At 48.1% G+C, this 279095-nt stretch overlaps 8 protein-coding genes and 1 long non-coding RNA gene across 11 annotated transcripts in view; 3 read left to right on the plus strand and 6 right to left on the minus strand.

The window, feature by feature from the left end:
- Positions 1 to 12543, minus strand: part of EXTL3 (exostosin like glycosyltransferase 3) — a 112552-nt gene extending 100009 nt beyond the window's left edge. For all 3 annotated transcript variants that reach the window (XM_041480995.1, XM_041480993.1, XM_041480994.1), the window contains exon 1: positions 12314 to 12543. The gene's annotated coding sequence lies outside the window, so the exon portion shown is untranslated. The remainder of the gene's footprint in view (positions 1 to 12313) is intronic.
- A 32903-nt stretch (positions 12544 to 45446) lies between these two features.
- Positions 45447 to 88493, minus strand: FZD3 (frizzled class receptor 3). The gene is made up of 6 exons (XM_041480892.1): positions 88302 to 88493; positions 68058 to 68254; positions 65426 to 66443; positions 49046 to 49194; positions 47969 to 48202; positions 45447 to 45660 (listed from the first exon to the last, which is right to left on the minus strand). Exons 1-6 carry the CDS (start codon positions 88488 to 88490, stop codon positions 45447 to 45449), a joined length of 2001 nt encoding a protein of 666 aa, XP_041336826.1. The 5' UTR covers positions 88491 to 88493.
- A 4739-nt stretch (positions 88494 to 93232) lies between these two features.
- On the plus strand, positions 93233 to 127875 carry FBXO16 (F-box protein 16). The gene is made up of 8 exons (XM_041480852.1): positions 93233 to 93367; positions 103729 to 103764; positions 112685 to 112891; positions 113805 to 113969; positions 115890 to 116095; positions 121957 to 122062; positions 125511 to 125718; positions 127808 to 127875. Exons 1-8 carry the CDS (start codon positions 93233 to 93235, stop codon positions 127873 to 127875), a joined length of 1131 nt encoding a protein of 376 aa, XP_041336786.1.
- Positions 127876 to 129552: 1677 nt separating this feature from the next.
- ELP3 (elongator acetyltransferase complex subunit 3) lies at positions 129553 to 210292 on the plus strand. Its single transcript, XM_041480853.1, has 17 exons — positions 129553 to 129596; positions 132314 to 132471; positions 132945 to 133044; positions 136644 to 136782; positions 138102 to 138172; positions 139855 to 139918; positions 141021 to 141089; positions 141758 to 141912; positions 165405 to 165555; positions 165726 to 165907; positions 168872 to 168998; positions 184348 to 184541; positions 188356 to 188446; positions 190527 to 190592; positions 196056 to 196283; positions 197672 to 197753; positions 209826 to 210292. Exons 1-17 carry the CDS (start codon positions 129553 to 129555, stop codon positions 209900 to 209902), a joined length of 1998 nt encoding a protein of 665 aa, XP_041336787.1. The 3' UTR covers positions 209903 to 210292.
- A 3573-nt stretch (positions 210293 to 213865) lies between these two features.
- Positions 213866 to 220273, minus strand: LOC121360814 (serine/threonine-protein kinase PDIK1L-like). Its single transcript, XM_041480912.1, has 4 exons — positions 219412 to 220273; positions 218382 to 218598; positions 216716 to 216959; positions 213866 to 213927 (listed from the first exon to the last, which is right to left on the minus strand). The coding sequence occupies exons 1-3, from the start codon at positions 219952 to 219954 to the stop codon at positions 216724 to 216726; spliced, it is 996 nt and encodes a 331-aa protein (XP_041336846.1). The 5' UTR covers positions 219955 to 220273; the 3' UTR covers positions 213866 to 213927; positions 216716 to 216723.
- Positions 220274 to 232750: 12477 nt separating this feature from the next.
- PNOC (prepronociceptin) lies at positions 232751 to 243366 on the plus strand. Its single transcript, XM_041480854.1, has 3 exons — positions 232751 to 232873; positions 239445 to 239760; positions 243149 to 243366. Exons 1-3 carry the CDS (start codon positions 232751 to 232753, stop codon positions 243187 to 243189), a joined length of 480 nt encoding a protein of 159 aa, XP_041336788.1. The 3' UTR covers positions 243190 to 243366.
- Positions 243367 to 250843: 7477 nt separating this feature from the next.
- ZNF395 (zinc finger protein 395) lies at positions 250844 to 255713 on the minus strand. Its single transcript, XM_041480856.1, has 5 exons — positions 255709 to 255713; positions 254718 to 255159; positions 254501 to 254601; positions 252051 to 252272; positions 250844 to 251968 (listed from the first exon to the last, which is right to left on the minus strand). The coding sequence occupies exons 1-5, from the start codon at positions 255711 to 255713 to the stop codon at positions 251857 to 251859; spliced, it is 882 nt and encodes a 293-aa protein (XP_041336790.1). The 3' UTR covers positions 250844 to 251856.
- Positions 255714 to 257255: 1542 nt separating this feature from the next.
- LOC121360781 (basic proline-rich protein-like) lies at positions 257256 to 273315 on the minus strand. Its single transcript, XM_041480857.1, has 5 exons — positions 273229 to 273315; positions 269151 to 269288; positions 266805 to 267635; positions 263149 to 263330; positions 257256 to 257286 (listed from the first exon to the last, which is right to left on the minus strand). Exons 1-5 carry the CDS (start codon positions 273313 to 273315, stop codon positions 257256 to 257258), a joined length of 1269 nt encoding a protein of 422 aa, XP_041336791.1.
- A 662-nt stretch (positions 273316 to 273977) lies between these two features.
- On the minus strand, positions 273978 to 274688 carry LOC121360854. The gene is made up of 2 exons (XR_005956257.1): positions 274188 to 274688; positions 273978 to 274101 (listed from the first exon to the last, which is right to left on the minus strand). It is a non-coding gene; the product is annotated as an uncharacterized LOC121360854 (long non-coding RNA).
- Between the last annotated feature and the right edge of the window lie 4407 nt (positions 274689 to 279095).

The raw sequence follows: 279095 nt of genomic DNA on the forward strand, positions 1-279095 counted from the left end.
GGGGGGGTGGGGGGGGTTAGGGACAAAAAAACCAGTTTGCTGAGCTCAGCCCCCCAAAGCAAGCCTGCTTCCCGAGAAACAACCAGCATTCCCGGGAACGGCACCGCGGGAGTGAGAACATCTCAGCTTTCAGAGAGGCAGGGTTGCTAAGGCAAGCAAACAAAAGGCTCCTTGTCTGCAGCTCACAGCTCCTCAACACATCCCCACCACTGCTGGAGATGGGCTGGTGCAGCCCATCCAAGGAGCTCCAGCTAAATCCAGGCTCCATGGCCGAGCCGTGCCCCTCTGAGCAGCTCTTCAGAGGAGTTTTCCAGCATCTTCCCAGCTGTTCCACAGCTGGCAGGGAGCAGGGAAATTCTGAGGAAAAGGATTTATGTGAAAACAATGCCAAAGAGGAAGGAGTCAAACCAGCAAGCAGAGTGTGGGGAATAAAATCATAATAAACAGAACAGATCAAGCACAACTCCACCATAAACTGCAAGTGGCCCACTACTCTTAGTTTTCAACCATGGAAAAAATAAACCATCAGCTGCAGGAGAGCCCCTCAGCTTCCCACTCCTCACACAATTTTTGTGAGGTTCTGAAATCCAGCTGTTTGAAAGCAGCACATCCCAGCAGATCTCGATGCTGTGAGTCAGATGCTCTCACAGATGGGATCTCTCCCCAAGTGCTGTTTTTCCAGAGCAAAAGCTCCAGTGCAGCGTCAGCACAAGGAGCCCTCAGAGCTTTCAGCCAGCGCTGCTCAGAGGAAGAAAAACTGCTGAAGTCACCCCACGTGCCAGGCTGGGTAATGACATCCCCAAAAACAGGCTCACCCCAGACTGGGGCAGCTTTTAAAGCTCCAAGTTTGAAGATGGGCACTTTTTGCTTTTTGATAGAAAAAGCCAGAGAAGATGGAAGCAATTCCTTTAAGTGTCACTTCAATTTCTCGTGTCACATCTTCCCTGCTCCAGCAGCACAGGCAGACACTGCAAATCCTGGATGTCTCTAACCCTGTTGTGTGCCCTGGTTCATCCTGCTGCCAAAGTCCTGTGCTTACACCACGAGTCCTGAGAAATTGTGCCAAAACTGAGGATTAATGGAATAGGTCAGTGAAGAATTCCAATAAACAGAGAATCCCAGGAAGGAGGGGGGAGTGTTGATCCAAATCTCCCTCTTCCTCACCCAGCCAATGTCTGCTCCTGTCAGCAGACACCAAGCACTACACAGACCACAGCTGCCACCAGCAGAGAAAGCTGCCCATGTAATTTTATTTTTTTTTTTAATATGTGAAAACTAAGTGTTCCTTGTTTTGTACAAAACTGGCTGGGAGAGGAGAGTCCAAACACCAAGTAAACAGTCCACAGGCAGCCCAAACCAGCTGCAGAACAAGGAGTCTCCCACCCAGCAGTGGCCCAGGGACCTTGCAGGGAGTGAATCTTGCTTGGCCAAAGGAACGTGTCTGCAAAGAGAAAATAATAAATAACCCTGTGCTGCAGCTCATCAAAAGGATGGCTCAGGATTTTAATTCGGTCACAAAGTAAAAGTTAAAACCAGAAAGATTAATATCAAGGTTTATAGCAACAAAAGGTTTACAGCAACATTTTCTCTTGCCCCTGGACAAACTCTTTGGCTGCAGAAGCTGAAGGAAACCACACAGTGTGGACACTCAAATGTACCCTGCATTTGAAAGCAGAAAGAACAAAGCTCTGGTGAATGTGGGAAATTGGGAAGCCTGACAGATTTCACCCTGGTTTATCCCCTGGCAAATTAGCTACTGTTTAAACTTGGAGCTTGGGTATTACATCATCTGTTTGCAGGGGAGGTTTTTTTTCTTTTTTTTTTTTGTTTTTTTTTTTTTTTTTTTTTTTTAAAGCTAAACCATTATTGTACTCACAGCTTGAGGAACGTTGTTCATTCCAAACAAACTCGACTAAATGAAGGGGTGGATCAAGCTTTTTGCAGGAACCCTGCGAGCAGGGAAGCACACACCTAAACTGCTTTGCAAGTTCAAACAGTAAAAGATCTTATCTGGAATTCAGCAGGAAATATGGAGCCCCTCAGGTTTGTCTATTCAGATCCAAAAATCTACTTTTTCAAGTCAGGATGTGCAAAACCAGCCCGATGAGGAGGCTGAAATCACTCAGCTGCTGCTCACTCAGCTCCAGATCATTGTGGCTGGGTCCCATTTGATTCTCCCTGTCATTTCTGTCCCCTGTGGAAACAACTCCAGGTTTCAGTCCTTGGGGACACCACACTGCCTTGAGGGATCAGCCCGAGAGGAAGGGAAATCCAAACTGAGCTACTGGACATATTTCTGGCATCTGTTGTCTTGTTCCAGCCTGGACACTCATTTTGAGATTTAATTTTCCCTTGAGAGGTGCTGATCTCCATCAGTGCAATTTTCTCCAGAGCTGGCAGAAGCTGAATTTTGCAGCACCTGCTCCTTGGCACAGCTCTCAGAGAGTTTTCTTTGGTGTTTTTGGAGGACCAGGCTCTCAACAAGTGCAGCTCCAGCAAACACAAAGAGCAGTGGGCTCTCATGTGAAAACTTGAATGCTTAGAGATTTCACACAATGTGTTTTTCTGACCCTTTGCTCTCTGAGGGTTGTCAGATTTTAAAGTGGAAAAAAAGCCAGAATTTTTGAAAGGGAAAAAGGAAGAACCATTGGTCCCATCCATGAAAAGTGCAGGTTTCACATAGAGCTGGTGTGGAGGAAGGCCCTCTGATATTGGACATTTTCCTACAAATCAAAACCACAGTGGGCTCTGACCACAACCCAGTGGCATCGAGGAACCAGATTTCACAAGAGCTCTGCTAAAACTTTGTAAAAAAAAAAAAAAGTCTTTTTTTTCTTTCCCTAAACCTGGCAAGGTTCTATGATCTCATCACATTACAACCTCTAAAACTGAAAAAGACAAAAAAAGCAAGCACACAAAACCAAAGCAAACCCACAAATAAAACCCACAGACCTTTCATCATCACATCTCTAGACTTTCAAAAACAGAGAGAATTTTATCCTTCAATTAAGAAATAAATATTTATTTTGTAATAATAGCCAGGATAAGCAATTCTGACTTAAAAAAAATTCCAGGCAAACAACCACACCAAAAAGTTTCAAAAACTTCACCTATGGAAATCCTGTCAAACAGAGCTTAACCTTTAAAAAAGCAAAAAACAGTAATGCACACAGAAAAACAGGCTTTGCTGTCAGAATGTAATTAAAAAACCCAAAACAACTCAATTTTGCTCTATATCAAGATTGCCAGGAGCCGATCTGGGAGAAAGTCAAGCAAACAAATTTTCTCTCCGAGATTCCAAAAGGTCATTTCAAACAATTACTAAAACACAGTACTGCAAACAACATATGCCAATTCTTTTTGTTTTTCTTCAATTTACAAGATATCTTTACTGCTCCAGTTACTACCTGGAAAGAATAATAATGCCAGGGATTGTACAGCCGATTAAATAATTGCATGAATTACCAAGGAAGCATTAAAACTGCATTTCAATAAGAATTCAGAACTGTTTGTTTCTTCTTCCTCTGCTTTTGCATAACAGTTCCCAAAACAGGTCTCATCTGCAGCTCAGCTTGGGCCAGGATGAAGACATTCCTTCCCACTGGACAGGAAGTAAGGCAGATTATTAATTTCACTTCTCAAAACAGAAAAGCAGAATTCATAGCAAGGAGACATGAGAATAAAAAGTCAGGCAATAAAAAGAAGCCCCAAAGTCTGACAAATTTGTACCCAGTACACATTTTTCCAGTCGTCTCGCTACCAAGAACCTTCCAAACGTGGCATTTTCTTCTCTCAGTGCCACTCCAGCCCCATTGACAGGAACTGCCTGTGTCAGCACAAAGCTCTGCTGCACCCAGCAGCAACGAGGAGCTGAAAAATGAGCATCTGATTCTGGTGACCTTCATAGTCATATACAACAGCCAACTATTCTTGCCCATTCAGCGTGTTCATTAAATTCCCCTCCTTGGTCCTGAGCACACCCTGGGGCTGCAGGGAGGAGAAAAGGGTGCAGGAAAGATAAAGGGAGCATACCCTGGGGCTGCAGGGAGGAGAAAAGGGTGCTGGGGCAGCTCCCTGACACAGCACAGTGGCTGTGGCACTGTCCCACTGCCCATTTCTCACCTGCTCAAGCTCAGCTATTCCTATGACTGCCAAGGAAAGGGGCTGGAAAGGTGCTGGATGGAAAAGGACCTGGGGGAGGTGGCCCACAGGCAGGTGGCCATGAGCCCAGGTGTGCCCAGGCAGGCAAAGAGGCTGGTGGCATGTGTCTTGTCCCAGCTCTGGGGTGGCAGCAGGACCAGGGCAGTGCTGTCCCCTGTGCTGGCACTGCTGGGGCACCTCCAGTGCTGGGGACAGCTCTGGGACAAGAAGGACATTGTGGGGCTGCAGCGTGTCCAGGGAAGGGAATGGAGCTGGGGAAGGGGCTGGAGCACCAGGAGAGGCTGAGGGAGCTGGGAAAGGGGCTCAGCCTGGAGAAAAGGAGGCTCTGGAGGAAACTTTTCCCTCTCTGGAATTCCCTGATGGGACAGGACAGCCAGGTGGGATGAGGCTCTGCTCCCAGGAACAGGGACAGGATGAGAAGAATGGCCTCAAGCTGTGCCAGGGGAGGTTCAGGTTGGATAACAAGAGGAATTTCTTCACTTAAAGGGCTGTCCAGCCCTGGCACAGCTGCCCAGTGCAGGGGTGGAGGCGCCATCCTTGGAGGGATTTAAATGCCCCCGTGGATGTGACACTTGGGGACATGGATCAGTGGTGGCCTTGGCAGTGCTGGGGGATGGTTGGACTCCATGATCTCCAAGTGCTTTTCCAATCTAAACTATTCTCTGATCCCCCTTCAAGGACACTCCAGCATGAAACTAGCCCTTGCCTTGTGCTCCCTTACCACTAAGGGGATTCCCCATCTCCTACCAAAAATCCCTCAAGCAGTTTGCTGTTGGATTTTCAAACTGAATCACTTCACTGAGGCATCATCTGAAAGACAGGGACTGCAGAGATGAGAGAGGGAGAGGGACCAAGGCCACCCCTTCTAGCAGCAGGCTGTGAAATCAGTTCACCCATGTCACAAATCTCAAATTCGAAGGTCAGTGTCAACAAGTACCAGGCACTACTTCCCTGCCTCACAGACACTCTGCCACACACTCAGATACTATGGAAACGTTAACCTGTATATCCTGAGCAGGAGGAGGAGGTGACAGAAAAGCTTGGATATAGCCTCTTCTCTCCTCAAAAGACTCCACATAAACACACAAACAGCCTGAACAGGGAGATCTCTTGATGCACATATAACAGCTTTTGGTAAACAGGCTAAGAATAGGTACAGGGACAGCAAAGTGTCCAAGCGAGACTCCCCTGCACAGGAACACCGAGCTCACAAGAAGCATTCCCAACACTGCTCCTGCTTTAATCAGTTTTGAGGAGAGGAAATTCGCTTTGGTTCTTTTTATAACACTTGCTCCACTGCATTTGTCAAACAGCTGCCGCTTTCTGTCCCGGGGAGAGCTGCTGGGAGCCAGGGCTCGCGTGTCGGCGCACGCAGCAGAGATCAGAGATGCACATGGAAACAGGCGCCAGATCTGTCTGCAGATTCCAGGTCACTCCTTCCAAGGCAAAGGAATTATACAGAGACGCAAGTCAGAGCAAAGCTTGGGTCATGCTGGTATAAACTACCCATGAAGATGCTCCTGGCATTGCCATCTGAGCAATGTCACCTGAAACACAAGCTCAGTGAAACAGTCAGTGCACGCCAAAACATCTTCCCCAACATCTCGTTTGACCAGGGAGAAATAATTCTGTAGCTTGGCCTTTCTAATCAAAATCATCATTGTCCCAACAACGTAAAAGTCATTTCCAGAGAAAGAGCAGGTCTGATCCCTGAGGGATGAGGGAGATCAGCTTGTGTACAAAAACCTTGAGATAGCTGCCAGCTCCAGCTCAATCGTTACTCCTAACTAACTACACCCTTGAGACACTGGCAAAAGGCTTGCTGCTATTCATCATTGCCACAAAGTAAAAACAGAGTCAGAAGACCCCGGAGGCAAATGCAAGAAACCAACTGCAGGATTTCTCTGAATCTTTTTTTTATTACATCTTGATTTTTGTTAAAAATTCTCAGATTAATATCAACAATGACACTTTGAAGATGTTACTAATTTACAGCTTTGCCCGTGAAGAATGGCAGCCTCAAACCTGTTTTAAAGGTAAGGAGTGTCAGAAGTTTGTGGACTACAACAGAGCCCAGCAGCAAAAAAAACCAAAATGCTTCTAGGTTCATCAAATCTGACCTGCTCTGCTGGAAGGGAACCACGTCAGAATCAGCTCCACCTTCTGCTTTTAACAACCACCCCACAAGATCAGTACAAGGACAGCTCTCTCCTTTCTCCAGGTCCTTGTTTTTGTTTCGGGATGCACCGTTGAGAACTTTGCAAGGAAAGGCTTAACAGCTAATTGTCAGATGCCACAGTAATTAGTGGCACCTTTCCAAAGCATCCATCTCTGGCTGCTTTTCCAATAGCTGCCTCCTCCTCAATCCCCACATTAAAATGATGGTACACAAGGTAGGCGGCAGATTCATTTAGAAGCACCAAGGTCTTCCCAGGAGAGATGCCTAAGGAAAGAAATATCTTAGCTAAACAATGCACGGGGTTTTTTTTTTCCTTCCTATTTGCTATGGAAGTACTATCTTTATTAATTATCTGACAACTATGCTAACCTATTCCCTGACATGTATTATTAGATGTACAATGCATTTCTGGGAGTCAATGGGCTCCTGTATCACATGATCAGCAAATTACCTCTAAATGAGGAAGATAAGATCATACTGTCCTGACTTCTGCCCACCTGCTGGTCACACATCACAGCTTTGATGTCACTGCTGCACTTATATCAAATGTTTCCAACCTATTTTACTTGCAGACCCTCACAAGTTTCCCTGCAAACAGAAAGGCTCTGGTAGGGAATTTAGGACTGCTCTGCTTAGACTTTCCAGACCCCTTAGAAAGAAGCTCACAGCATTGCTCTATATATTTAGGCTCTGCTCTCAACTCCGAGGCTCCCCACTTGTTTGGCAGCTTCTTCTCATCACAAGCTCCAACGCTTCCACGCCAACCTTTTCCAGGCATCATCTGCGTGTCAGCAGCACTCCCCAGCATATCCTCCACTCCACACCAACACAATCCAGAACTTCACTTCCCACTAAGTGCCTACACAGAGCAGACCTGCAGCATAATGACTTCCTCGTGCCCATAATAGAAGCACTAAGAGACGTGCACGAATCCCAGCCCCAAGTGCTCCCGCGTTACGCACGATGCGGAGGCACCGGATCACGAGTGGGAAAGACAAAGAAGCCTTTCCCACGTTCAGTGACGTGCTCAATTCCATCAAACCCGGGCCCAGAAGGTGGGATGCACATGGGATGGAGAAAAGGAAAGCTCTTCACGTTGGAAATGGAGATGTGTTGATGGGACAGTGTAATAGAGGATGTTGGATGGTTTTAATTATATTGTTTTTATAAACAGAGAAGCCAATTTTCACATTAAATGTCCAAACTTGAATTCATCACTTCTTTGTCTGGATTTACCAAGTACCTAACCTGTCAAGAAGTGTTCCCTGAGGAAGGCAATGCATGGGCAGAGCAATGCACTTCCTGCTCTGTGGCACTGTGGCCTTTAAACAAATAGAACTCACTTCCAGATGAATCCATCCATGCCAAATATTCCGGCACAGATCTGAAATTACTTTTTTACACTGAACAAGAAAACAGCTCATCCAGAGACAGATGTTGGAACCCACACTTCAGGCAATGCTGGTACCAAAACACAGCAGGAAGGAAAACAAATCTCAGGCTACCTGCACTGTCACTATCCCTAAGATTAAAGTCAGATGGGAAGATACCTGGAAGTATTTTGAACCATAAAAGAAAGCATTTTATGAGACAAGACAGTTAAAAAACCAAGCAGCTGAGCCCTGTGCAAAGCAAGGGAATAAAAATGTTACTTTTACACTGGGAAATGTTCATAACATTTTCTATTAGAAGAAACTTGAAAGTGTTTCTTAGAATCCATGGGTTAATCCCATGTTCTGAAACCACGGGCAGGCAGGCATTTGCATTAGAAAAGTGGTACATTTTCTTAATGCACCAAAATTCACAGGGAAAGGGGAGGGCAGAGGATAGCAGAGAAAACACAAACCCTGACTCCGGGCAACAAGATTCCAGTCACTTAAGAAGCTGAGTGTAAGAGCAGAAATTCTGAGACTCGTTAAGAATATGTGCTTTAAAATAGTCCTTATGTCCATTAGTGGCTACAGATTAGCTGCTGGTTTGGAGGTTTAGGGTTCTGTCCCACCCCAAAAAAAAACCATACAGAATTGATTTGATTGATTTATAAGTCTCAATGTTCTGTATTTCACTCAATTTTACCCTTGAGGAACAGATCACTTTGTAGTGTTATTGGTTATGTCAACATAACCCTGAGAAACCATTATCCATTTACCACCAATTAGCAGGGACAGATCATCAAATCCCAGAATGGTTTGGGTTGGGAGGGACCTTAAAGCTCATCCCATTCCAATCCCCTGCCACGAGCAGGGACACTTTCCACCATCCCAGGTTGATCCAAGCCCTGTCCAACCTGTCCTTGCACACTTCCAAGGATCCAGGGGCAGCCACAGCTTCTCTGGGCAACCTGTGCCAGGGCCTCACCACCCTCCCAGCAAAGAATTCTTTCCTAAAATCTAACCTAAACCTGCCCTCTTTCATCCCAGATGGATTAGTCAGACCTCTAAACTGCTCTTGCCAGTAACAGGCACCAATTAACAAACAGCAATGACTTCACAGAAACGGGATTTCAATTTGCACTTCAAAACTGGCCCTGCAAGTGCTGTAATGACATCAATTTACCTGGTGGGCCAGGCTTCCTACGCCCAGGCAGCCCGGGGATCGATGAGCTGCAAGCCACGGAGCTGTACATGCTTCTGTCTTTATCCTTCCTAAACAAACCCCAAAACCTCAAACTGCCTTTGCACCTCTTCTCAGGCAGCATCCAGCACCACGATTTGCATGTGCCGAGCAGCTCAGCTGCAAGAGCCAAACTCAACCACCACAAGCCCCAGTGAACAGCACTTGTTCTCCAAGAAGAAAATTCTGCTTTTGACGATTGCAGCCCCACAACGGCAGCTCACACCCGTGCTAGCTTTAGCCCAGCAAGCACAGCCCGTGTGTCAGCACGGGCTGTAGGAGGCAACTGGAGGCCCCAGCTGCATCCCCCAAATCCCATGGGAATGCTTTCCCCACTGCCAAGCAACACAGCAGCAAGAGATACTTTTTGTCTTTTCAGTATAGAGTGGCTTATCTAAACAAGCCTACGAGTTGCAATTGTCTTTTTCACATGAAAACAAACAAAAAACCCCAATATTTTGCTTGTTGGGGTTTTTGTTCATTAGGAGTAACACCAAATATTCCACCCTGAGTTAAAATCCCAGAGTTAGGAGCTGCTTCAAAATGTTCACAGTCTGCTCCTTCTCAAAAATAAAGGTATTTAGCACAGATTGTAGGAATAAATCTCTGGTGATGAGACAGGAGCCAATGACCATGAGGTCCCTTCCAGTTCACTGTTCCTGTGGGGTCTCCAAAGCAGAAAAATTGTCTCTGGACCAGGAATCAATTCACAAAGGGCTGCCATGATCTTGGCATCAAACAGGTAACATCTGCGGTTAGCTGCAATTCCCAGCCTGGTGAAAACATTACTGTGGGCAGCAGGAGGAATGCCCTGGGAAAACAGGCAAGGCAACTGGGAGAGGCGATAGGAGTCAAAGAGCAAGGAGAAAAAATCAGGCAACAGAGCATGGAAGGGAAAAACAAAAACAAACAAAAAAAACCACACAAAATATACACAGACAGAAGGAGAGAGACACTAAAAATTTAAGCTGAAGGTGTCATGGCATTTCAAGAATTAATAGCCATGGGAAACAAGCTCAGGAAGGGCTCTGGTTCCCCATAAGCAAACAAAACTTGGGAATGCATCAACAACATCCAGCTCATCAGCTAAACAGTCCCAGAGATCCAAATATTCAAGAGAAGATGATGATGATGATGATGATGACTATCTTTCCCAGTCCATCTGAACAGCACACAAACAACCCTCCAAATCACTGAGACCCAGCCTAAGTGAAGGCAATTCAACAATCATGTTTTACTTTTTCCCAGCATTTGCTGCTTTTGCTCTGACCTGACAACTGCCAAAATCCATCCTCACGTGTAAACAAACAAGAGAGCTAACAGTCCCCACTTGAAAAATCAGAGAATTCCAGAAAACTGCTCTGGACTTCTCTTCTGCAACACAACATCAAGAAGTTCAAGAACTGTCTGTACCACAGCTGAGCTGCCGGAAAAAATTTGCTCAATGAAGGCAGGCAATTATCCTGGCTCCAGAATCCCTGAACACCGAGGTGAACCCATGCAAACTTCCATTTCTGGAAGGAGAAATGGAAAAGCAGAGGCATCCCAAAGGCCTCAGTGGGTACAGATAACACTGCATGATAACAACTGGGCTCTCAGATGATATGTGAAGTTAAGGGATTTGTCAGGGGGAGATGAATCTCTCTCCCCATCATCACATAATCAGACTGTGGTTCATTTTGGATGCTATTTCTGCATAGAAACGAGTTTAAGATTACTCAGTACTTGATAAAACCCGCCAACCCACGTTCCAAGATGTTACTATCTCGGATATCATAGGTTTCTCCATGAGAACAGAAATATCTAAGATAATCACCTGCATGTGACACTCCTCTCAGGAAACAAAGTTACTTAATCTTCTTCACACACATGTGAGGCTTGCAGCACAAGAAACCCAGGCTCTTTAAAAGTTATCACATCATGGTGTCAACGCACACGGTCCATCAGACTCACGCAAAAGCAACAAGAGGTCAGAAACTGGTCAGTGCTTGGATTTTAAGACACACACTCACAGCAACAGAACAGTTTATCTAAAGTGCTTCTCAGCATCTCTGTGAATCCTTAATACCACTTGAACCATTTCCAGCCCCTTCAGGCTCCAAATTGTTTGGGTTTGGACCAGCATAATGGGGCATTAGGCTGTCAGCATTAAGTTATTATCACCACACAGGTAAAATTTTTGGTAAAGACCCCAGTGTTTCTTGAGCAGGAAGGGACCTCACGTGGGGAAAACAGCTGGGAAAAAAAGAATACCACGGACCTCAACTTTAGTAAATAACTCACAGGAGCGCAATACCAGCCACACGAAGAAGCCCAGAGGGAGGGTAGACTTGTCCTTGCTATCCTCACCAGCTCACAAGGCAGAACCCCAGTGAGCACAACACAGGCACTGCCTCAGTGTGGGAGAAATGGGAGTGCACTGGCCAGGGTGGATGTCATGGTCCCTGAAAGGCTGGGGATCCACAGGAGGGACGAGAAGGTCTCTGGATCTTTGCTGGATGCAGGAGGGAGGACAGGCAGGAAGAGGCTGGAGCCTGTCAGCAGCACCTGGGCACCACCTGCCACCACAGCCCTCCCGCCATGAGGGTCCCCAGGCTTGTGGGGACCCCTCCACAGTGTCCCTCACTCTGTGAGACCCCCACAATGCCCCTCACGCTGTGAGGGACTCTCACAGCCCACCAGCCCTGAGGGGCTCTCGCAGCCTTGTGGGGGTCCCCCCTTGCAGTGTGACATCCCCGCAATGCTTCTCACGCTGTGAGGTGAGGGACTCTCCTCACAGCTCCACCAGCCCTGAAGGAACCCCCAGCCCTGACAGAGTTGCACCGTGCCCCCATCCCTGAGGGACCCCCCTCACAGACCGCCATCCCTGAGGGACCCCCCTCACAAAGCCCCATCCCTGAGGGACACCCCCTCACAAACCCCCATCCCTGAGGGACCCCCCTCACAGACCGCCATCCCTGAGGGACCCCCCTCACAGACCCGCCAGCTCTCAGGAACCTCTCCCCACCGTGCCCCCAGCCCTGAAGGATTCTCGCTCACAGCCCCCCCAGCCCTGAAGAGCTCACAGCTCTCTCCAGCCCTAAGGGACCCCTGCTCACGGCTCCCCCAGCTTTGAGGGACCCCCCGCTCAGAGCTCCCCCGGCTCTCAGGGACCCCGCGCTCCCCTCCAGCCCCTCAGGGACGCCCCAGCCGAGCCCCCCCCCACGCCGCCGCTCCAGGGGGCTTCCCCCGGACTGTACCATTCCCGCCTTACCCGGCCCACGGGCTGCCGCGGGGGGGTGAGGTCCGGGGGGGGTGTGTGTGTTACCGATCTCCCACCTTCCTCCCCCTCTCCCCGTGCGTGGTACGGTCCTCTCCTACCTCTCGGCGCCCTCACTTCGCCCTCCCGGCGGAGCCGCGAGTGGCTGGGGGGGGAGCCATAGCCGCTGCCTCGTCTTCCCGCTCCGTCCGCCCTCCCCTGCTCCCCCCCCACAGGCCGGACACAGTTGGTTTATTCCGAGAAGCCGGCCGGTCTTCTCCCCTTAAACCGCTGGGTCTCGCACGTCTTCGGCCATTTCCGACCGAACCGGCGGAAGTTGCCGAAGTGGCGGCGGAACTTAACGAAGAGAGGCGGCGATAGGCGAAGCGGGGGCGGAGATAGGCGAAGCGGGGGCGGAGATACCCGAAGGGTTGAGGGCGGGGAGCAGCGAGACTCTCGCCTCCGGAACCTGCCGGGAACAGCCGAAGCTTCCCCCAGCTCGGCTCTCGGCACTGCGCACGCGCGCCGCTCCCGGCAGTGTTTTCCCGCCTAAAAGGCAGGCGCGCGCCCCCCGTCCCTCACACCCTCCGCTCCCCTCATGGAGGAGCCGCCATGTTGGCTGTGTCCGATTTTGCCTCGAAGGGGCAGCCGCAGCCCGGCCCTGTGGGCAAGCAGCCCTGTGTGGCCCCCTAAAACCCTGTCAAGAGGATCCCGCTGGAGCTCAGACAGTCCATGCAGTGCTGTATGTCCCCCAAGAACCACATGAGGATGCCTCTATGGAGCCCCATCATGCCTCAGCCCTATAGTGATGTGGACGCAATGGTTGCCACTGGCCGGCTGAGAGACACCCAGATGCCTCCTGGTAAAAGGGGTTAGGAAAACAACTGTATTGTGGGAAACTGATCAGCGGATACTAAAATACCACTATGGTTTGGAGTTTGTTACAAAATAACATCCAGATCCACACTGGAGGGTTGGCGTGAACAGCATTGGTGGTTAAATGTTGTGAAGTCAGAGGAGCCATGTAGAAATAAGTGAGTACCAAACATAGCATGCAACAGATGGTAACTGAAGCAAAAGAGGGAGGGGGGGAAAGCAATGAAGAAATAGAGGGAGGGAAAGGCAAGTAACAGTGCCACCATCTTCTTGCAACCAAACCACGTCGCACGGGTCCAGTCCTCTGTTTATGCATTCTAATTTTATGTATTAGGAGCTCCATGAAAGGCATTTGTATCTATGGCAATCAAAACCCACACCAAAACACACAACATGATAACTTTGGGGGAATTAGAGAGTTTTTCACAGGAAGAAATGGGGGTTTATCTCCAGGAGTAAAGAGGGTGGTGTGTTTCTGGCCAAAAAGCTCCAGGAATTTCAGCTTTAATAAAACATGAGCACTTCAAAGCAGAAAAAAAACACTTTTCCATCATTCTGCACTTTTTAACAGTCATTTACACATGTGTAAAGAATGCAAGGAGAAACTAACTTTTATTCTGAGATGAAAAACCAGTGAGGGGTGAGGCGGGGGCACAGGTCTGCCCTTTGATAAACAATAAAAAAATCCAATCTCGCCGCAGGGAACGTGCTGTATGGAAGGGCAGGAATAGGTACTGCAGGTTCAAAGGCTCAAAGGAGAAACAATACTTTTTATATTTTATCAGGACAAAAATTTAAAAAAGACTATGACTGTGGCACACTATAAAGGCTAAATTAACATTCAAATCACTGAACACACCCACGTTGTCCTACCACACACATCTGTTCCCACTGTGCCACGGCTCGGGGTTTTGTATTCCACCCTGATCTACTTGGAGCTCTGCAGGAAGAAATAGGAGGACAATCATTCCCTTCAGGTCCTCACCGAGGAGGAAACACCAGTGGAGAATGTGCACTTCAGGGACAACTCTGGAGAACAATTCTTCTCCCAGCTCCCAAAAGAAAAGGAGCTGTCAGGATCAGTAGTTGGTCTGGCAAGTCTCCCTTTCAGGAAGCACTATCGAGGCTATTACAGTTTATACTGACAGAGACACCTTCAGATTTAATACCCTTCTCTCTGTGTTTCCCCTTCTTCCTCTTACAGGAATTGGTTTTAAAGAGGAGTTTTTAGCTTCCCTTCTACCAAGTGAAAAATCCACTTCTCCTCTGCCTTCTGCTTATCCCAAAAGAAAAACTACTGTATTCAAATACCCTAATTTCCCACCTTTTCTGCCATCTGGGCTTTTATTTCTCATATGGATGTAAAATTTCCACATCAGAAATGGATCCTAAAGGGCAGGGTCTATAATCTATGATGAAGAATTATTTAAACAAGAAAATAAGTTGCCAATAAAGTTGCTCGACACTTTCCTGGCAAGGAAAAGCCTTTCACTCCTATCAGCTTCCAAACCTGTTTTCCCAAAGGAACAGACTCAATTCACACTGCCAATCCTGTTAGAGACTTGGAAACTCCATGGTGACCTTGAGTTGAAGCTGACAGGGTAGAGGACTAAAAACACTAATCTTACTGTAGGGAAGCGTGCAAATGTAAAGCACGGCCACCTAAAAAGCAGCCACAGTTTAGATCTTGGCCTTCTGTTCAACCTTTAGGAAGAAATTCTTCCCTGTGAAGGCGGCGAGGTCCTGGAATAGAATTCCCAGAGAAGCTGTGACTGCCCCAACCCTCCAAGGCCAGGTTGGAGATGGGGCTTGGAGCAACCTGGGATGGTGGAAGCTGTCCTTGCCCATGGCACTGGAGGAGCTTTAAGGTCCCTTCCAACCCAAACCAGTGCGGGATTCTGCTGACAGAACGACTTCTTTAGACACCTCTGTATCATTTCAGGCTGGGAACCTCCCTTATATTTATTGCCTTTCAAGTTACTCTACACTTGGCAGCTGCAGCTGAATGCCATCACACCTTTGTGTCCTCTCCATGTAAGTGGTCCCCACTTCCCCTCTTTTCCTTACCCCCACCACATTCCCTCTTCCTCAGCCACTTCCTCCTAAGCATGGCTTGCATCCCGGTGTCTCCAATCTGCTCTAAATTACATTGAGTCATTGCAGGCAGGTATTAAGGAGTTTCAGAGCCAGCTAATGCACATTTCCATGGCACTCTTCCATGGCCTGAAATAAACCTCAGAAAAACATGGAACATGGCAGGGAGAACCCTGAGCTTCCATCTTTTCCCTGCTGCAATCCTTTTGCTACATCTTTTTTAATCTCTTTCTCCTCCTTTCCACAGCAGACGGTACCAAGGTCGGACCATCTGCGGATTTTACAAGTTCCATGGAATGTTTTCAGACCGCACTCTTAACCTCAGACACTCCTATCGGATTTCATAGGATTCAGCCACTTTTTAGCCCCAGGGTGCTGTAGGTGCTAAATAGATTATCTACATCTCTCAGCCACTATGGAACAACTACACAGCAAAGCTCAGTTTTTAATCCTGCTGAGACTCCGACTGCTTTTGGCCATCAGGTATCCCACAGCTTCACGAGAGGAAATGTTAATCTGGAATGCTGGCCAAACTCCAGTTTAGGTAATTATATTCTGACAATTTACATTTTCCCTGCAGTTTTTTAATGGATATGGATTTTTTTTTTTCTTCCCTTACTTTATGACAAAAAGCAGTGGCCTGGTCGTGCTCCTGCTGTTGGAGCAGCTGCCAGGCTTTGCAGCTTAAGTAGCTGCATTTCAGTGGTAGGTAAAGGCATCTTAGTACAGTTAAATAAAACCCTTTGAAGACCCCATGGGCACGAGGAGTATTGTGACAATGCACCCCACTGCTGGCCATAAAGCATGGCAAGGGCTGGAACATGAAATGAAACACCCAGGTGCAGTATCTCCTGGCAGGAGCAGGAAAGGAAAAGTCAGCACAGGAATGGACACACAGACCCTTCCCTCCCAAGTCCTAATTCTGCTTTGGACCCGGTGCAGCCCCAGCTGGGATCCAAAGAGCAAACACAATGAACTGTCAGCATCCTGCACAGAGGGACCAGCTCCTGACAGCAAAAGAAAATAAGCTTATAAAAGTAGTGGAAGCTTTTGGCAAGATCCTGGAGGACACTGCCTGGTGCTTAAATGGGATGAGGAAAAGAAATGCCTGTTCCCTTGTTAATGAGGCACAGTTACTGGTTTTATTTCACCTGGCTTTGTGAAAGAATCACTGGGCAAGAAATGGGGTAGAAGCTTTTGTTTGGGGTGGATTATGGATCACACTTTGAGTATGTAGAATTGTGCTACCACATGCTTGATTAAGGACAAACATTCTAGATAAATTAATTAAATGGCTGTATTATCACAGAATCATATAGTGGTATGGGTTGGAAGGGACCTTAAAAATCTTGTTCCAACCCCATTACCACAATGCCTTGTTTATAAAACCATTCATAACCACTCTGAGTTCTTTTCTTCACAAGAAGCTTTCTAAAAGGCTCTTTTTCTTATTTCAGCAACAATTCTTTAAGCTTTGAGAGATTAAGACAGTGGTGACAAATAAAACAAAATAAAATCCATGAGATTCTGGATGGATACAAACACGTGTAGCTTTCCCTCCTTCCCAGATCACTGTCAACTGAAGGCTGTTACCAGTACTAGGTGAGTATTTTTCACAAGTAGTTTGTTGATCAAAATATGCTTTTCCCCATGCCCAAAGTGATCAGAAATTAATTTCAGTGTGATGGGTCACTCCTGGCTTTGGGGGAGCTGGACGTGGTGGGAGAGGGTAAAGGTAGAGCAGGTTTCCCTCCCCTTGCTCTGTAACAGCTCACAGTAATTCTACACCAATCCAGCATCAAAAGAAATTATCTAAAACATATCTAAATAGAATTTATCTACAGAAATAATTTCTAAAATCCTATTAAGAAGCTTCCATATTGCAATACTCCTGGAAATTCCATGGACTTTTAAGAAAGATGGAATCCAAAGCAGGAAGCGGCAGCCCAGCCTGGTGACAGCCAAGCAAAACTCTGACTGGATCTTGGCAATGGCTGAGCAATGGCACAAAATACCAGCACTGCCTCTCTCCTCAAGGCTCCGTCCCCTTCCAAACCCTGCTGCACTGGGGAATCAGCTGCATTTCTGGAAAATTCCCTTGAATTCTTGGAGTATTACAGCTAACCATGCTTCCCCTTCATCTCAGCACAGATGCTTTGAAGTTTTCCAGAGATACCCAAGGAAGAAGACACATCCAAATACCTAGACTAGCCCCAAACTCCACCCTGGAACAGATGGTGGGGTTCTGAACACAGACACATCTGGTAACCACTGGTATGAAAAAGCTGGCAGGCATCAGCTTATTCTGCTCTACTAAATATTTCATCATTTGAACTATATTTAACCAGAAGTTAAAAAGAAACAATCGTTTTGCTTGTCTATAACATAATCCCCAAACACTACATATTGTAACTATGGCATAGCTCAGGCATTACACTCTTATCTACCAAGAGCACTTTTTTTTTTTTTTAATTAAGCACTCAACAGTGTCTAAACTTAAATTAAAAGTGACTGCAAACCAAGCAGTTGGGTAAAGTATAAAAGCATCGTTTTCAGTGTGTGCTTTGTTGCACCAGACTCGAGGCTGTGATGCTCCAGCACTTCAGCTCACCCTCGAGTCCACACAATTTGAGGGGCCTTGACAAGCTGCCAGATTGCTGAGAGTCCTTGAAACAACTGGGGGAGCACAGACTCTGCTCACACAGACCTGTGTATTTAAGCCAGCTGTTCCATTTCTCCCCGGGTCCAGCTTCCAAAATGTAAACCAGGGATAATTCTTCCTTGTCAGGAAAACAATCTGTTAGAAATTATCATCATCCTGTAGTAAAGGCAGCTGGGAAACATGTCTGCAGGTGGCTGGGGAAAACATCCACTCTCAAAGCCCCCAAAAAAGTTAGACCTTCAGCCTGCACACTACCCATGGTCACCCCAAATCCACTCCCAAAACTCCATTTAAATAATCTTTTGGGACATTGTTCCACAGTTCTTTCTGTGAGCTGAGTGAATCATCTGTGTTTGCTAAAAATCCAAAGCGATAGCAGGCATAAAACGATCGTTGTGGATTAGAGTCACTTTGGGAAAAGGCTGTAAAAGGCTGTCTGCTGGGATTGTGCTAGAGGTCCACTGGAGACCCCACCATTGGGTTTGGATGTGTGCAGAGAGCTTTTAAAAATGGCTAGAGAGAAAAAGAAATACTCCCAGGAACTGGTTGATAAGGGAGTCTTAAATTCCAGATATAGAAGGAAGAACAAATACCAACAGTGGGGCCCTGTAAGTCCGGGATGTAAGAGGCAATAGACCTCAGAACAAAACAGGCACTGAGCAAACGAGGTGATTCTGCGGGAGACTTTTGGCAAATAGTGAGGATGCTGTAATAAAAGCCACTTGTGATCACTCAATTCAAGCCTGTTTTCCACAAATTGACTCAGTTTAAGCAAAATAAAAGCAGGTCTGCAAGGTTTCCAGTTTCAAAAAGTTGAGGTAATTAAGCGAACTAGTTTGAGAGGCTGAATGGCTGAAAGGCTCCGATGAGAAGACCTTGAAACCAAAAAAGAAAAACCATCTGCCATTTACATCCTGAATAGAGAAAGTGAATAAGAAGCACACGTGGGAAGTGAGGAGAACACGCTGGAGATTGGAGATAGTCAGGGTCAAGCCCCCAGGCTGAACGGAGATGCTGCTGCTGAGTGAAGAGAGCATAGCAGTGAAGGGATGGTGAGCTCTGACATCCCACAGCCACGTCTGAAAGTGCATCTGAAGTTCTCCTATAACCACAGACATCCCAGATTTCCAGTGTCCCTCTGGAGTCACAGAGACCTCCAGGCACAATATCCCTAAGGACAGAGGACGGGGAAGACTCAACTCTCAATTGCAGACAACACTGGAGAACTGAGGCGGAATCAGAACATAAAAAGCGTGGAAATCCCGAGCACAAAGTGCCCATGAAATCTAAGTTACACCATGCTAAAATAGCCTGGCACCTGTCTTTGATAAAATAACCATGGCCTCCTGACAAAAAGGCACTTGGTCTTATTTATTGGGATTTTAGTAAAGCAACCAGAAATCTGGGGACTATTTGTAAATGGGGAAAACGGGGATCGATAACGAGAATGCCGGGATCGATAATGAACACTCGTGTGCCTTAAGTGCTGCAGGTTTTTTAAAAAGCACCCTACAATGATAAATAACAATAAATAATTGTCAACATTTTGAGCACAATCTATATCAAGGCCTAACTTTACTATACAAAAGGCTTTAAATTTTAAAAAATAGATTTCTAAGTAGCACAGGCCTGCCACCAAAGCCAACCGCTAAAATAAGGAAGCAGGTGGCAGCTGCTGCTTTTTCCCAGCTCAGAAGGTACTTCCTCCTTTCCACAGTTCACCCAATTCAGTTATTAGTGCATTTGAAATAGCAAAAACCACTGCAAACTGAATCAGAATGAAAAGATTTCTTAAAATGTAAACCTTCCATTTTTTTTTTTTCATACCTGCAGGATTCTTAAGTGTATTTGCAAAAGCGCAGGACCAGAAATCCAGAGTCTGAGCCCTTAATACTGAAGCCAATCACATTGCATAATCCCATTAATACATTTATCAGGCTCCATCTTCACAGCAATCAGGTTTTTAGCCATTTACACAATTCCCATTAGAAGGCTCTTCAAGCACCTCCCTTGGTTTGAAGCTATTCTGCTCTTTTCCAGCCTAAACTTTTTCAGAGCCTTTTGTTCTTGTGCCAGAATTGTCATTTAACTTAAAGAACTCTTCTCCCTCTGTGGTATTTACACCAGTGTATTTATAGAAAAGGAATCTAATTTTTCTCTGCCTTTTTTTTTGTCACCACCTCATCATCCAGGTTCCTTTAATCATTTTGGGAGCTGGATTCCCCGTTCTCCAGATCATTTCTAGCAGATGCCCTTCGCTGCACCTTTTCCAGCTGGAATCAATCTTTCTCCTATGGACAAGGAATGCAGAATGCATTTTAAGCCATGCCTCACTAAAACCTGTTGCAGTGGCATTCGCATTTCTTTGTCACCAGTGGGAATAATTCAGCTGACAAATGTGATCCCAGACGTATCTTTATCATCAGGACATCAGAATTATCCTATGGCTGATTATTACATCCCAATTCCCACACAGAACCCCCAGCTTTCTTTCAGAGTTTGCATTACAAGAACTCATATTTGCTTACAGACAAGTGGTCCCAAAGTCAGTCATTCTTCTCCTGGGATCTCCTGTTTTTCTTCTTTTGATGACACCTCCAAATTCCATTAATTTCTGCTCTATCATTAGTCAATACCTTGATTAACACCAGGCTTGAGACCAGTCTGTGAGGAACACTATTGCTAACTTGCCTGCCAATCCTTCTTCAACCATTCTGCCTTTTCTGCCTTTAATACAGGATTTATTGTTGCAAAACAGGAGGAAAATACTTCAATTCTGATTGATTTAAATTTTCTTGCTTTGCATTTTTTGGGTTTTTCGTTTTCTTTAATGAAAGGCTGATTTTTGCTTGTGGAGAACAACAAAGGCATATTTCTTCATAAATGAGGCCTTTGCCTGAACTGCAAGGCTGTCCTATTTTTACAGTTGGGCATCTGTAAAAATTAATAAATTATGCAAGTCAACACATTTTATGTTAAAAATGGTAAATGAAGTTTCTTAATGACTAGTCTTTTTCATTGTACTTTGGATTTATGTCACAAATTTAAAAAACAATGAAAAAGACATGTCGAACTTGTAGTTAAATAAAATTAAGCTAAATATGCTGAATACATAGTTTAAATTAAAACAAACTGGTTTATTGCACAAAGAAATTCTGCAACCTATAAATAGAACAAACTTCTACCTATTCAGCATGTCTTCAGGTTTCCAGAACTTGAAACAAAATTAATTTCTATTCTCATGCAAAGGAAGAGCTGATGCGCAAGTAAAATGAAAAGTGGCAAAAACCACTTGGCTAAACATTTTCTTTAACCTACCTGTCAAGGAGAGGACACTCACACAACCCAAACACAGCCACTGTCCTCCTCCCATCTCCTTTTTCCCTCCCCATAAATCCCTGCCTGCACTGGAACTGCAGAAAATCATGGGCTGACACCACCACGACACCAACCACAGACTGCAAGCTTTCCTGGTGCAAGTGCAGCCAAACAGAGCTCAGGGAGAGGGGCAGAGCGGAGAATAAACATGGGAATCACTCCTCCAGCTGCTGTGGGGAGGGTTTGACCCAGCTCTGCACATGCACTGCACAGATCAGGAGCTGTCTCAGCAAGCATTACCTCAGTGTCAGCCTTACAAAGTTTCTTCAGCTTCCTCATCAGAGAGGAAAGCAGAGAAAGTGATGACATTGTCCAAATCTTCATTCACCAGTCCTGAAGCACTCTGAGATCCTCCAACACGTGGCAATGCTTTTGTTTAATCAATACCACTATTGGCTCCCAAGAGTGCAAGAGCAAACAACCATTTGCCCTTCCAATTACAGCAAAAACCACTACGTATGTTGAGATTTAAACTCAATCAAATTTAAAGATGAAGAAAAATCCTCCCTTTCTCCCACTACCAGTGACAGAACAATGCTATGCATGCTATGCTCTGCCTTTTTTTTTTTTTTTGGTAATTAAAAATAGACTGAACTTTAGGAGTGTTATTGCACTTGAAGCAGTAGAATAAAGAGCATCATAAAAAGATGCCACTGGGATCGGTTGAAGCCAAGAAAATTGAAAACATTCCGAAGGAACGAAGCCAAAAACACAGAACCAGATTTAAACTTGGTGTGTGCTGTGGCAGGATGCCAGGGGAAGCAGAACCTGCTGGGGGAGTGTGGAGAGGGAAGGGCTGCTCCCTGCTGCAGCCCATGGATCAGGTGTGATGGGCCAGGTAATGGGGTGGCACAGCTGGCACAGCTGGGGGAGATCGGTGAAGTAATGCCACTGCAACCTGCTGGGCTGTGAAACATTCTCATCACATTAAGCCATGGCATTAATAAACATTGAGCTGTAATCCACCACTTGCAGTCTTCAAAGAGCTCTAAACCCAATGACTAATTCTCACAACCACCTCCTTAGGTGCAGGAACTGTTTATAAAAATGAGAACAAAGGCAAAACTGTGAAGTCATTGGCCACAGCTCCTAAAAAGCAATTTTTGAAACCAGAGGAGCACAAGGCTCCCAGTGACACAGCCCCCTCAGTAGGTGGAATTTGCCTCGGTGTTTCTTTGACAGCAGGACACATCTACAACCTAAAACACTTGTCCCCAAACCTGAAACTTCTCATATGAAGTTACTGCTGTAATGTGTGTGAGACTGATTTTGTATCTTCTCTGTGCAGGCAGGGAGCAGCAGAGGAAGTAAAATGGGTGAAGTGATGCTACAACGGAGATCAACAGGAGGTTCTGACCACTAAACTTGCATTTCAGCTGATATGGTTTAACCAAGGAAAAAAAGCACCTAGCTAAGCCTCCTCACTAAAAGGTTAGTAAATCACAGTTCTTAGATTCTCTTCTTCATCTGGTTTTCCTCCAGCAAGTAAAATTTCCTTAAAATTTACAAGAAGGCTTTGAAACAGATTCAGGTTTATGGCAAACTCTTGGAGAAAAGATGCACAGAGCATCTCTGTTACCAATGCTCAGCTCAGCGGAGATCTCCAGAGGAGGCCAGAACTAAAAAATATCTTAACAAAATGCCAGAAACAAGAATAAGTTACTAAAGGGAAAACAAACCCAACGCACTTGTGTTTCTAAGCACCTCAACAACGTTATCAATAAGCCCAGATGCAGCCTTTCCACAAAAGCTGCAGTGACAATCGATTCAAATGGATGGCACTTCTGTAATGCCCCTATTTGACTCTCTCGAGCTGAAGCAGATAAAAATTCAAAGATTTGACTTCCTTGGTATTTTTATGTTAATCTGCACAGCTTTAGGGAAATTGTTGCGACTCGACTCCAATTCACTCCGTGCAGTCAGAGCCATTCAAGTACCTACCAGCAATTTTCATACCCCTCAAAGTCTATCTCATAAACTGTCATCAACCCAATGCATTATCTTTCCTGAAAAAATCTGTCAGGAGCACCAGGCAGGCTCCCTCTCGGTTCAGATAAGCAGAGCAGACTGACTCAGGCTCTTTTTTTTTTTTTTTCCCTTTCATCCCGATTTGTATTGTCTCCTTTACAATTTATTTTCCTGTACAGCACAAGATCAGGCTATGTATATGTATAATGAGTGTGCAAGGGACAACGAGAGAAAGAAAGTGGTTTTAATCTCCACCTATCCCTTTAACAGTTCCTTTTGCTTCATCTTTTTGGAGATATTTTAGCATTAAATTCAATTGAATTCTCCCTTTCTCTTGCTTTTGTTGAAAGAAAACAACAGGACACGTGAGAAACCCAGGTAGGAGGAAATGCTTTCCTGATCTGGAGCACTTGGACTTGCTCAAACCTTTTGCTGTGTTTCTGCAGAAAGCAGACAAGCAGCTACACCTCATTCCGGGCTACTTTTGCCCAAACTGCCACTGCATTTAAACTGAAAACCGGTTTTATTGCAAATAGAGATGGGCATCCACGGGTCTGAGGTGTGCCACAGCAGTGAAGGGCCCCGCTCTGGCTCCCGTGGAGGGATCCTATGGAACAGCTGGAAGATCTCCCTCCCTCCCTCCTGGGGGACTGTCTGGTATCCACTCACGCAGCTGGAGCTCCACCCCACCCCGAGGCTCTGTGAGTACCCGGGCTATCCCTCCCGCCGGTTTTTCGTGAACTTACACAACCTCCATTACCCTTCAGCCCAGTGTCTCTTTGTCAGGCTTGCCTGAAACAGGCTGGCAGGTTCAGAAGTTGTTGGGGTAGCACAAACACAAGGGGTGATTTTGGGTGAGACTGGGGCTCATTTTGTAAGAAAACAACACAGATGTTGTTTTTTATGTCATGGATCTGAGCAGAGATCCCAAGCGGTGAAACAACCTAGAGATTTAGATGTAACCACGCAGAAAAATCAGTATTTGGATGAACCGGGGAACAGCCAAATATCTAAAATACCACACTGATAAAGAAACTCCCAGCCCAGCTTTTTGGCATCAGCCAGCAGCAGAATGACTGCCATGGTCCCAGGGCAGCTGAATGCCACCAGAACCCTCTCAGCAGTCAGAGATTGCACCACGCTTCCAAATGTTTCACCAACGAGCTTGGGGTTGCACCACAGACACAGGAAGATCAGAGCTGAGCTGGACCTAAAGGTCCATCCCTTTACTCCAGGCTGCACAAAGTTTCACTTCAGTCATTTTCTTCCATAAATCCACCCAAGATTCACCAGGGTTTCTTCAGATTGTGGCTGTCAGGCCCAGGTCAGTGACAACCCAGGTAGAGCAAAAGCTCTAACTCATCAATCCTTTTAATTCTTTAAGCCTCTCTGCACCACCATTGTGATTATGTTTTCCTTGTAACAAGGCCTTCAAGGCAACATGAAACACAAAAAAGCAAGGAGCAAAAATGTCCTCAGGTGGTCAAAGATTCATTACAACAGACAGAAACACTCCCTTTAACCTCTCTCCAGCCCCCACTTAATTGAGCAGCCTGATAAATTGATGAATTACAGTGAAATGATCTTGCTGTGATGCCTCTTGCTGATGAATGAAGAATATCCTGCCAGAGTCTCCTGGTTTCAGGTGATGGATTTGAGCCCAGGCTGCAACACAATTCCTTGTGACTGACAAGCTCAGCTATTTGCACTCTTAATCTTGATAATATTTGATTGAATAAATCCAAGGTCATCATTTCCCAGGTGGATAAATTACTCAAAATATCACCAACCCTCCAATTACTTCAAACTGCATTAACAAAAAAAGGTGAAGAATATTCACATAAGAGCTGCTGAGATTTCAGCCTCATGGCTGGGAAATATCTACAACCCAAAACAAAGCTTTGCTGGAGCATGAACGAGCAACTGTGGAGTTCCATTTGTCATCTCACGGCCCACAGCCCTTTTCCTGCAGCCCTCAAACCTCAGGGACTCAAACCCCTGGGGAGTAACATTGCTCATGTTCAGTCACAGCCCAGCAGATTCTTTCTTTTTTTGTGTGAAGTTTGATGGGAAGCAGCTTGGCTGAACTGGAGTGATTTCAAGACGTGGGAAGCTGGGAAAGGATAACTATTAATTGGCATAATTTTCTTTCAGCACATACAAACACTTTCTAATAGAGGGAAACATTAAAACTCCCATACTTGAGCTTTAGTGAACAGTTTGGGGATGCAACCTGATTTTCCCTTCCCATCTTCTTCAAGAGGCAAAAATGGGAGCAAAAACTTCTGCACCTTGGTTGCACAGAACTTTCACACAGATCTCTGCACAGCATCAGCTGGATCGAAAGATGGTGTGTCATTTGTGAAATATTCCAGTCCTTTATTGTGCAAGCTCCTAATTATTAATGTCTAGGCTCCGTATTTCTGCAGTGAGATTTATGATGTAGCTCAAGGTGGTGGATTTGAACTAATTTTCCCTCAAATCTACAGATGGGAAACCACAGAAGTGCTTTTTATCCCCTCAACTTCTGTAGTCTCTGGTGCAGAAAAACCCCAAAGAACAAACAAACCCCTCGAAAGAGGAATCTGAGGTGAAAATTATCCCTCTCTGCCTCCACCACTACCACAGTGGCATAAATGTCTTTTAAACAGCTCCACATGTCCCTTGAGGGCAATACAGACAGATTTCAGCAAAATCTCACTCTTGTGTCTGTTTTCAGGGGATATAAACTGCACTACTGCAGGCCTCCTTCCATCCCACTGAGGCTTTTCAGGTGCAGAATGAGGACTGCAGCAGCAACAGAACACAGCTGGTGCCCTGGGATCAGGAGAAAAGAGGCAACTGATGCAAAAGCCAGTGGCCACATGTAACCCTTGTGGAGGGAGCCAGAAGTTGTCCCCGTGGAACAATAGCAGGAAATGCTGTTACTGAGCTGGCCTGTCACAGAGCTGGGCATGGAAAAGTCCTGCAAGGGAGAAGCAGAGAACTTCTGGGCATAACGGGTTTCACTTCTTCATGTGATTCCCACAGCAAACTGAAGGGAAAAGACTTAAGCCTTGAAATTAAGATGGTTTTGGAGGTAAAAAGCATAGTTGGAGAGTCAAATGAAGTTAATCCATTTTTTCTCCAAGGATACCATACATTGGAAAAGCACATAGAGTGAGCAACCAGCACCTGGACTGGTGGCACACGCTGCTCTTACCGGTCTAACAGGGCTTAAAACAAACAGCTTCTGCTCCAGAAAATACTCACATTTATATATTCACATAAATATATATGTACATATAGACATGCTAGGCACATGCAATAATAAACCCACAACATCTTTTGGCTCCAGGATGTGGGATTAAAAAAAATAATAAAAAAAAAATTAAAATAGCAGTCTGCAGGTGCTGCAGCAGAAGTTGCCTTAGAATAAGCACTGCTGGTCCCAGTGAGTTATAGGTGCTGGCAAGAGGCAGGATAATGGGATTTCACCTTGTTTGGTTCCCTCTGAGGTAACTGCACTCTTATCAGGAGATGCAGGATATGAGGCTCTGACACTGCTCTGATTCATGCTCTGGAATCAAGCAGACATTTGATGGCATCTGCATTGCTGACTCAATTGCCTATCTTCAGTGCTGATCTTGTTGGTGCTGGGAAGAGGGGTTGGGAGGGAAAAGTGCTCCTGTAGCCTGCATGCCACGGCTTTGCTCTTTGCCTTAGGGCCTCACTGGTAAAAATAGGCAAAAAAAGAAAATAAATGTGTTCCTGCCTCCATCCCTCATCCACCAAGGCAAGGCTTTCAGCTGGTTTTCTCCATCCAAACTTGGCAAAGCAACTTCAAGGAAAAAAGGGAATTCCAACTGCTCTGTTTTCAGAATATACTTGAAATGAAAAGAAAGTAAACCTTGCCCCATCTTCTCCCTGCACTTTAGTCCCAGCCAGTCTTGGAAAAAGGTAGAAGACAAATATTTTTTTGTTGAGGCTCATTCTACCTCCAAGTAGTTGCTTCCAAAGTCTGGATTTATTTATTTTTTAAAGTTTCAGCTCTGGCACATCTAATTTTTTTCATTCTGGGGAATAAACAAGAAGAGCAGCAGCCCAGCAGGTGATGAAACAGATTCTTCTCCAACTCTACAAGTAGAAAGTTGAGACCAAGAAGGTGACAAGGAAGATAAATGAACACCTTAGAGGATGCTGATCACACATGGGAGTGGTGATTTCCAGCAACCTCTGCCTCATCTGGTGCTCTAGCAACCCTTGGCGAACATTCACAGACCCAGCACTGAACAATCCCAGAACAGGGATTGCTGCTCCTGGTCTCTTCTTGCCCTGCCTTCACCACCAGAGCTGTGATGGATGTGGTTCCTCAGCCTCTTCTTCTCACAGGCAGGGGCTCTGACACCTTCTGTGCTTAAACGTGAGTGATTTAGCAAGAAAGAAAATCTACAGATGCATTTTGTAGAATCATACAAACATGTGGTGGCTTGTGTTGGAAGGGAACTTAAAAGTTCATCTCATTCCAACCCCTGCCATGGACAGAGACACCTATCACTAGACCAGGTTGCTCCAAGCCCCTCCAACGTGGTCTTGTGTGGAGGTTCATCCTCATGGCATGACCCAGGATGGGCTATCCATGTTGGACAAGGATAACATGGGAGAGGACTCTCTATGCCTCATGTCCCTTTTGATATTTTACTCATCAAGGGTGCAAACAGGACCTCAGGGGGATCATGCTGAAGGTCCTCTGCTGTCCTGGTGGAGCCACTGGGCAAGAGCCAGAGCCTTCCCCTTGCAGCTCCTCCCAGCCTGGCTCACTGGAGCCCCCACTCTTGGCATACACACCATCCACACTGGCTCTGGAGACCTCTGGGATGATCCAGACATTCCCCACATGCTGCTGAGGCAGCCAAGACCAGGCCTATCTTAACTCCCACCCTCCCACGTGGCCTGTGGCAATGGCCCCACCAAATCCAAAACCTGAAAGAGCCAGAGGATTTACAGCAAACCAGAACAGGCCCGGGGCTGACAGCCTCGATGCCCAGCGCCAGGGCTAAGCCTCCTTTCCAGGGAAGTCGTGTCTCATCAAGCCTTGGCTGAGCACTGGCCCAGGCTGGGGCTTGCCCAGCTTCCCGGGGCAGCCTGGCTGGTGACTAATTACACATGACTAATAATCACCTCTTCCCTCCATCATGGCACTTCTGCTGGCACCCACTTATTTGGCACAAAGCTCCTTGGGTTCCCTTCCCTCCGCAACCCCACTGCTCCACAAAACGTGGTCAGAACTGGTCCAGAGTCACCAGGGATGGACAAGGAGCCTCTCATCAAACCTCCAGGTTTTTGGGAGCTGCCTCCAACTACAACCACCAGCAGCTGTGCCTGTCTCCAGGTGTGCCAAGCAGCCAACCTGTGCATTCCCATTTGGAGATCCACTGAATTTGCCCCATCCCACTTCATCTCTATTGTTTAATTAATCACAAACAGAAATTCAGGGGAGGGCAGCTGCTCTAGGACAGCACACAGCCATTAAATAAAATATAAACACCTCATCCATACTTAACATCAGGTTTGATCTACACTGTTTTCCTTTCCTTTTCAAGGTGATTTGCAACTTCTTGGGTTACATTTTGGAAAGGGGAGGGCCGACTTACTGCGTAATCTCATTTTTGATCTATTATTAAATCCCTGCTTTCCTTTTTCTTTGTTTTTTTTACCCTTTCTCTAGGAAGCCAGAAGCCCCAGCAGGAATTACAGCCAGAAAGGGAGGTGATCTGTGAAATGAAAGCTGCAAGAGAAAGAATTGCTTGGGCTTTTGTTTGAAATTGTCAGTTTTCTGATTTTTGGTTGGAAGAAATTTCAGACTGGCAAACCAAGGCCAGAGCCAGGACTCAGTGGAAGTCTGGGACAGGACCACAGCACATGAGGAGAGAGGCAACCAGGAACTTCAGATTTTTAACCATTTTGATACCATCTGAAGGTGGATCCGTTCCAAAGGCCATGCTGGAGATGCATCAGGGCTGATGAGTGATTTTCATCACCCTTTTTGCCTCATTCCAGCCCCTCTGCATCTCTGGCAGCAATTCCTCCTTCTGCCACATTTCAGAAATAAGGAGTTTCTCCTCCTTTGGCACCACGACACGCTCCCACCTCCCAGCCAGACGAGTCAAAAGCAAGCCTGGCTTTGCTGCCAGCTCCTGCTGAGAGCTGGATGCTCCCCTCACCACCCTGGCCACGTGGCTGGCCAGCAAATGGTCCCCTTGTGGAGCCACATGGTCAAACTGGGTCCCCCAGCTCCCCAGTGAAGCCTCTGCTCTGATATTTGGAGTGGACACAGGCTCGTACAGAGATCATCCACTGCCCCAGAGAAGGGCAGATGCTCTTTAACATTTCAAATGAATTAATTAGTTTAACAATTTCCTGTTAATTTCCTACCATAATCATTGTTTTGTTAACTAATAGGAACAAAGCTATCATTTAACCACTAGGAATGTGACTCAGTGACAGTCACAGCCACCAAAGCTATTTTTTTGGGAAAATAATAGTTTTTAAAGTGCCTTTGTTTTTAAAGAGTGGCCCACGCAAGCAGCTGAGGGTTTTGCAGGTGAATTGGGCAAGTTCAGACTCATCCTGAAGGAAAAAGCATCCCTGGGCCACATTCCATAGAAAACTCTGATTTTTCCAGAGGAATACAGGAAGGGCAGGGATGTGACACAGCCCAGAGAGCAGCTCCATCTCCTTCTGCAACTGCACATCCCAGTACCTCCTCCCTGGAAAATCCAGGGGATGGCTGGGGAAGAAACCCAAAAAATGGCACATCTGGAAAGAGCCATCCCTGGCTGGGAGTAGTCAGCAGATGTGAACATCCATCTGACAACCACCAGTGCCCACCACTCCTTGAGCATCTGAAGGGCCACCAGGACCTCTCCTGGTCCTGCAACAAGAACCACAAAACTTCTGCTTGACCATTTCCAGGCAGCTGCTTCCAGGACCCACCAGAGACCAACTATAGATACAATAAAAACAAATGCTGACATGGGACTAGAAACCCTTTCCTCATTCCCGAGGGAGACAGAGAAACAGAAGAAATGAAGGAAGCAGTTGTGAACCTTCAGCTCCAGCTCACCCAACAGTCACAAAATCCTTTTTGGGATCCCCAGTGACCAAATCACAGCTGCCACAAAAACTGACGTCGGTGATATAGGAGCAGATGTTCCCTCACCTTCATATTTTTGCTGGATATGACTGATTCAAGTTTCTGGGCACAAAACCAGTTGGAAAGAGCCTGTTCCCAGAGATGTATGTCTGCTAAAAACACCAGAGCTGGATGCTACTGTGACATGAGGGATGTATGTGCCACCTCCTTTCTCCACCTCCAGCCTGAATCCCATCCTGCCTTCTCTTAAACTCAGCAAAAAGGAGCCAAACCAAAGCAACTGTCTGCGTTTGGATTTATCTGCTACAAAATGTCAAACTCTTCAACAGGAATTGCAACATTTCCATCCTCCCCCCCTCCAAAGCAGGAAGACTGGTACACAGCAGCCAAAAATGTATCCGAAAAAAGAAAGCAGCCACAAATGGACTGAAGATGGATGTCCCTCTTGGGCAACAAAGGGTCCTGCAGGGGAAAAACCCACCTGAATTTCTCCACATTCCCTTGTGTCACCTCTGAATTTGCTTCCCATGCAACCATTTATATGAAAATGTGAGTGCACGTGTGTCACGCTGTGGAAATATTATGACTAATGGATGGAACCTGTGCAATGTGTCAAAATCTTCCCTCTCTTCCCATGTAACAGCATTTCACAGGCACTTGAGACATCAGCACCTACATTTAATCTGTTTTCTTGTGAGAGGATGGAATGCATGTAATGAATTACAGTGATTTTATGTCTCACCAGTAGATTCTGCGCTGGCATGGCAGCAGAGAAGCCACAGGTTCACCCAGGCAATTGCTATGGGATCAACAGGCTCACATCCCCCCTTACTTATTCTGGAAGAGCACATCAGGGCACAACACATCATTTGATTTTGATTTTTTAATTTATTTTTTTCCTCCTAATACCCCAGGATCAACAGGCTCACATCCCCCTTACTTATTTTGGAAGAGCACATCAGGGCACAACACATCATTTGATTTTGATTTTTTAATTTTTTTTTTTTTTCCTGCTAATACCCCGTTTTCCCCATCTCTGGTCTTTGATGGCACCAGGCTGCATCTCCTCCTCACTCCTGCACACACACAGTGCCCATCCTGCACTGCTGGGACTGCACATGCTCTTCCAGCACGGAGAAAGCTCTTGCCCAAGGTTTCTCTGGGACCATTTACAGTCTCATAACAATGATGTGTACCAGCATCTTCACCCCTGAAATCCCCTCAGCTCCTGCTGTGGACAGCCGCATTCCCAGGATCACTGGGACACAGCTGGGCTCCAGCGCCCGGACCTGGCCAGGTCTGCAGCAATGGGGAAGGGCAGACAAACACCTCAGCACCTTCTGCTTTTAGCAGGGATAAAATTACCCATTTTCCCTCCTTTGCAGCACCTTTCCCTCCCGAGCTGAGCAGCGCTGGCCGCGGAGCCGGCACATCCCCGGGCGGAGCAGAGCGCAGGGCTCCGGCTGACGCACAGCCCTGCCAGGTCAGCCATGCTCACACTTTCCACGTCTGCGGCATCTCAGCCTGGAGCACAAACCCTGCAAAGCCCCTTCCTGCAGCAACCCAGGCGAGAAACACACAGAGAAAAGCCCGAGGGAGGCAGAGGACAGAGCAGCCTCCGCGGGGAGCGAGGTTTGCACGAAGGAGCAGAAGTTTCTTTGCTCGGCCACTGAGGCACATTTGAAGGTGAAGGTTGGACGGGGCTGTGGGGAGCCCAGACTGCCCAGAGCAGAGCGGAACACAAAGAAACCCAGCCCCAGCATGATGAAATACAAGTTTATTTGCTTTAGCTCGGGTCCAACTTCCCTCGCTGGCTCAGGAAAATTTTCTTTAATGCTGTTCTGTCTGGGGGCTTTCGTACAAACCAGGTTTTTAACCAACTCAAAGCACAACTCCAGAGAGATGGCGAGTCCTGAGCACCCCGAGATCCGAGGAACCGGGACCAGAGCACCCTGACTTCTCCAAGTCCTTTTGCTCTGCCCCCCACTCTCTGTCTCTGGGTTCACATCCCAGACACGGAGTTAACGCGGCCGTAGCTGAACCATGAAGGTACCACGACACCGGCGCTGCCGAGATCCTCTTTAAGGGCAGCCAAAACCATTCCTCTGCTCCCGGGCATCGCTGGCCTCCTCTCTGACCATTCCCACCTCCCCTCCCTGCAGGGATTTCTCCTTGTTCCAAAGAAGCCCTTCCAAAGCCTCCAATTTTCCCCATGGCCCAAATTGCCAAACTCGAACGCAACTTTCACGGGGGGCAGAGCAGCCCCCGCCCGCTGTTTCATCGCAGCCGTCACATTAAACCTAATTTATGTTGCACCATCCCGGCGCAGCGGGAGAGGAGCCGCTGCCACCCCAGGGCCACCGGCACGAGTTTCCCACAACTTTGGGGACCTGGATAAAAGCCCACTCCCCCCTCCAAGAAGGCAGCTGCCGGCTCAGCCAGCGTTCATCCCACTGGAAAAAAACCCCAGTCCGCAAACACCCCCAGCCCCAGGGACACGCTCAGCCCCCGGGATGGACATCTCCATCCCGGGATAGGGAGGGGAAAGGAGGAGGAGGATGGGTCCCCTCCAAGAGGGACCATCCCGGGAGGGGCTGGTGCTGCTCCCCGGCTGAGTCCGGGGCGCCCCTCTTGTGGGGCGGGGAGTGATTATAAAGTAGAATAAAATAAAGAAATAAAATATTAAAATTAATAGGGGGAAAAAATTAAAAGCTAAACCAATAAACTAAAAATTAAAATTAAAAAAAAAAAACCCAAACAACAGCAAATAAATCCAATAAAATGACATACCATAAAATGAAATGCAATTAAATAATACCCTGCCGCCCGGAGCGTCCCGGGGAGCAGCGCTTACCTGGCGGAGGGGCCGCGCTGCCCCGCGGAGCTCCGCGCTGTCCCCGCGGCCGCAGCCCGGCGTGCGGAGCCCGCCGAGCCCCCGGCCCCACTCGCTGCATTCTGGGAAGCGGCGCCCAAAAATGGGGGCGCGGTGCCCTCTGGTGGCACCTCCCGCGTGTGGGGTCCCCTCGGGTGGGAAGGGGCGGGGGGGGGACCCGCAGGGTGATTTGGGGTTCTAATAGGATGTGTGGATAAATGTATATCGCTATATGGTTAGGTATGTGTACGTGGTGTTATATACTTTTTAAATTCATATATATATTCATATATATTCATATATGTATGTATATAATTTTATGGATAAGTGGTATGCATATATTTTATGTGTGTATGTATGTAGATATATATATACATTTTATATATATATATTTTTTTTTTTTTAATATATGTTTATGTATGTGTTAGAATCCCAGAATGCTTTGCTTTAGAAGGGACCTTAAACATCACATTATTCCACCCTCCTGCTATGGGCAGGGACACCTCCCACTGTCCCAGGTTGCTCCAAGCCCTGTCCAACCTGGCCTTGGACACTCCCAGGGATCCAGGGGCAGCCACAGCTTCTCTGGGAATTCTATTCCAGAGTCTCACAACCCTCATAGCCAACAATTCCCTGTGTGTATGTATGTATATATATATACATTTATATTTTTTTTAATATATATATGTTTATGTATGTGTAAAAACTTAGAATCCCAGAATGCTTTGCTTTAGAAGGGCCCTTAAACATCACATTATTCCGCCCTCCTGCTATGGGCAGGGACACCTCCCACTGTCCCAGGTTGCTCCAAGCCCTGTCCAGCCTGGCCTTGGACACTCCCAGGGATCCAGGGGCAGCCACAGCTTCTCTGGGAATTCTATTCCAGAGTCTCACAACCCTCATAGCCAACAATTCCCTCCCACTATCCCATCCATCCCTGCCCTCTGGCAGTGGGAAGCCATTCCCTGTGTCCTGTCCCTCCATCCCTTGTCCCCAGTCCCTCTCCAGCTCTCCTGGAGCCCCTTTAGATCCTGGAAGAGGCTCTAAGATCTCTCTAGAACATTCTCTTCTCAGGCAGAACCCAAAACACCTCTGGAAAATAAATGGGAAGCACTGGTTTGGAGAGGAAGGGACAGATGTTGGGGCACATCAGCTGTTGGGGTGAAACTCGTGGCTGGACATGCAAGGTTCAGAGCATTCCCCTTGTGAGGACTTGTTACACACAAACAGAGTGGTCTGTAGTTATAGAAATATATGGATTGATGGGCTGGAAATGTATGGATAAATGGACTGGAAATGTATGGATTGATGGGCTGGAAATGTATGGACTGATGGGCTGGAGGTACCCATGGGTGTTGCAGGAGGATGTGAGACCAGGGTGGGTTTGGGGACTCTGGGTCACAGCCCCACTCCTGACTCTTTCTGCCCTGCTTTTCCCCACAGGCATCTCCTCTCCTCTGTGCCCAGGCTGCCTGGAAAGGTAATTAATGCATGTCAGGTGGGTAATTAATTCATCTAGGGTGGATAATTAATGCAGCTTTGTCGCAGAATCACCTAAATATTAACGAGACTTTGTGGCTTGGCCTCCCTGGGTCAGCACTGCTCTGCTGAGCCCAGCACTGGGATCCTGCTTGGAGGCCAACCAATAACTCAGCAAAACCCTGAGGAAAAGTGATCCCAGTGGGATGATGATCCTACACCCAGCCACGGTGGGATCACCCCAAAAATGGGATTAAAGCCCAAATAACACTTTGAAAGTGAGACCTCACAAGCCTTGATCCACATTCCCAGTTTGCATCAAGATCCACTAATGTAATTCCTGGGATTATTTTCTGACAGGAGAAGCAACAAGACCTGATGGACAAGACCTGGAAAAGATCCACCTGTGACAAGAGGGGAATTGCTGAAGGACTCTGAGGACAACCAGACTCAGAGGCACAGCGATCAGGTGTGTGCACACCTGGAACTCGTCTCTCTCCTTTTTCATGGCAAGAGAAGCCTCCCAGGAAGGACTTGGCTTTCTGATGCCACCTTGTGTCTGCTGCAGATGTGAAGTGACATTTCACTCCCTGCCAGCAGGGTCCTTCTTTGAGTCCTTCTGACTCAAAAAGCTTCTTTTTCAACCCAATTTCCCATTCTGCAGCCTCTATTCCCATGATGTCTTTCTACAGGCTCCTGTTTCTTCCCAGGGGCAGGGATGTGACTCTGTCCCAATCAGTGTCCCTGTCCCAATCAAAATTTGGCCAAATTCTTGGGAGGGCTGCAAGTATTCCTCAAATCCCAGGAAATCCCGTGTTTCCCTGGTATGTTTGTCAAGTCTCATGTCCAGAGCAGCAATGACTGTTCTGAACACCTTAAATAAAGCAAAACATTGTGAATGTCCCCGGGGAGTGACCAAGCATGGGGATAGGGGCTCCTTTATGAGAAATTTTGCCTCTAACTGATTTTCCTGGCACCGTTTCCTCCAGCTCCAGGTGGCAGCTTGGGCACAGATAATCCAGTGGAGCACAGGGATGGAATTTGTGGAGATTACAAAGGCTGGAAACATTTCTATGGAACATCCAGGTCTGGTGAAATGGACAGGGAAGAGCAAAGCCAGCAAGGATCATTTCCTCTCCATCACCTGCAGCTCCTGGGGTACCTTTTGGGGGGCAAATTTAATCTTTTCCACTCGATTTTAATCAGCTCATCAGCAACAGGCACTGACAGCACGCCAGCTAAGAGGTTTATGTTTGTTATTCCCTAAAGATTAGCCTTTAGAATCCAAGAGAGGGAAGTGGCTGCATCTCCAGCTCACTGGAGATTCCCTGCAAAACTGTCTCCCCAAAATACCCTGCTGCTCCTCCATTATTTATTTGCATGACCCAGGGACCTTTCCTTTCCCATTTCCTTTCCTTTCCCATTTTCCTTTCCTTGTCCAACAAATCCCTCCTCCAGCCTGAGGATCCCATATGGACCCTATAGAATGGGGGGATGCCTTCCCAACAGTCTTGGTGGGGCCATATAGGGTGTGTGGATTTGTACTTGTGCCCTTAGGTGTGTGCACACTTAGGGAGGAACTGAAATAGCAAAACCTGACCCTAGAATTGTCCCAAAAGCTTCTTGTCCCCATTTGACACCTGACACAGTCTGGGGTATGGAGGGAGCTGGGATGTGATGGGGGATTGAAATCTGCTGTGCTGAGAAATCCTGGGCAGCTGAAACCAGGGACAGGGCTCTGCTCCCTCCTCCTGGGCTCTCATTTCACAGGAGCTGCACCTGGAGGCTCCTCAGGTCCCCGGGTGTCAGGTGACACTCACTGGGCTCTTTCTGATCTCTGCGGTGGTGGGGAGACACCCACCACCCATGCACAAAATAATTGCTTCTCCCCAGCCCTCCTAGATGCCACACACAACTAAATTATCGACTGTGACAACTGAATTATCCCAGATACCTACAGGGGGTTTCTCCCGGGTGCTGCTGGTCCCGGGGCTCAGAGAAAAGGACACGGGACTCCTCCTGCAGGGTCACTGATGGGACACGGTCGTGGCTGTCCCCACATCTCCCTCCAGGGCACGACATGGAGCAGAGGAGGGGACTCTGCGGCCCAGGCACTGCAGGGCACCAGAAAAGTTGGGAAAAGCATAAATAAGCACGAAACTCCCGTTTGCAGCTCCAGGAAGCGACAAGTTTGATATGATTTCTGCACATTCCGTGATTCTCCAGCTCTCACAGTGTCCCTACAAACCACATTTATAGGGACATTTCTGGCCTCTGCAGGATCCCAGCTGAGTTTGATGTGATTTCTGCACATTCCATGATTCTCCAGCTCTCACGGTGTCCCTACAAACCACATTTATAGGGACATTTCTGGCCTCTGCAGGATCCCATGGCTGTCCCCACATCTCCCTCCAGGGCACGACATGGAGCAGAGGAGGGGACTCTGCGGCCCAGGCACTGCAGGGCACCAGAAAAGTTGGGAAAAGCATAAATAAGCACGAAACTCCCGTTTGCAGCTCCAGGAAACGCCAAGTTTGATATGATTTCTGCACATTCCGTGATTCTCCAGCTCTCACAGTGTCCCTACAAACCACATTTATAGGGACATTTCTGGCCTCTGCAGGATCCCAGCTGAGTTTGATGTGATTTCTGCACATTCCATGATTCTCCAGCTCTCACGGTGTCCCTACAAACCACATTTATAGGGACATTTCTGGCCTCTGCAGGATCCCAGCTGCAGTGGGATCGAGTGACTCTCATGGGAATGCCACCCTTTTCCTGCCCTATCCATGGATGTATCCCCACCCCGGGGTGTTGGTCCCCAGTGCCACCACCGCCACCTTCCCGCCTGCCATCCCTCCGTGTCACTGGTGCCGCCGGTGTCACCGGGAGCCCGGGGCCCGCGCGGTGCACAGGGTGGCACTATTGCCTTAAAAATCCCCGCTGGCCTCTGGGGACGCCGCTTCTCTGGGCTGCTTCTCCGCAGCCGTCCTGGCCCCAAGGGGAGACCCCCCGTGGGCTCCCCAAACCCAGCGGCGGGGCCGGGCGGTGTCCCAGCCTCCTGCTCACACAGGCGGGGATGAGCCCGCACGTTTCCCTGGGGATTTTCCTCTTCCAGGGTAGCGCAGGGGTTTCTGCCCCGCGGTTTGGGTGGAAAAGCTGCGGCGGATCCTGCCAAACTGCCCCAAGGGCAGATGAGGGGCACTGCCGGCACTCAGGACCCTGCACTGGACCAACATCGTGGCTTCTCCCATAACATCTTCCCAAACCTTCCAGCTCGAACACTGCAGGATTCTGCGAGCATCCCAAGCACCAATTCCTCCCCACGAGCATCCCTCCATCCCTGCACAGCAGAACATCCTCCCGCACCCACCGCTGCTCTTTCAAAAGGATCCCAATTCCCACTGTCCCGGGATGGAGGAAAAGCATTTAAGGATGGCTCATCCTTGGGAAAAAGGGATGCAGGGGAAACAATTGTTATCCAACGAGCTCTGATTACAGTGGGAGCAGAAGAGGACAAGGGGCTCTCCTGATGCCAGGAGCTGCTTGAGCTCATTGGGCACATGAGCTCGTGGGACGGTGCAGCTTTTTCTGCTCCTGCATCGCCCCTGATCCGACTTCTCTGACTGATGCAAAGCCCCGGAGGGTCTGGGGCAGGAGCAGCGCTGGGAATTCCATTTACGACTGCTCGAGGCAGGAACAGAGATGTCCCTGTAACACCCCTGTCACCGCCGGGGCCGCAGGGCTCCTCCCTCCCGGGCTTCCAGCGAAAAACAAAAAAGTTTCATTCCTTCCAGTCACAGCTTTTCCAGCAGCAGCTGCTCCGCACGGGGATGAAAATCCCTCCCCAGCAGCTGGAGGGAGCAGTGCCCCGCGGACAGGTCGGGAGGGTCACCGGCAGTGAGTGACAGGGGTCAGGCTTTTTGGGGTGCCCGGGGGTGACCCGACACCTGTTAACGGCCGGCACCTCCTCATTGTGCCGCCGCTAATTTCTCACAGCTCCGGAGGCCGTCACTCCAATTAGCGCTCTGTTCCTTCTCCCCGCTCCCGCACTAACGAGCTCTGGCAGGATTCGGGAGTTTTGCTCGCAGTTAAAGGTTCCCAAAGACCGGGCTTAACCCTTCACCTGCCCAAGCAGCGCTGCTGCCGAGGTCGGATCACCCAGGGGAGTGCCAGGAGTTTCTGTGGAACGAGCAGGTTCTTCGGGATTGTTTGGGGAGAAACATTTCAAGTGGAGAAAAGGAGTTGAAAAGTAAAGATGGTTTCTAGTTTTTACAGAATCGTTTAGGTAGGAAGAGGTCTCAGAGGTCTTCTCTGAGATCATCGAGTCCAAGTTTTGACTGATCACCACCTTGCCCTGAGTGCCACCAGTGGGATGGGGATACCACCACCTCCCTGGGCAGCCCCTCCCAGTGTTTTCTGTGAGGAAATTCCTCCTGATGTCCAACCTGAATCTCCCCTGGCACAGCTTGAGGGCGTTTCCTCTCATCACTGGACTTCCAAACTCCTGGTTAGCCCCAGATTTTATTGCTCTTCCACGAGCCAGCACATCGATGGCTCTGCTCCCTGTGTGCCATTGTCCCCACGGGCACCTCATCCTCAGAGTCTGGGGACCACCACAAAAGCCCCAAATCCACCCTGCAAAGGAGAACTTGGGAGCTGGTTGCCTCCCAAAAATTAAAACTGAGAAACAAGGTTAACTTTTCCCTAACCCCCCTTTCTGCAGCCAAACAGATGTTCTGTGTCTTTTGGCAGGGACTGAGCCTTATCACATCAGATCAGAGGGCTTTGAAGGCATCGTGGGGGAATGTTGGGGCTCGTCCCTTCTGGCGGATTCCAGGTGGGATTTGGAGCTGGATTATGTTGCAATTCAGGGCCTTAAGGGATTTTTTCAGCACGTTCTCCCAAAGCAGGAACCCTCTGCACCACCACTGAACAGGAAGCAGAGGAGGATATGTCTGCACCTAACAGGAATATTAATACATTTATATTTAAAATATTGCATTACAGCAGCTTGGGAAGAGGCTGGCAACCATTAGGCACTGCAGATCCATCCTTCTTCAGCTTTCCCACCATTTCAGGTGTCAGGATAGCTCCAAGATGCCGAGCATCCATGCAGCACTCTCCTGGAAGACCCTGGAAATATTTTAAGCCAGCTCCTGGGATGCAGAGGCTCTGAAATGCTGCAGGGGGTGTGTGTGGAGGCAGTAAATGGGGCAGGAAGCAAAGGGGAAGGGGGCATCTCATAAAACCCAAACTCAAGGAGACGGGTGAGGAGAAAGCAGCTTTCCCTGCCTGGGGTGTCCCCATGGGATGAAGGGGGAGCAGGAGATGCAGTGGGGTAACAGCAGCAGGACGTGGGTGCAGGGGAGAGGTGGCACACAGGTGCAGGCACTGAAACTGGAGACTGAATATCAATCCAAGGTGTCTGGAGTGTTATCATGAAAACCAGTCAGACCAGTTGCCAAGGGCGTTGGATCCCAGCCGGTCACACTCCAGGGCTGGCGGTTTTATCTCTCTGGGCTGGAGATAACTCCTAAAAAAAAAGACTTTTAAAAAAAAAATCCTTCTATTTCCACCTATTTTGTTATCAATGATTTCTTGGAGTAGGTTCAGATTGGATATGAGGAAAAAATTCTTCCCTGTGAGGGTGGTGAGGCCCTGGCACAGGGTGCCCAGGGGAGCTGTGGCTGCCCCTGGATCCCTGGAAGTGCCCAAGGCTGGGCTGGACTGGGTTTGGAGCACCCTGGGACAGTGAAGGTGTCCCTCCCCATGGCAGGGGAACAGAATTACAAGATCAATTTAAGGTCCCTTCCCACCCAAACCGTTCCATGATTCGATGATTTTGTTGTCTTTAGGATTAGTGCATGGCCAGATGCTCTTCTTCCTTCAAACTGGAGAAGAAACCACAACAAGGGCACGAGCTGGCAGAGCCGAGAGACAAAGCTGGCCCCAAAACTGCAACGGGGTGTTAAAGTACATCAGGAATGTGATCGTGACTGAAACACCCCCGCCCCTAATCCCAGCCCGGGGGTCTGAACTGACCTCGGTCTCTGCCCCCACCACACCCCTCCTCCAGCTCCTCTTTTTCCATGCTGCCCCCGCCTCCCTCACCTGCAGCTCCTTCAACCACCTTGGGAGGGCCAGAGGAGCTCCAGGTGACTCCATGTCCTCCCGAACCTGCATTAACCCCTCTGGGACCCGGCAATGCAGCACGGAGGGGAGACGAACGCCGAGAGCTCCCGTTCCTCATCCCTGCTGGGTTTGGCTGCAGTGGGAATCCTGCTCGGCTGCAAGAGATCCCATCTTTGGCTGCTTGACTGCAGGGCTGGTCACTCACAACCCACCACAGTTTAAATTCAGGGCAGATGGAGCAGAGCAGCAGCTTCTAAAGTTTCATCCCTGAACTATTTCTCTAACGAGATCTAAAGCAGCAGCAGTAATTAGTGAGAGGAGTTATTTTATCACCAGCCATGCAAGACTCAGCATAAGGCTTCCAACCCAAACAACCACGTATCCACCCAAGTGCCAGACAGCTCCTTCAGATAAATCAGTCATCCTGTCCTCAGCTTGGATTTGGCAATAAAACCCCCCAAACATCCCTGGCATTGCTGCTCCCAAACCTGTTTGCTCCTCTCTGCCTGTGAAACGCTGGCGGTTGGAGCGGTCTGTTCTTGTGAAAGGGCGGAGCAACCCAGAGCCCGAAATCTGCCAGAGCTTTGTGTTTGCTGGAAGGGTGCCCGGCGTCCACGAGTGCAGATACTGCGGGGAGATTAAGTCTAGAAAGTCTTTCTTCAAATTCACAGAGCTGCTGGCCAGAGTAAAATCTGATATTTAATTCTTTAACCTTTATATCTCAACTGCTGCTGAACTGGGATTTTTTAAGGGGGGTAGGATTACACCCACAGGAGAAGAATTGAAAATCTGTTGCCAGAGTTTTTCCATCGTTTTATTAAAAACTTCCAAAGGTCTAAAATGAAAATGTACACCAACTACAAGGGAACCAGTTTGTACACTCACAGTTAAAGTGCTAAAAATTAAACGTTACAAAACCGACACTGGACTACTGTAAACAAGTCTACCAAGAGCCGAGTGCAAGTGGGGTCAGCCACGGGCAGGGACTGCCCCACACATTCCACACGTAGAGGTCTCCTGGGAGCTCCTTCCCCTCTCCTGAGGAGCTGGGCGTTGTCACAACACGGACAGGACAGCGGAGTGCCGAGGGAAGGGCTGCCGGAGGCGTTACATGCACCGAGTTCCCCATGCACGGAGCAAAAACCGGGAAAACGCCGCGCCTCGGGGGAAAAATCAATCCTGATCCCGTTAGGAAAGAAGCACAAGGGGATAGGGGTAAAGCTTCACATTCAACTGGACATTCTGCTGCTCCAGGAGGAGCTGGGGATGGCTCCTGTGCTCTGCTCCCTGCCCTGGTTTCACCACACGGACGGAGCTCCCTGCTGCTTTCCGGGATCCTCAGTGCCCTGGAGCTGGGCTGGAGAATGGCTCCCCTGGGAGGGTGGGCACTGCTCTAGGCTGGCCTGGCTCTCATCCTTGTGCCCTTCCTGAGGGATTTTCCCTTCTTGCTGGAATAACTCGGGAGCAGTGCTGGATTTGGCCGTGACAGGGTTTCAGCCCGAGCCTCCCAGTGCTACCCCGTGCTCACCAGACCCTCCTAGAGCTTAAAGCTTCCAGCACAAAATCTGGGTGTGAGCTGGAAGAAAAGGGAGAACACAAACACACCGACACCCAAACGTGGCTGTTTGCTGCTGCTGGGTTGTTTATGCTTTAAAAAAGAGCAGCAGCCTCTTCCATGCAACGGGACCGCAGCTCCAGTCTGAGATATTTCCCTGGAGCTGAAGGGGTTAAGAAAGAAGGAACACCACAAACTCGGGGGATCTGTTGTCAGTGCAGTTGGGTTGGTGAAGCAGGAGATCCCTGGGAACACTGGGAATGAGGAGCTGTGCTCTTTGCAGGAAGCTTTGACAGAGCAATTCCACGGAGCAGAATTTTGGGGTGCAGCCATCGCGTGCGTGGGAGGGACAGGGAGGAAGTTTGGGGTGAGCTGGAGAAGCCAGGCACTGTCCAGCTTCCCTGCCTGCTTCCTGGAGAGAGGATCCAGCTTTGGTGGCTGCTGGGGAGGGACAAAGCACTGCAGGGACATGCAGGGAGCCCAGAGCACCTGGGGACTGCAGGAACGCCCTCCTGGCCGGGGCTTTCAGCTCGGGGGGAATTTAAAGCTTGGCACCAATCCCACAGACCAGGCACCCGGGCTGGAGCTCTCACCAGGTAGCAAAGCACCCCAAAAACACTCCTGGTGCCCCTGCCTGGGATGCTGGTGGGGCCACATTCAAACTGGGGTGCACTTCAGAGCCCCTGGACACGGTGATTTGGGAGCTGCAGCCCTGTGAGCCCCAGATGGGGAGCTGCAGCAGAGCTGGCACATTCTTCCATGGGTGAGGGAGGAATTCCTCTCTTCCCAGGAGGAATGCTCTGCCAGGAGAGCCCAGCGTGCTGGCTCAGGTGTGGAAGGTAGAAGGGAGGGGGCAGGGAGGCAAAAATCCCAGTCAGAACTTCAGTTTGAGTTTAATCACCTCTCTGGGGTGACAGGTGCCTGTCCCTTTAGGATCAGCAAGGAACAACTTAGATATTCCCATCTGGAAGCAGTACTGGGACTGAGCCTCACAAATTAACAACATTTCCAGCAGGATCCTTCTCCAAGCTCCAACAGTGTTCCTGTCTCTAAACAAGTCAAAGCATTGCTACAATTTATTAAAAAAAAATACTGAAAATTGAGCCAAGAGGATCAACGTAAACCCTTGAGCTTATTTAGTTCAGTTCCAGTGTTTAGGAAAACTCAGCTTATCCAGATTTCTACCAGATCACCCCTTCGAGGCAGTGAGTCAGGAGGAGGAGTTGAATTTGAAAACAGCAAAGGTTCCACCCTTGGGGCTTCCAGGGAGTTGCAGATTCTCCAGTTTAAGTCACTCCAAAGGATTTTTCCACAGCTTTGGATGTGGACAGTTATCCCTGGGCCGGGGCTATCCTGAGCCAGGGCTATCCTGAGCCAGGGCTATCCCTGGGATGGCCCCAGGGCTGTTTGCTGAGCAAACAGGCAAAGCAGAGCCTGCTCTGCCCCGGGGCCCTGGGTGCAGCACCTCCCTCCCAAAGAGCTTTGTTATCCCACGCTGGGCTCCATTTGTCTTCTCCTCCTGACCCGGTGGAAGCAAGAGAAATAATCTGGGATAAATCTGGGAGACTCCCGGGGCAGCCTTTGATTCCACAGCACACAGGTTATGAGCTGCAATTAAAATGAGTTAATTGTGGAGCAGCTCCTGCCCCGGCCCTGCCCTCGAGGTTGGTGCACAAAGGCTTCTCAACATTCCAGCAGGTCAGGGAGGGAATTATGGAAGGACAAAGCAAAAATAAGGATTTGTTTCCCAGCAGTGATCTGCAGTGATTACTGAGGTAGGTTTGTACACCAGCAGTTTCCTGGTGCTGGATGAATCTCCACAGAAGATGCTCCAGAAGATTTCCAGCACCATCCTTGACTTCTGCCTCCAGTGTATCCCAAGGGATCCTTTCCACACACAAAAAAAATGCCCGAACTGAGAATTCCCTGCCATGAATCTGCAGAAGGGGATTAAAACAACCACGGCAGAGGCAGATCCCTAACCAAGATCCCTGAACTGGGGATCCTGTCTCCTCCTCAAGGAATGCCCATGGCTCCCAGCTGCCACATCCTCCTTTTCCCCCATCTGGGGGCAGCTCCTGCCTCAGTTTCCCCTCCCACCCATCTCTGAGTTCTTGCTCAGCACAGAGAATCCTCCCCAGACCAGCCCTGACATCGCAAGGAAGGTGGGGCAGCCTTGAATAAACTCCTCTGGTCCTGCTGGCCTCAGCCTCCCTCACCCAGCCGCCGGGGTTTGTAAACAGGCTCAGCTCTGGCTGTAAGAACGGGCTCTACATTCCTGCTTGGGGGACAAATTCAGCTTTCCTATGATAATCTTTTTTTTTTAAATAGATCAGGAACAGGCAATCTCAGCTTTTGTACATGACTCTAAAAAATAAATGGCTGAATATGATCTAGATAACTGCTTTTAAAACCCATCTCTTCCTACAGAAATTGTAAACGAGTAGAAAATTTAAATAGTCTTTTGTAAAAAAAGCAAGGACAATACAAGTTATAAAAAAATTGCTCTTCCCTGCCTTTCTCTTCCCCCCACCCTGTGGATGACTGAGCCTGGACAGCTCTGGGAAGAGCTGGTGATCCTCAGAGGAGCTTCCTTCTCCACAGCGCCCGTTCCTGTGGCGTTTCCAGTGTCCCCAAACGCTGCCAGCTGGCAGGGACGTCCCTCAGGCAGCGCTGGGCTTGTCCCCTGGAGGGAGGTGCACGGAGGGATTCCTTCAACCATCAAGAGTTCCCTCAAGTCTCATCAGAACAACTCCCAGCACGACCCCGACACCGAGATTTCGGGGCCGGCGCCTCCCGACACGCGGAGCCCACGGAAGGAGGGACGCAGGGAGGGAGAGAGAAGGAAGGGGGAGATTGTTTTCCACAGAGAATAAGAAATTCAGCAGTCGTGTTTGACGAGGAACAGTCATCAAATAAATAATTACCTACAGAGAGGTTCAGAGCACACAACCAGGCAAGTCCCACGGGGTCGGCTCGCACGCGGAGAAGCCGACGCCCCGATCCAGCACCTGCCGAGAGGCCGAGGATGACTCCGAGCGTGTCACCTCGCTGAGGAAGGCTCCGCCAGCCCTGCCAGCACCCCGAGCCCTGCGTGCCCCTCAGGCGCTGGTGCCATCCTCCTCGATGACGCGGTTCATGCTGGTGCCGTGCGTGATGTGTGTCATTGGGTTGCTGCTGAGGTCCCTGACGCTGCTGTGCCGTGACTGCTCGTTGAGCCGGTGGCAGCTGCTGTGCCTCGAGTGGTCGGTCAGTCGTGACATGCTGCCGTGAGGTAGTCGTTCCTCCACGCCCCTGTAGCTGCAGGGAGTGTACCTGATTTAGGGAAACACAGGGCCATGATCAGCGCTGGTGAAGGAAGGAAAGAGAGCTGCAGCGGGGAAAGGCGTTCCCTGCTGGGCTCGGGCTCCCACAGCCCCGGGCAAAGCCTTTCAGCTCCTGCACAATGGCTCTGCTCGGTGCTCACTCCAGAGCTGGCTGCCCGTGGTAATTAGGGGAGTGAAACGCTCGGTGATTAATTACCCTGGAAACCTGAGCTCCACCTCAACTCAGAACCTGTGCCCTTGTTTACTTCGGCAGGGCCAGGAGTATTGGCAGACACAAAATCCACTGACACACGGACAAAAGCAGCCAGGAGGGTGCTGAGCTGACTTCGGGGCAGCTCTGTTTGACCACACGCTGGAACACAGATCGCTCCCGTGCAGGAAAACCAGCGCTGCACACAGCCCTGCTGTGTAATTAATGCAACAAGAGCAGCACACACTCTGAAAATATCATGGCATGTTTTCTCTTTCCAGTCCAGACACTTAACAGGGAGAGGAGATGCACCAGAACATCCGATTTTGGCAGAATTATGGCCACATGTCTGGCTGGAAGGGGCCTGTCCAATCTTCTGCACAAGATTTGCCCAGAGAGGCTGTGGACTCCCCACATCTGGAATTGTCTGAGGACAGGCTGGACAGGGCTGGGAGCAACCTGGGACAGTGGAAGGTCCCAGGGAGATGGAATGAGATGATCTTTAAGCTCCCTTCCCACCCAAACCATCCAGAATGCCCCGAATTTTTGGAGCATGCCCTGTCCTGGATTGCAAGATAAGTGTCTATTCTATTTACCATCTGTTAGAGATGGGGCAATTATCTTCTGTTAATTGGGCAGTTTTTCTTTATCTCTTCCACAACCAATCCTCCCTCCAAGAGATCTCTTCTGTTGATGGGCCATTAATTATTAATTATTTTCTGTTAATGGGCCAACGAGTATCACTGCATGGCTGATAAAATTCCATCATCCCACTGGGAGATGCTCCACCCAGGGGGAGGAGCCAAGAATTACTGCCTGGATATAATCTGAGGTTTGGGAACACCACAGGCAACATTTTCCCACTGGATCCCCAGAGGAGCAGCCTTTTCCACGGCATTCCCAGAGGAGCAGCTTTCTTTTCCCACTGAATTCCCAGAGGAGCAGCCTTCTCCACTGGATTCCCAGAGGAAGACCAGGCCATTTTCACCACCACTGGACCTTCAGAGGGAAACTCCACCCTTCTAGAGGATCCCTGCTCCAACCTGTCACTGCAGGAGTGTCACCATGATACTTTAATGAAAAATCCTTTTGCTAGGATTTTTTCTCCTGAGAAGCCTCAGAGGAAAAGAAAACCAGTAACTCTCTGGTGGCTGTGGAATGTGGTCTGGAGATGTTTTACCAACAGGTTCATCTTGGATTGGTCCATGTGAGTTGTTTTTACTGGATGACCAGTCATGGTCCAAGCCGTGCCGGACTCTGCTCGGAGCTGCTCGGACACATCCCGGGAGGCCTCACCCAGCAGGTTCTGTCAGGTACAAAGATCACAAATGAAATAAAGGGATTTCTGTAGCCCATTCCTTCCCTCCCATCTGCTGGGCTGCTGCACAGCATCCAGCAGAGAAGCTTTCCCCTCAGTGAATCCAAGAATCCTCTGGCGTGACTGTGGTATTTTACAAAATTCCTTTGCTGGGATTTTCTCCCGAGGAGCTGAGAAGCCTCATTAAAGAAATGTAAACAATTAACTGTGTGCTGGCTGTGGAATGTGGTCTGGAGATGTTTTACCAAGAGGTGCATCTTGGATTGGTCCGTGTGAGTTGTTTTTACTGGATGCCCAGTCATGGTCCAAGCCGTGCCGGACTCTGAGCAGTCACAAGTTTTTATTATTCATTCCTTTCTAGTTTTCTGTCTGTATAATTTCTCTGTTTCTTTTAGTCTAGCATTTTAATACAATATCATAAAATAATAAATCAGCCTTCTGAAACATGGAGTCAGGATTCTCATCTCGTCCTGGGGACCCTCGAACACAAGGACACAGGAGGGCTGCAGCCACCATGGGATGGGACTGTGCCACCACCCTGACCCACAGGCTGTCAGCTCCTGCCTGACTCTGTCAGTGTTGTTTTGTATTTCTGCATTCTTTGGTTGTTGGGTTTTTTTTTAAATTTTCCTCCCTAATAAAGAACTGTTACTCCTACTCCCCTATCTTTACCCGAGAGCCCCTTAATTTCAAAATCCTAACAATTTCTAGGGAGGGGGTTTCCATTTTCCATTTCCCATCTCAGGGGGGGCTCCGACAGCCATCACCCCAACCCTCGCCGCGCCGTACCGTCCGTCCCGCGAGCGGTGCAGGCTGCCGTGGTAGCTGCTGACTTTGCTGTGCACGCTGCCGGCCTTGCTCCTCTGCTCGTCCATCACGGCCAGCTGCGTGGACGAGGCGTGCGTGGAGGTGCCCTGCGTGGAGGTGCCCCTGGATTTTCGGATGATGGGCGTGTTGGGGTCCCTCAGCAGCGACTGGGCGAAGTCCGGCTCCTGCAGCACTTGGCGGCTCTCGTTGACGACTCTGAGCGGGACAAGCCGGAGCAATTAGCGTTAATTAGTGCGGTGTGAAAGTGATCACAAAGCACAACAAGTAGCAGGGCTTGGCAAACAACAGCATCATTTCCATTACAATGTCCCTGTTTGCCTGATTTTGAAGCACCTCCCTGTGTGGTTATTTTAGCTCCCTGTCTGGTTGTTTTAGCGCCGTTGAATCCTTGAAGGATGGACCAAAATTCACAGAGGAGTCACCAAAAGCTTTCTGTCGTTGTGGATCTGTTTTAAAACATCCTGAAGGACAACATTTATTAGGAAAGCACCTACCCACGGCTACCACAAGATCACACAGATTGTCTCTAAATCAATGCCAACCTTAATCTTAATTAATGTCGACCTTACAGAAGCTCCAAGAAATTCTCCTTGTCACTTTATCAAGCTGCTCTTCAGCACCAATGAATAAGGAAGATTAAAAGCAGAGATAAATGCTTTCAACTGCAACCACGGTGAGAGGAACCTGCACTTCATTCCAATTTAAAGCTCTGATTCAGCTGGCTAGATGCACATTCATAAATAAAAAGTTTCCATTCCACCCCTCAGTAAGAGGCAGAATAGTTGAAGTGTTTATTTGGCACGTAATTCTTGTTAAAAACACCTTGAAGATGGACAAATGTAGATTTGATTCTGGGAATAAAGAATATTTAGGGAGAAATACGGAATTTTTTGAGCTGTTGCCTGTTTTGTCCTTCCTGACTCCGTTCTGGATAGTGACTTTTCCATCCATTCCTGCCTTTGCCTCCATGAAAACCCAACCCAAACTCTCTCCCAGGGCAGCAAGGGGAGGGTTTAGCTGTAAAATATCCGTGCTCACTCCTTTTTCCTGCGCCCGTGGAAGAAGCTGGCCCACTCAAAACAGGTCTTCTTGCTTCCAACCCAGAACACCGAGGGGATCCCAACCACCAAGGCCATCAGGTACTTCATGAGGAACAAAATCAGATCTGGACGGCTCATCTGCGTGACCTGGGGAGAGAAAAAGAGAGAGAAGGAAGGTTCCACCACCCATCCTGGCCCAGCACTGGTTATGAACACACGGAACTCATCCCTCCCTGCCCTGAGCCAAAGCAAACACGGGCAGGGTTCCTTTGTTCCCCGGCTCCACGGAGCACGACCAGAGCTCTGCACGGCCCTCGGACAAAAGGCTCAGCTGCTGTGAGGTCCTGGCCTTTATTTGTGTTTCTGCTCTTTTGTCCGTGCCCTGAATAATCCTGAAATATTTTCTAGTCTGCAAATCAGAAAGAGTCGTTCCTTTGATGGGATCAGCCTATGTAGGACCAGGTGCTGGGGCTGCTCTTGGGAAAAATGCCAGTGGAAGCTTCATGGATGGTCAGCACTGTCTTCCTCCCTCGGGAATTCAAGGCTCTGGCCAGCTACAAGTGCCTGGTTCTTATCAACCCAGCCAAACTTTCTCTCTTCAGGGAGATCAGTGAACCTGAAAACCCTCACAAGATCTGTTTTTCCATGTTTTCATACCCAAAGGGTTTGTTTGGAGAAGAAGACAAAGATTTTCCTTCCAGGAAGGTCCGTAGGGTATCGGCAGAACAAACAGCCAGGGGCTGTCTGGAATTGATAACCTGGCTCAAAACCTGAACCTTCAGGGAGAGAGAACTTCCAGAGCAGGCCTGGAAGAGGCCACAAGCTGTGGAGGGAAGGAACAAACTCGTGGTGGGGAGAAGTCCTCTGTGGGCATCTGTGTGGTGACTGGGAATTCCAACAATTCCAGCAACTGGGAGAACTGGGATAAAGGTGGGAGAGCTGGGGGTGTTCATCTGGAGAAGAGAAGGATCTAGGGAGAGCTCAGAGCCCCTTCCAGAGCCTCAAGGGGCTCCAGGAGAGCTGGAGAAGGACTGGGGACAAGGGATGGAGGGACAGGACACAGGGAATGGCTCCCACTGCCAGAGGGCAGGGATGGATGGGATTTGGGAAGGAATTCTTGGCTGGGATGGTGGGGAGAGGCTGAGCTGGAATTCCCAGGGATGCTGTGGCTGCCCCTGGATCCCTGGCAGTGTCCAAGGCCAGGCTGGACAGGGCTTGGAGCAGCCTGGGATGGTGGGAGGTGTCGGGGGTGGAACTGGATGAGTTTTGGTCCCTTCCCAAAGCATTCTGTGATTCCATGATCCCAAACACCCCCTGGCCACTGAATGATTCAGGTTTCCTGCTTTTTGCCACAGCTGAGGGAGATTTCCAAACCCCTTGAATTTTCCTACCACCTTGAGGATCTTTATTTCCTCAGAGACGAGGGCTGAGGACAACATGGAGGACAAACAGCAGAATTATCCTGATCTCAACAGGAACAAAATCTCAGGATAAGAAAGACCCACAGCTGGCTCAAGGACTGGCGTGGCAGGAAGGTTTAATTGTGGCTGTTTAATTGGGGGGAGATGCCCAGGAAATCTTTCCACTGCAGCAGTGGCTTTGGGACAGATGGTGACAATGCTGGAAAAACCACCACACCTGAGGAAGTGACTGAGCAGCCCAAGGAAACATCCCAGAAGCTGTTTGAGACAGCGACTGGTGAGGGCAAGGCTGGAATTCTCTGGGAATTCACAGGGAACAACCAGCTCCCCGTGCAGGAAGTTGCTGTGGCCTGGAGGGACTCAAAGGTGTGAGAAAAAGAATGGCTGAACACTGAAATGTGGGGAAAAAAAAAACCATTTTAAAGGGTTTTATCCAAGCAGTGGGAAAGAAATACTGCACCAGCCACGAGGGAATGGCATCCTTGGGAGAGCAGGATGGCTTCACACAGGAACTGACTGAGTGCCAGCAGTCTGTGGCAGTCAGAGCTGCCCTCTGATCCTACGTGGGAACACAGCTGCAGCCTCCCAGAACAACACCCAGAGCCAGTTTTTCCCCCAGACTGGAAATTCAAAGTCCAGTCGTGCCCTGTGTCAGGGGCGTTTGCCAGAAATCAGCTCCCACCCCGAGACGCTCCAGTTAATGCTGAGGGCATGGCAGAGCTTGCACTGCTTTAACCCAGCACATCCAGCTTTAATATTCTGGATTTTTGCACATTTTCAGTCCTGTCAGCACTGGGCATGGGAAACAGGAGTGCAGAAATGTCATAATTCCTGAGGAGTTTTCCATCCACCTCTGCCCCAGGAACACCAGGGATGCTGAAGGGTCCTGGGCACCACTGGAGCTCCTACAGCATTTCAGGAACAGCTCTGAGGTGGTTTTGTGGCCAAATTGTGAGATTCCACCCAGGAACCAACAATATTAACCATCACCCAATAAAAAACTACCCAGCTCTCAAAAATCCACTTTATTATTATTATTGCATCACGAGCTGGTTTGGCACTGAGTGGAATAAATGGGGAAATTCATCATTTCTTAATGAAGGTGACATTCATTCATTTTTATATTTAATTATTTATATTTACATTTAATGTCTGTCCACGGGGTGAAGTCTCCCCAAGCAAAACTTCCGGCCTGAAGGGAATTTAATTTTGAATTTTCCATCAAGGACAAACCACCAGTTCTGGTGCTAAAGCTCTCAGCTGCTCTCTGTATTAATTCCACCAAGATATTACAATAAATCACTCAACAGCAAAAACTCCTGGCTCAACGTGCTGGTGCTGAGTGCTACAGATAAATCCAAGCAGAAAAATTAAAATAAATACATTCAACAAATCTTTCAGGTGAAAGGAAGCACGTCCTGCTCTTTGGCAAAGCGAGGTATTAAACATCATTAGACACTTTTCTCCAAATTAAGCCTCAAAGCAGCCAATTCAGGGAGTAACACCCATTAAACTCACATTAATACTAAGTGACTGCACCTGTTTGAAACAGTATTAACCTGCAGACACGAGGTATTTATAATAATTAGCAACATTTATAATAATTAACACCGGAAAAATGAAACTTGAAATGACTCTTGCAGGTTTATTGGGCTAAAAACCAGGTGTTTGAGCCCAAAGGCACTGGGACAGAGACCAGTTTTAAAACCAGCAAAATTAGGCAAAAACTCACTCGTGTTCATCACCAAAACTTGGAGTTTTTTACTGCCCAGATATTTAGGAAGAGTGAAAACCACAGTTCACCTGGAATATTCAAACTCCACACGCCGCCTCAGCCAAAATGCAAAATATTTTCCACGAGCGCCTGTGATCATCATCTGCTCTGGGTTTTATGGAATTTATATCAAATTCTCCCTGACAGCAAATGTAACCTGGAACAGGCATTGGAAAAAGTGAAAATTGGACAGGATCCCAGGTTTCAGTTTATCCCCTGGGAGAGAGGAGGTGATGCAGGCAATAATCAATAACTGAGGCACTCTGGAGGTGGCTGAGTTGGTGGAACAAAGTCACCTGAGCCACTTTCCATCTGTGCTTTTGAAAATTCAGGTTATAAGGAAATATCTTTGGGTTTAAAAGTGCTTCTTTTGAGCACTGCCTGACTCTGTTTATAATTATACCTGAATAAATTTGGTTTATTATTCATTAAATATTGGTTTATTTAAGAAACCTCCCCAAAAGCTGAACTAGTGCAAGGAGGAAAAGGAATTGAAAGGAAGTTCAGGAGAATTTAAAACTTATTTTCACCTAAAGCTGTAGAAAAGGCTTCCAAAATGGAATAATAAAACTAAAATTATGAGTGTGGAATTTACATAAAAGTGTATAATACCACATGGTAGAAAACTTAAAGTTTTAAAATACAGTAATAGATCTAAAACAAGATAAAAGTTTTAAAACAAAAGCTTGTCCTTCTTTTTCCTAAGTTTAAATAATATTGTGCAATTAAATAAAAGTCTGCATTGTGAACCACAAGCAGTTATTAAATTAAAAATAATTTAAGTATCATTTCTTAATCAAGCAATTTATCCTTAAAAAAACCTTATAAAGAGAGAAATGCAACTCCATTTTTAATTTATTAAAATCTGTAAATTCACAGTTTGTGAGACTATAATATAAGTAAGAACCAATAAACATCTAAGTCCAGCTGAAACAATAACTGGGAACATCTTGTAAGGAATTTTTTTCTGTCATTTCTCGTTTCCCACTTGGCCAGACCCTTCCTGATGTCTCTGAAGCTCAATGTTCCCCCAAAAATCCTGTACCAAAGGCTTTCAAAATTCCCCCTTCACACTGGAAAGCTCAAATCCAGAGAGAGATCTCCTCTGGGCATTAAAAAATGGGATAATTTCGTATTTTTTTAGATAAAAACCTGTTTGTTCTGAACACCAGGAGCTGCTTTTCAGTGAGTGTCAGGGAGCGCAAGGCCCGGGGCCGTGTCCTTAGAGATCAGAACTTCTCCCAGAGGGAACAGAATTCCACTGCTGATTTTCTGTTTCCCTCCAGACCTGATCACATTCCCAGGGATGTAAAAGGGGTTTGGGCACTCCAGGAACACGAGAACTTGGAAATTTCATGGATTTTCAGAACGGTTTGGGTTGAAAAGGACCCGAAAGCTCATTCAGTTCCAACCCTGACATCTGCCACCATCCCAGGCTGCTCCAACCCAGCCTTGGACACTTCCAGGGACGGGGCAGCCACGAATTCTCTGGGAATCCCGTCCCAGGGAAGGATTTCCCTGCGGATCTGGGCTCTCAGAGCCATCCAGCTCTGAGGAAAACACACGAGGAGATGCAGGGTTTGGGCTGCGGGCCCCGCGCCGCGCTCGGAGCTGCTCGGACACATCCCGGGAGGCCTCACCCAGCAGGTTCTGTCAGGTACAAAGATCACAAATGAAATAAAGGGATTTCTGTAGCCCATTCCTTCCCTCCCATCTGCTGGGCTGCTGCACAGCATCCAGCAGAGAAGCTTTCCCCTCAGTGAATCCAAGAATCCTCTGGCGTGACTGTGGTATTTTACAAAATTCCTTTGCTGGGATTTTCTCCCGAGGAGCTGAGAAGCCTCATTAAAGAAATGTAAACAATTAACTGTGTGCTGGCTGTGGAATGTGGTCTGGAGATGTTTTACCAAGAGGTGCATCACGGATTGGTCCATGTGAGTTGTTTTTACTGGATGCCCAGTCATGGTCCCAGCTGTGTCGGACTCTGAGCAGTCACAAGTTTTTATTATTCATTCCTTTCTAGATTTCTGTATAATTTCTCTATTTCTTTTAGTATAGAATTTTAATATAATATCATAATGTAATAAATCAGCCTTGTAAGAATTTTGGCGTGCAGGTTCTCATCTCTCCCCTCTGGCTGGCAGGCGTCGCTTCCCTCACGGAACAGAGAGGAGGTTAAAAACATCAATTCCCACCTTCCTCCGGGGAAAAGCGAGGCTGCTCTGCGGGCACACTGCTCATTGAAATGCTTATCGAAATAATTCCTGAATATTTTCCCCTCCTGCCCCCGAAATGATCAATCACAGCTGCTTTTTTTCCTGGCAGGCACCGGCGGCCTCTTCCCGCTGCAAAGTGTGAAACCACAAATTAATGAGCACGGGGGGTGTGTGTGTGTGGGGGGAAAAACCCAAACACAGCACCTGTGCCCCTCCTCTGGGGCAGTAACACCAATTATTTGATATTTCCCTCAGGATAAAAAGCACTGAAATTCAAATTAACCCACGCTTTTGTTGGAAATGGGACGAGCCAGGGGAAAGACCAAAGGGAATCCAATGGAAAGGTTTCGATTTCAGAAGTGTTTCCATCACTGTCACTGCTCTGAGATCCAGGGTTACACTCACAATTTGTTTTCCAGTCAAATGTGGCAGCATTTGTCGCTGTAAAGTAAATTATTTTTATTAAAATCTTGCTTGTTTTGCTTTTATCGAGCCACGACATGGCTGCGAGGCTCGGGCAGGAACAGCTTCAAAGCTAACCCCATAAATAAATATTAAATATAAATACAGTATAAATTAAATAATAAAAATACGTAAGACACTGTAATAAAAGTTTATAAAATTACCATCTTCATGGGGAACAGTTATTCTGGGGCAAACTTATTCAGCCCAGAGTCACCTTACCACGCCCAACCCATCTAAAATCCTTTTTTTTTCCCAAAAATTTAGAATTTTAGCTTTGTAAGTGCCTAAAAAACACATCCCTGAGTCTTTGAACAATTATTTGGTGTCAGGGTTATTCCATCAACTGAGAACATTTTATATTGCACTGATATATATTCAAACAGAATCATAACAAGAGTTATTAATGACTTATTTCTACTTAAAACTCCTCTCAGTTCCCTCCGAAAAATTCCTTCAGTATTTCCATACATTAAAGTCATGTTGATAAACCTATAAAATAAAGCAAAATAAGACAATTCCCAAAATTTAAACACAAGGAGCAACACGAGCTGGCCAAAGCATTACCCTGATTTGGACACAGCTCATCAATTCTGATATTTCTTATCACTTTTGACATTTCTTATCAGTTTTGATACTTATCAGTTTTGTTTCCTGCTGGTGGAAATGAGAAACAAACCCAGGTTTTGCTCATTTTTGAGCATCACAGATACTCTAAACCAATTCAGATTATACACAGTGACTTCAATTAAAATGACAAAAATAAATAAACCACGAGTAAAAATCCGTTTCTGAATTCCAATCCCTTGAATTTATCAAAAGGAAAAGACAAATCTGGTTTTGGCTGATGGATTTCCCATCACAGGAACATTCAGTTTTAAGGATAAATAGCATGTATTATTATTAATATAATAAATAAATATTAATAGGTATGTTATTATTAATATAATAAATTAACCATTATCATATATTCACTCAGCTTTTTTAATCACAATTAAAGAATCAGTGGGAAAATAACCACAATTCCTTAATTCTTTCTTTAATAACCCCAATTCAAGGCTGCTCCTTAAATATATTTATTTTTCCAGGAGAAATTCCCTTTATCCATTGCTAGGAAACACTGCAATTCCGTGATCAATAATGTTATTAGGGAAAATAAACTTACAACTTTAATTTTTTTGTGAATAAAACCCAGCTCCTAATTCAGATTTGCTTGTGATTAATATGGAAAAATTTTAATTTGAATTTCTGGTTTTATCTCCACCTTTGTTTTGTTTGATTTTTTTTTTTTTTCCTCTTTAAGATGGAATAATTACATCCAACAAAAAGCAAACCCTCAGGGCAGATTTAAGCAAATCCATTACCTCTCCTGAGAGGAATTCTAAACAATAACTAATGGAGGAAGAGGAAGATGGAGGAAAATTCCGGATTTACAGAGATCCCTAAATTTATTTATTCCCTTTCTTGTGAATGGTGCTGAGAATTCCCTGACAAAGCCTCTTTTCTCCAGCCAGCCCCACAGATGGCAAAGCAGCTGAGTGAAAAACCACAGTGGCAAAACAGGAGTGGAGAAAATGGGGGGAAAATGAGAAAAAATGGGGGGAAAAAATGGAATTTTTGTCCACAAAAATGGAGAAATTCCATTGTGATTTCAGCAGCACTGCAAAGCCACGGGGTCTGAGTGTCAAGGATTAATTCTTGCCAGTTTTTCTTGGTGTTGCTTTTGTTTCAGAACAATTCTACCCCTGAGGAGTGGAGAAAATTGGGGGAAAAGGGGAAAAAATGGGGAAAAAATTCAATTTTTGACCACAAAAATGGAAAAATTCCATCCCAAGTCAAGCAGCTTTGCAAAGCCACTGGGTCTGTGTGTCAAGGATTAATTATTGTCAGCTTTTCTTGGTCTTTCTTTTGTTTCAGAACAATTCTACCCCTGAGGAGTGGAGAAAATTGGGGAAAAATGGAAAAAATGGGGCAAAAATGGAATTTTTGTCCACAAAAATGGAGAAATTCCATCGTGACTCGAGCAGCTTTGCAAAGCCACGGGGTCTGTGTGTCAAGGATTAATTTTTGCAGATTTTCTTGGTCTTTCTTTGTTTCAGCCCAATTTTACCCCTGAGGAATGAAGAAAATGGGGGGAGAAATGGAAAAAATGTGGAAAAAATGGAATTTTTGACCACAAAAATGGAGAAATTCCATCACAATTTGAGCAGCTTTGCAAAGCCATGGGGTCTGAGTGTCAAGGATTAATTCTTGCCAGTTTTTCTTGGTGTTGCTTTTGTTTCAGAACAATTCTACCCCTGAGGAGTGGAGAAATTGGGGGAAAAATGGAAAAAATGGGGAAAAAATGGAATTTTTGTCCACAAAAATGGAGAAATTCCATTGTGATTTCAGCAGCACTGCAAAACCACTGGGTCTGAGTGTCAAGGATTAATTCTTGCCAGTTTTTCTTGGTGTTGCTTTTGTTCCAGAACAATTCTACCCCTGAGGAGTGGAGAAAATTGGGGGAGAAATGGAAAAAATGGGGGGAAAAAATTCAATTTTTGTCCACAAAAATGGAGAAATTCCATCACAATCTGAGCAGCACTGCAAAGCCACAGGGTCTGAGTGTCAAGGATTAATTTTTGCAGATTTTCTTGGTGTTTCTTTGTTTCAGCCCAATTTTACCCCTGAGGAATGAAGAAAATGGGGGGAGAAATGGAAAAAATGTGGAAAAAATGGAATTTTTGACCACAAAAATGGAGAAATTCCATCACAATTTGAGCAGCTTTGCAAAGCCATGGGGTCTGAGTGTCAAGGATTAATTCTTGCCAGTTTTTCTTGGTGTTGCTTTTTTTTCAGAACAATTCTACCCCTGAGGAGTGGAGAAATTGGGGGGAAAATGGAAAAAATGGGGAAAAAATGGAATTTTTGTCCACAAAAATGGAAAAATTCCATCCCAAGTCAAGCAGCACTGCAAAGCCACTGGGTCTGTCTGTCAAGGATTAATTCCTGCAGCTTTTCTTGGTCTTTCTTTTGTTTCAGAACAATTTTACCCCTGAAGAATGGAGAAATTGGGGGGAGAAATGGAAAAAATGGGGGGAAAATGGAATTTTTGTGCACAAAAATGGAGAAATTCCAACCCAAGTCAAGCAGCTTTGCAAAGCCACGGGGTCTGAGTGTCAAGGATTAATTCTTGCAGCTTTTCTTGGTCTTTTTTTTGTTTCAGAACAATTTCACCCCTGAGGAATGAAGAAAATGGGGGGAAAATGGAAAAAATGGGGAAAAAATGGAATTTTTGTCCACAAAAATGGAAAAATTCCATCCCAAGTCAAGCAGCTTTGCAAAGCCACGGGTCTGAGTGTCAAGGATTAATTCCTGCAGCTTTTCTTGGTCTTTCTTTTGTTTCAGAACAATTTTACCCCTGAAGAATGGAGAAATTGAGGGGAAATGGAAAAATGGGGGAAAAATGGGGGAAAAAATGGAATTTTTGTCTATAAAAATGGAGAAATTCCACCCTGAAATTCCATTCCACTCCTCCCACTCCAGCCCTGCCACTGTCCCAGGGCAGGGATGCCTCAAAGGATCTTGAAAATGTCCAGTAAAATCAAAAATGAACCATTATCAGCTCCAAAAGTGCATTTGGGAAAATGGGAGATGAGGAAAGTGCTGAATTCTTGAGCTGAAATTACCAGTGACAGGGTTTTAATCCTATCAGGATTTTAATCCTAATATTAAAACCCATTGGGGTGCAATGTTGTCAGATAATGCGTTAAAATTTGTGTTAAAATTTCAATATTAATAAATTTTATTTTAATAAATAAACACCAGCCAGGGATGGGAGGGAGTGGGTGAAAAAAAAAAAATAATTCCCATTTAAATTTATCCCACAGCAAGGCCTCAACTTGGAATGAAACAGGGAAAAAAGGGGAAAAAAATGGGATTGTCTATTTTTATTGCAGATAAAAATGATATTTGCCATTACCTCATCTTACAGCTCAGAATAATTAAGTTCTCCAAAACACCAAGGCAGTTTTAATTTTTTTTTTTTTAAAGAGGAGATCAGAAGGAAAATAGAGAAGATTTAGAGATAAGCACAGGAAATGCTTCAAAGAACCGAGTGAAAATTACTTTTAAAAGAGTTTTTGCTCGTCATTCCTGCAGAAAAACTCCTCTGCATCAGCAGCAAAGTGAAAAAATCTCCCCAAGGGATTCCCAAATTCCAGGAATTTCCATCTCAGGTGCTCAGCAAAAACCCTCTTCCCTCATTTTCTTTCTGGAATGATTACAAAGATCCAAGCAAGGCTGGTCAGGATCTAGAAAGTGAATTTCAAAGAGTAATTTATTCTGATTTTTGAAGGGGACTGACTGCACTTTTCCTACCTCTTTTCCCCAAAATTTTGCAGCAAAAATCCCCAAATAAAAACACCCAGAAAGAGCCAATGTGAGCTCTTGAAAGAGATCAGGAATTGCTGGGAATTCCTGCTCAGTTCCTCTTCCCAAGGACTCCCGTGACAGCTGCAAATCCCTTTGAAATGGTTTATTTTCCTTTTTTTTTCTCTTTATTATCCAAATTCAAAGCCTTTCCCAGCAGCTCAGTGCTGAGTCTGGCCCTGAAGCATTTGTAGAAACTGTGGAGTCTGTTCAGGTTTGGATTTAAGATAAATTAATCCTAAAACTTTCTTTACTTCGCAAGAAATCAGATTTTTTCTTGACTTTTGAACTCCTGATAAATGCACATTACAAGCAGCTTTGGGGGCAGATTTCACTGAGTCTCTATTTCACTTTTTAGCCAAATTCATCCCACTTTTGAGACATTTTTCCACAGACTGGGCCAGGTCCCTGTGGCCCAATTTTGATTTTTTTTTTGGTAATTCCAAGAGGAATAAAACTCCATCGCTCTCCTCGGGAGGAATAAACCACAAGGATGTGGAACAGCAGATAAATCAACCTCAAAATTTTGTTGTTTTTTTTTTTTTTCCCTTTACTTCTGGGGTCAGATGGAAAGGAAATCTCAGGTTTTATGAACCTTTTCCTAAAATCCAACCTGAGCCATTCTGGGATTCTGCAGAGCCCAAAATTCCATCCCAGCGCACCAGCACTGGATCTGATTTCATTCCCACAGGATTTAAATTTAATTAATCCCACAGGGTTTCAATTTAAATCCCTCCAATTCCATCAACATCTGGGGAAAAAAATTACAAATTAGAGAGGAAAGAGAAACTCTGAGAGCTGAAAAAATTGGGGCAGGATTAACAACCCAAGCAAACACCAAGAACTGATCACAAAAGATGAAATTCAGTCCTGAGGCTCTGCCCTGTGAACCATGAGGTGATTTTGGATTCATTCCTTTTTGCTTAATTAATTTAAAAAAAAATTAATTTCTTCAGCTCCTTGTTTGAATATTCCTATGGTGGAAGTCGATTTTAAAGGCAATGTTTTTCCCCCTCCAGAAAAAAATAAAAATATCCCAACCTGGGTAAAAAGAGAGGTGGGTGGGTCAGGGCAGTTTCAGACCAGCTTGAGCAGAGATTTCCTTTCCTATTTTCCCCCAAATTTTGGAGCAGGACAGGTAATATTATAATATTATTATAATATATTATATAATATAATATTGGCTTTTTGCAAATATTAAAATGAATATTATATGTGTGATGTTGGAAAGTTATGCTGCATGAATCTCTTTTAAACAGCGTACTAAATATAGTTTTATATTATTATTTATAGCAGAATATTAAAATAGAAACTATGTGATGATGTAAGATACTTTTTGGAACTAACTCAAGGAATAGAAAAAATAATCAAGAAATTCTCCCATCAAGCAACAAACACCAAAATCCCAAGAGAAAAATTATGACCAAAATTAATTTACAAGATGGGGGGGGGAAGCTAAAATTAATCAGAAACCCCCTAGTTTGAAAAGAATATTTGAATTATGTACGAAATATATAAATATGCATTAGATTATTGCTTTTCAAGCAATCCTTTATTAGCAAGGTGTGCCTTTTAGTGGAGTGCCAGGCACCCTGTAATTCTTTGCTTTTTATTGTCTCTTGTTGTCTAATTTTTATTAATATTTTCACTACTGTGAAATTCCTACAATTTGAACAAAAGTGAAGAGCATTTTTCACAACGAGGCACCACAAACTCCTTCAGTGTCTGCCCAGGAGGAGAGGGAAAAGTGGGACAGGGATTCCCTGCCCTTGTGGCAAAGAAGTTTTTATTTCCCAAGGAAAGCAAGGGGTGCCTCCCAAATTTGCCAAAAAAACGAAAGAATCCAGACCCAGGTGAGGGCAGGAAAGGTCCAGGAACCCCAGAGGGTGATGCCCCACACAGAGGCAACCCTGTGGCTTTCTCCACATGGGAATATTTCTAATTTTGGGAATAATTCTGAGTTCAGGCAGCAAATAAACACAGTTTCTGGTTTTTATCTGACCAAGCTCTGCACTTGGGAATATTTCTAATTCTGGGAATAATTCTGAGTCCAGGCAGCCAAACAAACACAGTTTGTGTTTTTATCTGACCAAGCTCTCCATTTGGGAATATTTCTAATTCTGGGAATATTTCTGATTCCAGGCAGCCAAACAAACACAGTTTGTGTTTTTATCTGACCAAGCTCTCCATTTGGGAATATTTCTAATTCTGGGAATATTTCTGATTCCAGGCAGCCAAACAAACACAGTTTGTGTTTTTATCTGACCAAGCTCTCCATTTGGGAATATTTCTAATTCTGGGAATATTTCTGATTCCAGGCAGCCAAACAAACACAGTTTGTGTTTTTATCTGACCAAGCTCTCTGCTTGGGATTATTTCTCATTTTGGGAATATTTCTCATTTTGGGAATGTTCCCGATTCCAGGCAGCCAAACAAATCCAGTTTCTGGTTTTTATCTGACCAAACTCTCTATTTCTCATTTTGGGAATATTTCATATTTGGGGAATATTCCTGATTCCAGGCAGCCACACAATCCCAGTTTCTGGTTCTTATCTGACCAAACTCTCTCTATGGGAATATTTCTCATCTGGGGAATATTCCCGATTCCAGGCAGCCACACAATCCCAGTTTCTGGTTCTTATCTGACCAAACTCTCTCTATGGGAATATTTCTCATCTGGGGAATATTCCCGATTCCAGGCAGCCACACAATCCCAGTTTCTGGTTCTTATCTGACCAAACTCTCTCTATGGGAATATTTCTCATCTGGGGAATATTCCCGATTCCAGGCAGCCACACAATCCCAGTTTCTGGTTCTTATCTGACCAAACTCTCTGCTTGGGAATATTCCTAATTTTGAGAATATTTCATATTTGGGGAATATTTCTGATTTCAGGCAGCCAAATAAATACAGTTTCTGTACAGTTTTCTGTTTTCTGTTTTTTATCTGACCAAAGTCTCTGCTTGGGAATATTTCTAATTTGGGGAATATTTCTGATTCCAGGCAGCCAAATAAATACAGTTTCTGTTTTTCATCTGACCAAACTCTCTCTATGGGAATATTTCTCATTTTGGGATTATTTCAAATTTTGGGAATATTTCTCGTTTGGGGAATATTCCCGATTCCAGGCAGCCACAGAAACCCAGTTTCTGGTTTTTATCTGACCAAACTCTCTACTTGGGAATATTTGTAATTTTGGGAATATTTCTAATTTTGGGAATATTTCTCATCTGGGGAATATTCCCGATTCCAGGCAGCCACACAATCCCAGTTTCTGGTTTTCATCTGACCAAACTCTCTCTATGGGAATATTTCCCATTTTGGGAATATTTCTAATTTTGGGAATATTTCTCGTTTGGGGAATGTTCCCGATTCCAGGCAGCCACACAATCCCAGTTTCTGGTTTTCATCTGACCAAACTCTCTCTATGGGAATATTTCTAATTTTGGGAATATTTCTCGTTTGGGGAATGTTCCCGATTCCAGGCAGCCACACAATCCCAGTTTCTGGTTTTCATCTGGGCCCCAGCTGGTTCTGGAGCGGCCAGGCCAATCCCCAGGGCTGACCCCGCAGGAGCAGCTGCAGTTCCCACCCCCTCTCTGGGAATTTTCCAGAAGGAGTTCCTGTGCCATCATCTCCCATGGCACGGATGATGTCACGCCCCAGTGGATTTTTAACCTCGGATTTGCTGGTGTTGGGAAAAATCCCCAGACCACAAAACCTTTTTATCTGCTGTGGGATCAACTCCGCTCTCCATTTAGGGTGCTCTGCTCTCAGAAACATTAGAAATTAATTAAAGAACATTAAAGCTTCATAAATAGGTGTTCTTATTTCACCACTGAGGGATATTCCCCACAATTTCCCCCTGATTTAAGGATATTTTTCACTACCATGAGCTAAGGATAAAATCATTTTCCCCCCACCCCCAGCTTTGGGAATCTGGTTCAGTTATAAATCTGGATTGTTTCATATGGGAAGCATGCTTAGTTTGAGGGGAAAAAAATATAAATGGAGGGGTTAAAAGGAGAAAAAACAACCCCTCTAATGCTCCCTGGGGTCTGCAGGTCCTTCAACCCAATTTGATGTGAATGAAACCATTATTGTTCTTTTGACTCCCGCTGGGCCACTCCAGCAACGGCTTGCCAGGGATTTCAGGAGCTGTTTTCATTATCCCAGCCCTCAGTTTCAAGGTTTAAAAACAAAGTTTTTGCTCAAAATTTCGCCTCGTGATTTTATAGATGCTTAAATTTCAATTATTTCAATATTTAAATAAAGATTTCGATTGGCACACGGTGGGTGTTGGAAATTAATCAAGATAAAGCCACGTGGCTCCCTTCTTTTTTTTTTTTTTCTCTCTGTTTTTAAGCATCAGATTAAAACCTGCAGCAGTGAAGACTCAATCAAACCAATGGAACTGCACACACCCACTGCCACAGATTTCCTGCCATAAAAATGCTCCCACTTTGGATGGCAGGGAAGAATCCCACCCTAATAAAACCTAAGAAAGAGGAAAAAAAAAAAAAAAAACAACAAACCAGAAAGGGTTAAAAGGTAATAAAAGGATTATTATCAAGCCTAAGCCAAACCTTAAAGTGATATTTTATTGCATTAAAATGTGAGCTTTGATGATTCAGCTGGTGTTTTAACTGCTTCAGAGCCAAAATGTTAATTTTTAAATATCCCTCTGCACGCAGCTGTAAAATAGAGGTTTGCTGTAAAACCCTCTGGAAATAAAGTTCCCTTATAATTTGCAGAATTAAAAAAAATTAAAAAAATAATTTGCAGAATTATTAAGGAATGTCATTCCAAAACCAATCTGTCATTTTGGCCCAAAAGCAAGCAATTAATCCCTAAAATACTTTCTTTTCAACTGCATCTGAATGAACCAGTGGAGAGTTTGATCTCAGGGCTCTGAGAGGCTTCTGTTCCTGTGATAACTCAATTAAACCCAGCAGATAAATCTCAGTTTCTTGAAAAAAAAAACCCCAAAGCTGATGAGCTGCAAGCTCTGGTTTTCTTCAGAAGACACTTCAGGTCAGATTTTATACAGATGTTCCCGGCACAAAATGAGGAGAAAACCTCCAGGCCATCAAAGCCCCAAATCTGCTACAAATGAACAAGAATTACAAACAGCAGCCTGATCAGAACTCAGTTCAAACGCCAAAATTCCTCACCAGCAAAACTTCCAACAACCAAAAATAAACTCTTTACAACCAAAAATAACATCTTTACATCCTGTGTAGGTGCCACAGAGCCCACAAAATCCAGGAAAAATCACCAAGCAGCTGATGGGAACTTGTGATTTCCCAACAACACTCAGCCTAAGGAATTATTCCAATATCTGAATTAATCCAAAAATCCAACAACATTTTTTAATAGGAACGGCAGAGCTTTGAGTGAGGAACTCAACAAGGAACTCTCCCCTGCCACCTGGCTCAGCTTCCACAGCACCTGCAGGAATTTCTTCCCACTCTGAGGAAGTTTTCCCCCCCCAGCCACCCCATAAACCCTCTCTGGGACCCCCCCAGGCTGCTCAGCCCAAGCAGGCCAGGACCAAAGGGCGGCCACAGCCCCTCCTGCCTGGGGCTCCTCAAACCACCCCTGTACTCAATAATTCAGCATCTTCTGGTTTCATCACCCAAGGTCTGCTCCCTGCAGACCTTCAGCTGCTTCAGCAGGAGACTTTTGTGGCTGGGATGGGGCTCACAGGGCCCTTCCTGAGGCTCCAGGAGCCTGGAGGGGGAGGTTCCCAGAGGGAAGGGCTCCATCCCCAAGGACACACCACCTTTGTATGACCAGCACTTGTAGCTGTGACCAACACAACCCCAGCCAAAGGAGGGAAAACTCCACTCTCAACATCTCCTTTGAGTGCAAAGAGCTCCAAAAGGTCTCTGGAGTCAGCCCAGGGCTCGCATTCCAAGTGATTCCACTGCTCCAAATCCACCACCTTCATCCCTTCCAGAGGGCACAAAGAATCCCTTTTCCTCCCAAATAAATCCAAATTTTCTACATTCCCCAGACACATTTCAGGTCTCACAGCCAAAAAATGACGAGGGAAGGGAAGGGTGGGCGTTGAGCTGGGTGGTGTAGCTCACCTGGAAGGGACAGGGGATGTGGTACTCCCGGCAGCGCTCCTGGATCCACGTGGTCTCCCACACGCCCCGGTACGCCTGCTCGTAGAAGTAGCAGCCGATCACCACCAGCAGGGGCACGAGGTAGAGCACGCTGAAGACGCCGATGCGGATCATGAACTTCACCAGCTTGTCCTGGTTCTCCTTCTCCAGCGGGATCTCGATGCGCACGCGGTTGAGGGAGATGATTCCGGCCAGCAGCAGGGACACTCCCACCACCACGTAGAGGCATAGAGGCGCCAGCACAAAGTAGCGCAGCGCGTCCACGTCGTAGAGGCCGACGAAGCACACGCCGCTGATGTTGTCGCCCTCGATCTTGTTCATGGCCAGGAGGATGATGGTGAGGGTGCCCGGGATGCCCCAGGCGCTGGCGTGGAACAGCAGAGCCTTCTTCTCGATGGCCTCGCTGCCCCACTTGGGCACGGCGGCCAGGAACCAGGTGATGGTGAGGATGACCCACCAGACGCTGCCGGCCATGGTGAAGAAGTAGAGCACCATGAAGAGCATGGTGCAGGCTTTGTTGTGGGAGCCCTGGGTCACGGTGGACGCTTTGTACTGGGAGGGGCTGGAGGCGTTGCAGGCCACCCGGTCCTCCAGCAGGAAGCCGATGAAGAAGATGAGGGACACCATCATGTAGCAGACGGCGTAGAAGATGATGGGCCTCTCCGGGTAGCGGAAGCGCGTGACGTCGATGAGGAAGGTCAGGAAGGTGAACAGGGTGGCCGAGAGGCAGACGATGGAGATGACGCCGATGAAGTAGCGGGCGAAGGACAGCTCCTCCCGGCGGAAGTACATGTTGGGGCAAGGAGGGGAGCAGTCCCGGACCCTGAGGAAGGAGTAGCCCAGCTCCGGGTCGATTTTCAGCTCGCGGGGACACCAAAAGCCGTAATCCCTCTGGACGGCCATTGGGGCCTCCTCCGTGGGCTCGCCGGCCAAGTTGAGGTCAACCAGGCGAGGATAGGGCTCGTCGCAGTCTGGGAACCTAAAAAGAGGTGTTTACAAGGAATGTACTCACAATTTACAAGGACTGGGAAACTCATTTCACACAGAATTCACAGAATCACAAGTTGGAAGAGACCTTCAAGATCACTGAGTCCAACCCATGCCCTAACACCTCAACTAAAACATCAAGTGTCACATCCAGTCTTTGTTTAAACACACCTAGGGATGGTGACTCCACCACCTCCCTGGGCAGGCCATTCCAGAAATTTATCACTCTTTCAGTGAAAAACTTTTCCCTAATATCCAAGCTGTATTTCCCTTGGCACAGCTTGAGACTGTGTCCTCTGGATCTGTCAGTGCTGCCTGGAGAAAGAGACCAACCCCAGCTGGCTACAGCCACATTTCAGGGAGTTGTAGAGCGATGAGGGCACCCCTGAGTCTCCTTTTCTCCAGGCTGAGACCCCCAGCTCCCTCTGTGGTTCCTCACAGGGTTGTGTTCCCAGCTCCTCTCCAGCCTCGTTGCCTCCTCTGGACACACTCCAGGTTCTCAACATCATTCCCAAACTGAGGGGCCAGAGCTGGAGCGTGTGCCCTCACCAGTGCTGAGTACAGGGGAAGGATGATCTCCCTGCTCCTGCTGGCCACACCATTCCTGATACAAGAATCAGGATTTCTAGGTGTGACTTCAGGCCAACCAGACAATCCAAAAAATAGGGAATCCATCAAAATTCTGCACTATTTAGTCACAAACTCATCCCGCCGTGCAATGCTGAAACTATAAAATACATTTAAAAATAAAACAGGTGAGGAGCCCATTTGGGATTTAAGAATGAAAGTAAGGATGCAAAATCCATCCCAGGAAATCTGGGAATTCAAGCCTACGGCAGCAGGATTTTAAAAACATTTTAAAGCTTTTCCTAAGCAACTGCACTCGCTGCTGTCAGACAGGGCAGTGAGGTGGTGACACCAGAATTCCAACTAGCACTGCCACCAGTTTTAACAAATGGAATTATGATGAAGATATTTGTGTAGCTGACACCAGCATTAATAAATGGAATGATGATGGAGATATTTATGTAAATAAAGCTCTGACTGGAGGCCCAGGACTGCTGGAGTTTTGAAGGAGAGACTGGAGCAATCACAGTAACACATCCTCTGACTTATTTAACTAAAATAATTTTAATTGTTTTTCTCTCCAACCCATCTGGAAACTATTTCTTCCTGTTACTGCTCCTCAGTTTCATTAACTGTTGAAATCACAAAAACCAATAAAGCATGAAGATCCTGTTTTTAATTTCATGCATGTTCTGTCTCAAACAGCTTGGAACACCATTGGATCATTTTTCCATAAATTTATTTGTGCAATGTAAAGCTGAACGCAGCTGTTTGCAGCTCAGCAAGGGGTACATGCTCTGCAAACAGCTTTGAGATTTCCCCCTCATCAAACCCAGCCAATTTTCAGCTGATCTCATGGGCAGAAATAGGAACTCACTTCCCACCTCAGGAAATGCTGCTGGCAAATGGGAAGGAAAACACATCCGCGGGCGACGCAAAACGTTTACAACACCTGTTTTTTATGGGCCATAAAACATCCCGGATGGGAATAATTTTATCCTGACATTTAAAAAAAAAATTTAAAAAGGGTTTTTCTCACCTGGTGCACTCCATGTCCTCGGGCCAGGAGACCCCGAACATCTCCATGAGCTTGGAGCACTCGCTGTGGGCGCGCTGGCAGAGGCGGCGGCAGGGCAGCGTCACCCGCCCGTACTCCATGCACACCGGGGCGTACAGGGCGCACAGGAAGGGCCGGAAATCCCGGGAGCATTCCAGGTTCACCATGGGGTGGAAGGGCTGGCAAGAAAAATTTTTATAAAAAAGAGGAGAATTCAGTAGCTGCAGCAGCACTTTGGTGGAATATTTCGCTTTCGCGTCATCGCGACCGTAGCCGCGGCCTGCTGGCTGTTGGGAGAAATGATCATCAGGATGGAACTCGGGGGTTTTAGGAAGACAGGGGACAATGGAAATATTCCCAAGGGATATTTATGTCCTCCATCTGCATTAAAATCAGAGGGAATTAGATGGATAAATCCCCCGAGGGTGGATTTCAGTTCTCTCATGGAGGTGGATGTGTCTCTCATTCCCAGCCCGCACGTTATTGTCACCACATTTCTCTTCACAGACAAAAGCAAGGCACAACTTCCCAAGAAATTTCTGGGATTCACGTTCTCTGAACATCAGAGAAAGAAAAAACACTTCTTATCTCATTTACTGCTGCTGTGCTGTTCACAAGTGGAATGCATTGTGGAAGATTGTTCACCTGAAGGGAATTGATAATTGGATTCCGGTGTGTTTTTATTCACTGACCAGCTGAATCCAGGTGTGTGTGTTGGGACTGTCGCTGACAGTCAGGAGATGCTGTGCAGTGGAGTGCAGCTGAGTGCTTGGCAGATTCAGTTTAGATGTAATGTAATACAGTGTAATATAGCATAGAATAATATAGTGTAATAAAGTGATTAATTAGCCTTCTGATAAGATGGAGTCCTCCTCATCATTTCTCCTGGACATGAGGCAAAAATATCACTGATACATTATCCCACTTATTAAATATCAAATTCCCACAGAGCCACGGAGCTCCCAGGGCTGTAATCACAGTGAAGGCACAGCCAAGATGTCATTTCTTGCCTATGCATCAGAAAGCACCGTGAAATCAAAACCTGAAAAAATAAAAATATCGAAATAAATAACCGGTGTCTCGTGCTCCTGTGGTGCTTCATAACAGGTTTGGGTATCAATGAGAGCGACACTCCTTGGAAGCTCTGAGAGAAAATCTGTCAGAGTTAGGCAAACACAGCAGGTCTGGAGCATTCCTGAAGGATAAGGAAGGAAAAATAAAGAGGAGAGGGGCTTGTGTCTCAGAAGAAGCTGGTGCACGGTGACACTCCACGTCATTGTCCAGTGTGGGTTCATTCTGCTCTTGGGTTTTGTGGTTTGTCCTTAAAACCCTCCCAGAATTAATCAATGTTTTATTCCAAATCTCTGTGGCACCCACCACCATCCAAAACTTCACCATCCCTTTGGATATCAAAGTAAGGTCAATGATATTCCCATGAGAGTGGAATTAGAGAATACTGGAATACATTAGGACTTCCAATTCTGGAATAAAACAAACCCCAGACTGGAAAAACTTCTCCTGATTTCTATTTCAAATCACAGCTCAAAGGAAAAAAGTGGCTTCATCAACAGCTTTGTTCTACACAGATTTTTTTAGAAAAAGTCCATTATTTGGATAGCAGGGTTTTCTCCACAGCCCAGCAGGATTAAGGAGCAGGAATTGTAATCCTTGGAATTTGCAGCGTGATAGCTGAAGCACAAATGAACCTGCTGCATATAAATACATATAAATCCTAAATCTTGTTACGAGTGCAGCTGAAGAGGAGCTGCAGAAAGATTACATTCTCAAGCAGCAATTTCCTGAGAAGTGTTTTAAACCAATTCAGCATTTTCTTTTGCCAAACTATGGAGCAGAACTGATCTAACAGGAAAAAATAGGTCAATTTCTGGGAATTATAATTCTTACCACCTTTCTACTCTTCCAATCCTTCCCAGAAGCCTCCTTCCCTCTGCAAAAGTTTAATTTTGGGAATACAAGACACAACCATGCTATGGTATTAATGTGGGTTTTTTTAAACATCGTTATTATTTACCAAATTGATTAAATTCCCTTAATTTCTCAAACTGAAATTCAGGAATAACTTGCAGGAAGAGCAGGATGAGACTCCAGAGTTATCAACCAGGAAAAAGGCAGCAGCGTTGGTCAATTTCTGGGAATTATAAGGAAAAGTTTCACTTCTTACCACCTTTCTACTCTTCCAATCCTTCCCAGAAGCCTCCTTCCCTCTGCAAAAGTTTAATTTTGGGAATACAAGACACAACCATGCTATGGTATTAATGTGGGTTTTTTTAAACATCGTTATTATTTACCAAATTGATTAAATTCCCTTAATTTCTCAAACTGAAATTCAGGAATAACTTGCAGGAAGAGCAGGATGAGACTCCAGAGTTATCAACCAGGAAAAAGGCAGCAGCAGTTGGGAAATATTTACATTTACAGGCTCACGTTACTCAAGGAACTCCTTGTGTTTGGCTGGACATGCATTTCAGGTTTATTTGTATTTATATATTTATTTGTGATTATTTATTGTCTACAGCAGAGTCAAAGCCAATGTTTGACCACATGGATCTGAAAAATTGATCCAGGGAGTTAAAACACCTGCCTGGAAAAGCTGGAGGTAAAAGACTTTACTTGATGGAAAGGGAAAATAAAACAAGAACTCCACTTTGATTCTGGTAAGAGTTTAACTTCCCCTCTTTTCAAAAAGCCTTGAAAATGAGAAGGTTAAGTTACAACTTTATGAAAAAGAGTTCCTGTTTCCGTGCCTGTCCCAATCCCAAGGTTTTGCCTCCTGCCACTGCAAGTTTTCACAAATCTACTCCTAAATTTCAAGTTCTTCTGACGATTCCTCCCCTACTTTCCTCTGACACACCTCCCACTCAGAAAAGATGTTCCCAAAGTTCCTTTTTTCCTGCAATTTTGCCTTTGTTAAAAGATCTGTTTGGTTTTGGTGGAGCTGCAGAGGCTGAACCGTTCAGGAAGAGACCTCAAAGCACCTCAAGGTGTGCAAACACAGCTCCAGGTGAAGGGCCAGGACAGGAGGAAAGGGCCTCAAGCTGTGCCAGGGGAGCTTCAGGTTGGAATTCAGAGGGAATTTCCTGATGGAAAAGCTGTTAAACATCAGAAGGGGCTGCCCAGGGAGCTTTGGAGCCCCCATCCCTGGAGGTGTCCAAGGAACAACACTCACAGCTCTGGGCTGGTGACAAAGTGAGGATCCCTCCCAGGCTGGACTCAATGATCCCAAAAATCTTTTCCAGCCTAAAAGATCCTGGGATCGTGTGAACTTTAAAATAATGACGAGGCTGAGCTGGAGAACAGGAGAAAAATCCCTACAACAACTCCTGATAACACAGAAAAAGAGATTCACTCGCCCTGAGCCAGCATTTGTGCCTGTGGGCAGCTCCCTCTGCAAGCGCCCCAAAAATTATCCCCAAATTGTCTTCCCCCCTCGCAGCTCCTGAGATGAAAGGTCACCTCCACCTACTGATTATGTTGTTCCCTATTAAAAATCAACACGGGGAGATTAAAAGACTCTTTTCATGCTCTTGCCCAAGGAGGCAGTGCAAGTCATGACATCGAGCAGAACAAAAGGCTCTCTGTTAATGGGATGTGCTTCACAAAAACCCTGCCGAACAACTCCAGGAGGAAAAAGGAAGAGGGCGAGAGGAGGCCTGGCAGCCAAATTGATTTCAGTGATTCAGTCCTGGGAAATCCAAGAGAAGGAAGGGATAAATGCTTACTTAGGAAGAGATCAACTCTTCTTGTCCTTGGCTTTGCCACGTAGGTGTTGTGTGGAGGGACCTTAAAGATCCTCTCGTTCCAGCCCACGAAGTTTATCTTCCAAGGGATGAAAGCCAAAGGAGAGATGGAATGTGTAGATTTGCCCCCACTTTAAATAATTTTCTTAGCAATCCTCACTTCTGGTTACAAAGCAAGAGCAGCAACTCAAATTATAAGCACACCACGGAACAGAGTCACTGCGAGATAACAAACCAAATTATTTTATTTTACACAGACATTTGGCTGTTACTTGGGAAGTGGCTTTGCAGGATTTCAACCAAATTACTTGGGTGATCTTTCCCCATTCTGTTTATTTATACATTCTGTTCTTTGATCAGAGAACTAAACAGGAAACATCCTCATAAACTCAGAGAGGGAAGGAGGGAACTTTTCTCCCCTCAGGCTCCTGGGAAGAGAGTGATGCTATGACTCTCAATTGCTGTTGCAATTCCCGGGTGGAAGCAGCTGCCTCGGGGCACATCCCGCCTCGGAGCAGCCACATGAGCTGCTCTTTGTCCTCAATCTCCCGGCCTTTGATGGAGCTTGCTGTTCATTAGGGGAAAAAAAATCGGGAATTGTGTCTCAAAGGGCAAAACGCCTTCCAGGCTGCCTGCCCTGGAGAATGGGATCTGCTTTGGATTTAACTCTGCAGACAGCTCCTGCTTCCACTGAGCACCTTCAGCCTCCTGCTCTTAAAAGCACAATCGGTTTTCTTGAGACTCTAAAAATTTATTTTCCATGGCCCCAGACCTCTGTGAACCTCCCTGGATTCCCTGGATCCTGCAGGCTCCTGGTGCTCACACTCCACCTGGAAATGTTTGTTCCAGGTTCACACCTGAGCCGAAGAGCTGCTGGAATAAAAAAATAAAATCCAGCCTCAACCCAAACCCAGCTGCTGCTTCCTAAAGAAAATCAGGGAATGTTCACACAGGCACAGCAGAGCAAAGAGCAGGGATTTGGGGCATGAACTTGGCAGAAAATCAGGGCCATTTCTACTTTTTCCCACCCACTCTGGCTGGATCGTGCCACGAAATCAAAGGTGGCAGCGAGGGGCCACGAACACAGCCAGGTGTGCAGGAGTGAGTTTGTTTCTCCTGGAACAGACCCAATTCACCCAATTCCATGTGGCTCTGGCACTGCAGACCCTTTATTCTGTTTTCTGAAGGCAAAAGGTGACTTTGCCCAAGCCTGCTCCGAGTGCTCGGTGCCAAGACACGTTCAGTGAGAATTCCTGGCACGGAGCACAGCCCAGCTTACCTCACCACCTCCTTCCCTGGTGAGAAACTGAGGTGTACTTTTATTTTTGGAATTATTTCTGGTTTCTTGCAGTGCTACAAAGCCAAAAGGGGCACAGCTCTGGCTGCCTGTTGAGCTTTTCCCCTTCAGCATGGAATAAAGCTATTCCAAATTATCTGTATGAAGCCTTTCAATATCCCACATCTCATCATTTGATGGCAGCTGGAAAAATCCTGATGGCAATGAGGATTAGACTGACACTGCACTGCTTGAGGGGCTGGGAAGGGAAAAAATAATCACTTTTTTTAACCTTAGCACTAAAAATAAATGTCTGCATTTAAATAGTTACTTAAGAAACCCCAACAATAAAACAAAAGACAAGTAATTACTGTGGGTTTAAATAATATTTTTGCCATGCTATAGGTTGAACTAGGCACTCACCCTGTTATTTATTTTAAAATCCAAGGCCAATTATTTCACCTGCCTTGCTCTGAGAGGGCAGCAATCATAAAAAAAACATCCCAAGCTTTCTGTCTGCAGACAGACAGCCAAGGTTAATTTCTGCAGGAAAAAACCAGGAGGATAAAGATGGAAGCAGTTAAAAGACAGAGAATGACATTAATCTCTGCCTATAGGTCCAAACAGCAAAGCCATCTGCTCCTGTTCTTTAAAGATCTCTGCTGCATTTTAAATTCCAAAGTTCCTCTGGAAGACGGCGTCCATCTGTCAGTCTGCACTTCTCCTGGATGTGGGATTTGTGTTTTGGGAATGGGGGATGCAGATGGGTGCTCCTGGGAACCATTTCCATTTGCAGGGTTGGTGGCAGCTGAGAGGGTTTGGGCTTGCTCCTTCCTCTCCTCGTGCCTGCTGTGATGGGCTTGGGAGAATTCCAGAGGGATATTAGCAGGGAAAGAAACCCACAAATAAATCCACCACCCTCTGGACTGCATTTTAGATACTGTTAAATAAAGACACTTTGCCTGGGTGACGAAGAGACTCAGGGGCAGGAGCTGTAAATGTTGTTAAAATCCTGTTTTTCATAGAAATGACACATTCCCATCTCCTGCAAGGATGACATTCCCAGTGGGAGTGTGATCACAGCTTCCAGGCCTGCTGGGAAAAGCTCCAGGGCTGTTGTCACCGTGGGGAGGGGAAGGAGATCCACAGTAAGAAGTGGAGCAACAATCTTCTCCTTCTTCCTCTCATTCTCCTCCTTCTCTTCCTCCCTCTCCTTCCTTCTCCTTCTTCTTCTCCTTCCTCCTCCTCCCTCTCCTTCTCCCCCTCCTTCTCCTCTTCCTCCTCCTCCATCTCCTCTTCTTTCTCCCTCTCTCTGCCTCTCCTTCCTTCTCCTTCTCTCTTTCTCCCCCTCCTCCTCCCTCTCTTTCTCCTTCCCTTTCTTCTCCTTCTTCTCCCTCTCCCTCTCCTCCTCCTTCTCCCTCCTTCTCCTTCCTCCTTCTCCTTCTTCTCCCCCTTCTGCTTTTCCTCCTCCTCCATCTCCGCCTTCTCTTTCTCCCTCTCCTTCCTTCTCCTTCTCCCCTTCTCTTTCTCCCTCCTTCTCCCCCTCCTCCTCCATCTCCTCCTTCTCCTTCTCCTCCTCCCTCTCCTTCTCCTTCCCTTTCTTCTCCTTCTCCTCCTCTTTCTCTCTCTCCTTCCTCTTCCTCCTTCCTCTTCCTTTTCCTCCCTCTCCCTTTCCTTCTCCTCCTTCCTTCTCCTTCTTTTCCTTTTCTCTCTTTCCCTTTCTCTTTCTCCTCCTCCCCTTCCCTGATCCTCATGGCAGGGTCACACAATTCCCACCAGCCCCAGGGAGGTCTCCTTAGGAAATAACAGGAGAGAGGAGCCTGGCACCTCACTGCTCAAACATTTCTCTTGCTGAGCAGAGGAGGAGAAGAGTTTGGTGGGATTTGTTTGAGGATTTGACACTGACTAGATGGAATTCACAGCCAGATCAGTTATTTGGTGCTCAAAGAAAAAAAAAAAAAAAGATGATTTCTATAAATCACAAATGGGATGGAAAACACAGATAATACAGCCAAAATTTAAAGTCACCATTTGTATTTGCCTTCCCTTTTAATTTCTGCAGGTTTAAAAATCCAGGCTGGCAGCCACACAACACACAGCACCAAAACCCTGCAGAATACAACCAGACAAGCTGAATTTCCAAACGTGAGCAACACTGGACACTCCCACTGAAGAGAATTTCCTTTTTATTCTCCAAGGCTCGGTGACTTCTACTACTCCACGTGTGACTTGGCTGTGGTTTTCCACCCAGCTGATGCAGCAGGATGGCCAAGGGTGTTGAAGATCACCAGCCAATGCAGATTATTCCATCTCTGTTTTCCACCAGGGTGGAATGGCAGAAGTTTCCTCAATTCTGACATTCAAACCCAACTTCTTGTCAGACCAACCACGGGGACCTGCGGGGTTCTGAATGCCTTGAATGTCAACTTTGTTGTCATCAAACGGTCCCAAAGTGAGGGCAAACCCCAGATGTCACCTAAGACACTTTCACAAGGGGCAGAAGTTTATTTATCCTCTTCCTCTGCCACCCTGACTTGGGTTTGAGGTAAATTAAAGTGAATTTCAGAGCCTCAGCCCCACAGCACAGCAGGCAAACCCTTCTTGCCGTGGCAGAGAAGAGGCACGAGGCTGTCAGAGCAGAATTTTGGCAGCCAGGAGGGGGCAGGAGGCTGACAATCCATCCGGGCTGAAGAAATTTGGGAAGCTTTGCTTGCCACTCCCTTGGAATTCTGGAATAAATCCCCTGATGCCTGAGCTGGGAATGCTGAAGATTGTTATCCAAGAAGGAATCACCATCCTGTCTTCCCTGGCTACACTCAGGATCAGCAACTCCTTGGGAATTGGTTAAATGAGTGAATTTTGCTAAATTTTGCTCCTATGAAATCTCACCTAAATCCTTCAAGGAATGATCCTGCAATATCCACAATTTCTGCCCCACAGTTACTGCCCAAATTAAACCCCAAAAGTACTCAGGGGGTAAAATGATGCATCTCTATGGAAAAGTCCCCAAAAAAGGGTTTTTGGTGTTGGGAAGGAGCAGAGCCCAGCCCTGATCCACTCCAGCAATATCCATAAAAAACATGATGCAAACTGAAGTAAGAACATAATCTGTTGGATTAAAGTTATACAAATTATTCTGGATAATGAACAAAACGTGCCTGCAATGTGAACACTGATATTTTAACAGCTGTGCCTCAATCTAACACTGCAGACCATCTGTTAAATCCATATCCCAGCAAACCACACACACACGTTGGATGGGAGAGAAAATTTTCATCTTTGGGCCTCAAAATTAAGGATATTTCACAGAGAAATGATTCAAATGTATTGTTTAGAATAATTCTAATAAAGATATTATATTTTTTTCCCCTCATGTTGGTGTTCCAGGCAATCTGCACTGCCAGTCCAGGACACTGAGCTGTTTTTTTGGTGGAAGTAATTAAAAATAAAATCATTCAGGATGGTTTTCCTGGTGTGTTCTCCACAAACTCTGCAGCCCTGCTGTCCCCCTGAATGATGCTCCAGGCAAGCTGCACTGCCAGTCCAGGACACTGGGCTGTTTTTTAGTGGAAGTAATTAAAAATAAAATCATTCAGGATGGTTTTCCTGGTGTGTTCTCCACAAACTCTGCAGCCCTGCTGTCCCCCTGAATGATGGAATCACAGAATCATGGAATGGTTTGGGTGGGAAGAGACCTTAAAGCTCATCCAGGTCCAACCCTGACCCCTCCCACTACCCCCAGGTTACTCTGACCTGGCCTTGGACACTTCCAGGGACGGAGCAGCCACGAATTCTCTGGGAATTCCATCCCCACTCTCAGAGGAAGGAATTTCTTCCTCATTTCTCTGCATTTCCTGGAGTAGGATCCATCCAAATCAAGCTGCTCCGTCACTAAACCTCAGCTGGGCAGCACCTCCCATTTAATTCCACATTTACTCCACCACAGCTTCTCTTCTCCATCCTTCCCCAAGAACAGGGATTTCACAATTTTTAACTCCAGACTCTTTTGTTTGTGAAGATTCTCAGGGTCTGGAGATTATTTCAGCCAATTTCCAACAGCAGAAAAGTAAAGCTGCAGCGCTCAGCACCCTTCCCATGCATTAATTGGGAAGATGTGGCCAGATTATGACAAAATCCAGATTTTACTCAGGAAAACCTGGAAATTTACCTGGAAGTCTGGGTGGAAAACTAAGAGTGTTTCTCTCAGTGTCCCCTGGGGCTCCAGACAAAATCATCCTGTCCTGTGAGCAAGCCAGTAAAGCCACTTCAGGTGAGCTTTAGCTGAACCTCAGGAACAACTTTCCATATTTTGGTATCAGCCATGGAATTCTTCCAACATGCCACCTGCACAGCTGGACACAAACAACGAGGAAATGAGGTGGGTTTGGGGGAAAACCATTCTTTAGAAAGAGATCTTCCTTTTCTTTCATGATTATAATTCTGCAGCAAGCCTGCAGGCTCTGAACAAGCACTGGCTGAATTTATTGGGATATTTTTTAAATTTTTCAAAGAAATTGTCCATCCCAATATCAATTTATTTTACCCAATCAAGGAATTACAAACAGGCCTCTCTATTCATCAGACAACAATACAGAACAGAAAACTTAAAGACTGAGAATGCCTCAATTTACTCCAACGGATTAAACGAAAACTAATTTACGCTTCTAAATAGAGGAATTAAGATAATTAGTGGGCAACTTCAATTTTTACCCATTTTTCAACTACTATTTCTAGAAAACATGTGTGAACACAGCAGCTGTAAATTAAAATTTAAGATTCATCAGTCAACACTCTCCCTTCCATTCAGTGCCGAGTTAATGAGGTCACAGCTGAACGCTACAGGGGAGGACGGGGGCAAAGAATTAAAAATAATTGCAATTGTATCCCACTTTTCCACAGCTGTTATCCACCTCTGAATGACCAGTCCTGAAATCCTCACCAAAATCATCAAACTGAGGACAAACCCAAGCCCCTGACTTGATTTTTCAGTTAATAATTCACCAGATAAATATTTGACAGGAATTCCCACAGCGCCTTCACTTATTTGTTTCTGCGGCACCCTAAAAGGGTTTTTTAGTGCTCTCAAAATAGATTAATGAATGTTTTGCCCTCAAAAGTCCAGGATTTTCTCCCTGTTGAGGCTGGGAGTTTGTTCCCAGCTCTCTTCTGTACCACAGGCAGAGTTTTGGGGGGAAATCTCTGGAACACTCACAAGTAGGACGAGGCCAAACAATAATTAATAATAAGAGAGAGGGGACACGGGTGAGGGAAACAAGGGAAGACAAAAAGATGATGCAACTGCTCTGCAGAGGATAATTCCAAATTATTTCCCAGTTAAACAGAATAAAGAAAAGTAAATATCTGTGGATGAACCCCTGTGAAACCTTTCTGAAGAGTAAATGACCTAAAAATGTCAGGATGTGGATGGGATATCCTGCAGGTGAGTCTGGAAGGGGGAATCAGTGGGATCAGACTGCAAAAGTAGGAAAGGCTGCACTGAATTCCTTGAGATGGGAAAGGCGAGAGCAGTGTGTTTTCTCGCTGAATAACTGCAAAATCCCTTTGATGTGTCGATAAAAGCGTCCAAAAGGCCGGAAAACGCAGCAGAGGGAAGAGCAGGAGCGGGGCTGAAGGGCAGGAAGAGCTGAAGCAGCGGGATGGGGCGGCAGAGTGGGGAGGAGTGTCCGTGCATCCCTTAACGAGCTCAGCTCTTCCCTCTCTCCCTGCTCCCACCGCTTCCCAGCTCAGGGATGAGCACCGAGAGCCAGAGATCAAAAACTGCTCCTTTCATCCATCCCACGGCTCCTTCCTGATGGATCGGCTCCCTCGGCAGGACATGCCAAAGGCAAGGAGCCCTCCCCGTCCCGGCTGAGCCTCTCCCGAGTCCCCTCCGTGACCCTGGAACCTTCAAGGCAGCCACTGCCAAGTGGGAAGGGAGGCAAAGGCGAGGTTTTAAAAGGCTGGAAGTTTGTAATTCCCACACAAAAGCGGCCTGCCTCCCGTGGTGCCAGGGAAAAAAGAGGCCGGTGGATCTGGAGAATTGTCTTTTTTTTTTTTTTTTTGTGATGCCACTTAATGAAGGTTATTGCGAGGAACGATTTGCAAAGGAAGAGGAAAGAAAATGTCTTAGCCACGAGATTTGGAGGACGGATTCCCAAATAACTCCTTTTTCTTGGACGTGAGGTAAAGAAGAATTAGATAATCTGGCATTCAAAAAAACCTGAAAGCAAAGTGACTTCCCTGTCCTTTAATGCATTTATATCAAACCTTATAATTTAATGTATTTGCAAAACACTCAGATAAAATGTTGCCATCCCACGATATTTTTGTTTCCTTGCCGTTTTTTTTCTTCCCTCTATTATTGACAACAAGCAGCAAACCTGAAATCCAAGGTCAAACTTTATCACCTCATTATCCCCTGCAGTTACATCTCCGTGTTGCACCTGCACCGTGAGGGTTAAAAAGTGGAATAAAGGAGGGGAAAATGAATTTTCAGGAGCAAGGATTCAGCACTGGCTCTGCTGATTCTCAAGGACAGGCAATTCACCCACTCCCCCACAAAGACAGAATGCAGATAATTGACAATCTGATCGAGTTCCTTATGGAGTGGGAAATATGGAATACATGTGAGTTTTCAGCGAGAAATGTTAAAAACATGAGTGATGTTTTCGGAGCTGTGAGGGGGGAGAGGAAAACGAGTGGCTGACCAGAGCTGTCTCCCTGAATTCATAAATTTATAAAGAAAGATGTTTCTCCTCGCTCAGCGCCACGGACATGACAACTTTTGTCCTACAAATCAAGAAACAGGGAATATAAACAAGTTTACAAATTGAAAGCAACTTTCAGAAGATAAATTTCGGGGTTTCCACGCCGCACAAAGATGAACTACAAGGAGCCTTCCTCCCCTTGTTCAAATTCAAATTAAGCAGCCCTTTGTGCTCCTCTTTTCAAATTTCCTTCCCTGTTTCCATGGGAACCCCCCGGCTGACAAGCCTGGGATGGAGCAGGAGGCCAAGCTCAGCGAGGGGTGTGAAAAGGGGAGGGAGTCAAAGGGCAGAATTTGGCTCGGGAGGACCGAGATGCCAACCTTTGTCCCCCCACAAAGAGGGGGTAACCATAGGAACAACTCCGCGGGACACGGGAGGAGCCGGGGTTGGGGGGGGATCCCGGCCAAAATAAGATGCCAGGACTTTCTGAAGTCTTAAAAATAAACCAAAATGAAAGAAAACTTGAAGGGTTGAGCATCCAACTTCGTGCTGGTTCTGTGTCCAGTTAATTGCATCAAATTGAGTGATAGGAGATCACAGAGAAACTGGGGAGAAGCGATTCCCAAATCCGACAGGAGAATTTAATATTCTCCTGGGAAGATGCTGAATAATGCCCTGCTCTGAAGGGCTCTGGAGGTGTTTTGTCAGTCAGTCTAGGAGCGCTGCACCTCATCCATCTATCCCATAAAACCAGAAATAGCTGCTCCATAAAAATATAAATATGGCACCTTCTGATTATTGCGCCTCGTAAAAGAGACAGCGGGAGGACGAGCCCTATAAAACCACTAATGACACAGAGAGGAAAACTTGTAGTGTCTTCAGCACAGAAAGCAGGGCATGTAAAAGCAGCAGGTGGTTTACTGAAGATAAAAAAAAAAAAAAACAACCAAAACAAACCAAAGAAACAACAGCAAATTCTTCACGCTGTGCTCAGTTCATGTAACCGCCGGTGATTTGCGTGGATGTTCTTTTGAGTGTCAGTTTGGGAGAAAATCGATAAATTTGGGGAATATCACAAATCTATCCCTGAACTGAGCATGGTTCTGGTGCTCCCAGAGTAAGGAGGACATGGAATTGCTGGAGCAGCTCCTGAGGAGGTCACAGCAAGGGCTGGAATTCCCAGAGAAGCCGTGGGGATCCCTGGAAGTGTCCAAGGAAAGGTTGGAGCAACCTGGGATAGTGGAAGGTGTCCCAAATCCATAAAAACCATCTGAACTTCCCCTAAACTCACCAATGTCTCCCAAAACAAAGAAGGAAACTGCAGCCACGCCAGCAAGACAAATATTTCCGACAGCTGCCCCTTGGTGCTGAAGTTATTCCAGATTTATTCCTTGTCTTCTCACTCTGGTGTGGTTTTCCCTCTGGATCCATCCATCCTTTAACTGGAACCACCATCAGGCACCAGAAAAAGCAGGGAAAAGCCAATTTCCAACACAAAAAGCACATCCCAGCCAAGCCACCCTGCTTTTAAGCAGCCAAGCATTATTTATTGCCTATTTTCTGCATTAAAATCATACAAAGATGGGAAGGAATATCCGTGACCTCGCAATGGGTGAGAGTGCTAAAAGACAAAACAAACATTCCCAAAATGCTCCAGCAGCACCACGTTCCCTGGCACCTAAATTTACATTTGCCAAGCTCCAACTCAAGTGCTTTGTTATTTAACTATTCCAAATAAATCCGTGTGTTTTCCACCTTTCCTAGTAATTCCTCCTTAAGGCTGCACCAGCTGCTGCAGAATGAGCCACAAGGCAGAGCCATCTGCCTCCCTGACCCTGAAAACATCCCCCTGTGAATACATCTTGATTAAGATGTGCAGCATTGACTTTCAACCGAATCTTTACATAAAAGTCTTTTTTTTTTTTTTTTCCCCCTTCCCCTATGTTTGCACTAAGCCATTAAGGCTTAACTTGGTTCTCCCATTTCAGCTCGGATCAGAATTAATCTGGGATTCAAGCAAATATGGATGTGGTGGCAGAGTTCATCTCCGGTGTGCAAGCACTGCTTTGGCATTTTAACAACACCCCAAAACCTTTATTCTCTTCTTTTTAACTCTCACTGCCACAGTCAGCATTTTAAAAATACTTAAATGGCATCTTGTTCTCATTAACCAACATAAAAGACTAAAAATCAGTATTTCCTAAATTATTCCTTGGAGAACAGGTGTTAGGCAGGGATGGAAAATTCAGGGTTTCTCACACCTGTGATTTTACTTTAATATTTGGGCACTGGGGATCTGCAGGCAGGAGTTTGACCCCTTGTGTGCTTTGTGTTTGTTTTAGAAGGACAAACATCTTTTTGGATCTCTTTTTGGTGCTGGTGCTTTCAGGCTGCCCTGTGCAGCCAGCCCTGGGGTGCCTTTCCCTGGTTTCTTGGCGTGCAGGGATTGAAGGAACATTATTTTATGTTCAGAGACTGCTCCATGGGATTATTCCATCCAGGAAGGATCCATCCCACCTGGAAATGCCAGAACAGGGACACCCCCCACTATCCCAGGCTGCTCCAACCTGCCCTTGGACACTTCCAGGGATGGGGCAGCCACGAATTCTCTGGGAATTCCATTCCAGGGCCTTGCCACTCTCACAGAGAGGAATTTCTTGCCAATATCCCACCCAACCCTGCCCTCTGGCAGTGGGAAGCCATTCCCTGTGTCCCCTCAACTTTTGGAATTACCACATCCATGGAGCACAAATCACACAGCAGCAGCAGCAGCAGCCCGAAATTCACGAATTTATTCCTGACCATTTTTTTCCTGGGCATGACTTTGTCTGGATGAACAGCTTCCAATGCTTCCCAAAGATTCCTTTTCCCTTTCTTCTTCCAGCCTCCACCAAGCTCAGAGCAGGTCCATGGAACACAGAGCCCAGTGTTTTATCTGAGTGCAAATTATCACCTCCCATGGCTGCTCCTCCTGTCCAAACAACCAAAATTATTCCCTGCTCATGGAATTTGCAATATTCACTCAGATTACCTCGGAGCCCACTGGATTTTCCTGTGAAAAGGATGCAGCTGATGGCTCTGACACGAGGCACTGCTCCCTGAGAAACCTTGTTTTACAGAATTGTCAGATCGTGCTCGTTTTTGTAGGAAACCCGCTCGGGGATGTCACAGCTCTGGTTCTTCCCAGATCGTTCTTTCTCACCAAGGATTTCACCTCTGCATGACATTCCTGCTCTTTGCACATCGAGCCTGAAGCAGAGGCTGCTGCATTTCAAACAGACCAGCCCCAGGTATTCCTAGAGCAGGAATTCCCAAGGACATTATCAGGAATTCCTCTGCGATCCCAGCTTTGCTTTCACTATAAAACAAATCCAAAAGCTTCACGTGGCTGTTTCCAAGGTGAAAAAATTCCAGCTGGAGATGAGAGAATATAAAATTAATGAAATTGAAGGCTTTAATCAGCTGGTATCCCTGTGATCCTGCACAGCTCCATTGTTCTGAGGGGATCACAATCGCACGCGCTAACGAGAAAATTAATCCTTGCTGCAAATTAGTGCCTAAGATCAGGCTGCTTACAAAACAGCAGCTGATTAAAACCCCCTTTTCCATCAGCTTTATGTGCCTGAGCTTCCAGGAGTTTGGGAGGCAGAACTGAGGAAATCAGAAAGCCAAGGAGAACTGTGAAATTTAGGATATGGTGAACGGGGAAGGCAGAAGAAGAAAAGGAATTAAGGGGGTAAGAAATTAAGGATTTCTCACTCTGTGTTCTCCCCACCTTTGGGGATTATTAGGGAAGAAACACCACTAAATGAGCCACTTAATACCTGACCTATCTCTGCTGGAAAAATTCCTCTTGTCCCAGATGTTGAGACTGAGCTGGGAATAAATATAGCTATGCCTTCTGATGATGCCATTTTAAACACATTCTGGTTCTTTTCTAATTAAAAAAAAAAAGGTGGAAAAATGGACCAAGACTCCAAAGGTAGCAAAGGCACACAGACCTTGCAGCTCTGTGGCAGGTCAGTGGAATTGTCCTCTGTGAGCACCAAGACAGGCAAGAAACCACTAAATCTGAAAAATCAAACGTCCTCACGTGTGTAGCTGGATATTCTGTGGCAAATTCACTTCTAAATATTCCAAAAATCCATGACTGGGGGGGTTTATTTATATCAATGCCCAGGTCAGCACACAAGTGGAAATCACATCGTGCTCTTCCACCTTCTTCCCTCATGCTGCAAACCCCAAATCAACTTCAGGATAACCCAATTCCTCCATTTCCCCCTTTTCCATCTCCTGACCAAGCCAGCTGCATCCTGAGTCCCAAGTGCTGCTGGTTTTTTATAAGGAAAATGGGAATGGAAGGCAGAGGAAGAGCCATTATCTCCCTGGCCATATGGTGACTGCATCAGCTCCTTTTTAGAGCCTTTGACCTCCAGTTTAATCCCAAAAGAAAACTCAGATTCAGCCCTCAGCCACGTCTGGCTCCTGTCCTTTAAAGCCTCTTTGATCCCCACCATCATTTGCGGGGTCCCGTAAAAACCAGGGTGAGGAAAAAGAAGTGGTGACAGCTTGTTTAATTCAAAAAGCTTGGCAATCATCAAATTAAACTGCTTTTCTTCATCTGTGACAAAAGCTGTCGTTGAATGGCCACAGGCTTCAACAGGCCACCAAATTCCACGTTTTTCTGATCAAAATGTTTGCTCACAAAAACTGCATTAAGGCAGAAAAACCCCACAGCTCGCTGCTCCCACGCATCAGCAAATCCTTCAAGGCCAAAGGAATTATGAAGTGGAAAAAGGGACAGGAGATAAATTCTTTGGAGCAATAATAATCCAAAGAGATGGGAGAACAAGGTCAGCTCTCTGGGGGGGAGAGGGGTAATTTGACTTTTCTACCAGCCCAGGATTTATGGGACACACAGGCACCGTCCCCACGCCGCAGCATCCTTGGGAATATTTGGGAGGGGATATTTGGGAGGGAAGTTTTTGGGAGGGAAGTTTTGGGGAAGGAATATTTGGGAGGGAAGTTTTACCAGCACTGCTAAAACCAGCTATTCCTGATGGATATTGCCCAAAAGCAACCTGTCAGCAGGTTACAGAAAATGTCACAGACACCTCAGAGCTGGGTGTGACAGCAGCACAGGGAAGGAGGAGTGACCCTCAGGAATCCCTGGACAGCTCCCAGCTCTGGACAGCTCATCCCAAAAATTCCAGAGGAGCTGGGAAATTCCTGCCCTGGACAGCAGCTCCTCCTCACTGGGGACTCAGCACTCCTTTATTGCTGCTTTCACAACAGCAGAGGTAACATTTTTTTGCAAAAATAATTCTCATTTCATTCTTTGCCATAGGCAGGCTGGATTGGTGTTTGTCCTCTGCCAAAAGCACCAAGGTTCTTCAGGAATATTTGGGAATAAATAATGCTCCAAGCCCCTGGATGCAGCAGCCCTGCCTCCAGTCCTCCTGGATTAAAGCACAAAGCTGAAGGAATTCTTTTTCCCAGGAGTGAAGCAAGGAGCAGGAGCTGATTCCAGCAGGGGAGGGACCCTGATGGAATATTCCATATTCAAGAGGCTGAAAAAAGGGAGATTTACAGGGGGAGCTGGGAAAAAATCCTTCCCTGGGAAGGTGGGGAGGTTGTGGAAGAGAATTCCCAGAGGATTTGTGGCTGTCCCATCCCTGGAAGTGTCCAAGGCCAGGCTGGAGCAGCCTGGGGTAGTGGGAGGTGTCCAGGATGGAACTGGAAGAGCTTTGATGTTTCCTTTATCCCAAACCTCTCTGGGATTCCCTGATTTTGCTGATTCTCTAACCTGATGATGTGACTTTAATATCATTATGAAAGAATTACATCAGCTTAAAGTCTGAAAAAGGCAACTTAACTGATTTTTTCCAGAAAAAATAAATAAGTTTTTAAGTAATCAGCAGGACTGGAAGAGAACTCCACTGAATTTATTGATGACAGGATAACAGCTACAATAATTCTCATTTTTGCTTCACCTCCACTCTTTGTTTCATTGCACCCTTTTCAGTACAAACCAGCTGAATTTTTCTTGTTCTTTAAATTTTTTTTTTTATCAGGAACTGCTGTGAAAAGAGGTTCTGAAAACGAGAGATTTACAAAGCCTTCCCTCCAGTACACAAAATGAATCACCCTGATTGTGTTTCTCCATTATTTTATGTTCACAGCAACCAGGGAAGGGACTTGGAGACCAGAGATGTTCCCAGAAAATGCCACAATGCAACATTAACATTTAACAGCCCAGCATTTGATTGCTCCACAACAACTGAGTCATTAAATAACACCTAAAAAGCCAAATCATAAAAATATTCTCTCTTCTTAAGTAGATATTAAAGTGCAATCTAAGTAAATACAAGGAATGGGAAGATATTTATGAAAAGCTGTGGATTTTCAGTCCTTTCTTTTGGTTCCCAAAACTCTGAATTGGGAGAATTGAGTCTCGTTAAAAGCTTTGTTTTCCTCACAGCATTCACCTTGACTCAGAAGTGGCCCATAATCCATCCCCAGCCTGGAATTACCGCCTTAAATGCTGATTTTATTGGCAAAAAGGGAGTGTTAAACACACCCACGCCACCCACGCACCCTAAGAATGCCTTTGGTGTGAACTGCAGCCTTTTGTGCCGGGTAATTTCTGCTTTTAACTCGAGTTTTTGCACCGCAGAGGGCAGAGAAGCAACGCTGAGCCCTCCTCAGTTCCCCTCTCCGAGGCAGAAAGCTCCCACAAAAATCGGGATAATTGCAGCAGGATCGTTCTGGCTCAGGCTGGGGCTCCACGGAATTATTCCTTTCAGCAAATGGGTTTTAAATCAAAATTATGTTTCCGACAGCTGAGTGAAAGCACGGGTTTAAACTGCAACAAAAAGGCTGAAAAACGAGCAGGATGTTGGCCATTATCAGGGAAAAATGGGATTTTAAAGCATCAATGGTGTCCACACCCCGGGTGATGTGCCCTGGACAAGGACAAGGCTAGGGAAAAAAAAGGGAGAGGGGAAGGGAATTCAAATTATCCCAGGAATGAAGCAGCAAAATTGCAGGAAGGAAGGCCAGCACTTGGAGAAGGACACTGCAGGGAGAGAGCTGGAATGATTCCACCTGGAGAGGAAAAAGCCTGGGGGATAAAAAGTGAGGATTCCAAAACCTCAGGAGGGTTTGATTCCAGCATAATCCAAAGGGGGATGGAAAGAAAGCAGCACAAAATGGTTTTAAATAGGTTAGAGAATAAATAAATGAATAAAATCATTAAATTCCAGCATGGTTTGGGTGGGAAGGGATCTTAAATCCCATCCCATTGCAGCCCTGACACCTCCAACCTTTCCTTGGACACTCCCAGGGATCCTCTGGGAATTCTGTTCTGGTGCCTCAGGATGTGCCAGAACCAATTCTCCAACAAAATTCACTCCTTTTGCTCAATTTTGCAACAAAACTCAACTTCTTTTTGTTATATTCACAACAAAATTCACTCCTTTTTCTCCATTTTACAACAAAACTCAACTCCTTTTGCTCCATTCACAACAAAATTCACTCCTTTTTCTCCATTTTACAATAAAATTCGCTCATTTTGTTGCATTTTACAATAAAATCCACTCCTTTTGCTCCATATCCAGGATAATCAGAACCTGCAGATCCATCCAAAGGAGCCACTGCAATCCAAGCCCAGAGTTCCTCCAAAGAAATTTAAGGGAAAGAACCTCAATTTTTAAAAAATCCACCACATTTAATTCCAAACTCTTCCACAGTCAAACCACACAAAGCTAAAGCTTTATATTATTGAACAAGAACAACGAAATTCAGTTTTTGTGCTGTCAGGAAGAGCATTCCAAGATGAAAAAACAGCATTATTCTTTCATTTCTCGCAGATTTACCCACAGGGCTTCCCAAGCACTTTAAAAAATACAAATAAACCAAACCTGCACAGACCCCTCATGGAATTTTGAACAGGTTGAGAGCAAGAATTTGATTAATATTCTGAATTTCCATTCATTTTAATCTTATCACAGAATACCTCAATATTCTGAATTTCCATTCATTTTAATCTCATCACAGAATACCTTAATATTCTGAATTTCCATTCATTTTAGTCTCATCACAGAATATCAAGTGAGGAAACTCCTTGTGTAGGATGGAAAACAGACTGGAAAAGCCTTGTATAAATCAGACTTCAGGTATTTAAAACAAGAAGCACACCCAGAGCATTTCCCACTCAGTGATATTCAATTAGGCAGAACCTGTAGACATGAAATATTTTGACTATTTAGAATATGATATTTAGGGTTATATTTGGATTATTCATTACCTTGATTTTTTTTTTCCCCCTCACTTTGGATTCTCTTATTATTGATGAACTAAAGGCCGAAATTCAATATATAAAGATATATTTATGAATATAATAAATATATATTAATGGAAAATATATAATAAATAAATATGAATTTAAATAAATATGGATTTTTGAATAAAAAACCAGGTTTACCTCCATGGCCAGAGCTGCTGTTTGCTGGTCATAGTGGTTGAGGAGGTTGGGCATGAAGGTGGTGTTGTAGGGCAGGTCCTGGCACATCCTGAGGATGATGGGCTCGCAGGAGAACAGGCTGTGCCCTCCTGTGGGGGACACCCAGAGCCCCAAAAGCCACAGGGAGCACAGCACCCAGCCCGCAGCCATCCTCCCACCCCAGCAGATCTTCCAGCTCCTCATGGATCCGAAAGTTTCTTCACCAAAATATTTCCTGGCCTTGCTTGTGGTTCCTCCCAGCTGGAAGAGTTTCTGTGTTCAGCATCCTCAGCTCAATCCAGACAGGTTCCAGAAGAAATCTTCTCTTTTTTATCCCCTCTCGGTCCTCTGTGGCGTGAATTAAATATTGAGATTTCAACCACATTCCCACACTGTGGAGCCCATGGTGACAGGGCAGCGCTCCGGGGGCTTCCTGCTTTTTTTCCTGGAAAACCTGGAGCACAAAACACGACAGAAGACACTGAGAAACCTGGAAATCCATGAAAATATTAAAATATTTGACCTCAGTTCCTAAGCTGGCAGAAAAACTGCTTCAAGTTCTCCTACAAGGTCCTTCTGTGAGTTTTAATCCTGATTTTTTTTTTTTAATTTCTGGAGGAAATGAATGGAAGAAAAGCACCCAAAAATGGTGAAAACATGGGGAACATCCTGATTAGGACAAAGTATTTTTAGAAAACCCCACACTTTCAGCTTGGCCACACTGAAACCAGGCTGTTTGTGACTCACTCACACCGATAGCATCTCATTCCCTGCACGGCCTCGGAGCTGCTGAGGAATAATTGTAAAACAAAAACACAAATCCAGTCACCAGCACCACCAAGCCCACAAGTCCCAGCTCGCCACTGCCCAGGGAGGTTTGGCTACCTGGGCTCAAATGTGGCATTTTAATCTGCTTTTTTTTGTTGTTGTTGTTGTCCCAAACCCATTTTAATTGCACACATCCATTCACACAGCCCCAAGAGTACAAAAAAAAGCCCAGTTTTAACAATAATTTTGTCTTGCAATGGTAAAATTTGCAAAATCCAGTCTCTAAGCAGCTGCTTTAAAGTGAATTATTGTTAAAGAAGTAACAGAAAATTAGAAAACCCCAAATATTCCATCAATATTCCCAAAAGCAGGCAACCACAGATCTGAACAGATTCCCAATCTTGAGAGAACAGAGTTTTTCCTCAGAAAAAGTTTTTCCTTTCTGCCTGGAGTGAGAGATAGGAAGGATTTAATTACCAGACATGTGCTGCTGTGCACATTTTTATTTACACAGGCCCATCTTACGGTCAGAAAAATTAAGGTTTTTAACCCTCAGTGCAGTTTGTGGGTTGGACTGGATAATCTCAAAATGTTCTTTCCAACCTAAACAATTCTGGGCTTTTCTGTGAGGGGGGAAAGGGATTGGCTGGAGCTTTTTAGAGACAGGCTGGTTAAAAACAAACATGCAAAGAGGTGGTGGGGGAAAAAAAAAAAAAGACCAAGCTGCTAAAGATAACCACGTTAAATTCAGTTTATTGACAGCTTTGCTTTCACAGGCTGCTTCTCCCTCTCACAGGGGAAGCCGTGGCTGAGGCAGCACTGAAATAAGGGAAAAAATAGAAATAGGAGAAGCTCCAAAGCCAGGAAAAACAAACCATGAGCCAAAAAAAAAAAAGGGAAAAAGAGAACTACCTACACACCTGAAGTGGCAGAAGCAACAGAGCTCAAATCTCAGCTCGTATTCTGAAGGAAATGTTGCTGGGAAGAGTCAACACACCGAGTTTAAAAAGATTCCAATCAACCACAACATTTAACACAAGTTCTGTGTAACCACACCTGGGCTTTGGCCAGTTTCAAGATGATAAGAGCTTGAAAAGTTGTGTCCTTCTGATGGAAGAAATGTAATTTTTCAGGTTGATTTTTCAGTAATTTGGCAGCTCTGGGAAGAAACAAGGAGCTCCACCTGCCAGGGAGCATCACCAGCCTGGAGCACATCCCAGCAGGATGGTCAGGAGGCACAGGCAGATAAAACCAATTCCTGCTCAGTTTTGTGAAGTTCCCTGGCAGAAATACTGGAAATAAATGGTCCCTTCCAACCCAAACCAGTCTGTGACCCCATGTTGGACAAGGTGCTTGATCCCCCTTGGAATCCATTCCTTTGGGTTTAACATTTTAGTAACAGTTGGCCCCAAAAAAAAACCCCAAAAAAAGTTTTTTGAGTTTGTTGGTATCTCCAGAACTCTGGATTCACAATTTTTCTTTTGTTTCTCCTAGGTTAACTCCAAAGGATTTTATTCCCCAGTTTGAGTGAGGTCTCCTCCCAGAGTGGATGAGCAAGGGAATTTTTTTTTTTTCTCACTGTAATTGAGGTGCAATCACAGTGATCTGTAAAAAAAACCTTCCCAAAAAAGGTTCAGAAGCAACCTAAGATGTACTGTGCTCACACCACTTCAAGGCTGCACCACAAAAATTGGGCAAATCCAGGTCAGGATGTGGAATTTTGGGAAGAAGTCCAAGAATACTCCATGGAAATCATATTAATGATCTCTGTGACACAGAAAACAGCAGGATCCAAACACATCCACCTCTCCTCTGCCTTCCCCACAGCCTCAAGCTGAAGAAAAAACGCAAAACCAACGATTCAATGAGCCACAAAGGAAGAAAAAAAAAAGTTTTAACTATGCAAAAAAATTCATATTTAAATAATCATTCGAGTATCATAAATAAAATTAAGAATGTAATTTTAGGAGGAGGGAAATCACATCAAAATGGACAACCTGGCCCTGGGAAAACTGAAATGATTCCGGGTGAAATGAAGCAAAAAGAGAAGGATTCCATTGCGAAAGGAGCCCCGGGTTTTGCCAAGCAGCCCATGGATGATCCATTAATTGGTGCAGACAGATGGGTGCTGTAATAAGCAACCCTCAGTGTCAGGAGAGCTCCTCACCACAGATCCAGTTGGTGCACTCTTTGTTCAGCCTCTGCATAGGAGATTTTGTGGTTATTTTTGTATGTACAGAAAAACAAAACACTTTCGATGACACCCGGGATGAAAAGAGGAGGGGAGGCCTCTCCTCCCACCACAAGCACTGGAAATAAAACGTAGGCAAAAGGAGCAGTTTGTTCCTGTGGTTGTGGATTTTTACATTATTTATCAGCAGGAGAAGCCCATCCAATTCTTGCTGGAAAGGATTAATTAAGACATGCATGGACAATTATTACAACCAGTGAAGATCATGAGGAGAAAGGGTTGATTCCCACAAGGAGTTGTTTTGTTTTTTTTTTTTCAAATACTAAATTTCAAAGTCCCTCAGGGAGCAATGAGGAAAAAGAAAAAACTCGTCAGGCTTTAGAATGAAAGGATGGGATTAATTCCCAGTTATCTATCCCAGAGAAATGGGGAGTTAAAACAACAAACCAGACTCCTCCCGCAGGAGAGGAAAATGTCCTCTAAGCCATCCCCCACCCAATTCTGATCCTGGAGAAAGGCGAGGAACTCATTCATTGCACTTCCCCAGCCCTTTCCCACCCACAAAAGGAGAATAAATTATTCTCCCAACTCCATTCTAATGAATTACTCAGTGGGAAAGAAACTCCAGCGTTGTTCCACTCCTGCACCACACCATAATCCCCCACATCCCCTATTTCAATTAGGAGCAAAGCGGGAGGACGGAAAGGCAGAAACAACCCAATAATTTTCCCATGATTGTCATGGAATCGTGGAATGGTTTGGGTCGGAGGGGACTTTAAAGCTCATCTAACCCCGAGCCCCGCACCTCGGGCAGGGATGGAGGGACAGGTCTGTCACCTCTCTCCGCGAGTTCCTATTCCATGGGAAGAGCCTGGAGAGGGGAATCCTGCAGCTCCCCGGCATGGGAAGCAGGCAGGCTGCCGGAAAGGCTCCAGGAACAAGTGCAGCGGCGGCACCAGCATCCCCTCCATCGCTGCCGCACGGCCGAGGGATCCGGGGAGCGCACGGACAGCGCCCGAGCCCTCAGCGAGGGGCGGTGAGGGACCGGCACGCCCGAGCCCTCAGCGAGGGGCAGAGAGCCACCGGCACCCCCGAGCCCTCAGCAAAGGGCGGTGAGACACCGGCACCCCCGAGCCCTCAGCGAGGGGCATTGAGGCTCCGGCTCCCCCGAGCCCTCAGCAAATCCGGGGAGCGCACGGACAGCGCCCGAGCCCTCAGCGAGGGGCGGTGAGGCTCCGGCTCCTCCGAGCCCCTGTGAGGGGCGGTGAGGCTCCGGCATCCCCCGAGCCCTCAGCAAAGGGCGGTGAGGCTCCGGCATCCCCCGAGCCCCTATGAGGGGCGGTGAGGCTCCGGCATCCCCCGAGCCCTCAGCGAGGGGCGGTGAGGCACCGGCTCCCCCGAGCCCTCAGCGGAGGCACCCGCATCCCCTCCCCGGGGCCGCCGTGCCGCACTACGGCACGGGGAGCCCGGGCCAGCATCCCCGGCCTCACGGGGAGCGGATCCGGCCCGTTCCAGGCGCTCAGGGCCGGCATCCCCCCCGTCCTCCGCCCGCCCGCCGAGCGCAGCACCGGCATCCCCACGCTGCGCTGCCGGCCGCAGGGCGCTGCGTGGCCGCCCCGCCGCACGGCCGCCGAGCCCCGCGGTCGCCTGTCCCCGGGGCGGGCAGGACGAGCCCCGGAGGGCGGCGCGGCCCCGCCGTGTCCCCGTTACCTGCGCAGCTCCCGCCGCCCTCACGCTCCCGCGCGCGCCCCTCGGGTGGCGGCGGCGGCGGCAGCGCCCGACCACGCCCCCGAGAGGCCACGCCTTCGCGCCATAACGCCCCGCCCACTCCCCGCCGCCCAGCCAATCAGAGCGCTTCAGGCTGGTTGCTAGGTAGATCGGAACCCCCGGCCACTCTAACCCCACTGGGGGGCTCTGATTGGCTGGCGCCCCCCGGGGTTTCCATGGAGACGGGATGCGGACGGGCGGGAGAAAGAGGCGGGAGCTGATTGGCTGGCACCGCCCCCCACAGGGTTGCCATAGCGACGGGATGCGGACGTGGGGGGAGGAGGAAGAGGAGGAGGCGGCGTCCGCAGGCGGGAGGAGGAAGGTGAGAGGACACGGGGGACACGCGACCTCCGGGAGGGCGTGGGGAGGGGGTGTCGCTGCGGTGGGGCACGAGCGGACACATCCCAGGTGACACCGTCGTCACAGGGGGACAAGCGCAGCGTGGCACGGCGGGGCGGGGACACCAAACGCTCTGGGAGGTGGCACAAACCCCGTCGGGAAGGCGGAGGGGATAACGGAATCGGGGTGCGGCGAGGAAGGTGGGAAACGCCGGTGGGAATTGTCAGCGGGGGCTCTGCACAGCGGCACAGCCCCCGTGTTCCCGATGTTTGCGTCCTCACAGATCCCGATGGATGGGGGTGCCCAGGTGGCAAGGGGACAAAGGCACCTGGGCTGTGCCAGCTCTGGGGTGGCAGCAGGGCCAGGGCAGTTTGGACATTTGGGTGGTCAGGCACTGGAACAGCTGCCCAGGGCAGAGGTGGAATCCTCATCCCTGGAAATGTCCAAAACCCACGAGGATGTGGCACCTGGGGACATGGATTAGTGCCGGGTCGGTGTTTGGACTTGCTGATGCACCACAGGGGTTTTGTTCCTGCAGAGATGTGCTCAGAAATGGTCAATAAATTGGTTCTGCTCCTGCAGGAGCTGTTTTGGGTACGGTTAAGCAGAGATTAGCCCAGGTAAAGGAAATTATTCCAACATTCCTGGTTAATGGGACGCGATCATTATGGATTGTTGAGCCTTCTTCAACGGCATCACTTTTTTTTTTAAACCATTCTCAAATTCCAGCTTGTCCTGGAATCAGTGGAGGAGTCCAAGTGAAATTTTCCTGCTGTTAGAACGCACCATTCCTGTCTCCTGCCCTGTGAAACTTTGTGTCTCCTTTATATCCAAATTTCTGGGATCCTCCCATTCCAACTGCGAACCATTCCTAGAGATTCTGGCAATTTTGCTCTTTTTAACCCTGCACAAACACAAAACTTGGGGTTTTTTTCCCCCCAAATCTCTTTTACTTTACATTTTTATTTATATTTACCATACCTGCCACCTGCTCCTACATTTCATTTTTTACAATGAAAATAGATTTATTTGTTTTTTTGGGCATTGTATTTCAATATCTTTTCCTCTTTGGGCAACAAAACATTTTCCTGATGTCTATTTAAGTCCTGATCCTTGGTAACCTCCCCTCCTGTCTCTGGCTGCTGGAATGTTTTGGGATCACCTGAGCCTAATTTCATCCTGGGATGTGGGAAGAAGGAGCTGGAGCAATCTCTGGAATGTTATTTTGGGCAGCCAGTCCAAAGATAACGAATCTTGCAGAAGAAAAGTGAGGCCTCGGCTGAGCAGCCTCTCCATCCCAGCCCTGCTCAGAATTCCAGCTGCTTTTCCATGGAAAAAGGTGGAACTGGATGATTTTTAAGGTCCCTTCCCACCCAAACCATTCCATGAATGAGCTCCTAAGCCAGCACTGAGCACTGAAATTTGAGGAATTTCACTAAATACTCCAATATCCAGACAAAATCCAGGCAGTTCTGTGCCTTTTGCAGCTTTATGGAATTATTATGGAATTATTACGGAATTATGGAATGTGACTTCTCCAGGTGACCCACCCAGATCATCAAATCCAAGCCCTGGCCCTGCACAGACACCCCAAAATTCCCACCCTGTGCATCCCTGGGAGCTCTGGCAGCCTTGGGAATGTCACCATTCCCTGGGGAACTGTTCTGGGGGGAGGAATTTATCCTAAAATCCCCCCAAATCCAACCTTTCCCTGAGGTCCTACAGCTGGAGAGAGAAGAGATCCAGGCCTGCCCCTCCACTTCTGCCCACGAGGAACTTTCAGACAGAATTTCCCGGATCCAGAGGTTTCAGACAGAGTTTTCCCAGATCCTGAAGTTTTACAGACTTTTCCCAGATCCTGAAGTTTTACAGATTTTTCCAAGATCCTGAAGTTTAACACAGACTTTTCCCAGATCCTGAAGTTTAGCACAGACTTTTCCCAGATCCAAAAGTTTCAGATTTTTCCCAGATCCTGAGGTTTCAGACAGAATTTCCCAGGTCCTGAAGTTCCGGACACATTTTTTCCCAAATCCTGAAGTTTCACAAAGACTTTCCCCAGATCCTGAAGTTTCAGACTTTTCCCAGATCCTGAATTTGCACACAGATTTTTCCAGATCCCGAAGTTTCACATTTTTTCCAAATCCTGAACTTTCAGACACATTTTTCCCAGATCCTGAAGTTTTACAGACTTTTCCCAGATCCTGAACTTTCAGACTTTTTCCATATCTGAACTTTGACAGACTTTTCCCAGATCCTGAAGTTTCAGACTCTTCCCAAATTCTGAAGTTTCCCATTTTTCTCAGATCCTGAACTTTCAGACAAACTTTTCCCAGATCCTGAACTTTCAGACTTTTCCCAGATCCTGAAGTTTCTCATTCTTCCCAAATCCTGAACTTTCACAGAGACTTTTCCCAGAACCTGAGGTTTCAGACAGAATTTCCCAGATCTGAAGTTCCAGACACATTTTTCCCAAATCCTGAACTTTCACACAGACTTTTCCCAAATCCTGAACTTTCAGACTTTTCTCAGTTCCTGAGGTTTCAGATTTTCCTGGTTCCTGAATTTTCACACAGATTTTCCCAGATCCTGAAGTTTCAGATTGTTCCCAAATCCTGAGGTTTCAGACTCTTCTCATATCCTGAAGATTCAGACAGACATTCCCCAGATCCTGAGGTTTCTGACAGACTTTTCCCAGATCCTGAATTTTTACTCAGACTTTTTCCCAATCCTGAATTTTCAGACTTTTCCCAGATCCTGAAGCTTCAGACTTCCCCCAGATCCTGAACTTTCACACAGACTTTTCCCAGATCCAGAAGTTCTAGATAGAATTTTCCCAGATCCTGAAGTTTCAGACAGATTTTTCCTGAATCCTGAACTTTCAGACATATTTTTCCCAGATCCCGAGCTTTACAGACTTTTCCCAAATCCTGAAATTTCTGACAGACATTTCCCAGATCCTAAAGCTTCAGACTTTTCCCAAATCCTGACCTTTCACACAGACTTTTCCCAGATTTTGAATTTTCTTATTTTTCCCAAATCCTGACTTCTACACAGACTTTTCCCAGATCCTGAACTTGCACACAGACTTTTCCCAGATCCCGAATTTTCATATTTTTCCCAGATCCTGACCTTTCACACAGACTTTTCCCAAATCCTGACCTTTCAGAGACTTTCCCCAAATCCTGACCTTTCACACAGACTTTTCCCAGATCCTGAACTTTCACACAGACTTTTCCCAGATCCTGAATTTTTATATTTTTCCCAAATCCTGACCTTCCCCACAGACTTTTCCCAAATCCTGACCTTCCCCACAGACTTTTCCCAAATTCTGACCTTCCACACAGACTTTCCCCACTTCCCGAGCCCCGTTTCTCCCTCCCCAGGGCTTCCAAAGGCTCCAACCCTCGGAGCTGCTTTGGGAATGTGGCTGTTCCAGCCCCGGGATCCCAAATCCCTGCGGAAACCTGGCACAGGACCGTGGCGTTTGTGACTAATGGCCAAAGCTGTCCCTGAAAAACAGGACACGGGTGCCTGGACCTGTTTTTTTGGCAGCTGAGCTGTTTCTCTTCCCTGGGCACTGAAATTGCAGGGAAACAAAACAGAAACGAGGCAGGGAATGATCCCAAATCCACCCCAAAATCCACCTACTCGCTTGCGCAAGGAGGTGGATGCGAAACCTCGGCGAGTCCTTCAGCTTTTTTGAAATTGGAGAGGTAATTTGTTATTTCAGGAGATTTAGCTCATTAAAAAAACCCAAAAAAACAACAACAAAAAAAAAAACCCTCAGATTTTTGTAACAAATTTATTTCCTGAGCATGGAGAGGAAAATGCAACAGATTTTTTTTTTTAATTTTTTTTTTTAATTTTTGGGGTGTTTTTGTGTTTGGTTTTTTATTTTTAGTTTTTTGGAGTTTTTTGTTTCTTTTTTTATGTTTTTTGGGGGTTTTTTGGTGGGTGTTTTTGTGCGTGTGGGTGTTTTTTTGTTTCTTTTTTTATGTTTTTTTGGGGTTTTTTTTTGGTGGGTGTTTTTGTGTGTGTGGGTGTTTTTTATTTCTTTTTTTTTTTTTCCTCGTTTTTCAGGGGTTTTTTTTGGTTGTTTGTTTGGATTTTTTAAGATACATTTTTTTGACTCTATCATAACTTCAGAAAGGAAGGAAAAATTAAGGAGAAAATTGATGTGCCCAAAATCCTGCAGTGAATTTTGAAGATGAATCCATTGAAATAGAGAGGAATTTTATCTGGGTGAGGAATAGGGGTCTGAGAGTAGCTACAAAAACCCTTTTTTTGGGTGGGTTTTGATGTACTTGGGTTCAGCACAGGCTGGTAACACAATATGGGATTTAATTCATGGATTTGCCCAAAAATCCCATTATCCATCCTTCCACTGTGAAGCTTTAAAGTGATTTCAGGTATTCAGAGAAAAAAAAAAAAAGCAGAATAAATAAATGCAGGGAATGGAATTTTTGTAATGTGGTAAAGAAATTATTTTTCTTTATGCAGGAGAGAAGATGAAGGGAAAAAAAATTCCTTTTTCCTACATTTGGGCAGGGATTTATGGAGAAATTGCTTTGTCTGAACAAAATTCAGATGTTTGGCGTCCCAAAAAGGGGAGATTTTGGGAGAGCTGGAGGTTTTGGTAAATGTCTGATTTTGGGAGATGTCTGATAAATCCGTATTTCTGGAGATTTTGGTAAATATCTGATTTATTTGACGTGGAAATTCCTTTAAAAAATCACGGAGTTGTTAAGGTTGGAAATAAACCTTTGGGATCACCAAATCCAACCACCAAACCACGTCTGCAATTTTTTGGGGAAAACTTCCAGGGATTGTGGAATTCCACCTGTTCAAAGGAATAATCATCAACACTTGTGATGGGTAAAGACATTAACGATGAATTAATGATGAATTATTTATTAGTGCACGGAGGAAATCCCGGAATCCCAGGATGGTTTGGGGTTGGAAAAGAATTTAGGGCTCGTCCCATTCCACCCCCACCCTTGGGCAGGGACAATTTCCACTCTCCCAGGTTGCTCCAAGCCCTTTTCCACTGGTTCTTGGGCACTTTAGGATTTAAACCTCATGGATATTGTGGCTACACAAAATAAAAAATCTTCAACCTACCTGAATTTCAAATTATTTTTCCATTTTGTGTCATTTAGGTGCTAAAAAATCATTGGATTCCTTGTTAAAATTCTAATTTTTTTCCATGAAAACGAAGGAATGGCACAGGGATAATGTCCATCTCTGTTCCACTGGATTCCTTGTTAAAATTATAAATTTTAGGGAATTCCTGAGCTCACAGAGATCATCCAGCCCAACCCCTCCAGGCAAAGCTGAGTCGAGGATTTATTCCCTCAGGATCATGTCTCAAAATCCTAAATTTCACCAATTCCCAAGCCCGAAAAAAATTTAATTTGTTTGATTTTTCCCTGTGGAGGTCAAGGGAAATGGAATAAGAACGTGCAGATATATGATATATAAAGAGATAAAAAATCTGAAATAAAAAATATTAAAAATCTAAAATAAATCTAAAATGAACTCTAGATAAACTATTTTTGATATATAAAGATCTATGAAATTTAAAATAAAAAATTATAAAATTAATCTAAAATATAATCTATATAAAATCGAAAATAAAAAATATATCTAAAATAAAATCTACATAAAATCTTTATGATAAATTAAGATATATAAAATCTAAAATTAAAAATATTTTAACATCTAAAATAAATCTCAAATAAAATTCATATAAAATCTTTATGATATATAAAGCTATATCAAATCTAACATAAAAAGATGGAAAATTCTGATTTACCTATTTAAATCAAACAAGTATTTGATTTAAATACTGCTATTTTGCCAAATCAATAGCTTTAAAAAAAAAAGTTGGATTTTTTTTTTGCTGAAAGTCACAAAATTCTGCTTTTTTAGGGCAGGGTGGATGACTGTCATTCCTTTAAAAATTAAAATTTCACCACTTTCCTAATAATTTTCTCATGACGAATCCCTTCTACCACAAAAAGATGAAGCTTTGTCTCCTGTCTGGATACCTCTGCCAATAAATTAATTTGATTTTTCCCTTCCTCCCTAATTAAACTCTTCTGTATCCAGCATTTTTTTCCCCTGTGGAAGGACTTTTACCCCACTTCAAGCCAACACTTGAATTTCTTTGATTTCTGATAAACTGAAGAGATTGAGCTCTTTGAAGTCCTTTCAATCTGGCAAATTCTCCAGCCTTTGAATCATTTGGATGTTTCCTAAACCCTTCCAAAATTATTTCTACAGATGCAAATCGCTGTGCAATGAAGCATGACCTAACCAGAAATTAAAATAAAAACATTTTCCCACCTTTTTCTGCATTTTTTTTTTAATTCTCTGTTCTTCAGGCAGTCAGATTGAGCTGCAGCAAAACTTTTAGGGATTAATTGGATTGTTGAATAATTCAATGCTCGGTGGTGTTCCAGGTAGGGAGGAATAGGTAAAAATATCCCAAAAATAGCAGAAATTAATAATAAAAAATGAGAAAGTATCAGGGATGAGCTGGAAAAGCCTTGAGCACACGGGGAATGTGGTGGTGCTGGATTAATGGTTGAACTTGACAACCTTTGAGGTCTTTTCCTACCTTGAAGATTCTCAAAAATTCATCATAAAAGATATCTCCTTGTTTCTGATCCAGGTTTTAAACCGCTTACCCGGCCAAAAAATTCCTTTTTTTTTATATATCCCCAGCAAAAAAAAAAAAAATTAAAAATGAAAAATAGCTGCCACAAAATGAGTTGTGACGTTGAGAATCAGGAGATGTTCCGTGAGGTATTTATAGGGAGCTGGGGAGGCAGAAGGTGCCGTTTTTGTGCAGTCACGTGTCTGCACGCCCGGGAGGCAGCGTGAGCAGGAATTTATAGCTGGAAGGAACGGGAATTTATGGATGGAAGGGGTGGAAAAAGCAGGGAGAGATGGGATGTGTGGGAAATGAGCTGAACAGGGAGTGAGGGGCAGGAGTGGTGGGATTCTGAGCTGGTCCAAGGTAGAAATGTCAAAATTCCTCCGTTAGGAGCAGAGCTGGGGATTTATGGTGTCCTAAATTTACTGCTTGACGAATTTTGGGTAATTCTGGGGGTGCTGCTTTGGAAGTTCCTGTAGATTTCACTGGATTTTCAAATGGGATAGGAGTACACTTATCACAGAATTCCAGAATGGTTTGGGATGGGAGAAACACAAATCCCACCTTGTTCCACCCCTGCCATGGGCAGGGACACCTTCCACTGTCCCAGGGTGCTCCAGCCTGGCCTTGGACACTCCCAGGGATCCAGGGGCAGCCACAGCTTCTCTGGGAATTCTATTCCAGGGCCACAGCCAGGAATTCCTGCCCAAATCCCATCTATCCCTGCCCTCTGGCAGTGGAAGCCATTCCCTGTGTCCTGTCCCTCCATCCCTTGTCCCCAGTCCCTCTCCAGCTCTCCTGGAGCCCCTTTAGGCTCTGGAAGGGGCTCTGAGCTCTCCCTGGATCCTTCTCTTCTCCAGGTGAACATTCCCAGATCCTGGAAGGGGCTCTGAGGTCTCCCTGGATCCTTCTCCTCTCCAGGTGAACACCCCCAGCTCTCCCAGCCTGGATCCATGGGAATTCTTCTCTCCTGGACACGCAGCGATGGGAGGTGCTCCAGAAGCTGAACTTCCCACCTCTTTATTTCAGAAATTCCATTAATCCCAACTTCCAGATGCCTGAAATCCTGCATGGATTCAATCCCAACCCAGAGAAGCTGTGGCTGCCCCTGGATCCCTGGAAGTGTCCAAGGCCAGGTTGGATGGGGCTTGGAGCACCCTGGGACGGTGGAAGGTGTCGGGGTTGGAACTGGATGAGCTTTAAGGTCCCTTCCCACCCAAACCATTCCATGATTCCATGGTTGCTTTAAAGGCAGGATCACCAGCGGGGACAGGCCGAAGTCAAGGAGGCAGAATCAGGAAATCCCAAATCGTTCACAGTCACAAAACCAGGGATGAAATCCCAGATATTCCAGGGTGGTGCTGCAGGTGAGGACAAAGCAAGGACAGGAGATGGAGCTCCCTGCAGACTCCATCCTGGGAAGGACTGGAATTTGGGAGAGGAATTGGGCGGGAATTCAGATCTGAGGCAGAAGAGCCTCTCTCCAGTGGCATTTACAGCAAAGGATGGAGGAATTTTCCAGCCATTTGAGCATCTTTAAACCCCCTGAAGCCATGGATGTGAGACAGCAGATCCCAAAATCCTCCCAGAGCTCACAGGTGTAGCTCCAAGGCCTTGGAGAGAGGACATGGGCTTGATTATCTCACCAAATTTGGGCCATTCTCTTGCTAATTAATGCTCCCAAGTGCCTGGAGAGGCAGAACTTTGGGAGAGCCTCAGCTCAGATGTGTCTCCAAGAACGCTGAAAGCAAATCCGCGTCTGTCTTTGATCAAAGACCGTAAACATCTCCCTCCTCCCTGGAATCCTCCAACCCAAATCTCAGATCTCTGACTATTCATCACTTCCTTGGGGCAAATCCTTTTTCCAACTTCAGCTTGTTATCTTCGTTGGTTTTTCTGGGTTTTTTTCCCCTCCGTTTTTCCAACGTCCCCCACGCAAATAAAGCAAATAACAACTGTCAAGGCGCAAATAAAAGAAATGTCATTTCCCAGCCCTCGCCAGAGACGTTCCTGCTGGGAGAGACAGAGCTGAAGCTGTCGGCTGCTGCAGCAGACATCAGCGCTGATAATGTCCTTCTCTGCAGGAACATCTGCCCGTCTGGAGTTCATAACGATCCGCGGTGTTTTCCCGCTCGCGGTTTAATCGCCGTTTTATGCGCGATTATAAGCCGGGCTTTTTTCCCCGCCTCTCTTTGATCTGTCTGCTGGAAAAATCACTTCCAGCATTCCCTCACTTCCCAGGTCACCATCCCGAGGGTTGAAGGCGGTTTTGTGGTGGTGGGGGAGCCACGTGTTGGCGCTTTGGGGTCCGGCTCCCTATGGATAAAGGTCAACATCAGAAATCCTCCTCTGGATTTTGATATGGATCGTCCTCGGTGGGAGCTGTCACCACAAAGGGGCCGGGGAACAAAGGCTGCTCTCGTCAGCCCATTCCTGAAGGTTTTGCTTAGTTGGGATTGAATCCCTGCAGGATTTCAGGCAACCAGGATCAATGGAATTTCTGAAATAAAGAGGTGGGAAGTTCAGCTTCTGGAGCACCTCCCATCGCTGCGTGTCCAGGAGAGAAGAATTCCCATGGATCCAGGCTGGGAGAGCTGGGGGTGTTCACCTGGAGAGGAGAAGGATCCAGGGAGAGCTCAGAGCCCTTGCAGGAGCTGGAAATGTTCACCTGGAGAAGAGGAGGACCCTCAGAGCCCTTCCAGGAGCTGGGAATGTTCACCTGGAGAAGAGAAGAACTCTCAGAGTCCTTCCAAGAGCTTTGGGTGTTCACCTGGAGAGGAGAAGGATCCAGGGAGACCTCAGAGCCCCTTCCAGGATCTGGGAATGTTCACCTGGAGAAGAGAAGGGCTCCAGGAGAGCTGGAGAGGGACTGGGGACAAGGCATGGAGGGACAGGACACAGGGAATGGCTTCCCACTGGGAAAAGTGAGATTGAGATGGGATATTGGGCAGGAATTCCTGGCTGTGAGGATGGGGAGACCCTGAGATTTCCCAGAGAGGTTGTGGCCTCCTAATCCCTGGATATTTTGTGTTGGAAGGGACCTTAAAGCTCATCCAATTCCAATCCTGACACTTCCCAGTGCCTTGGAGCGGAGCTGATCCATTCTGGGGGTTTTATCCTGGAGAAGTTTGGGTTTGGGAAGCACTCGGATCCAGGAGGTTCCAGGAGTGCGGGGATGATAAATTCCCCACAGGATGACCAAGGAACAATCAAGGGAGGAGTGTAGGTGGCAGGAGAAGGGATGTGGATTCTTTCCCTCTCCACAGGAAAGGTCGGGAATGCCGGGCCCATTTCGGGGCTCCTCAGTACAAGAAATACACGGATTTATGGAATAAATCCACATTAAATATGGAAATATCCAAATAAATAAAAATAGATTTATGGAATAAATCCACCACAGGGCCCCAGGAATGATTAAGGAAATTGAGAACCTGATGTTTAGGGAGGTTCTGGAATCTCCATCCAATAACATGCACAAAACTCATGGACATGCCTGAGCTACTCCTTTACCTGATCCTGTCAGGGAGTTTGGATTAAAGGATCTCCATAATTTTTTTCCAAAATCATCCATTCAGCGATTCTGTTGATATTTTGTGGATTGCTTTTCAAGCTGGATTTTTCTCAGCACGTACTGAGTCCCCTCTAAATACTCAATTTTCTTTTATTTTGTCTGTGTCTTATAGGTATTTGAAGAAAGAAGAGCCCTGCTTGGAAAATGGGTAAATTTTCTCTTTAAATAAATATTTGCTACAGGCACATTTTGGAAGTGATCAGGAGTTTATCTCATGAGAATGTAAAATTTCTCCTCTTTGCCAAAAGGGATTCACTTTCCCTGATGTGACTGCTGTGCTTTTGAGGAGAGTAAAGGTATAAATTCCCTCAGTTCCCACATTCTGTAAGTTTTGACGTTGGGAAATCATATTCCATCCTTGGAATGAGCTGAAATGAGATGAAAAAAACCTGGGAAATGTCTGTGAAGTCTTCAAAGGAGATGCTGGATGTTCAGATGCTTCCATGGCCTGCTGGAGGGTCTTTGAAATCTGTAATAAACGACATTTTATCTACCAAGTGCACACGGAGATTGGTTTGGGTTGGAACTGATTATTCTTTGTGCTTAGTAAGTCACTTGTGAAATTTTGTTTTTGCATCTCAGATGGTCTTTACAGGCAAATATTTTGATTTTATGGATTATTTGTCTTTATAGGAAATAATTTTTCCATAATTTGTTGTGTTTTGGTAATAAGGAATTTCAGGGACACCAAGGGAATTAAATAACTGAGGGGTTATTGTTCAAAACCCAGCTTTTAATGGGATAGGCAGCAAGTAGAAAACATAAAACCCGTCTCTTGGAAACTGCTGGATGTCTAAAAATGCCAAAATCTGGGAAGAGCCTTCCTCCAACCACTCTCACAAGTGCTGAATCATCTCGGAAAGGTCACATTTCCCACCCTTCCCATGACATTGGACCAGCAGCTCTCAGAAGGCTCCTTCAGAGCTGGCTCTCCTCCTCGTGCTCCTGCCAGCCAGCATTCCAAGGAAAGGAAGCACAAAAGCTGCTCTCAAGTCCCCACCAAGCCTGGGGCTGTGTGAGAGGAACCACGGAGAGAAATCTCAGTGCTCCGGGCAGGATTGTCCACGTTGGCTCCCATGACCTTCTCCAAGTGGTCTCAGGAAATTTGGACTAAATGGAGCTGCTGGAGCTTGGATTTCTTGGCAGGGATCATGCTCAGGGCAGTGTAAAGGATTTATTCTCAAACTGGAAGGCTAAAGCCTGTCCTAACTCCTGTTAAGCATTTTCAGCGATATCCAGGCGATGGAACGGAAAACAAATCCTCATTTAATGGTTGGACTCAAAGATCCAAGAGCTTTTCCAACCTTGATGATTCCTGGATTCTATCTGCAGATGATGCCAGGCTTTCTGAATTTTGGGGGTTTAGAAATCAGACGAGAAAGGTCTGCAGATAGATTATGGGCGAGGGAAAAGCGCTGCACGAAGAGTGACACCCAAAAACTTCACATCTGAGAGAATCTGAGGATGCAGCAGCTCTGCAGAAGAAATCACTGGGAATGAGGGCGGATCACAAACTGAATGTAGGCTGAGAGTGTCTTAAACAAAGGGAAATATCCCAAAGGCAGAGTCATTCCCAGCTCTGCTCCCTGCGTTTTGGGAAAGCTGGGAACAAGTCAGAGGAGAGAGCAGGTGCAGAAAACGTGGAAAACATCCCTGTGCTGCAAAGAAGATGGAGAAGAGGTGTAAAAACATCTTTTAATGAAACACAGAAGATGCCAAAAAAGAGGAAGGGAGTGATCTGATCCCTGTGCTCACTTTGGAGAGGGCAGGAGATCCTGAGCTCACATTGCAATTACGGAGACACAATTTAGACACGAGCAAAATCCAGTGCTGCAGAGAATTCCCTGCTGGAACAGCTTGCCTGGGGATTGAGGGTGGAATCTGGAGACTTCTGAGGTTCCACAAGCACTGCCAGGAGTGCTTTTAGGGAGAGCAGACCCTGCCTTGTGGTGGGAGGTGAACCAGATCAGTGTCCTTCAACTTTTTCCACAGAAGGAGCATCCACCCTCCTGGAAAAGCAGGACAGGAAACTCCTCGTGCAGCCTTGCCACAGTGGTTTTCCTTTATTTGGTTTTCCAAATAAAGATTGGATTAAACTTGGGGTGCTCGTTGTTTATTTGATTTTTGCTGATTTTATTTGCATGCATTCAGGGATTTACATTTTCATTTTGTTATTTTTTCCCTGCTGGTGCCACATCTTTGATGTCTCCCAGGGTGTTGTGGTCCATAAAACACAGGTTGAGAAACAAGGAATGAGGTGACCTGAAGGCATTTAATTTCTGTTCCTGGAGGGTGCAGCCAGGCAGGATTTGGTCTTTGCTTCCAGGGAATAAAGGACAGGACAAGAGGAAACCTTGTCAGGCTGTGCCAGGGGAGGGTCAGGCTGGACATCAGGAGGAATTTCTCCATGGAAAGGGTGGTCAGGGGCTGATCAGGGAGGTTTGGAGACCCCAGGGAAGGACTGGACGTGGCACTCAGTGCTCTGGGCTGGTGACAAGGTGGGGATCAGTCAGAGGAGGGACTTGATGGTCTTGGAGGTGCCTTCCAACCCAAATAATTCTGTGATTCTGTGACTGAACCTCTTGTTTTCCCTTGTGTCACCTCTCTGTGTGGAACTGAGCCCTTCCAGGTGAGGGACACTCTTCCAGGGTGGTGGCCACGGACCAAGTCCTTGGGGCTGTTGGATTATGCTCTGTTCTGACTTAGAGATGAGGAAACTGAGAGGCATTTTAAAAACTTTTATTCTATTTTCAGTCTCATGTGAAGGGTGAGACAATACAGATGTTATAATTCACGCCATCACAATCAGAAATTAACTATTTCTTAACTGCAATGTATTATAAGCATTTCTTGGCCTATTGGCTTTTCCTACACTAAAATTATTCTTTGTGAATGCATTTTTCATAGTTTTATTTCTCTAGATAAAAATTCTCTACAAATCCATCTCCTACAGGGGCCATCTCTGTTCACCTTGCAGTAGAGCACAGGAACACCACCCCCAAATCTGCAGATAAAAATTGCTCTTCCCGTGGCAGGGCTGTCCCTGGCCTAGTTTTCACTTTTACCACCCTATCAAACAAACAAACCTGACATTTTTAGGGGAATCACAGAAAGATTTGGGTTGGAAGGGACCTTAAAGCTCCTCATTCCATCCCCTTCACTATCCCAGGTTGATCCAAGCCTCATTTCCAAGAGGAAATTCCTGGGAAGACTCTGAGGAAGGGAAGTGGCCTGGTGACAAAAATGAGCCATTGCATTGTCACCTGCCACGGGGTCAGCTCCTGGATGGACTTTAAGGTCCTTCTAACCCAAATCTTTTCATGATTCTCCTGTAAAATGTCAGTAATGTCAACATTTCTTTGTGTAACTACAGAGGGAAAAGTGAAACCAAACAGATCCTGAGGGGGAGAGTTCCCAACTGCTGACCAGGAGCTGCTTGGCAGCAGAGATATTTGGGATATTTGGGATTTGCTTGGGTGGATTAAGGGTTTCTACGGATATCAGGTGCCTTGTCTGCTCCTCACCTTCTCTCCCAGCTCCTGGGTCTCCAACAAATCCTTTCAGCAGGACTGGGAGAGGACGGCTGGGGAGGGAGGCTGTGAAAATCTCTCTTGAGGTTCTCTTGGTGGGGAGACTTTTTGTGTTAGGATTGAGACATGAATGGGACTTTTGGTTTTTTTTTGGTTTTCAGGTTGTTGTTTATTTATTTTTTTTATTAACAGTTCAGTATGTTGTTTATATATTAGATTTAGTGTATAAAGAGAAAGGTACCAAAAAAGTCTTAAGACACCCAGTTTCAAGGTCTTCTAAACCAATTTTGTCTAATTAACTTTTAGAATGCATTTTATTTCTACTTTTCTACTAATAACTAATTATTTGTCTGTTCATGTCATAATTGCATTGCAGCTCTTTGTAACTAATCACTTTGTGCTACTAATACTGTAGAAAACGGAGTAGATGAAGAGCAAGAAGGAGATCAGACAACACCCAAAATCTTCTATCTTGTTTTCTATCTACTTCTGTACTAAAAACCTAAAACTCTACGTTTTTCACCCTGTGATAAACTACAGTACTATCTATTTTGCACACTCATCGATTCTAATTTATCCTAAAGTTTTGGAAGTTTTCTCTATGGATGAAGGTTAAAAGCAGTGTTCTCCTGGGGATTAGGACTTCTCAGGACAGGCAGAGAAATATTCTCTGTGCCCTGGGTTCCTGTGGGTTTTTAGTTTGTTTTTTGTTTTTTTTTAAATTTTTGTTGGGGTTAGGACTGAAGGTATTTGAGACAATAGTTTGTGTTTAGATTTAGGTGTTTATTGTTTCATTGTTTAGATTTAGGTGCTTATTGTTTAGTGTTATAGTTTTATTATTGTGGGTTTTGTAGTCTTTTATTAGTAAGGTATAAAATGGTTAACTATTTCATGTTGTAAGATCTTTTAAGACTAAATTATCTAATTAAGAAATTATACTAAGATTATTTTCCCTTTTAACTCAATAATTTATCCTTCAAAGTCCACATTGCAGGCTTTTTTGTCCAATTATAAAATACCACCCAAACCTATGAAGAAGAAGGAAGAAGAAGGTGAAGAAGGAGGAAGAAGGTGAAGAAGCAGGAAGAAGAAGGTAACGAAGAACAACCTGTCTCCACCCTAAAACCTCCATCTTGCTTCATCTTTATTTCTATATCCTAAAACCCTGAACTTTAAGTTTTCCACCCTGTGATATTACACACCTCCAACCAACTACACACTCAGACAATAGTTTGTGTTTAGATTTAGGTGTTTATTGTTTCATTGTTTAGATTTAGGTGCTTATTGTTTTATATGTGTTATAGTTTTATTATTGTGGGTTTTGTAGTCTTTTATTAGTAAGGTATAAAATGGTTGACTATTTCATGTTGTAAGATCTTTTAAGACTAAATTATCTAATTAAGAAATTATACTAAGATTATTTTCCCTTTTAACTCAATAATTTATCCTTCAAAGTCCACATTGCAGGCTTTTTTGTCCAATTATAAAATACCACCCAAACCTAGGAAGAAGAAGGAAGAAGAAGGTGAAGAAGGAGGATGAAGAAGGTGAAGAAGCAGGAAGAAGAAGGTAAAGAAGAACAACCTGTCTCCACCCTAAAACCTCCATCTTGCTTCATCTTTATTTCTATATCCTAAAACCCTGAACTTTAAGTTTTCCACCCTGTGATATTACACACCTCCAACCAACTACACACTCATAATCCCAATGTTATTAATCAATTTTGGAAGTCTTGGCTCAAATGCACTGTTCTTTTGTGGGTCTGTGCCTTTCAGCACAGAAAGTTTAAAATTCTCCAGGGTTCCAACAGGTTCCAACAAGAGGGGAACGTTGTTTGTCTTCTGGAAAATCCATTTCTGGGTTTGCAGAGCGCAGGGATCCCAGCCTGGGCTGTGTCCCTCTCCAGTTGGAGCCAGTAAAACCAGCAGCACAGGGGCCTCTCCCTGATGTCAGGCTTCCTTATTTGTGTGTGTGCACTCATGGATTAATTGCAAACCGATCCAGCACGGCCTGATGTCACTCAATCCCCGCGGTGACATTGTTCTGGGGAAGGCCCCGGCCAGGGGAAAAGCTGCGGGGAGAGGGAAGGAGAAGCCAGGGGAATCCAGTCCGACTGGTTGGGCTGCTGTAATCGCATCCAAGGGCAGGATCTGTGCAGGAAGCGGCCAAATGTGGCATGGGGACTCGTTGATGCTGGAAAAAGAGACAAATCGTGCCAATTTAACCCCTTGGCATCCTGCTCGCAGTGCTGCGGCGCTGCTTTAAATGGAGTTTAAACGCAGGCTGAGGATGATGGAAGGAATTCCCCCACCGGGAAAGCCACGGCAGGGTGGGAAGGGTTAAAAAGGAGCAGCTCTTCCGTCTGCTGGGAAGTGAAGCTGGATTTGTTTTGACTGGTTCACTTAATCTCTTGATGTGGAAGAGACTGAGCCAGCTACTCCCTGGTCTCCGGAGCTCCCGCAGAAATTTATCAGCGCAAATTGGTGATCGGGGATTGTTTTAACGAGCAGAGGATGGGGCTGGCACCAGGGATGGGCAGCAGAAGATTTCCCCCTTCCTGTGACAGAGATTATTAAATTAAATATTTAATTTCAAGGGGTTTCAAACCTTTTATTTCAAGCCAAGGGTGAGAAGGGGGCAGGCAGAACCTCCTCTGTCCCCCTCCGGTTCATCTTTGTCTGATTTTATTCTCAGGGAACATTTCTAAGTCCTAAATCCCCAGGTTCCCCTTCAGTTTTCCCTTAATACCCTGCTAATCATCATTAGAATTGAAAGTTATATGGAAAAAAGGGATTTTTAAAAGAGGGAATATTCCTTAATTCACTGGGTCTGAAAAGACAGTGAGCTTTTCTTTTTTTATTTAGCTTTTCATCTCTCCAGAATCTCAGGAATGCCAATCCCACACTCTCTTCATCCTGACCTTCTTGAAGGTCTTGCAGAGGTGTTGGTGAGAAGGAGAAGAGCTTTTTGCTTCCTGGAGTTTGTTCTCCAGCACTGGAATTCATCCAAGGGAAAATAAATAAATAAAGAAGGAGTTCTTCAAAAATAGTCAGGAAAGAAAATGCTTCTCAATTACCTTCATCTGCACAGTACATTTTAAACTATTATTCTGCCAGTCCTCCATTTGAGCATAGATTTGGTGTGGGGAGGAAGCAGAGAAAAAAAAAATCTACATTTCTAATCTGCCTTTCAAATTCTGTTCTTAATTTCATTCTGACAGGGAAAAGAAGGGACACTGGATGTTAAACTATTTATTTACCCATAATATAAAAAAAAAACACTGGGAGAACTTTTTTCCTTCTTTTTAAAATCTTCATTTTATATATATATTTATATTTATATTTTTAATTTTTGGAAGTCACATTTAATGAAGGACTGAAAGCTCATCCCATTCCACTCCCTGTCATGGCAGGGACACCTTCCACAATCCCAGGCAGCTCCATCCTAGCCTTGAACATTCCAGGGATCCAGGGGTAGCCACAGCTTCTCTGGGAATTCTATTCCAGGGCCTCCCCACCTTACAGGGAAGGATTTCTCCATCATCTAAACCTCTCCTCTTTGAGTTTAAAACCCTTAAATGTTGGAACTTTGTATATTGAGAATTTTAAGTTTTCTGTGCTGACAAGCACTGACCCCCAAAAGAACAACACTGCATTTGACCTGAGGCTGTTGAGAAAGCTTCCAAAATTAAATTATAGAAGTGGGATTATGGGTGTGCAGTTTGAATAGAAGTGTGTAATACCACGTGGTGGAAAACTTATAATTTAAAGTTTTAGAATATAGCAATACATATATAAAGCAAGATGGAGGTTTTAGGGTGGAAACTAATCCTTCTTCACCTTCTTCTTCTTGGGTTTGGGTGGTATTGTGTAATTAGATAAAAAAGTCCGCATTGCAGGCCACAGGTAGTTAGTTATTAAGTTAAAAGTAAAAATAGTTTAAGCATCATTTCTTAATGAAAGAGTTTATCCTTAAAAAGCCTTGTAGAGAGAGAGATACAAATCCATTTTTAGTTTGTTAAAGCGTAGTGCTGTAGAACTCACGCTTTGTGAGACTGTAATATAAATAAGAACTAATAAACATCTGAGTCCGAACAAGAAACACTTTCTGACACATTTAATTCTGACCTTAACAAAAAAAAAAAAAAAAAAAAAAATCCACACTCCCCCTTGTCCTATCACCACACATTCTGGTACGACAGGATGAAGCAAAATCCACATTTCCCCTCAGGAAAACCCTCTCCAACCATCCCGCCATTCCCACTGGGAATTCCTGCTGCTCCTGCCCATGGCCACCACCATCCCAGGGCTTTTCCTCCCTGCTGCCACCGGGGCTGCAGGTTTGGAGCCAGATTTGAGCCATTTGTGGGGACAATTTGAGTCATTTGTGGGGACAATTTGAGCAATTTGTGGGGCCTCCTCCCAGGAGATGGCTGCTGACTTGCCGTCACTCCCACCCTGCTTGCCCAGCTCTGCAAAGCTTCCCTGAATTCCTCCCACACAGATTCAATCCCTGAGGATTCAATCCTCCTCTTTAGGTACCTGCCATCAGCTGTGGAAAAATCTTTCTGACTCTGCCGCCACCGTGGGTTTCTCCTCGCTTGGTTTCTCTCTGCCCGGCTCCTCGTAGCCGGTGCGGGGGGATTGTGAGGAAAAAATACTTCACAAATTGTGAGGCACTCTGAGATTGCAGCAGTGGGGCCTGTGGAAGTGTCAGGGGAGAAGGAATCAGCAATGAATTCATCACTGGGGCCTGCTCAAATGGGTAAAAACCCATCTGATCTCCTCCTTTCTGTGAGGGAAGCCAGTCCCAGGATCTTGAGTGAGTCCTGGCCCAGGCTGTCCTGGATCATCTGAGGATTAGAAAGTGTCAGAGAAGGAATCAGCAATGGATTCATCATTGGGGCCTGCTCAAATGGGTAAAAACCCATCTACCTCTCCTCATTTCTGTGAGGGAAGCCAGTCCCAGGAGCATGAGTTAGTCCTGGAATCAGCAAGTCTAGGCTGTCCTGGATCTTCTGAGGATTAGAAAGTGTCAGAGAAGGAATCAGACTATTGAATTCATCATTGGGGCCTGTTCAGATGGGTAAAAACCCATCTGAGTCTCCTCCTTTCTGTGAGGGAAGCCAGTCCCAGGAGCTTGAGTGAGTCCTGGAGCCCAGCAGTCTAGGCCATCCTGGATCCTCTGAGGATTAGAAAGTGTCAGAGAAGGAATCAGCAATGGATTCATCACTGGGGCCTGCTCAGATTGGTAAAAACCCATCTGAGTCTCCTCCTTTCTGTGAGGGAAGCCAGTCCCAGGAGCATGAGTGAGTCCTGGCCCAGGCTATCCTGGATCCTTTGAGGATTAGAAATCATTTTGTGGCTTCAGAGTTTCTTTTCATGTAGCCTCTCCATTTGTTCCCAACGCTCTGCTCCCTCAGAGTGAGTCACCAGAAGCTGCTGTTCCTGTGCTTTCCCTCGCCTTGTTTTATTTTAAGAAGCTGAATCTCTGGTTTCTCTTCACCTGAAACTCCTAATTTATTTTTTTCCCCTTCAGTTTGACAAGTGGACAGATGGTCAGAGGAGGAGGATCCTGGTGGACCTGCTGGAACGCTGCTCCCTGTCCCAGCAGAAATTCTGTGCCAAGCAGCTCCAGACCCGAGTCCCCACCGAGGCCGTCGATTTTACCACGAGGCTCCCTCGAGTCCTGTCTTTGTACATCTTTTCTTTCCTGGATCCACGGAGCCTCTGTCGATGTGCACAGGTAAAAAAATCCAGCACCTGCCTGGGCTTCAGAAAGCCAGGACACAGCAGTTAAAAAAAAGAAAAACAAAAAACCAAAAAAACCCTGATTTTTGGTGAAGACAAAACGTCCTCTGACTTGGCCAAATGCTTAGTGATGCTAGTTCCTCAGATCCTAAATTAAGCCAGATTGGGCAAGATTCACAGAACTGATGAGTAATTTTAAATGCTCAGTTCTAAAGTATTTTAAAAGTGGCATTTTCAAGGCTGATTATTCCCAGAAAGGAAGCCTGATACTTCCTAAAAATCACATTCCTCTAAAATATCTTGCACTGTGTGCAGAGCCCTTAATTCTTTGAGAGATATTGGCTTGTGCTTTTGCAAAGAACAGCACTCGATCCTGAAAGGAAAACACATCCTTTAAAATGCCTGAAGGTCAAGTGTTGCATGTGGAGAAGCAGAAAATTACAGATGGGCTTTGGAGCAAAATGTTTAAGATTCCAGAAATCTGTTTTCATGGGATAAAATGCTGTGAGATGCTGCCCAAAGTGGTTTTAAATTAATAAGTCAGTTTTCAGTGACATTATTACTGTGCTAATGTAATATTCCATGTTATTTAAGAATATATAATAATCTCAGTTTGGCTAAGCCTTGCTTTAGTAACTTTCTCTAGCATTTCATGTGGATGCAACTCAAACTCCATGACAATAGGTTAGAAAATTCCTTAGAATCACGAATATCTTGAGTTGGAAGGGCCTCACATCATGAAGGCCTTGAAAGGTCTAAATCCTTTAATCAAAGTTTTAAATGGAGCATTAACAGCGCAAAAGAATTACATTCATTTAAGGATATCTGGGAATTATATCCCTGGCAGAGAGATCCAAAATCTTAAACTCTTTAAACCACAAAGTTTCCAAGTGGCTGGGAATTCACAGGTGAGCTGGCACTGGAAGTACCTGTCGGAGCTGGACCAGCTGTGGATGCTGAAGTGCCTGCGTTTCGGGTGGCTCCTCAACTTCTGCCCCACGCCCTTCGAGCAGGGCGTCTGGAAAAAACACTACATCCAGATGGTGAGGGAGCTGCGCCTCAGCAGGCCCCAGGTACGCCCCCAGCTGCTGCCGTCAGCCTCAGCTCGCAGGTTTTCCACATTCTGCGCTGGTTTCGTGTGCTGTCCTCTCCTCTGCCTCTGTCAAGGTTGGGCTTGAAGCGCTCGAGACTTTATTTCGTGTTCAGGCTCAAATGTTTATTTTTTTATTGTCTGTGTTGCAGTCATGCAAGAAGTGAGTTCTGCAGCGTTTCACTAACAAGCCACAAAATGGCTAACTGTCTTTCTCTACAAGATCTTTTAAGGATAAACTGTCCAATTAAGAAATGACACCTAAATTATTTTCCCTTTTAACCCAATGACTAATCACTCAAATTCCACAATGTGGACTTTTCTGTCCAATTACAAAATACCACCCAAACCCCTGCAGAAGAAGGTCCAGCCACCACCCTAAAACCTCGATCTTGTTTATATCTATTACTATATTCTAAAACCTTAAACTCTAAGTTTTCCACCCTGTGATATTACACACTTCTATTCAAACTCCACACCCACAACCACAGTTCTATCATTCATTTTTGGAAGCCTTCTCCACGGCCTCAGGTCAAGTGCAGTGTTCTCTTGTGGGTCTGTGCTTTTCAGCACAAAAAGTCTAAAAATCTCACCATCCAGGGCTCCAACGGTGTGTAACTCTGAACTTCATATAAAGAGTTAGCAAGTTCTCCTCACAGCTTAGTTAGACAAAACAATCATTTTTCAACCCAAGAACCAAGGACAACATTGTAGCTTCAGGTCCCAAAAAGTGTAAATGGATGGGAGCAAACTGGGAGGATGTGACTTCCTTACCTGAAGCTGTAATTGAATAATTAACCCCCAATATGGAAATGGACCAAAACTTATGGAAGTGTGAAAACTTGTGAGCTGTGGGAAATGGATTTGTAGAGAATTCTCAAAGCCTGGCAGAAGGCTCACACATCTGCATGCAAACTTTGAGACTTAGAAATGCCATGGAACAGGACAGTGCATGCAAACTTTAAGACAGGAAATGCTGAATTAGAAATGCCATGGAACAGGACAGGCATTCTTGAGAGAGAAACGGAGCTAGAAACAAGTTTCAAAGGATGGCCTTGCAAATAAGACTAGATACTTTAGAGAAATAAAACTGTGAAAGATGCATTGTAGTAAGACCCATGAAGGGTAATTTTAGATGATTGGTTTTGAGGTATTTACAGTATGGGGTGAGGTAAAAGTTGATAGGTTAAGAAACACTTATAATGTATTTTAATTAAGAAATAATTGGCTTCTGATTGTGATGGCGTGAATTATAACATCTGTATTGTCTCACCCCTCACATGAGACTGAAAATAGAATAAAAGTTTTTAAAAGGCTTCTCAGTTGCCCCAGCTCTGGGTCAGAAAAGAGCTTAATCCAACAGTGACATCCATCAACAGTGACATCCATTGTCCATCTTGGGTGTAGCCTTGGCCAACCTCTTGTACTGCCCAAGGTGTATCCTTGGAAGGCCTTTTTAACAAATTCTTGTTTTATTTCTCTAACTCTGTCTAGCCTCTGTTCTAGGTAGCCTCTCCAGCCACCACACCTCCTCCACGGGTGTTTGTCCCCACTGGGACAACTGGGGGGTCTGGCTCCCAGCCCCTCTGCCTCATGATCCTTTTGGGGATCCTCCTGGCCTGCATTCAAAGCTCAGCCCTTTGATTTAAAGCAAAGTCTGGCTTTAAATCAGGCTCTCTGTAGTTGATAGAAGCTGATGCAGCTCAACAGCAGCTCAGCTCATCTTAATATGGATTACAGGGCTTGGGTGGTGACAAGCCCTGCCAAGGTGCCTCTTTCTGTCCACTGACCACAATGGAGACCAATTTTGAGTTAATCCCCGATTACTATAACTGTAAATTTAGCCCAATCTGATTTTCATCGTGTCTAAAACTCATTTTCTTCTTTCCACCTCTCCAATTAGACTCCTTCCAAGGACGAGTTCATCGTTATCGACGTGCAACCAGTAAAAAGCAACGCCCCAGAGAGGAAACTTTCTGTGGCAGGACTAGGGACAAGCAGGAGGAAAAAAGAGCTCCCTCCTTGGCGTTCATCCGACAGGAACCCCACGGACACCATCCGCTACAACTACCTGGACAACTACGACCCCATCGAGCAGGCCAGGCAGGCGTAAGAGCGCTTCACCTCTTTTCCTTTCTCCCTGTGGAACAAGATTTTCCACGTCCCTCTGCCTGTTCTGGTTGCAAACCCACTTTCCTGCTCTTTTTGGATTGTTTTGGATCGGGTTTTTGGCCCAAAGCTGCCACTGCTTTGTGTCCTTTCTGCACAACTCAGTTTTTGGTGTAATTGTATCTCAGTTCTGTTTTCAGAGCTGAGTTTGGGGTGGATCTCCTGGGAGATGTTACAGAGCTGGAACAGGAATCAGGCCAAGGGTTTGTTGGAGAGTTTTTTAAACCAAGCTGCCAGGCTGAGAGGAATGTGTGGGTTTCGCAGGGGCAGAGGAAGAATGAATTAATTGTGATGAAATGCAATTCTATCTCTCGGAGGATCTCCTGGCTGAGAGGAGGTTGGGATGATTGAATTGCAGGGCAGGTGTAAGAGGATGTCAGAGCATGGAAGTGATGAATGGTATTTGTGTCTGCTCTGCCTGGATCCATCACTTCCTGGGCTCCCAGGATTATCCACATGGGAAAAAAAAAAAAAAAAAAGGCATTTCCCTCCCAGAGCAGAGCTTTGCACATGGATCTGTGCTAGAACTGCCACAGGTTTTCCTTTGTCACCTCTGGCATCAGAGATTTTCCAAATCTTAGATCCAGGGTCAGTTTTCTGTGCACTAACAAGCACAGGGAGGGTGTGGGAGTGACCTGTGGGAAGAGCTCACCCTTTTCTTGTATAAATCCTTGGAAATGCCACCTCTGACATTTCCCAGGGGTCACCTCAGCCCAGCTGGTGTGACAAGGGTGACACTGCCATTAATCCAAGCCTGGCAAAGAGGCAATGGATCCTCTTGAGCATTCCCTGTTTTCTGTGGGAATCCACGGGCTCGCCACGCCGAGCAGGAGATTCCTCTGGGCCGTGCCAACAAAAACCTTGGGAACCGACAGAGCCACGACAAAAAGCACCCAGGTTTTGTTTAAATAAATACCAAACAGAGCCAAGATTATCCCTGCACTCAGGAACAATCAGCCCAGGAGTTACCCCAGCCAGGGATTGTTTGGCCAAGCACTCTGGGAGCTCTTTCCCAAACCCACCGCTCCTCCGGGGTGTTCCACGGAGCTCCCCGAGCAAAAGCCTTTTATGAATCACGTTTTAATCCGCGTCCCCCGGTCCTTGGATGTTGCACTACTTCAAAGAGCTTCCCGGTTTCCACCTCACCCTCTTTCTGTGGGATGTTTCCCAACTCCAACACCACTTTTGGGTCGTGTTCTTTGAGGTTTTTAAGTGAATATTTTCACCGAACGCTTCCTGCTTCAAACAAACCTGGTATTATTTTCCACTCAATGGTTTTGTGTAGCAGCTCCCAGAGGTTTCTGTGAGATTTAGGATTCTCTTGTGCCATTTCTGTGAGGTTTAGGATTTTCCTGTGCAATGAAAAAAGTGGGACAAGCCTTGCTTGAAGAGTTTAAAAGTCGCCTGTCCCAGTGTTGAAAACAATTCACCTGAAATAATGAAACAGTAAATAATAAATACACTCCCTGTTTGCCTCTCCCCAGTGAGATTCCAGCCTGTCTCCATTTGTGGGGAATGTTCTAATGCCAAGTGTTCCTGCAAATCTGCCATTTATCCTCAATTACAGAGGATTATTTCGAGGAGAGAGAGGAATTCGGTGAGATTTGCCTGTTTATTGAGGATCTGCCTTTAATATCCCTTAAGCTGCAGGTAATTGCTGCTGCTCAGGCTCATCTGTGCTGATTATTCAGCAGCACAGGTGCCACATTTCAGGTGCTGACCCAGCCTCCCACTCCCACAAAGATGTTCTGGTGCTTCTTTTCCAGGTACACGTTGCTGTGCCTTCCCAAAAATCCTCCCACTGAGGTTCTGTGTTGTGTTCTCCACCTTTTGGGAATGGGAGTTCAGCTCTTCGGCTGGACCCCTGGAGCAGGGGGACACCACCTTGAGTGTCCCCCAAATTTTGGTGGGGGTGGCAGGAAAATGTCACCGTGGTCCTGGTGTCCCTGTGGGATGCCAAGCCTTGGTTTGGAGTCTCCCAGGAATCCACCTCAGTGCAGGCAGCCCCTGCCTGACCAGGGCTCAGCTTGGAAGGCAGAGCAGAATCCCGAGATAAAAATCTCCGACCCCGCCGGCGATTCCAGGTTCTCCTTCAGATGAGCCGGATTCCACGAGCTCAAGGGCAAAACAACCTCTCCTCATGTAAAATGGATGTCAGGAGGAAGGAGATCGGTGTAAAACGAGACCCTGCAACAATAGAAGCGATTTCCAAGCGTTTGCCAAAGGGAATCTGGGAGGGGAAATGGCTTTTTCTGCGGTCTGGAAAAGAACGGGGGTGGGGGTTTCCTTGAGGACGTGGCAGAACTCGCAGAAACCCAAAATGAGAGCGGAGAGAAAAGGACTGGAGGGAGCTTTTCTAGCCCAGCACCTTGCCTGGGTGTCCCTGAGCCAACAAAGGCTTTTTTCCCCATTTGAGTGCCGAGGAAGCTGTGGAGAATTCCTTGGGAATAAACAGGATCACATCAAAGGAATACCTGACGCCACCATCAAAGCAAGGTGTGAGACCAGTCACTGGCTACTGCCTCGACTCCACATTAATCTCCCTAATTCCAGGTTGGATTTTGTAGAATTTAAGAGGTAATCAACAAAAAAAAAAAAAAGTTTTTCCTAACTCTTGGGCCTGGTTAAAATCTCCTTGTGCTCGACCCTGCTCGGCAGCTGTTTTCTGGTCCAAAGGGAGGGGAGGACTCTGCTGCTCATCACATCAAGGTGAAATATTGACATTTAAATGGAATTCCAGAATGGTTTGGGTGGAAAGAGACATTAAAATTCACCCAGTTCCAACCCTGACACCTTCCACTATCCCAGCTGCTCCAAGCCCTGTCCAGCCTGGCCTTGGACACTTCCAGGGATCCAAGGACAGCCAGAGCTTCTCTGGGAATTCCTGCTCAGGGCCTCCTCACCCTCACAGGGAAGGATTTTTTTCCTAATATTTATCTAAATCTCTTTTAGTTTGAAACTGCTCATGGAAAAAGTCACTTCTTGTCATCCGTGATGCCGCAGAGTTTCCATCAGTTTCTTGGCTGGCCTTTTTGAGTCATCAGCTGCCTTCTCCCTCCCACAGCAGCACCAAAACAACGCTGCTGAGAATTCCTAGCAGGGAATTCATCCTTGTTTAGCCAAAAAAAAAAAAAAGGAAATATGGGAAGAAGAACGAGCTGCAGTCAATTCTCAATTAGGCAGCGCGGTGGAAATGGAGTCCTCTAAGTGGAAACACAAAACACATTTTGCAGGCTATGAGACCATAATTGGCTCTTTAGCTTTGAAAAACAGATCAATAAATTTCCAGACAGCAGCTGGGCAGTGCTCACTGGGGAGAACAACAACACTGGGCCACAGCTGGGAGTGCCCAAAAAACGGGGTTCATTTGCAGTCTGGATGATCACTGAAACCTGGTTTTTGTTTCTGCTGTATTTCTTTGCTGGTTGCTCAGAAAGGCAGGAGTTTGTACCCTAAAAACTGTGCCCAGGAAAACCCCCCTGAGGGAGTGAAGGAGATGGGACAGAAATCCCCCAGTAAGTTCCATGGGAGGTTTTGGGTTTAGTTGGGACAGTGTGGGAAAAGCTTCCCAGTCACTGAGCAGGGAAATTAAGAATAGCAAGGACCAGACGTGCAGCCAAGGGAGTGGTGAGGTGATAGAGAAGAGATACAGACAGGCTTGGATTACAAATTGCCTGGAAGGGGTTATCAAAATCCCTCAATAGAATTATAGCTGTGACTATCGGTGTTGTAATTTATCACAGCGATGATTTCTGGTAGGTCTGGTTTGTTTTCTGCCTGAATTGTCCAAGCAGCTTTTTGTTGCAGACAAAAAAAAAAAAAAAAAAAAGACAAAAAACCAAAAAACCCTCCAGAGATCATCAAGGAAGGATTTGCCTCTCTGGGCACAAAGAAATATTACATAGGGGGAGTGAAAGATTTTTATCTGAAGCGAGTTAAGAAATTTTTCTGTGGGGCTCTGATCTGCCTACAGAGGCCCAGGAGGGCGTTTCTGTCAGGCCCTGCGCGCACAGTTCTGCTGGAAGGCATCTGCTGTTTGTGCTGCTGGTTGCCAATAAATCAAAAGATTTGCCTCCCACTTGATCATGAATAATGAATTCCGATTCCACCGAGTGCTGGAGCCGCGCCAAGGCCGCGGCCTCGTGCCTCAAGACAGGGCCCTGCTCCTTCTCACGACAACAGCTCGGCCCAAACGCCACGTCCTTCCCCCCTCCCCGGCCTGGGGTAATTTATGGCCACGGGCTGGCTCTAAAAAACAGTTGCATATTGTCCTGGAGTGTTTACCCGACGAGAAAATAATTACTTTGGGTAATTGTTCTGCCGGCGGCGCGGGCCCCGTTTCTGACAAAGAGGGGCTCGCTCGCGTGAGAAGGACTCGGAGGGCCCCGTCCTCCCGCATCCCCTCGCTCCTCTCTCCCTTTCCGTGCTGCTCAAAAGCCAGCCCAGCTCCCTGTGGGAATCAAAAATATTCCTTAAGGGAGGAAAAGGGGGTGAGAAACAGCGAGTTCAGCGCTGGGAGTGAGACCTTTCGTCCTTTCTCCTCGTCCTCACTCCTTGCGTTTCCCTGACCTGGAGCTGGGGTTGTGGGGGTGACCTGACACCACGATTTGGACAGCAGAACAGAGCTGCAGATACCTACATTTACACTAATAATTTACACTAATAATTTACAATAATATTTAACAATAATATTTACAGTCACAAGGCCACAGTTGCCTTCATTTAGGATGGAAGACACCTTTAAGATCACCGAGTCCAACCATAACCTGGATACTGCCAGGTCCACCAAAATGACCAGTTCATTCCCAGCTGGAATATTTTGGATGGAGTTTTCTCCCTTTTTTTTTTTTTTTTTTTTTTTTTTTTTGTGTGTTTATAAACAGGTTGTGCTTTTCCTCAGTTTCCTATTTGAAATAATGCTGGATTTGACTTTATGATACTGAACTGGGATGAGGGAATACTGGACACGTGCTGGTGGTGGGATCCTGGTTTTTTACAGGATAAAAGCTGCTTTTAGAGTCCATTTCCACCATTTATATCCATGGTTTTGTATTCCTACTGTGCTTTTTTAGCTGCCCACAGACACTGGGAGAACCACTCAGAGCTTCTGCTTTAAATTCCCAGATTCCATATCATAGAATTTGAATGTGGAATGAATGCCTTTGGATAATGAACCTGCCTGAGTGCTTAGAAATAATAATGCCTCAGAGTCTGGATTTTACTCCTGATATTGGAAAAAAAATGTGGCTGCTGGCCATATTCCAGTGCAATTCACTTAATTTTCACACTGTGGAATATTCCTGTTCTGCCAGTTAATTGTGTTGAATTTCATAGCAGCTGCATATATAATACCAAAAAAATGCAAATTCATTTGTAGAATTATTGGGCTACAAAAAACACAGAATAAACCTCATTGGAGGGGCAGCCCCCAGCCTTTTTTACACTTCAGGTCACACAGACTTCACTGAAAACTCCCAAATCGATTCAGCTAAACTTCTTTTCTATGAATTTCCCCAAGGAGCTGTAACATCTTAGGCAGTCTTAGCTTAAATCATTGAGTCCTGAGCTTGGGTTTGAGTGCCAGAATTTATCACAACTTAAAAAAAAGATCAAGTTCCCACCTTCCCCTGAGCCCTGCTGGCTGATTGTGCTCTTCGGGGCAAGATAAAAAATGCGTTATCTCAAGACACGTCTTTTCAGGTGGCAACATCCCAAAGGATTTGACTTTTATCACCCCCGGGGCAGCAAGTGCACAGCATTTATTGAAATTATTGTTATTATTATTGTGTTCTGCTCTGCAGGAGGAGGAAGGGAGGAGGGCACACCCCGGACCTGAGCAGGCAGGCGGCCGAGAGGAAGAAGAGAGGAGGTCGTGGATCCACTCAGCTCCGGAAGGTGACATCCCTGGCAAGTGTCACTAGGGTGGGATTCCAGCACCTGGGGAGGTGTCAGGCACCCCCAGGGATGGTGGAGCTCGGAGATTTTCCCTCAGGGAAACACCTGGGCAGGAGGAGGACACCAAACTCCCTCCCCATGGCTGGCTGCTCTGAGGGGATCTCGCTGCATCCCAGACATCGCTGTGGGTGGGAAAGGGACAGCACTGTCAGCACTGCAGTGACCCTGTTATATATCCTCTCCTCTACCCCCAAAAATCCCTTTTCATGCTTTTTACAAAGTGCTGCCACAGTTCTTTTACGACTCTTGCATCTCTTCCCAAAATTTCACAACTTTGGATCGCCGCGGTTCAATGTTCGTTCGTCCTGCGCGCCCTGAGCCCGAGCAAAGCAGCGCCAAACCTTAACACTGAGAGCTCTTTGTGCTCAGGGCTGCTAAAATAGGACATCCTCCCATGACAGGAGCCCAGGGAAGTCATTCCAGAAAGTTCCACGGCCTTTGTGGCTCTGGAAACAAAGAAGAGCCAGGAGAAGGCCGTGGTGCTCAGCAGCGTGTCGGGGTTCTGGGAGCAGACCTGGCGTTCCCCGAGCACGGAGGGCAGGGAACGCCTGGGAGCCGTGCTAAAAAAGGGTTACAGAAAAGAGAGGCATTGTCTCCCAGATGGGGAGGCATCCTCCTGACCCAAATACAGCCTTGCGTGCAAGGAAATTGATTCTGGCACTGTTAGAGCACAGAAAATATTATTCAGCCTCTGTCTTAGGGCTTGCGCTCTCTGCAGATAAATGTCCTCACACTCTCGGGTCTTAACTTCTTTTTGCCAGGCTCAGGATTAAATGCTAGAGATGGTATTTCTTGTTCGGACTCAGAACTTTATTAGTTCTTACCTATTTTACAGTCTCACAAGCAGTGAGTTCTGCAGCACTTCACTAACAAGCTAAAAATGGAGCCCCATCTCTCTCTCTACAAGGCCTTTTAAGGATAAACTGTTCAATTAAGGAATGACACGTAAATTATTTTTACTTTTAACCCAATAACCAACCACCCATGGCCTACAATGTGGACTTTTTTATCCAATTGCACAAAACCACCCAAACCTGTGAAGAAGAAGGTCAAGAAGAAGAACCAGCCTCTGCCCCAAACCCTCCATCTTGCTTTATATATATTACTATATTCTAAATCCTTAAACTAAGTTTTCCACCCTGTGATATTACACACTTCTATTCAAACTGCACTCCCACAATCCCAGTTCAATAATTCAGTTTTGGAAGCTTTCTCAACAGCCCCAGGTCAAATGCAGTGTTCTCTTGGGGGTCAGTGCCAAAAAGTTACAGGATTTCTCAGCAGCCAGGGTTCCAACAGCCCACCACAACTTCCCAATTTTGAGTTGTTTTATTGCCAGGCCAGCAGTGGAAGGATCTCAGCAGAGAGCAAAAAAATCAGTGAATTTGGTTTTCTTTCCCTGGATTTTAGGAAAGTTATGTGATCTTCAAGTTAATTAACCTGCAATCCCAATCAGGAAGCATTTAAGTAATAAAGAATCAGAGAATCACGGAATTGTTGAAGTTCAAAAAGATCTTTAAGATCATCCAGTCCAATCATTCCCTGCCACCACTGATCTGTGTCCCCAAATGTCACTTCCATATGGATTTTTAATCCCTCCAGAGAAGGGGACTCCACTGGAGCCCTGGGCAGCTGTGCCAGGGCTGGGCAGCCATAAGTGAACACTAAAAACAATAAAACCGAGGTTAAACCAGGCTGATGCATAAGGAAAAAAAAATAAAAATATAAATATAAATCTCTGGGCATAATCCAAAATTAATTTCCATCTCTTATTAAAGGTAGCATTGGGAAACCTGGTTGAAATGAAAGGCCTTTGAAAAGGCTCCTATTTAATCAAGTCTAAATAAAGAAGCTTAATGTGCAAATCTTTCAGCAAATCCTTAGAAGAAGAATAGCCTGGGATGAAAGATTAAATGCCCAAGGCGAGCAAACACTGAGTCAAATTAAAATGAAACCCTCAAACAGATCAATGATCCAAGTGCAGAGTGCAGGTGAGAACAAAGAATATTCCAGCCAACAATGAAGATGTAAAAAGGGGTTATTAGATGGAGCTCCCAGCTCAGGAGGCTCAACCAAAATAAGAATAAACACCTAATTAAGGGCACATCCACTGGCTCCACGTTTCCACGTGGTGAATGAGAAAACCTGGGAGGGTTTGGAGTGTGTTACTAATAATGGAAAGCAGAAAATGTGACCAGGCTCGCTCTTTATTTGAAATAAATTAAAGTTAATTGGCCCAATTAGAATAAAGAGTAAATTACAGTGAATGGAGTTAATTAGGTTTCCAATGAGGGGCCACGTTGGAACCCCCAATCTGTGCAGGGGAGCAGGGAATTCCTGCCCCCTCTTTATCCAGGGAAAGGCTTTGAGGACACTCCAAGGGTGACCTGGAGCTGTGATTCCTGAGCTCAGCACCCTTCCCACGAGTCCTTCCCAGGAAATTCCCAGATATTTTATAGGGAAGGTCAAACTGGGGGGGTCAATGTCAGCAACGCGGGGCTGGCTCTGCCTCTGTCTGCTCCAGACACTGCCCCACCCTCACAGCTGCTCCCAAATTATTTTTAGCCTTCTAAAAATTATTTTTAGTCCTTAAATAACTTCTTTTTGAGAGGATCAGTCATCCCTGCCTCGCTGCCTGTGTCCTAAGGTAATGAGATTGTAGGATTTGAAGGCAGGAGTGCATTTTTTTCCATGGAATTTTGATGGGGAATTGATGTTCTGAGTCAAAATTCCATTTCTAGGAGGTGGGAAAAGCTGACAGGAAAATCCAGGATTCCCAGCACATGGTCCTGTGCAATGTATATTTATATTTTATAAACCTCACTTTGAATTTTCTTTATTCGACATAATAATGTTTGTTCTCTATTTTTACCAAATATCTTGGATCAGTCAAAAAAAACCCCAAAAAACCAAAAAAACCCCAAACCAAACAACAACAAAAAAAACCCCAAACAAACAAACAAACAAAAAACAACAAAACCCAGAAAAACCCCAAGCTGTTCTTTTCCAGAATCTAGTGATTTTTTTTTAATTTTTTAGGATTTTTCTCAAGGAATAAACTGGGTTATTAAGATTTTTTTTCCTTGGCTTACTTTTTAGACTAAATAAAAGTTAAAATAAACTTCATCCTTTACACTTTTGAGTCTTTGAACACTGAGCAAGATTGGGGACATCCACAAGGGAGAATTTGGGCATTAACATATTAATTGTTGTGGAGAATTAATTAATGTGGGTTTAGCTTTGCTGGCACCAATTTCTAATTGGGTCCTTCTGTCCTTAAGGCACCACAACACAGCTCAAATAAAGCAAATTATGGCTTTATTTTTTGGGAATATCATTAAGGGATATCATTTAGGAATAAAATTTATAGAATAGATATTTATTGCCTTCCCCATCCCAGTTATCCCTCTCTGCAGATCCTGAGCCTGTCCCAAAGCCACCGGTTCGTCCCAGCTGGGCCAGACCTCCCCAGAGCGGGGCCCTGCCCGCCAAGGCGCTGGCCCAGAGCTCCCGCTGGAACGCCGGGATCCGCCCGGGACCCGTCCGAGCGCCGAAACCGCGGCACAGAGGGGCTGGAGATGCCACCAGGGGGGACACCAGGTCCCCGTGTGAGTGCGGTGTCCTGTCCTTGGGGAGGCTGCTCTGGAGACAGCACCCAAATCAGGGTGGAATCAGGGAATCATGGAATGGTTTGGCTGGGAAGGGACTTTAAATCCCATCCAGTTCCACCCCCTGCCATCTTCTGCTGTCCTGGGGTGCTCCAAGCCCCTCCAAGCTTCCAGGGATCCAGGGGCAGCCACAGCTTCTCTGGGAATTCCAGCCCAGCCCTTCCCCACTGGCCCAGCCAGGAATTTCTTCCCAAATCCCCCCCAAATCTCCCCTTTCCCAGCGGGAAGCCATTCCCTGCGTCCTGCCTCTCCATCCCGTGTCCCAAGTCCCTCTCCATCTCTCCTGGGGCTGCTCTTGGGGGTGGAAGACAAGGACGTGCTCTGGATGGCGGGAACCCAGGGAATCCAGAGCACAGGGTTTCCAAAAACAAGGAGGCAGAGTGACACGATCCCAAACAATCTGATGCCATTTCAGTCTGGGATAGGCTTTGGAAGCTCTTCCTGGTGCATCCCGAAGCTGCTCGGGGTCAGGAGCCTGCTGGGAAAGCCTTTTTGGGGTCTTTGGGAAGTCCTGGTGGTTCACCCGGGGATTGTCACTGTGAGGGTTTCAATCTTTGACCCCCTGGTGCCAAAATGGTGAAGAACCTGGAGGGAACAAAGGAAAAGAGGATTTTGATGGAATGCTGTTGGGATTTTCGGGGTAGAGTGATGTGAGATCCTACAGGTAAATGATTATCCAGTAATTATTGGTGATCCCATCTAGATGAGAGATCATGGAGCACGTGGAGACCTCCAGGATCCCTTTGGATCTGCCAAACCTTGCTTTTTTAGCAGATCCATGGGTTAATCTCCACAAGGAGGATCCACAGTGCAAACCAGCAATCCCAAATCCTTGTGACAACATAAAGGATCCAAGAAAGAGACCAGGAAAGCTCTGGAATGCTTGGATTGGGCTGAATTAGGGATTGGATTTAAATTGATATTAGGAAAAATTCCTTCACTGGAAGGGTTGTCCAGCCCTGGCACAGCTGCCCAGAGCATGGGTGGAGTCCCCATCCCTGGAGGGATTTAAAATCCATGTGGATATGGCACTTGGGGACATGGATCCATGGTGGCCATGGCAGTGCTGGGGCAATAAATGGACTTGATGGTCTTGAAGAACTTTCCCAACCTTAACAATTCCATTATTCCATGAATGATGCCTAGGGAAAACACAAGTAGGAAGCAGAACATAAACACATCCTGGCCATAAACTCATCCTGGCCATAAAAACAGCAGGATCAGGCTGGAAAATCCCATTCCCTCATGGTGCTGAAGCCATACAAGGTTTCCATAAAAAAGACCCCTGATCTTGGAATCCCATGACCTGGATAAAGTTGGGAATGGGGAGAAGGTGTTTGAGTCTCTCTGAACTTTTCCATGAGGAGAATTCCATTCTCTCATGTCAGAGAGGATGTGGGAGAACGGGGATTCCTGCAGGGATGTGATGTCCCAGGGGATGGGACATGGAGGATACTGGGACAGGCTGGGATGTGCCAAATCCCATTCCAGCTGCATCCAGGAAAATGAAAAGCTGTGGAAGGGAAAGGGGTTAGGAGGGAAAGGATCTACCCACGCCACTGCTGAGGTAAATGATCCTTGAGGGGTTGTACCTGGATTCAAGGCAGTTTTGCAAGGAAAATCTGTGGTTTTGGGGGTTTTTTTTGTGTCAGAGAGGGACAAATCCTCTCGTAATTCCCTCAGTGACCTCTCCCAGGCCTCTGTGAACTCTGCCAGGCTCTTCCCAAAGTAAACATCCCAGTTTTGGATCCTGCTCCAGCTGGGCTTTGCCAGGCCGTGTTTGCAGGTTGTCAGGAAGGGACAGAAAAAGGGAAAATGCTTTGATTGATGATTATTTACCCTATAATGAGATCACGAGCAGGAATAATCTTCCCACTCAATCCAGATTTGGAAATGTATTTGAGGTATTAAATGCCACAAAAATCCCAGGGACTGGCTGAGCACTTAAATACATTTAGAACCTGAATTCTCTGAGTTAATCTGAATTCTCTAAATTGGTCTGATTTTTATCATTTCTCTCTCAATGCAGCACCTCCTCTGTTTGAGGCTCAGCCCTGGCACATTCCTTCATCCAACCAAGGATCCGACACGGAATGAGGGAGGATCCACAGCATCCTTCATCCAAGCAGAACAAAAATTTATCCCCCTGGCTCTGGGGAAACGACAGGAAAGTTCCTGCTGGCTTTGGGATCTGAACCTGTCTTCCTCTAGCTGGTGCTACATTCCCTTTTCCTTTTGGGCACACCTGGAATTTTGACCATGAGAAGCTTCCTTAGATCCTTGAGCTGCTGGATCTCATGGGAGGTTTCCTGTGGATCATTTGGACATCCTGGGGCACATCCCATGGAAAACCTGGAGACAGAATTCCTTTCTCACATTAAAGCAATTCCATCTTTTCCGTTGTGACAGTGAGAAGGAAATCAAATCCAATGCTCTGGATTTGCACATGGATCCACGAGGAGCTGGAATTTAAGAAATTGGGAATCCCATGCTCTCTCTCTCTCTCTCTCATTGGTCTCTCGAGTAACTCCCACAGAACTCCATTTACCAAGCACTTAGAGTGAGTTTTGTGTTTTTTCATCCAGGCAGCATTTCCTCTCTGCTCACAGGTAGGTTCGTGACCCACCAGAATCCAGGGATTGACCAGGATGCCACCAGGAAGGAGATTTGGGAGCTGCTGCCATCAGCAAGGACCTGGCAAACAGCAAAACCAAACAGTTGTCAGTTCCCCAAACAGGAACCGAGGAAATCCCTGTCTCCAGAAGCTCATGTGAGTTTTAGAAGTTGTTGGATATTCACAGAAGAATCCCGAGCTGATTTTACAGGATTGATGCAGAAGTTGGGATGCAAGAGACCCAGGGAGACACCAGGTCCAACCTCCTGCTTTAAGCAGAGTCAGATCTGGGATCATCCCACGCTGCTGAGGGCTCTAAGGCTTCCAAATCCTCCCAAGGAGGAGAGGGCACAACTGCTGTGTGTGGGAATCGTGACACTTCGGGAATCACGGAAAATCCTGCGCTGGAAGGATCATCAAATCCAACTCTGCACAGACACCCCAAAAATCCCTCCCTGGGAGCGTTGTTCTGGAGCCTTGGGAACACCAACATTCTCTGGGGATCCTGTTCAGTGCCCCACCCTTTAGGGAAGAACCTTTTCCCAATAAACCTTTTCCAAATAAACCTTTTCCCAATATCCAGCCTCCCCCTCGGCTGTGCTGGGTTTGCATCCCGGGACGCCCTCAGCGTCTCCCCCCTCAAACATCCCGTTCCCCTTCTCTGATCCCTCCTCCGTGCACTCCCCGGGAACCCGTGGGTCTCCAGGAGGGATTTTTCTCTTTTTGTCAGGAAAACCCAGCCGGTTTTTCCCTCCTGGAATCGATGTTTTGCTACCACCTAGCGCTGAGGGGGCGCGGCCTCCTCAGGCCCGCCTGGTTCCTCTCAGGGCGGATCCCAACACCAGCGGGAATTTGGGAACGAGACCCCAGGGAAAAACTGGATTTTAAGGGGGAATTAGGATGATCCTACTACTCGGAATTTCAGAAATTTTCCCTTTTTTAATAGTTTTTTTCCTCCTAGAGTCGATGTTTTGCTTCCATCTAGCACTGAGGGGGCACGGCCTCCTCATGCCCCATCGTTCCCCTGATCACAGCACCAGCGGGAATTTGGGAACGAAATCCCGGGGGAAAACTGGATTTTGACGGGGAAATAGGATGATCCCACTACTGAGAATTTCAGAAATTGTCCCTTTTTAATAGTTTTTTTCCTCCTAGAGTCGATGTTTTGCTACCATCTAGCGCTGAAGGGGCACGGCCTCCTCAGGTGCGCGAGGTTCCCCTCAGGACGCATCGCAGCGCCAGTGGGAATTTGGGAACAAAACCCCGGGAAAACTGGATTTTAACGGGGAAATAGAACTATGCTATTATTGTGAATTTCAGAAATTGTCCCTTTTAAACTGGTTTTTCCCTCCCGGAGTCGATGTTTTGTTGCTATCTAGCCCTGAGGGAGCGCAGCCTCCTCAGGCCCGAGTGGTTCCCCTGAGGGAGGATAAAAGCACCAGTACGAATTTGGGAACGAGATCCCGGGGGAAAACTGGATTTTAAGGGGGAAATAGGATGATCCCACTACTGAGAATTTCAGAAATTGTCCCTTTTAAATCACCAGCTGTAAGAACAGCCACAAGGATGTTTTTATATCCTGGGAATGCTGTGTCCCAGTCCTGGGACAGGAGGGATGTGGAGCTCCTGGAGCAACTCCAGTAAAGATGAGGAAGGGCCTGGAGCTTTTCCCTGGCCAGGAGAGGCTGAGGGAGATGGGGCTGTTCAGCCTGGAGAGGAGATAAATGAGAGGGAACCTCATCCCTGGGTGTCCTTGTGTGCAGGGAGGGCTCAGAGCAGGGCCAGGCTCTGCTCCCGGCCCAGCAATGGCACCAGAGCCACGGGCAGGGAATGATCCCAGCAATTCCACTTGGACATGAGGAAGAATTTCTGCCCTGGGCAGTGCCCAGCCCTGAGGCTGTGGAGTCTCCTCTCTGGGATATTCCAGACTTGTCTGGACACACTCCCGTGCCCTGTGCTCTGGGATGGCCCTGCTGGATGGAGCAGGGAGGTGGCACCAGGGACCCTCTGGGGTCCCGTCCAGCCCGACCCATCCTGGGGCTCTGAGAATCTGCAAATTTGGGATTCTGTGGGGGTGTGAGCCTGGGATTCTGTGATCGCCTGAGTCCGTGGGTTTGTGATTTATGAGTCTGTGATTCCTTCATTCTGTGATTCTGTAATGCCATGATTCTCTCATTCTGTAGTGGTTTTTGTGAGACTGTAATTCCATGATTCCGTGTTTCTGTGAGTCTGTGATTCCATGATTCTGTGAGTCTGTGATTCCATGAATCTGTGATACTGTGAATCTGTAATTCCGTGATTCTCTAATTCTGTGAGACTGTGAATCCATGATTCTCTGATTCTATGAGTCTGTAATTCCATGATTCTCTGATTCTCTAATTTTGTAATTCCATGATTCTGTAATTTGTAATTCCATGATTCTCTAATTCTTTGAGACTGTAATTCCATGATTCTCTAATTCTTTGAGACTGTAATTCCATGATTCTGTCATTCTATGAGTCTGTGATTCTGTAATTCTGTAATTCTGTGAATCTGTAATTCCATGATTCTGTCATTCCATGATTCTGTGAGTCTGTCATTCCATGATTCTGTCATTCTGTGAGTCTGCCATTCCATGGTTCTCTGATCCTGTGGTTCCGTGACTCTGTGACTGGTTCTGTAGTTCAGTGATTTTGTGTGTCTGCCATTCTGGGATTCTGGGAGTCTCTGAATCCGTGTCTTAGTGATTCCATGATTCTGTGATTGAGGCTGAGGCTCTGTAATTCTGTGATTCCACCACCCTGCAATTCTGGGATTCTGAGACTCCATGATTCCATCTTTCTACAGTTCTGAGACTCTTGAGATTCCATGATTCCATGATTCCATCACTCTACTCTCTGAGTCTGTGATTCCATGATTTTGTGATTTTTGACTCTGTGGTTCTGAGATTCTTTGATTCCATGATTCCATAGAGCATTCCATCGCTCTACAGTTCTGGGATTCTGGAGCCTGTGATTCCATGGTTTTGTGATTCTGACTGTGGCTCTGAGATTCCATGATTCCATTGCTCTACAGTCCTGGGATTCTCTGAGCCTGTGATTCCATGATTTGTGATTTTGACTCTGTGAGATTCTGTGATTCCATGGTTCCATCACTTGACTCTCCGAGCCAGTGATTCCATGATTTTGTGATACTGAGATTCTGTGACTCTGAGATTCTGTGATTCCATGATTCCATGACTCTCCAGGTCTGGGATTCTCTGAGCCTGTGATTCCATGATTTGTGATTCTGCCTCTGTGAGATTCTGTGATTCCATGGTTCCACGGCTCTGCAGTTCTGGGATTCTGGGAGCCTGTGATTCCATGATTTGTGATTCTGCCTCTGTGAGATTCTGTGATTCCATGGTTCCACGACTCTACAGTTCTGGGATTCTCTGAGCCTGTGATTCCATGATTTTGTGATTTTGACTCTGTGAGATTCTGTGATTCCATGGTTCCACGGCTCTACAGTTCTGGGATTCTCTGAGCCTGTGATTCCATGATTTTGTGATTCTGACTGTGACTGAAATTCCATCATCCTCTGATTCCACATTCTACACTTCTGAGACTCTGTGACTCTCTGACACTGTGATTTAGTGATCCTGTGACCCTGATTCCTCGGTTCCCTAATTCCATGATTCCTTGATTGATTCCTTGATTGATTCCTTAATTGATTCCTTGATGGATTCCTTGATCCGCGCGACTGCCTTCACCGGACACCACAACTTTCCACAAACTCCATCCAACCGAGCATCTCAACGTGAGCGGCAGGGGCAGGAGGACAGGGGGACCCCAAACCCCCTCCCCAAACCTAGGGGGACCCCCAAAACCCGGGATTTTCCCCCAAAAAACCCGAGTTGGGGGGGGGGGGGGAGGTCCCCGGTTCCCCTCCGTGCGGTTTCAGCGCCCCCTGGTGGCTGACGGCGGAACGACACACCCATTTTGCTGCACTACGCTTTACGGCGCTTTCGCGGCGGCACGGGGCGGTGTTGCTTTACGGCAGCGCGGCGCGCCAGGCCGCGGGATCCGCCAGGATGAAGCAGAAAAGGAAAAATGGGAAAGGTAAAAAAAGAATAAAAAGAGACCTGAGGGGCTGGAGCGTGTCCGGGAGAGGGAATGGAGCCGGGACACGGGCGGCTGAGGGGCTGAGCCTGGAGAAAAGGAGGCTGAGGGGGCCGTTGTGGCTGTGCACAGCTCCTGGCAGGAGGGGACAGCCGGGGACGGGCTGAGGGGAAACGGCCTCAAGCTGTGCCGGGGGACGCTTAAATTAAATAACAGCAGAGATTTCCTCCCTTAAAGGTCTATCCAGCCCTGGCACAGCTGCCCAGGGCCGCGGTGGAGTTTTTATCCCGGAGGGATTTCAAATCCCCGTGGATGTGGCGCTGGGGACGCGGGCTGGAATTGGGAATGGTTGGACTCCGTGCTCTTTGCAGCCTGAGCGATTCCAACCCAGCCATTCCAGGAATTTCAGGCTGGGCTGTGACGAGCAGGAAAATCTCTGATTTTCCCCCGTTTTTTCCCCGTTGCCGGCGCAGGGGAGCTGAGCCAGGCCGAGCTGATGGTGATGACCATCGCTGACATCATAAAGCAGCTCCTGGAGGCTCACGAGCAGGGAAGGGACGTGGATCTCAACAAGTGAGTGCCTCATTTTCACACCCTGTTCTGGTAATAAACCCACCAAGATCGGTAAATTCTGGGCTGAGTCTCAAGTGGGTGGGATTTTCTGAAAAACTCCAAGAAACTTTCATTGCCTTTTTTACCCCCCCATTCCTCACTAGTCCCAAATCCACCTGGGGAAGGAGACATTAATATAGAAATAACATTAAATCAGATTTTTTTAGCAATTTTGTTTGCAGAAACTTGTTTGTTCTTCACATTTGTGGAGCAAGAAAACCTGAATTTGTTCTTTACAGAAACATTTCCCTTCTTTATTTATCTGGAATAAGAAACCCTACATTTGGTATTTATAGAACTTTTTTTCTCCTTTATTTATGTGGAGGAAGAAATCCTGAATTTGTTATTTACAGGAATTCTTCCTCATTTATTTATGTGGAGAAAAAAATCATTTGAATTTGTTGTTTACAGAAATTTTTTCCTCCTCTATTTGAGTGAGAAATCCTGAATTTGTTATTTATAGGAATTTCTTTCTGCTTTATTTATGTGGAGTAAGAAATCCTGAATTTGTTGTTTACATGAATTTCTTTCTCTTAATTTATTTAAGTGGAGTAAGAAAACATGAATTTGATGATTACAGAAATTCCTTCATCCTTTATTTAAGTGGAGCAACAAAACTTGATTTTATTGTTTATGTGAATTTCTTCCTCTTAATTTAAGTGGAGTAAGAAAAGCTGAATTTTTGTTTACAGAAACTTTTTCCTTCTCTATTTATGTGAAATAAGAAACCCCAATTTTGGTATTTATAGAATTTTTTTCCTGCTTTATTTATTGGGAGTAATAAAACCTGAATTTATTGTTTGCATGAATTTCTTCCTCTTTATTTATTTACATGGAGGAAGAAATCCTGAATTTGTTCTTTATAGAAATTTCTTCCTCCTTTATTTATTGGGAGTAATAAAACTTGAATTTGTTCCTTACAAAAATTCCTTCTTCCTTTGTTTATGTAAAGCAAGAAAACCTGAATTTTCCTCACTTTTTCCACTTTATTGACATAATTATAAACTTTTTCCTGGAAATTCCTGCCTTGGAGGTGAGCTCAGCTCCAGGCTGGATGTGTAGGGTTAAACACATGAATTAATCACCACCAGGAATAAAACATCAATCCAGAATTATCCCTGAAAATGGATCAGCAGGAGCCTTTCCTGCACAAAATCAGGATGAAACCAAATTTAGGGGGAAAACACAGAAAACAAAAACCATGGGCAGCTGTGAGTTGATTTTTGGTGTTCCCACACCCCCTGCAGCTCATTGTGTTTCATCCTTCTGCCTGGAGAGCAGAACTGCCAGAATCTCTGTGGCAGAGATGAAAAGGAGAGCAGGTTTTGATGATTTTGCTGTTTTTTGGTGATTTTGGGTGTTTTTGATTTGAATATCAAAACCTCAGCCAGGCACAGGCAGCTGTGAGGTCATTTTTGGTTTTTCCACACCCCCTGCAGCTGGTTGTGTTTAGTATTTCTGCCTGGAGGAGCCTGTCTGGATCTCTGTGTGGCACAGAGGGAAAGGAGGGCAGGTTTTGGGTGTTTTTTGGTGGTTTTGGGTGTTTCTGGTTGAAGACCCAACCCTCAGCCAGGGAGGGGCGGCTCTGAGTTGATTTTTGGTGTTTCCACACCCCCTGCAGCTGGTTGTGTTTAGTATTTCTGCCTGGAGGAGCCTGTCTGGATCTCTGTGTGGCACAGAGGGAAAGGAGGGCAGGTTTTGGGTGTTTTTTGGTGGTTTTGGGTGTTTCTGGTTGAAGACCCAACCCTCAGCCAGGGAGGGGCGGCTCTGAGTTGATTTTTGGTGTTTCCACACCCCCTGCAGCTGGTTGTGTTTAGTATTTCTGCCTGGAGGAGCCTGTCTGGATCTCTGTGTGGCACAGAGGGAAAGGAGGGCAGGTTTTGGGTGTTTTTTGGTGGTTTTGGGTGTTTCTGGTTGAAGACCCAACCCTCAGCCAGGGAGGGGCGGCTCTGAGTTGATTTTTGGTGTTTCCACACCCCCTGCAGCTGGTTGTGTTTAGTATTTCTGCCTGGAGGAGCCTGTCTGGATCTCTGTGTGGCACAGAGGGAAAGGAGGGCAGGTTTTGGGTGTTTTTTGGTGGTTTTGGGTGTTTCTGGTTGAAGACCCAACCCTCAGCCAGGGAGGGGCGGCTCTGAGTTGATTTTTGGTGTTTCCACACCCCCTGCAGCTGGTTGTGTTTAGTATTTCTGCCTGGAGGAGCCTGTCTGGATCTCTGTGTGGCACAGAGGGAAAGGAGGGCAGGTTTTGGGTGTTTTTTGGTGGTTTTGGGTGTTTCTGGTTGAAGACCCAACCCTCAGCCAGGGAGGGGCGGCTCTGAGTTGATTTTTGGTGTTTCCACACCCCCTGCAGCTGGTTGTGTTTAGTATTTCTGCCTGGAGGAGCCTGTCTGGATCTCTGTGTGGCACAGAGGGAAAGGAGGGCAGGTTTTGGGTGTTTTTTGGTGGTTTTGGGTGTTTCTGGTTGAAGACCCAACCCTCAGCCAGGGAGGGGCGGCTCTGAGTTGATTTTTGGTGTTTCCACACCCCCTGCAGCTGGTTGTGTTTAGTATTTCTGCCTGGAGGAGCCTGTCTGGATCTCTGTGTGGCACAGAGGGAAAGGAGGGCAGGTTTTGGGTGTTTTTTGGTGGTTTTGGGTGTTTCTGGTTGAAGACCCAACCCTCAGCCAGGGAGGGGCGGCTCTGAGTTGATTTTTGGTGTTTCCACACCCCCTGCAGCTGGTTGTGTTTAGTATTTCTGCCTGGAGGAGCCTGTCTGGATCTCTGTGTGGCACAGAGGGAAAGGAGGGCAGGTTTTGGGTGTTTTTTGGTGGTTTTGGGTGTTTCTGGTTGAAGACCCAACCCTCAGCCAGGGAGGGGCGGCTCTGAGTTGATTTTTGGTGTTTCCACACCCCCTGCAGCTGGTTGTGTTTAGTATTTCTGCCTGGAGGAGCCTGTCTGGATCTCTGTGTGGCACAGAGGGAAAGGAGGGCAGGTTTTGGGTGTTTTTTGGTGGTTTTGGGTGTTTCTGGTTGAAGACCCAACCCTCAGCCAGGGAGGGGCGGCTCTGAGTTGATTTTTGGTGTTTCCACACCCCCTGCAGCTGGTTGTGTTTAGTATTTCTGCCTGGAGGAGCCTGTCTGGATCTCTGTGTGGCACAGAGGGAAAGGAGGGCAGGTTTTGGGTGTTTTTTGGTGGTTTTGGGTGTTTCTGGTTGAAGACCCAACCCTCAGCCAGGGAGGGGCGGCTCTGAGTTGATTTTTGGTGTTTCCACACCCCCTGCAGCTGGTTGTGTTTAGTATTTCTGCCTGGAGGAGCCTGTCTGGATCTCTGTGTGGCACAGAGGGAAAGGAGGGCAGGTTTTGGGTGTTTTTTGGTGGTTTTGGGTGTTTCTGGTTGAAGACCCAACCCTCAGCCAGGTACAGGCAGCTCTGAGTTGATTTTTGGTGTTTCCACACACCCTGCAGCTGGTTGTGTTTAATTCTTCTGCCTGGAGAGCAGAACTGGGGGATCCTGCCAGCATCTGTGGGAGGAAAGGAGGACAGGTTTTGATGATTTTGGTGATTTTGGGCGTTTCTGGTTGCAGGCTGAAGACCAAAACCTCGGCCAGGTACGGGCTGTCGGCGCAGCCGCGCCTCGTCGACATCATCGCGGCCGTGCCGCCGCAGTTCCGGAAGGTTCTGCTGCCGAAGCTCAAGGCCAAGCCCATCAGGACGGCCAGTGGGGTGAGACAAAAGGATTTCCCCTCCTTCCCCCACACCCTCCCTGCTCCCAGCCCAAAATTTGGGTTTAATCCCCACCCAAAACCAGTGGCGGCGTTGCCTTTTGCACAGGGAGAAATTTGGGGGTTTTCCTGTGGTTGCTGCATCCCTGGAAGTGTCCAAGGAAAGGCTGGAGCACCCTGGGATAGGGGAGGGTGTTGGGATTGGGATTTAAGGTTCTTCCAATCCAAAATATCCTGAGATTCCCTGAGGATAAAGGTGGATTGTGTCCACGTCACTTCGGATCTTTTCAGCAGAGCAGTTAATTCAATTTACTGTAAATCACCTAAATCTCCATATCAGACCCCAGTTTATACTGAAACCACCTAATTCTTCATATAGACCCCAGTTTATTCTGAAACAAACTGATTTTTCTTATCAGACCCCAATTTATACTGAAACCACCTAATTCTTCCTATCAGACTCCAGTTTATACTGAAACTACCTAAATATCCATGTCAGACCCCAGTTTATACTGAAATCACTCAATTCTCCATATCAGACCCCAGTTTATACTGAAACCACCTAAACCTCCATATCAGACCTCAATTTGTACTGAAACCACCTAAATCTCCATATCAGACCCCAAATTTATACTGAGACCACCTAAATCTCCATATCAGACCTCAATTTATACTGAAACCACTCAATTCTTTATATCAGACCAAATTCTTTATATCAGACCCCAGTTTATACTGAAACCACCTAATTCTTCATATAGACCCCAGTTTATTCTGAAACAAACTGATTTTTCTTATCAGACCCCAATTTCTACTGAAACCACCTGATTTTTTGTATCAGACCTAATTCTTTGTATCAGACCCCAATTTATTCTGGAGTCACCCAGTTCTCCATATCAGACTCCAGTTTATTCTGAAATCACCTAAATCTCCATATCAGACCCCAATTTGTACTGAAACCACCAAATTTTTTATATCAGACCACTATTTATATTGAAACCACCTCATTTTTCTTGTCAGACCTCAATTTATACTGAAACCACTCAATTACAATTCTCCATATCAGACCCCACATAATTTGTTCATTAATATATTATTTCTTTCTATTATGAAACCTGAGAACATTAAATAACATTTAATATGCTTCATTAAGCATTCCCTTTTCATGCTGGCTTCGTTGTCCCCTTCAAGCCTTAACCCACAGCTATTTTAGCACAAAACATCCCCAAAACACCACCAGAGAAGCCCCCATCCCCCACAACCCTGCAAGAAACTCTTGAATTTTGGTAATTTTGGGGCTAATTGCTGCAATTTCCCTGGCAGATTGCCGTGGTGGCCGTGATGTGCAAACCCCACCGGTGCCCCCACATCAACTTCACGGGCAACATCTGTGTGTGAGTATGGGGGAGAGGCCAGATGTGCCAGATGTGCTCCAGCCTTGGGGACACCTCTGTCCTCCAGGGAAGGGTTTGGGGCACCAGGGGATCATCCTGGACAAAAGGAGGCTCCAGAGGGGATTTTTTCCTCTCTGGAATCTCCAGGTGGGGTTGGAGGGAACAGCCTCTCCCCATTTTTTTAGCTGTTAATACCTCTGGAATTTTATTCATTCCCTTTTGTCTGCAGTGATATCTCCCTAAATTTTTTTGTATTTCCAAAATCTTTCCTCCCTGTTGTCTGGAGAAAGTTTAACAGCAGTTTGGGACTGAATCATCGTGGTTGGTTTTAACCAAAAATGATGAGAGGGAACAACCTCGAGTTGCACCAGGGGAGGTTCGGGTTGGATTTTGGGAACAATTCCTGCCTGGAAAAGGTTTCCCATCCCTGGAGGGATTCCAGATCCCTGTGGATGTGGCACTTGGGGATGGCTGGGCTGGATGCTCTCAGAGGTCTTTTCCATCTTTTCTGGGATCCCATCAGCCAAAATTTCCTTTTTCCAGCATTCCTGGATAACCCCAGTGCTGCAGGAGCAGCCACACCACACCAAAATCTGCTTTTTTTCACCTGTTCCTCAAGACAGAAAATCTCCTCCTTTCATGACCCAAACCCACCCTTCCATATTCCCTTCCCACCTCTGTGATTATTAATTTATTATTTTATTAATTAATTTATATTAATTTTCTTGGGCTTCCAGCTGTCAAAATCTCCTGGAATCAGCTCAGTTTTATTCAAATCAAAGAACAAGAGCTTGGCTTATCTTGAATTCTCTTCCTCATTTTGACTCCATTCCCTCGAAATCTGATTTTGGCCATGCTTTTCCCATATTTTCATTTATTTCCAAGCATTCCCTGCCATGAATCCATGAAATTTTCCAGGTAATTCCATGTCTAAAACAGCATGGGCAGCACAAACTCTTTGCCAACAAATTAATGTGGGCATGGTGATTTAATAATTAATTTATAATTAATTTTATAACGATGCTGGATGACTCGGGGTGAGCTGGAAGTGAGGAAATAAATAATTATCAGGGAATAAAATATCAATTATCCCAAACAGGGCTGATTGGTGGAGGTGGGATCTGCTCCATCAGGAGAATTCCCTGGATGCTCCCTCACCTTTTCTGCTGCAGTTGAAGGAGTCTGGAGTATTTTGTTTATTTTGTTTTTTAAACAACACATCCCTAAGCTCAGGAAAAAAAAAAAAAAAAACAAAAAACACAACTGAGCTTTCTCAATATCGAAATATTAAAATTCCCTAAATTTCTGAAAAAGTGGATGGGTGATATTTCAATTTTACATCTCTCCATGCCAAAAAAAAAATCATGTTCTGCATGGAATAAAGTGATGCTCTTGAGAGAATCATGGAAAACATTCAAATTGTGAAATTATTTTTTTAAAAATCAATTAATCTGCTTGTAGCTGTTGCCCCAAAACTTTATGGCTGCTCCCTAAAATAATGGAATATCCCAGGAATATTTGCATGGATTTTGCTTCCAGAAAGTCTCACTGGGTTGTTTCAGGTCTGAGTTGGTTTGGGACATCCCATTCTCATTAAAATGAATTCAAATTAATTAAATTTTAATATAAATATCAAATTATTGGAAATTTTCAGAGTCTAATTCCTGTTTTTTACCCTGCAGGTACTGCCCAGGGGGGCCTGACTCTGATTTTGAATATTCCACCCAGTCCTACACAGGATATGAGGTAATGAATTCTTTATTTTTCCCTTTTTTTATTTTTTTTTTTGTTATTCCAACATTCCTTAAGCCTGGCTTTGGTTTAGTCTGGGCTTTATTTCTGCAGCTCACTCGTGTTGCAAGAATAAAACAAAAAATAAATACAAAGATCAAACCAATAAAACCAAATTCAGTTTTCATAAACTTCAGAGTTTAGGAGTGAAATTCTTAATTACAGTAATTACTGATGAGTTAAAATTTTAAAAATTGTGTAAGAAGGATCTTGAAACACAGAGATATGGAGAGGTTCCTACAGGATTAAAAAAAAGTTTAAATTTTGGTTAAAAAACCTCATTTTTAGCTGTTGATGCCTCTGAAATTAAATTAATTCCCTTTTATCTGCAGTGATAAATTGAAATTTTTTGTATTTCCAAACTGTTTCCTCCCTGTTGTCTGGAGAAAGTTTAACAGCAGTTTGGGACTGAATTATTGTGACTGGTTTGAACCAAAAATCTCAAAACTGTGGTAGGGATGTGAAGTAGGAAAATGAGATAAAATCCATTGTTAATTAGGTGAAAATTCCTTTTAAAATAGGAATTTTGTCCGTTCTACCTCAGTGATTTAAATAGGAAAAAAATGAGAAATACCAAGTGAATCCAGGCTACAAAAGGGGCTTGAAAATCCCCTGAAAATATTATTAATGGGCTTCCATCAGCTGGTGGTAGAAAAAAAGAGTTTTTATGGATTTTAATTGAAGGAATAAGTTTAATTTAGGAATATTTGAAACCCAGGCTGGGTGTAGAGGACGCCGCCTGAGTAATTTGTAAAAACACTTTGTGGTTTTTGTAACACTTTTGTGACTCACTGCAGAGGTTTTTTAGCTTGGAGAACACTAAAAATGGAATAATTTTGGTGGGTTTAGGTCACGTTGCCATCTCAGGGTAAAAATGTCGTATTTTTAAAAGGATTTGAGGAGCCAAATCCGTATTTACATTTTTACAGAGCTTTGGTTTGTGGGTTTGGAGGCTTTGGGTCCATCAGGATTTGAAGTTTTCAGCATTTTGGTTTTTTACACTGTTCTTTTTGGGGAGGAAAAAGTCTCTAAAATGAATTTTTTGGTGTTTTTTCAGCCAACATCCATGAGGGCCATCCGGGCTCGCTACGATCCCTACCTCCAGACGAGGCACAGAGTGGAGCAGGTACATTTTTCCTTGGGTTTGAGATGCAAAAAAAAGAGAATTATTTCAATTTCTTGGACTGGTGGGCTGCAAAAATGAAATTAAATTAATACATTAATTAAACTTATGCATTTTCAGTTGTCCAACTCTCATTTCCATTTAAAAAATGGTGAGTTTTGAACCTGTCCTAAGATCTCTGCTGTGCAATAATTTAATAGTGATTCCAAAATTGCTTTATTTGGGGTTTTTTTTGGTGTGAAAAGTTTCTCAGTCCTGTTTTTTGATCAGTTTCCTCTTTATCTCCAAATCCATGGGAAAATTCTCCATGAATTCAGTGTTTTCTCCCTCAAGATTTTGAGGAGAGTTTGTTCTACATGGATTAAAGGAGATTCAAGGAATTTTTTTTTGCCTTTTTGGATCAATTTAGGTCGTTTCAAACTGCAACCTGTAACTCAAATAATTATAATTTTTCAGAATGACACTGTGTTCAATCCCTGCACTGAGTTCTTACAGCTAAAAAATGACTTTTGAGGGTTTTTTTACAAAGGAAAGTGATGATAAAAAACCTATACAAACCCATAAAACAACCAAAAAACGAAACGCGGCTTAAGAAAATCAGGAATCACAGAGAAACCTCGTGGATAAATCCCCAACTGATGGTTTTTCCCGTGATATTTTTAATTTTTCAGCTGAAGCAGCTGGGCCATAGCGTGGACAAAGTGGAATTTATCGTGATGGGTGGGACCTTCATGGCTCTGCCTGAGGATTACAGGGATTATTTCATCAGGAACCTGCACGACGCCTTGTCGGGCCACACTTCCAACAACGTGGCAGAGGCCGTCAGGTGAGGAATCATTTCAGTTTATTCTTTGAAAACCATGAGCAAAATCTTATTTGTTTTTTTATTAAAGGTGTGTTTTTGGGCACTGAGTGTTTCCAGCTCTGCAGAGCAGCGCCAGGCAGACCCCCGGAAGCGCAGGAAAAGCCAAACTTTTCCCCTGATTTTTTTTGGCATTCCAGGCAGCTCTGTCACGCCTCATCACCCTGATTTGGGCTTGTGACGAATGCCACGGCCACGGGATTTATTCTTTATTTATTCTTTATTTATTGCCTGCAGCTGGGGAGGGGGAGCTGCTCCTGCCTGGGACGTCAGGAATGACTCAGCCCCGAGAGCGTCAGCGCTCCCGGCCCCTTCCAGCCCCAAACCAGCTCCTTGGGTGTCACATCCTCGTGGTCTCGTTCAGAAACCACAGCCTGATCCATCCAGGGGCAGGAGATTCTGAATTTTCAGTGCTTGGTGGGCAAAAAAAAAAAAAAAAAAAGAGGTTTGGTGTTTTGGAGTTGTTAAATGAGCGAGCGTCCCTTGGCTGGGTTGGGTTTGCTGCAGTGTCGTTGGGGGTTTTTATTTGTGACATTTTCCACCCCAAGAGGAGTGATTTTAGAGCTGTCACCTCCGACAGAAGTGATTTTAGGGCTTTTGCCTCCAACAGAAGCGATTTTAGAGCTGTCACCTCCAACAGAAGCGATTTTAGAACCAGTCCTTTGTATCTGAAAGCTGCGACTTAATTCGGTTTTTCCTCTGGAGGGCACCAAACACTTCAGCTACTTTTATTTGCCTTTTTTTTTTTTTTTTTTCCCCTCCCACCTCTCGTCGCTCAAAGACCAAACAAAAAAGCACCCTGCTGCTCTTTCCAAGTGGGTTTTATCGAGATAAAATAGCAAACAAGTTGAGCAAAGAGTTTCTGAAGGACACAGCTCCTCGGGGAGGGAGGGTGGTGCTTGCAGATTGTCCATTCAAATTACTGCTGTGATTCACGGTGTGGGAAGTCCATTTTTTTTTTTTTTGCTGCAGGTGTCTTAGCTGATTTTATTGGGCCTAAAATAATTTTTCAAGCTGCCTGGCCTTTGCTCTGCAGATAATAAGGGAACTATTTCTGCCACAGCAATTTTAAAGCCAAAGTCAAAGTGGAGTCAGAGTGGCACAGATGGAGCAGGGTGACAAAAATCCTGCCCTGGCAGCGTGTGGGTTCCTCAGCAGATAAATAAAGGTTTATATTTTTAACACAAAACTCACTCTAAGTGCTTGGTAAATGGAGTTCTGTGGGAGTTACTCGAGTTGCATTTCCTAGGTGCTGGAGAGGTGGAGAAAATGGGGCTGGGGATGAATCAGAGCTTTTGCTTTTTGTGCTCCTGGAGCTCGGCTGTTGCACTGTGTCACTGCAGCGTTGGTTGGGATGGTCAGTGACACTTGAGCTGAACAGCCAGGGTTGAATTGATTTCTTTTTGTGGCCAGGATTCAGCTCCTTCAGCACTTCCAGCAGAGGCTGGGAGGAGTTCAGAGAGAGTTTTCCCTGTTGTGTGCTGTGGGCACTGCACTCAGCAGAGCCCTGGGATCTGAATGGAGTTCTGGAGGTTTTATTTCTTGGGCAAATCTTAATTAAGTTCAGATTTTGTGCAGAGATTGCTTCATGTGGGAAAGGCCCTTCAGCCAGGTGGCTGCTGTTTGCCAGGGCCTTGCTGATGGCAGCAGCTCCCAAATCTCCTCCCTGCTGGCATCCTGGACAATCCTGGATTCTGGTGGGTCACAAACCTGCCTGGATGGAAACACAGGAGTGTGGAGGAGCAGAGAACAGGCAGCAAGGGAAAAACCCACTAAATTACAGATAAAACTGAAGGGAGATGCTGGCAGTGGCCACACGACCTGCTCTGGGGATTTGTGGGATGGTCAGAAACTTTGTTGGAAAACCTCCAGCTGCAGGGGCTGTTGTGAGGGTTTTTGGCACCACTGTCATGACTGAGGAGTTCTGAGAGCGTTTTCCCTGCTGTGTGCTGTGGGCACTGCACTCAGCAGAGCCCTGGGATCTGAGTGGGATTCTGGAGGTTTTATTTATTGGGCAAATCTTAATTTAAGTTCAGATTTGTGCAGAGATTGCTTCATGTGGGAAAGGCCCTTCAGCCCGGAGAGAATCACAGAATCGTGGCATGGTTTGGGTTGGAAGGGACCTTAGTTCATCCCTGCCACTGACAGGGACATTCCACTCTCCCAGCTTGCTCCAAACCCCAATTTTCCCCCTTTTTACCCAGTAATTTCTGGTTTTTGTCCCAACCCCGTGCCCTGCTGTGGCGCTGACAGCGACGTGCTGACCCGACCTGAGGGATCATCAATCTGGCACCCTCCTGCCGACGTAATTTTCAATTTTCTCCTTGTGATGCTTCATCTCCATCAGCCCTCTGAGGCTCCTGGTGCCAGCTAATCTGATAAAAAGGATGTGATTCCGTGCAGTTCCCAGCACAGCCAAAGCCTGTCATGGTGGTGGATCCTGTCCCTCACTGGGACAGCGTAAAGAAATGATCCCTCAAACTAGTTTGGCCCTTGGATTTCACCTGAAATCCCCTGAAATTCTGGTTTTCTTGCAGATAAATGTGTGAAGTCATTGACCAAAAGTGTGGGTTTTGCAAAGATAAACAGGGAAACTTCCAGGCTTTTTCTGTTGAGAGCGGAGGAAGGCAATGAATTCCCTGGGTTTTAATATTTCTGCAGCACCTCCTCCCTTTTGGGGTAATAAACGCTTGTTTACACCCTTCAGACAGAAATCTTTGCTCGAGGTGCTTGGGTTTGCTTGAAAAATAGGGTTTGCTTGAGAAATAGGTTGGCCGAGGAGTGGGTGAAGAATTGCAGAGCCAGGGGGGATCTTTGTTTTTGTGTGCTGAGAGGACTGAGAAGTTTTTAATTTTTCTCACTGAGAGCACCACTGAAGAATTTCTGGACCCTTCTGGGTGCCTGTCAAGCCGGGCTGTGGGCTCGCTGATAAGCTTCCCTTCCTTAGGGGCAGGTTTGCAATTATTAAAGATTTCACAATCGCCAAAGAATCGCTGCAGGATGGATTTTTCTCCCCCTGGAGAAACTCATCTTTGCCCGGGAGCTGCTCCCATCAAGACCCGAGTGTTGAGTTGATTGCGGCTGCTTTTGCTCTTTGCTGAGGACAATCAGAGCCGGAGAAAGGTGTAAAATGCACATGCAAATGAGAATTGCTGCTCCTCTCACCTGACCCGTGAGTCATGAGGGGTGCTGGGCTTATTGAGCTGCCACCACCGTGAGTCACCGCAGCAGCTGGAGCTGACTCCTAATGAGGGAACAGACCCGAGCAGAGCTTTGGGAAGAGCAGGGAAATCAGGGATCTGCATCCCTGCAGGCCTGGGACTGCACCAGCAGCTCTGGCTTCTCCTCCTGAGCCGGCTGGGAGAGCTCGCCTGGGGAACAGAGGGATCCAGGGAGAGCTCAGAGCCTCAAGGGGCTCCAGGAGAGCTGGAGAGGAACCTGGGACACGGGATGGAGGGACAGGACACAGGGAATGGCTGCACACTGGGAAAAGAGAGATTTGGGAAGCAGTTCCTGGCTGTGGCCCTTGAATAGCATTCCCTGAGATATGGTTGTGTTCAAGGGTGCCAGGACGAGGGAAGAGATGAGAATCTTGACTCCATGTTTCAGAAGGCTGATTTATTACATTATGATATTATGTTAATTAAATGCTACACTAAAACTATACTAAAAAGAATAGAGAGAAAGGATCCATCAGTGGAAAGGAATGAATAACAAAAGCTGGTGACTCTCAGAGAGTCCAACATCTTTGATGATGAACCAGTCCAAGATGCACCTGTTGGTAACCCATCTCCAGACCACATTCCACAGCCTGGGAATCATCATCAGATAGTTATTGTTTACATTTCTTTAATGAGGCTTCTCAGCTAGAACAGGAGAAAAATCCTGGCAAAGGATTTTCATAAAGATATCATGGTGACACAGAGAAGCTGTGGCTGCCCCTGGATCCCTGGAAGTGTCCAAGGCCAGGCAGGAGCTGCCTGATCTCATGGAAGGTGCCTGCAGCTGGTTGGAATTGGATCATCTTGAAGATCCCCTCCCACCCAAACCTTTCCATGGTTTTCATGATTTCTGTGATTTCAGTATCTTAAGAGACACGGAAATACTTTATAATTTTTAATTTTTTGTTTCAAGAGTGTGCTGGGTTGCCTGATGTTTGATAAGGCTGCATGTGACAGAGTGAGGAGATAACCCACGCTCTGCAGCTCAAGTCTCTCCTGCACCTGACATTCCTGAGACAACTTCCAGGAGCCGAGCAGGCTCAATTATCCCCATGACAGGTCCACAACTGGGCCACCAGTCCCTTAAAAAGCTCATTTTCCATATGGAATCCCAGAACTCTTGAGGGGCTATTGCTGCCTTTGATTCCTGGTGGAGCAGCTCCCAACTCCACCTTTTCCACCTTTTTCTTGGATTTCCATCGAGTGCCTGTGCCAGGAGTCCTTTTGTGTTCCAGCATTATCTGTGTCCTCCCTGGAGCAGGCAGCAGTTATCCACAATTATCCTGGTGGGGAGGGAAGTTTCCTCCAGCCATCCCAAAAGCCGGATTGATTTTTTTGGGAACAGGACAAATCTGAGCTCTGCTGAAAGAGAAGACACAGAGGTTGTAAATAATCAGAGTTTAGGACCTCTTAATCCATTGAGGGAAAAAAAACCCCAAACCCTGGCAGTTCCTGCAGTGCTTGGTTTGGGATGTGGAGCTCCAGATTCCTTTTTAAATCCCAGCTGGAAATCTGTCCTGGAGAGGCCAGATCACAGCGAGCCGTGCCAAACGTGCTTGGTGTGATTATCAGAGGAAGGGATTTGTGGAAAGATCCTTGTGTAGGAAAGGAAAAACTTGGAGGATGACAGAACAGAGAATTTCTGGAGTCTGGAGATCCTCAAATCCCACCTGGATGTGATCCTGTGCCGCCTGCTCAAGGCTGGGTGGTCTCCAGAGACCTCTCCGAGCCCAACCATTCTCAAATTCCCCCCTTAATTTTGGATATTTCAGCCATTCTTGTGATGGAAGCTGCAGCTGCTCCAAGAAATCCTGGTGGCTGCAGGCAGAGGGCAGGACTAGGTGGGAGATTGGGAAGGAATTCTTGGCTGTGAGGGTGGGGTGGCCCCGGCACAGAATTCCCAGAGAATTTGTGGCTGTCTCTGGATCCCTGGAAGTATCCAAGGCCATGTTGGAGCAGCTTGGGGTGGGGGAAGGTGTGAGGGTTGGAACTGGATGAGCTTTAAGGTCCTTTCCCACCCAAACCATTCCATGATTCTGTGATTCTGAAGGTTCAGCAACGCCTGAATTTGCTTTTCAATATCGAGGAACAAACCTGCTTTTTAGAAATGGTGCTTTATAAAGTTGTAGTCTGTTCTAAACTACCCAAATAAGAGTTTTGGACTTTTTCTGGGAGACAGGTTCCTGTAGGGCAGTCTGGGCTTGCTGGTGCTGCATTTTAACCAAAATTCAGCCTTTTTGCTCGGCTTTTAGGACACTGAAATCTGTGGGGTAGCAAAGGAGCACGTTGAGCCTGTGCCTGTATTCCACTGACCCCGGAGTGAGAAATCCTCCTGGCCAGAGGTCAGAGCAAACCCATTTCACCTCGTGGCTCCTGCAGGCAGCGAAGAAGCCGCCCCGCAATTCCGGAGCTCGTTCCACTAATGTCTCTTAATTGAGCTTCCCGAGCGCTAATTGTGACTCCAGCACAAAACAAGCCAGGCTTTGAGTCACTCTGCAGTGATTCATGCTGGGGCCATCGAGTGGTTGCTGTTCTCCTCTTCTCTACCTTGACCCTCTGCTCCAGGTGATGCTTCCAGAGCAGGCAGCTCCTCACCCTTCATCTGCCACGGCTCACCCCGGGGGCAAATCCATGGAATTTTGGGGAGGAGAGCGATTTAAGGAGCTCAATCTCTGCCTGGGGGGAATGGGAAATTAAAAATTGCCGGTGTTTGACAGTCAGCTCCCACCCCTCGCCCTGCCATAATGAGTGGGTGCAGTGACAGGGAGGCTCTTGAAGCTCCAAATTGCCGGGTTCAGCTCTGATTCCAGCAGCAATTTTGGGATGTGGGGACTCGCCGGCCCCGTGTCCCCTCCCGTGCCTGGCTCCTGGCAGGAGGAGGGGGATGGCAGGAGGCGGCAGCATTGGAAATTGCCGTGGCTGGATCCATCCGAGCTTGTCTGTCAAATCCCTCCGGACATCCAGCGGGCCAGGCAGGAGATAAGTGGCTGTTGTTTTAGTGCCAGATCGTTTACAGCAGAAAATCTGCCTAAATTCCCTTTTGTTCGCAGAGATTTGCAGCCTAGCTCCTAATAATTCTGGAAAAACAGGCAGATTTTCTTTGTTTCCAAGCTTTGGCTATGGTAAGGCACTGGCACAGATTTCCCAGGGAGGTTGTGGTTCCTCATCCCTGGAAGTGTCCAAGACCGGATTGGAGCAACCTGGGGTAGTGGAAGGTGTTGAGGTTGGAATGGGATGAGCTTTAAGATCCCTTCCCACCCAAACCATTCTATTTTTACCATTAAAAACTGTTTATCACTGAGTGTTTATCCCTGAATGCCTTCATAAGTCTTGCAGAATCTAGGGAATTTTACCCCAAAGCTGTCTGGCCTTTGTTGCTGCTGATTTCCTGCTGCATTTTCCAACTTCTAACTGCTGGAGTCGATGTTATTTGGAAGCTCTCTGAGTAAAAAGTCATTTCATCAGATCCTAATCTCGTGGTGGGGAGCTTTCCATCTTCTTTCCTTCCTCAGCCATGGAATGGGATTGCTTATCCCGTTATCAGCCCTATTACTGCTCCTCCTGCGTGGGAAGTATTCCAGTTTGGAATGGAACACATGAGGAAGCCAAACCCACATGTTTTTGGCCGTGTGTGGTTGTGGGTTTCCCAGTGGGGATGCTGGAACCAAACCCATCTTCCTCCAAGGATTCCGAGGTGTTTCCTCAGGAATTGGAGCCACCCCAAAATTAGCAATATTTGTAAATCCACCTTTTATCCCGTGCTGCTGGAAACGGCATCAGCCTTAGCGGTCATGACATTGTCAGAGCTAAATAATGAATTTCCCTGCTTTTTCCTGTAGGTTTTCAGCAAATTACTGCTGAACACCTGCCAGAGGGAATACTTTGCTCCTTCTTGCTGCCCCGCCGCTGCGCCTGTGTAATTTGGCAAAGCACAACAAGTTCTCCAGTGACCCGCACTAAAATGTTAATGGTGGGGTGGGATCCGAGCGGCCAGCTGGGCTTGGTGGCTGGAGATGGAGCTTTATCCGGGGCCTGGCCACCTGTGTGAGTTTGAACCTGGCCTGGTGGTGACGATACGGTTTTAATTCCAATTGTGCCGGTGATCCAGAGGTAATGTCACAGACAGAACGGGGTGCTGTGCGCCAATAACATTTTTGGGTTAATTCCCTCATTATTCACGCCATCCCCGGGTTAATCCCCTCCTCGTTTACACCACCCTGCAGCTTGCAGGAGCGCTGGCTGTTGCATTCTGATTTTCCAAGCAGGCACAAACTCAGCCATTACCGATTTCCCCGAGCTGCAGAAGGATGAGAGCGATCCGAAGCGATCATCCCATGCCCTGCAGCGCTGACAGGGGACCCGCACTCCCCTTTTCCAGCAGAGATTGCTTTGCAGCCCGGATGGAAATGAGCTGGTGAAATAGGGAGATGTGGTTTATGGTTCCCTCAGCTGTGCTCTGCTCGCCTCATTGACGCTGTAAACCCGGAGCCGCCGCCTTTCAACGGCGCTAAATTAATTTGAAAGAAAACTCATTTTCTGGTGACATGGTGGGTGCAATCGGCGTGGAACGAAGGAAAAAATGAGGTTTAATTTTCATACTTTTCCAGGGGGGTGTCGAGCAGGGGTTTTGCTGCGGCTTTGGGGAGCGCTGTGCCAGGCAGAGCTGGGGCTGTTTGGTTTGAAATACGCGTGGCAGCCCCGGGAGCCTGCGCTTTTCATGGCTCACAAGTTTGGGAAGTTGGATGCTCAAAAGCTGGAAATGCGGAGCTGAGGGGGTGCTTGTGCAGCCTTGGTTTGCTCACCCTCTGTCTGGGCCTTGGATTGTGCCACGACCTCGTTTTTTAACTCTCTCTGCACAGCCTTTGCCTGCTTTGTCTCTTGAGACAGTTTGTGCGCCGCTCTGAAAATTCAGAAATCCGTGGGAATTTGTTCCTTGGGTAGAAAAAACCTCCTCTTTTTTCTCAGGCAGCTCTGGGGGATGTGTGGGTTCAGCTGGTGGGTTCAGAGCTCTGCTCAGATGTTCCTGGTGAGCCCTTACAGGAGGTGGAATCGGCTGAGAGGATCCCACCCTTGAGGGCTGGGACAGGAGCAGTTTCCATCTCCACCTCCCATTTCTGGCTCCCTGAGCTCGTGCCAATCCTTGCTTTATGGAAAATGCTCCTGTGTCTTGCAGAGTTTGGTTCCATTCTCTTTTCCAGACCACGGAATCATGGAATAATTAAGTTTAGAAAGGATCTTTAAGGTCATCAAGTCCAGCAGCACTGAACCACGTCCCCACAGTGCCACATCCATGGTTTTGAGCACTTCCAGGCATGGTGACTCCACCACTGCCCTGGGCAGCTTGTTCCAACCCTTCTAGGGATGGAATTATTCCTGATATCCGATCTAAAGCACCCCTGGCACAGCTTGGGGCCGTTCCCTGTCGTCCTGTCACTTGTTCCTTTGGGAGGAGAGGCCAGCACCCACAATCTCTGCTTTTCCCCACCTCTGGGAGCACACGGGGGATCTTTGGCTGTCTCCTCTCTGTGTATTTCTGACTAAAATCCAGCTTGTGCTGTTTGGGGGGGTTTTAGCCATGACAGGGAATATTTCACCTCAGCCCATCCCGGGAAGTTGCTCCTGGGGACAGCACATCGTCCCTGGAGCCGTGAGGGATGGCTGTGCCCAGGGATGATGCAGCTCTGAGCGACTGCAGCAGCTAAAAGCTGAAATCATTTTCCAAACAATGACTCAACCACCATTAAAAGTTGAGTAAAACCATAAAATCGCCTTGGCCAGGCCCTTAGAGCTCATCTCCTTCCAGCCCCGTGCCCTGGAGGAGGAGCTGTGGGCACCTCGGAGCTCTCCAGGAGGGAGCAGAGGGAGCTGGGCCAGAGGCACCACGAGTTCCTGGAGCTGCTGCAGCAAACCCAGGAGCTTTTTTTGTGAGGATTTGCACATTTTTCACTTTTTGGAGCGCGGTCTGTATAGGTGAGGGACTTGCTTTGGCAAGAGCTGGAGATGAGCTCTCCACGGCTCTCCACTGGCAGTTCTGGCTGATGGCTGCTTTTTATTAGCTTTCTTTATGATTTTATGGATACAATTCCTTCGTTTCCTCAAAGCAGCAATCAAGCTGTTTTCCTTCCTCGAGCTAAATGTTTTCTCTGACGGAGTCAGACGGGGACGAGCTCAGTGTCATTTCAGAGGTGGATAAAGAAACTCAAAAGCAAAGGAGCTGGGCTGGACACTTTCATTTGTGCAGCAGCACTTTGAGGGCATTGAGTTGGTGGTGTTTTTCCTCAGGAGCAGCTGAGAAGTGGTTGTTTTTAAGAATATGCAACTTTCCTTAGGCCGCAGTGAGTCGATATCTGAGCTGAAATTGGAGCTGGGTTTTTTCACTCCGTGTCAGTCTCACCCAGCGCCGTCTCTCTCATCAAGCACAGCAAGAAAAAACTCAAATTTCAGGGCGGATTTAATAAAAGAGGTTGTCGTGTCGTTTCTTCCGTAATTTTAGATGTAAGGATTTTTATTTTTTTTTATCTTTTTCTTCCTGCATCCTTTGTTAGCCCACGCCTGCAACTCAGTATTGACTATTCCCTGGGAAACTTGTCTTTATAGTTATGACCTAATGGTTGATTGTATTGATTTGGCAACAGGCAGCAGAATGGGGGTTGTTTTTTTTCAAGTTTTTCCTGAAGTAATTGCACGGCAAAGATGAGAAAAATCAAGGGTAAATCTTGGGCATCTCCTCATGGAAGTTTTCCACCAGGCTGTGCAGGCTGAGGTGTGTCACTGTGGTGAAAAGCTGGCAAAGCCGGGGGAAAGGAGACCAAAATGAAATATTGACGTAATGCTGGCCAGACCTCCTGCTTTTCACTCCCTGAAAGGAGATGCTTAAAGCAAAGAGACACTCGTGAGTCTTCATCCTGGATTACTGCACAGAAATTACTCCTTGGATTGCTCTTCCCTGGCAGGGGGGAGGCCCTGGCACAGTTTCCCCACAGGAGCTGAGGCTGCCTCATCCCTAAAAGTGTTCCAGGCCAGGCCAGGAGGAACCTGGGACCGTGGAAGGTGTCCCTGCCCATGGCAGGGTGAGCTTTAAGGTCCCTTCCAACCCAGACTGCTCTGCGATTGTGTGATTCTGTGAAATCCCCAAATTGTTCCTGAGAAAGGCATTTGGTTCTTTCTGAAACACCAGGGCTCCAAACATCTCCAATTTTCTCTCTTTGTGCTGAGCATCGCTTTGTTCCCAGCTTTCCTTCTGCATCACAGCCAAAACTGGTTTGGGAAATCGTCCTGCTTGCGTTGTTGTCCCTCACAAATGGGATTTTTCCCAGTTCAGCGTGGGCTTGGTAGCCTGGCAGGGCTGGTCATTATTTTTAAAAAGAAATCAGTTTAGAAGTGCTTGGGACAGGGGTGGGTGCTGGGCTTGGCACTGCTGGTTGGGCTTAAAGGGCTTTTCCAAGCTTAAAGAGTTCACAGTTCTGTGATTCTGGATTGGGAAGGAGCTGCAGGTTGGCACAGGAAACATCACCCTCACCTATAGCAGGTCCAGATCTTCAGAGGGCTTCAGACTTCTGGTTCTCTGAACCATTCCTTCCCTTTTTATGGCTTTGTCACATCTTTCAGGATGACTTTTTGGCTTCTTTTCTTTGCGTGTCATTGCCAAGTGCTGCTAGTGGGAGTTCATGGAAATGGGAAATCTGTGGGAGCACCCTGGGAGCAAGGACAGGAGCTTTGGGATGTCTGGTTGAAACCATCCCATGCTTTCATGCCTGATCTCTTTGTCCAAGCTGGGATGATCAGTGGTGTGCTGGATTTCCCATATCTAAGATGAATTGTTGGGTTTTTTCTCTGACATTCACATATTGATCTGAGATTTCAACTCTCTGGCTCGTGGTGAAGCAAAGCGTGAGCCCTCCTCACCTGATAAATTGAACATGGGACATTTTACAAGCACTCCGTGTGTTTTCCTCTTCCAGACATAATGCAAAATGCGTTTAGCTGATGTGTCAGGGCTCGTTTGTATTTATCAGGACAAGATTTTGTTTTGTTCAGCTGCAAAAACCCCAGAGCACCTCCCTCTTTACGTAGATGGAGTACAGAGAGGTTCTTGTTCCCATCGTGTGGCAGATGAATTCCTGCCCTCTGGCTACCAGAAACGCTTTCAACAACACATTGGGGTTGTAGCTTTCTCTGAAGCATTTGACAAATCTCAGTGACTTTGCCTGGATTTCTAAAAACCCTTCACCGGATTGCAGGAACAAGAGTGGAGGTTTTGCATGCAGGAATGACTGGGAGGTATTAAGAGATGGATTAAATGATCAATTAACACAGCAGAGGGAGGTCATTAGTGGTGTCCCTGTGCTGGAACAGGTTGTTTTGACCTGTTGTGAAAGGGCAGGAGAAAATAATTTTAGATATAAAGCATTGTTTATAAAAGAGATTTTTCCTTTTTTTTTTTTTTTTTTTTTTTTTTTTTTTTTTTTTTTTTTCCTACATAATAACGATCTCCAAGTTGGCTGATGCCACTCAGGAATAAGATTTTAAAGTTTTAGTTGATAACTGTGAGAAACACAGCCCTGGTGCTTGGTGTTAGTTAAAAAACCAGCTCAGTGTGAGGAATTACAGTGATGGGAATAGAGAGAAAACTGGGAAATGGTGTCGTGGAGCTGCCTTGTTCACAGCTTGAACCTTGCTCATTTCTTCCCTTTAAAAACCAGGGAGGAGGAAAATGATGCTGTGGAAGCAGGGAAAAGATATTTGAGAGAGATATAATAGAGATTTATGAGGTCCTGGGTGGCACAGAGAAAAGAAGGATAAATGTTTATTTTCTCTGACACAACAAGAACTGTTGGTGAAATGGGAATTAAATCCAAAGGAATAATTTCCATGTTCAGGCTGAGAGTGACCAAACACAATTCTTGGGAAAAATATCCAGTGGGAACTGCCTGATCCTGAAGGATACCACAAGCACTAAAAAACTCAGGGAGTGCAATTCCAGACTCAGGTCTCTCTAAATTTCAGTGTGAGGAATCTGGGACCTCGTGTTGCTGCTGGGAAAAACATGAAGCCATCATTTCCAAACTGTAACTTGGCTCTGCTCACTGGGAAGAGCAGAGAGCTCACATAAGGGAGGAGGAGATAAGCACTGCTTTGCCTAAATTAGCCTTGTTTGGGTTTTTTTTTCCCCCCCTCTAAACATTTATTCTTTTCATGGGGGTGGGTAAAATAAAAGAGGTCGCAACTCAGCTCCTGTTCCAGCCACGCATTTTCCTTGTTGGAAATATTTCACTCCAGCATATGTTAATTAATCCTGGTGTTTGCAGTTACAGCTGGCTAATAATTTGTTGCTGAAAAAAAACAACAAAACTTCTCTAAATTGCTGTTGCCGTGAACTTGATGGATGGGAGCTCAGAAAACACCGCAGGCTCGAAAAACCCAGCAGTGTGAGGTCTTGTCAGGGTTTTTTTCTGTTCAATGTTCTTTTATTTTTTTTTCTGGGTTTTTTTTTGTTTTGTTTTGCTTCCTGAGCTAAGACAGGACCTGCTTGGATGTGTCTGAGAGCAGGCAGTGATTATGGCTTTTGGGATAATTACGCATTTATCAGCCCAGCATGGCAGGAGCGGAGCGTGGCTCCGGCCTGCTTGTCAGGAGTGGCAGGATCCCTCCAGACCTTGCCCAGAGGTCCTTGATGGAAGCTGTGAGGGAAATAAAAATAAACCAAACCACTCTTCCCTCTCCAGCAGCCTCTATTTCTGCTCCTCGTTACAGCCAGGCGGTTAATTAGTCCATGCAAACATCCTGCTTGGATCAGGCCTGAAGTGTCTCTGAACTGAGCCACTTATGTTCAAACTGGGCCTTTTTTCCAAGGATTTTCAGTGGTAGAGCCATTCCTTGGAGTTAAAACTTGGTAAAGACATGAAAAAAGAGAGTAAACAAGTGGGGGTTTTTTACCTCAGAACGGATTGGGCCTGAAGAGTGTCTGAACTGAGCCACAGAATGGATTAGGCCTGACGTGTGTCTGAACTGTGCCACCTGTGCTCATGCTGGACCTTTTTTCCGTGGGTTTTTGGGTGGCAGAGCCGTTCCTTGGGTTGAAATGTGGTAAAAATACTGAGAAAGACAAAATAACTCATGTGTTGTAGGGTTTTTACCTCAGAATGGATGAGGCCTGAAGTGTCTGTGAACTGAGCCACTTATGTTCAAACTGGGCCTTTTTTCCAAGGATTTTCAGTGGTAGAGCCATTCCATGGGGTTAAAACTTGATAAAGACATGAAAAAAGAGAGTAAACAAGTGGGGTTTTTTTTACCTCAGAACGGATTGGGCCTGAAGAGTGTCTGAACTGAGCCACTTGTGCTTTTGCTGGGCCTTTTTTCCAGGGGTTTTTTGGTGGCAGAGCCATTTCTTGGGGTTAAAATGTAGTGAAAATACTGAGAAATGGGAGAAAACAGGTGTGCTCTAGGTTTTTTTCCTCAGAATGATTAGGCCTGAAGTGTGTCTCATCTGAGCCACTTGGGCTTCTGCTGTGCCTTTTCTTCTTAGGAGGGATTTTGGGTGGTGCTGCAACTCCTTGGGGGTTAAAACGTGGTAAAAACACTGAGAAAGATAAGTAAACGGGGGTGTTTGATGGGTTAAAACGTGGTAAAAATGTTGTGAAAGAGAAGCAAACCCCGTGTGTTGTAGGGTTTTTGCCTCAGAATGGATCGGGCCTGAAGTGTGTCTGAACTGTACCAGTTGTGCTTGTGCTGTGCCTTTTCTTCTTGGGAGGGTTTTTGGGTGGCAGAGCCGTTCCTTGGGTTGAAATGTGGTAAAAATACTGAGAAAGACAAAATAACTCATGTGTTGTAGGGTTTTTACCTCAGAATGGATGAGGCCTGAAGTGTCTGTGAACTGAGCCACTTATGTTCAAACTGGGCCTTTTTTCCAAGGATTTTCAGTGGTAGAGCCATTCCATGGGGTTAAAACTTGGTAAAGACATGAAAAAAGAGAGTAAACAAGTGGGGGTTTTTTACCTCAGAACGGATTGGGCCTGAAGAGTGTCTGAACTGAGCCACTTCCACTCATGTTTTGCCTTTTTTCCGTGGGTTTTTTGGTGGCAGAGCCATTTCTTGGGGTTAAAATGTGGTGAAAATACTGAGAAATGGGAGAAAGCAGGTGTGCTCTAGGTTTTTTTCCTCAGAATGATTAGGCCTGAAGTGTGTCTCATCTGAGCCACTTGGGCTTCTGCTGTGCCTTTTCTTCTTAGGAGGGATTTTGGGTGGTGCTGCAACTCCTTGGGGGTTAAAACGTGGTAAAAACACTGAGAAAGATAAGTAAACGGGGGTGTTTGATGGGTTAAAACGTGGTAAAAATGTTGTGAAAGAGAAGCAAACCCCGTGTGTTGTAGGGTTTTTGCCTCAGAATGGATCGGGCCTGAAGTGTGTCTGAACTGTACCAGTTGTGCTTGTGCTGTGCCTTTTCTTCTTGAAAGGGATTTTGGGTGGCAGAGCCGTTCCTTGGGGGTTAAAATGCAGTAAAAATACTGAGAAAGAGAAAATAACTGCTGTGTTTTAGGTTTTTTACCTCAGAATGGATGAGGCCTGAAGTGTGTCTGAACTGTACCAGTTGTGCTTGAGCTGTGCCTTTTCTTCTTGAAAGGGATTTGGGTGGCAGAGCCGTTCCTTGGGGGTTAAAATGCAGTAAAAATACTGAGAAAGAGAAAATAACTGCTGTGTTTTAGGTTTTTTACCTCAGAATGGATGAGGCCTGAAGAGTGTGTGAACTGAGCCGCTTCCACTCATGTTTTGTCTTTTTTCCGTGGGTTTTTGGGTGGTAGAGCCATTTCTTGGGGTTAAAATGTGGTGAGAATACTGAGAAAGAGAAGGAAATGGGTGTGGTTTATGGGTTAAAATGTGGTAAAAACATTGTGAAAGAGAAGAAAATGGGCGTGTTTTAGGTTTTTTACCTCAGAATGGATCAGGTTTGAAGTATCTTTTAACTGAGCCACTTGTGCTCATTCTCTGCCTTTTCTTCTTGGGAGGGATTTTTGGTAGCAGAGCCAGTTCCATGGGGGTTAAAATGTGATAAAAACATTGAGAAAGAGAAAATAACTGCTGTGTTTTAGGTTTTTTACCTCAGAATGGATTAGGCCTGATGGGTCTCTGAACTGAGCCACTTCCACTCATGTTTTGCCTTTTTTTCCGTGGGATTTTAGGCGGCAGAGCCATTCCTTGGAGTTAAAATGTGGTAAAAACATTGAGAAAGAGTAGAAAACTGGTGTGTTTTAGTGTTTTTAGCTCAGAAAGAATCCCATTGTGTATTTTAAACCAAGTGACACAGCAGGAGGAAGCAGAATTATCTGTTGGTGGCATCTCATGAAGGAAAAAAAGTTGTTCTCCCTTATCTTTTAGGAGGCATAGATGCCATTACCTTATCAGAAGTGGAAAATGGTGTTTTAGTCAATAAATGGATGTATTTTTAGTAACTTTTTTCAGGATTTGAAAGCTTGAACCTTGGCTGCTAAGAAACCAAACTGCTCTATCGTAGTCCTGGTGCTGGTGATAAAGAAAGCACTGAAATGTTGTAATAAAAATGTTGTAATAAAAAGGGAGCAGCATAAAGTCAAATAATTGGCATTTGAGCTTTCAGAAATGCCTGCTCTGGGCAATCATCAAACCTGCAGCTTTTGAAACATGTCAGCTGAGTAAGATGCCACCTGCTTTGTCAGAATATTCCCTGATTCTGGGTTTATTCACAGGGAATTGTGGCTGCTGAATGAATTCTTGCTGGCTGTGTTTCACAGGCTGCCCTGTGATAAAGCAGAGTTGGTAAAGATCAAGATCAAGGAGGTAATTTAAGTAATGGCTGAGGATGTGTTAGATGAGATCCTCGTGGGTTATAGTGACAGTTTTTCCTTCAGAAACCTGTGGGGTCATTTTGGGGCTTAATTCTACATTTGTGGATGTCACTGAGCATTGTCACTGTGTGACACCCAGGCCTGTGCTGCTGCTGCTCAAGGGCACCAAAAATTTATTTATGACATGTTAAATCTGTTTGAGGTGCTGGATCTTCCCAATCTTTGCTCTTCCCCAAGTTAAGACCAGGAACTTTCCTGGCCCAGGACTCATTTGGTCGCTGATTAAAATTCTTGATTTTTCTCACCCAACCCTCCAAACATTCCAGTCTTTCCACAGGACTCTGAGGGTCTTTTCTAAGGACATTTCTGTCCTCCAAGGACATGGAGGGGCTGCAGCATGCCCAGGGAAGGGTTTGGAGTCCCAGGAGCGGCAGAGGGAGCTGGGAAAGGGGCTCAGCCTGGAGAAAAGGAGGCTCCAGAGGGAATTTTCCTCTCTGGAATTCCCTGACAGGAGGTGACAGCCAGGTGGTATCAGGATTTCTCCCAGGGAACAGGGTCAGGATGAGAGGAAATGGCCTCAAGCTGTGCCAGGAGAGGTTCAGGTTGGATATTGGGAACAATTCCTGCCGGGAAGGCTGCTCAGGGCAGGGGTGGAATCCCCATTCCTAGAGGGATTTAAAATCCCTGTGGGTGTGGCACTTGGGGACACAGATCAGTGGTGGCCTTGGCCGTGCTGGGGGGTGGTTGGACTCCATGATCCTGGAGGTCTTTTCAAACTGAAATAATTAAGTTTGCAAATATTTGCAGGTTTGTTTTTGTCTGTGTTTTTTGTTGGGATAGGCCAAGGGAGGATGAGCAGCTTTCCCTGCCCAGCTGCGACCACTCACTGTGCAGGATTTGGGTTTGGAGCACCACTTTTTGTGGTGGGAATTGGAATCCAGTCCATTACCAACAGCAGTAATATGAACACCCCTATAATTTATTCCATCTTTGCTTTCAGGAATCGCAAAATCCTGGAATGGTTTGGGCAGGAAGGGGCCTTAAAGCCCACCCTGTTCCACCCCCTGCCGTGGCCAGGGACACCTTCCACTGGGCCAGGGGGATGCCCAGCCTGGCCTTGGACACTTCCAGGGCTGGAGTATGCTGGAATGTCCTGCAGACAATCTTTTGGTGTGGCTGAGTTGGTTTAGATCCTTCTTTGCAATTTTTCGGGGTGGCTGAGTTGGTTTAGATCCTTCTTTCCAATTTTTTTAGGGTGGCTGTGTTGGTTTAGATCCTTCTTTGCAATTTTTTGGGGTGGCTGTGTTGGTTTAGATCCTTCTTTCCAGTTTTTTGGGGTGGATAGGTTGGTTTAGATCCTTCTTTCCAATTTTTTGGGGTGGCTGTGTTGGATCCTTCTTTCCTAAACATTTTCTGATGATCGCTTCGCTTCTACCTTTGAGCCTCTTCTTCTTGCAGCTTCTGCTGCTTCCTGCACCTCTTCCTCCTCTTTTTTTTTTGCCTTTTTCTTTTCCCTGCTTCTCCAAAAATCAGTAGACCAGAGAGGAAGGTTGAAGGTGTGACATTCTCAGTGTGAGCCCACCTGTGCTGCTGCCAGAGTCGGAGCTCTGCTCTCCTCCGGTGCCGCCTGGCTCCCGGCCATCCCCATCCCGGCTGGGGATTTGGGATTTGGGAAGCTGCCCCGGCCGGGCTGTGAATAATTGAGTCTTTGATCTTCAGGACTCTCAGCTGACGAGGCTTTTGTCTGGAGAGCAGAGTTTAATGGAGAGGCTTTGTTAACAGAGCTGTTCCGTGCCAGAGCTGCGCTGTTTTTTCTCTGCGGGAGAAAGTGTTCGAGACCCCGGGTCTGGTGGAGGAGTAGCTGCCTTGTAGATCTGAAAAAAACGAGTTTATTTAAGAGGCCAGTTCTGATTTAAAGGTCTGTTTAATGCAGCAGCGTTCCCTGCAAATTCACTCAAAAGATTTGCCAGTGATTAAAATTAATTATCTCACCTTTATTTCTCCCCATTTCAGACAGTGCTGTAATCACTGACTTCACAAAATCTGTCTGCACAAATCTTTTTAAGGCTTCTGTGGATCTTAATTTGCATGACTTGGCAGCTGCCTCATTTGCATAATGAACCTCTGTGGTCAGCCTATTATTAAAATTGCCCCTCTCTCATCTCGTGCTGTTCTCTTGTCTCAATTCCTGATTATTCCTGGGATGATGCGGGGGATCCTCAGCAGTGCCCTGCTACAAACACCAAATTATTCTGTATTCCAGGGAAGGAGGAGAAATATTCCAAGGGGTTTGTTGGTGCTTTAGAAGGTAAAATTCATCTCCTGTGGAGCCAGGCTGGGAGAGCTGGGAATGTTCACGTGGAGAAGGATCCAGGGAATCCTTGGAGCCCCTTCCTGAGACTAAAGGGGATCCAGGGGAGCTGGCATTTGGGAAAAGGATGGAGGGCCAGGAGCCAGGGAATGGATTCCCCTGGGAAAGGGGAGCTTGGGGTGGGATTTGGGAAGGAATTCCTGGCCAGAAAATCCCTGGATCCCTGGCAGTGTCCAAGGAAAGTCTGGAGCACCCTGGGATAACAGGTCTTGGTGTTGGAATGGGATGGGATTGAAGGTCTCTTCCCACCCAAGCCAGGGTGGGATGGGATTTCAGGATTCCAGGATTCCATGGGATGGGAAGGCAGCAGAGAAGATGGAACCCCAGGCTGCAGGAATTGCTTTTCCAGCAAGTTGGACCCTGCAGTTTGGAATAGCAGAAAAATTCCATGTCCACAGAAGGGGCTGGAATAGGAGGAGCTTGAAGGACCCTGAAGGAGGGGAGGGAAGAATTCCCACCCCAAATCCTTCCTTTCCTGACCTTTTCCCAGCACAGGGATGAAGCAAGGAGGGAGAAGTGGGATTTGCACAGGGAGAAGCTCCTCTCCAAATTTTGGGAAAAATCCCCACATAGCAGGGAAAGGGGAGCTTGGGGTGGGACTTCCTGGCAGGGCTGGAATTCCCAGAGAATCCCTGGCAGTGTCCAAGGAAAGATTGGAGCACCCTGGGACTGTGGGAGATGTTTGGGTTGGAATGGGATGGGATTTGAGATCCATGAATCCCACCCAGAGCATTCCAGGATTCTGGAATTCCATGGTCATGGGTGGGGCTCTGAGCTCAGGTCCCTCGAATCTCTCAGGCTTTTCTCTGTCCGGTCACTCAAGTTCAATCAGTAATTCTTCATCAGGTCTTGACCTTCTGTGTCTGGCTATCCTGAAGTCCCTCCCTTCGGAGTTCCCTGTGTTCCCTTTCCAGATTTTCCTGCTTGGAAAGAGGCAATTCCCTCTTCCATCACCACAGAATTCCTGCAGGATCTGTGGTGTGAGCTCTGTTGTTTTCAAAGATCCCTTGCTGGCAAATCCATCGTGTCCACCACCACCATAAATCCCCTGGATCCTGTTCCTGGGCTCCCAGGGATGGGCACAAACACGGAATATCCCTGAAATCCTGCAGGGGATCTGTCCCAGAGCAGATGTCAGACACCAGAAAAGAGCCCAGCACAACGTTTCACCCATTCCACGGATTTCCAAAGCGGAAAATGATTGTCACTGACCCCGACGGTTTCTAATGGCATTCTGCTGTTTGTGCCCCTGGGCTTGTGTTTAAAATCGTGTTCAAATCCTCATTTCTCAGGGCTGGCAGCAGCCATCCATCCCAGAGCTGGGATTTATCCCTGTAAATCCACGTCCCGTGGTAAACCGCAACAGGACGGAAAAAAACATCCAGCAGTTTTTCTAGGAACGGGGCAGGATTCTATTCTGAGCAGCACCAGAAATCTCTGGAAAAAAAAAATATTTTGGGTTGAAGTCACAGAATCATGAGCTTTCTGTATGATTCAGCAGCCAAATTACCCCTGACTGCATAAATAGTGGGAAATTGGATGGGAATAGGCAAATCATGTCCCAGCTGGATGCGGTTGCGGCGCGGCTGCGGAGCTGGGCGGCTTTTTTTGGTAGCAGAAGGCCACAAAAAGCTGAGAATAGGGGTGGGAATGATGCAAGAATTCCAATTTGGGAACAGGGATATGGGATCGGAAAAGGATGAGCTTTGAGGGCCCTTCCAACCCAAGCCATCCTGGGATTTTGGGAGTGATTAGTGGACAGGAGGCAGAACTCCTTGGGTCTGACTCCCTGGTTCCTCAATGGCAGCACGACCTAAAATGTAGGAGATTCCTGGAGGGAATTTTGCTGGATTGTTGGCAGAGAGCTGGAGAGGGACAAGTGGGGAATGGCTTCCCACTGGGAAAGGGGAGATTTGGGTGGGATCTTTAGAAGGAGTTCCTGGCTGGGTTGGAATTCCCAGAGAATCCTTGGGAGTGCCCAAGGAAAGGTTGGAGCAGCCTGGGATGGTGGGGTGGGAATGGGGTGGGATTGAAGCTCCATGGATCCCATCCCAAATCATTCCAGGATTCTGGGATCCAGGACACTCAGGATCCATCCCCAGGGATTTTTATGGAATTCCAGGATGGAAAAAGGAAGGGAGACCCTTCCTGGAATCCCAGAATTCCCAGTGATGCCCCTGGATCCCAAAATTTCTTCCCGAAGAGGAGTCGGGATGGGGATGGATCCAGTGCCAGGCTGGGAGAGCTGGGAATGGAGGGAATTCCCTGGGAGAAGGGGAAGAATTCGGGAAGAAATTCCTGGAGTATCCCAGTGTATCCTGGTGATCACAAAAAACTCCAAATCCCTTCAAAAAAGCTCCAAATCCCCACCCAAAAATCCTATTAAAAAAAAATTAGGAAAAAGTTCCTCCCTGTGAGGGTGGGGAGGTCCTGGAATGGAATTCTCAGGGAATTTGTGGCTGCCTGATCCCTGGAAGTGTCCAAGGCCAGCTTGGAGCCACCTGGAATGGTGGAAGGTGCCTGAAATGATCTTTGAGGTCCCTTCCCACCCAAACCATTCTGGAATTTTGGGATTCAAAAGCTTTTTCCCACTGATGAAGGTGTTATTCCAGTTTTCCTATTTTTTTTTTCCTCTGCTGACTGGAAAATCCCTGTCTGTGCTTTCAACTGAGAGATCCTCACAATTTGCTTAAACAACCCCTTCAATCCCTGGTGTAAATCCATATTTTGGAGATGCCCCTGCTCCAGTGTTTCCTGCCCTTCCCAGCTCACCCCCAGCACTGGAAAATGTGGAAATTGAATACAAAACAGGGTCAGATTGATTTTTTAAAATTATTTTTAATAAAATACCAAATGTAATTTAGTTGTATAATGCAGCTTTGTGCTGGGTAATAATACCCAGTTCAGCTTTTATGGTTCACTCTGTGATAATTCCCTCCAGAAAATGGCAGGTTATGTAAATCCACTAAAGCTTTTAATTCGTGTCCACTTCTGATATTTCTTGTGTTTGGCTTCTAAGCCAATAAAATCCCTGCCTTTGGTGTCAGGTTTTGAATGAAATAGATTTTCCTTTTGCAAAGAGGAGAAAATGTTGAATATCCAAATGAACCTTTTGAATTCAAGAGCGGAGAAAAAACACCAAAAAAAAAAAAAATCAAATTTCTCTTTCTTTCTTCTGGAAACGAAGGTGATTTAATTATTTTTATCTCCCCTCTGTATTTCCACCCTGATTTTTGGTGTTAATAGGAGCAGGTACCCTTTGTCCCGAGTTATCTAAAGACTTTTTTTTTTTTTTTTTGAACTCTTTCGCTCCAATTTCTCTCTCTCTCTCTTAATTTTTGCAAATCACGTCTTGCAAAGTGGGTGTTTGGGAGTCTGCTGTTAATGAATCACACTTTGGCAATGTTTTCCCTGACGTGATAAACAATTGGTGCTCTTGGGCTGTCAGATTAGTGAGCCACAAACTTGGAAATGTTTCACGTAGTTTTTATTGTTGTTTTTTTTTTTTAAAAAACGCTTCTTTTGACAGCTTGTCCCCCAAATATCTCTGTATTCATATAGATCTGAACAGTTTGAAGGGAGTTCATATTTTTTTAATGAGTCTGAACCCACTTGGGGATTTTTTTTTTGCTGGTTTTTTTTTTGAAGTTTGAAGGATTTTGATCGGGGTTTTTTTTTTTAGTGGGGTGGAATTGTGTTTGGTGCTGCTCTGAGAGCTTTATTTCCATTCAAAAATTTCCAGCAGTGTGATGATGAATCTTTCCAGACTCCTAATAAAGACCTGAACTTAGTCATCCTTTCAATTTGGGTGTGCAGGTATGGGAATAACATCCCTCTCTTCCTCAAGGTGTCCCCTTTTCCAGCAGCATTTCCTATTAACACCCAAAAATCATCATTTGGGGCCATTAAAGAGACTGATATCCCCATCAATATCCTGCTTTGGGACTTAGCCAGCGTTTCTCTGCAGTTCCAAAGGAAGTTTCTCCTCTTCCTGCTGTAAATTTGTGCTCCTGGGCTGAGGTTTTGGTACAAAACCACCTCAAAGTTCAGGAAAAAAGCTGCAGGGAGTTGATTCCCCCGTGAAGAGGAATTTCCTCCTCGCTGGTGATGGTGGGGATCGATGATTTCTCTTTGTGAATTTCAGTTTGGGTTCTTTTTTTTCCCTTTTTTCCCTCTCTCACAGGTCAGTGACTTCCCATTTGTCATCAGGAGTGGGGTTTTTTTACCAGCTGGAGTAATTAGTCTTCGTTAGACCTCCACTGATAAAGGGCACAAAAGGAGAAAAAAAGTCCAGAAAACATTTTGGTTTTGTCAGATTCCTTCAGTGAGGTTGGGAACTGCTCAGTCCCAAAGGGATTTGTGGGATTTTTCATGGATATCCTTGTGGATCCCCTCCAGGCTGCCACAGTTCTTCATGACCCAAAACAACCCCCAGACTGTATTAATTACAACCCCAATTAATTAACACAACCCAGATTGCATTAATGTGTATTTTTGTGCATCGTTTCACCCGCGGATCGCCAAAACACCGCAGGAAATTTAACCTTTAATCCTTAAAAACCCTCACCTGGAAGATGCCAGAAACCCTTCCCCAGTTCACTTAAAACCCAAAACTGGTGGGTTTTAACCAGAAATGGGACTTTTCCATGCAGGAGAGGAGTAAAGGTTAAATTTTAACCTTTCATCCTTAAAAACCCTCACCTGGAAGATGCCAGAAACCCTTCCCCAGTTCACTTAAAACCCAAAACTGGTGGGTTTTACCCAAGGATGGGATTTTTCCCTGCAGAAGAGGAGTAAATGTTAAAATTTAACCTTTAACCCTTAAAAGGATGCCAGAAAATCTCCCCAAGTTCACTTAAAACCCAAAACTGGTAGACTTTACCCAAAGATGGGATTTTTCCATGCAGGTACTCAGAGAGGAATAAATGTTAAATTTTACCCTTTAATCCTTAAAAACCCTCACCTGGAAGGTGCCAGAAACCCTTCCCCAGTTCACTTAAAGCCCGGAAGTGGTGTGTTTGAGCAGAAATGTGATTTTCCCTGCAGGTACTCGGAGAGGAGCCTGACCAAGTGCGTGGGGATCACCATCGAGACGCGGCCGGACTATTGCCTGCGGCCCCACCTCAGCGCCATGCTGGCCTACGGCTGCACCCGCCTTAAAAACCCTCACCTGGAAGATGCCAGAAACCCTTCCCCAGTTCACTTAAAACCCAAAACTGGTGGATTTTAACCAGAAATGGGACTTTTCCATGCAGGAGAGGAGTAAAGGTTAAATTTTAACCTTTCATCCTTAAAAACCCTCACCTGGAAGATGCCAGAAACCCTTCCCCAGTTCACTTAAAGCCCGGAAGTGGTGTGTTTGAGCAGAAATGTGATTTTCCCTGCAGGTACTCGGAGAGGAGCCTGACCAAGTGCGTGGGGATCACCATCGAGACGCGGCCGGACTATTGCCTGCGGCCCCACCTCAGCGCCATGCTGGCCTACGGCTGCACCCGCCTGGAGATCGGCGTGCAGAGCGTCTACGAGGACGTGGCCAGGGACACCAACAGGTCAGGGACACCGTCCCAGGGACACCAACAGCTCAGGGACACCACCCCGGGTCAGGGACATCATTCCAGGGACACCTACAGCTCAGGGACACCATCCCATCTGGCCAGGGACACCAACAGGTCAGGGACACCACCCTGGGTCAGGGACATCATCCCAGGGACACCAACAGCTCAGGGACACCACCCCGGATCAGGGACACCAACAGCTCAGGGACACCAACAGGTCGGGGACACCGTCCCAGGGACACCAACAGCTCAGAGGGACATCATCCCAGGGACACCAACAGCTCAGGGACACCACCCCGGATCAGGGACACCAACAGCTCAGGGACACCAACAGCTCAGGGACACCAACAGGTCAGGGACACCGTCCCAGGGACACCAACAGCTCAGGGACAGCACCCCAGGTCAGGAACATCATTCCAGGGACACGGCCCCGGGTCAGGGACACCATCCCAGGGACACCAGCAGCTCAGGGACACCAAGCGGCTCAGGGACATCATTCCAGGGACATCAGCAGCTCAGGGACACCACCCCGGGTCAGGGACATCATTCCAGGGACACCAACAGGTCAGGGACTCCATCCTGGCTGGCCAGGGACATCATTCCAGGGACACCTACAGGTCAGGGACACCATCCCAGGGACTCCATCCCAGCTGGCCTGGGACACCAGCAGGTCAGGGACACCATCCTGGCTGGCCAGGGACACCATTCCAGTTCAGGGACATCATTCCAGGTCAGGGACACCATTCCAGGGACACCAACAGCTCAGGAGCACCATTCCAGCTGGCCAGGGACACCATTCCAGTTCAGGGACACCATTCCAGGTCAGGGACGCCATCCTGGCTGGCCAAGGACACCATTCCAGGGAATCCCAACAGGTCAAGGACACGATCCCAGGTCAGGGACACCATCCCAGGGAATCCCAGCAGGTCAGGGACACCATCCCAGGGAGTCCCAGTTGCCCTGTCTGGGATGGACCTCCATCCCAGCCCTTCCATCTCACAGGTTGATCTTCCCTCTGGAAAAAGCTCCAAGGATTCCCTGGATCCTTCCCTTCTCCATTGGGCATTCCCAGCTCTCCCAGCCTGGCACTGGATCCATCCCCACCACAGCTCCTCCCTGGGAAGGAATTTCAGGAATTCCCTGGGAAGTGGGGACTCCAGGAAGGATCACCCTTCCCTTTTCCATCCCCAAAAATTCCATAAAAATCCCTGGGGATGGATCCTGAGTGTCCTGGATCCCAGAATCCTGGAGTGGTTTGGGAAGGGATCCATGGACCTTCATTCCCATCCCAGGGACACTTCCCACCATCCCAGGGTGATCCAAATCCACCCTGGGACACTCCCAGAGCTCCAAGGATCTGTAGGAATTCTATCCCAGCCTGGAATTCCTTCCCAAATCCCACCCCAAGCTCCCCTTTCCCAGGGGAATCCATTCCCTGGCTCCTGGCCCTCCATCCTTTTCCCAAATTCCAGCTCTCCTGGAGCCCCTTGAGGCTCAGGAAGGGGCTCCAAGGATTCCCTGGATCCTTCTGGAACCCTTCAGCTCCGGTTTCCTTGGCTAATTCCCACTGCTCAGAGAATATTGGAACATTTCATTTATTTCCCTGTCAAAATGAATTAACCCCAGCAGCTTCCCAGCCTCCTTCGTGCCCTTTCGTAGGCAAAAATGGAATTTTGTGGATTGCATTCCTCAGCAGGAAAAAATGGAATTGTGATGTTTTAGTTGGGACTCAGATCCTTTTCTTTTGTTGTACATTGGTTTTTTGATATGTTTGTTTTTTCCCTTTTTTTTTAATGTATCTTTTCTTTCCCTTTTATGCACTTTTTTTTGATGTATCATTCTTCCCTCTGTTTCACTCTTTCATTTTTCATTTTTTCCATTTTTAAATGTTTCCATTCTTCCCCTGTATTATCCTCCTCTTTTTGTTTTTATTTATTCATTCTCTGCCTGTGTTTCACACTCTTTATTTCATTGTCTCCCTCCTTCCCCTGCATTGTCCACCTCATTTTTTTTATTTACTCATTCTCTCCCTGTGCTGAGCACCTCTTTTCCTAATGGCACCATCACTAAATTGAATTTTGGGAGGTAGCACATGGCCCAGGGAAACCCTGCAGCTCCTGTAAATATAAATCCCAATTCACAACGCTTTTTGGGGTGTGATTTTTGGGGTGTTTTCCACCTTTTTCCCTCTTCCAGGTGCCTTTTTGGGACAGGAGAGGTGACACTGGCCAGGAGAAATTCCCCAAAGTCATTCCAGGCACACAGAATCCTTAGGGATTGGAAAAAAAACCACATTTCCAGGAGGAAATATAATTCATTCCTTGTCATTTTGACCGAAAAAACCTTTGTGCTCTGTAGGAAAATGTGAGATATTTTCTTCACCCCACCCCCCAAACAAACCAATCTCTATTTATTTATTTATTTCAAGCCTGATAATTGCCAGAACTGTGGGACATTTGGTCTTTTTTGGGCTCCAAATCCCCCTGGGCTACTGCAGATCCGGGGTTTGGGTTGGTGTCACTGTGGCAGAACATGGAACCCTCCTGAAATCCCAAAATCTGGGGAGGTTCACATTTCTCCAGAAGGGATTTTGGGGGGATTGTCAGCTTGGCTGCTTTTCCTCATTCCCATCCCTTCTCCTTTCCTGCTGTTTTTCTTGTTGTTTTTATGTATTTATGTTTTTAGTCCCCTTTTTTCCTGAGGGACACCAACCTGGATTTCCAGACTGGATTCCAGCAGCTCTCCCAAATTTCTCTCTGTGTCTGGAACCTTGGGGCTGCTCCTTTCCCGCAGAATTAACAATTTCAATACTCATCAAACCCCTTTTAGGCTCACTTTTACCTCCAGCCACGCCCCAAACTCAGCCTCCCAAGGGGGATAATCCCAGCTGAGCACACGAATGGCTTTTCCTGCTTTTCCTGCCTTCTCCTGACCCTTTTTCCCTCTCTCCCCACCCAGGGGTCACACGGTGAAGGCTGTGTGTGAGTCCTTCCACCTGGCCAAGGACGCTGGCTTCAAGGTGGTGGCACACATGATGCCAGACCTGCCCAACATGGGGCTGGACAGGGACATGGACCAGTTTTTTGTGAGTATTCCTTTAAAAAAAAAAACAAAAAAAAATCAATTCTCACTTTTTTCCCCATGGAAAACTTCCTGCTCGGTTACCAGATTTGTTTCTAAAAGGCAAACAATTTAAAAATCTTTTTTTTTAAAAAAAAAAGGTGAAAAAAAAAGAAAGAGATTTGTTGAACTACTTCATCCAGAAAATTATATCCCTGTCTCATGCAAGCCTGAGTCACTGGGGTCCCTGTGGAAAACAGCTCTTCCCGTATTTACTGAGGCTCCTGCTTTTTTCCAAGGTGGTTTTCCCTCTTGGATTTAGAGTAGGACACAATTCCAAGATAAAAAGATCCTCTCTGGAAGGTAATTAATTGCAAATTAATTGCAAAATTAGAGCGTGTGTGTGTTATAAAGCATTTTGGCTCGGCGCTGTTCAATTTCTTTGTCAGTGATGTAGAAGGAAATATAAAATTATTCCTGGGGAAAATTGGAATGAGAGGAATAAAGAGCAAATGGTGAGCAGTGCAATGATTTAACCACTTTGGTAGATTTTCAGGTTGTGTAGTTTGGTTTTTTTTTTCTGAGTCAGAATTGGGTGGTTTTTTTGGTTTTTTTTTTTTTTTTTTAAATAGTGCAGAAATTGGAGTCGTGATGGAGGAATCCCAGGGGAAGGTTGGGCTGGGTGCTGTCTGGAACTAAAAAATATCAGTGTAATGAAAGATATTGATTAGAAATACAGGCAGAAAGCAAAAAAAGCACTTCTGGGAAAAAAAAAAAACCACCCTGGAAAATGCAGCTGTACAGGGCAGGAAGGGAATCCTGAAACCTGGGGTAGGAACCTTTTTTGAGAGATTTTATGCAGAATTCCTTGAGTTTTTCCTGAATAAAATGTCTTGGTTCTTTGGCCAAGGTGAGAGACTGGAAGTGATGAGCACAAAATTCCAAATTCCTACTCCAGTAATTATTTATTATTTATATTATTTATATTCATAATCCTGCTCCTGGATGATTTTTTTACCGTCCTCTGGGAAGTAGAGTGTGGACATGACAAGGAATTTTCATGGAATTCTTTTGATGCAGAACCCAGCAAAACGTTGAATCCTTCTTCGCTCAACATCTCATGGAATTGCAGTTGGAGTTCTGTGGGATTGGGCTGGAATTTGTGGTGGAAAAATGGGAATAATGACCAAAAAAAAATGGAAAGACCCAACCCTGGGCAGGTTCAAACAAAGAGGAGACCAAAATCTGGGGTGGAAAACTCAGGAGGGAGGAATTACTTCGCTTTTTTTGTAATTAATTTATTAATAATTATCCTTTGCTGCTTATTGGTGATGAGTGGTTAAAGGATTTCTGCTCCTGGAATTGCTCCTGATTCACTGCAGGAAATTTGGGAATCTCTTGGGAAGGTTGAATTTCTGGGCTCTGAGGGGAAGGGTGGTGCCATCCTGGCTTCCATCCTTGCATTAATGACAATTTCCCCAGAAACTGGGGAGGCAGGAGGTGAAGTTTTTGGATTTGGGAGACGAGGATGAGGCTGGAATTGGGAGAGGAGGAATTAAAATAAAGGTGGGGAGAAGAGTTGAGGATAGAAAAGGAACAGAAGGAAAAAAGGCCATTTACCCCTTTCTTGTCCTCATTTAAATGCTTCATAATTCATTTTTTAAAGTAAATCCAGAGAATAAAATACCAAATCAAATTTATTGATTTGTTTCCCAGAGCCCTGGTGAACATAACAAAAATATCCAGATAAATTCCTAAAATTCCTTCATTCCCAAGGATTCAGTCTCTGTTTCCTGCCTTAAAATTTTATATTCTCCTTTTGAGTTGATGAAACTCCAAAAACTCAAAAACTCTTTACGTGTAATGCTGTGTAAATGTCAGTCCAGGCTGGTGAATTTTTAAACATTTCTTCTTCTGCATAAAAATAACGGGGAACCAAGTGAAGGCATCTCCTTAAAATCCCAAAATCTTGGAATGGTTTGGGTTGGGATTCATGGACCTTCAGTCCCATCCCAGGGATGCTTCCCACAATCCCAGGGACCTCCAACTTTTCCTTGGACACTCCCAGGGATTCTTTGGGAATTCCAGCCCAGGTAGGAATTCCTTCCCAAATTCCTCCCCTTTCCCAGGGAATTCCCTCCATTCCCAGCTCTCCCAGCCTGGCATTGGATCCATCCCCATCCTGACTCCTCGCTGGGAAGGAATTTTGGGATCCAGGGGCTTCACTGGGAATTTTGAGACTCCAGGAAGGGTCTCCCTTCCCTTTTCCATCCTGGAATTCCATAAAAATCCCTGGGGATGGATCCTGAGTGTCCTGGATCCCAGAATCCTGGAATGGTTGGGATGGGATCCATGGAGTTTCAATCCCATCCTATTCCAATCCCACCATCCCAACCAAACTGCTCCAACCTTTCCTTGGACACTCCCAGGAATTCTCTGGGAATTCCATCCCAGCCTCTCTCCACCCTCCCAGCCAGGAATTCTTTCTGAAGATCCCACCCCAAATCTCCTCTTTCCCAGTGGAAGCCATTCCCTGTGTCCTGTCCCTCCATCCCTCGTCCCCAGTCCCTCTCCAGCTAAATCTCCCGTTTCCCAGTGGGAAGCCATTCCCTGTGTCCTGTCCCTCCATCCCTCGTCCCCAGTCCCTCTCCAGCTCTCCTGAAGCCCCTTTAGGCTCTGGAAAAGGCTCTGAGCTCTCCCTGGATCTTCCCTTCTCCACATGAACACCCCCAGCTCAATCCAATTCTTTCTCTTTTTGGGACAACAAACCCATGGCTTTCCAGGGATCTTCGCAAACCTTTGATTTTTGAGGTCGTTCTGATTAACTTTGGACAAAATAATTCCATTTTTTGCGAGCCCTCCTCCCCCCCAGCCACTCCCCAGCTCGGCAGAAGGTCGGACACAAAGGACCCCGCTTGACTTTAGAAGTTCTGAGCACCTTCAGCACCAGTTGAAACAACAACAATAAATCCAGGGGCTTCTCCTGGGAGGGGAATAACTGCTGATGGTGCTGACCTTGGCCAGAAAAACGCCGGGTGCTTCTTCAAGCCGGGCAGGTAATTACAGCTCCGGGAGGAACGTCCCCTCCGTCCCTGCCGACCTATCGATTCCCCAGCAGCTTCTCCTGCTGCTCCCAGCTCCCAGCAGCCACCCTGGCAGGCTTCTCCCAGCTCTGCGTGCGAGCAGCAGCTGGTTTTATTCATAATAATTCAAAATATTGTGATAGGTAAGGGCGGATGTGTGTTGGCTGTGTTTTTTATTTTAATTATTTTTGCACTGAGCAGTCGTCGATTTTATCCCTGTGGGTTTCATCCCTGTGGGTTTCATCCCTGTGGATTCCATCCCTGGAAGTGTTCCAGGCCAGGTTGGACAGGGCTTGGAGCAAGCTGGGATTGTGCAGAGTGTCCCTGCCCATAGGAATGGAATGAGCTTTAAGGTCTCTTCCAACCCAAATAATTCTGGGATTCTCCCAATTCCACGGTATTTCACAGAAAGTGCTTTTTCCCTGCCTCCACTGCAAAATTCCGGTTCTGTTTCTCACTCCGATCCCGTGTCCCACTTCCACTGTGCTTTTTCTTCCCTCTTCCCCCTGCTTTTTGATCTTTTTATATCCTTGGAGGATTTCCTTCCTCCTCCAGGTCTTTCCCACCCCATTCCACACACAGGGAAAACGCCACAGGGCAGCAAGGAACGCTCTCCAGAAAACCTCAATGACCACAAACAAAAAAAACTCTCCCAAAACCAGGCAGAGCCCAGCAGAGCCTCACCAGGCAGGTGGTTGGAGAAAATAATTAGAAAAACGGGCAGGATAAATCAAGGACTCAGCGGGAATAATGGAATTGTCAGCGGAGCGGACACCTCATCCCGCAGAACGCCATGAACGCTCGGCTCCACCCCGGAGAGGGATGAGGCTGCTCTGGGGGGGGAAATGCTTGGGAGGATCCATGAATCACATTTGGCAAGCAGAACTTTGGATTGGAGGAAAAAAAATTTTTTAAAAAAACCAAAAAACCCCAAAATTTTAGGAAGCTGGAGAATTCCCGAGGTGTTATTTCCTCGCTCGGTGGAAATAGGAGAATCACAGATTTGGCTGCTCTGGGGTGAATATTCCTAGAAATGCTTAAAAATATGTATATACTGTTATTTATAATGTATATTATACAATAATATATATTTATACATTATAAATAACAGCTTTATTAATGGGGAAAATATTGTCCTGTCTGCCTTTATTTTATTTTTATTTTACGCTCTTCCTCCTGGCTCTGAGCCCACCTCAAACAGACCCCTCAGAGGTGAAATAAATCTGGGGAAAAAGGAAAAGCAGGGAAGAGAGGCAGAAAATTGGGAGTTTGGAGTGTCACAGGAGCTCCTGTGGCTCTGGGATCAGGTGGATGCTGCCCAGAACCATCAGATGGAAAAAAGTTCTTTTTTCCCTTGAGGAAGTCCTCTGTGTGTGTCCATCTAAAATCTCAGATAAAGGAAATAAATAAATAAATAATACTTATGGTATAAATAAATAAATATTTAAATAAATAGTAAAAGATAAAGTAAAAAATAAATTAGTTTATGAGGGCAAAAACACAGGCAGGGCCATTTCATGAGGACAGTTACTTAGCTAAGGAGATTTTTTGATTCCCATCTGCAGAGCCGCTCCTGTGTTCTTTAAATAAAACACAATCACTGAATGAGTTCAGCCTGAAAATTCCTTCTCTTAGTCATGTGTCAAGATGGGATTTTTATATATATATATTTTTTTTTTTTTTTTTTTCTGGAGGAATGGCAAAATAAGCAATTTCCCAGAAATGAGCTAATTTTAGTACCAGGCCTGATGCATCTGGGATCTGAGTGATGCAGAGACCTCCTTGTGTCGAGCGCGAGGGGAAAATGGGGGGGAAATGAGCTGAGGGGAAAAAACAGGGTGAAGTAATCTGAGGGGAAATAATCTGAGGGGAAAATGGGGGGGAAATGAGCTGAGGGGAAAAAACAGGGTGAAGTAAAATGAGGGGGAAATAATCTCAGGGGAAAATATGGGGGAAATGAGCTGAGGGGAAAAAACAGGGGGAAGTAATCTGAGGGGAAATAATCTGAGGGGAAAATAATCTGAGGGGGAAATGATCTGAGGAGAAAAAATAGGGTGAAGCATCTGAGGGGGAAATGAGGGGGAAATTATCTCAGGGAAAAAATATGGTGAAATAATCTGAGGAGAAAATAATCTGAGGGGGAAATGATCTGAGGGGAAAAAATAGCGTGAAATAATCTGAGGAGAAAAAATAGGGTGAAGTATCTGAGGGGGAAATGAGGGGGAAATTATCTGAGGGAAAAAATATGGTGAAATAATCTGAGGAGAAAATAATCTGAGGGGGAAATGATCTGAGGGGAAAAAATAGCGTGAAATAATCTGAGGAGAAAAAATAGGGTGGAATAATCTGAGGGGAAAGTGGGAGTGAAATAATCTGAGGGAAAATGAGGATGAAAGAATCTGAGGGAGAAAAATATGAGAGGAATATGAAGGTGAAATAATCTGAGGAGAAAAATGAAGGTGAAATAAACTGAGGAAAATGATGGTGAAATGATCTGAGGGGAAAAATGAAGATGAAATAAACTGAGGGGAAAAATGATGGTGAAATAATCTGAGGGAATAATTATGGTGAAATTATTTGAGGGGGGAAAATGAGGATTAAGTAATCTGAGGAAGAAAATGACAGTGAAATGATTTGAGGAGAAAAATGATGGTAAAAATAGTCTGAGGGGAAAATGAGGAGGAAATAATCTGAGGGGGAAATAATCCGAGGGGAAAATGAGGGTGAAATGACCTGAGGGGAAGGTGAAAGTGAAATAACATGAGGGGAAAATGAGGGTGAAATAATTTGAGGGAAAATAAAGGTAGAATAATCTGAGGAGGAAATAAGGGTGAAATAATCTGAAGGTGAAATAATCCAAGGGAGTAATTATGGTGAAATGATCTGAGGGTGAAATAATCTGAGGGAATAATTATGTTGAAATGGTCTCAGGGAAAATAAGGGTGAAATCGTCTGAGGGAAAATGAGGGTGGAATAATATGAGGGTAAAAAATAAAGTGAAATAATCTGAGGGGAATGAGGATGAAATAATTTGTGTGGGAAAATGAGAGAGAAGTAATCTTGAGGGGAGAAATTATGGTGAAATAATCTGAGGAAATAATCTGAGGGAATAATTATGGTGAAATGATCTGAGGGGTAACTGAGGGTGAAATGATCTGAGGGGAAAATAATCTGGGAGAAATGAGGGGGAAATAATCTGAGGGAAAATGAGCTTGGAATGATCTGAGGGAAAAATGAGGATGAAATAATGAGGAGGAAAACGAGGGTGAAATAATCTGAGTGTCCTTTCTTTTTACAAAATTGGTAATTTTACCTCCAAACTGCAAACATTTCCAGCTGTAAATAAGACCTTGCTTTTCCTGGGGGCTCTGGTTTTTCTCAAGGAGATGAAATCCGTAATGAAACTAAAATATTGCACCTCTATCAGGAGCTTTTAATAACTGTAATAAAAGACAGCTAAAGTGCTGATCTGCATTGATTTTTGCTCCTCTGGGGAGACAATTCCCTGTGTTTTTAAATATAGCTCCAAAGTGTTTAGTGGGGTAAACGATTTTCCTTTCAGCTCCCTCCAAACATCTCACTGAAAAGCTGTGATTTGCAGGTGGTTTTATGTCTGAAAATGTGATTTTTTCCTTTTTTTTTTTTTTTTTTTTTTTTTTGGTGGGCACATCCATGAGAGGGTGTTTAATGCTCGGTCCTGCAGTTCCTCAAGCTTCTCCTGGAATCTCAGGAAATATTCCTGCTGAAAAGCTGCCTCAATTGAGAAACAATTACGGTTATGTGAGCTATGACCAAAGCTGGGGTAATTTTTATGTTAATGAGGATGGTGGTAGTAAGGAGCAGGCTATTTCTGGCAGCTCTTTTCACGCCTAATTGCTCTCATATTTCTGTGGATAAATCACCCAAAGAACGCCCCAGTCAGCGCCCACTTCTGCAGAATTGTGGGCTCGGAAACTTTTAGGGTCGAGCTTAAATCAGGAAAGGCCAAGGATGGGGTTTTGGTAGCAGAGGGATCTTTTTATGTTGCACAGAAGCAGAAAAATTGGGGATGTTGTGGGGAGAACAGGCTGGGAGAGCTGGGAATGCTCACCTGGAGAAGGGAAGGATCCAGGGAATCCTGGGAGCCACTTCCAGAGCCTCGAGGAATTTGGGAAAGGGCTGGGGGACCTAGGGAATGGCTCCAAATGGGAAATTGGGGTGGGATATTCAGGAGGAATTCTTCCCTGTGAGGGATTGGGTAGGAATTCCCAGAGAAGCTGTGGCTGCCCCTGGATCACTGGGAATGTCCAAGGCCAGCCTGGAGCAGCCTGGACAAAGCGTTGGGGTTGGAATGGGATCATCTTTAACGTCCCTTCCCACCCAATCCATTCCACCATTCCACCATACGGAAAACTCCGTGGCTGTGTGGGAAAAGCTGCCTTCATTCGGCTCTCGGATTGCTGCCTTTGTCCCTGAAAATCAGGATTTTTTTCCCCTCACGAACCATCAGAGTTAGGATAATGCCAATCACTGCCTGCCAGCAGCCTCCCATTCACAAAAAGCTCCTGCTCAGTGAAAAGGAGCAGTTCAGACCCTTTTTCCACCTGAGCCAGGGATGATTTCTGCACTTTGCAGCCCCCAGGCCCCGTGCGTTGCTCAGGCTCATTCAGCCACTCTCTCTTCCGAGGCTTTTTACACCAGAAAAAGCCAGAATTTTTTTTTTCTTTCTTCTATTTTTTTTTTTGTTCATTCATTAAACACAAAGAAATTTTTTTTTCTTTCTTCTGGTTTTTTTGTTTTTTTTTTTTTTTTTTCCATTCACAAATTGTTTTCTGGGGTTTTTTGTTTTTTGGTTTTTTTTTTTTCACTGAGGCCCCAGCCTGCTGAAGTCAATAATGAACATATGGCTGGGAACAGGCAGGCAAAAATAAAGGAATAGAGGGATAGAGAGTGCAAATTTTCCAGACATTTAGGCAAAGACAGCATCACTCAGTAAAATACCTGTTTTAGTGTAGATCACCATCAGCTACCGAGTGGAGAAACCACAAGGGCCAGATTAGATTTTTGAGGGCTTAATTGTTGGTTTCGTGTGGGTTTGTATTTTTATTTTTGAATTAAAAGTAGATTGGTTTTGCTGTGAGCACTTGGGGGGGCTGAGTGAGGTGGGGGAGAGAGCATGAGGTTGTTTTTAATCCAAACCAGGATGGAGTTGCTGGGTTTTTTTTTTTGGGAGAGGAGACTTTTGAGGGATCCACGCGTGTTTGAGACAATGAAAAATGCTTTATTTCCTGTGCTGAGCCCAAGGGGAACGCTGACCCTCCTAGAAAAGGGGAAAAAAAGCCAGGAAAAGGCAAGGTGGAACTTCAGAGCAGATTGATGGAGGAATTCTCCCGGGTTTTTCCGGGATGGATGGAGGCAGGCTGGGAGCACCTGCACTGCCGGGCAGATGGGGCTGCTCGGGGCGCTGAGCACAATCTGGACAGGTCTGTCTGGGCCTCCAAGGTCAGCCTGCTCCCGCGCCACGACTTGCCCAAGTGATCCGTGTCTCTCCTGGTTATTTTCCCTCCAGCTCTCCTGGGTTCAGCCCCAGCTTACCAGGATCTCCTGGTTTTGGAGAGAAGAACCCCCCAGCAGTGCTGGATCCCGATATTCCAGGGGGGGAACCAACCATGGAAGGGCTGGGATGGGGGGCAGGAGCGTCTCGCCGTGGTCTGTGGGGAGGTTCCTGGGTTGAACATGGAAGATGTTCCTGCTGGAGCTGGAGCTGGTGGGGATTCACCTTGGAGCTTGGAGAAACTCCCTTTGACCTGTGGGTTTGAGGGTTTGGGGGTGCTAGGAGAGGGAGGAGGTGGAAAAGCTTCCTGCAGCTCCCAGGTCCTTCACGCAGCAGGGAATCTGCTTTTCTTACTGAAATAATTCAAAATATGGGAAATTCCAGAACAGTCTGAGGTGTTTCAGGTGTTGGTGACCCTCAGAGAGCTGAGCCTCTTCTGTCACTTTTTCCTTGGCTTGGTGGTTTCAGTAGTGGGAAGTTTGGCAGCTTGACCATGCCAGGAGCTGAAAGGGTTTTGTTGTGTGGCTGTGGATGGTCAGGCAAGCTGCAGCAATTCCCTGGAATATTGTCCTCCCTCCCTTTTCACAGAATATTTCACAGGAGATGGAAATTTTTTGGATCTTCAGGAGTTTCTCCCCTCGGTCAAATCCATGGGAGGTTTTGCTGTGAGTGCAGGCATTGAGAGGAAGTGATTTGGAATTGTTCAGGTTGGAAAAACACTTGGAGAGCATGGAATCCAACCATTCCCAGCACTGCCAAGGCCACCACGGATCCATGGATTGAAATCCCCCCAGGGATGGGGTCTCCACCATGGATCCACATCCCCTCAAAATCCACATGGATTGAAATCCCTCCAGGGATGGAGACTCCAACACAGATCCACGTCCCCCCAAATCCACATGGATTTAGATCCCTCCAGGGTTGGGGACTCCACCATGGATCCACATCCCCCCAAATCCACATGGATTTAAATCCTGGATCCATGAGCCCCCAAATCCACATGGATGTGAAATCCCTCCAGGGATGTGGATTCCCACACAGATCGGTGTCCCCCCAGATCCATATGGATTTAAATCCTGGATCTATGTCCCCCCAAATCCACATGAATTTGAAATTCCTCCAGGGATGGGGACTCCATCACGGTCCACATCCTTCCAAATCCATGTGGATTTTCAGTCCTCCAGGGCTGGGGACTCCACCATGGATCCACATCCCACCAAATCCATATGGATTGAAATCCTGGATCCAGGAGCCCCCAAAGCCACATGGATTTAAATCCTTCTAAGGATTCGGACTCCACCATGGTCCACATCCCTCCAAATCCATGTGGATTTAAATGCTGGATCCAGGAGCCCCCAAATCCACATGGATTTAAATCCTTCCAGGGTTTGGGGGCTCCACCACAGATCCATGTCCCCCCAAATCCACATGGATGTGAAATCCCTCCAGGGATGGGGACTCCACCACTGTCCAAGGCTGGAAAACCCTTTCCAAGCAGGAATTATTCCCCATACCCAACCTGCACCTCCCCATGTGTAGCTCGAGGCTTTTTCCCCTCTTGTGTTGCACTGCTGGAGGGAATTTAGCGGAAACATTGGAATGGACAGGAAGCGTTGCTGTTTGAGGATGGAAATAAAGATAAAATGGTACAAACCCAACCTCCCACTTTCACATCAATCTGCCGGATAAATCCTCTGCTGTTCTGTTCTGCAAACACCGACTGCGAGGTCACATCCTTGAGAGATGGCAGAGCCCGGTGACTTTAAAGTGCCCCTTTCCAGCCGGGCAGGTGCCGAGCGCTGCCCCAGGCCCTGGGTGTTCCCGGGCTGCTCCAAAGGCACGGCAAAGGCACCCTGGAATCTGCATTTCTCGGTCACTGGGCCATTGTCTGCGCCCGCGAATGCAGATCCTATCGTTAGGGTTTTAATTAGCCCGGCATTGACGGGGAAATGCAAATCGGGCCGGGAAAATGGAGCCGCGTTTTGGAGGCACGAGCTGCTGTTAATGCACGTAATTAAAGCGCTAAGTGATTGTTCCTTCCCCGCCGAGCTGCGAGTGTCACTCAAGGCAGGAGCTTTCAAGTGCTATAAATAATCCAGCTGATGGAGATAAGGGATGGAGTATGGAGAGCTCAGATAATGCTCGTCTTATTCACAATTTGAATTTAATCATCTCTTTTCAGGCGGGGGCTGCAGCGGAGGAGCCGATTCAAGGATCAGGTTGAGGGGCACAGTCCGTCTCTCCGATGGTTCTGGTCATTCAAAAACAGGTTTTTGGTGACCTTTACTCTGAACAAATCCCGGCGTTTTAGTAAATTGCTTTCAAAAATTGCTGCTTTTATCCCCTGACCGGTATCTCCAGCAGTTGGGCACCTGGGGAGCGAGGAGATTAAAGGTGGCGAGTGAATCTTGGGGCTGTGAAATGTTCAAGTGGAATCCCACAAAACCACCTTGGTTTTCTCTTTTCGGAAAGCTGCAGCTTTTGGGGTTTTATTTTTTTTCAAAGCAGGTTTCTCATTCATTGCGTACCCAGCGTGGTCAGGAAAATCCGATTAAAACCTCCAGGTGGAATTTTTGAATTTTGGGTGGTGCTGAATTTGGGGACGGAGCCGTGGGAATCCCAAATCCTCGGAGCTTTCCCGTGGGTCAGGAGTTTTCTGACTTAAAAGGTTTTTGCAAGAGCACAGGAATGGGAAAATACTGGAATTCAGGGCGTCACCTCCTGATTCCATCTCCTGTTACCTCCTGGGAATGAGAGGATTTTTCCCAAATCAAACTGTTCCACAATTCTGGGATTATATTCTGATCTAACAGAGGTTGATCTTTGGTTTCCTGTAATCCCAATTTTCCTGGACAACAATTGCAATGTCACTGAAAGCTTTTGGTGGGAGTTGGGGAAAAAAAAAATCCCACTGTTACTATTTACTGTGAAAAAATCCTCAGGTTTTCTCTAATATCCCATAAATGGAGGAATGTTACAGGGAAATTATATTTTAAGGTGTGGAGGAGTCCATAGGAACCTCCAGGATTGAGTTTCAGCTGATCTGAGGTGACCTTTTTTTTTACTTTAATTAAATTTAAATTTAAATTTTTAATTAAATTGCTGCAATAATCTCTCGCTTCCTACCCATTGGCCACACCCCCAAATTTACATTTACCTTCAGTAAATCTTAATTATCTAAAACCTGTTAAATTGTCTGGAGGGGAGAAAACTTCAAGGGGGATTGGTTTAGCAGCTTTAAAGTTGGTGGTGCTTCCATTTGGAATATTCTCCATCCTCTGGGATTCAGAAATTTGGGATCTGCCCTCCCTGGGTCATCTTTAACCTCTCCCTGTGGAGCAGACGTGGATTAGCCCTGACTCAGCCTGGAGCTGATGGAAAACCTCCAGAGCTGCCATGGATGGTGGCCTCTGGAACAAATATTTTCAGGATTCAATTTGTCTTGGCAGGAAATGGCTCCGGAGGGTTTTTATCAGCCCGAGACACCTTTTAAGGTGTCTAATTAAAAAAAAAAAACCGACCACAAGAAAAGGCTACAATTCCTCCTAAAGCTTGGCACGTGTTGGCATTTTCTACCTCCTTTGTTTCGGGAGAAACTTAATCAAAAGCTGTTTGTGGATGGAGAAAGGTTAAGCCTTTAAATATTGGGATTTACAGGGACTGTTGGGAAAAGGGGCTGGGGAAGAGCGGCGCCGCCGCTCCCTTATCTCCTTGGAAATTAATTACTTGGGGAATCAGCTCGGGAGAGTTTTGAGGAATTAACAGGGAAATCTGTGGCTTTTTAAAGGCCACTGGGAGCGGAATTATCAGCTGGGTGCGTGCTGGGACGTCAGAGGGCAGAGGAGGGGAGGGACAGAATTCGGGGTGGGCTGAGCAACCTTCACCGCTGAGCTGGGCTTTGCTGGAAAAAACAGGAATGTTGGTGAATCATTCCTGCTTCGGGATGATGGGGAATATTAACCCAAGCCCTGCCTGGAGTGGCTCATTGACCCTTCCTCACCTGACCTCCTCCATCCTCCCCTGCCTCAGTGCCAGGACACTCAGCCTGCACACATCCACTCGTTCCTGCTCCGCATTTTCCATCAACCGCCCACAGAAGGTGGAATTCAGCCCCTTTGGGGTTGGCTGAGGACAGCCAGGATCGTTTTCCTGGCCCTTTGGAGTTGGGTTTTCCTCTCTTTCCATCTGGGGCTCCCTCTGAAGGAATAGAATTGATCCATAAATCCAGCAGAAGCCTTGGAGCTGCCCCTGGATCCCTGGAGGTGTCCAAGGCCAGGTTGGATGGGGCTCGGAGCAGCCTGGGATGGTGCGTGGGAGGTGTTGGGGTTGGAATGGGATGAACTTTGAGGTCCCTTCCGACCCCAACCACTCTGATCCCACTGATTGTCCTTGCTCCAGACCTTGTTTTGTCTCCCAGGCTGTGTCTGAGGGCTGAGCTGCCTGGAAAACTGGTTCCATTTTCTGTTTCCCTGGAGCTGCACAAGAGCAGTCTGAGGGCTGAGCTGCCTGGAAAACCGCTTCCATTTTCCACCTCTGTTTCCCTGGAGCTGCACAAGAGCCTGGATGCTCCAGGCTGGATCCAGCCCTGGTTTAAGCAGGGAATCAGCCGGGAAAAACCTGGATTATTGCAATCCTTGACCTTCTTCCCATCCTGGTACTGGATCTACTGTGCCTTGGAGCGGGGGTTTTATCCTGGAGAAGTTTGGGTTTGGGAAGCACGGGGAGCCAGCAGAGCTGCTGGGAGAGCTGGGAATGTTCACCTGGAGAAGGGAAGGATCGAGGGAGAGCTCAGAGCCCCTTCCAGAGCCTAAAGGGGCTCCAGGAGAGCTGGAGAGGGACTGGGGACAAGGCATGGAGGGACAGGACACAGGAATCCAGAATCTCTGGATCCCTGGGAGTGTCCCGGGAAAGGTTGGAGCAACCTGGGATCAGGGAAGGTGTCAGGGTTGGAGTGGGATGGGATTGAAGGTCCATGGATCCCATCCCAAAACATTCTGGGATTCAGGACACTCAGGATCCATTCCCAGGGATTTTTTATGGGATTTGGGGATGGAAAAGGGAAGGGAGACCCTTCCTGGAGTCCCCAATTCCCAGTGAAGCTCCTGGAGAATGTTCACCTGGAGAAGGGAAGGATCGAGGGAGAGCTCAGAGCCCCTTCCAGAGCCTAAAGGGGCTCCAGGAGAGCTGGAGAGGGACTGGGGACAAGGGATGGAGGGACAGGACACAGGAATCCAGAATCTCTGGATCCCTGGGAGTGTCCCGGGAAAGGTTGGAGCAACCTGGGATCAGGGAAGGTGTCAGGGTTGGAGTGGGATGGGATTGAAGGTCCATGGATCCCATCCCAAACCATTCTGGGATTCTGGGATTCAGGACACTCAGGATCCATTCCCAGGGATTTTTTATGGGATTTGGGGATGGAAAAGGGAAGGGAGACCCTTCCTGGAGTCCCCAATTCCCAGTGAAGCTCCTGGATGCCAAAATTCCTTCCCGGAGAGGAGTCAGGATGGGGATGGATCCAATGCCAGGCTGGGAGAGCTGGGAATGGAGGGAATTCCCTGGGAAAGGGGAGCTTGGGGTGGGGTCTTGAGAAGGAATTCCTGGCTGGGCTGGAATTCCCAGAGAATCCCTGGATCCTTGGAAGTGTCCAAGGAAAGGTTGGAGCACCCTGAGATACTGAGAGGTGTCAGGGTTGGAATGGATGGGATTGAAGGTCACTTCGATGGGAAACCGTTCCATCATTCCATGATTCCATGAAAACGTGTGACAGTTTGTCCTGCAAACCCTGGGGCAGCAGCTGCTGGGGCCACAGCAGCCATTAACTCACCTGATCCAACTGGGAATTCCTGTTCCTGCAGGAATACCCCACTGGAGAGGGATCAAGTGATCCCAAACCAGGAATAAATCCAGGCTCTAACCCAGGATCAGATCTGGAGAAACGAGGCCGTGTCCTCGCTTAAATCACTTTAATCCTTGCTTGGTTCAGGGTGCCCTGCCTGGCACCTGATTCCACTTTCCTTTAAATCAATTTAATCATTGCCTGACTCCTGATTTCACTTTTCCTTTAAATCACTTTAATCCTTGCTTGGTTCAGGGTGCCCTGCCTGGCTCCTGATTCCACTTTCCTTTAAATCAATTTAATCATTGCCTGGCTCCTGATTCCACTTTTCTTTGTTGGAATGATTTGATTTCAGTCGTGAATCCCCAAATTTAATCTGGGAAAAACCCATCCAGCGTGCTCCGTGTGGGATTCAGGCAGGGAAATCAGAGCCACCCTTCATCCTGCCATTCTCTGGGCTCGCTCAGAGTGGAGAATAACGCAGAAAAACAGAACAAATCTGTTTGTCTCCATTGCTGTTCCAGTGCTGTGTCCCAGACACGTTGATTAATCTCGGAACGCGGCGTGCCGAGATGGAAGATCAGCATGCTCATCCCTATTGTTCTAATTCCGCAGTCTGGGACAATAAATGGTGCAATATCCATGGAATTCACGCTGGAAAATCCAAGGAAAACGCGGATTTCACTCGTTGTGGTGTTGTGTGGATCTTTGTTCCTCCGTGTTTTCCTTGCTCATTTCCAAAAATGCCATAAACCCATAAACACTCAGAGCTCGCCTTACGCCAGGAATTCCCATATTTACAGCCACAAACCCCCTCTGGAAACGAGTCCAGCCAAAGCTCCCAACCCCCGGGAACATTCGCTTTGCCTTTTTTTGGCTCTTTTTGATTTGACTCTTTTTTTTGTTGTTGTTTTTATTCCAGGAGTTTTTTGAGAACCCCGCCTTCCGCCCCGACGGGATGAAGCTGTACCCCACGCTGGTGATCCGCGGCACCGGGCTCTACGAGCTCTGGAAAACCGGGAGATACCGGAGTTACCCCCCCAGCACCCTGGTGGATCTGGTGGCCAGGATCCTGGCCCTGGTGCCGCCCTGGACGCGCGTGTACCGTGTCCAGAGGTAATTCCCGCCTGGAGTTATCTCCTGGCTGCTCCGCGAGGGATTCCGGCTTCGATTGGTTAATTACAGCCCGACCTGACTCGGCCTTCGTTATCTCCCAGCCTTAATCAGTAATTAAGCAAAAATCGTAGAGCTGCTCCCTCTCCGTGCGGGTGGGAAAGGCCGAGCGGGATGGGGAGGTGGGAGATTGGGAAGTGCACGGAAAATTCCGGAGGCACCGCTTCTGCCGCTGGCTGGGGCAGCAGCCAGGGCTGGGAGGATCCTGAGGGATAACGGGTGGATCCCGTGGTGGATAGTTAATTGGGTGGATCCCATGGTGGATAGTTAATTGGGTGGATCCCGTGGTGGATAGTTAATTGGGTGGATCCCGTGGTGGATAGTTAATTGGGTGGATTCTGTGATAGAGCCTGCGATGAATAATTAATTGGGTGGATCCTGTGATGTTGGGTGGATCCCATGATGGATCCTGTGATGGGTAATGGGATGGATTCCTTGATGGATGATTGGATGGAGCCCATGGTGGATAATGGATGGATCCCATGATGGATAATTGGGTGGAGCCCATGGTGGATAATGGATGGATCCCATGATGGATAATGGGTGGATCCTGTAATGGATAATTAATTGGATGGATCCTGTGATGGATAATGGGATGCATCTCTTGATGGGTAATGGGATGGATTCCTTGATGGATGATTGGGTGGATCCCATGGTGGATAATGGGATGGATCCCGTGATGGCTAATTGGGTGGATGCCATGATGCATAGCGGGATGAATCCCATGATGGATAGTTAATTGGATGGATCCCGTGATGGATACCTACTGGGATGGATCCCATTACAGATAATTAATTGGGTGGATCCCATGATGGATAGTTAATTGGATACATCCCGTGATGGATAATGGGATGGATCCCTGATGGATGACTATTGGGATGGATCCTGTGGTGGATAATGGGGTGGATCCCATGGTGGATCATTAATTGGGTGGATTCCATGATGGATAATGGGGTGGATCCCATGGTGGATCATTAATTGGGTGGATCCCGTGATGGATAATTAATGGGGTGGAATCCGTGATGGATCATGGATGGATCCCATGATCCTCTGCCAGGAATGCTCATGCAGGATTCCTCACCTGCCTGGACTCTTTTCCTTGATTTTTCCCTGGAACTGTGGCAGGGTGGGGATGAGCAGAGGGAATTGGCACGGGAGGAGGCAGCTGGAGGTGAGAAACACTGGGAAGCTTCGGCCAAGAAAATCGGGATTTAGGGATAAAAGCAGAGCTTCTGAATTATTTAAAAATTTATTTTTCCTCAAAATTCTGTTGATTTACAAGGACAGAGAAGGTGAAAGGGCTGAAGGGGGAGGCACCAGCAGGAAGTGGGAATGGGAGATGGGATGAGAGAGTTCAGGGGAGTTTGAAATCCGGAATGAGAGGGAATCCAGGGGAGTTTGAAATCCAGAATGAGAGGGAATCCAGGGGAGTTTGAGATCTGGAAGGAGAGGGAATTCCAGGAAATTTGAGATCTGGATTGAGAGGGAATCCAGGGAAATTTGAAATCTGGAATGAGAGGAAATCCAGGGAAGTTTGGCATCTGAAATGAGAGGAAATTCTGGGAAGTTAGACATCTGGAATGAGAGATGGGATGAGAGAGAATCCAGGGAAATTTGACATCTGGAATGAGAGGGAATCCAGGGAATTTTGAAATTCAGAATGAGAGGAAATCCTGGGAAGTTTGAGATATGGAATGAGAGGGAATTCCGGGAAGTTTGACCTCTGGAATGAGAGGTGGGATGAGAGGGAATCCTCCCACGATGCTGTGGAGGTGGAAAACAACAGGAAGGGCATCACCCCCCTCCAGGGGTTTTTTTCCTTGGATTTCAGTGTTTTTATGGATTTCCCTCTCACTCTGATGATGGGGAGGTGGAAAAACAAGGAAGTAAAAATCCTTCCCTGGGAATGGGGCAGGGCAGAGAGCCAGATCCAGAATTTCCATGGAAGTTCCAATCAGTTGCTCCACAAGAAACCCAAGGAATGGGAATGTTGGGAAAACAGGAGGTGAAATAAACCTGGCTGCAGCTGCTTTTCCCCATCCATATTTTAACTTCCTTGGCTCCCAGCAGGCGGATGAGCAGCTCTGGGCTGTAATCCACCTTTTATTTGTGGGATTTTGGTTACAATTCCCTGGATTTTAGCTAAAAACCCAGGTCAGGAGCGCATCAGGATTATTTTATCTCTGTTCCTGGGAGGGAAAATCCACCCAGCCTGGCGTTTCTGGAGCTGTTCCATAATTGTTATTCCCTGGATTATCCCTGTGGAGCCGAGTGTCCTCCAGTCACCACGTGAAGTGCTCGTTTTTTCCCCAAATTGCAGCTTCTTGGAGGGAATTTTGTAGCCTCTGCAGGGTCTTTATTGACTCAGAGAAATCCCTGGATAAAGGCTCTCTCTGGTTAAGGAATTTTCCTCAGGCAGGACACGAGGAATCATCCCCAGATCCTGTGGATTTATAGGAAAAAAAACCAAACAAATCCTTTTTTCCTTTTCCCAGGGAAAGCTTGGGGGTGCAGCACACAGGGAATGGGATGGGGGGGATTTTGGGAAGGAATTCCTGCCTGGGAATCCCCATCCCTGGAATTGTCCCAGGAGAGGTTGGATGGGATTGGGATGGGATTTAAGGTCCTTTCCAGCCCTTTAATTCTATTCTACAAAATAAAATCCTGTTTTTTCCTCCCTTTCCCAGGTTTAAGACCCTTTAATTCCTTTATTTCTTAACCAGTTCCTGCCAAACTCAGGAATTATCCATGAGTGGGAAGGAAAATCCACCGGGAATTAATTCCACGGAGCTGTGGAAATGGAGTGGGATGGAATCCAGCACAGATTGATTCATTAATCAATTACTTAATCAATTACAGCCCCAATTCCCTGAGCACCCCAAGCTCCAGGTGGGATTTTTGGGATGTTCAGCCGATGAAAAGGAAGGAAAACTCACCCAGGAATGTTTGGGACCGACCTGGTGCAGAGCTGAATTCCCTGTCCCTGATTTCCCTGGAATTCTGAGGGGGTTTGGATGAACAGGTGGAATTTTATCAGTGGGGTGGGATGAGCCAAAATTGGGATCCTTCTTTCCCTAAACACTGAAATCCCCCTTTCCCTAAAAAGAAGAATTCCAACTTCCTCATCTCTTGGAAGCCAAATTTGCTCCCAAATTTCCTTGGAGATCTTCAGGTTCCTGCCATCCTCAGGCTGGGATTGCCCTGGAATTTTCTGCTGCACAGAACTATCCCACTTTTTAAGGGAAATACCAAAATCCCACCAGGAAAATGTTGTGATTCTGATGGATTTTCCCCAAATTTCCCAATTTCCAGCAGCAGATGATGAAGAACAGCTGGATGATCCCTTTTTTTTTCCCAGATTCCCAGGTGGAAAACTGAGAAAACCCAATTTTTTTAGGATTGTTACAGATTTATTTTTTTTTTTTTTCTTTTTTTCCCAGATTCCCAAGTGAAAAACTGACAGAAAATCCAATTTTTTTTAGGATTGTTACAGATTTATATTCAGGGTTTTTTACTCTTAATAAAATCCGTGATTTCTTATTTTCATTTTTCTTCATTTCTCATTTTTACTTTTCTATTCATTTTCCTCCTGCTTTTATTTGATTTTTTATTTCTAATTCAACCAAAGACTTGAAACCAAAGGATTTCAGCAAATGTGGGAATTCAGCACTTTGGGATTTTGGCCTGGTGGAGTTTTTTGGTGAATTCTCTGCTAATTGAGCTGTTTAAAATTCGGATTTTCCTCTTTTTTTTGCAGGGATATCCCGATGCCTCTGGTGAGTTCTGGGGTGGAGCACGGGAACCTGAGGGAGCTCGCCCTGGCCAGGATGAAAGACCTTGGGACACAGGTAAGTTAAAAAAATTAATTAATACACATTTGAAATATTTATTAAATATTTTATAAATAATTTATATTTATTGGTAATAAATAAAATTAAAATATTTCATCGTTATTTTAAAAAATAGTAAATAATGAAGAAAAATTCTCTCTGGTTGTGTTGAGGGAGAGCTGATGGCTCCACTCAAATCAGGAGATAAAAACCCAAAAGAACCAGATTTGGTTTAAAAAAACCCAAAAGAACCCAATTTGGCTTAAAGAAAAAAACCCAAAATAACCAGATTTGGCTTAAAAAAAAAACCCAAAAAAACCAAAAAACAAAAGAACCAGATTTGTCTTTAAAAAAAAACCAAAAAAACCCATATTTAGCTTTAAAAAAACCCCAAAAGAACCAGATTTGACTTTAAAAAAAAAATCAAAAGAACCAGGTTTGACTTAAAAAAACCCAAAAAACCAAAAAACAAAAGAACCAAATTTGTCTTTAAAAGAAAACCAAAAAAAACCCCATATTTGGCTTTAATAAAACCCCAAAAGAACCAGATTTGGCTTAAAAGGCCTTAAAAAAAACCCCAAAAAAAGTAAATTACTAAAAAGCACCTCACTGAAAAGCTGCTTTTTTTGGGTGACAATTTCAGTTTCGCTCTTCCACCCCTCTGCTGAATGCACCTGGAATGTGGGAGTTTAAATTCCTCTTTTTCCCTTTTTTTTTTCCCATTTTTCCCTTTTTTTCCGCCATTTTTTCCCAATTATTTTCCCATTTTTTTCCTTTTTTTCCCCCATTTTTTTGAGCAGTATTGGACCTCTGAAATCAGAGGGAAAAGAGGGAAAAAATTCCTTTTTGAATTCTCCTGCCTTTCTCCTTCCCACAAGAATTCTGGGATCCAGGACACTCAGGATCCATCCCAAGGGATTTTTATGGAATTCCAGGATGGAAAAGGGCAGGGAGACCCTTCCTGGAGTCCCCAGTTCCCAGGGAATTCCTGAAATTCCTTCCTGGAGAAGAGTTGGGATGGGGAGAGCTGGGAATGGAGGGAATTCCCTGGGAAAGGGGAAATGGGATTTGGGAAGGAATTCCTGGGGTATCCCAATTATCCCAAAACAAAACCCAAATTCCAGAAAAAGAACCCCAAATCCTCAAGAAAATAAAAATCCCCAAGAAAATATCAAATCCCAAAAGTTCCCCAAAAATCCCTTCAAATTTGGGAGGAATTTGGGAAGGAATTCCCAGCTGGGCTGGAATTCCCAGAGAATCCCTGGGAGTGTCCAAGGAAAGTTGGATTGGGGTTGGGATGGGATTGAAGGTCCATGGATCCCATCCCAAAGAATTCTGAGATTCTGGGATCCAGGACACTCAGGATCCATCCCAAGGGATTTTTATGGAATTCCAGGATGGAAAAAGGAAGGGAGATCCTTCCTGGAGTCCCCAATTCCCAGGGAATTCCTAAAATTCCTTCCTGGAGAAGAGTCAGGATGGGGATGGATCCAATGGCAGGCTGGAAGAGCTGGGAATGGAGGGAATTCCCTGGGAAAGGGGAAATGGGATTTGGGAAGGAATTCCTGGGGTATCCCAATTATCCCAAAACAAAACCCAAATTCCAGAAAAAGAACCCCAAATCCCCAAGAAAATAAAAATCCCCAAATCCTACGGAAAATATCAAATCAGAGGGAATTCCCTGGGAAAGGGGAAATGGGATTTGGGAAGGAATTCCTGGGGTATCCTGGTGATTCCAAGAAACCCCAAATCCCAGAAAAAGAACCCCAAATCCTCAAGAAAATAAAAATCCCCAAGAAAATATCAAATCCCAAAAGTTCCCCAAAAATCCCTTCAAATTCGGGAGGAATTTGGGAAGGAATTCCCAGCTGGGCTGGAATTCCCAGAGAATCCCTGGGAGTGTCCAAGGAAGGTTGGATTGGGGTTGGGATGGGATGGAAGCTCCATGGATCCCATCCCAAAGAATTCCGGGATTCTGGGATCCAGGACGCTCAGGATCCATCCCCAGGGGTTTGGAGGCCTGGAATTTTCTGGAATTTTCCGGAATTTTCCGGAATTTTCCGTGCTCAGAGCTTCCCTTCCTTCCCTTTCCTCCCAGTGCCGCGACGTGAGGACGAGGGAGGTCGGAATTCAGGAAATCCACCACAAAGTCCGGCCCTACCAGGTAAAAATTCCCTTTTTTTTTAATTTCCCTGGAGCTTTTCCTGAGGAAATTCCCGGATCAGAGTTCAGGAATTCCATCGCTGCCGAGGTTTTGGGGTGTTTGCACTTCCACAAAATTCACACCGCCCCTTTTTTCCCGGTAAAATCGGGATTTTGGGAAATCCAGTGACACCCTGGGTCTGTTGGGAGTAAGAATTGGGAATTTGGAGCTTTTTTTTGGGGGAATTTCCACGGTTTTTAGGCAAATAATGTATATTTAAATGTGTGTTGGTATGTGAAAAAATGGTATTAAAATATGGATCTGTTTCATATTTTTATATATTTTTAAAAAATTAATATTTTTATTATTTATCAATTTTATAAGTATATATTTATCTATATATAAAATAGATATTTATAAAGTATTTCTATTTCTTTATAATATAAACAAATATAAATATAAAATATTTATATTTGTTTCTATTAATACATATATTTGACATTAATATATATAAATATATATGTTATCTATTTATTTTATGTAGAAATATGTATAATGTGTATATAAATGTGTATTTATAGGTATAAACACATATTTAAACATACTAATTAAATATATTAATTTATTATATGTTAATTTTTACGTGTTTATGTATATATATCTATTTTATAATTTTATAAATATATGTTTATATATCTGCATATAAATGTGTCTATAAATATCTCTTTAAAATATTTACATAAAATATAATTTTATACAAATATATAGTATATATTATATTAATATATTATTTATCTATTACTATCTTTTATGTAGAAATATAAATAATGTATATATACATCTGTATTTATATGTATAAATACATATTTATATTTATACATATTAATTAAATATATTAATATATCATGTGTTAATTTTTATCTGGTTTATTTATATATATCTATTTTATAAATATATATTTATATATCTACATATAAATGTTTCTATAAATATATCTTTATAAAATATTTTATCAATATAAAATATAATTTTATACCAATATATAATATATTATATTAATATATTATTTATTACTATATTTTATGTAGAAATATAAATAATGTATATATAAATATGTATTTGTACGTATAAATACGTATTTATATTTATACATATTAATTAAATCTATTAATAGATGTTAATTTTTATGTGCTTTATTTATATATATCTATTTTATAAATATACATTTATATATCTTCATATAAATGTGTCTATAAATATATCTTTATAATATACTTATATCTATATAAAATACAATTTTATACCAATATATAATATATTCTATTAATATATTATTTCTATGTTATATGTAGAAATATATATAATGTGTATATATATAAATACATATTTATATTTAAATATATTAATAGATTACATATTGAATTGTATATATTTTGTTTGTATATTTATATTTTTTATATTTTATTAATATATATTTATATATCTATATGTAAATGTGTCTATAAGTATATATTTATAAAATATTTATATTTATTTTTATATCTATATATATAAATCTATTATATAGGTATATAATAGATTAATAATAATTTATTTATATTTTAATTATTATATATAAATATATAATATCTATTTAAATATATATTAGTATGCCTATATTCCTGTGTTGTAACAATTAATCCATTCAGTTTTTATTAATGTTAATTGCTGTATTCTCTTTAGGTGTTCACATTTTTATTTGGGTTTGTGTTTTTGTGGGATCCCTGCCTCTGGCACTCGCCTCTGGCCGTGGTTTCCATCCCAAAATCCCAAAAGATTCCCAGAAAGAAGTTCTGGCTCGGGGGAGAAAGGGGAATGTGCCCTGCTGGAGTGAAGCTTCCCTGGTAGCAAATTCCAGAATCCTGGAATGCTTGGGGCTGGAAGGGATCACCCTGCAATTCCCAGATCCTGGGAATTCCCATATCCTGGGAATGTTCAGATCCCAGAAATTCCCATATCCTGGGAATGTTCAGATCCCAGAAATTCCCATATCCTGGGAATGTTCAGATCCCAGAAATTCCCATATCCTGGGAATGTTCATATCCCAGAAATTCCCAAATGCTGGGAATGTTCATAGCCCAGAAATTCCCATATCCTGAGAATTCTCATGTCCCAGAAATTCCCCTATCCTGGGAATTCCCATATCCTGGGAATGTTCATATCCTGGGAATTCCCATATCCCAGAAATTCCCATATCCTGGGAATATTCATATCCCAGGAATTCCCATATCCTGGGAATTCCCATATCCCAGAAATTCCCATATCCTGGGAATTCCCATATCCTGGGAATTCCCATATCCTGGAAGTGTTCATATCCTGGGAATATCCATACCCACGGTATTCCCATATCCCAGAAATTTCCATATCCCAGGAATTTCCATATCCTGGGAATATTCATATCCCAGAAATTTCCATTTCCCAGAAATTCCCATATCCAGGGGGAATTCCCATATCCCAGGAATTTCCATATCCAGGGAATTCTCATATCCCGGGAATGTTCATATCCCAGAAATTTCCATATCCTGGGAATTCCTGTATCCTGGAAATTTCCGTATCCCAGAAACATCCCTATCCTGGTAATTCCCATATCCCGGGAATTCCCTCTTCCTGTTCCTCTGCTGATGTTCAGGAAGGAGCGAAGCGATTCCGGATTTTACTTCCAACAAACGGAATTCCTGCAGGAATTGTTGGGTGCTGGGAAAAGCTGGATCGGGGACCCACTTCACAACCCCTCTGCCCATCCCAGTTCCCAAACTGAGCCACGGATTCCTGAAGTTCCTCCTCATTCCTGCTTTGGAATTCCGCCGATTCCTCAGGCTTCGAGGAGTTTGGAGAACGTTCCCAGAGTTCAGCAGCTGGAATCGGAGATTCCAGGGAATTTTATTCTCCTTTCCTCCTCCACGAGGAGTGAATTTGTATAAAAACGCACAAAAATCCCCAAAAAATCTCCCCGTTCTTCCCAGATTCCCTCAGAATCTGAGGCTGCCCAGATTTCCATCCTGGGAATTCCCATAGCCCAGGAATTCCCATATCCTAGGAATGTTCATATCCCGGGAATTCCCATATCCCAGAAATTCCCATATCCTGGGAATATTCATATCCCAGGAATTCCCATATCCTGGGAATTCCCATATCCCAGAAATTCCCATATCCTGGGAATTCCCATATCCTGGGAATTCCCATATCCTGGAAGTGTTCATATCCTGGGAATATCCATACCCACGGTATTCCCATATCCCAGAAATTTCCATATCCCAGGAATTTCCATATCCTGGGAATATTCAGATCCCAGAAATTTCCATTTCCCAGAAATTCCCATATCCAGGGGGAATTCCCATATCCCAGGAATTTCCATATCCAGGGAATTCTCATATCCCGGGAATGTTCATATCCCAGAAATTTCCATATCCTGGGAATTCCTGTATCCTGGAAATTTCCATATCCTGGGAATGTTCATATCCTGGAAATTTCTGTATCCCAGAAACGTCCCTATCCTGGTAATTCCCATATCCCGGGAATTCCCTCTTCCTGTTCCTCTGCTGATGTTCAGGAAGGAGCGAAGCGATTCCGGATTTTACTTCCAACAAACGGAATTCCTGCAGGAATTGTTGGGTGCTGGGAAAAGCTGGATCAGGGAGCCGCTTCCCAACCCCTCTGCCCATCCCAGTTCCCAAACCGAGCCACGGATTCCTGAAGTTCCTCCTCATTCCTGCTTTGGAATTCCGCCGATTCCTCAGGCTTCGAGGAGTTTGGAGAACGTTCCCAGAGTTCAGCAGCTGGAATCGGAGATTCCAGGGAATTTTATTCTCCTTTCCTCCTCCACGATGAGTGAATTTGTATAAAAACGCACAAAAATCCCCAAAAAATCTCCCCGTTCTTCCCAGATTCCCTCGGAATCTGAGGCTGCCCAGATTTCCGGGAGTGGGGAATCTCTTCCCGAGTTTCTGCTGGAGGCAGCTCCGATCTGATTTCAATTGTAAATCTGGGGAGGGGGAGCTCATCCCGGGCTTTTCCAAGCGGAAAATTCCCTTTGTTCGGGTGGGAGAGTGACAGGCAGGAGCAGGAATCCCGGGAAAACCAGCTGGAGCGTTTTTCCATGGATGTTTGTGTGGAACAACATCATCCCCCGGATGGGAGAAGGATCCTGGCACGGATTAATTAATTCATTAATCGCCACCTCTAATTAACGGCTCCGCGCCTTTCTGTCACCAGTCGGAATTTTGGGGCGTTTTTCCATGTCTGGGTTTTTTTATGGAGCTGTCTTTTCCATCAGGAGCGGAGGGAGGGGTTGGGAAGGCTCAAAAATGGAATTATTGTGGTGAGGGAACGTCGGAGTGACAGATCCTGATTCCTGGAAAATCGGAGGGATTCTGTTGGGATAACGAGGAATAAATAAAGAACGTTTCGGGGCTGGTTTGGGTCCGGAGAATTTCCAGACATTTAACGGGATTTCACAGGGAAAAGGGAAGGTTTAGGGACAGGGAATTGTCCCTGAAGTGTTCAGGGACAGCCCGGACAGGGCTTGGGATCAGGGAATGTGTCAGGGTGGGAATGGGATGGGAATGAAGCTCCAGGGATCCCGTCCCAGGATTCTGGGATCAAGGACACTCAGAATCCATCCCCAGGGATTTTTGTGGAATTCAAGGATGGAAAAGGGAAGGGAGACCCTTCCTGGAGTCCCCAATTCCCAGGGAAGCCCCTGGATCCAAAAATTCCTTCCCAGAGAGGAGTCAGGATGGGGATGGATCCAATGCCAGGCTGGGAGAGCTGGGAATGGAGGGAATTCCCTGGGAAAGGGGAAATTTGGGGTGGGATTTGGGAAGGAATTCCTGACTGTGTTGGAATTCCCAGAGAATCCCTGGGAGTGTCCAAGGAAAGGCTGGAGCAGCCCAGAATGGTGGAAGGTGTCCCAGGAATGGGGTGGGATTGAAGGTCCATTCCCACCCAAACCATTCCATGATTCTGTGCCAGAGGTCATCACCATTCCCATCTGGAATTCAGTTGGCTTTGGGGAATCCCTTCCTGTTCGCTCTGAGCCATATTTATGGATCCATGGATTCGGCTTCGCTCTCACATTTTCCTTTCCCTCCTCACTCCTGGACCAGGTGGAGCTGATCCGTAGGGATTATGTGGCCAATTCCAAATTCCCATCTGGAATCAAATTCACTTTAGGGAATCCCTTCCTGTTTGCTCATATTTATGGATCCATGGAATCGGCTTCGCTCACACATTTTCCTTTCCCTCCTCATCCATCCCGCTCCCGGAGCAGGTTTGGTCGATCCATAAGGATGACGTGGCCAATTCCAAATTCCCATCTGGAATCAAATTCACTTTAGGGAATCCCTTCCTGTTTGCTCATATTTATGGATCCGTGGAATCGGCTTCACTCTCACATTTTCCTTTTTCCCTCCTTTTTCCCTCCTCGTCCGTCCCTCCCCGGCTCAGGTGGAGCTCATCCGCCGGGATTACGTGGCCAACGGGGGCTGGGAGACGTTCCTGTCCTACGAGGATCCGGAGCGGGACATCCTGGTGGGGCTGCTCCGCCTGCGCCGCGGCTCCCCGCAGTCCTTCCGCCCCGAGCTCAAGGGCGGCGTCTCCATCGTCCGGGAATTGCACGTCTACGGCAGCGTGGTGCCCGTCAGCAGCCGGGATCCCTCCAAATTCCAGCACCAGGTACCCACAACGTTCCCGGAATTCCCGCTGCTCTCGCCCCGTTCCGTCGTTCCAGCCTCGTTCCGTTGTTCCAGCCTCCTTCCATCTCATTCCCCCCACAAAAAAATTGGAGTTTTATTTAATTTTGCTCATTTGCTCTAAGCAGGGATGGAACCAGGATGGGATTTGAGATCCTGTTTGCTGGAATTCTGTTGCTTCCCAGTGTTTTCCCAACGGGGTCACGTTCCAGCCATTGCAGGAACTCTAAGATCTAACAAAATTCCTTGAGATCTTAAGAAATTCCTTTCTGGAATTTAAAAAAATTCCTTATTGGATGCTCCTGGAGCTGCTTCATCCCCAGCCCTCAGGAGCCTTTGGATTTCCTTGGTTGATGAATTCCTGCTCAGGGGAGGAATTCCGTTGGAATTCCCTGGAACCTGCAGCAGTTCCCTCTGGGAAGAGGAGGTTGGGTTTGGTGCTGCCCAGGTTTCTTCCAAAGGGACTTTTATGGGATGGGTTCTTCCTGATGGATTGGAATTCCCAGGAATCCGTGGCTGCCCCTGGATCCCTGGGAGTGTCCCAGGAAAGGTTGGAGCACCCTGGGATTGTGGGAAGTGTTGGGGTTGGAATGGGATGGGATTTAAGGTCCTTTCCAAATTTCTTCCCTTGGACACTCCCAGGGATCCAGGGATTCTCTGGGAATCCCAGCCCCTCCCCACCCTCCCAGCCAGGAATTTTTTCCCAAGATCCCATCCCAAATCCCTCCCCTTTCCCAGGGAATTCCCTCCATTCCCAGCTCTCCCAGCCTGGCATTGGATCCATCCCGATCCTGAATCCTCTCTGGGAAGGAATTTTTGGATCCAGGGGCTTCACTGGGAATTTTGGGACTCCAGGAAGGGTCTCCCTTCCCTTTTCCATCCTGGAATTCCATAAAAATCCCTGGGGATGGATCCTGAGTGTCCTGGATCCCAGAATCCCAGAATGGTTTGGGATGGGATCCATGGAGCTTCAATCCCATCCCATTCCCGCCCCACCATCCCAGGCTGCTCCATCCTTTCCTGGGACACTCCCAGGGAATCTCTGGGAATTCCAGCCCAGCCAGGGATTCCTCCCCCACATCCCACCTATCCCTGCCCTCTGGCCCTGGGAATTTCCAGTGTGAAATTCCAGGATCATTTCCCATCAGGGAATTTGACCCCGTCCCACTCCTGCCATGGAGAACCCCTCAGACTCTGGAAGTTCCAGTGAATAATTCCACCATGAGGAAAAAAATTCCCTGAGGAACTCATTGTTGACCTCAATCCTGCAATATTCCCGATCATTCCAAAAATCTGGATTTTTTTGGAACCCATCTTCACATTCTGACCTTGAATTCCCTTTTCTTTTCCTGTTTTTCGCTGCCATTCCAGGGATTTGGAATGCTGCTGATGGAGGAGGCGGAGAGGATCGCCAGGGAGGAGCACGGGGCACGGAAAATTGCCGTCATTTCAGGTATTTTTGTTTATCCCTTGGGGAATTTTTTTAGGATATTTTTATCCTGATCTGAAAATAACCCCAGTGCTGGGAGCTCTCCTCGGGACAGGGAGGATCCATCCGGAATTATCCCGGAGAAAGGAGCTGGGAGAAAAACAGCTGGAGCCTCTCCTCCTTTCCCGTTTTTCCTGACGTTTGGGACAGCAAAGGGAAAACTTTGGGTGGGAATTGTTGGGATTTTGGGAGCTCCAGGAAGCTTTTCCAGGTGGATGGAACCGTGGAATATCCGGGATCCAGCAATCCCTGCTGGAGCCTTGGGAGTGTGGCTGTTCCACCCTCTGGAATACAGTAATTTAATGTAAATTATAATTTTGGGGAATGATGGGGAGAGGAATTCTTGTTGCCGTAAGAATTTTAGGGGATTTAACAGCAGAGCTCTGATCCAGAGGGGTTTTTTTGGGGGAAAAATCCTCATTTTCTGCTGCCCCACCAAAAAAAAAAACCCCAAAAGAGCAGAAATCCACAGCTTGGATCCGTGCTGCTGATCAGATGGAAAATCCTGGGATTTTCATGGATCGTGGATGAGGGTCGGAGTGAGAGTGGGGACAACGTGCAGGAGGAGCCGGATGCTCCAAGGGAACGTTCTGGATTTTCTGGATTCTGTTTGCTGCTTGTTCCCAGAGCAGCTGTGGCTGCTCCATCCCTGGAAGTGTCCAAGGAAAACTGGGAACAATCTGGGATCGTGGGAGGTATCCTGGGAATGGGATGGGATTTAAGGTCCCTTCCCACCCAAACCCTTCCGGAATTCCATGGTTCCATCTCCCAGTGGTTTCCCTATTCCTGCTGCTGTTTGGTGTCAGTCTGAACTGGGAATTCCACACAGATTCCGGAATTCTGTGATTCCCTCTCCCAGTGGTTTCCCTATTCCTGCTTGGTGTCAGTCAGAACTGGGAATTCACCTGGATTCCAGAATTCCATGGTTCTGCCTCCCGGTGGTTTCCCTGTATCTGCTGGTGTTTGGTGTCAGTCTGAACTGGGAATTCTGTCCAGATTCCAGGATTCCATGATTCTGTTCTCCCAGTGGTTTCCCTATCCCTGCTGCTGTTTGCTGTCAGTCTGAACTAGGAATCCACCAGAATTCCATAATTCTGTCTCCCAATCCTTTTTCCATTTTCTGCTGCTGTTTGCTGTCAGTCTGAACTAGGAATTCTGTCCAGAATTCCATAATTCTGTCTCCCAATCCTTTTTCTATTTTCTGCTGCTGTTTGGTGTCAGTCTGAACTGGGAATTCCACCTGGATTCCAGAATTCCATGATTCTGTCTCCCAGTCGTTTCTGTATTCCTGCATGGTGTCAGTCTGAACTGGGAATTCCACCCGGATTCCGTTTGTATCCCTGGTGACCCAAGCACAAAATCCTGCAATTTCTCCACGATCCACAGGTTTTCCAGCTGTTTCCTTGGAGATGCAGAATTCCAGCCCTCCCGGAGGTTTTATCCGGAATAAAAACGCAGCCGGGAGCTTTTCCTCCGTCAGAGGGCGGAATTTTGGACTCTGAAATGGAATTTTTAATACGGGAGCCTGCTCAAAGTTGCATTTCCAACAGAAAATTATTTTTCCAAAAGGAAAAACATGGAATTTTGGGACAGGAGGGCGTGGAGGGGTTGGAGCGAAGTTTGGGGCTCGTCCCTTCATTAAAAATGAGCAGAACTCTTCATTCTGGGGAGGTGAAATCCTCATTCCAAGGGGCTGGAAAAGAGGATCTTGGAATGCCTTTTCCAGCTCTGAGTCCTGCAGCTGGTTGGATCCCGCTTGCCTTTAGGGAAGGAATTTGGGAAGCTGGAAAAGCCCAGAGAAATCTGGGATTTTCCAGCTGATCGTTCAGGGATTGAGGCCGGTTTGGAAGCGCGTTTTCCTCGATCCAGAGGGAGGGAAATTCAGGTGGAAAACAGGGAGGAAAGGGAAATCCTGACGTTTCCTGGCATCTCCAGCTGTTCCCATTGGAATCTCCTCCCTCCCTCGGCCAGCTGAGCTGGTTTTCCTTTTGGCTGGGGAGAATTTTGGGAACAATCTTCTCCATCCCCTTGGCGATGAGATTCCGGAATTTTTATCTTCCTGCCATGGAACCCTTGGATCCAAACCTGGAGATGGGAATGGAGAAATCCCTGGATCCAAACCTGGAGTTGGGAATGCAGAAATCTCTGGATCCAAACCTGGAGGTGGGAATGCAGAAATCCCTGGATGCAAACCTGGAGGTGGGAATGCAGAAATCCCTGGATGCAAACCTGGAGGTGGGAATGCAGAAATCCCTGGATGCCCCTGGTGAAGATCAGGAGCAGAGGGGTCGCACTGGGGTGGTGATGGGAGCTGCCCAATCCCAAAAATTTCAGGACACGGAGCGTTCTTCCAATCCCACAAATCCCTGTTTGAATGCTTGGCTATTCCTGGGAATGCGAAGCCACAGGAGATGCCACCAAATCCCAGAATTCCAGGGAATGGAGGGTTCTTCCAATCCCTCAAATCCTTGGTTGAATCCTTGGCTGTTCCTGGGAATGTGGAGCTACAGGAGATGCCACGATCCCAAAAAAACCTGGGAATGCAGGGCTTTTCCAGACTCTCAGATCTTTGGCGTTCCTGCAGGAATCTGTGATCCCGAGGAGAAATTTAACAAATTCCATGTTTTTTCTGGGATCTGGAATGGCTCATGCCAGTGGCTGACTCCAGGAACGCCCCGGTTCCTGTGCTGGAAGAAACCAGGAAGGGAAGCTCGGAATTTCAGCTGCATCCCAGGGTGTTAAATCCACCTGGAGCCAGGAATTTCCACGGAGAGAAGCTGGAAGAAGCTCCTGGTAAATCCCAGGAAGAGCTGCGCCCTCATTTCCTCCACAGACACCGGAGGAACAAAAAACCGGGATGCAGGCTCCTGGGTGAGGAGATTCCAAGGATTGATGGGCTCTGGGAAGGCTCCCTGGAGCATTCCCCCCATCCTGGAATTGTTGTTTTTGGGAATGCCAATCTCAGGGCCGTTAACGACGAGTGGAAATAATGAATTGGTGTTTGTCAGCTCTGGATTGGTGGCCTTTGGAGCAGGAATTAATCAGGGGGATTTGGGAAGAGCCGAGGATAAACCCGGAGCAGGGAATTCCTGCTGTGTGCTGGTTCAGGATGGGCTCAAATTGTGGAGGTTTGGTGATGAGACAGCTCTGAAAACGGGTTTGATGTTGGATTAATTGGGATTTTGGGGCAGGAATGAGCGGGAATGTCGGCTGTCCTTAAGCAAGGAGAAGTCGGGATTCTCCAAAGTGTCCTGGCAGGAAGTTTTTATTTCAATATTAATATTATCTGTATTTAAATGAAGGCAAATCCTACACAAAATGTGGGAGTTGGAAATGTGGGGAATCCTTGGGATTCCTTCCTTCCTGCCTTTCTTCCTGCCTTCCCCCCAAATCCACAATTTTTGAACTTCGATTGGGTGGGAATTATTCAGAAATCAGATTAATTCCCAGGGATTTCAAATTTCCAGCAGTAGGAGTGGGGTTGGATCAGAGCTGTGAACATTTTCCAGGGATTTAAAAGGGAATGTTCTTCCCTTCCTTGGGAACTCCGTGGGGATGGTGCCAGGCCGAGCTCCAGCTCTGGGCTCTGCCGGGCTCCGGGAATCGCTGCCGGATCCGCTCGGGGAATTCCCAGCTCCAAACCCTGCTGGTCCAGGGCTGGAGCCCCTCTGGAGCCAGGCTGGAATGTTCACCTGGAGAAGAGAAGGATCCAGGGAGAGCTCAGAGCCGCTTCCAGAGCCTAAAGGGGCTCCAGGAGAGCTGGAGAGGGACTGGGGACAAGGGATGGAGGGACAGGACACAGGGAATGGCTTCCACTGGGAAAGGGGAGATGGAGATGGGATACTGGGCAGGAATTCTTCCCTGTGAGGACGGGAGAGGCTTGGCTGGAATTCCCAGAGCAGCTGTGGCTGCCCCTGGATCCCTGGGAGTGTCCCAGGCCAGGCTGGACAGAGCTTGGAGCAGCCTGGGATGGTGGGAGGTGTTGGGGTTGGAATGGGATGATCCAAAAGGTCCCTTCCAGCCCAAACCATCACCGTGATTTTATCCCACTGATGGTCCTGGGCTCCCTCTGCATCCCTGATCCAGAGAGTCCAAACTGGGATTCAGTGAACCCAAACTGGGATTCAGCAAATCCAAACTGGGAGTCAGTGAATCCAAACTGGAATTCAATGACTCCATACTGGGAGTCAGTGAATCCAAACTGGGATTCAATGACTCCATACTGGGAGTCAGTGAATCCAAACTGGGATTCAGAGAATCCAAACTGGGAGTCAGTGAATCCAAACTGGGATTCAGAGAATCCAAACTGGGATTCAGTGGATTGAAACTGAGATTCAGTGAATCCAAACTGGGATTCAGGGAATCCAAACTGGGATTCAGCAAATCCAAACTGGGATTCAACAGGATAAGCTGCTGGGGCTCCTCCAGGGGCCAGGGACAGCCTCAACACTGCCAGTTCCTTGTCCGTGACTAAATCCCAGCTCAGTAAATCCCGGGAAGAGCTCGGGGCCGCGCTGACGTCCGCAGCGTTATCTGTTTGCGCTGCCAGCGGGAGCAGCCGGCCGTGGCGTGTTCCGACAGCTCCTCGTGTCCTTATCTCCCGCAGGAGGCCGGGACTGTATCCCTCCCGCGGCTCCTCAGCCCCGCACCCTTTCCTCGCCTTCCCTCCATCCCAAAGCCCGGCCTGAGCTCGTTCCCAGCTCGGAGTGACCCTTTCCTCGCCTTCCCTCCATCCCAAAGCCTGGCCTCAGCTCATTCCCAGCTCGGAGTGACCCTTTCCTCGCCTTCCCTCCATCCCAAAGCCTGGCCTCAGCTCATTCCCAGCTCGGAGTGACCCTTTCCTCGCCTTCCCTCCATCCCAAAGCCAGCCAGGCCTCAGCTCGTTCCCAGCTCGGAGTGACCCTTTCCTTGCCTTCCCTCCATCCCAAAGCCAGCCCAGCCTCAGCTCGTTCCCAGCTCGGAGTGACCCTTTCCTCGCCTTCCCTCCATCCCAAAGCCCGGCCTGCCTCAGCTCGTTCCCAGCTCGGAGTGACCCTTTCCTCGCCTTCCCTCCATCCCAAAGCCAGCCAGGCCTCAGCTCGTTCCCAGCTCGGAGTGACCCTTTCCTTGCCTTCCCTCCATCCCAAAGCCCGGCCTCAGCTCGTTCCCAGCTCGGGGCGATCGCGGCCGCTCCGGCCCCGGCGCCTTTGGGGCTGTCCGGGGGAAATGGAGGGGAAGGAGCAGGGAATGGCAGGAGCTCCAGCTCGGGATCACCCAGGAGATGGGAAAATACATCCAGGAGGTGGGAAAATACATCCAGGAGATGGAAAAGAAACATCCAGATGGGAAAAAAACATCCAGGAGATGGGGAGAAACACCCAGGAGATGGGGAAAAACACCCAGGAAATGGGGAAAAACATCCAGGAAATGGGAAACAAACATCCAGGAGATAGGGAAAAAACATCCAGGAGTTGGGGAAAAACACCCAGGAGATAGGAAACAAACATCCAGGAGATGGGGAAAAACATCCAGGGCTGGAGTGCTCCCTGCCAGAACAGAAACTTGGAAGAGCTGGGATTGATGTATTTTAATTCTCTGAATTCCTGGTGGTGTCAGGAGCTCCAGCTCGGGATCACCCCAGGACCTGGGGAAATACATCCAGGAGTTGGGAAAAAAACATCCAGGAGCTGGGGAAATATATCCAGGAGCTGGGGAAAAAAACCATGCAGGGCTGGGGTGGTCCCTGCCTGCTCTGCTCAGAACAGAGATTTGGAAGAGCTGGGATTGATTTGTCTTTAATTCTGTGACTTCCTGGTGATGTCAGGAGCTCCCAAGACCTGGGGAAAAGCCATCCAGAGCTGGGCTTAGTTTATTTTACCTCTGAATTCCTGCTCCATCACGTTGGAGCTTCCCAGGGATCCGCAGGGATCCAGGTGGAGCTGCTGCTCCCTGCCCCTCCTCGGTGCTGCCCTGGCTGGACACACGGGCTCGGAGCTCCCCAGATCCCAAATGGTTTGGGCTGGGAGAGACTCCAGAGCCCCCTGTCCCACCCTCTGGATGGGGTTCCACTGTCCCTGGCTGCTCCAGCCTTTCCTTGGACACTTCCAGGGATGGGAATTCCAGGCTGGAGCCCTGTCGAGAGGGACAACAAAGGCAAAAAAGAGAAATCATGGAGAGTTTTCTCCTCGTCGTCCTCCTCGCTCCTTTTTGACCAGCAGTGTTACTTTGTGAGCCACCTGAAGTGCATCCCTGGCACAGCATTCCCAGAGAATTTGGGGCTGCACAATCCCTGGAAGTGTCCAAGTCCAGGTTGGAGCGGCCTGGGGCGGTGAAGGTGTCCCTGCCCATGGATTAGGACATTCCAAGGTCCTTCCCAGCCCTGTGGTTCCCTGCTGGAGATGGGCTGGCTCTCAGCATCGCTGAGTTTATCATCCCAGAGCCCACAGGGAAAAAAGACGGATCATGGATGTCTCACATGCTCGGTGACTCATCCCAAATCCATCTCCCGGCTTGGATATTCCAACCACCACCTCTGGAGAAGCCTCAAAACCTCCCAAATCCTGGAACTGGGACGGATCTGGGGTGAGGAGCAGACACATTGCCCTGTCACCGTCTCTCCCGATGCCCCACGGCCACACCACGGCAGCAATTCCTTAAATCCTCACAGAAGTTATGGAATTGTCTCCTAAATATTTTATTTTGCTTGGATTGGAGGCAGAGATCTCTGCCTTTCCCTGGAGCTGGCGATGCTGGGCAGTGAGGAAATGATGATTCCATTGTGAAGGGATCAGTGAGAGGGAATCTCCCCATCTGGAATCTCTGGGATGGGTCTCACCTCCAGACTCAAAAAAAATCAGTTCTGTAATTCCGCCTTTCATTATTTCGTTGGGTTTTTTCCCAAAAATGCCATTCGGGTGCTGTGGCTTCTTCCCTGGTTTTTGTTTCTCCGGCTGAGAAGTCGGATCAGCCTCATCAGGAATGTTCTGCACCTGAACATTCCCATCAAATCCAGCCCCACTGGGAATGTTCTGCATCTCCACATTTCCAAACCCAGCCCCGTCAGGAATGTTCTGCACCTGAACATTTCCAAATCCAGCCTCATCAGGAATGTTCTGCACCTGAACATTCCCATCAAATCCAGCCCCATTAGGAATGTTCTGCATTTCCACATTCCCAAATCCAGCCCCATCAGGAATGTTCTGCACTTCCACATTCCCAAATCCAGCTCCATTGGGAATGTTCTGCATCTCCACATTCCCAAATCCAGCTCCATTGGGAATGTTCTGCATCTCCACATTCCCAAATCCAGCTCCATTGGGAATGTTCTGCATCTCCACATTCCCAAATCCAGCTCCATTGGGAATGTTCTGCATCTCCACATTCCCAAATCCAGCTCCATTGGGAATGTTCTGCATCTCCACATTCCCAAATCCAGCTCCATTGGGAATGTTCTGCATCTCCACATTCCCAAATCCAGCTCCATTGGGAATGTTCTGCATCTCCACATTCCCAAATCCAGCTCCATTGGGAATGTTCTGCATCTCCACATTCCCAAATCCAGCTCCATTGGGAATGTTCTGCATCTCCACATTCCCAAATCCAGCTCCATTGGGAATGTTCTGCATCTCCACATTCCCAAATCCAGCTCCATTGGGAATGTTCTGCATCTCCACATTCCCAAATCCAGCTCCATTGGGAATGTTCTGCATCTCCACATTCCCAAATCCAGCTCCATTGGGAATGTTCTGCATCTCCACATTCCCAAATCCAGCTCCATTGGGAATGTTCTGCATCTCCACATTCCCAAATCCAGCTCCATTGGGAATGTGCTGCACCTGAACATTCCCATCAAATCCAACCCCATCAGGAATGTTCTGCATCTCCCTATTCCCATCAAATCCACTCTGGATTTAAGTAGAGCAGGGATTTTTGGGGGGCTGGAGGGTGATTCCAGGGGTGCATCCCAGTTTTTCTGCCCACGGATCAGGGGTCATGAACGATCCCAGCTCGGATCTCCAAGGCCACTGGTGTTGTGCCGCTGTTTTGTTGTTCCCAAGTCTCCTTTTCCACCTCGGATCCGCGGTTTGCAATCCCCAGCTGCGGGATCGTGGCTGCTCGGGGCCGTGCCGTGACAGAGCCTCGCTGCCAGACGCAGGGGCTGTGAAAACAGTAATTTAGAATCTCCGGGAAGCATTCCCAGCAGGAAAAAGGGAAAAAAAACCCCACCAAACAAATCCCAACTTGCATTTTCCATTAAAACCGGAGGATTTGGGGACGGATTCCTCCCAACAGGGGTCGGGCGCAGCCGGGGTTCGACTCCGCTGCTGGTTTGGGGAAGGATTCTCATTTTGGGATCGTCATTCCGTGATCCCGCGGCGCCGACGGGAGCAGAGTGTGAGTGCATCAGGACGTGGCTCAATCACGGCCCTAATTAGCTCCTGGTGGCTGCTGTGGCTCTCCCATTCCTGGGTTCAATCCCTCTGGGAATATCGATCCCCCGGAGAGTCGCTCTGCGGGGAAGAGTTTCGGAGCCCGGCGCTCGTGGCTTAGGAAAAAATACCAAGGATCGCTTCCAGAGCTCTGGTTTGAAGCAGATTCCGTGGCATTAAATGGGTTTTTAATTGTCTTTTAAATAAATAATACCAGATTCCTGTTTTCTCCGACGGAATGGGGCCCTGGCACAGGTTTCCCAGAATTTGGGGCTGCCCCTTGATCCCTGTGCCCATCCCAAATCCCTGTGGCCATCCCAAATCCGTGTGGCCCATCCCAAATCCCTGTGCCCATCCCAAATCCCTGTGCTCATCCCAAATTTCTGTGCCCATCCTAAATCCCTGTGCCCATCTCAAATCCCTGTGGCCATCCTAAATCCCTGTGCCCATCCAAGTCCGTGTGGCCATCCCAAATTCCTGTGTCTGGCTTGAGACTCGCTGCTCATTCTGGGTGAAATCCGTAGCGCTTTGGTGAACATCGCATGGTTCTTCCATAGAATTCCAGGATGCTTTGGGTGGGAAAGGTCCTGAAATCCCATCCAGTTCCATGGGCAGGGATACCTCCCACCATGCCAGCTTGCTCCAAGCCTTGTCCAGCCTGGCCTGGAACATTTCCAGGGATGAGGATTCCACAGATTGTCTGGAAAAACCATTTCCTGTCCTGTTGGCTGATGCTTTTCCCAGCACCCTTGAAGGACAGCCTTACTCACCGGAGATCCCACAGATTTTCCAGGTGTCCACTGGGATGTCCAGGCTCCCTTTTCCACAGGCAAAGCCCCACTCCAGGTGGTTACTCCCAGAAAAACCTGGAAAACCACAGCTGGCACCTCCATGGGGTGAGGCATCGGGCAAGCTCAGCCAGCTCAGGTTATCCCTGGAATATTTGGAGGGGGAAGGAATCTGCGAGGCAGGACGTGCCCGGACTCCCATCCCGGGAGAAGATCCCGGTGGTTGCCAGGAAGGAGGTGGAGATGGAGTCCCTCGCGAGTCTCTGCCGCGGAAATTTTATGAACTATTAGCAGGTCGTTAATGATGCTGAAAACAACCTCATTTCCACTCAGTTCCGTGCCCGGCGAGCCGTGGCCAAGGGATCTTGGAGGATGCTCGGATGCCGTGTCGGTATTCCAGCGCGGCAGGGCTGAGTCAGAGACGGGGATTTATGGATTTATGGATTTATGGATTTGGTTCTGCCGCGGTCCCGTGCTCGTGTCCGTCCCTCCGGGCCGTGTTTATCCCTGGTGCTTGAGCCGCTTCCCTCTGTCCCCTGCTCCCGGCAGGCTTCCAGAATAGATTTCATTAATTTTTGGGATGCAAATTCCAGGTTTTGGGAGGTTATCAGCAGCTTTCACCACGATTCCAGGGCTCCAAAAGGGGATTAAATTCGCCATTGTCGGAGGATGTGTCACTCAAAGAATGTGGGGGGGAACAGTTCCAAAAAGCCTCCCCTGGCTCCTGGCCGTGGGTTTCCATCCAGGCAGGTGGGATCCCAGCCTCTGTCCTGCTGGATCTGGACCTGGATGAATCCCGCTCTGCCAAGCTCAGCCTGAGCTCTGCCGCAGTTGGATGCGGAATATTTAGCGTTCAATCCCTCTCCTAAAGCTGCAGGGTGGGGAATTCGGCCAGTTCTGCCTTGGAAAGCCAAGGTTTTGGTCTTATTCTTCCAATCCTGCAGGAGAGTTCTCTTGGGATATTTCTTGGAGGGTTTCCTTTCCCTGGAAAACACTGGAAGGGTTCAGCCTGGACAGGTCCCGCCACCTCTGGGGTGTGTTTGGGGCAAATCAGAGCAGAAAAGATTTGGGAAGAGATCCTGCACCATGGAGACTTTCCAGGTGTGTTGGGCACTCCAAGGTTCTTCTCCAGCTCTGGAATTGCTCTCTCCATGAGGACACAGGACCCTGCTCCAGTCCAGGCTTCCCCTCATCCTCCTTCAGGCATCTCCAGACTTTCCCACTGAAGGACATTTTGTGGGAGAAGTTCCTGCCATGGGCGGGGCTGGGGTGACGATGGAGACACTCAGAACCTTGGGACACGGGGACACGCCAGTGCCATCCATGGCTTGGACCCAGAGAGGCAGACCTGGCACCCAACTCCTGCCTCTGAATAGCTCCGGGATTCATGGAAGCACCCCGAGATGGTGCCTTCAAACCCTTCACGTTTTCCAAGGAATGAAGGACAGAGGGGAATTGTCTCAGAGCTCTGGTGGAGGTGGTTTTAAACCATCAGTTCAATTATTTGGTTGTCCTTCACTGAGGTGCTGCTGACCCTTTGTCCAATTTATTTGAGGTTCTGGATGATCTTCCAGAGCCAAAACTCGTGTTTTGTACCCCAACTGCTCTGCTGATGACCCCAGGGGATGTTTTTTGGGCAGATGTTGGTTAAGGTCATGGTCTACTCCAGGCCAGAGGTCAGGAAGAGGGGAATGGATGTGTTTGCTATTTTTGGGCTTTTCCTTGGTTTCAGGCTCCAAAAGCTGAGTGAATTTGCGTCCCTCCGGGGTGTTCTTGGTCCCTGCTGTGATGTCACAGGGACTTTGCTTGGAAGGGAATTTGCTCAGGTGTTCCCCAGTTTGGGATTCCTTGTGGTTTTCCAGGGTCTTCCCAGCTGCTGGAATGGGGGACAGGAGGACATTTCAGGTCTGGGGTTCAGGTGCCTTTTCCAGACCTCAGATTGGAATGGTGGGATGAATCCAAGAGCGGCAGGGGTTGGAAGGGACCTTAAAGACCCTCCAGGTCCAAGCCCTGCCATGGGCAGGAACGTGGGGATGCTGGATGGGAATTTTTTGGGATCTTAAACCGCTCAGGAAGTCTGAAATGCGCGTTCAGGAAACGGCTGAGGGGCATTTTAACCAAACCTGTGTGAGCAGCCACAGCGCATCACCGTGGGCAGGAAAGGGTTACCAGGCCATTCCCTGCCCGTTCCAGCCATTCCTGGAAAGCCCTGGAGCTTCCAGGAGGCTGGAGAGGAATGAAGAGGGGCCGGAGAGCCGAGTCCTCTCCATCCTGTGCCGCCAAAAATGCCAAACCCCTCCTCCCTCCCTGATGAGTAATTACTGCACCTGTGACTAATTAGCTGAGGTGGGAAGGACGCGGAGCTGGGCCTGTCCTGCCTTTCCTGTGGGCAGGAGAGGAAGGGCAGGCAAGAGGCTCTCGGAGAAGGCTCGGAGGAGGAAATTGGATTGTGCCCACTCGAGCAGCTGGAGTGGAGCTGAGCTCATTCCCGACTCCTGGAATGGCTCCGGGGGCTGCAGGGCCCTTCAGCTCCCGCGACGATCCCGCAGCCGGGCCCTTGGCCTTGCTCGTGCCCGGGGTTCGCGTTCCCGTTCCTCCGTGCCGGTTCCTCTCCCTCTCGGAGCTCCCGGCTTCTCCCGGCACGGAGGACGCGGGGCGGAGGGAGCAGCTGCAGCTCTGTAATTAGTCCAGCTGCTAACGAGCCAACGCCCCCGCTCCGGCAGCCGAGCGTGGAGAGGCGCCGAGCTCCTTCCAGCGCCGTTCCTCCGTGCCCAGGCCTGGCTTTTCCAGCTTCGTCCCCAGGGAATTAAACCTCCTTGTTCTCCTCCTCCTCCTCGCAGGTGTCGGCACCAGGAATTACTACAGGAAGATCGGCTACGAGCTGGAAGGGCCCTACATGGTGAAATGGCTGGAATGATGGTCCCGGAGATCCTCATCCTGGAGGAGCAGCAGGAAGGACACGACGCTCATCCCGGGAATAAAGCCCAGGATTTGCTTCTGCCAGAGCACCAGAGTTGGACTTGATGATCCTGGTGGTCCCTCCTAATTCCATGATTTTAGGAAACAGGGCATCATCTCCTCTGGGAGGAGCAGCCCTGGGACATTCCAGGTGTCTCTTCACCTGGGTTAATCCTGCTGCATCCTCGGGATGAGCTCCAGTGGTTGTATTTGAGGGATGAATTTCAGGATTTTGGGGTGTCCTGGTGGGCAAAATGCCTTTTTTCCGCTGCTGTCAGCTTTTCCTGGTTCTGCGCTAAAACGGGGCGTGTCACTCGGGACGGGAATAAATTCTGCGTTTATTTATTTACACCGGGCTCGGCCGCGTCCGTCCATCCCCAGCAATTCCCAAATTTGATCCTTTCCCAGGATCATCTCATCCCAGCGGGAATTGGGGCTGCTCCAGCACCGCCTGCCCGTGGCCGATCCCTCCTGGGCTCAGGAGGGCAGTGCCAGTGGGGATCCAACTTCGCTGCAGCCTCCTGCTTCCCAAATTATCCCGTTCTTTTTCTCCATGGGAAAAAAAAATAGGGGATGGGATTGAAGGTCCATGGATCCCATCCCAAACCTTCCAGGATTGTGGGATCAAGGACATTCAGGATCCATCCCAAGGGATTTTTATGGAATTTGGGGATGGAAAAGGAAAGGGAGACCTTTCCTGGGGTCCAGAATTCCCAGGAAAGCCCCTGGATCCTGAAATTCCTTCCTGGAGAGGAGTTGGGATGGGGATGGATCCAACCCCGGGATGGGAGAGCTGGGAATGGAGGGAATTCCCTGGGAAAGGGAGTTTGGGGTGGGATCTTGGGAAGGAATTCCCAGCTGGGAGGGTGGGGAGGCCCTGGAAAAGAATCCCAAGGAAAAGTTGGAGCACCCTGGGATCGTGGGATTGGAATGGGGTGGGATTTAGGGCAGTTGTTCACCCAAACCACCCCTGGTTTTGGGGAGAGGAAGGCGGATCCTGGAGATCCTCAGGTTCTCCTCATGGATCTCCTTGGAGATGGGCTGGAATTGCCTTTCCCATCAGGAATTATCCAATTAAACCTTCCCAGCACCTCCCTCCTCCCACCCAGGGAGGGCGGGTGTCCTTTGCCCTCCACAATTCCAGAGTTCCGGAACATTCCCACGCTTGACCTCAATCCAGGAGCGAGCGCCCGGAGCTCCGACCTTTTCCACCTCTTTTTTATGGGATTTCAATCAAAAGCGGGGCGGAAACCCAGCGGGGCCGGCGACATTTCAGAAATAAATGACTCTGTCAGGAGCCTTCGGAAGCTTTGCCGGCAGCAAGGGCTTGGACACGTGGAAAAAAACGGGAAGAGGAGGCGGAATTCCACGAGGAAGGCTCGCGTGGGGTCGTGGGCGCCAAGAGACAACAAAAAATCCAGGGATAAAGTTGTGACGATCCAAGGAAAACTGGCGATCCTGTGGGGAGGGAAAACCCCACACGGCGAGCTTCAAACCCGCGTCGGGTTTAAATCCGGATCTCCTCAAGCCGGGATTTGTCGCGGCGGGATTTTTCCACCCCCTGGAAAAAGTGCCACGCTCGACCTTGGGAGGAGAAGCAATTCCTGCTGGGAACGGGTGAAATCTTCCGGAACGTTCGTCGTCCTGTCACGGCTGACACAATTACGGACGGCGCTGACGTCGGAGCCGTGACAGCCGCCCGGCCTTCCCTGGGGCAAAAACGGGGAAAATTGGATTCATTCCCTCTTTCATTCCATCTGAACCCAATCCATCCGCAGCTCCACCACCAAATAAAGCAGTTCTGTCCTCTGGGGTTATTTTTAGCTCCCCGTTTCCCAGCAGGAGCGCTCCGGGTTTGTCCGCACGGGCTCGGGGATGTTGGGAAGTGCCGTGGGTTCCTCTGGAAGGGCAGGGAAGCAGGGCTGGAAAACACTTCCCCTTAAAATTGGGGAAAAATTCCGATTTCAAGCTCCCCTGGGGACACCCTGAGGGGTTTTCCTCATATCCTGCACGAGGAGACGCTCCAAGGGATTTTCCAGCTGGTTTTTTTGCCAGCACTCTGGAATTTTGGGTGATTATTGAAGGTTTTTGCTCCGTGAGAACAATAATTCCGACTCTTAGGAATTTCTGTCTGTAGGAGTATCAGCCTGGAGCTGCTGACAGCCAAATTCCAGCCCCTCCTCCTCCCTTTGTGATGGAAAAAAGTTGATTTTTCACACAAAACCTCCCACAAGGCTTCAAAACATGAGGTGGTTTGGGCAGGTGAGAAATGTGGAAAAGGGAAAAAAAATAAAGGAAAGGAAAATGGAAAAGGAAGAAAAAAGGGGAAAGGGAAAGGGAAAGGGAAAGGGAAGGAAAGGAAAGGAAAGGAAAGGAAAGGCAAGGGAAAGGAAAATGGGAAAGGAAAATGGGAAAGGAAAGGAAAATGGGAAAGGAAAGGAAAATGGGAAAGGAAAGGAAAATGGGAAAGGAAAGGAAAATGGGAAAGGAAAGGAAAATGGGAAAGGAAAGGAAAATGGGAAAGGAAAGGAAAATGGGAAAGGAAAGGAAAATGGGAAAGGAAAGGAAAATGGGAAAGGAAAGGAAAATGGGAAAGGAAAGGAAAATGGGAAAGGAAAGGAAAATGGGAAAGGAAAGGAAAATGGGAAAGGAAAATAATGGGAAAGGAAAAAACAAGGAAAGACAAAAAGGGAAATGGAAAAAATGGGAAAGGAAAAGGGGAAAGGAAAGGAGAAAAACAGAGAAAAAAGGGGAAGGAAAAGGGGAAGGGAAGAGGAAAGAGGAAGGGAAAGGGGAAGAAGGAAAATGGGCAAGGAAAAGGGGAAAGGAAAAGGAAAATGGGGAAGAAAAGGAGAAAAAAGGGGAAGGGAAAGAGGAAAATGGGAATGGAAAAGGAAAATCCTCTCCATGGGTTTGTGCCCCGCTGCTTCCACCAGAGCCTGCAGCAGGGAAAACCCAAATTTCCAACCAAAGCTCCCCATCCCCGCCCTCCACACGGAATTTTGGGGAGCAGCTCCTCCTCCCCTCTGGAAGAGCTCAGCCCCTCGGATCCTTCCCTCCAGGGAAACCAAATCTATCAGAAATCCATCCAAAATCCATCCAAAATCCACCAAAAATCCACCAAAAAACCACCAAAAATCCATCAAAAATCTACCAAAAATCCATCAAAAATCTACCAAAAATCCATCAGAAATCCATCAAAAATCCACCAAAAATCCATGAAAATCCATCAAAAAATCAACCAAAAATCCATTAAAATCCACAGAAAATCCACCAAAAATCCACCAAAAATCCATGGAAATCCATCCAAAAATCAACCAAAAATCCATCAAAAATCCACCAAGAATCCATCAAAAATCAACCAAAAATCCATCAAAAATCAACCAAAAATCCATCAAAAATCCACCAAAAATCCATCAAAAAATCCATCAAAAATCCAATTAACCACCAAAAAAACTCCAAGGAAACACCAAAACAACTCCAATTAAACACCAAAAACCCTCCAATTAAACACTGAAAAATTCCAATTAAACACCAAAAAAAATTTCAAATTAAACATCAAAAAACCTCCAATTAAACACGGAAAAATTCCCATTAAACACCAAAATACCTCCAGTTAAACACCAAAAAAAATTCCAAGTAAACACCAACAAAAAAATTGTGATTAAACACCAAAAAACCTCCAGTTAAACGCTATAAAAATCCCAATTAAACACCGAAAAATTCCGATTAAACACCAAAAAACCTCCAATCAAACCCAGATTCCTTCAGCAAAGGAACAGAAACATAAAACCACCAAATTTGGGATAAAATCAGATTTTTTTGGTGGGAGTTCCCCTCTGAGAGTGACTGTACAAATAAATAAAGTTTTGTCCGTGAAACGGGAGCGGAGAAATCTGAATTTCCCGATGGAAAAACCTCTGGATTTTCAGGTGGACAATTCTGGCACCTCCAGAACTTCCAGATCCCGCTGGGATTCCATCCCTGAGGAGGAAAAGCACCAAAAATCCAAAATAAATTGATAAGTTCATATTGATTGATTAATAAAAATTTAATTTTGATTATCCCATGGAAATTTAGAGAAGAGCCCGGGGAGATTCCCTTGGGAAAAATTCCGAGTTTTATCCAATTTCTGAGGTTTAAATTCATGGGAAAAAAAAATCCAATTTTTAGGGTTTTTAAGCCCAGAATGGTTTGGGGGAACCAAGATTTCAATCCCACCCCATCCCAATCCCAAAATTCCAGGTGGCTCCAACTTTTCCTGGGACACTCCCAGGGATTCTCTGGGAATTCCTTCCCAAATTTGAGGGGTTTTTTGGGAGAAATTTTTTTTTAATTTGATGTTTTCTTCAGGATTTGGGTTTTTTAAGGGAGGAATTTGGAGGATTTTTTGGGATTTTGGGGTTTTTGGGATTTTGTGGGTTTTTTTGGGGGGGATTTTGTGGTTTTTTTGGGATTCCTTCCCAAATCCCACTTCCCCTTTCCCAGGGAATTCCCTCCATTCCCGGCTCTCCCAGCCTGGGGTTGGATCCATCCCCATCCTGAATCTTCTCTGGGAAGGAATTTCAGGAATTCCCTGGGAATTTTGGGGCTCCACTTCTCTTTTCCATCCCCAAATCCCATAAAAATCCCTGGGGATGGATCCTGAGTGTCCTGGATCTCAGAATCCTGGAATGGTTTGGGATGGGATCCATGGACCTTCAATCCCATCCCATCCCACCCCACAATTCTGGGATTTTCCAGCTTTTCCAGGGAATTCTGGTGCTTTACAAGATGAAGAAACTCCTCTGGAATAAACACAGGGATTTTTGGAGGTGGAGGAAGCGACCAAAAAACCCTGGAGAGGAGGAAAAGCTGGGGAAAAAAAAAAAAATCAGATTTCCAACCCAGCCTTTTCCAAGATATCCTTGAATAGCTTTCCACGGCAGAAAATTCCAGAGGGAAGCTCCAAACACTGAGAGTGTTGTAATTAAAATAATCAAATTTAGTTGATTTAAGTAAATCAATCAATTTGAGTTGTTCTCACAGAATTTGGGTGAACAGCCACAAATAATCAGGAATTTTTTCCTCCCCTTTCCAACTTCTCTTCACCCATTAAGGAGGCAAAAAATTCTTAAAACTCAGCAATACTTTGGTCAAAAATGCTGAAAACTCAACTGAACTTTTGCCAAAAATCCTTAAAACTCAACCAAACTTCTGTCAAAAATGTCTTAAAACTACTTTGGTCAAAAATCCTTAAAATTCAACCAAAATTTTGCCAAAAATCCTCAAAAATCAATCAAACTTTGGTCAAAAATCCTTAAAACTCAACCAAACATTTGACAAAAATGCTTAAAACTACTTTCGTCAAAAATCCTTAAAGCTCAACCAAACTTTGGCCAAAAATCTTCAAATCTTGACCAAAATTTGGTCAAAAATCCTTAAAACTCAACCAAACATTTGACAAAAATTCTTAAAACTTGACCAAACTTTGGTCAAAAAAATCCTCAAAACTCAACCAAATTTATGCCAAAAATCCTTAAAAGTCAACCAAACATTTGCCAAAAATCATTAAAACTACTTCGGTCAAAAATCCTTAAAACTCAACTAAACTTTTGCCAAAAATTCTTGAAACTCTTACAATTTTGGTCCAAAATTCTTAAAAACTCAATGAAAGTTTGGTCAAAAATTTTAAAACTCAACTAGACTTTGGTCAAAACTCAACCCAAGTTTTATCCAAAATCCTCAAAACTCAACCAAACCTTGACCAAAATCCTTAAACACGGCAGAAAATTCCAGAGGGAAGCTCCAAACACTGAGAGTGTTGTAATTAAAATAATCAAATTTAGTTGATTTAAGTAAATCAATCAATTTGAGTTGTTCTCACAGAATTTGGGTGAACAGCCACAAATAATCAGGAATTTTTTCCTCCCCTTTCCAACTTCTCTTCACCCATTAAGGAGGCAAAAAATTCTTAAAACTCAGCAATACTTTGGTCAAAAATGCTGAAAACTCAACTGAACTTTTGCCAAAAATCCTTAAAACTCAACCAAACTTCTGTCAAAAATGTCTTAAAACTACTTTGGTCAAAAATCCTTAAAATTCAACCAAAATTTTGCCAAAAATCCTCAAAAATCAATCAAACTTTGGTCAAAAATCCTTAAAACTCAACCAAACATTTGACAAAAATTCTTAAAACTTGACCAAACTTTGGTCAAAAAAATCCTCAAAACTCAACCAAATTTATGCCAAAAATCCTTAAAAGTCAACCAAACATTTGCCAAAAATCATTAAAACTACTTCGTTCAAAAATCCTTAAAACTCAACTAAACTTTTGCCAAAAATTCTTGAAACTCTTACAATTTTGGTCCAAAATTCTTAAAAACTCAATGAAAGTTTGGTCAAAAATTCTCAAAACCAAAGTTTGGTCAAAAATTTTAAAACTCAACTAGACTTTGGTCAAAACTCAACCCAAGTTTTATCCAAAATCCTCAAAACTCAACCAAACCTTGACCAAAATCCTTAAAACTCAACCAAACATTTGACAAAAATGCTTAAAACTACTTCGGTCAAAAATCCTTAAAACTCAACTAAACTTTAGTCAGAAATTCTCAAAACTCAACCAAAGTTTGGTCAAAAATTCTTAAAATTCAACCAAACTTTTGCCAAAAATCCTCAAAACTCAACCAAATTGTTGCCAAAACCTTTTCTCCTGGTTTGGGTTGGATTTTCCCAGCTGCTCCAGGTCCAGGCCTGGATGAGATTCCCAGAATCCCAGGGAGCTCGGACTCACCTCCCGCTCTAGGAGCCGGAGCGCTGGCGCTTCTTCCCGTAGGAAATCCTTTGGATCTGCACTTCCAGCTGGAAAGCATCCAGCCTTTCCCTGGGATTGGAGGCCAGCATGTGGTGCAGGAGCTGGCAGAGGTCCTCAGGCATGGATTCCTTGTTCTTCAGAGGGATCTGGAGCTTCAGGTTGGGATTTTCCAGCAGGGCTTCTCCCAGCGGGATCAGCTCCTTGCCTTGGCAGATGTAAGTTCCTGCACACGGAGATGGGTTAGGCTGGGAGAATCCACCCAAAAATCAATGATTTGGGGGGAAAAAAATTGGGAATTCTGCTGGGTTGGGGAGGGATTGAGTTAAACACAAAATTTGCTCAGGTGAAGAATTCCCAAGTGAAGCCCAGCCCAGTTCCTGCTCCAAGGCCGGAAATGTAAATTTTGTCAATTCCCAAATGAGCCAGGAAAATCCTGGATCCAGCCACGCCAGACAGGATATGACAAACCAAACTGGGAATTGGATATGACAAACCAAACTGGGAATTGGATATGACAAACCAAACTGGGAATTGGATATGACAAACCAAACTGGGAATTGGATATGACAAACCAAACTGGGAATGGGATATGGATATATGGAGGGGTTCTTTTTTCTTTCTCATTTCTTTTCCTATTCCAAGCAAACCCCAGTTTGGGATTGGTTTGGTTGGGAATTCCTGGAAAAGCCACACTCAGAGCATACTGGAATTCCAGAGTGCCTGGCACGGCTGGATCCAGGATTTCCTGGCTCTTTTGGGAGCCCCTCCATCATTTCCATCACCAGGAGGGAGTTGACAAAATTTACATTTCTGGCCTAAGAGGAGAAATTGGGCCGGGCTTCACTTGGGAATTTTTTTAACCGAGCAAAGATTTGTGTTTAACTCTGAATCCCTCCCCTACTCAGCAGAATTCCCAATTTTTAAACATTTTTTTAGTTGGAATTATGTTGGAATTACGGCATCCAACCCAATGGAGCATCTTGGAAGCGACCATAAAGGTCATCCAACCTCAACCACGGGCACCTCCCATCATCCCAAACCATCACAGACATCCTGTGAATATTCCAGGAATTGACAAATTTTACATTTCCGGCCTCGGAGCAGAAATTGGGCCGGACTTCACTTGGGAATTCTTTACCTGAGCAAATTTTGTGTTTAACTCTCAATCCCTCCCCCACCCAGCAGAACTCCCAATTTTTTAAATTTATTTTTTAGTTGGAATGACGGCTTCCAACACAATGGAGTGGGTTGTTAGCGACCTTAAAGGTCATCCAACCTCAACCACGGGCACCTCCCACCATCCCAAGCTGCTCCAAACCCCCTCCAAAATTTACATTTCTGGCCTTGGAGCAGAAATTGGGCCGGGCTTCACTTGGGAATTCTTTACTTGAGCAAATTTTCTGTTTAACTCTCAATCCCCCACCCAGAAGAACTCCCAATTTTTAAATTTATTTTTTAATTGGAATGACGGCTTCCAACCCAACGGAGCCGCTTGGAAGCGACCTTAAAGGTCATCCAACCTCAACCACGGGCACCTCCCATCGTCCCAAACCCCGTCCCACACACCCTGTGAGCATTCCAGAGGCGGAAACACCCGGAAAGCCCCGCGGTGGCGGGGCAGAGAGGAGCCCCAGCCGCCCCTCACCCAGCAGCTCCTTCTCGGAGTCGCCGTCGCGGAAGGTGATGCGCTCCACCATGGCCCAGAAGATGACGCCGAGGGCGAAGACGTCGGCCTTGGCCGTGTAGTGCCCTTCCCACACCTCGGGCGCCATGTAGAAGTTGGAGCCGCAGGCCGAGGAGAGGCACAGCTGGTTCACGCTGCCCCGGCCCCCGCACACCTTGCTCAGCCCGAAATCCGCCACCTGGAACGCCGGGGAAAGCGGGAAATGGGGAGGGGGTGGGGGGAGTCCCAGGGAGGAGATGGGGGAAGTCCTGGCATTCTGAGTTGGGAATGAGTTGGGGGGAATTATTGGGATTCTAAGGGATGAGGCGGGTGAAACTCTTGGGATTCTGAAGAATGAGTGGGGTGGAATTCTTGGGATCCTGAAGAATGAGCGGGGTGGAATTCTTGGGATCCTGAGTTGGGAATGAGCTGGGTGGAATTTTTGGGATTCTGAGTTGGGAATGAGCTGGGTGGAATTCTTGGGATCCTGAGTTGGGAGTTAGCTGGGTGGAATTCTTGGGATCCTGAGCTGGGAATGAGCTGGGTGGAATTATTGGGATTCTGAGTTGGGAATGATCAGGGTGGAATTCTTGGGATCATGAGTTGGGAATGAGCCAGGTGGAATTCTTAGGATTCTAAGGAATGATCTGTGGGAATTATTGGGATCCTGAGTTGGGAGTTAGCTGAGGTATCCCTGGATCCTTCTCCAGGTGAACATTCCCAGCCTTTGGAAAGGGCTCTGAGGAGTTCCTAAGTCCTTCCCTTCTCCAGGTGAATATTCCCAGCTCCTGGAAGGAGGCTCTGAGCAGTCCCTGCATCCTTCCCTTCTCCAAGCTGGACACCCCCAGCTCCAGGAAACATTCTGAGGAGTCCCCGGATCCTTCCCTTCTCCAAGCCGGACACCCCCAGCTCCTGGACTGAGGAGTCCCCGGATCCTTCCCTCCTCCAAGCCGGACGCCCCCAACCCCTCAGACCACACCTCCACTCCCTCCCTCCCCGCAGCCCTGCCCACCTTGACCACGGGCCCGGCGCGGCCGTGCGCCACCAGGATGTTGTCGGCCTTGAGGTCGCGGTGCACGATGCGCTTGCGGTGCAGGAAGGCCACGGCGCTGCTGAGCTGCCGCATGAAGCTGCCGTTGAGGCGCGCGTCGGGGCTGCGCGCCAGCAGGAACTCGTTCATGGTGCCGCCCTCGCAGAACTCGGTGACGAACCACAGCGAGCAGGCCGAGCGCGGCTCCGCGCGGCTCCGGCCCGTCAGGCACGTCTCCACCAGCAGCAGGTGGCTGCCGGAGCCGCGCTCCTCCAGGGGCTGGAAGAGGCGGCCGCGCTGCAGGACGCACTCCTCCAGCTGCAGCACGTTCTGGTGCTGCCGCCGGACGCTCTGCAGGACCCAGAGCTCCTGCAGGGCCAGCTCCACGTTCTCGGGGACGTTGCAGGGCATCCTCTTGACGGCCACACGCCGCTTGGTTCGGTTGGCCACGGCCTCGTAAACGACGCCGTAGCTGCCGCGCCCCACCTCGCGCAGGACGCTGTACTTGGCTTCCTGCTCAGCCATCCCGCCCGGGACTCAGGGCTGGTTGGGATTCATGGCAGCAAAACCTGGCGGAGGACAAAAAAACAAAACAACAAACTTTGGAACTCAAGCTCTCCTTCCCAACGGTTTCCTGAGGAGAGGCAGCCCAGCCATATCCATGGTAACTGGGGCCGCTCCCGGCACGGTCCCGGCGGCACAGCGGGATCCGGCCTCCCGGGAAGCGCCATCGATCCGTGCCCGGCGCGGGGAGCTGGGGAAGGCAGGAGCAGGGCTCGGCGGGCACGTTCCCTGCACGGGGGGCAGAGGGGAGGCCAGACCTCCTGGGACACCGCAATTGACTTTCCAATAAACCAAGCCGCCACGAGCGCTGCTGGGCTCTGAAGCTCGGAAGTGTCTTGGCCAAAAATGGCTGCATCACGTCCCTGTGCTTCCAGCACCAATTTCCTGCTCTTCATCCCTCTCCCCAGCTCACCCTGAACTTCACCTTCCCGCTCCCAGACCCCCATTCCAGGTTATTCCTCTCTCCATTATCCACTGCAATCCCTCCTTCCCCGCTTCCTTCTCAGCCCCTCATTCTCCTTCTCCTGGTGCTCCTCGACACCATCCCAAATTCATCCCTAAAACCCCATTAATTCCTTTCCCAGTCCCTCAATCCTTCCTACCCCACCTGCTGCTGCTGCCTTCAAAGCCCCGTTCCCAAATCCCCCTCCCTCCCCAAAGCTCCTTTCCCCATTCCCATCTTTTCACTCAGCCCTCTCCCAGCTGACTCCCAGCCCCTCACTCCTTTCCAGAGCAGCTCCAAACCCCGACCTCCAATAAAAACCATCCCGCTCAATCCTTCCCCTTCCCTCTCCCATCCCGCTGCCCCTCAGCTCCAGCTCCAACACCTCAGGACCCCTTGCCCCCCTCAACCTCAGCCCCTTTCCCCTGCTCCAGGCCCCTTCCTCAGGCCCAGCTCTTCCCCATTCCTCACCCAAGACCCCTTGGCCACCTCGGGTCCCTTGGTCACCTCACCCCCAGCCCCTTTTCCCACCCTCACCCACCATTCCCTCACTCCCAGCCTTTCCCTGCCTCTTGCTTAAAGCTCCTTTCCCTCCCCTGCCGAGCCCTCGTCCCCTTCCCCACTTCCAGCAGCCCCTCAGCCCCAGCACTTCCCAAAGGATCTCACCTAATTCCCATCCCCTTCCCCACCTCAGCCCCTTTTCCCAGCTCAGCAGCCCCTCAGACCCAGCTCCCCCAGGATCTCACCCAAACCCCCTCCCCAGCCAAGCCCCCGTACCCTTCCCCACCTCAGCCCCTTTTCCCACCCTCACCCACCATTCCCTCACTCCCGGCTTTTCCCTGCTCCTTGCCTAGGGCTCCCCGCCTCGGAGCCTTCTCCACACCCTCGGGCGGAGCGGAGCGGCTTGGCCGCCTCAGCCGCTTCCGCAGCCCCGCTAAGCCCTCAGAGCCGGCACTGGCAGCCGCCCGGCCCGGGCCGGTTTCCCTCAGAGCCGGCACTCACAGCGGCTCGGCCCGGGCCGGTTCCCCTCAGCCCGGCTCCCTTCGGCCCGGTTCCCCTCAGACCCGGCACTGGCAGCCGCCCGGCCCGGGCCGGTTTCCCTCAGAGCCGGCACTCACAGCGGCTCGGCCCGGGCCGGTTCCCCTCAGCCCGGTTCCCTTCAGCCCGGTTCCCCTCAGACCCGGCACCCGCAGCCGCTCGGCCCGGGCCGGTTCCCTTCGGCCCGGTTCCCCTCAGCTCCGGCACTCACAGCCGCAGACGCTTGGTCCGGTTCGGTTCCCCTCAGTCCGGATCCCCTCGGTCCGGGCCGGTTCCGTTCCTCTCGGTCCGGGCCAGTTCCGTTCCCCTCAGTCCGGGTCCCCTCGGTCGGGCCGGTTCCGTTCCCCTCAGTCCGGGTCCCCTCAGTCCGGGTCCCCTCGGCCGGGCCGGTTCCGTTCCCCTCAGTCCGGGTCCCCTCGGCCGGGCCGGTTCCGCTCACTCCCGTTGCCCTCAGCCGTTGCCCCGCCCCCTCTGACCGGTACCGCTCGCGCCGAACTCTCCGACAGCCGCAATTCCCGCCACTGCCTCTAACCCCGCCCACCGCCCTCATCTCAGCCAATCATCGAACGCCTCCTCCTCCCCTCTCCGGCAAGGGGCAGTGCTGCGCGTGCGCAATGGTTGTGGTAAGTTGAAAACTACGACTCCCAGCAGCCTCTGCGGCCGCCGGCGGGTGCGCGCTGAGGACAAATCTCGTCAAAACGCGGGGTGTGCGGGAGCTGTGATTTCTGCGTCTGTCCCTCTGTCCCTCTGTCCTTCTGTCCCTTTGTCCCTCTGTCCCTCTGTCCCTCTGTCCCTCTGTCCCTCTGTCCGGCGACGCGAATGGACAAGGCAGGGGAATGCAACCTCTTCCCTGATTCCCAGGATTTTGGGGCAGTGGAAATGTGATTTTTTTTAAATTTTTTTTTTTCCCACCCAGTTTCCTATTTCCCGAAATTTTGTATCCGGGAGAAGTTCCTTTCCACACCTGCAAAAATCAATAAAAAACCCAAATTTTTAAATTATTCCAGAGATTTTGGGGCAATTTTCTGATATTCCATTTGCAATCATTCCTGGATTTTTTTATTTTATTTTTTTTGTTGACCCCCTCCCCTCTCAGGGCTAAAATAATCCCCGATTTGGGGAAAAATAACAATTTTTTCTTCTTTTTTTCTTGTTTTTTTTATGGATTGCTGGAATTAAAATCCCAGCTCTTCTTCTTCCTCAATCCCATCCCAGGTGGATCCAACCTTTCCTGGGACACTCCCAGGGATTCTCTGGAATTCTATCCCAGCCAGGAATTCCTTCCCAAATTCGAAAGGTTTTTGGGATTTTTCCCTTTCCCAGGGAATTCCCTCCATTCCCAGCTCTCCAGGATTGGATCCATCCCCATCCAGCTCCTCTCCGGAAAGGAATTTTGGGAATTCCCTGGGAATTCGGGACTCCACTTCCCTTTTCCATCTCCAAATTCCATAAAAATCCTTGGGGATGGATCCTTGATCCCAGAATCCCAGAATTTTTTGGGATGGGATCCCTGGAGCTTCAATCCCAGCCCATTCCAACCTCTGGCTCCTCTCTGGGAAGAGGAGATTCTGGGAAGGAATTTTGGGATCCAGGGAATTCCCTGGGAATTGGGGACTCCAGGAAGGGTCTCCCTTCCCTTTTCCATCCCCAAAAATTCCTTAAAAATCCCTGTTGATGGATTTTGATCCATCCTTGATCCCAGAATCCCGGAATGGTTTGGGATGGGATCCCTGGAGCTTCAATCCCATCCCATCCCGATCCCAGGTTGATCCAAACCCCCGGGACCACGGGAATGCCAAATTCCAGGGGAACAATTCCCGATTTTCCCAGCTTGGGAATTCTCTCCACATTCCCCTGGAGCCTGATCCCGTTTGTTCCATGTCCTGCTCCCAAATGGGATCGTGGCTTTTCCCGAATTTCCCGTCATTCCCGATGCTCCCAGGATCTCTCAAACCCGGATTTGGGACAGAAACACCCAAAAAAAAAATAATTAAAAAATAAATTTATTTTCCAGCCTAATTTCCCAACTGATCCCAAATCCCAAACCATTCCCACCCCAGCTGTTGGTACCGGCACGGATCCCAAAAAAAAACCTGGGAATGCCAAAAAAATAAATTGACATTTTTCCTCCTCATCACCAGCTCAGATCCCTTCACCCAAATTTGGGGAGAAAACGCCTTTTTTTGGCAATAAACCCCCCCAAAAATGGCAATTTTGGGAATGAAGCCTTGAGAGGTCGGGAAATGATCCCGGGAAAGGACAAAGCGCCTCCCAGGGCGGAGATCCAGGGAATTCCTGACAATCCAGGGAATTCCTGACAATCCAGGGAATTCCTGACAATCCAGGGGTTCCAGGGAAGACTGGAGCAGTGTTTTTTTTAAAAATCAGGTTTTTAAAATTAAGAAATAAATGTCAAGTTCGTTTATTTATTTTTAAAAAAAAATGTGTTCGGATGCACTGGGAGAGTCTCCAGCCCCGCTTTCCCTAAAATCTCCCCAAATCCAGGCTCTCATCCCGCCCCACTTTCCCTAAAAACTCCCCAAATCCAGGCTCTTGTCCTGCTCTATTTCAGTTCCCTATTCCCAATTCCCAGTTCCCAATTACCCATTCCCACTTCCTTATTCCCTCTTCCCAATTCCCTATTCCCAGTTCCTGATTCCCAATTTCCAGTTCCCAGTTCCCTATTCCCAGTTCTCCATTCCCAATTCCCAGTTCCTAATTCCCAATTCCCTCTTCCCAAATCCCTATTCCCCATTCCCAATTCCCTCTTCCCAATTCCCCCTTCTCCATTCCCACTTCTCAATTCCCAATTCCCAATTCCCTATTCCCAATTCCCTTTTCCCCTTTCCCAATTCCCAAATCCCAGTTCCCCATTCCCAATTCCCATTTCCCTATTCCCAAATCCCTATTCCCCATTCCCTATTTTCCCATTCCCAATTCCCAGTTCCCAGTTCCCAATTTCCAATGCCCAATTCCCTTATTCTCTATTCCCAATTCCCCATTCCCAGTTCCCGATTCCCAATTCCTGATTCCCCATTCCCAGTTCCCAATTCCCTACTCTCAAATCCCTATTTCCTGATTCCCTATTCCCTATTCCCAATTCCCGGTTCCCCATTCCCAGTTCCCAATTCCCAAATCCCAATTCCTTTTTCCCAATTCACAATTCCTGATTCCCTATTTCCCCCTTCCCAATTCCCTATTCCCAATTCCCTATTCCAAATTCTCTATTCCCGATTCCCAATTCCCAGATCCCAATTCCCCCTTCCCTATTCCCAGTTTCCAATTCCCTATTCCCAGTTCCCAATTTCCAATTCGCTATTCCCTATTCCCAATTCCCTATTCCAAATTCCCTATTCCCAGTTCCCTATTCCCAAATGCCAGTTCCTTTAAGGGTTAAGGGTTAAGGGAGTTCCCTGTTCCCAATTCCCAATTCCCAGTTCCCCATTCCCAGTTCCCAATTCCCGATTCCTGGAGCCAGAGCGGGCAGATCCCCATTTCCGCCTCATTCCGGGCATTTCCATCATCCCTGGAATTCCCAAGCTGGAATTTTCTGCTCCCCCAGCAAATCCCAAATCCATGATTCCCACCCTGACGCTCAGGAGCGGGATGGGCGCGGGATTTGTGGGGTCTGAGGTGGGAAAATTCCCTTTGGGAAGAGTTTGGGATTGATCCCGGATGCTCCAGATCCGGGACACGGCGGGAAGCGGCTCCACGGGGTTCGGGATTTGGGATGGGGGATGTGGGATTTGGGATGCGGGATGCAGGATGTGGGATTCGGGATATAGGGTTTAGGATGTGGGATTTGGGATTTGGTATGTGGGGTTTGGGATGGGGGATGTGGGATTTGGGATGCGGAATGTGGGATTTGGGATGTGGGGTTTGGGATGTGGGATGTGGGGTTTGGGATGTGGGATATGGGATTTGGGATTTGGGGTTTGGGATTTGGGGTTTAGGATATGGGATGCGGGATATGGGGAAGATGCGGGATGTGGGGTGCAGGATGTAGGATGCTGGGAGAATGCAGGATGTGGGATTTGGGAAGGGGAAAGTAAGGAGGATGTGGGATTTGGGGTTTGGGATTTGGGATTTGGGAGGTGGGATGTGGGATTTGGGATGTGGGATGCAGGGATGAGGTGGGGTGTGAGGTTTGAGATACAGGATGTGGGGAGAATGTGGGATGTGGGATAAGGGGTCCAGGACGTGGGATGTGGGATGCGGGATGCGAGGAGGATGCGGGATGTGGGATGAGGGGAGCAGGATGCAGGATAAGGGATGCAGGATGTAGGATTTGGGATATGGGATGCAAGGAGGATGCGGGATGTGGGGTTTGGGATGTGGGGAAGATGGGGGATGTGGGATAAGGGGTGCAGGATATGGGCAGGATGTGGGATATGGGTATGGGAAGGATGGGGGATACAGGGAAGGTGTGGGATGTGGGGTGGGATGTGGGATGTGGGGTTTGGGATTCGGGAAGGCAGGATGTGGGATATGGGTATGGGAAGGATGGGGGATACAGGGAAGATGTGGGATGTGGGGTGGGATGTGGGGCTTGGGATTTGGGATATGGCATTTGGGATGTGGATGTGGGGTTTGGGATGTGGGATGTGGGATGGGGGATGTGGGATGCGGGATGTGGGGTTTGGGATGCGGGAATGCAGGATGTGGGATGTGGGATTTGGGACATGGGATGTGGGATGAGGGATGCAGGATGCGGGATGTGGGGAAGATGCAGGAGGTGGGGCGCAGGATACAGGATTTCGGATTCGGGATGTGGGGAAGATGCCGGCTGAGAGATGTGGGATGAGGGATGTGGGGAGGATGTGGGATGTTGGATTTTGGATGTGGGATGCGGGATGTGGGATTTGGGATGTGGGATGTGGGATGAGAGATGTGGGGAAGATGTGGGATTTGGGATGCGGGATAAGGGATGCAGGATGTGGGGAGAATGTGGGATGTGGGATGAGAGACGTGGGGAAGATGTGGGATGTGGGATTTGGGATGTGGGATAAGGGATGCAGGATGTGGGGAGAATGTGGGATGTGGGATGCGGGATGAGGGATGTTGGGAGGATGTGAGATGTTGGATTTGGGATGCGGGATGAGGGATGTGGGGTGGGGAAGGATGCGGGATGCGGGGAAGATGCGGGGTGTGGGATGAGGGGCGCAGGATGCGGGATAAGGGATGCAGGATGTGGGGTTTGGGATGCAGGATTTGGGATGATGTGGGATGTGGGATAAGGGATGCGCGATGTGGGGAGAATGTGGGATGAGGGATGAGTGATGTGGGATGAGGGGTGTGGGGTGAAGGGTGAGGGGAGGATGCAGGATGTGCAGCGCAGGATGCGGGATTTTGGATGCAGGATGCGGGATATGGATGCGGGGAAGATGCGGATGCGGGAAGGGATGCAGGAGATGAGGGATGAAGGCTGAGGGATGAAGGATGTGGGATGCGGGATCTGGGGAGGCTGTGGGATGCGGGACGAGGGGAAGATGAGGGGTGCAGGATGAGGGATGCGGGATGAAGGAAGTGGGATGCGGGATGAGGGATGCGGGGAAGCTGCGGACGCGGGGAAGATGCGAGGTGCGGGATCCGGAATGCGCGATGAAGAGAAAGATGCAGCATGCGGGATGCGCGATGTGGAGAAGATGCAGCATGCGGGATGCGCGGCGGGGGATGCGGGGAAGATGCGGGATGCGGGATCCGGAATGCGCGATGAAGAGAAAGATGCAGCATGCGGGATGCGCGATGTGGGGAAGCTCCGGGATGGAGGCTGCGGGGCAGCTGCGGGATCCGGGATCGGGACTGCGGGGCAGCTGCGGGATCCGGGATCGGGGCTGCGGGGCAGCTGCGGGATCCGGGATCGGGGCTGCGGGGCAGCTGCGGGATCCGGGATCGGGGCTGCGGGGCAGCTGCGGGATCCGGGATCGGGGCTGCGGGGCAGCTGCGGGATCCGGGATCGGGGCTGCGGGGCAGCTGCGGGATGCGGGATCGGGGCTGCGGGGCAGATGCGGGATCGGGGCTGCGGGGCAGATGCGGGATCGGGGCTGCGGGGCAGCTGCGGTGCCGTTCCCTCCCTCCCTCCCTCCGTCTCTCCGTCCCTCCCTCCCTCCTCCCGCGGCGGCGGCGGCGGCGGCAGCCCCGGGTTGGGCTCAGCCGCGCACGTGGCCGGGGCGGGGGTGCGATCCCGGCCATAAAAACGCGAGCGGCTCCGCCGGAGCCGGGCAAGCTTCGGAGCCGAGCAGCCGCCAGCTCAGCGCAGGTAGGAATTCCTCCTCTTCCCGGCGCGCTTTTCCCCGGCTTTTCCTGCTTTTTATTCCCCCGCGGAACGGCCCCGCGCTCCCGGGAAAGCGCAGCCTCGCCCCGGAGGGAGCCGCTGCCGCTCTCCCGGCGGAGGAAAAGTTTTCGGCTCTGCAGCCCCAAAATCCGGCCGAGCGGAGCCGCGGGGATGCAACAAGAGGCGGCGTGGCCTGCCCGGAGCCGGGGGTGCTGCCGGCTGCCTCCGGGATCGGCGGGAATTTTTTGGTTTTTGGGGTTTTTTTTTGGGGGAGCGGCCGCGCCGCGATTCTGCCCATCCCGTATTCCCGCTCCTTCCCCTTCCAGCCGCGACTTCCCCGGGATCTCCCCGGCCGAGCCACCCCAAAAATCGCACAAAAAGGACGAGCGTGAGGGGGTTTATTTCCTTTTTTATTATTATTATTATTTTTTTTATTTTGGTGCTTTGTTCGGTTTAGAGCCCCCCCAAAAAAATCAGGCAAGGAGCGGCTGAGGAGATGGAGATGGGGATGGAATAAAATGTTATTCCCGATTTTTTTTCACCTCCGAGCAGCCTTTTCCCGGCTCCCATCTGCCTTTCCAGTCACACCGCGGCGCCTCATTTTGGCCAATTATGGCCAATTACCTGATTGAGGGGCACGGCGAGGAGGCAGCGCTGATTTTTCCGCCGAGGATCTGTAACCACCACCCCCCCTCCATCATTCCCGAATCCCTCTGATTTTCCCTAAAATCCCCCCCAAAAATCCGCCGGCGCAAAGGCGGGATTTGGGGGAGCAGGGCGGGGGTTTGGGACAATAATTTGATTTTTTTTTTTTTAATGGGAAAAGCTTTCCCTCCTTCCCCGATCCCACGGATCCTTCCCGGCCGCCTCTGGATCAGGCCTTGGCTGAAAAAGGAGGAAAAAAAAAAGAATAAAAAAAGGGGATTTGGGATGTTTTTGCTGCGGGATGATCCCGAAGCGGAGCTGCTTTTGGGGTGTTCGGGGCCATCCCAAAGGCGGGAGAATCCCACGGGAAGAGGGGCTGGGAATGGCCTCAAATGGAGCGGATAAAATCCCATCTGAGGCAGCACCTGCTGCCCCTCTCCGCGGTTTATTCCCGTTCCCGCTGCTCCCACAATGGATTTTCCCACCTCTCATCCCATAAAAACCGCTCGTCCTGGTGGATAAACCCGCCCTAAGCCGGATTTCCATTTTTAAAAAAAAACACAACCAAAAAAAAACCCACCCAAACTCATTGATTTTTAAATTTTTTTTTATTTGTTATTCTCCACCGAAATGAATGAGGGTAATTCCAACCGCACGGAAAAAAAAATAAACTGGGATTTCACCCTCGGGGCGGCCGCGTCCTGGCGGAGCCCTCGGCGTGGATGGGGTTGGATTTTTTGGGGAGGAAAAGGAAGATTTTGGGGCCAGGAGGAGCCGCGGGGGTGGCAGAGGGGAGAGAGGGAGCGGCCCGAGAATCCTTCGGGAAAGGGCCCGGGATGGGTTTTCCCGGAGGGAAAAATGTTCTTTTTTAACGGGGAAAAATGTGGGGAAAGGGGGAAGAATGAGGGGGAAAAATGCGGGGAAAAGGGCGAGGATGAGGGGGAGGAAAGGTGGGGAATGGGAGAGAATGGGGAAAAAAGGGGGAAAAATGGGAAAGAATGGGGAAAAATGTGGGGAAATGGGAAAGAATGAGGGAAAAAGGGGGAAAAACGGGAAAGAATGTGGGAAAAAAGGTGGGAAAATGGGAAAGAATGAGGGAAAATGTGGGAAAATGGGAAAGAATGAGGAAAAAGGAGAATGGGGAAAAAAGGTGGGGAAATGGGAAAGAATGGGGATAAAAGGTGGGGAAATGGGAAAGAATGAGGAAAAAGGTGAGAAATGGGAAAGAATGAGAGAGAAAAGGTGGGAAAATGGGAAAGAATGAGGGAAAGAAATGTGGGGGGAAAGGGGAAGAAATGTGGAGAAAGAGGAAAGAATGAGGAAAGAATGAGAGAGAAAAGGTGGGGAAATGGGAAAGAATGAGGGAAAGATGCGGGGGAAAAGGGGAAGAAATGTGGAGAAAGGAGGAAAGAATGAGGAGAAAAAACGAGGGGGAAAAGGGAAAGAATTAGGAAAAAAAATGTGGGGGGAAAGGGGAAAAATGAGAAAAAGAATGTGGGAAAATGGGAAGGAATGAGGAGAAAAAATGTTGGGGAAATGGGAAGGAATGGGAAAAGAGGGGAAAAAAAGGAAAGAATGAGGAAAAAATGTTGGGGAAAAGGGAAAAGAACGAGGAATAAAACGTGGGGGAAATAGAGGAAAGAATGATAAAAAACCGTGGAGAAATGGGGGAAAAATAGTGAAAACAAATACTGGGGGAAATGGGGAAAAGCGAATCCCTTTTTTTTTTAATGGATTTGTGGCTGGGAAACTCAGGAAGGGGCTTGGAGCCCCCCAAAAAAACCCAAAAAGCGTCCGGATTGGATTTTGGGGCGGGGGCTGCACAAAGCGGGATCCGCTCCCGATCCCGTTTCCCGCGGATCTCGGAGCCTCTTGGGGACACGGGGACAGGGACAGGGGGTGGCGGTGCCGGTTTTTGGGGTTTTGGCCTCTCTCGGGAGCTGTGACTCAGCCGAGATTAAAGCTCAGTGCCGGCTCCTTGTCAGCGCCCCCCGGACCCTCCGGCGGGTGACGGCCGCGGCGTGTCACCGCTGTCACCGCCCGCCGGCCGGCGACAAAAGGTGACCGTCACACCCGGCGGGGTGCGCGGCCCGGGGGTGGCCCTGGGGATTTGGGATCCCCTAAAGCCGGTGTCACATCCCCACCTCTGTCACCTCCGTCTGCTCCCTGGATTGTCCCCTAAAGCCGGTGTCACATCCTCATCTCTGTCACTCCTGTGTGGTCCCTGAATTGTCCCCTAAACCTGGGGCCACATCCCCATCTCTGTCACCTGTCACTTCTGTGTGGTCCTTTAATTGTCCCCTAAAGCCAGTGCCACATCCCCATGTTTGTCACCTCTGTGTGATCCTTTAATTGTCCCCTCCCCTGGTGCCACATCTCCATCCTTTTCCCTCTATTTGGTCCTGTCATTGTCCCCTCCCCTGGTGCCACATCCCCATCCTGTCCCTCTCTCTGGTCCCCTCATGGTCTCCTAATCCCGGTGCCACGTCTCCCTCTGTTGTCCCTCTCGGTCCCCTCTCTCAGCTCTCTGAACTGTCCCCTCTCCTGGTGCCACATCCCCAGCTCTGTCACCTCTGTGCACTCCCTGAATTGTCCCCTACACCCGGTGCCACATCTCCCTCTCTTGTCCCTCTTTGTCCCCTCTGTCCGCTCCCTGGATTGTCCCCTACACCTGGTGCCACATCCTGATTTCTGCCATCTGTCCAATCCCTGAATTGTCCCCTCCCCTGGTGCCACATCCTGATTTCTGCCACCTCTGTCCAATCCCTGGATTGTCGCCTACACCCGGTGCCACATCCCCATCCTGTCACCCCTCTGTCACCTGTCCGGTCCCCTCATTGTCCCCTACACCCGGTGCCACATCCCCATTTCCATCCACTCTGTCACCTCTGTCCAATCCCTGAATTGTCCCCGAATTGTCCCCTAAACCTGTTGGCCAAGCCGGCAGTGACACGGAATTCTCCGGGAATTCTCCGGGACTGGCGCTCCCATTCCAGCAATCCCTGCTGGACCCGCCCAGGACAGGGACAGGGACAGGGACAGGGGTGGCACGTCCCCAGAGCCACCCCAGAGCAGGACTGGGAATTGTCCCTGGGTGGGAACAGCTGGGAACGCGCTGTCCCTGCTAAAATAACCCGGAGCTGTCCCGGGACACCGAGAGGGACAATCCCAAACCTTTGGGGTCAGATTTTTTTTTATGTCGCAGGATTTTTTCGGGATTTTGTGGGATTTTATTGGGATCTCGCAGGATTTTTTTTTTCATGGGACTTTTTGGGATTTGGTGGGGTTTTGATGGGTTTTTGTGCGTTTTTTTTGGAATTTTTTTTGAATTTCACAGGGGTTTGTGGGGTTTTTTTTTGATTTCGCTGGGTTTTGCAGGATTCTTTTGGGATTCCGCGGGTTTTTTGGGATTTGGTGGGGTTTTGGTGGGTTTTTGTTTGATTTTCTGGGATTTCACAGGGTTTTTTTGGGATTCTGTGGGATATTTTTTGGGATTTCACGGGGCTTTTTGGGATTCCATGGGATTTTTTGGGGGATTTTGCAGGGTTTTACGGGATTTTTTTGGGGATTTTGCAGGGTTTTACGGGATTTTTTTTGGGGATTCCGCAGGGTTTCACAGGATTATTTTGGATCTTGCAGGATTTTTTTTTGATTTCACAGAATCTTTTTGTGATTTCACAAGATTTTTTTGTGATTTCACGGGATTTTTTGGTGATTTCGCAGGATTTTTTTGTGATTTCACAGGATCTTTTTGTGATTTCACAGAATTTTTTGTGATTTCACAGGATCTTTTTGTGATTTTCAGGATTTTTTGTGATTTCGCAGGATTTTTTTGTGATTTCACAGGATTTTTTTTGTGATTTCACAGGATTTTTTTGGATTTCACAGGATTTTTTTGGATCTTGCAGGATCTTTTTGTGATTTCACAGGATTTTTTTGGATTTCACAGGATTTTTTTGGATCTTGCAGGATCTTTTTGTGATTTCACAGGATTTTTTGGTGATTTCACAGGATTTTTTCGTGATTTCACAGAATCTTTTTGTGATTTCTCAGGATTTTTTTGTGATTTCACAGGATTTTTTTGGATCTTGCAGGATCTTTTTGTGATTTCTCAGGATTTTTTCGTGATTTCACAGGATTTTTCCGTGATTCCCCAGGGTTTTTTTTGATTTCGCGGGAGGGTTTTTTTTTGGATTCCGCGGGGGGTTTTTTTTGGATTTCGCAGGGGTTTTTTTGGATTTCGCAGGGTTTTTTTTGGATTTCGCAGGGTTTTTTCCCATTTTGTCGGATTTTTTGGGGCTCCCTCGGGGTTCTGGGTGCCCGGGGGTGACGGGCGTGTCCCCGCAGGCGGTGGCACCATGCGGGCCGTGCTCTGGGACCTGCTGCTGCTGCTGTGGCTCTGCGCCCGCGCCCGCGGCGACTGCCGAGGCGACTGCCTGCACTGCGACCGCCAGCTCTACCGCGACAGCTTCGACGTCCTCGTGAGTGCCACCAGCGTCCCTGTCCCCATACTGGGGACATGGGAGCCATCTTCCTTCTGCCAGGGTCTGGGGGACATCGGGAGTGCCACCGGGGCCCCTGTCTCCATATGGGGGACCTGGGGGACATCGGGAGTGCCACCGGGGCCCCTGTCCCCACATGGGGGCTGGACATCGGAGTGCCACCGGGGTCCCTGTCCCCATATGGGGGGTCTTGGGGCTGGGGGACATCGGAGTGCCACCAGGGTCCCTGTCCCCACATGGGGGGTCTGGGGGCTGGGGGACATCAGGAGTGCCACCGGGGTCCCTGTCCCCATATGGGGGACCTGGGGGACATCGGAGTGCCACCAGGGTCCCCGTCCACATGCCAGGGGGATATGGGAGCCATCTTCCTTCTGCCAGGTGCTGGGGGACATCGGGAGTGCCACCAGGGTCCCTGTCCCCATACTGGGGGGTAGGGACATCGGGAGTGCCACCGGGGTCCCTGTCCCCATATGGGGGGTCTTGGGGCTGGGGGACATCGGAGTGCCACCAGGGTCCCTGTCCCCACATGGGGGGTCTGGGGGCTGGGGGACATCAGGAGTGCCACCGGGGTCCCTGTCCCCATATGGGGGACCTGGGGGACATCGGAGTGCCACCAGGGTCCCCGTCCACATGCCAGGGGGATATGGGAGCCATCTTCCTTCTGCCAGGTGCTGGGGGACATCGGGAGTGCCACAGCTGTCCCCATACTGGGGGATCTGGGTGCTCTTCTCCTTCTGCTGGGGTCTGGGGGACATCAGGAGTGCCACCAACTGTCCCTTGTCCCCACGCCTGGGGGATCTGGGTCAGGGGGACATCGGGAGTGCCACCGGGGCCCCTGTCCCCATATGGGGGGTCAGGGGGACATCGGGAGTGCCACAGCTGTCCCCTGTCCCCAGGCCTGGGGATATGGGAGTGCTTTTCCTTCTGACAGGGGCTGGGGGACATCGGAAGTGCCACCGGGGTCCCTGTCCCCATAGGGGGGGGCTGGGGGACATTGGGAGTGCCACCAATGTCCCCTGTCCCCATGCCCTGGGGCATCTGGGAGCCCTTTTCCTTCTGCTGGGGTCTGGGGGACATTGGGAGTGCCACCAGGGTCCCCTGTCCCCATACTGGGGGATCTGGGTGCCATTTTCCTTCTGCTGGGGTCTGGGGGACATTGTCAGTGCCACCACCTCAGGGGGACATCGGGAGTGCCACCAATGTCCCCTGTCCCCATGCCCTGGGGGATCTGGGGAACATCGTCAGTGCCACCAATGTCCCCTGTCCCCATGCCCTGGGGCATCTGGGAGCCCTTTTCCTTCTGCTGGGGTCTGGGGGACACTGGGAGTGCCACCACCGCTGTCCCCTGTCCCCATGCCTGCGGCACCAATGTCCCCTGTCCCCATGCCCTGGGGCATCTGGGAGCCCTTTTCCTTCTGCTGGGGTCTGGGGGACATTGGGAGTGCCACCAGGGTCCCCTGTCCCCATACTGGGGGATCTGGGTGCCATTTTCCTTCTGCTGGGGTCTGGGGGACATTGTCAGTGCCACCACCACTGTCCCTTGTCCCCACGCCTGGGGGATCTGGGGGACATCTGGAGTGCCACCAACTGTCCCCTGTCCCCAGGCCTGCGGGATATGGGAGTGCTTTTCCTTCTGCCGGGGTCTGGGGGACATTGGGAGTGCCACCACCGCTGTCCCCATACTGGGAGATCTGGGTGCCATTTTCCCTCTGCTGGGGTCTGGGGGATTTGTGACTTGAGGGGAAGGTGCCACCTGCCACCATTGTCACTGTCACTGTCACTGTCACTGTCACTCCTGCGTGGGCACCGGGATGGTCCTGAGGGAAGGTGAAGATCCCAAATGAGGATGAAGATCCCAAACCAGGATGGTCCCAAACCAGGGTGAAGATCCCAAACCAGGGTGAAGATCCCAAATGAGGATGGTCCCAAATGAAGATGAAGATCCCAAATGAGGATGAAGATCCCAAACCAGAAAGGTCCCAAGGGAAGGTGAAAATCCCAAACCAGGATGAAGATCCCAACGCAGGGAGAAGATCACAACTCAGGGTGAAGATTCTAAATCAGGATGGTCCTGAGGGAAGTAGAAGATCCCAAATGATGTTGAAGATCCCAAATCAGGATGGTCCCAAATGAGGATGAAGATCCCAAACCAGGAAGGTCCTGAGGGAAGGTGAAAATCCCAACTCAGGGTGAAGATCCCAACTCAGAGTGAAGATCCCAAATGAGGGTGAAGATCCCAAACGAGGGTGAAGATCCCAAACCAGGATGAAGATCCCAAACCAGGGTGAAGATTCTAAATCAGGATGGTCCTGAGGGAAGTAGAAGATCCCAAATGAGGTTGAAGATCCCAAATCGGGCTGAAGATCCCAAATCAGGATGGTCCCAAATGAGGATGAAGATCCCAAACCAGGAAGGTCCTGAGGGAAGGTGAAAATCCCAACTCAGGGTGAAGATCCCAACTCAGAGAGTGCCACCATTGTCACGGTGAAGATCCCAAACGAGGGTGAAGATCCCAAACCAGGATGAAGATCCCAAACCAGGGTGGTCCCAAGACCCCAGCCATCCCCAGCTTCCATCCCCACCGCTGCCTCACCCATCCCAAACCCCCGAGGAGCCTCCAAAATCCCGCTCGGAGCTCAGGCTGGGTGGGAGGAGCTCGGAGATCCCGCAGCTCCTCCAGGCCTTGGTTTGCATCCCACACGGGACGGGAAGCGCCGTGACACCGGAATTTTGGGGTTTCCAGCTCCTAAATCCTTTCTGTTCCCCTCCCTGAGCCGTGTCTGTGTCCCGGCATTCCCGGGGGATTGTCCACCTCCCCCGTTTATTTGGGATAACAAATCCCACCGGGTGGACACGTCCCCCCATTCCCAAAAGGAGCCGGCAGCTCGGAAGCCCCCAGGGTTGGGAAATATCCCAAAAATCCCAGGAGAAACCAGAAACTTCCAGGAGATGCTGGAGCCACCCCAGTGCCACCAAGGCCACGTCACTGCCACCAAGTTTTGGGGTGCCACCACCCTGCTTGGGCCCCAAAACGTCGTTTAGAACGCACCAGAACCTCTGTGAGATCCCATTTTCCTGCCTGGTCCTGCTCCTGGAGCTCCAGCCGGAACCTCGGGGAGGAGCTGGGGGGGTCGGTGGCCCATGGACCCTGTGGCAGCTCCTATCCCAAAGCCAGAGCAGTTGGAACCGGAATTTGGGGTCTCCTGGGGCTTGGTTTGGGCTGGAAGGAGCCTCGTGGTGGGATCTGGGATCTCCTGAGGTTTGGGTTGGAAGGAGCCTCGTGGTGGGAATTGGGATCTCCTGAGGTTTGGGTTGGAAGGAGCCTCGTGGTGGGATTTGGGATCTCCTGAGGTTCGAGCTGGAAGGAGCCTCGTGGTGGGATTTGGGATCTCCTGAGGTTCAGTTTGGGTTGGAAGGAGCCTCGTGGTGGGATTTGGGATCTCCCGGGGCTCGGTTTGGGCTGGAAGGAGCCTCATGGTGGGATTTGGGATCTCCAGGGGTTCAGTTTGGGCTGGAAGGAGCCTCATGGTGGGATTTGGGATCTCCCGGGGCTCGGTTTGGGCTGGAAGGAGCCTCGTGGTGGGATTTGGGATCTCCAGGGGTTAGGTTTGGGCTGGAAGGAGCCTCGTGGTGGAGTTCGGGGTCTCCTGAGGTTCAGTTTGAGCCTTGTGGTGGGATTTGGGATCTCCCGGGGTTAGGTTTGAGCCTCGTGGTGGGAGTTGGTGTGATCTTCCACCGTTTCCAAAGTGACGTCCGAGCAGGAGATCCCGGGAATTTCTGGTGCCAGGGAAGGGCAGGGACCGCCTGCTCCTCACGGTGTGGGTGACTCACCCCGGTGCCGGTCCCCAAGGCCACCAAAGCCACCAACCAAAGACGGGGAAGAACCTCCCCAGCTGGTTTTGGAGCACCGGCCGCTGTTCACCGAAGATTCCCGACAGAATTCCAGGGGACAGAAGCCACTTCCAGGAGAATTGTCACCTCAGCCCGGTGGCCCAGGAGCCTGGGACGTCCATGCCGGAGGGTGACAGGACCTTAGAGATGTCACCTCCATGGGATCCATCACTTCCAGCAGCACAGACCTTTCCAAAGCCTTGGAGATGCCAGGAGAAGACCTCGGCTCAGCGCGGGACGCCCTCGGTGTCTCCACAAGGCCCCACCCTAAAAAATCCTTGTCACCGCCTCGTTTGGGGACAATTCTCCCTCTTTTGGGGGTTGTGGGACGAGCCCTGGGGGGTGGGAAGAGCCGGTGGAGCTCCAGCCCTGAGCAGGACCGGTGGCCGCTCCCCGCTGGCCGGGCTGGTGGTGCCACGAGAAGGACGAAGACACCGTGAGGAACGGGATGGAGCGAGGGGTGGTTTGAGGGAAAAAAGGATAAAAAATGGATTTGAGGGTTTGAGGAGAGGACGGGGATCTCCACCTGGCTCACCTGGGCTGAAGCCAGCCGGGGATCAGCGTTTGAAGGACCCCACCACGGTGGAGACGTCGGGATGGACATGAGGACAACGCTTCCCTCCTGGGCCCTCCACCCACGGTTCCTTCCAGAGTTCACCGAGCTTGGTTCTTCCACGATTTCCTCCTGGATGGTTTTCCTGGGTGCTGGGTTTGGTGGCACCAAAAAAGGACTGGCCTGGAAAGGGATGAGATCTAACCATGGTGGGTTTGGTGGCACCAAAAAAGGACTTTCCATGTCCTGTTCGGCCTGGAAAGGGATGAGATCCAACCGTGGTGAGTTTGGTGACACCAAAAAAGGACTTTCCATGTCCTGTTTGGCTTGGAAAGGGATGAGACCCAACCGTGGTGGGTTTCGTGGCACCAAAAAAGGACTTTCCATGTCCTGTCTGGCCTGGAAAGGATGAGACCCAACCGTGGTGGGTTTGGTGGCACCAAATAAGGACTGGCCTGGAAAGGGATGAGACCCAACCGTGGTGGGTTTGGTGGCACCAAAAAAGGACTTTCCATGTCCTGTTTGGCTTGGAAAGGGATGAGACCCAACCGTGGTGGGTTTGGTGGCACCAAAACCCCACAGCAGGGACAGGTCCGTGTCCTGTCCAGCCTGGAAAGGGACAGGATCCAACCGTGGTGGGATGAACCCCTGGGGGCCGAAGGACGCCGGTGACGAAGGGACGTGGTGGGAACGGCCGTTCCTGGGGCTGGAGGAGCTGGAGGCCCCTCCTGCCTTTGAGGAAGGATGGAGGAGGATCTGGGAAGCTTCCCGTGAATCCCCAGTGAGGTGCTGGAGCACGGAGCTTTTCCATCTCCATCCTGTGGAGCTGCTCTGAAGGAGTGGAGGACGGGAAGGTCACCGGGAGCAGCCAGCGTGGATTTATGGAGGAGCAGTGGGGCTTGACCAGCCTGAGGCTGGGCCTGACCTTCATCCCGGTGTCCCGTGACATCCTCGAGGACAATCACGGAGCGGATAAACCCGGAGCACCAGGAATCCTTCAGGATAACGGGGCAGGAGAGCCTCAGCAGATGCTGCAGAGCTGGGAGGGCTGGTGGGACCCCGCAGGCTTCTGCTGCCATCCAGAGGAACATTCCCAGCTGGAGAAACCTCGGGAACAGCAAAGTTGCATCCTTGACGAGGAACAACTCCAGACACCAGGACCTGCCATGGGAACAGGCCAGAGGTCCCTTCCCACCTCTGCTGTCCCTTCCCACATCCACCATCCCATCCCACCTCCACCATCCCATCCCACCTCCAACCCGTCCCACCTCCATCCCATCACACTCGATGATTTCTGGGCTGTGGCCCCCAGCAGAGCTCGGAGCGGCGGCGCAGGAGCTCTGAATTCCTTGGCACAGCCTGGGGCGTGTCCGGGGGAGCTGGAGAGCGCTGCTGAGCATCTCCACCCCCTTCCAGCCCTGGGCGCCCAGCAGGGGCTCGGGCAGGAGGCACCTCCGGGATGAGGCCGAGGAGCTGCCGGCACCTTCCCACGGCGCTTCCAATGGGATGGTGTCGGGATGGCACCCATGGGATGGGCACCTATGGGATGGCACCTATGGGATGGGCACCCATGGGATGGCACCTATGGGGACACCCATGGGATGGCACCCATGGGGACACCTATGGGATGGCATCCATGGGATGGGCACCCATGGGATGGCACCCATGGGATGGCACCTATGGGATGGCACCCATGGGATGGGCACCCATGGGATGGCACCTATGGGATGGCACCCATGGGATGGGCACCCATGGGATGGCACCTATGGGGACACCTATGGGATGGCACCTATGGGATGGCACCTATGGGATGGGCACCTATGGGACGGGCACCTATGGGATGTCAGTTATGCACACCTATGGGCACCATGTCACCTATGGGATGGACACCTATGGAATGTCACCCATGGGATGTCACCTATGGGACAGACACCTATGGGACAGACACCTATGGGATGTCACCTCTGGGGACCCCTATGGGCACCACGTCACGGCCGGGCACCCTCCGGGCAGCGTGCGGACGGGCGGGGGGCGCGGGCACGCCACCGTTCCCGGCGGTCCCTCCCGGCCCCGGCCCGGCCGTGACGCGCGGCGCGTTCCCCGCAGATCTGCATCCTGGAGTGCGAAGGCCGAGCCGTGCCCCGCGCCACCTGGGAGCTGTGCGCGGCCGCCGGCCGAGCGGCGCCGCGGCCCCGCCGCCTCTCGGGCCGGCCCTGGCCCTCGGGCCGCCAGCACGACGAGCAAGAGGAGGAGGAGGAGGAGGAGGACATTTCGCGGCGGCCGGGAGCGGGCCGGGCGGCCAAGGGGGTGCAGAAGAGGTACGGGGGCTTCATCGGGGTGCGCAAGTCGGCGCGGAAGTGGAACAACCAGAAGAGGTTTAGCGAGTTCCTGAAGCAGTACCTGGGCATGGCGCCGCGCTCCAGTGAGTACGGCCGCGGCGGCGGCGCCGGCGACGCCCAGGAGAGCTAAGCGGGATCCAACCCTCCACCCCGCCCGCCACATCCCATGGGTGCCATCCTACAAGGGGGCCATCACCAAGAGACAAATCCCATTCGGAAAAAAAACGGCTCGGAAACACCGGCGCCGGCCGGCCACCGGGAGGGACGCGGGGACACGCGGGGACGCCGCTGGGGCACCTCTGGGCACCTTGGGGTCACCTTCGGGATGGCCCTGGGGTCACCCTTGGGGATGCCTTCAGGGTCACCTTTGAGGTCACCTCTGGGGTCGCCCTTGTGGGCGCCCTTGGGGACACCTTTGGGGGCACCTTTGGGGACACCTTTGGGGTCACCGTCAGGGTCACCTTTGGGCTTGCCTATGGGGTCACTCTCACGGTCACCCTTGTGGTTGCCCTCGTGGTCACCTCTGGGGTCACCTTCAAGGTCACCTTTTCGGTCATCCTTGTGGTCACCCTTGGGGACACCCTCTGGGGCACCTTTGGGGGTGCCATCAGGGTCACCTTTGGGGTCATCCTTGTGGTCACCCTTGGGGACACCTTTGGGGTCACCTCTGGAGCACCTTTGGGGGTGCCATCAGGGTCACCTTTGGGTTTGCCTTCATGGTCACCTTTGAGGTCACCTTTGGGGTCACTCTCACGGTCACCCTTGTAGTTGCCCTTGTGGTCACCATTGGGGTCACCTTCAGGGTCACTTTCAAGGTCACCTTTGGGATCATCCTTGTGGTCACCCTTGGGGACACCTTTGTGGTCACCCTCAGGGTCACCTTTGGGGTGACCCCACCTTCAAGGTTGCTTTTGGTGTCACCTTTGGTGTCAATCAGGGTCACCTTTGGGGTCATCCTTGTGGTCACCCTTGGGGACACCTTTGTGGTCACCTTTGGGGTCATCTTTGGGGTTGCTCTCATGGTCACCTTTGGGGTCACCTTTGGGGTCACCTTCGTGGTCACCTTCGTGGTCACCTTCGGGGTCGCCTTTGGGGTCACCCTCAGGGTCACCTTTAGGGTGACTCCGCTTTTGAGGTTGCCTTCAGCAGGTCACCTTTGTTGTCACCTGTGAGGTCACCTTCGGTGTCACCTTTGAGGTCACCCTCAAGGTCACCATTGGGGTCACCACTGGGGTCACCTTTGGTGTCCCCTCCCAGGTCACCACTGGGGTCACCCTCAGGGTTGCCCTCAGGGTCACTTTCAGGTTGGGGTCACCCTCAGGGCCACCTTTGGGGTCACCCTCTGGGTCATCTTTGGTGTCCCCTCCCAGGTCACCGCTGGGGTCACCCTCTGGGTCACCTTTGGGGTCACCCTCTGCGTCAACCTCAAAGTCACCTTCGAGGTCACTTTGGGGTCACCTTTGGGTCCCTCCAGGGCTGCCCTCAGGGTCACCTTCATTGTCACCCTGGGTGTCACCTTTGGGTCACCTTCCAGGTCACCCTGGGTGTCACCTTTGGGTCACCTTCCAGGTCACCTTGGTGTCACCTTCGGGTCCCCCTGGGTGTCCCCTGGGTGTCCCCTGGGTGTCACCGGGGCTGCTGCTCCCCATCCTGCACGGGTCGGTTCCCCCCAATAAAAAATTGGGAAAAAATCAACAAAATTCCAAATAAATACAGGAAATGTTTAAAAAAAAAAAGAGAGTTTTTTAAAAAATGAAATTGAAAAGGATTTAAAATTCCAAAGAGAATAAAATAGGAATTCAAAATAATATTAAATAAAGAAAATGCGGGAAAAAAATTCAAATTTCACGACGTGGAAATCAAGAATTTCAATGAAAAGGATAAATGGAAAATATTTAAAAGAAATAAAAATAAATTAAAAAATAAATTTAAAATAAGTTTAAGAGTATTTAAAATAAATAAAGGATAAATTACAAAGATATTGTAAAAAAAGAAAGGATAAATTTAAAAATTATTTTACAAGGAATAAAGAATTAAATGGAATTATTTAAAAGAAATAAAAGATGGATCAAAATTATTTAAAAGAGGTTTAAAAAATGAATCTAAATATTTAATATGGAAGAAAAGCTTTTAAAATAAATTTTAAAGGTGAACAGAATTCAAATTAAATTCAGTTGAATTTAAAAAGAAATAGCTGGGAAAATTTTAATAAACTAAATTAAATTTAGAAAAAATAAAGTAAAATAAATAAATAAAAGGAAATTTAAAAATAAATAAAATAAAAATAAATTAAAATGAAAATTTAAAAATAAAAAGTGAAAATAAATGAAATCAAAATAAAATTAAAACAAACAAAAGTCAAACCCCATTTCAAATGAACCAATTCCTGCCCAGAACGCTCCAGTCCCACGCTGTAATTCCCCCAAAAATTGGGAAATTTGGGAGAATTTTCACATTTTTCCACTTTTTTAAACAAAATTTTTCCTTTTTTTCCCCTCCCTGGGTGGAATCTCCCAAAATTCCGGGAGAAAAATTCCCAAATTCCAAAATTCCCTCTCTGCCCTCGGCTCAGCTGCTTTGGCCTTTCTTTCTTTTTTACCTTTTTTTTCCCCAATTTTTAATTTTTTTTCTCTTTTTTTCTCTTTTTTTTTTTATTTCCCTTTCCCCTCACTTTTAATTTTTTTCTCTTTATTTCCTTTTTTTCCCCTTCCCCCCACTTTTTAAATTTTTCCCCCCTTTTTTATTTTATTTTGTATTTTTAAAATTTATTTTCCCCATTTCATTTTGTGTTTTTTTTTCTTTTAATTTTATTATTTTTCTTTTTCCCCTTCCTTCCCCCATGTTATTTTATATTTATTTTTCTTCCCCCCTCCTTATTATTTTCCCCACTTTATTTTGTATTATTTTTATTATTCCCCCATTTAATTCTGTATTCTTTTTATTATTTTCCCCATTTTATTTTGTATTATTCCCATTATTTCCCCGATTTATTTTTGTACTATTTTTATTATTTCCCCCATTTTATTTTTGTATTATTTCTATTACTTCCCCCATTTTATTTTGTATTATTTCTATCATTTCCCCCATTTTGTTTTGTATTATTTCCATCATTTCCCCCATTTTATTTTGTATTATTTCCTCCATTTTATTTTGTATTATTTCCATCATTCCCCCATTTTATTTTCTATCATTTCCCCGTTATTATTTTGTATTATTTCTATCATTCCCCCATTTTATTTTGCATTATTTCCCCATTATTATTTCCCCATTATTATTTTGTATTATTTCTATCATTTTCCCCATTTTATTTTCTATCATTTCCCCGTTATTATTCTGTATTATTTCCATCATTCCCCCATTTTATTTTGCATTATTTCCCCATTATTATTTTGTATTATTTTGTATTATTTCCATCATTCCCCCGTTTTGTTTTGCATTATTCCCCCGTTATTATTTTGTGTGTTTCTGTAGCGTTCCGGCACCGCCTCCCGGCCCGGCCGAGGCCAAACTAAATCCCGGCTCCGCCTCCGGCGCGGCCCGAGCGCTCCCGGCGGGGCCCGAAGCGCTTCGGCTCCCGAGCTCCGAGGCCGCTCCTCGCCCTCCCGAGCTCCGCCTGCCCGGGGCCGACGCCTCCCGAGCGCTCCCGAACGTTCCCGACGCCTCCCGAGAGCTCACCCGAGCGCTCCCGAGCGTTCCGCCGACGCCTCCCGAGCGCTCCCGAACGTTCCCGACGCCTCCCGAGTGCTCCACCGAGAGCTCCCGAACATTCCCGACGCCTCCCGAGTGCTCCACCGAGAGCTCCCGATGTTTCCTGAGGCCTCCCGAGTGCTCCACCGAGAGCTCCCGAACATTCCCGACGCCTCCCGAGTGCTCCACCGAGAGCTCCCGAACATTCCCGACGCCTCCCGAGTGCTCCACCGAGAGCTCCCGAACATTCCCGACGCCTCCCGAGTGCTCCACCGAGAGCTCCCGAACATTCCCGACGCCTCCCGAGTGCTCCACCGAGAGCTCCCGAACATTCCCGACGCCTCCCGAGTGCTCCACCGAGAGCTCCCGAACATTCCCGACGCCTCCCGAGTGCTCCACCGAGAGCTCCCGAACATTCCCGACGCCTCCCGAGTGCTCCACCGAGAGCTCCCGATGTTTCCTGAGGGCTCCCCCGATGCCTCCCGAGCGTTCCCCCGACAGTTCCTGAGGGCTCCCCCGCCACTTCCCGCCGGCTACCGACGTTTCCTGAGGGCTCCCCCGCCGGTTTCTGACAGCTCCCGCGGGCTCTCCCGCCGGTTCCCGAGGGCTCCCGACGGCTCCTCCGAGGTCTCCCGACGGTTCCCGCCGGTTCCTGAGGGCTCTCCCGACGGCTCCCACGACAGCTCTCGAGGGCTCCCCCGCCGGTTCCCGCGGGCTCCTGAGGGCTCCCGAGGGCTCTCCCGAGGGCGCTCCCGAGGGCTCTCCCGAGGGCTCTGCCGCCGATTCCTGAGGGCTCCCGAGGGCTCTCCCGAGGGCGCTCCCGAGGGTTGCCGAGCGCTCCCGACGGCTCCTAAGGGCGCTCCCGCCGGTTCCTGAGGGCTCCCGCGGGCTCTCCCGAGGGTTGCCGAGCGCTCCCGAAGGCTCCCGAGAGTTCCCGACAGCTCCCGAGCGCCCCCTAGGGCTCCCCCGACAGCTCCCGAGGGCTCTCCCGAGCGCTTCCGAAGGCTCCCACGACAGCTCCCGAGAGTTGCCGAGCGCTTCCGAAGGCTCCCACGACAGCTCCCGAGGGCTCCCGAGAGCTCCCGAGCGCTGCCGAGAGTTGCCGAGCGCGGGAGGCCCCGCGCGAAAGCGACGCCGAAGGCGGAGGGAAAATGGGAATTTGGCACCAAAAAAATGGGATTTTGGACCAAAAATAAAAAGGATTTTTGACCAAAAAAAAAGGGAGTTTTGCGGGGAAAAATTGGGATTTTTTCGGAAAAAAATTTGAATTTTTGCCTCCCAAAAAAATTGGAATTTTGCCCCCAATAATGGGATTTTTTACCAAAAAAAATTGAATTTTTGCCCTCAAGAAATGCGATATTTGGCAATAAAAATCTGGAATTTTTTGGGGAAAAAAAATTAAAATTTTGACCAAAGTAAGGGGAATATTTGGCAAAAAAAAAATTTGGAATGTTTGCCAAAAGAAAGGAATTTTGGTAAAAATAAAATTGAATTTTTGCGGAAAAAAAATCAAATTTTTGCCAGAAAAAAATTGGAATTTTTGCCCAAAAAAAGGGATTTTTTGCCCAAAAAGAAAAATTTTTTAAAAATTGAATTTCCAAATTTTTTTTTCCAAAAAAAAAGGAATTTTCACCGAAAAAATTTGAATTTTTGCCCAAAACCCAGAATTTTTGCAAAAAAATTTTGAATTTTTTCCCCCCCCAAAACTGGAATTTTTGCCCTAAAATATTTTGAATTTTTTTGCAAAAATTTGAATTTTTGCCCGAAATAAAGGTGGAATTTTTGTAAAAAATAATTTGAATTTTTTGCCCAAAAAACCCACCAAAAAGGGAATTTTTTGTGGAAAAAAAAAGAATTTTCCCAAAAAATTTTGAATTTTTGCTAAAATTTTTTTTATTTTTTTTGCCCAAAACCAAAGGAATTTTTGCAAAAGAAAATTTAGTTTTTGCCCCAAAAAAATTGAATTTTGCCCCAAAAAAACCCTGAATTTTTGCCAAAAAATAATTTGGAATTTTTACCAAAAAATTTGGAATATTTTGCCCTTAAAAAATGCAATTTTTGCAAAAAAAAATATTGGAATTTTTACAAAAAAATTTGGAATTTTTGCCCTTAAAAAATGCAATTTTTGCAAAAAAAAAAATTTGGAATTTTTACTAAAAAATTTGGAATTTTTGCCCTTAAAAAATGCAATTTTTGCAAAAAAAAAAAATTGGAATTTTTACCAAAAAATTTGGAATTTTTGCCCCAAAAATTGGAATTTTTACAAAAAAAAATTTGGAATTTTTGCCAGAAAAAAAAAGCAATTTTTGCAAAAAAAAAAATTTGGAATTTTTACTAAAAAATTTGGAATTTTTGCCCTTAAAAAATGCAATTTTTGCAAAAAAAAAAATTGGGAATTTTTACTAAAAAATTTGGAATTTTTGCCCTTAAAAAATGCAATTTTTGCAAAAAAAATTTGAATTTTTACCAAAATTTCCCCCCAAAATTCTGGAAATTTTTATTGATTTGAATTCCAAAAAAAAAAAATTCCCAAAGCTCGGAGCCGTTCCTAAAAAAAAATTTTAAAAAATCTGAATATTTGGAAAATTCCGATGGGAAAATGGGAAAAAAAAAAAAAAAGGGAATTTCGGGATGAGCCCAAAATTTGGATTTTTTTGTCGTTTCTGAGATTTCTCCATTAAAGTTGTACAGAGCAAAAAATGGAAATAAATCGATTTATGGTTTGTAGCAGCTGATTGCAAATCGCGCACGGAATGGGGAAACGGGAATTTGGGGAAAAATGGGAATTTGGGGGGGTTTAGGAAAAAAATGGGGAAAAATTGGGAAAAATTGGGAATTTTGGGGGGATTTTATGGGGAAAAAATGGGAATTTTGGGGGATTTTATGGGGGAAAAATGGGAATTTTTTGGGGGTTTTATGGATGAAAAATGGGAATTTTTGGGGTTTTTTTAATGGGGAAAAAGATGGGAATTTTCTGGGGGAAAATGGGAATTTTTGGGATCTTTTCTGGAAAAAAATGGGATTTTTCAGGGGGAAAATGGGATTTTTTTCTGGGAAAAAAAGGGATTTTTTGGGGTTTTTTACTGGAAAAAAAATGGGATTTATAAGAGAGCAATGGAAAGAAGAATGGGATTAAAAAAGGATAAAAAAATTGGATTTTTGAGGGGAAAAATGGGGTATGGGCAATGCCAGGAATTCCAGGATTTTTTGGGGTTTTTTTTGGGATATTGCCCAATCCCCTGGAATTCTCCTGGAGGTCGGATCTGTGCGGTGACCTGGTGGGATTTGGGAATTCCGAGGGATCGGGACAGGGCAGATCCACGGAATTTGGGAATTCCAGAATGATCGGGACAGGGCAGATCCAGGGGATTTGGGAATTCTGAGGGATCGGGACAGGGCAGATCCACGGGATTTGGGAATTCTGAGGGATCGGGACAGGGCAGATCCACGGGATTTGGGAATTCCAGAGGGATCGGGACAGGGCAGATCCACGGGATTTGGGAATTCTGGAGGGATCGGGACAGGGCAGATCCACGGGATTTGGGAATTCCAGAGGGATCGGGACAGGGCAGATCCACGGGATTTGGGAATTCCAGAGGGATCGGGACAGGGCAGATCCAGGGGATTTGGGAATTCTGAGGGATCGGGACAGGGCAGATCCACGGGATTTGGGAATATTCCAGAGGGATCGGGATGGCAGATCCACGGGATTTGGGAATTCTGAGGGATCGGGACAGGTCAGATCCAGGGGATTTGGGAATTCTGAGGGATCGGGACAGGGCAGATCCAGGGGATTTGGGAATTCCAGAGGGATCGGGACAGGGCAGATCCACGGGATTTGGGATCTCCACAGGGATTGGGATTGGGACAGGTCGGATCTGTGGGATTTGGGATTTCCAAATGGATCGGGACAGGTGGGATCAGTGGGATTTGGGATCTCCAGAGGGATCGGGACAGGTCAGATCTGTGGGATTTGGGATCTCCAGAGGGATTGGGATCAGGATTGGGATCGGGACAGGTCCTATCCGTGGGATTTGGGAATTCCGAATGGATGGGGACAGGTCACACCTGTGGGATTTGGGATCTCTACAGGGATCGGGACAGGTTGGATCCATGGGATTTGGGCTCTCCAGAGGAATGGGGATGGGTCAGATCTGTGGGATTTGGGAATTCTGGAGGTCGGATCTGTGGGATTTGGGAATTCTGAATGGATCAGGACAGGTTGGATCCATGGGATTTGGGAGAGGGTGGATCTGAGGGATCAGGACAGGTGGGATCAGTGGGATCCAGACCGGTCAGACCAGTGGGGTTTGGGAATTCTGGAGGGATCAGGACACGTTGGATCCATGGGATTGGGACAGGACGGATCCATGGGATTTGGGATCTCCAGAGGGATCAGGACAGGTTGGATCTGTGGGATCGGGACAGGTTGGATCTGTGGGATTTGGGAATTCCAGAGGGATCGGGACAGGTTGGATCTGTGGGATCAATGGGATTTGGGGTCTCCAGAGGGACTGGGATTGGGACAGGTGGGATCCATGGGATTTGGGATCACCAGAGGGATCAGGACAGGTCAGATCCGTGGGATCGGGACAGGTGGGATCGTGGATTTGGGATCTCCAGAGTGACTGGGACAGGTTGGATCTGTGGGATTTGGGAATTCCAGAGGGATCAGGACAGGTTGGATCTGTGGGGTTTGGGATCTCCAGAGGGATTGGGATGGGTCAGATCTGTGGGATTTGGGACAGCTCGGATCCATGGGATCAGGACAGGTTGGATCTGTGGGATCGGGACAGCTCAGATTGATGGGATTTGGGGTCTCCAGAGGGATTTGGATTGGGACAGGTGGGATCTGTGGGATCAGGACAGGTGGGATCGTGGATTTGGGATCTCCAGAGAGACCGGGACAGGTCAGATAGAGGGGATTTGGGAATTTCGAATGGATCGGGACAGGTCAGACCTGTGGGATTTGGGATCTCCAGAGGGATTGGGATCAGGATTGGGAATGGAACAGGTCGGATCTGTGGGATTTGGGAATTCTGAATGGATCAGGACAGGTCGGATCCAGGGGATTTGGGAATTCCAGAGGGATCAGGACAGGTTGGATCTGTGGGATTTCGGATCTCCAGAGGGATCGGGACAGGTTGGATCCACAGGATTTGGGACAGGGCAGATCCATGAGATTTGGGAACTCTGAGGGTTTGGGATGGGTCAGATCCAGGGGATTTGGGAATTCTGGATGGATCGGGACAGGTCAGGTCCATGGGATGAGCTCAGGTCGGATCCGTGGGATTTGGGATCTCCAGAGGGATCGGGACAGGTTGGACCCATGGGATTTGGGAATTCCAGAGGGATTGGGATGGGTCAGATCTGTGGGATTTGGGACAGCTCGGATCCATGGGATCAGGACAGGATGGCTCTGTGGGATTTGGGATCTCCAGAGGGATCAGGACGGGTCAGATCCGTGGGACTGGGACAACTCCCAATCCATGGGATGAGCTCAGGTTGGATCCACGCGATTTGGGAATTCTGAGGGATCTGGACAGCTTGGATCTGTGGGATCAGGACAGCTCAGATCCCTGGGATTTGGGATCTCCAGAGGGATCGGGACAGCTCGGATCCACGGGATGAGCTCAGCAATGTGACCTTTCCAAGGCCAAATCCCAGACTTTTGACCCCATGGAATCTCCAGGGATCCAGGAACCCCATGGAATTCTCCAAGATGGAAAACCGGGATTTGTGTCCCGACAACCCCATGGAATTCTGCAGGATGGAAAACCGGGATTTGTGTCCCCACAACCCCATGGAATTCTCCAGGATGGAAAAGCGGGATTTGTGTCCCCACAATCCCATGGAATTCTCCAACATGGAAAACCGGGATTTGTGTCCCCACAATCCCATGGAATTCTCCAGCATGGAAAACCGGGATTTCTGTCCCCACAATCCCATGGAATTCTCCAAGATGGAAAGCCAGGATTTGTGTCCCCACAATCCCATGGAATTCTCCAAAATGAGGAAACGAGGAGGCAAATGGGGAAAAAAGGAAGAAAAAAGGAGGAAATGAGGAGGAAAATGGGTAAAAAGGAGGAAAAAAGGAGGAAATTATAAGAAAAATGAGGAAACAGAAAAATGGGGAAAAAAGGAGGGAATGAGGAGGAGAACAAGGGAAAAAAGGGGAAAAAAGGAAAAAATTAGAAATGAAAAGGGAGGGGGAAAGGAGAGAGGGAAAAGGAGGAAAATCAGGAAAAAAGGAGGAAATGAGGAGGGGAAAGGGGGAAAAATGAGGGGAAAAAAGGGAATTAGGAGGGGGAAAGGAGAGAGGAAAAAGGAGGAAAAAATAGGAAAAAAGGAGAGGAAAAAAGAGGGAAAAAAGGAAATTGGGGGAAAAGGAGAGAGGAAAACAGGAGGGGAAAACAGAAGGGGAAAAAGGAAAATAGGAGGGGAAAGGGAGGGGGAAAAGGAGGAAAACAGGGGAAAAGGGAGGAAAACAAGGAAAAAAGGAGGAAAAATGAGGAAAAAAGGGGAAATTAAGGAAAATGAGGGGGGAAGGGAGGGGGAAAATGGAGGAAATGAGGAGGGAAAAAGGAGGAAAACAAGGAAAAAAGGAGGAAATTAGGAGGGAAAAAGGAGGAAATGAAGAGGGGAAAGGGGAAAAAAGGATGAAAAATGGAGGAAAACAGGGAAAAAAGGAGGAAAAAAAGGAAAAAGGACAAAAAAAGGAAGCAAAGGCACCAAAGCTCCTCCAGGACGAGAAGCAGCAGCAACGTCCCCACCCCCAAACCCCCCTGGAGCCAATCCCAGAGCCAGCAAAATTCCTTTTATTTCCTTAAAATAAAAATCTAATCCATCATTTCCTCTGGCTGCTGTAAAAAAAAAAGGATTTTTTAAACCTTTATTTTTCTTTTTTTTTTAACAATAAAAATAGTATTTGGAAGACTGAGAAGCTGGGAAAGGGAGGGAGGATTCCTCAGGAATGAGTGGGGGAAATTCCAAATATTTCTTGAGTTGTAGCCAAGAAGCTGCTGGGATTGCTGGGAAAGGTGGAGATTTTGGGTTTGAGGTGGGAAAAATTCAAGATATTCACAGAAGGAAAGGAGAAGTTTAATAAATGAGCCACCCAGGGAGAGAAAAAGGAGAGAAAAAGGAGGGAGGAAAAAAAGGAGGAAAATAAAGGAGAAAAAGGAGGAGAAAAAGAGGAAGAGGAGAAGGAAAAAAGGGAAAAAATGAGGAAAAGGAGGAGGAAAATGGAGGAGAAAAAGAGGAAGAGGGGAAGGAAAAAAAGGGAAAAAATGAGGAAAAGGAGGAGGAAAAAAAGGGGAAAAAGGAGACAAAAAGGAGAAAAAATGAGGGGAAAAAAGGAGGAAAAAGGAAGAGGAAAAAGGAGGGGGAAAAGGGGGGAAAGAAAGAAAAAAGGAGGAGAAAAGGAAGAGAAAAAATGAGGACAAAGGGAAGAAAAAAGGAGAAAAAATGAGGAAAAAGAAAAAGGAGGAAAAAAGAAGGAAAAAAGGAGAAAAAAAGGAGGAAAAGGAGAAAAATGGCCCAAAAAACTCTCATGATTTTTTAAAATTTGAATTTTTGTCCCCAAAAACGGTCCTAAAATCTCTCTTGGGTTTCAAAATCCCAATTTTTGTCCCTAAAACTTCATCCCTGTCCCATTTTTGGGGCATTTTCCAGCAAATCTGGGAAATTCGGGAAAATTTTGGGTCCCCAAAGCACTCAGGACAAAATTTCCTCCTTTGCTGATGCCACGGGGAATTGATCAGGTTGAAAAGTGGGAAAAATGGGAATTTTTAAATTAAAATTCCCAAATTTCCCAGGGGATTCCCAGATTTCTGAGGGAATTCCCAGATTTCTGAAGGAATCTGGGTGGGAAAAGGGAAATAATGGGATGGAATTCAGTGTCTGCTTGCAGCAATGAGGAAATTCCTAAATTCCCGAGGAAATTCCCAAATTTCTGAGGAAATTCCCAGATTTCTGAGGGATTTCCTGAGGGAATTCCCAAATTCCTGAGGGAATTCAGGTGGGAAAAGGAGAATATGGAGGCGAAATTCAGTCTCTGCTCACAGCAAATGAGGAAATTCCCAAATTCGCGAGGCAATTCCCAAATTTCTGAGGGAATTCCCAGATTTCTGAGGGAATTCCAGGTGGGAAAATGGGAATAAGGAGGTGGAATTCAGTCTCTGCTCACAGCAATGAGAAAATTCCCTGATTCCTGAGGGAATTCCAGGTGGGAAAAGGGGAATAATGGGGCAGAATTCAGTCTCTGCTTGCAGCAATGAGAAAATTCCTGAGGAAATTCCCAAATTTATGAGGGAATTCCCAGATTTCTGAGGGAATTTGGGCGGGAAAAGAGGAATGCGGCAGCGAAATTCAGTCTCCACTCGCAGCAACGAAGGACTCCCGGATTTCTGAGGGAATTCCCAAATTCCTGAGGGAATTCCCAGACTCCTGAGGGAATTCCAGGTGGGCACGGGGGAACGGGGCAGTGAAATTCAGTCCAGGAAGCGCTGGCAGGCCTTTTTCCAGCGGCACGCCGTGCACCACTGCTCCCGGTGCTCGATGCCGTAAACCTTGCGGCATTTCTTGGCTTCGCCGCGGGTTTTTCTGGGAAAAGGGGGAATTACTGGGTTTTCCCGCTGGTGGGCTGAGGGATTTTGGGGGTTTTCGGGGTTTTTTGGGGTCTTACCTGGTGCTGAGGGAGGCGCGGGGCGGGGAGGCCACGAGGAGCCGGGGCGGCAGCAATGGCGGCGGCTGAGGGGCCTGAGGGTCGCTGAGGCTGAGGGAGCGGCTCCGCGCCTGAGGGGGGAAAAGGGGCAAAAAGGGCAAAAAAGGGGAGAAAAGGGGGGAAAAAGGGATGAAAAGGGGGTAAAAGGGGATGAAAAGGTGGAGGCGAGGGGTTTTGAGGGCTCTGTGCAAAAGTGTGCTCGGATGGGAAAGGTGGGAAGGGAGGGGAAAAGGGCGGGAAAAAAGGGCGGGAAAAAAGGGCGGGAAAAAAAGAGCGGGAAGGGGGGGAAAAAGGAGAAAAAAGGGAAAAAGTGAGGGAAAAGAGAAGGAAAAATGAAGGGAAAAGGAGAGGAAAAAAGGAAGGAAAAAAGGAGGGAAATAGGACTGAGAAAATGAGGAAAAAATGGGGGAAAGGATGGGGAAAAGGAGGGAAAGGGAGGGAAAAAGGAAGGGAAATGGAAAATGAAGGGAAAAGGAGGAAAAAAGGGGGAAAAGGGATAAAAAGGGGGAAAAGGAGGAGAAAAAGGGATAAAAAGGTCGAGGAGAGGGGTTTTGAGGGCTCTGTGCAAAAGTGTGCTTGGATGGGAAGGACGGGGGAAGGGGGGAAAAGGGTGGGAAAAAAAGGAGGGGAAAAAAGAGCAGGAAGTGGGGGAAAAAGGAGGGAAAAAGGGAAAAAATGAGGGAAAAGGAAAGAGAAATGAAGGGAAAAGGAGAGGAAAAAAGGAAGGAAAAAAAGGAGGGAAATAGGACTGAGAAAATGAGGAAAAATGGGGGAAGGGATGGGAAAAAGGAGGGAAATTGAGGGGAAATTGAGGGGAAGAGGGGGGAAGGGGGAAAAAGAAGGGGAAAAGGAGAAAAAGGGATAAAAAGGGGAAAAAGAGGGAAAAATGGGATTAAAAGATCAAGGTGAGGGGTTTTGAGGGGTCTGTGCAAAAGTGTGATTGGCTGGAAAGGGGGGTAAGGGGAAAAGAGGGGAAGAAGGGCCCATGGGGTGGGGGGGCACAGCTGGAAGCCACACCCGGGCAGGGGACACCAGGGGACAGGGACACAAATCCCTGAGCTGGGGACAGGGACAGAGACTGAAATCCCTGAGTTTGGGACAGGGACACAAATCCCTGAGCTGGGGACAGGGACAGGGACAGAATCCTGGAATGTTCCCATCTCTATCCCCAGCCATGTCCCCAACTCTGTCCCCAGTGATGCCACCAGTGATGTCCCCAGCTCTGTCCCCATGATGTCCCCAACATCCCCATGGATGCCCCCATGGATGTCCCCAGTGTCCCAGCCCTGTCCCCAGCCAGGTCTACCCCAGCTCTGTCCCCACCTCTGTCCCCATGGATGTCCCCAGGGATGTCCCCATATCTGTCCCCATGGATGCCCTCAGCCATGTCCCCAGCTCTGTCCTCACATCCCCAGTTCTATCCCTGTGGATGTCCCCAGGCAGGTCCCCAATGTCCCAGCTCTGTCCCCAGCCACGTTCCATCTCTACCCCCAGCTCAGTCCCCAGCCATGTCCCCGCTGTCCCCAGGGATGTCCCCAGGGATGTCCCCAATGTCCCAGCTCTATCCCCATGGATGTCCCCAGCCATGTCCCTGATGTCCTCATGGATGCCCCCAGCTGTGTCCCAGCTCTGTCCCCAGCTGTGTCCCCACGATGTCCTCAGCTCTGTCCCCAGGGCTGTCCCCAGGGCTGTTCCCAGCTCTGTCCCCAGCTCTATCCCCAGGGCTGTCCCCAGGGCTGTCCCCAGGGCTGGCCCCAGCCATGTCCCCCGCTCTGTCCCCAGCCAGGACACGGGACACGGGGACATGGGGACGGGGACACGGGGACATGGGGGACAGCAACACAGGGACATGGGGAACAGCATACATGGGGACATGGGGACAGCAACACGGGGACACGGGGACATGGGACACAGGGACATGGGGACACGGGGACATGGGGACATGGAGGACAGCAACACAGGGACACGGGGACATGGGGGACAGCATACATAGGGAGAACAGAGGGACACAGGGGACAACAGAGGGACACAGGACAGCAACACGGAGACATGGGTGACAGCAACATGGGGGACAACAGAGAGACATGGCAGACAGCAACAGAGGGACACAGTTGACAACAGGGGGACACAGGGACACGGGTGACAACAACAGAAGGACACAGGGACACAGGTGACAGCGAAGGGACAGAGGTGACAACAGAGGGATAAAGGTGACAGCAAAGGGACACGGGTGACAAGAGAGGGACAACGGCTTTGGTGACATGGAAGTGCCCATTTCCCACGGGATTTCCCACAGGAACTGGCAATTCCAGAGGGATCATTCCCAGGAGTTTGGGCCCGGGAATCCCGGGAATCCCGGGAATTCCGGGAATCCCGGGAATCCCGGGAATCCCGCAGCCCCAGTGCCTTACCCCAGGTGCCGGGTGCGCACGTGGCGCTTGATGCCGACGCCGGAGCGCAGCACTTTGCCGCAGCCGGGCCACAGGCACTTGAACAGCAGCCTGGCCGAGCCCTGGGGACAGAGAGCGCTGTCACCCCGCGCGGTGGCACCATCCCCTCCCCGCTGTCACCGTCCCCTGCCCGCTGTCACCGTCCCCTGCCCGCGGGCACAGGGACACCGGCACCCACCTTCCTGCGGCGCGGCGCGGGCTCGTCCGGCGCTGGGGGCTCGGGGTCGGTGTCGAAGCCGTCATCGCTCAGAGGGGACAAGGTGACACTGCCAGCACGGGGGGGAGGGGACGCGGTGGCACTGCCAGGGTGGTGAGGAGGGGACGCGGTGGCACTGCCAGGGTAATGAGGAGGGGACGCGGTGGCACTGCTGGGACAGTGGGGAGGGGACGCGGTGGCACTGCCGGGACAGTGCGGAGGGGACGCAGTGGCACTGCCAGGGTGGTGAGGAGGGGACGCGGTGGCACTGCCGGGACAGTGCGGAGGGGACGCGGTGGCACTGCCAGCGCTGCTCCAGTGACCGCTGGTGGTGCTGCTGCCACTGTCCGAAATGTCCCCGCTGTCCTTCCAGGGGTCACCGGCCGCCTGCGAGGCTGAGAGAGGGGACACGGTGGCACTGTCACTGAGGGGACACTGTGGCACTGTCACCGAGGGGATACAGGGACAGCTGAACCTGGATTTGGGATCACTGGGATTTGGGATCACTGGGATTTGGGATGGGAAGGGCCTGGATTTGGGATCACTGGGATTTGGGATCACTGGGATTTGGGATGGGAAGGGCCTGAATTTGGGATCACCGGGATCTGGAATCAATGGATGGAGCTGGGATGGAAATCACCTGGATTTGGGATCACCGGGATTTGGGATCAATGGATGGAGCTGGGATGGAAAACACCTGGATTTGGGATGACCGGGATCTGGGATGGGAAATGCCTGGATTTGGGATCACCGGGATCTGGAATCAATGGATGGAGCTGGGATGGAAATCACCTGGATTTGGGATCACCGGGATTTGGGATCAATGGATGGAGCTGGGATGGAAAACACCTGGATTTGGGATGACCGGGATCTGGGATGGGAAATGCCTGGATTTGGGATCACCGGGAATTGGGATCAATGGATGGAGCTGGGATGGAAAAGCCCCAAATCCGGGATATCAGAATCAGTTCACGGCATAGAAAGGACCCGGATCCTCCGGGATCCCGGGAAGGACCCGGCTCCGGAGCTCCGGGAATCCCGGGAATCCCGGGAATTCCGGGAATTCTGGGAATCCCGGGAATCCCGCAGCCCCAGTGCCTTACCCCAGGTGCCGGGTGCGCACGTGGCGCTTGATGCCGACGCCGGAGCGCAGCACTTTGCCGCAGCCGGGCCACAGGCACTTGAACAGCAGCCTGGCCGAGCCCTGGGGACAGAGAGCGCTGTCACCCCGCGCGGTGGCACCATCCCCTCCCCGCTGTCACCGTCCCCTGCCCGCGGGCACCGTCCCCTCCCCGCTGGCACCGTCCCCTGCCCGCTGTCACCGTCCCCTCCCCGCTGTCACCGTCCCCTCCCCGCTGGCACCGTCCCCTGCCCACTGTCACCGTCCCCTGCCCGCTGGCACCGTCCCCTGCCCGCTGTCACCGTCCCCTGCCCGCGGGCACAGGGACACCGGCACTCACCTTCCTGCGGCGCGGCGCGGGCTCGTCCGGCGCTGGGGGCTCGGGGTCGGTGTCGAAGCCGTCATCGCTCAGAGGGGACAAGGTGACACTGCCAGCACGGGGGGGAGGGGACGCGGTGGCACTGCCAGGGTGGTGAGGAGGGGACGCGGTGGCACTGCCGGGACAGTGCGGAGGGGACGCGGTGGCACTGCCAGCGCTGCTCCAGTGACCGCTGGTGGTGCTGCTGCCACTGTCCGAAATGTCCCCGCTGTCCTTCCAGGGGTCACCGGCCGCCTGCGAGGCTGAGAGAGGGGACACGGTGGCACTGTCACCGAGGGGACACTGTGGCACTGTCACCGAGGGGATACAGGGACAGCTGAACTCCTCGGGGGACACGGTGGCCAAGGGACACCGAGGGGACACGGTGGCTAAGGGACACCAAGGGGACACGGTGGCCAAGGGACACCCGGCCACTGAATCCCTGAAGGGACACGGGGTCATTGTCACCTCAGGGACACAGGGACAGCTGAACTCCTGAAGGGAGGCGGTGGTGTTGTCACCGAGGGGTCATGGTGACATTGTTACCAAGGGGACATGGGGACATCTGAGTCCCTGAGGGGACACTGGGCCACTGAGCCCCTGAAGAGATACAGGGCCATTGTCACCTTGGGGACAGCTGAAGCCCTGAAGGGACACAGGGCCATTGTCACCTTGGGGACAACTTAAACCCAGAGGGGACACAGTGCCATTGTCACCTCAGGGACAACTGAACCCCTGAGGGGACACAGTGCCACTGTCACCTCGGGGACACAGTGCCACTGTCACCTTGGGGACAATGCCCTTGCCCTGAAGCCCAGCTCCGCTTGGAGCTCGGGGGTTCAATCCAGGGAAATTCCCAGAGTTTTATCCCAAACTTTGATGCCTCTCCCTGTTTGTCCCAATTCCCCTTGGTGCCACCCTGGGACTGTCCCATTTGTGCCACCCCGGGACTGTCCCCTTAGTGCCACCCCGGGACTGTCCCTTTTGTGTCACCCCAGGACTGTCCGGCCATTGTCACCTCAGGGACACAGGGACAGCTGAACTACAGAGGAGACACGGTGTCATTGTCACCTCTGGGACAGAGGGACAACTGAACCCCTGAGGGGACACAGTGCCACTGTCACCTCGGGGACACAGTGCCACTGTCACCTTGGGGACAATGCCCTTGCCCTGAAGCCCAGCTCCGCTTGGAGCTCGGGGGTTCAATCCAGGGAAATTCCCAGAGTTTTATCCCAAACTTTGATGCCTCTCCCTGTTTGTCCCAATTCCCCTTGGTGCCACCCTGGGACTGTCCCATTTGTGCCACCCCGGGACTGTCCCCTTAGTGCCACCCCGGGACTGTCCCTTTTGTGTCACCCCAGGACTGTCCCCTTTGTGTCACCCCCGGACTGTCCCCTTAGTGCCACCCCGGAACTGTCCCCTTGGTGCCACCCCTGATTGTCCCCTTGGTGCCACTCCGGACTGTCCCCTTGGTGCCACCCCCGGACTGTCCCTTTGGTGTCACCCTGGACTGTCCCCTTGGTGCCACCCCCGATTGTCCCCTTGGTGCCACCCCTGGACTGTCCCCTTGGTGCCACCCCGGGACTGTCCCCTTGGTGCCACCCTGGGATTGTCCCCTTGGTGCCACCCCCAGGATTGTCCCCTTGGTGCCACCCCGGGACTGTCCCCCCGGCAGGGTGCAGAGGGAATTCTCCTCCCTGGAATTCCCTGGGATCAGGGAGTGGCCAGGTGGGATTGGGACTTCTCCCACGTTGTTCCAGGCTGGAATTTGGGAACAATTTCTTCCCCATTCCCAGAGGAATTCCAACTCCCCATGGAAGTGGCACTTGGGGACGTGGATCTGGAATTCCCTGGCAGGAGGAACTGGGATTTTTCCCAGGAAATGGACTTAAATTCTTCCAGGAGAAGTTCAGGTTGGATTTTGGGAATTCCTTCATGGAATGGCTTTTCCAGGGAGCTTTGGAATCCCCATTCCCAGAGGAATTCCAAATCCCTGTGCGGACTGTCCCCTTGGTGCCACCCTGGGATTGTCCCCTTGGTGCCACCCCCAGGATTGTCCCCTTGGTGCCACCCCGGACTGTCCCCTTGGTGCCACCCCCGATTGTCCCCTTGGTGCCACCCTGGGATTGTCCCCTTGGTGCCACCCTGGGATTGTCCCCTTGGTGCCACCCTGGGATTGTCCCCTTGGTGCCACCCTGGGATTGTCCCCTTGGTGCCACCCTGGGATTGTCCCCTTGGTGTCACCCCGGATTGTCCCCTTGGTGCCACCCTGGGATTGTCCCCTTGGTGTCACCCCAGACTGTCCCATTTGTGTCACCCCGGACTGTCCCCTTGGTGCCACCCCGGGATTGTCCCCTCTGTGTCACCCCAGACTGTCCCCTTGGTGCCACCCCCAACTGTCCCCTTAGTGCCACCCCCAATTGTCCCCTTGGTGCCACCCTGGGATTGTCCCCTTTGTGCCACCCCCGGACTGTCCCCTTGGTGCCACTCCCGGACTGTCCCCTTAGTGCCACCCCGGGACTGTCCCCTTTGTGTCACCCTGGGACTGTCCCCTTGGTGCCACCCCTGATTGTCCCCTTGGTGCCACCCCGGACTGTCCCCTTTGTGTCACCCCCAGGACTGTCCCCTTGGTGCCACCCCGGGTGACCGCGGGCGTTTCCCGCCGCTCTGGGTTATTTTTGTCCCTCCCGGGAGCCGCTGACTCCTCGGGAATGAAGGAGTCATTCCCAAAAAAAGCCGTGACCGGGAATTGTCCCCTGGCAGGCGGTGGCACCGAGGGGACACCCGGAGCCGCGCCAGGGTGCAGAGGGAATTCTCCTCCCTGGAATTCCCTGGGACCAGGGAGCGGCCAGGTGGGATCGGGACTTCTCCCACGTTGTTCCAGGCTGGAATTTGGGAACAATTTCTTCCCCATTCCCAGAGGAATTCCAAATCCCTATGGAAGTGGCACTTGGGGACGTGGATCTGGAATTCCCTGGCAGGAGGAACTGGGATTTTTCCCAGGAAATGGACTTAAATTCTTCCAGGAGAAGTTCAGGTTGGATTTTGGGAATTCCTTCATGGAATGGCTTTTCCAGGGAGCTTTGGAATCCCCATTCCCAGAGGAATTCCAAATCCCTGTGCATGCGGCACTTGGGGACAAGGATCTGGAATTCCCTGGCAGGTGGGATCGGGATTTCTCCCAGATTTTTCCAGGGAAGTTCAGGTTGGACTTTGGGAACAATTTCTTCCCCATTCCTGAGGAATTCCAAATCCCCACGGAAGTTCCACGTGGGGACGTGGATCTGGAATTCCCTGGCAGACAGGATCATGTTTCTCCCAGATTTACGTCGCGAAAACATGGGGAAAACGTTGGGTAAAATGTCGGGAAATGTCGGGAAAAACGTGGGGAAAATGTCAGGAAAAGATCAGGGAAACGTCGGGAAAACCATCGGGAAAACCATGAGGGAAAACGTCGGGAAAAATGTTGGGAAAAGGTCGGGGAAAATGTCAGGAAAACGCAGGGAAAATGTCGGGAAAAATGTCGGGGAAATGTGGGGAAAATGTGGGGAAAACATCGGGAAAATATTGGGAAAAATGTGGGGAAAACGTCAGGAAAGCGTCGAGAAAACCATCAGGAAAAACGTCGAGAAAAGGTTGGGGAAAACGTCGGGAAAAACATCGAGAAAACGTAGGAGAAACGTCGGGAAAATGTTGGGAAAACGTCAGGAAAACCGTCGGGAAAAACATTGGGGAAAATGTTGGGGAAACGTTGGGAAAAACATTGGGAAAACGTTGGGAAAAATGTCGGGAAAACGTTGGGAAAATGTTGGGAAAACGTCAGGGAAAAACATCAGGAAAATGATGGGAAAACGTCGGAAAAACGTTGGGAAAAGGTTGGGGAAGACATCGAGAAAAAGTAGGAAAAGCGTCGGGAAAAGGTCGGGGAAAATGTTGGGAAAACGCAGGGAAAATGTCAGGAAAACCGTTGGGAAAAACATTGGGGAAAATGTTGGGAAAACGCAGGGAAAATGTCGGGAAAACCATCAGGAAAAACGTCGAGAAAAGGTTGGGGAAAACGTCGGGAAAAGCATTGGGAAAAGGTCGGGGGAAATGTCAGGAAAACGCAGGGAAAATGTTGGGGAAACGTTGGGAAAAATGTTGGGAAAACGTTGGGAAAAGTGTTGGGAAAACATCGGGAAAACGCCAGGGAAAAACATCGGGAAAATGATGGGAAAACGTTTGGAAAAACGTCGGGGAAAAACATCGGGAAAATGATGGGAAAATGTGGGGAAACCATTGGGAAAAGGTTGGGAAAAACGTCGGAAAAATGTCGGGAAAACGTTCGGAAAAACGTCGAGGAAAACATCAGGGAAACGTTGGGAAAACGCAGAGAAAACCATCGGGAAAACGTTGGGGAAAACGTTGGGAAAACGTTGGGGAAAACGTTGGGAAAAATGTCAGGAAAACGTCGGGAAAACGTTGGGAACGGCCCCTGGAGCGCCAACATGTCCCCCCGAGCCCACCCGGCTTCCCTCCCCACGCCCCTGGGAAGGAGGGGCGGGAAAAGGAAGGGAAGATCCCGGAAATCCCGAATGGAAATGGAAACGCCCTGGGGAAGGAGGAGCTGGACCTGGAATGGTGAGGTGCTCTGGGATTCGGGATTTAAATCGAGGAATTCCAGGACCTGGGATCCAAATCGGGGAATCTTCTGTGGAGAAACTCTGGGAGATGCCAGGATTTATGACCCCAATTGGAGAATCCCAGGATCTGGGATCCAAACTGGGGAATTGCAGGATTTGGGATCCAGACTGGGGAATCTCAGGATTTGGGATCCAAACCGTGGAATCCAACAATTTAGGATTCAAACTGGGGAATCTCACATGGAGAATCCAGGATATTCCAGGATTTGGGATCCAAATTGGGGAACCTTATGTGGAGAAACTCTGGGATATCCCAGGATTTATGACCCAAAGATTCAGGATCGAAATTGGGGAATCCCAGGATTCGTGACCCAAATTGGAGAATTCCAGGATTTGGGATCCAAACTGGGGAATCTCAGGCACAGAAACTCTGGGATATCCCAGGATTTGGGATCCAAATCAGGAATATCTCAGGATTTGGGATCCAAATTGTGGAAACCTAGGATTTGGGATCCAAGTTGGGGAATCTTAGGTGGAAAAACTCTGGGATCCAAACTGGGGAATCCCAGAGTTTGGGATGCAAATTGGGGAATCCCTGGATTTGGGATCCAAACTGGGGAATCTCAGGCACAGAAACTCTGGGATATCCCAAGATTTGGTTGGGTCATGCCAGGATTTGGGATCCAAGTTGGGCCATGCCAGGATTTGGGATCCAGACTGGGGAATCCCAGGATTTGGGATCCCAGGACAAGGCACCGACCTTTTGGGAACGTCGATGCTGCTGGACACGGATCTCTCGGGAATCAGGAAAACGCAGGGAAAATGTCGGGAAAACCATCGGGGAAAACATCGGGAAAAATGTCGGGGAAATGTCGGGAAAATGTGGGGAAAACATCAGGAAAATATTGGGAAAAATGTGAGGAAAACGTCGGGAAAACCATCAGGAAAAACGTCGAGAAAAGGTTGGGGAAAACGTCGGGAAAGACATCGAGAAAAAGTAGGAAAAGCGTCGGGAAAAGGGCGGGGAAAATGTTGGGAAAACGCAGGGAAAATGTCAGGAAAACCGTTGGGAAAAACATTGGGGAAAATGTTGGGGAAACGTTGGGAAAAATGTTGGGAAAACGTTGGGAAAAGTGTTGGGAAAACATCGGGAAAACGCCAGGGAAAAACATCGGGAAAATGATGGGAAAACGTTTGGAAAAACGTCGGGGAAAAACATCGGGAAAATGATGGGAAAATGTGGGGAAACCATTGGGAAAAGGTTGGGAAAAACGTCGGAAAAATGTCGGGAAAACGTTCGGAAAAACGTCGAGGAAAACATCAGGGAAACGTTGGGAAAACGCAGAGAAAACCATCGGGAAAACGTTGGGGAAAACGTTGGGAAAACGTTGGGGAAAACGTTGGGAAAAATGTCAGGAAAACGTCGGGAAAACGTTGGGAACGGCCCCTGGAGAGCCAAAATGTCCCCCCGAGCCCACCCGGATTCCCTCCCCACGCCCCTGGGAAGGAGGGGCGGGAAAAGGAAGGGAAGATCCCGGAAATCCCGAATGGAAATGGAAACGCCCTGGGGAAGGAGGAGCTGGACCTGGAATGGTGAGGTGCTCTGGGATTCGGGATTTAAATCGAGGAATTCCAGGACCTGGGATCCAAATCGGGGAATCTTCTGTGGAGAAACTCTGGGAGATGCCAGGATTTATGACCCCAATTGGAGAATCCCAGGATCTGGGATCCAAACTGGGGAATTGCAGGATTTGGGATCCAGACTGGGGAATCTCAGGATTTGGGATCCAAACCGTGGAATCCAACAATTTAGGATTCAAACTGGGGAATCTCACATGGAGAATCCAGGATATTCCAGGATTTGGGATCCAAATTGGGGAACCTTATGTGGAGAAACTCTGGGATATCCCAGGATTTATGACCCAAAGATTCAGGATCGAAATTGGGGAATCCCAGGATTCGTGACCCAAATTGGAGAATTCCAGGATTTGGGATCCAAACTGGGGAATCTCAGGCACAGAAACTCTGGGATATCCCAGGATTTGGGATCCAAATCAGGAATATCTCAGGATTTGGGATCCAAATTGTGGAAACCTAGGATTTGGGATCCAAGTTGGGGAATCTTAGGTGGAAAAACTCTGGGATCCAAACCGGGGAATCCCAGAGTTTGGGATGCAAATTGGGGAATCCCTGGATTTGGGATCCAAACTGGGGAATCTCAGGCACAGAAACTCTGGGATATCCCAAGATTTGGTTGGGTCATGCCAGGATTTGGGATCCAAGTTGGGCCATGCCAGGATTTGGGATCCAGACTGGGGAATCCCAGGATTTGGGATCCCAGGACAAGGCACCGACCTTTTGGGAACGTCGATGCTGCTGGACACGGATCTCTCGGGAATGCCGGGAGCGGGCAGGGACGGGGCTTGGAGCGGGTCCTGCGCCCTCCAGCACGCCGGGAATCCTGGGATCTGCTCCTCCAGGGAACTGAGGAGCACCTGGAAAAGGTTTGGGACGGCCTTTGGGGTCACCGCTGATCCCACGGGATCCTCCTTTGGGATCAGGGATGATCCCGTCCTGCAGGGCTCGCATTTCACATTCCCAAGTTGATCCCGAAAAATCTGCTCTGCCCACCCCCAGCAATTCCCAGATTGGACAACCCCAGGAATTCCAGCAATTCCCAGCCCCGGGATCCAACGGGAATGGCAGAGATGGGATTTCCACCCCCAGCAATTCCCAGACTGGACAACCCCAGGAATTCCAGCAATTCCCAGCCCCGGGATCCAACGGGAATGGCACATTCCCAGATTTTGGGGTGTTCCCATGAATTTTTCTGGAACTCGCTGATCCCATGGGATCCTCGTTTAGGATCAACCTTGATCCTGTCCTTGGGTTTCGGATTCCTATGGGAATCTTAATCCTAACCCAACCCATCCCAAAAAAATCTGCTCTGCCCACCCCCAGCAATCCCAAATCCAGGGATTTCCTGGGATTCTGGACACTTTCCCCATGGATCTGGGCGTTCCCAGGACTCCCAAAGTGATTCCAAGCGGATAAAAGGATTAAAATCCCGATGGAAAAAGGATCCCACGCTCCAGGAAGGGGAAGGAGCTGTGCAAACCCCTCCTGCTCCATCCCAAATTCCCAAATCTCCTCCTGATGGGGAATTTTCCAGCCTTGTTCATGGAAAAGTCTCCCCCACCCAGAGGGGAAAATCCCTCCATGGAATTGTCACCCCGGGATCCCATCCCCGCCGGGATCGGGATCCGGGGATCGAGGATTTTCCATGGATCTCAAGGATCCAGGATCTCACACTGGAATGGGGGAGATTGAATTCCCTTAGGATTGGGAGACTGAATTCCTTTGGGATTGGAATTGGGGGATTTGATTCCTTTGGGATTGGAATGTGGAAAATTTTATTCCCTCGGGATTGGAATTGGGAGACTGAATTCCCTTGGGATTGGGATATTGAATTCGCTTGGGATTGGAATGTGGGAACTTCAATTCCTTTGGGATTGGGATTTGGAGACTGAATTCCCTTGGGATTGGAATGTGGGAACTTTAATTCCTTTGGGATTGGAATGTGGGAACTTTAATTCCTTCGGGATCGGGATTTGGAGATGGAATTCCCTTGGGATTGGGAGGTTTGATTCCCTTGGGATTGGAATGCGGGGGATTAAATTCCCTTGGGATTGAAATGTGGGAACTTTAATTCCTTCGGGATTGGAATGTGGGGGATTTGAATCCTTTGGGATTGGAACTGAGAGACTGAATTCCCTTGGGATTGGAATGTGGAAACTGTAACTCCTTTGGGATTGGGAGACTGAATTCCCTTGGGATTGGGATATTGAATTCGCTTGGGATTGGAATGTGGGAACTTCAATTCCTTTGGGATTGGGATTTGGAGACTGAATTCCCTTGGGATTGGAATGTGGGAACTGTAACTCCTTTGGGATTGGGAGATTTGATTCCCTCGGGACTGGAATGTGGGAAATTTTGATTCCCTTGGGATGTGGGGCATTGGATTCCCTTGGGATTGGGAGATTGAATTCCTTCAGAATTAGAATGCGGGACCGTTAATTCCTTCGGGATTGGAATGTGGGAGATTTGATTCCCATGGGATTGGAATGTGGGGGATTTGATTCCCTCGGGACTGGAATGTGGGGGATTTGATTCCCTCGGGATTTGAATTGGGGGATTTGATTCCTTTAGGATTGGAATGTGGGAACTTTGATTCCTTCGGGAGTGGAACGTGGGAGATCTGATTCCCTCAGCACTGGAATTGGGAGACTGAACTCCTTTGGGATTGGAATGTGGGAGATGGAATTCCTTTGGGATTGGGAGCTTGAATTCCCTCAAGACTGGAACGTGGGGGATTTGATTCCCTTGGGATTGGGATGTGGGGCATTGGATTCCCTTGGGATTGGGAGATTGAATTCCTTCAGAATTAGAATGCGGGACCGTTAATTCCTTCGGGATTGGAACTGGGAGACTGAATTCCCTTGGGATTGGAATGTGGGAACTGTAACTCCTTTGGGATTGGGAGATTTGATTCCCTCGGGACTGGAATGTGGGAAATTTGATTCCCTTGGGATTGGGAGACTGAATTCCCTTTAATTCCTTGGTTGAAATGTGGGAACTTTAATTCCTTCGGGATTGGAATGTGGGGAATTTGATTCCCTCAGGATTGGAATGCGGGAACTTTAATTCCTTTGGGATTGGAACTGGGAGATTGAATTCCCTTGGGATTGGAATGTGGGAACTGTAACTCCTTTGGGATTGGGAGATTTGATTCCCTCGGGACTGGAATGTGGGGGATTTGATTCCCTCGGGATTTGAATTGGGGGATTTGATTCCTTTAGGATTGGAATGTGGGAACTTTGATTCCTTCGGGAGTGGAACGTGGGAGATCTGATTCCCTCAGCACTGGAATTGGGAGACTGAACTCCTTTGGGATTGGAATGTGGGAGATGGAATTCCTTTGGGATTGGGAGCTTGAATTCCCTCAAGACTGGAACGTGGGGGATTTGATTCCCTTGGGATTGGGATGTGGGGCATTGGATTCCCTTGGGATTGGGAGATTGAATTCCTTCAGAATTAGAATGCGGGACCGTTAATTCCTTCGGGATTGGAACTGGGAGACTGAATTCCCTTGGGATTGGAATGTGGGAACTGTAACTCCTTTGGGATTGGGAGATTTGATTCCCTCGGGACTGGAATGTGGGAAATTTGATTCCCTTGGGATTGGGAGACTGAATTCCCTTTAATTCCTTGGTTGAAATGTGGGAACTTTAATTCCTTCGGGATTGGAATGTGGGGAATTTGATTCCCTCAGGATTGGAATGCGGGAACTTTAATTCCTTTGGGATTGGAACTGGGAGATTGAATTCCCTTGGGATTGGAATGTGGAAACTGTAACTCCTTTGGGATTGGGAGACTGAATTCCCTTGGGATTGGGAGATTGAATTCCCTCAGGATTGGAATGTGGGAGATTTGACTCCCTTGGGATTGACATCGGGGGATTTGATTCCCTTGGGATTGGAATGTGAGAAATTTAATTCCTTTGGGATCGAAACGTGTGGGATTTGATTCCCTCAGGATTGGGATTGGGAGACTAAATTCCTTTGGGATTGGAATGTGGGAAATTCAATTCCCTCGGGATTGGGCGATTTGATTCCTTCGGGATTGGGATTGAGAGATTGAATTCCCTTGGGATTGGAATGTGGGAACTCTAATTCCTTTGGGATTGGGATGGGAAACCAGGAGCAGCTCCTGGAAAGGAATCCCACTGGATGTTCCCAAACCATCCTCAGCAGGACTGAAGCCCTCAGGACACACTTTGGACTCTTTTCCATGGAATTTGGGATTCCTCCAAAGGAAATGGATTTTGGGATTCCACCAAAAACCCCCAGGCCCCTGCAGAATTGGGAAAATCCCTGGAATATTTCTCCCACCGTGCCCCCAGGAGGTACCTGCTGACTGTGGAGCTGCCGGAGGCTTCCGGGATTCAGGAATCTGGGATTGGGGAATCCGGGATCGGGGGATCCGGGATCGAGGGATCCGGGATTGGGGGATCTGGCTTTGGAGGATCCAGGATTTGGGAATCCGGGATTGGGGGATCCGGGATTGGGGGATCTGGCTTTGGAGGATCCAGGATTTGGGAATCCGGGATTGGGGGATCCGGGATTGGGGGATCTGGCTTTGGAGGATCCAGGATTTGGGAATCCGGGATTGGGGGATCTGGGATTGAGGAATCTGGGATTGGGGGATCCAGGACTGGAAAATCCAGGATTGGGGAATTCGGGACTGGGGGATCCGGGATTGGGGAATCCGGGATTGAGGGATCCGGGATTGGGGGATCTGGCTTTGGAGGATCCAGGATTTGGGAATCCGGGATTGGGGGATCTGGGATTGAGGAATCTGGGATTGGGGGATCCAGGACTGGAAAATCCAGGATTGGGGAATTCGGGACTGGGGGATCCGGGATTGGGGAATCCGGGATTGAGGGATCCGGGATTGGGGGATCTGGCTTTGGAGGATCCAGGATTTGGGAATCCGGGATTGGGGGATCCGGGATTGGGGGATCTGGCACTAAGGGATCCGGGATTCGGGAATCCAGCAGCGGGGGATCCGGGATTGGGGAATTTGGCACTAAGGGATCCAGGATTCGGGAATCCAGCAGCGGGAGATCCGGGATTCGGGAATCCAGCAGCGGGGGATCCGGGATTCGGGAATCCAGCAGCGGGGGATCCGGGATTCGGGAATCCAGCAGCGGGGGATCCGGGATTTGGGAGATGGAATTCCTTTGGGATTGGGAGCTTGAATTCCCTCAAGACTGGAACGTGGGGGATTTGATTCCCTTGGGATTGGGATGTGGGGCATTGGATTCCCTTGGGATTGGGAGATTGAATTCCTTCAGAATTAGAATGCGGGACCGTTAATTCCTTCGGGATTGGAACTGGGAGACTGAATTCCCTTGGGATTGGAATGTGGGAACTGTAACTCCTTTGGGATTGGGAGATTTGATTCCCTCGGGACTGGAATGTGGGAAATTTTGATTCCCTTGGGATTGGGAGACTGAATTCCCTTTAATTCCTTGGTTGAAATGTGGGAACTTTAATTCCTTCGGGATTGGAATGTGGGGAATTTGATTCCCTCAGGATTGGAATGCGGGAACTTTAATTCCTTTGGGATTGGAACTGGGAGATTGAATTCCCTTGGGATTGGAATGTGGAAACTGTAACTCCTTTGGGATTGGGAGACTGAATTCCCTTGGGATTGGGAGATTGAATTCCCTCAGGATTGGAATGTGGGAGATTTGACTCCCTTGGGATTGACATCGGGGGATTTGATTCCCTTGGGATTGGAATGTGAGAAATTTAATTCCTTTGGGATCGAAATGTGTGGGATTTGATTCCCTCAGGATTGGGATTGGGAGACTAAATTCCTTTGGGATTGGAATGTGGGAAATTCAATTCCCTCGGGATTGGGCGATTTGATTCCTTCGGGATTGGGATTGAGAGATTGAATTCCCTTGGGATTGGAATGTGGGAACTCTAATTCCTTTGGGATTGGGATGGGAAACCAGGAGCAGCTCCTGGAAGGGAATCCCACTGGATGTTCCCAAACCATCCTCAGCAGGACTGAAGTCCTCAGGACACACTTTGGACTCTTTTTTCCGGAAAAAAAAAAAAAACAAAACACTTTTCCATGGACCCTCAGGACACACTTTGGACTCTTTTCCATGGAATTTGGGATTCCTCCAAAGGAAATGGATTTTGGGATTCCACCAAAAACCCCCAGGCCCCTGCAGAATTGGGAAAATCCCTGGAATATTTCTCCCACCGTGCCCCCAGGAGGTACCTGCTGACTGTGGAGCTGCCGGAGGCTTCCGGGATTCAGGAATCCGGGATCGGGGGATCCGGGATCGAGGGATCCGGGATCGAGGGATCCGGGATTGGGGGATCTGGCTTTGGAGGATCCAGGATTTGGGAATCCGGGATTGAGGGATCCGGGATTGGGGGATCTGGCTTTGGAGGATCCAGGATTTGGGAATCCGGGATTGGGGGATCTGGGATTGAGGAATCTGGGATTGGGGGATCCAGGACTGGAAAATCCAGGATTGGGGAATTCGGGACTGGGGGATCCGGGATTGGGGAATCCGGGATTGAGGGATCCGGGATTGGGGGATCTGGCTTTGGAGGATCCAGGATTTGGGAATCCGGGATTGGGGGATCCGGGATTGGGGGATCTGGCACTAAGGGATCCGGGATTCGGGAATCCAGCAGCGGGGGATCCGGGATTGGGGAATTTGGCACTAAGGGATCCAGGATTCGGGAATCCAGCAGCGGGAGATCCGGGATTCGGGAATCCAGCAGCGGGGGATCCGGGATTCGGGAATCCAGCAGCGGGGGATCCGGGATTCGGGAATCCAGCAGCGGGGGATCCGGGATTGACTTGGGGACAAACGGACACAAAGGTGGCATTGGGGACAGACAGACGGACACAGGGGTGGCATTGAGGACAGACAGACATGGGGGTGGCACTGGGGACAGACAGACGGACACGGGGGTGGCATCCAGAGCTGGCACCGGGGACAGAAGCTCTGGGATATCCCAGGACTTGGGACGCAAACCCGGGAATTCCAGGATCTGGGATCCAGATTGGGCAATCCCAGGCACAGAAACTCCGGGATATCCCAGGATTTGGGATGCAAACTGAGACATCCCAGGGTGTGGGATCCAAATCGGGGAATTCCAGGATTTGGGATCCAAACTGGGGAATTCCACGATCTGGGATCCAAACTGGGGAATCCCAGGGTTTGGGATCAAACTGGGATATCCCAGGATTTGGGATCCAAACTGGGGAATTCCAGGATCTGGGATCCAAATTGGGGAATTCCAGGATTTGGGATCTAAATTGGGGAATCCCAGGCACGGAAACCCCGAGATATCCCAGGGTTTGGGATCCAAATCAGGGAATTCCAGGGTTTGGGATCCAGCCTGGGCAATCCCAGGCATAGAAACTCTGGGATATCCAAGGGTTTGGGATCCAAAGTGGGGAATTCCAAGATTTGGGATCCAGACAGGGAATCCCAGCCACACAAACTCCAGAATATCCCAGGGTTTGGGATCCAAATTGGGGAATTCCAGGATTTGGGATCTAAATTGGGGAATCCCAGGCACGGAAACCCCGAGATATCCCAGGGTTTGGGATCCACATCAGGGAATTCCAGGGTTTGGGATCCAAACCAGGGAATCTCAGGCACAGAAACCCTGAGATATCCCAGGATTTGGGATCCAAAGTGGGGAATTCCAGGATCTGGGATCCAAAGTGGGGAATTCCAGGATCTGGGATCCAAAGTGGGAAATCCAGGATCTGGGATCCAAAGTGGGAAATCCAGGATCTGGGATCCAAATTGGGGAATTCCAGGGTTTGGGATCCACATCAGGGAATTCCAGGGTTTGGGATCCAAGCCGGGCAATCCCAGGCGCGGAATCCGCGGGCCCCTTGGCCGCCGTCCCGCTCCGAAGCCGCTCCCCATTCCCTGGGGATTTCATTTTCCCTCCTTCCCTTTTTCCTTCCCCCTCCGGCCCCGGCAGCCAGAGGGGAGGGAAAAAAGGGAAAACCCTGCCCCGAGCCAAATTCCCGGAGCTTCCAGAGGATTTTTGGACTCTGGATCCCATCCCCGCCACGGCCGTGCCAAGAAATCCCCGCCCGATGTCCCAAAAATCCCAAAGCGCCCAGCTGTTCCCAATCCATCGGATCCCAAATTATTCCCGGCGTGGGTTTGGGACCGAGTTTTTCCCAAAAAAAAAACCCGTCAGCACCTCGTGGAGGTTTGGGAAAGGCGGGTTTGGAAAATGAGGAATGGTTGGTTTGGAGAGAGGGGAATGTCTTGATTCTCGTCCCGGGTGGTTTTTGGGAATAAAAACCAAGTTTTTGGCACTAATCCCTCTCTGGAGAATGCCAAAATCCCGTTTTTCCAGGATTTTTTTTTTTTTTCCGGGAGAAATTCCGCCTCACTCCCAACAATCACAAAGTCCAGGCTGTGGCAGACCCCAAAGCAGAGAACAGATCCACTTTTCCCCTGACGCTTCCCAAAAAAACCCCAAAATAATCCCCAAAAATCCACGCCCCAGCGGCACACGTGACCGGGAAGCGAGGTCTCCGCCGGGAGCGGTTTGGGGAATTTGGGCTTTTTTTAAAATAAAAAAACCAAACACCCCCAAAACTGAAGGGAACTCCCCGCGAGTCAAAGCTCCCGGAACAGGAGATTCCCAACGTTTCCTCCTGGATTTTGCCCGCCAGGAAAAACTCCCTGAGTGACTTCGGGAAGGAAATTATTCCAGAGGAAAACACTTTAGGAAGACCAAAATCAGCATTTTTTTGTTTTGTTTTGTTTTTTTTTCTTGAGGAGCCGGCGAGGGCGGAGGAAGGAAAGGGAGAGGGGAGCCAGGGCGGGATTCCTGGACCCGTGAATTCCTGGATCCAGGAATTGCGCGTATTCCCGACCGCGGGGCACGTGGGGAAGGCGGCGGAGGAGGAGGAGGAGGAGGAGGAGGAGGAGGAGGAGGAAGAGGAGGAGGAGCAGGAGAGTGCCCGGGCACGGCACGGAGGGAGGGCGGCACCGGGCAGGGCACGTGCGCGCGGGGCGGGGGACACGGAGGGACGGACGGACAGACGGACGGAGGGAGGGACACACGGACCGGGCAAACCGGGACCGGGATGGGAGGGGGAATACGGACAGCGAGGAGAGGGACCGGGACTGGGGGGGACGGACGGACAGCGGGACTGGGGGGGACGGACAGAGGGACTGGGGAGGGGGACAGAGGGACTGGGGAGAGGGACAGAGGGACTGGGGAGAGGGACAGCGGGACTGGGGGGGACGGACAGAGGGACAGCGACGGACACCGGGCAGGGAATGCCCCGGGATAAGGGAACACGGACACCGGGCAGGGAATCCCCCGGGATAAGGGAACACGGACACCGGGCAGCCCCCCCGAGGATGCCCCGAGCCCGGAGCAGGACGCGGGGAAGGCGCTGCGCTCACCGGGACAGGCAGAAGCGGCTGCCCCCCGGCCCGGCCCGGCCCGGCTCGGTCCCCGCTCACCTCGGGCTGTTTTGAAACGCTCCCGGTTCCCGGTTCCCGGAGCCGCGCCGGGCCGGGCGGGGCGGGGGCGGAGCCGCGGCCGGGCGGGAATCGCCGCTCCCGCGCGCGGGGTTTTTTTTAATTTTCTTTTTTTCCCCCTAATTTTTTTTTTCCTTTCCCCCCGCTCTCCGCCGCTCAGCCAGGAAGGGAAGGAGGAGGAAGGAGAAGGAGAATTAGGGGAGGAAGCCGAGGCCGGGCCATGCCGCGCCGCCACTCACCGCGGAGCCCCGCTCCGAGCCGAGCCTCGCCGCCGGCCGGGTTAAAGCTCCCGGGGCCGGGCTGCTGTAAACAACCTCTCCCCACATGCTCGGCCCCTTCCTGCGCATTGGCTCCGCCGCTGCCTCTCCGTGCAACGCCCCCGCCGCCCGGCCCCGGCCCCGGCCCCGGCCCCGCCGGGCTCCGCCGGCCCGGCCCGGGATGCCCGCGGGGCGAGGAGGGGGAGCCGGCAGCGGCTGCGGCCCCTCGTTCTCTTCTCCCCTCACTCTCCCCTCAACGGACAGAGGGACTGGGGGACGGACAGAGAGAGGGACTGGGGGGACGGACAGAGGGACAGCGGTACTGGGGGGACAAACAGCGGGTCTGGGGAGGGAATGCCCCGGGATGGGGCGGACACGGACACCGGGGTAAGGGAACACGGACACCGGGCAGGGAATCTCCCGGGATAAGGGACACGGACGCCGGGCAGGGAATCCCCCGGGATAAGGCACACGGACACCGGGCAGGGAATGCCCCGGGATAAGGGACACGGACACCGGGCAGGGAATGCCCCGGGATAAGGGAACACGGACACCGGGCAGGGAATGCCCCGGGATAAGGGAACACGGACACCGGCAGGGAATGCCCCGGGATAAGGCACACGGACACCGGGCAGCCCCCCCGAGGATGCCCCGAGCCCGGAGCAGGACGCGGGGAAGGCGCTGCGCTCACCGGGACAGGCAGAAGCGGCTGCCCCCCGGCCCGGCCCGGCCCGGCTCGGTCCCCGCTCACCTCGGGCTGTTTTGAAACGCTCCCGGTTCCCGGTTCCCGGAGCCGCGCCGGGCCGGGCGGGGCGGGGGCGGAGCCGCGGCCGGGCGGGAATCGCCGCTCCCGCGCGCGGGGTTTTTTTTAATTTTCTTTTTTTCCCCCTAATTTTTTTTTTCCTTTCCCCCCGCTCTCCGCCGCTCAGCCAGGAAGGGAAGGAGGAGGAAGGAGAAGGAGAATTAGGGGAGGAAGCCGAGGCCGGGCCATGCCGCGCCGCCACTCACCGCGGAGCCCCGCTCCGAGCCGAGCCGAGCCGCCGGCCGGGTTAAAGCTCCCGGGGCCGGGCTGCTGTAAACAACCTCTCCCCACATGCTCGGCCCCTTCCTGCGCATTGGCTCCGCCGCTGCCTCTCCGTGCAACGCCCCCGCCGCCCGGCCCCGGCCCCGGCCCCGGCCCCGCCGGGCTCCGCCGGCCCGGCCCGGGATGCCCGCGGGGCGAGGAGGGGGAGCCGGCAGCGGCTGCGGCCCCTCGTTCTCTTCTCCCCTCATTGGGCTCCCCTTTACCCCATTCCCAAGGATTTGGGCTCCCCTTTACCCCATTCCCAAGGATTTGGGCTCCATTTTTACCCCATTCCCAAGGATTTGGGCTCCCCTTTACCCCATTCCCAAGGATTTGGGGTCTCCCCATCACCACTCTTTTTTATTTATTTTTCACCAGCATTTCTCCTTTTGGCGTTTATTTCACTTTGGGCCACTGCTTTTCCCCTCCCTTCAAACCCTTCAGCTTTTTGTCACCATGACAAAAATCCCTAATTTTGGTGTTTGTCCCTTTATAGTACGTTAAGGCAGAGCTGCTGTACCAACACTCTAAAAATGTTTATTTTTACCAACAATGAATTTACACAACCCAGGTGGGATTTTTCTACTGTTGTCCAAGGAAAAATGCTGGGACATGAAAGGGTTTTCACCCAGTTGTGATATAAAACATGAAACCTGATGTGATTTCCCAACAAAATATCTGTTTTTTTTTTTTAAATTTCTAAAATCAAATACCTTCTCCAATGCATCCAAGCAGGAGCCAAAATCTTCTATTTCCAGTGCTCCTAAATTTCCTCCCAAGCTCCTCAGGCTTGGTTTTTTCAGTCAGCTCATTACGTGCTGAAATGAAAATTAAAATGAAAAGTGAGTTATTATGTATGCAGAGGAGGTGCCTGTGAAATCCATCGCCTTGAGATCTCTCTCACCTTGAGAGGCAGCTGGTTCTGCCGCCACACCTGAGAAAAAATATTCCAAAACAGCAGCAGGGGCTGCCCCTCATCTTCCTCCATGGTCTCCCCTCATCTTCCTCCATGGTCGCCCCTCATCTTCCTCCATGGTCGCCCCTTATCCCACCCAAGATCCTGCCTCATGGCTGCCCCTCACAACCACGGAGGCTCCTCATGTCCACAGTGATCTTCTCATCTTCCTCATGATCTCTTCTCATGAACACCCCTCATCTCCTCCATGATCTCCCCTCACAGCTGCTCCTCACAAACATGGACACCCCTCATCTCCTCCTCCATGATCCCCCCTCACAAACATGGACACCCCTCATCACCTCCATGATCTCCCCTCAAACATGGACACCCCTCCTCACCTCCATGATCTCCCCTCACAAACATGGACACTCCTCACCTCCATGATCCCTCCTCACAAACATGGACACCCCTCCTCACCTCCATGATCTCCCTTCACAAACATGGACACCCCTCGTCTCCTCCATGATGTCCCCTCACGGACCCCCTCATCTCCCCTCACAAACATGGACACCCCTGATCTCTCCCCCACGATCTCCTCCATGATCTCCCCTCATGGACACCCCTCATCTCCCCTCAGACATGGACACCCCTCAGCTCCTCCTCCATGATCTCCCCTCACAAACATGGACACTCCTCATCTCCTCCATGGTCTCCCCTCATGGACCCCCCTCATCTCCCCTCACAAACATGGACACCCCTGATCTCTCCCCCACGATCTCCTCCATGGTCTCCCCTCATGGACACCCCTCATCTCCCCTCAGACATGGACACTCCTCAGCTCCTCCATGGTCTCCCCTCAAGGACACCCCTCATCTCCCCTCACGGACATGGACACCCCTGATCTCTCCCCCACGATCTCCTCCATGGTCTCCCCTCATGGACACCCCTCATCTCCCCTCAGACATGGACACCCCTCAGCTCCTCCTCCATGATCTCCCCTCACAAACATGGACACTCCTCATCTCCTCCATGGTCTCCCCTGGCGGCCCCCCCCCCCCCCCGCCCCCGGCTCTGGCGGGAACGGCGCGTGCCCTCCCCGCCCTGGCTACGTGCAGTTCCCCACGAGGCGCCGCGCGCGCCCCCCGCCCGCGGGAACGGCCCGCGCCGCACGTTCGCGCCCCCGCCCGCCGCGGGAGGCGGGGCGGCACCGACCAATGGCGGCAGGCGGAGCCGCGCGGGCGGCCAATGGCGACGCGAGCTGCGGGGAACGTCACGCCCCCGCCCGGCGGGCGCCCATGGCGGCGGCGCGGCGCGTGTGGCGTCAGAGGCGGGCGGTGCTTCCCGCCGCTTTAACGGCCGCGTCGGCCCCGCAGCGGCCTCAGTTCTTCGGAGCCCTCGGTTCTTCGCTGGCCGCGGTTCTTCAGCGCCCTTGGTCCCTCAGCGGCCTCAGTTTTTCGGAGCCCTCGGTTCTTCGCTGGCCGCGGTTCTTCAGCGCCCTTGGTCCCTCAGCGGCCTCGACCCTTCAGCGGCCCCAGCTCTTCAGAGGCCGCGGTTCTTCACCGCCCTCGGCCGCTCGGCAGTTTCAGTCCCTCAGAGCCCTCGTCTTTGAACCGCTCGCGGTTCTTCAGCGACCTCAGTCCCTCAGAGCCCTCGGTTCTTCACCGCCCGCGGTTCTTCAGCGCCCTCAGCAGGCTCAGTCCCTCAGAGCCCTCGCTTTTGAACCGCCCGCCGTTCTTTACCGCCCTTGGCCCCTCAGCGGCCTCAGTCCCTCAGCAGCCTCGCTTTTGAACCGCCCGCCGTTCTTCAGCGCCCTCAGCGGCCTCGGTTTTGAACGGCACGCGGTTCTTCAGCGGCTTCAGTCCTTCAGAGCCCGCGGTTCTTCCGCGGCCTCAGTCCCTCAGAGCCCTCGGTTCTTCACCGCCCGCGGTTTTTCAGCGCCCTCAGTCCCTCAGAGCCCTCGGTTTTGAACCGCCCGCGGTTTTTCAGCGCCCTCAGTCCCTCAGAATCCCCGGTTCTTTGCCGCCCGCGGTTCTTCCGCGCCCTCAGTCCCTCAGAGCCCGCGGTTCTTCCGCGCCCTCACTCGCTCAGAGCCCGCGGTTCTTCCGCGCCCTCGGTCCCTCAGAGCCCGCGGTTCTTCAGCGGCCTCGGTTCTTCACGACCCCCGGCCTTTCAGCCCGCTCGGTGCCTCAGCCGTCTCCGCTTTCAACCACTCTGGGTTCTTAAGCTCCCTCAGTCCCTCAGCGCCCTCGGTCCCTCAGCGCCTCAGAGCCCCCGGTCCCTCAGGGCTTTTGTCCCCTCAGTTCCTGGGCACTCTCAGCCTTTCAGCCCCCTCAGCCTTTCAGCCCCCTGAGTCCTTCAGCCCCCTGCTCCCCCTCAGCCTTTCAGCCCCCTCAGCCTTTCAGCATTTTCAGCCCCCTCAGCCCGCTCATCCTCCTCAAGCCTTCAGCCCCTCAATGCCTTCATTTCCTTATTCCCTTCACTCCCCTGAGCCCTTTCATTTCCTTCGTTCCCTTATCCCCTTATTTCCCTCATCCCCCTCAGTCCTTTCATTCCCTCCGTCCCTTCATTATTCCCCTCATCCCCCTTTCATTCCCTGATTCCCTCATCCCGCTCAGTTCCTTCATTTTCTTCATTCTCTTTTTCCCCTTATCCTGCCCGATCCTTTTATTCCCTCAGTTCCCACAGTCCCTTCATTCCATTATCCCTCAGCCCCTCATTTCATTCCCTTTTTTCCCTCATCCCCCAATTCCCTCATTCCCTATTTTCCCCACTTCCCTCATTCCATAATTTCTCTCATTCACTAATTCCCCTCATTCCCTAATTTCCCTCATCCCAATTTCCTAATTTCCCCCATCCCCAAATACCCCATTCCACTAATTCCCCTCATTCCCTACTTCCCCTCATCCCAAATTCCCTAAATTCCCTAATTTCCCTAATTCCCTCATCCCATAATTCCCCTTTCCCTAATTCCCCTCATCCCATAATTCCCGTCATCCCCATTTCCCTCATCCCCTCATTCCCATTCCCTCATCCCAGTTCCTTCATTCCCCTCTTTCTCTCATTCCCCTCATTCCATAATTCCCTCATCCCCTAATTTCCTCCATCCCCTCATCCCCTAATTTTTTATTCCCTCATTCCCCTCATTCCCATTCCCTCATCCCCTAATTTCCATCATTCCCTAATTCCCCATATCCCCTAATTTCCCTCATCCCAATTTCCCTAATTTTCCAATTTCCCCCGTTTCCCTCATCCCCTAATTCCCTTCATCCCCTAATTCCCATAATTCCCTATTTCCTCTCATTCTCCTCATCCCCAAATTCCCTAGACCCCCTGATCCCCAAATTCCCTAATTTCCCTCACCCCACTTCCCTAATTCCCCTCATTCCCTCTTTCCATTTTCCCCTAATTCCCCTCATCCCCTCATTCCCTAATCTCTTATTCCCTAATTCCCCTCATCCCCTCATTCCTATTCCCCAAATTCCCCCCATCCCCCCTATTCTCTGATTCCCCTTATCCCCTAATTCCTCTCAATCCATAATTCCCCTAATTCCCCAAATTCCCAAATTTTCCCCATCTCAGTTTCATCATTTCCCTCTCTCCCCCATCCCCTCATCCCCAAATTCTCCAATTTCCCTCATCCCAATTCCCTAATTCCCTTCACCCCCTAATTCCCATAATTCCTTCTTTCCCTTCATTCCCAAAATCTCCTCATGTGTTTTTCCCCTGATTTCCCTCATTCCCCAATTCCCTAATTCCTTCATCCCCTAATTCCCCCATCCCCTAATGTTCCTCATTCCCTAATTTCCTATTCCATAATTCCCTAATTCCCCTCATTCCATTATTCCCTCATCCCCTAATTCCTTATTCCCCTCATTCCCTAAATCCCCTCAATCCCTATTTCCCATCATTACCCTCATCCCCTAATTCCCCTCATTCCAATATTCCCTGATCCCCTTATTCCCTAATTACCCAAATTCCCTAATTCCCCTCATTCCCTCATTCCCATTATTCCCTAATTTCCCTCATCTCCCTCATCCCCTAATTCCCCTCATCCCAATTTCATAATTCGTTAATTCCCCTCATTCCTTAATCCCCCTCATTCCCTATTTCCCCTCATCCCAATTTCCTAATTCCCCTCATTCCCTAATTCCCCTCATTCCCTAATTTCCCTCATTCCAATTTCCTAATTCCCAAATTCCCCTCATTCCCTAATTCCCCTCATCCCAATTTCCTAATTCCTTAATTCCCCTCATTCCCTAATTCCCCTCATCCCAATTTCCTAATTTCCCTAATTCCCCTCATCCTCTCATTCCCCAATTCCCAAATTTCCCAATTTCTGGATGGGATCCCTGGACCTTCAGTTCCATCCTGTTCCAAACTCTGGCTCCTCTCTGGGAAAGAATTTCGGGAATTCCCTTGGAATTTGGGATTCCATTTCTCTTTTCCATCCCCAAATCCTTCAGGATGGATCCCTGATCCCAGAATCCCGGAATTCTCTAGACGAGATTCCAGGATCTTCAATGCCATCCCATTCCAACACTGGCTCCTCTCCGGGAAGGAATTTCGGGAATTCCCTTGGAATTTGGGATTCCATTTCTCTTTTCCATCCCCAAATTCCCAAATTCCCAAATTCCCAAATTTCCCAATTCTCTGGATGGGATCCCTGGACCTTCAGTTCCATCCTGTTCCAAACTCTGGCTCCTCTCTGGGAAGGAATTTCGGGAATTCCCTGGGAATTTGGGATTCCATTTCTCTTCTCCATCCCCAAATCCTTCCATGCCCAAATCCCATCAAAATCCTTCAGGATGGATCCCTGATCCCAGAATCCCGGAATTCTCCAGATGGGATCCCTGGACCTTCAATCCCATCCCATCCCAACCCTGGCTAATCTCCAGGAGGAGAATTTTGGGATCC

This window comes from Pyrgilauda ruficollis, unplaced genomic scaffold, assembly GCF_017590135.1.
Source record: "Pyrgilauda ruficollis isolate IOZ18807 unplaced genomic scaffold, ASM1759013v1 scaffold54, whole genome shotgun sequence".
Taxonomy (NCBI): domain Eukaryota; kingdom Metazoa; phylum Chordata; class Aves; order Passeriformes; family Passeridae; genus Pyrgilauda; species Pyrgilauda ruficollis.

What these genes read in the sequence shown, in the direction of transcription:
- FZD3 (XM_041480892.1), bottom strand. Translation starts at nt 88,490, where the DNA reads ATGGCTGCGGGCTGGGTGCTGTGCTCCCTGTGGCTTTTGGGGCTCTGG. An exon ending in CAGCAGCTCTGGCCATGGAG is followed by an intron (nt 68,255 to 88,301) that starts GTAAACCTGGTT and finishes TTTTCTTGCCAG; the next exon opens with CCCTTCCACCCCATGGTGAA. An exon ending in ACATCCCCTGTCCCTTCCAG is followed by an intron (nt 49,195 to 65,425) that starts GTGAGCTACACC and finishes TTCTCTCCCCAG; the next exon opens with GTCACGCAGATGAGCCGTCC.
- FBXO16 (XM_041480852.1), top strand. Translation starts at nt 93,233, where the DNA reads ATGCGGACGGGCGGGAGAAAGAGGCGGGAGCTGATTGGCTGGCACCGC. An exon ending in CCGCAGGCGGGAGGAGGAAG is followed by an intron (nt 93,368 to 103,728) that starts GTGAGAGGACAC and finishes TGTGTCTTATAG; the next exon opens with GTATTTGAAGAAAGAAGAGC. An exon ending in GGGGGACACCAGGTCCCCGT is followed by an intron (nt 125,719 to 127,807) that starts GTGAGTGCGGTG and finishes CTCTCAATGCAG; the next exon opens with CACCTCCTCTGTTTGAGGCT.
- ELP3 (XM_041480853.1), top strand. Translation starts at nt 129,553, where the DNA reads ATGTTTTGCTACCATCTAGCGCTGAAGGGGCACGGCCTCCTCAG. An exon ending in GAAAAGGAAAAATGGGAAAG is followed by an intron (nt 132,472 to 132,944) that starts GTAAAAAAAGAA and finishes TTGCCGGCGCAG; the next exon opens with GGGAGCTGAGCCAGGCCGAG. An exon ending in GTGGCCAGGGACACCAACAG is followed by an intron (nt 165,908 to 168,871) that starts GTCAGGGACACC and finishes CTCCCCACCCAG; the next exon opens with GGGTCACACGGTGAAGGCTG.
- LOC121360814 (XM_041480912.1), bottom strand. Translation starts at nt 219,954, where the DNA reads ATGGCTGAGCAGGAAGCCAAGTACAGCGTCCTGCGCGAGGTGGGGCGC. An exon ending in GCGCCGGGCCCGTGGTCAAG is followed by an intron (nt 218,599 to 219,411) that starts GTGGGCAGGGCT and finishes CCGGCGTTCCAG; the next exon opens with GTGGCGGATTTCGGGCTGAG. An exon ending in CTCCGAGAAGGAGCTGCTGG is followed by an intron (nt 216,960 to 218,381) that starts GTGAGGGGCGGC and finishes CTCCGTGTGCAG; the next exon opens with GAACTTACATCTGCCAAGGC.
- PNOC (XM_041480854.1), top strand. Translation starts at nt 232,751, where the DNA reads ATGCGGGCCGTGCTCTGGGACCTGCTGCTGCTGCTGTGGCTCTGCGCC. An exon ending in GCGACAGCTTCGACGTCCTC is followed by an intron (nt 232,874 to 239,444) that starts GTGAGTGCCACC and finishes CGTTCCCCGCAG; the next exon opens with ATCTGCATCCTGGAGTGCGA. An exon ending in GGGCATGGCGCCGCGCTCCA is followed by an intron (nt 239,761 to 243,148) that starts GTGAGTACGGCC and finishes GTGTTTCTGTAG; the next exon opens with CGTTCCGGCACCGCCTCCCG.
- ZNF395 (XM_041480856.1), bottom strand. An exon ending in CCGCGCCGCGCCGCAGGAAG is followed by an intron (nt 254,602 to 254,717) that starts GTGGGTGCCGGT and finishes CTCTGTCCCCAG; the next exon opens with GGCTCGGCCAGGCTGCTGTT. An exon ending in CGCGCCTCCCTCAGCACCAG is followed by an intron (nt 251,969 to 252,050) that starts GTAAGACCCCAA and finishes CCCTTTTCCCAG; the next exon opens with AAAAACCCGCGGCGAAGCCA.
- LOC121360781 (XM_041480857.1), bottom strand. Translation starts at nt 273,315, where the DNA reads ATGTGGGGAGAGGTTGTTTACAGCAGCCCGGCCCCGGGAGCTTTAACC. An exon ending in GGCAGCTCCACAGTCAGCAG is followed by an intron (nt 263,331 to 266,804) that starts GTACCTCCTGGG and finishes AACCTTTTCCAG; the next exon opens with GTGCTCCTCAGTTCCCTGGA. An exon ending in CCAAATCCTGGGATTCCCCA is followed by an intron (nt 257,287 to 263,148) that starts GTCTGGATCCCA and finishes CCTCTGTCCCAG; the next exon opens with AGGTGACAATGACACCGTGT.